General features: G+C 40.3%; 16 protein-coding genes and 1 long non-coding RNA gene across 39 annotated transcripts; 9 read left to right on the top strand and 8 right to left on the bottom strand.

The window, feature by feature from the left end:
* The first annotated feature begins 4,037 nt into the window (after nt 1–4,037).
* On the top strand, nt 4,038–20,060 carry LOC119656271 (eukaryotic translation initiation factor 5A). 2 transcript variants are annotated; one of them, XM_038062694.1, is made up of 4 exons: nt 4,038–4,193; nt 12,536–12,845; nt 12,964–13,165; nt 18,608–20,060. In XM_038062694.1, the coding sequence occupies exons 2-4, from the start codon at nt 12,637–12,639 to the stop codon at nt 18,677–18,679; spliced, it is 483 nt and encodes a 160-aa protein (XP_037918622.1). In that variant the 5' UTR covers nt 4,038–4,193; nt 12,536–12,636; the 3' UTR covers nt 18,680–20,060. The 2 variants fall into 2 exon arrangements, with proteins under 2 accessions (XP_037918622.1, XP_037918623.1); XM_038062695.1 differs by lacking the exon at nt 4,038–4,193 and having other exon boundaries at nt 12,492–12,845.
* Nucleotides 20,061–25,480: 5,420 nt separating this feature from the next.
* Nucleotides 25,481–45,428, bottom strand: LOC119653414 (nucleoprotein TPR). 3 transcript variants are annotated; one of them, XM_038057980.1, is made up of 6 exons: nt 45,095–45,428; nt 32,562–38,880; nt 32,159–32,487; nt 26,941–27,095; nt 26,691–26,859; nt 25,481–26,586 (listed from the first exon to the last, which is right to left on the bottom strand). In XM_038057980.1, exons 1-6 carry the CDS (start codon nt 45,255–45,257, stop codon nt 26,435–26,437), a joined length of 7,287 nt encoding a protein of 2,428 aa, XP_037913908.1. In that variant the 5' UTR covers nt 45,258–45,428; the 3' UTR covers nt 25,481–26,434. The 3 variants fall into 3 exon arrangements, with proteins under 3 accessions (XP_037913908.1, XP_037913910.1, XP_037913909.1); XM_038057982.1 differs by having other exon boundaries at nt 26,971–27,095; XM_038057981.1 differs by having other exon boundaries at nt 32,159–32,481.
* A 6,862-nt stretch (nt 45,429–52,290) lies between these two features.
* LOC119655863 (15-hydroxyprostaglandin dehydrogenase [NAD(+)]-like) lies at nt 52,291–67,428 on the bottom strand. Of its 2 annotated transcripts, none has more exons than XM_038061984.1 (5): nt 67,311–67,428; nt 61,229–61,328; nt 60,752–61,156; nt 60,541–60,692; nt 52,291–53,324 (listed from the first exon to the last, which is right to left on the bottom strand). In XM_038061984.1, exons 2-5 carry the CDS (start codon nt 61,319–61,321, stop codon nt 53,204–53,206), a joined length of 771 nt encoding a protein of 256 aa, XP_037917912.1. In that variant the 5' UTR covers nt 61,322–61,328; nt 67,311–67,428; the 3' UTR covers nt 52,291–53,203. The 2 variants fall into 2 exon arrangements, with proteins under 2 accessions (XP_037917912.1, XP_037917913.1); XM_038061985.1 differs by lacking the exon at nt 67,311–67,428 and adding an exon at nt 67,184–67,204.
* An 8,223-nt stretch (nt 67,429–75,651) lies between these two features.
* On the top strand, nt 75,652–80,895 carry LOC119655300 (kelch-like protein 10). Of its 2 annotated transcripts, none has more exons than XM_038061125.1 (6): nt 75,652–76,604; nt 76,656–76,777; nt 76,834–77,042; nt 77,095–77,243; nt 80,172–80,530; nt 80,592–80,895. In XM_038061125.1, exons 1-6 carry the CDS (start codon nt 75,789–75,791, stop codon nt 80,827–80,829), a joined length of 1,893 nt encoding a protein of 630 aa, XP_037917053.1. In that variant the 5' UTR covers nt 75,652–75,788; the 3' UTR covers nt 80,830–80,895. The 2 variants fall into 2 exon arrangements, with proteins under 2 accessions (XP_037917053.1, XP_037917054.1); XM_038061126.1 differs by having other exon boundaries at nt 80,596–80,736.
* Nucleotides 80,896–84,827: 3,932 nt separating this feature from the next.
* LOC119654211 (protein crossbronx homolog) lies at nt 84,828–86,014 on the top strand. The gene is made up of 4 exons (XM_038059423.1): nt 84,828–85,044; nt 85,111–85,175; nt 85,229–85,332; nt 85,389–86,014. The coding sequence occupies exons 1-4, from the start codon at nt 84,968–84,970 to the stop codon at nt 85,839–85,841; spliced, it is 699 nt and encodes a 232-aa protein (XP_037915351.1). The 5' UTR covers nt 84,828–84,967; the 3' UTR covers nt 85,842–86,014.
* Nucleotides 85,953–92,787, bottom strand: LOC119654212 (UPF0598 protein CG30010). Its single transcript, XM_038059424.1, has 3 exons — nt 92,492–92,787; nt 86,362–86,572; nt 85,953–86,301 (listed from the first exon to the last, which is right to left on the bottom strand). The coding sequence occupies exons 1-3, from the start codon at nt 92,633–92,635 to the stop codon at nt 86,012–86,014; spliced, it is 645 nt and encodes a 214-aa protein (XP_037915352.1). The 5' UTR covers nt 92,636–92,787; the 3' UTR covers nt 85,953–86,011.
* A 34-nt stretch (nt 92,788–92,821) lies between these two features.
* Nucleotides 92,822–103,289, top strand: LOC119654210. Of its 6 annotated transcripts, XM_038059418.1 has the most exons (6): nt 93,070–93,211; nt 93,600–93,806; nt 102,031–102,238; nt 102,322–102,499; nt 102,553–102,703; nt 102,776–103,289. In XM_038059418.1, the coding sequence occupies exons 4-6, from the start codon at nt 102,472–102,474 to the stop codon at nt 103,215–103,217; spliced, it is 621 nt and encodes a 206-aa protein (XP_037915346.1). In that variant the 5' UTR covers nt 93,070–93,211; nt 93,600–93,806; nt 102,031–102,238; nt 102,322–102,471; the 3' UTR covers nt 103,218–103,289. The 6 variants fall into 6 exon arrangements, with proteins under 6 accessions (XP_037915345.1, XP_037915344.1, XP_037915346.1 ...); XM_038059419.1 differs by lacking the exon at nt 93,600–93,806 and having other exon boundaries at nt 93,075–93,211; XM_038059421.1 differs by lacking the exons at nt 93,070–93,211; nt 93,600–93,806 and adding an exon at nt 100,805–101,940.
* A 5,662-nt stretch (nt 103,290–108,951) lies between these two features.
* Nucleotides 108,952–110,549, bottom strand: LOC119655760 (inactive peptidyl-prolyl cis-trans isomerase shutdown-like). The gene is made up of 2 exons (XM_038061816.1): nt 110,384–110,549; nt 108,952–110,325 (listed from the first exon to the last, which is right to left on the bottom strand). Exons 1-2 carry the CDS (start codon nt 110,437–110,439, stop codon nt 109,038–109,040), a joined length of 1,344 nt encoding a protein of 447 aa, XP_037917744.1. The 5' UTR covers nt 110,440–110,549; the 3' UTR covers nt 108,952–109,037.
* Nucleotides 110,550–113,439: 2,890 nt separating this feature from the next.
* On the top strand, nt 113,440–145,118 carry LOC119654913 (protein germ cell-less). Of its 5 annotated transcripts, none has more exons than XM_038060547.1 (7): nt 113,440–113,843; nt 137,275–137,431; nt 137,505–137,725; nt 143,228–143,379; nt 143,438–143,952; nt 144,020–144,238; nt 144,298–145,118. In XM_038060547.1, the coding sequence occupies exons 2-7, from the start codon at nt 137,277–137,279 to the stop codon at nt 144,611–144,613; spliced, it is 1,578 nt and encodes a 525-aa protein (XP_037916475.1). In that variant the 5' UTR covers nt 113,440–113,843; nt 137,275–137,276; the 3' UTR covers nt 144,614–145,118. The 5 variants fall into 5 exon arrangements, with proteins under 5 accessions (XP_037916475.1, XP_037916477.1, XP_037916478.1 ...); XM_038060549.1 differs by lacking the exon at nt 113,440–113,843 and adding an exon at nt 124,472–124,613; XM_038060550.1 differs by lacking the exon at nt 113,440–113,843 and adding an exon at nt 135,536–136,236.
* Nucleotides 145,119–148,795: 3,677 nt separating this feature from the next.
* Nucleotides 148,796–160,272, bottom strand: LOC119653655 (mitoguardin). Its single transcript, XM_038058476.1, has 4 exons — nt 159,652–160,272; nt 150,282–151,109; nt 149,905–150,213; nt 148,796–149,846 (listed from the first exon to the last, which is right to left on the bottom strand). Exons 1-4 carry the CDS (start codon nt 159,730–159,732, stop codon nt 149,538–149,540), a joined length of 1,527 nt encoding a protein of 508 aa, XP_037914404.1. The 5' UTR covers nt 159,733–160,272; the 3' UTR covers nt 148,796–149,537.
* Nucleotides 160,273–160,470: 198 nt separating this feature from the next.
* On the top strand, nt 160,471–168,413 carry LOC119653654 (F-box only protein 42). The gene is made up of 3 exons (XM_038058475.1): nt 160,471–160,784; nt 160,851–162,058; nt 167,668–168,413. Exons 1-3 carry the CDS (start codon nt 160,664–160,666, stop codon nt 168,091–168,093), a joined length of 1,755 nt encoding a protein of 584 aa, XP_037914403.1. The 5' UTR covers nt 160,471–160,663; the 3' UTR covers nt 168,094–168,413.
* A 4,091-nt stretch (nt 168,414–172,504) lies between these two features.
* On the top strand, nt 172,505–174,438 carry LOC119655804 (SET and MYND domain-containing protein 4). Its single transcript, XM_038061903.1, has 2 exons — nt 172,505–173,965; nt 174,026–174,438. The coding sequence occupies exons 1-2, from the start codon at nt 172,578–172,580 to the stop codon at nt 174,369–174,371; spliced, it is 1,734 nt and encodes a 577-aa protein (XP_037917831.1). The 5' UTR covers nt 172,505–172,577; the 3' UTR covers nt 174,372–174,438.
* A 3,597-nt stretch (nt 174,439–178,035) lies between these two features.
* On the bottom strand, nt 178,036–192,020 carry LOC119656101 (guanine nucleotide-binding protein G(o) subunit alpha-like). Of its 2 annotated transcripts, none has more exons than XM_038062411.1 (6): nt 191,496–192,020; nt 191,251–191,408; nt 183,972–184,302; nt 179,648–179,776; nt 179,170–179,459; nt 178,036–179,104 (listed from the first exon to the last, which is right to left on the bottom strand). In XM_038062411.1, exons 1-6 carry the CDS (start codon nt 191,501–191,503, stop codon nt 178,914–178,916), a joined length of 1,107 nt encoding a protein of 368 aa, XP_037918339.1. In that variant the 5' UTR covers nt 191,504–192,020; the 3' UTR covers nt 178,036–178,913. The 2 variants fall into 2 exon arrangements, with proteins under 2 accessions (XP_037918339.1, XP_037918340.1); XM_038062412.1 differs by having other exon boundaries at nt 191,471–192,014.
* An 8,627-nt stretch (nt 192,021–200,647) lies between these two features.
* On the top strand, nt 200,648–220,602 carry LOC119653822 (myeloid leukemia factor). Of its 7 annotated transcripts, XM_038058857.1 has the most exons (6): nt 200,648–200,811; nt 201,025–201,239; nt 206,688–207,087; nt 213,545–213,682; nt 213,996–214,118; nt 220,027–220,602. In XM_038058857.1, the coding sequence occupies exons 1-5, from the start codon at nt 200,759–200,761 to the stop codon at nt 214,033–214,035; spliced, it is 846 nt and encodes a 281-aa protein (XP_037914785.1). In that variant the 5' UTR covers nt 200,648–200,758; the 3' UTR covers nt 214,036–214,118; nt 220,027–220,602. The 7 variants fall into 7 exon arrangements, with proteins under 7 accessions (XP_037914785.1, XP_037914784.1, XP_037914787.1 ...); XM_038058856.1 differs by lacking the exon at nt 213,996–214,118; XM_038058859.1 differs by lacking the exons at nt 213,545–213,682; nt 213,996–214,118 and adding an exon at nt 207,333–207,358.
* LOC119653824 lies at nt 201,261–201,875 on the top strand. Its single transcript, XR_005249760.1, has 2 exons — nt 201,261–201,476; nt 201,545–201,875. It is a non-coding gene; the product is annotated as an uncharacterized LOC119653824 (long non-coding RNA).
* A 5,031-nt stretch (nt 220,603–225,633) lies between the features above and the next one.
* LOC119655750 (thioredoxin domain-containing protein 15) lies at nt 225,634–226,809 on the bottom strand. 2 transcript variants are annotated; one of them, XM_038061802.1, is made up of 2 exons: nt 226,657–226,809; nt 225,634–226,597 (listed from the first exon to the last, which is right to left on the bottom strand). In XM_038061802.1, the coding sequence occupies exons 1-2, from the start codon at nt 226,694–226,696 to the stop codon at nt 225,744–225,746; spliced, it is 894 nt and encodes a 297-aa protein (XP_037917730.1). In that variant the 5' UTR covers nt 226,697–226,809; the 3' UTR covers nt 225,634–225,743. The 2 variants fall into 2 exon arrangements, with proteins under 2 accessions (XP_037917730.1, XP_037917731.1); XM_038061803.1 differs by having other exon boundaries at nt 225,634–226,552.
* Nucleotides 226,810–229,669: 2,860 nt separating this feature from the next.
* On the bottom strand, nt 229,670–236,146 carry LOC119655450 (ATP-dependent RNA helicase Ddx1). The gene is made up of 6 exons (XM_038061348.1): nt 236,021–236,146; nt 235,913–235,964; nt 230,495–232,164; nt 230,323–230,438; nt 230,165–230,266; nt 229,670–230,105 (listed from the first exon to the last, which is right to left on the bottom strand). Exons 1-6 carry the CDS (start codon nt 236,034–236,036, stop codon nt 229,878–229,880), a joined length of 2,184 nt encoding a protein of 727 aa, XP_037917276.1. The 5' UTR covers nt 236,037–236,146; the 3' UTR covers nt 229,670–229,877.
* Nucleotides 236,147–244,964: the final 8,818 nt, after the last annotated feature.

Below are 244,964 nucleotides of genomic sequence, written 5' to 3'. Positions count from 1 at the left end.
CCTCCTCCTCTCCTTTTCCAAAATATTGATTGATTGACTGGGCACTTTGGCCAACGTAAAACGATCTACTGTCTACATTTTCGACATGAAGTTCAAGTCACTTACACAGATTTACCTAGGGCCTCTGACTCTGTTAATCGTACGGCTAGCTCTTAGCATTATCCTGCCACTCATAATATGGCTCACCTTCTCTCTAACCATTTCTGCCGCGCTTTTTCATAGTTGCATATCCCGTTCCTTCTACCCTCATCTAGTGTACTCGATGATCTTGAGCTTTTTTCATCTATAGCTTCTCCCATAGAGTGCTGGGTCTTCCTTCAGCCGAGCTTAGACACCTTGGTTCAATGGTGTTCTATATTTAAGTTGGCACTACACATCAGCAAGGGCCATTCGATCACTACTCTTGTTTTTCTCCCTACGACCCTGCAGAACAACTCCAACTTGGTGATGTTGAGGCATCTCCGACGTCGTTTTTAGAAAAAACAGCAGTGAGCAGAAATGCAAATAGGAAGAGTACGATGATCAGTCAGCCTCTGCTTGCCTCCTTTCCCAAATCCAGAGCATTTGACCATGGTTGATGACCTGGTGGGAGAACGTAAAAAGCATTATTCCTGATGGGAAGAAAAAGAATCGGTGGCAATATGCTGCCCTGATGGGCTCCTCCGCAATTTTACCCTGATGCAGTATGTAACATTTTATATTGTCATATATCATTCTCACAGTAGCTAGAACACACCAGGTATACTCCTTGTTGACGCTTAAAACATTACACTGTATCTGGCGCCATCATATGTCGCCTTGATAACAGATATTAGTCCCTTTTGTAACAGTTATTAGTTTTTCCGGTCTCATTTAGAAATAAGAAGGTTTCTCGATGCATTGATGGCATCAGGATCTAAGTAAATTGGTTTGGACTATCAAATCACAAATCCATATCTGCACGGTAAAAGTTGGTACCCTAGAAAGGCCAAGGGGCTTGCAAGAGCTTTTCAGAGTCCTGTACTCTTCAAGAAACTGAATGATGTGCTGTCAAAAGCTGCGACATCTGACGCGAATGTGATGCCATTGAAGAAGTCGAGCGATTTGATGACCGACTGATGAAACTCATTATCACCTCAGTTGACCGCACGATTGAACCAAACTAAAATTACCATTCACAAAACGGCCTATAAGACCCTTAGAGTCACCAAGCCTGCTAAGCGATTCATCAAACGAGATGCTTGGTTTTGGTGGTTTAACGTGAGCACTTATGGTGTAGGTATAATCCCACGGTCCTCTTCGGGCACAGATTGATTTGGAGACCTGGAGAAGAGCCGCTACACCATATATTGTAGTGTCCATCCAGTAAACGACAAGCTCGGAGTAGTAGTTAGCAAAAAAGAGAGCCTGCTATTATCCGCTTTGAAAACATAAGCGTAAGGCTATGCAGTCTCCGTTTACGAGATAAATTTCGAAATATAAGGCTCATTAACCTTCACACCCCTATAGAGTAGACTGCAGAGTCGGAGAAGGGCCTTACACAATGTCAAAATCATACTTGGAGATTTTAACAGCCAAGTAGGGACGGAACCCGTATACAGACGATACTAGGGTTCAAATTGCTTATATAAAAACACCAATAATAACAGACTATGGATTATTCAGTTAGCAGTATCGCACTAAATGATTGTTGGAAGTACCTGGTTTGCGCGGAAAGCGGTCCACAAACATACCTAGGTTTTCAACCAAATTTACCACGTGTTGATCGAACACTGCTACCTTCACGACAAACCCTTCCGCAACACCTACATATAAAGGGGAAATGAATGCTACTAATCTAAAGAGGTCCTGGAGATGAAGCATCGACAAATGATCTTCACAACCACAGAACACAAACACAAAACGTTATCATCGATACGGCCACAAACATATTTGGCTCTAGTTGCAAAAAAAGTCGGAACGGCTGGTTGGATGATGAACGTATGTTAGCAACGTGCAGAGGCTTCCGCCAAGTGGAAAGGAGAAGGAACCAACAAAATCAAATGGCACTGGTCAAATGAGGGCAATAAAGACAGGAGGCTACAACTTTGAGATCGTTGATAATTTCTCCTATCACAACGGGTAACAGCTACGACGATGAAATCCGTTCACGATTATTGGCTGTCAACGGAGCCTATTTCAGCTTATAAAAACTGTTTCCATTGAGGGGTCTCACCATAGGGTCGAAGCTCTTACTGTACAAGACAATGATCTTGCCGGTCCTCTGGTATTTTCCGGAGACTTGGGTTTTTAGCAAGCAAAATGGTGTCCGGATAGCTGAGTGGTTAGAGCACAAGGTTGTCGTACGGAAGGTCACGGTTCAAATCTCACTGGTGGCAGTGGGATTTGTGACGTGATTTGACGTCGGATACCAGTCGACTCAACTGTGAATGAGTACCTGAGTCAAATCAGGGTAATTATCTCGGGCGAGTGTAATGCTGACCACATTGCTTCCTACAGTGTTACTGTAGTGTACCGTTACGGTCTTGAATGAAGTGCTCTAACACACTTCAAGGCCCTGATCCCATATGGGTTGTTGCGCCAACGATTATTATTATTATTATTAAAATGGTCAATAGTTTGACCGTTTGGTGGTGGGCGGATCATTTAATTCGTGTGGGTAAGGATGATACAACCCGGAAAGTCCACAAGGGCAATATCTATAGTAGAAAAAGAAGATGAGGCAGACGCTGCTTCAAATGGAGCAATAGTTTAGGCTAGGTCGCCAGACAGCTTTTAGGAATTCGAGTTGGCGAACCTCGGCACAAAACCGGGATGTCTGATCTTCTTATTAGGGCGAACCTAGGCCTGATATCGATTGTTGCGCCATCGGTGATGATGGTGACCCCAATGAAACAAGTACTATCACATTCAGCAAGAGCAACCTGCTGAGAACTGATCGATTTAAATTTCTGGGTTCATTGATGTCAGCTAATGGTGAACTGTGTTATGAAATTGCTTTGCGCATCAGCGCAACTTGGATAAAGTCGCGTTCTTTGTGACCGACGCATCAACGAACAATTTAAATCCAAAATTTTCCGCAATGTCATCTGCCCTGTCTCCATCTATGGTTCTGACTGCTGGCCGACTATAAAGGACAATGTACGGTGCTTCCCGGTAATGGAGGTAAAAGATGTTAGATGGGACAAGTGACATAATACGCCACGACCATATTTGAAAAGAAGATATCCGCGGTCGATATGGGGTTACACCCATCGTGGTAAAATAACGATAATTCACTTGCCAAGATTGTTGTGAACCTCGAAGCCAATAGGAAATGGCCAAGAGGCCGGCGAGATGGTTGATTTGAGAGTCTCGCGGCTCCATCCAGATTAGGCCCACAGTATGTCTAGTGGGCAATACTCACACTAAATGGACCGGGCTTACGAATCGATTGGAAAATCGTGTCCGTACACATTATAGACCCTCAACATATAAGAACATCTTCATGTGGTTTAGTGTTTATGATGAGTGCGAATAATGTTGTGGATACTACTTGTGATCGAGCCAAATGGCGCAACCGATCAAGACGAGCCGACCCCGCCACTAACAGCCAGAAACGGATTGAAATTGCTCAAAAATTGTGCATAATAGAAAAAAACTAATTCAATAATGAATTATTGGAAATGTTTTTATAATTTTATTTTGGTTTGATCTGTGTTTATTTTCATTATTTAAATATGTATATTTTGCAAATACAACAAGCTATATTTTGTCGTTGACGTCGGTGTCGCTCTTAATGTTGCTTTAACACGTTTGTTACGCCGTGTCGCACCAGCCACCTTTAGATCGCGGCTGCGTTCTTTCATTCTTTGTTAATTTTGTCAAAATTCAGCTAACGCAATTATCCATAACTGTTACAAACATATTACAAAATAGAATCTGACAAAAAATATTGTTTGATTGTAAGACTCCATCTTTTTTATTTTAGTAATTTCAAATAAAGAATCATCCACTGAACAGTAACTGAACTAAGAACGAAGATATCCGCTGCCAACAAATATCATCATCGACACCATTCAAAACCACACATCACGTCAATACGTCGCGCCGCCGCCGGAAGTCGATGTCGCTCTAGGAATCGCCGTCGTGAATCTGAACGAGGGAATACACAACGAAACTTTTACACAAGCGCCTTTGCGATCTTCTGGTTACGACAACCATTTTAATCACATGTGAGTAGAGTCGACTCCAGTAAATTTCCTCGAAAATTCCGTGAAAAAGTCGTGTTTTCCCTAATAAATTGCCCCCAAAACAGTGGCAGACCGCGAAGTGACTAAATCCGCGTCGTTTTCATTAGAATTGCGAGTGTACGTAGTCGGTAAATTGGCGAGTTTCTGACTAGCGTGTTAAGAATTTGGCAATTTGGTCGCTATCGGCCGACGGGAAGTATTTAACAGGGAAGAGTACGGACGGTGGCCGGTCGGGGTTAGTGTGTTTATCAGCGTGCCTGGTTCCTTGTTGAGGTTTGTGTCCTGCGTGCCGCAGTTGAGTTTTCCACGTTTTTCCGGCCGTCGCCTGACGCGTCCGTCTGAAAGCGAGTTTTCCGCCTGGCCGCAACGTTGGAAAACATTCCCGATAAGGTGAACGGCGGGTCTGCGGTGCGGTCCAGTGCAGACCGCCCTCCAAGCGCCGAAATCTCGTTTTCCGGGGCCGCTATCGTCAGGCGAGATAGTCTCGCGAGGAATGCGAAAACGTGCAAAATGACTTTTGTTTATGGGCGCAGCCGTTCGACAATCGACCGGTCCCGGAACATTGGGATTGACAGTGACATATAGCACAATGGGGCGGCGTTGGCAGCATTTCGGGAATTCATGGCCGAAGCTAACAAAAAAGGAAGAGAATCTCGGCCGGCGAGACGCGAAAAGAAAGTGCGGCCGCAACGTTGACGACACGTTTTTGGGCTCTTTCGCTGTCGCCACACCGACAGCCGACGCCAATGCTGAGACGGTGTGCGGGTTTATTTTGCGCGCCTCGCGTGCAGACGTGGTCGGGACTTGGTGTATTGGTTTCGTTGGCTTACGACTGAGATGTGTGCGTGCGGGTGAGGGAACTGGGCACACGAGAGGCGGCGAAAGGCCGCGTGTCTTTTTCAAATTCCTTCAAAAAGCCGAGATGGGACTTGCAAAAATTCCGATGCCGTCAGATCTACTTTCCCAATTTTCTATTCTTGGGTGAAATTTCGAAAATGACCGGAATTGAGGCAGAGGTGTGAGCCGTGAGGCCAAGGCGAAAGATTATCATTGGCGAATAAAACTCTTGGTAAACGTTTGCCGTCATCGCATCATCACCGTCGTCCGGTTTCGTCAATTTTCCCAATGAAATGCTGAGCAGTGATCGCAACCGCCACGACCTTAGGCGCTGACGAAAAGTTACCTTGAACTTTGCGTGATGGTGGAGAAATTCAGGCCCAGTTTCTTAGGGAGGAAGTCTGCCCCGCAATGATGCATGTGCGAAGTGCATCCGGTGAAGCTGCAGCTCTGATCGCATTGCAAATACTCGCTCTTCAAGTTTACCAGCCTCGTGAAGAATTTTTCTGCTGATGAGTCATTTTTGCTAGGGACGCGAGGAAAACGTGACAGAGTTTTATGCCGGTTTCAGATATTGAGGCAGTGCTTGATTTATTGAGTAATAACGGACGAGCATAGAATGCGGGGTGGTTATCGATTGCCCAGATAACTGCACAGGATCTGCATTACGGCAAACTAACGAGGTTGCATGCATCACCCACTTGTCTCGTCGCCTTGATATTGTTGAATTTTGGCTTTAATTTCAATTGTATTAACAATTGTTCTAAACCTTTCATCCCTGGCTTGCGTCCTTTCTTTCGTGTTTTCTTATTTTTCCGAGTTCGCTCCATGGTCCTGCTAAAATTTGCCTCGCGTCTTTGTTAACCATCATTTTAGCAAACAAATCACAATGAATGGATTAAGGGGACCAAGTGTTAATCTAAGCAAATTGAGTCAGAAACCAGAGTTATTTATCTCCTTAAATTTCTTCTATTTTATTATATTGATCTCTCTAACTGGTCGCCCGTAGTGGCAATAGTTGATCTAGTCGACTAGCATTGGATTTTCACTTATACGGCACTGAGGATGATTCAACCCTGGTACTTCAGTGGAATGCGGGACACAAAGCCCCAATTAATTATAACCTCCTTTCAAGGATAGTTTTTTCCTATTCAAGTTTGCATTACATGCTCGTGTATAAGGGCCTTCTCTTACTCAGATGAAGTTGTCGGACCCATTGTGGAGAACTCGTAACATCCACGCTAATGGTAATCCAGTAGCTAAGATTGGCCGGTCAAATAGCAATTATTGCTAGCGTGTGCATTTTATGCGCATAGCGAATTCCAGATTGAGTTTCTTGGTTTCTTCTTCATGTAGAAAGTAGATTTTTCGAAGCTCGTACATCTTGTTTATTTCGTGGAGAATATAGTATCTGCATCGTTTCTTGCTTCAGTTTCGATCACCTCAGGGTGAGCTCAATCACTAATGAAATCTGAATAAAGCCCAGGCTGGTATAAATTTGCCTTCTACAGGGAGCCGTTCTGTATACTACTTTTACGTTGCTGAATGAAGTGCTCTAACACTCTTCAAAGGGGCTCTAGTGATGGTGGCCGGTTGTAGGTTAGTGGCACAATCCATCGAGAATATAATTCGCAGTCATGTTGTGTTCTGCGAATTATATAAAGGAGCACTTACCATCTGCGAGCCGCTTCGGTCACGCTGTTGCCAGGGCGAGGCAGCGTCTGACGATTTGCCTCTGCCCTGGTAAGAAACCGTAAAGTCGTCATCGTCTGATTTTTTTTAAAGTGGGAACTAGAATTCATGAGAGTCCTTCGGCTTCTAGAGAAGGTGTAAGGTCTAATACCCCTAGCAGGCAATATTAAACTACAACCACTCTCTCTCGAGACGCCAAATTTCTTTGATTTCCAGTGTCAATGACTCATTGTTCACTGTCTTCTCCTCGTATTTCCGTCCAATGTTACTATTATAGCGATAGCAACATCAATAATATATCGTCTCGTCAACTAACAGCACGTCAAGCTTGTTATGTAGTACATGACGATCAGTTAAAACACCGGTAAACCGGACATTATCCTGTGATTAGCCCATGATTGTATGTCAGGTTTTGATAAATAACCTTACAATGTTTTGCTTGTCCGTGTATTGTATGGGCGCCGTAACAGTGCAGCCACATCCTGCGCTGCTCGTTATGAGCTTTTTATAGGCCCAGGTGGCGACCACACCGTCCTAAATGATACCCATAAATCGCTGTCTCAGGAAAGAGCTCCCCCGTACACAATAACCTGTTCGATAAATGGCAATCAGGGGCAATTCAACAGTTTATTGTACAGTGCCTTGGTCGTCCATTCATCGATCCGCTCTTGGTCTGACTTTACCCCACTCATAGGATTGAAAGATCTATTCTTCCAAGTTAAGCCTGCTCCTTGTTGTAGAAATAAGCACGTATCAAGTCGGATTGTCGGTGATGATGTACTGCAATAACAACCATATCCGTATTCGCCACTGGACGTGTTTCAAATCGGTCTTCGTCCACTGCAATGTTCTGAATGCATATGGAAATGAACGGATAGCAAATAGATTCAGTGTGCTTACATTATTCTTGCCCAAGAGATGCGATTTCTGCACTAGTTTCACACGTCACCAACTTGAGCATTAGTTGCTTGCTGAATTCTGAGTATTTGTACAACTGAAGAGATTTCTTTAGCATCTAATTACCTGCCCTACAACTACCAAGTCGATAATAAGTTTCAATCCTTTGATCCGACACGGCAGTCCTTCTGCTGATCCTGTTGTTGGTCTTGAGGCGCCTGTTAATGATGGACGTTATGAATTCGTAGGGGGTTGGTAAGGAAATAATCTGCCTTGTGTCTGCTAGATCAAGCACCATGTCCTCTTTTTGAAGTCTTCTGACCGTCTAACCTGACAACTGCAATTGCATCACAATACACAAGTGACTGCAGTTGTAGTAGCGATATATCAGCACATAGTCGGGAGGCAATCCACTATTGATTTGAGATAGAATTCTCGGAATGCTGGAGATGCATTGGAATATCTGGTCATGTAAATGATTCATATCCGAAAATTCTATACACGCTTTTTCGAATTCGCCCTGAACCTCAGCGGAGATTTCACCGAACGGTGTAGAAGTGTGCTTCGGCGAATACAGAAACTGTTGCTCGCAGTGCGGCGTGGTTTTGTTGATACCACATCCTCTCTTGGTTATCAACTTCCATGGTGATCTCAAGTCGACAAAAGGGATGAGGGTCGGGATTGTGCCGCTGCGACTAATATAGTCTGCAACAGGGGGCGGTAAAATGTTGCACTTGTCCCCGCCCTTGTTATTTCGCAGTAGGAGCGGATGATAAAGAGGTATATGTCCTCAATCCACTCGCATCAGCTGCCTACACGAACCTGGAACCATTCTGGAGACATTGACGTTTCTAAAATTAAACCTTATCAAAAGGACCTCCATTTCTTCGAACCATTTTCAAAAAACTTTAGATGTGAAGGCCGCTCAATTTATTTTCAAATTTTGGTAGTTTAATGTGAATTCATCTCGCCCTGAAATATCGGTATACACATGCGTTTAATACCAGGATATCTTCGTCATTAATGCTCCCGTTCTTGAAATACTACAGGTTGGCGCAAGAGTCTGTTCCGTTTTCTAAAACTACGAATTTCTTAGATAATATGCGGAACTACTACCTATTTTCGAATTTGGGATTACTAACGACATTCTGCTTTAGTCTAGATTGCAATAGGAGTTAAGTTAGGAGAATTGCCAAACAAGTCTGTCTAAACGTTAGCGGTTTAGACATTCTCAAAGTTCCACCATATGCATCAAATTCGCTACCTCCCTCTCAAAGAATTGATGGTGATTATTCAGGTATTGTGCGAAGTTTGTGAGGTTATTTTCTGTGGTACATATTTTCTTAAAGTTGCACTATTTTTTTCGTTGGGTTCTTATGGATTTTCAATGTTTTAAAAGTGCTACAGTTGTTGCTGCAATTCAATTTTGAATTTCAGTCCAACATAATTAATTTGCTACATCGATAGAATGCAGAAATTTAATCTCTCTTTTGATTTTTTCGATGGGGACCTTGCTACAGATTGCAGCTCGTTTCAATGTGCTTTTGATAACATTTTATCTTATTGACGTTTTTCGTGGATTGATAGTCTGTTTTATCACCAAAATTTATAAAAGCAACAAGAAAAAGCGCCAACATTAGCATCTTATCATGTGCTGCTGATAGAAAAGCGAAAAAAGTTGAGCTATAATTGTGACCCGCCTGCTTAATATATTTATATGAACATTTCATGGCCATCATTCATGTTAAATTGGAAAAATTCGCACTGGTCGTTTCAAAATGAGGGCATGTCCTCGAAAGTTTTTTTGTTGATTGTTGATTTTTTCACAAGTTTTTTTGACATTCTCCTTATTCTGGAACTTCTTCTCTCTTGGTTCTGGGACTTCTTTCCTCCTTGTTCTGGGACTTCTTCTCTCCTAATTTCTCCTGACTGTCAAATGCACTGGAGAAAGGAGCATGTTTCTCTCGCGATATCTGCAAGTGCAGAGAATAAAATGGACCGCGTCTACTCCTTGCGGATATTGGCTTATTTAATTCGTCAAATATGTAGGAAGGATAGCAGTTCCCCCACTATGCAAACTCTTTGAGATTCCCTAAAAATTGTTTACTTAGTGTCCGCGGTCTGGATGGCATTCTATAGGCCAGTGGATTATTAAGACCCAAATCTAGGAATGGCCGGACCAATGTCTTATAGAGTACGGGCTTTGACCTTCAAAAACACTATAACCCCAGCAAATGCAAAGCATGGTCTTAAAGCTTTAAATATTCATTTTGGCCTTCGATGTAGAAGCAAAGTCGAAAGGCCCGATATTTTCGGTTCTTCTAGTTATCGCAATAAATCAGCCTTCGCTCCAAGTTTCAATGCCACGCAGAAATTTGCTATTCAACATCTCGGTTTCAGCGTATACGACATGTAAATTGTTTGCTTTTGAGTCATTCTTGCTGTGAGTTTATCACTTGCACAGCATTAAGTGTGATGGTAATGAAACTGAAGCACAGTCTCATTGAAGACTGTCTAGATGTGTTTTACTCCACTAAGGAGTCAACAGGAATCACTATGAATCATTCTCATGGCTTCTAGATGTTTTTAAATAATTTGCTGAGTCACTCCCAAAGAACGGACCTTTTCTTCTTTGGGATGAGTCTAGTCCAAGTAATACTTCCGATTCGTCATTTGCGACAATCTTAATGCCTCCACTACTTTGCTAGTCTTGAACGTAAAAATCTCCGTGTTTTAAGCATTGAAAGTAATCCTGATCCGTTCTTTCACAAATAGCGGCCTCAATGGGAGCATTCGATGAGCTCTAGTCACAGATTTGATATTGAAGCAGAAAATTAAAACCATAAATTTGGCTTCTCAGTGAATTTTTAAAAAGTGTTGCATACCAAACAGTAAATTCTTACTTTTGTGAGTCGATGATTTGCTTTTAACTGAAGTCGTAATGGATTTGAAGGAGAGATTAATCTCCTTGATTAGGACATAAATTGTATCTACTATCCTTCGTAATTCTAGGAGAATATTTGGATTTTATTCAATTAAAGAATAGTTAGCTCTATATTTGGGGGAGAACTCTATAAAGAATAGTGGGATCAACATCATGGAGATAAATGCTAAATTCTACACTCAGTTCGTTTTATTTAGCTTGTTTTATGAGATGAAATGCATTTAAAAGCTGTGGGTGTTAGGTTGATGGGGACCGATTATAAGATACGGTTCAAATTAGCATAGGCTTGTGCAAGGCGCTGGGAGTATTTGCCTCTTTGATTCAAATTATGGCAAGTGATCTCAAAGGTCAAAAAGATCGGAAGAATAGACTATTTCAAAGGAGTTCTGTATCTCTTCTTCAGTTAAATCCTTGGCAGCAAAAGAAAATCAGACTCAGTGGTCGAGAGTTTCTCCACACTCTTTAGTGACTAGAAAAGGAATGAAAGCAAAGAATATTTGCGTCGCCTTTCCATTAAAGGTGTCAAGTTGGAAAGTGTCCGTTTTACTTACCAAATGGACTAGTAGTATTAAAACATCTAAAAAGTCAGACTCGACGAAAGCTTAATCTTTCTTGGTATCTTTTTTGCAAGTACATAAGGGACTAAGATATTTCAAGAAGTTCCGAATATTAGTAAAAAGTATATTATCCTTCAAAATGCAATACAATTGCAATCTTCACTTGTTCTCGCTGTTTCTCTTTGTGTTGAATTATTTCGTCACTTTTTCAAGAGTTACTTCTCGGTTTGCATATTTTAAAATTTACAAAGTGGTCCTTTTAACAATTCATATAAATTATTTTTCGATTTACTGACAAGATATGTATCCTCGGCGCTTTTGGTTGAGGTATTATTCTATCTCTTAAAACTTTTTTCTTTGCCGTAATCCATTGTTTCTGCTATAAAATGCATACACCTATGTCCTTTATTCCTTGAGAATTTAGGAACGATTTCTGGCCTCAATAACTATCTCCACTGCCACTTGTTACAAAAAAAAGAGGTTTACAAACTTCAAGATATATGGGTCCTAGCAAAAGTATCCTATAACTTTTTTTATTATTATTCGAGAATAATAAATAATTTCAGATATGGTCAAAAAAATCCCATTTAAGCATTAATTAATTAATTTTCTTAGCAGCTTCTAGCTTTGTTTACCTAATGGTATCACGAAAATGCATACCTCAGCTGGAATCTCTTGATTCCGTGAAATATTTGGTTGAAATTTGTAGTACATTGAAAAGAAATTTGAGTCTTCTCCTACCTGCAGTTCTGAAAATTTTGATTTTCTTGAATCAAAACTTGGGAAATTTGAATTTGTTTCCAATATTCTAAGGATCCTATTTCATAGAATTAGATTTTACTTCATTTCCTTGTCCACCAGAAATCCTTTACCTGCTTTGTGAAATTGATTTGTGTGACATTTCTTGTATCTGGAACTAGTTCTGAGAATTAAATAGATATTGAATTATAAAAAGGACCCGTAGATATCCACATTACTTTAGTTTTTAAATTGAGATCGACGCTGCAACAAGTGCACTCACTTTATTTTAGTAATCTACTGGTGTTTATAGTGGTTAGTATTTCCTTATTTTCGTTACTTCGATTAGATTCAATAAGCGCTTTTCTAAAAGAGTGAAGTTCTTTGTTAGAATAAAAATATTCTTTACTCTTAATAGTATGACGTGATATTTTATTTCCTGTGTCTCCAAAATAAAAGATTTTAACAATGTTAATATTACTCCATACTGGATGTGAATGAATAAATCAACCGTCGGTGATCATAACTACTCGCAATTTACTACGTACACACCGCAAAAGACGCGAAGGAAAAACACGACTTTTCCATTCTAAAAAACTCTTCAACTAATTTTTCATCAACATCAAAAACTTATTTCCATCTAATCTTTTATATTATAGATAAACCACCCCCAAATCATATTTGGTTTGTTTGGCATTCTGTGCAAGAACAGAAAAGACCCGTTCGTCGTCTAAACTAACAAAACAATCCAACAGCAACAATGGCAGATATGGATGATACACATTTCGAAACTGGAGATTCCGGTGCTTCAGCAACCTTCCCAATGCAATGTTCAGCATTGCGTAAGAACGGTTTCGTAATGCTTAAGGGACGCCCATGCAAAATTGTTGAAATGTCAACATCTAAGACTGGCAAGCACGGTCATGCCAAAGTTCACATGGTTGGAATCGATATTTTCACCGGTAAAAAGTGAGTTCAAAACACCACAAGTGTTAATAAGTAGTTAAATTGAAATTATGTGTAAAATAGAATTTAATATATGATATGTAGTGGCGCTAATTAAACATTTTCCTCTCCTCATCTAAAGGTATGAAGATATTTGCCCATCCACTCACAATATGGATGTACCACATGTTAAGCGCGAAGATTATCAATTAACTGATATTAGCGATGACAATTACTTGACCTTGATGAGTGATGGTGGCGATCTTCGTGAAGATCTCAAGGTTCCAGAAGGTGAATTGGGCGCTCAAATTCGTTCTGAATTCGAATCTGGCAAAGAATTATTGGTGAGTTTATTTTTTACGTTTCCTTTTATCATCGCTGAAAAGCTGAGCTAGTCTCGTGTAAAACACGTTCGCTATCTTCAACTTATAATTGTGGAATGTAGATAGCGTATGGAACTTATCTAAGTCAACAAAAAAAAAACATTTGGATTTTATATAAACGAAAGTAACAATACCAAATCAATTCTATGTTGGGTAGACAAGTTCCAGACTCTAGAAATTTTTAACAATTGTCAAACTATATTTATGTAAAGCTCAATTCTATACCTAAACATTTGAATTAGTCATTCGAAATGGCAACAAACGCCAACCTAATAAATCAATTTGGTATGTAGGCGAGGCTGGTTCAGATTACCTCATTCAGTTATTCATAAAAGCTCGTAAAGCTTATCAAACAATGTTGAAAATATTTTATCCATTTATTTGGTTGGCATTTATAAAGATCATTATGTTGATATTATACTTTCATCCACTTGGTTTCATTAGGAACAAGAAGCGTGACAACAAATGCGCTAAATTACTTCAATGAAAAAAACGAATGCTTAAAGTAGAAATTCGGTATGGTCAGTTATACACGTCCTCTGCTTAGGAATAACAGCACCAAACCATATGAGAGCCTAAGCTTAGCTGTTCCGAAATAAAACCTTGGCACTTGCGTATATAGATATAGGCTTATGTCAAATATTAACCTGTCGCTTTCAATACACTGCTTCATCCTCAATTGATTAAGACTTAATGGACCTGAATTCACGCCAAGGTTTTTACACCCAGAGTCATAGTCCGAGAGGCTAAAGAGTTCAAATTCCTAGAAGCAGATACTTTTTCTGGAATTTCCTTGAAAAAACTCATTTTAATGATTCTTTTTCTCAAACACCTGTTCGTGATACCTGAAATAAATCCAACATTCCACGAAAAATGTTAAATAGTAAAATCAGAGTAAGGCACATTCGAGGGCATACCCAAATTCCGTGCTATACATTTTTGGAAGTAATTTACTTTAGTTTCAAAGTCGGATTTCAAAAATTAAGCAAAGAATCTGCCTCTGGGTAGGTAATTGGTCATTATTCTTCCGGGAACAATTCCTCATAAGCCATTCATAATTGACTTAAGTCCAGGTTTGAGTTTAAGGATGTTTTGGAGGCGTATATAATACTTTTTCCATTGTAGGGATTCATGCCAGCTAAGTTCTCTCTTTTATTGATTACAATTCAATTCATTACGAAGGCTTGTAGTTCATGGATGAACTCACGTTTCCTTGTCTTCAATTTTGATCATGGTTGATATTTTTCTCCTACATTTGTTAATGAATTATTCGCGAAAAAATGTAAGGAACGCAATTTCATATTGTATCTGGGTCAATAACACATCGGACATGGTTGTAACCATGATTGACCCATATGCGCTTATAATTTGAGCATTTGTGATTGTAGAAGAAAATAAGACTTGCATCAATGGCCTCAATCACAATAATAACAAATGATGAGACCTAATTTATTTTTGTATTTAAAATGACCTGTGGCAAATTGGAGTATGGAGTTGTGTTTTAAATTCTTACTAAATTGAATCCAAGTCTACTCCAAATGGTGTCTTTTTATTAAGGGCAAAACTCAATTTTTCCTCCATTAATTACTCTAAATACTTTTGGCTCTTGCAAAATTTACGCTGGTTCTTTCGAATCACAATCTCCCACAAAGTAGTTCCAAATTACTTCAACTAGATCTACTTCAGGATTCTAGTTAATTACTCTAGAGCTTGATCTTGGGAGAAATACTTTAGTTGCCTGCAATAGACTTTATGATCATGATTGAATTGGGTATTTCTTTATTTATTTACTTAGCTACAATAGTTCAGTTCCCACTTGAGGCAATAAGGGTCCATGGGGCTTTACGTAGATACTTGCCATGTATGCATAAATCTGCAGTCGGCATGAATTGATTTTTTAGCCTCAATCAGAGGCAGAACGTGGATACCACAAAGGTACTGGTTTATACTGATTTCAGGATTAGCATGTGAAACCTATTTAAGATCTTCGCCACAATTAAGGGGAGTGAACTTTGTCTGGTAAAGCAGTTCGCCAATAGACTGATGACAAATAATTACACTGAAAGCATAACCTCATAAACTTCCTGAGAGTATGAGGTCTCGGAGGCCTATCTCAGTTCCATTGTTTCAATTAAAATCCGGTGAGGCTTCATGGCAAAAGTAATCTCAAATGAATTGCTCTCTGCGAAATGCTGGGAATCAAAGTTTGGCAATGAGAAATTATATTTAACTTCAATGTCTTGTCAAGAGGAAATCCTCTCACACGTAGTCCCAAGCTAGAATTTTGTTGGAAACGCAACTGATGTACTACACAATTATCTAGATATTTAGTTTCATCTTGTTTTGCTCCACCTGAGCATCACTAGTCCTGGCTTAGTTTTGACATCTGTTCGAAAAGATCGGAGTACGAGGGAGCCGAAAGTGATCATTTATTTCACGGACCCATTCTCAGAAACTACGCAACAGAAAGATCTGAAAAAAAAGTTCTAATGGGACAGCTGTCCACTCAAATATTTTTATATAAAAAATACACCTGAAGCGTCCAGCTTCCGGTTTCCCGACTTATTTTAACAGTAATTGAACTGACAAGATTATATTGAGCACCGTGCGCAGAAGACCGTTTAGAATTAGATTATCCAGACCACTTGCTAAAATTTGGATGGAATAAAATCAGAATTCTCCATGGGATAAAATAAGAGGGCGGGGCTCTATTATTCTTCCTATTGTTTCTGGGTCCTGCTGTCAGTGCAAGGGTCCAGGGGTTCACTATCATTCCCAAAATCATCACCGAAGGAAGGATGTTTAACAGTTGTTTGAACGCGGGAAGGGTGGCGCTTTTCTCTTGATAGTCGTCGAGCGAAAAAACTGGCCTATCAATACTTTTCATTCAAGTTTTACCTTTTCCTAATCAGCTGTCATATGAATGCTTTGTACTGCTTTGTGAAATTCAAAAGGTTCTTTGGCATTTGGCCTTCTTTTGGGACGATATGGCTTTAGATATGTTTCAGTATATCAAAGATTCAATGTTTGAATAGCCAAAAAGACAACACTAGTCTCCCGTTTGCTTTACCATTTTCCAAAAATTTCCACGAAGCGGTCTATTATCTGCTGAATTTTGCATTTGCCCTTACAGTTCAACCATATATAGACACTGTACTCACAGTTATCCCTTCTTATGGGGCAATTTTTGGATAATTATGCCGTTTACCACTAATAAGAGTTAGAATAGTTTCTTTTGCTGCTGAAATACCAGCTTTTCTACACATATAAATTACACGTTTTTATTTCAACTTGAAGAGAACGCCCGTTTTTTCAAGTTTTGTATAGTTATGCAAGCTATGAGTCCCCGTGTACCGCCTCTGTTTGGCTATTGAAATGTCTCTTTTATGTTAAGCCCTTTTAACCTTATGTAGGGTGTCGACTAACTATTGAGCATCTTTCGCTCTGTGTTCCTCGAGATAATATGTAAATTGTTACCCCTATGTCGATTTCGGATCCGTTATTACATTTCCGACAGGTAGTTTTTCCCAACTGGGTTATTGCGTCTACGCCAAGCCTTAACCTGTATGTACAGTTTGTTGCAAAAATAATGACAATCGAGTATAAGTTTTGGTAAAGCAACCTTTAAGTTGCAGTTTCGGAGACTCTTATCATTGCTAATTTTTTAACTGATTGTAAATTTAAACGCGGCGATTGCATTAGTAAAGTCATTTCCTTCTAAAGTTCTATTCATACTTACCAGCACGTTGCATAGTAGACATAGCACAGACGAAAGTATTCACATTTACTAAGCGGTAACCTTTACGCAGCGCGTGCCAAATATATTGTCGAATCATGCCGATACTGGAACGTACAGTCATTCGCAGACACAACGAAAGTATTCATTCAGACACTTAGCGTTTACAGCAGACGGCGTATCCAGCACAGCAAAAATATTCTTTTCGACAATTCTCGACACAAAACCTTCAGCTGTCAGTGAGATTTGAACTTTCATTCAGACACGAAGCCATTAAAAGAAAGTAGTTAAGAGCTGAACGGAAAAGTAAAACAGGAAAAACTCAAATCAGGAATGAAGAACTAGTGCAATTGACGCTTCGAAATTAGTTGAACATTTCGACGAATAAATGGTTGGAGACCCTTTTGAATGGATGATCCAATAGCGTTGCTTTGCTAGATTTATATTTTAAGACTTTCTGTGTCAATTTTTTTCCTTAAGCTTTTAGAGTTTGTAAAATATCTCAGTTCTTCATAGTTTTGACTTTCTAAACTCGTTCTGCTCATCTCGTCATATATTCGACTTGTACGTTCCTCTGGACGGTAGCTTCATCGTATCAGCAAGCAACCTGATTTCACTGTGAACTTTATCGGCCGGGTAAGCTTGCTGATATGTCACACAGTAGGAAGATGTTCTTCGCATATGCAGGTTGACAACATTACCAATTTTTCTGGGGATACTTCTTGCTGCTAACATGTTCCAAATATTTTTTGTTGAGGATACTAGGAGTCCTGAGTGCGCACCCACTTAGTGACGGACGGAACCATTTGGGAAGCAACTTACTCCTTCTTTTGTAGTTCATGGACTCCTCTTTTTTGAGTTAAAGTTTGCAAAAAAGCAAAAACAAGCAAAAGCAAAGGTGAGGCATCGTCTGATGAGTTGCCTCTGCCCTGGACGGAATCATGGTCCAAATACTTAGCAATTAAGCAGTGTCCGACAGAGACGATGCATTGGATTAGAATTAGACTGGTTACTCAATAACTATTCATAGACTTCAGAGATCTGTGCATTATCGATTGTATTTTTGACTTTGTTCGAAAAGTTGGCTGGTAGCGTTTCCATGTAGAGTGCTTAGCTTCGGTATGGCTTTGTCAGAGTTTGTGTGATTATTAAATGGTGGTCACTGCCTACTTCTGCACTTTATTCCTTACATTAAGCAAGTCCTTGCTTGCATACTATAATTATTCATGCGAAGACGATTTACTTGGTTTTCAACTTGGTTATTTACGTTTGTAGAAACAAATCTCTTCTATCTTGTTTTGTGTAGTAACCAGACGTTCATAGTTTCTTATACTCGTTTCTGGTGCAATTCCGTTCCTTTCTCAAGGTTATTTGTTGGCTCCGACTATGTTGTTATAAAAGCTTAAAGACCTGAAGAAGGGAGTAAGTAACATCGAAACAGCTGCGAGTTTTCATTATTCGTCCATTAGGATTACGATTTTCACCTTTTATCTAGGACATAGAAATTTTGCTTCCTGTCTATACTACCGTGGATTTCTGGCGCAGAGCTTTGTACAACTGAAGTTTAACAAGATTTTCAATTTCTCTTAATTAAGATAGAAGTTGTCATTTTAGTCATAATTGTCCTAAAGTCTCAATTTAATTTCCTTTTTTTCTTCTCTTTTCAGTGTACTGTTTTAAAATCCTGTGGTGAGGAATGTGTCATTGCAATTAAGACCAATACAGCTCTTGACAAATAAAATCTAGCACATCATACCTCGTCCCGTTGCTTATTGTTTATTAATAATTATATATTTAAATATATTGATTAAAGAAGAAGAAGAAAATAATGCAAGATATGGAAAGAAGGTGAGAAGGGGGAGAAATCATGATCCGACGACCTTAGATGCTGGATCACATACACAATCTAGATGGGATCATGATGGACAACAACAGCAACAGCAGAACAACAAGCAAAATTTTATTACTGCAAACAAGACATAATGCATATATAGAGGATTTAAGAACAGATTTATAAAAAATTCTTCTGCCAAGAACATTTCACTTTAAAACCAAGAACGAAACAACCAATAAAATTACTCTAAAAAACAAACGCAACCATATTACTTATAGGTGGAAAATATTATAATTAATATAAAAATAAAAGCGGAACATAACTCGACATCTAGCAAATGAAAAGCAAAGCAACCTGGATATGATATATAAATAACGTGGACATACAGGAGTCACGCAGTAAACACATTTTTTTGTTTTTTTTTTACAAGTTTTTTAATATCTTACTTTATAAGTAACCTCTTTTTTATTGAATGAACTGAGCCTTACCTATATTACGTCTGCATTATGTTTTTCTGGCATTTAAATTTATACACGAAAAGTAAATATTCGAAATTATATTCTTTATAGAAAATTAGAAATTCATTTAATTTCTAAGTGTATGAAAATTAGCTACAGTAACTGAAATTTCAGAGTAACGTCATAACTAAGAACCGACTGTTCAAATAAAAATCCATAGTAAAGCCCATTCTTAAGCTCTCAATTTTCCATTGTCCGACGAAACTTTGAGCACGTGGTATGAGTGTGCAGCCCGGGGGTGGTTTTTTCTTTAAAACAAATTTCTCTTTTTTTCCTTTTCGTTTACATACTCGAAAGAATATAAAAATTTAATGAAATACCAGCAGTCACAGTAAGAGCAAAACGAAAACATCAAAACAACATAGCATACACATAAAACAACGTGTACATGTACTAGAGAAAAAATTAATAAATGGTAACTATATATAAAACAAACTATAAATTCTTTGCTAAATAAATAACGTATAAAAACAAGAAAACCAAGAATAAATCGTAAAAAAATTAAATAAATTATAAAAGAGCCAAGGCGTAATGAGAAAAAAAACAAATAATTGAAATAGCAATTCAATGCGATTCAAATAGGCGAAAGTGAATAAAATAAAATAAAAGAACATATAAAATATGCAACAAGCGAAGAAGTAGGGGAGAAGGAGGAGGCAGACAGTAGGACGGCGTTAAAGAGAGAGAGAAATCGAAACTGATGAGAATTTTGAGATGAATGAATGTAAAAGGAAAGAAAAAATATACACAAACACAAAAAACCTAAAATAATTTTTAATACATTTAATTTTTTTCGAAAAAAGAAAGTAAGAGTTTGTGTTTTTCTTTTCGAATTTTATATGTTGTTGAGACGAGTTGAGCCAGAGAAATGTGAAGGTATCAATAGTAAATATTCTACAGAGTTTCCAACGCAACGTCATAATCTGTTAGGGCCAAGAACAGTACAATTAAGTCAGCTCAAACTTTCATCATGCCCTCTGCTCCCCTGCGATTTTCTAAAAACTTTCGCGCTATGGCTTCGTTGCCGCTTAAAAATAAGTTTCGCATCTTCCTCTATCACAGATCTGTTTTGGTATTTAATATGTATGTACATATAGAGGGAAAGAACCTAATGAAGCGGGTAAGGATTTATGTTGAAGATGATTAAGTTATGAAATATATATGGAAAAGGAAATGATAGAGGCTAGAATCACAGCTTTAGAGGTACAAGAACAACGTAAACTTGGTTCGTATTGATGGGGCCTATGAAAGATGACTTATGAATGAAAGATGGATTGATGCTGATAGTATAAGTGCGGTAATTTGTCTGCGGTCTTTTGGTCGCTTCTCATCGACTTCGATGTTGATTTGTACAACCCCATATTGATCGCGAATATCCTCATTTCGGATGTGATCATTGCGTACTCTAACGCAACATCTTCCGTTTCAATTACCGCAGGGCATCGTTAATTACCTTTTATAGTCGACCAACACCCACAAACATAGAGGGAGACATGGCGGTAAGTTTTCGTTTTGAGAAGCTCGTTGATGCGACGATAACAAAGAACGCCATTTCATCTAGGTTACGCTAATACGTGAAGCAATTTCATAACGCAGTTTACCATTGACTGCTAGTATTGGTCCGAGATATTTAAATTGCTCAGTTTTGGGCAGGTTACTGTCGCTGACAAAGATGGCGCCTGTTTTATTGGGATCGGCCGTCAACAACTGTTGCATTTAGATTCATGAGGCCATGATTCCATTTTTGAACAAGTTGCTTGAGATCAACTGTGCTGGAAGACTACGAAAACATCTGCATAGAACTCTGAATGTTGGATGAGAAAAATTGTAACTTTTGTGTCAACATTTCGTTTTTGTCAAACGAAGTGGGAGCGGATCGATAAACCAGCAGAGCTGAAGGTTCAAATAGTGGATGCAATACTAATAACATGGTTTATTTGGGATTATTAATAACATCGATTAATGGCGTGACAAACTAGTTTGAATTAAGTTCACGAGAGGGTTAGAGCACTTCATTTCTAGATCGCAATGGTCCACTAGGAGGCAATATGGTCAGCATAGCACTTGCAGAGGACTTTACTATAGGAACCTTTCTGAAAACAAGCATGAAGCTTCTATACCTCGGAGTTGGGAAGGCCGAATTAGGACTCTGGTGATGAAACTCTGCTCTGGATGCACGACAGTAGGGCGGGGATATCGGCTTAAAAGATAGATACTTCCTTTTGATGATATGTCCTATGAGTTTGTAGGGAATAGCCTGTCCCTCACCTTTTCTTTTCTTTTCGTGATCATAATCCTCGTAAGCGTAATAAGGCAACGTATTTGAAAAGAGGTTTTTAAGTGTCTCGTGAGCAGAGATGAGATCTCGCAACTTCATGAGGATGGTTGCAATGCATTGTTGATCGCAAATGCTCTCATTAATCATGGCGCGTCATCTCGCTGATCCACCATAACATCAACGCCTCAATTACCACGAGCGTAGCATCATCATATGTATGTATGCCCTGCATTCAAAACCAAATAAAGTGAGCTATGATTTGTGATATTGTAAATTCAGCAAAATTTCTTGAGGATGTCCAGCGCATCTTCCATTTTTCATTCATTCTTTAAGCCTACGGACGTTTTGATAAACGATGCTTGTGTTCGGAGCAATAGGCGCAGTGTATTTGGATAAAACGGATCCAAATTCGTGAACTTCAAATGGGTCGGTGGAATCTTGAGAGATGAATTGTGTTAGTTTGTGGCTTTGATCTTGGATTAAACTTAATATTTGTCATGTTTGGTACTATTCTATTAATTTTCTTCTCCTCCACCTTCCGGTATATTCCAAAAGTCGCCAATAATTCTTGAGAAGTCCGGCGGGCCACTTTATGGAATGGACAAGAGACCCTACCCTAAAAATCTATAAGAAATCTATGGCAAGAGACAGTAAGCAAGGCGCTGACTTCGGTGTATCGATGGCAAGCCTGCATATTCTATGAGATGAGCGATAAAGTATACATATTCTGGGAGAATGTCCGGCACTTGGGCAAAGTAGGTTACGGCTCCAGGGAGAATACTTAATACTAGACGCAAGAATAAACTAAGGAGTAAGCCTGTGTGGAGTTGTCAAATCACCCATTAGGCGGATGTGTTATAGGCATCCATACACAAGTCTGCGGGGAGGTAAAAACGAAACGCGCTCCCATGAATAAAAATTGGCTATGGCACGGGTATCCAGAAATAAAATTAAATCGCATTGGGTAATAAGATCATGCAATTTTGTGAATTTATCAAGAAACGCCGGAATAGTCACTAGAAGATAAGGACTATGATAAGAGGCATCTGATTGGCATTCCAACTTCGAAGACCAAAAAGTGAACTAGACATCAAAAGTGATGTCCGTTCGAAGCACGAGACCGGGGAAACTGATGAAGAGGCTGCGCGAAGTGTTGAATAAATCAACAGAGTAGTAAACTGAAAAAAAGGATTCAACTCCCAAGAAAGTGAAGTAGGTGGAAAATAAGACCGGAGGCTATCATCATCTCCAAACGTGGTGAAGGGTCGTACGCTCATTCTAATGAGGACGAAGGCAGACCCTGAGCCCATCAATTTGGGAGATAATGTTAGCCGCATCCACCGATCTGAGAAAGGAGACTTTATATATTTGAGCTCAAGAAATCCAAGGATGTAACCGCAGACGAATTCTTTAGCCAAATTGGAAAGTCCTGAGGACAGGAAGCTGACATGAGGGCTAGCAGGCCGGAGATCACTATAATCTCCAAGATCCACATAGATGACATGATCACGAGGCTTTGAAAAAACAATTCAACTTTATCGGGCTGCAAGAATCAGCGAACACAAGTCGACATCATCAGCCTACCAGTGGAGGCAGCACGACGAATAAGAATAGGCCGGATTATATGTCGATCTAGGGAGCAGGTGGCACTAAAGTGATGCCTTGATTTCGGTTACATTGCGAAGGTATGCACCAGTTCAAATGAAAGGTCGAAGCAATGCAGGAGATACGGAGCGAAGGACCATAGTTGAAGTTGACCCAAATTGTCTACTGCGCAAAGGGAAAGCGGGTGGAGGCCATCGGCACGTTGTAGGCAGTAGGAGGTGCCCTGCTTTCAACGCAAATCGCAAATGAGGTTGATACAAATCAACTACTGCCAGCCAGCACAGGACCAACTCTCGCAAGCCATCAACAAGAAAAGCTTCGATGTCGCTATAATTTGTGAGCCATATCGGAATCACCGTGGTGTTATTTGAATCAAAGAGAAAACTGGTCAAGCCAAGTTATGAAGAGGAATAATATTCTAGGAAATAATGGAACATCCGGAGGATGAATTCTCCAGAGCAAAAGTGGAAGGAATCCACATATAAAGCGGCTATTCTCCATCCAGCCCTACACTTGCTGAGTATGAGCAGAGTACGATCTTTTGAAGCCCGAGTGAAAACTAAGGTCACCTTTTTCGCTAGCACCTTCAAGGTATGCTTATAGAAGAAGGAATATCCGCTGCTCAGCAGAAAGCCACCTGGAGATCCAGCATCATATCACTCCATTTGAATGTTGGATACAATGGGGAAGATGATAGAGTAACTTAACTGACTCAACTATCGTCGAAAACAGCAATGGTTTGTCAGAGCGTTAATATGAGTTCCGGTGCGCCTCTACTGTGGATATAATAAGCAGGCTTCTGAATCTGGCAAAAGGCGCGCTGGGTCCCATCGGCTGCTGTGCCGTGTTGACATTGGATATCAAAAATGTATTCAACTCCGCCAACTGAAACACCGAACTAAAGGGGCGTTAGCTGACGTATGTGCGCCCAGATTTTAAGTGACCTGTTTTGTGAAGGCGTAGGTGCTTGCAAACTCTGAGAGAAGGGAGCAGGTGAATTCGGTTAACCAACTAAAGGCTTTAAAGGGTTTGCAGCGCTTTTAGAATTACATGAGATGAAACAGTACTGGTAGTGGCCACCATGATGGCGAAAGAAATGAGTGTGCTGTATCATGCAGAACGTAAAAATTTACGTTCTGCATTTACAGCAACATAGATGTTTATGAAGGGTCGCTGGACACACAGGCTCATTTTTAACATTTTGCGTGGCTTGAGCGGAAACAAGGAAGGCCAAGTGCCACATCATCCCGTTCCACTGTGGGTGCTACAGGTAGTATCTCCATGGCTTTGGGTTGGACGATTCGCCGAATTGTTCTGGATGCGAGGCATAGCGGAGAATCCAAAGTTAATAGAAGAGAGAAATAATCTCAACGAAGCGGTGGAAAGGAGCGTGAGTCTGGGGAATATAGTTGCGGCGATATTGAGGTGGAAGGAGAACTGGCTTACGGTTTCCTCCGCAATCGTCTAATTATTAGATAGAGCTGCTGAAGGAAGCACAAAGGAGGAAATTCAAAAGGGGCAGAAGCACGAGCGCCTAAAAGGGAACCCTACTCGTGGAGTAATACCTAAATCGTAGCCCCGCGGCGGAGTTTTTAATGATTGTGAATCTCATACACGATCCCTCTAAACTCCGACGTTAGCGCGGCTGTATTGCAGCGAATCTGTCTTTTTACACTTCCGTGTACGACCAAAAAATTGCTTGGAAATATAACATTCCCTTCAATTATAGAATTGATTGACATGCAGTAGTTGACAGGTACACTATAACCATCAGAGAGGCGCAATAGGTCTTTAAGGGCGCAGCGTAACCTCCATTGAAATTATTATTATTATTATAATACTTCCCGTGTGCTTGCTGTGTGGTTTACTTACTTGGCCGAAGGAAAAACGAATCTGTCATTTTGCAACCTTTCACATTTTTTCGTGACTGTTGTTCTACTTTTATGAACGCTCTACGAACATTTCTCTAAAAATTACTTTCAGATTTTTCGGAAATAAAGGGAAAACAATTTTTTAGTCACCTTTATTTGTTCTCATTTGTCCCTGATTCTATTTTGGAGTACTTGCCAGTTTTCCCTAGGAGAGTGCCTGCACCCACATTTTAATCAATCAATCAAAACAATATTGGGCACTAGATACCGGCAAAGAATTGAATGTAGAAAAAAACAAGCGGATTATGAGGACCATTGATTATGCTGTAAGATTCAAATTTACTTACACTTCGTGACGCTGCACTTAGGGGGACCACTTAACAGGTCGACTGCTAGATGAGCAGTAAAATTTGACATACAACACACAGAAAACGAAACTGGAAAATTCTTTTTATATTTCTTTTAATCATTTAATTATATCTTAAGATTTAAACACGACAGTATTGAACAAATTCATTGAAAGTGTCCTCTGCAACTAATAACTAAATCTAGACTCCTAATTTTTGTTGTGGCTAATGCTTCTCCCACTCTTTCAAATTCATTTTCTGTACAAATAAAACATGAAGAAAATTACATCAACTGTTTTTTTTTTAATTCTGAAATCACAAATTATCATCTATCCCCACTAAATCATATTTGCTTCTTGTACAAATTAATTTTCCAATTGCTTTGCTTTCTTTCTAATCCTCTCTTGGACATGCCCTTCTATGTTATATAAAAACTAGGAGAACTATCTTAAGAGTAATTATTGTAATAATGATATCGGACGTAGAAAATAGTATGAACAAAAAAGATAACGCAAAACATATCAAATGATACATACGTCGACGATGCCGACTCTCCATTCACATACGATAAACATTTCACACTTTTCTTATTTTGAGAGTAAGGGAGTGAGGGACGTACTAATTCCGAAGCTGAGCCAAACTTGCACCGGGATTTCGAACATTGTGTGCCGAGTTTCATGCTATAATTCTGTTTCCAGAGATTGTTCTTTGTTTATATGAGGGATATTAGATGTCAGCTTAAAAGCAAGGCATTGCTTAAGAAAGATGTGTGTGAAAATAACTCGAATAGTAGACGTTTTAAATAGAGGTACAGAGGCCGAATTTCCGTACCCTTGGAATTCTTTGAACCATTCGGTAAAAATTAAGCGGATTGCATTCTGAATTGTTTGTAAAAAATACCAACTATTTGACGGTTGTGCATAATCCAATAACGATTCGATAATATAACATGAACACCGAAACAAAAGAGAGAAGCGAAAATCCCCGCCCCAAATTGACCACGAATTAATACCGATTCTTCTTTTCGAAAATTTTGAACGCTCAGTAGCGATTTCCAAAACTGGGACCCGATGGACGACGCATACGACGCGCACGCTGACCACGATTCTGGAATGCTCCTCTTTGCGGGCTGTTTTGCTCATTGCCGCCAGATGCTCGCATATTTCCACCTTGATTCATATGCCGTCCGCCTCCTTCAAAGCGTGCGTAAAATAATAGAATTGCCAAAGGAATAAGTTTAGATGAATTTTTATAATGCGTTAGCTTTTTTAGGGTTTAAGATTGTGTTTTCAATTACCTCCGCCCCCACGATGCTGATCTTGCCAAATTATCGGTGTCGGACGTCCGCCACGTTGTTGATGTTGATTTCGGTTATTACGTCTGTTCTGGGGAGTTGTCCGCACCGTTCGCGAACGCGTGTTTATTGTGGGAGATGTTGTTGCTTCTGCTTCACGTCCCTCTTCAATCTGAGAATGAAATTAAGAGGTTAACGGTATTCATACATAATAGTGAGGCTGCAAGAAGGTTTAAAGTGTTTAATGCTTTACCTCTGCAGTTTCTTCTGTACCAGCACTTGCCTTTTCACCTTCTGACGTAACACCGTCGAGACCTTCCTCTTCTTCTATATCGGCTTCTTCAAGTTGGCTTTGTTCTCCTTCGTGCACATCCGAAGTTGATGCACCTTCGGGTGTTGCCTCTGCGTCTGCGAAATATGATTTTATCATATTACATATTTTTACAGAATATTGTATTCGGTCTTCCTGACTTATTCAATCAACCGTTTTGTCCCGAAATATATAGTGTTTGGATTCACAGTGGCTCAAGAGAAATTAGATGATGGTTTCGTTTCGCCGGGACTTAAATTCATTGCAAACGGTTAAGTGATCAGAAAATATATTACTAAAAAAACTGCAGAAACGGTTTATCAACAAAAGTACCGACTGTCTGGGAACAATTCTGTTTATCGTGACCTCTCGTGCATGATTCGAGATTATTCACACATTATTATTCTGCAATACACATTAAATTTCAAATATCCGGAATTCTTGGGTGACTATTTCAGATGAAGGCAGGACTTTGGGACAAGGCAAGATAAGCTATTTTACATAGATTGTTACACTACGCGGGACACAACTTTACACTTCCTCCAGACATCGTTATGATGGTAAAGTAAAGATGCTGTTTGGGGTAAACTGGACTGTGTTGAGCGTCCTTCAAGTTTTGCCTTGAGTGGACTTTGGAAAATAACTCGATTTCTAAGAGCGAATAGACGAAAATGTCTATAATTAATGTAAAACTAGAGATTAGGGTCAATGTAAGCCCAGATATTTGAATGTTTTACAAAAGCAGCCAAATCCAAAAAAATATTTCATTCCAGTTTGTCGAATGGGAAGCACCTTCATTTGTCAACTTATTTCCTGGATAAACTTCCTGTGAGCAACAGTTGCTTTATATCAGTCCTATCCCACCTTTTAGGGTAGAATTTCTTGTTATCAAACCCCACGAAGCTTACCATCCATCCTGAAATCGCAAGTCCTGTATGTGGTGTAGTTGTCATTCTGCTGTTAATCAACACATGACTTTGGAATGGTTCGGAAGTTCCAATGCATGAAACAAAATTACCAGTGCAAGAAGCATCCAAGCTGAATTAGATAAACTGAATTTTATCTTCAGACCGTGTAGTTCACATGCTAAATTCGTGGGGATTTAAGTTTGCGGACAACCGGGATCCATTCGAATGAGCATTTATTCTTACAAAACGAGACACTTCGTTTCAAAACATAGCAGGGAAAGATCTTGTTGGTGGGGTAACATTTTCCATATGTTTTTTAGCGGAAACTCCGCCAAACGGGATTGGGGTTACTAACGTGCGGTTGGACCTCGAGACTAGGATTCTTTAAAATCAGCATTGCGGTTATATTTTCGGGATCATTTATCTAACCGAAATTTTGCGATCTCATCGGATAGCGAGTTCAATGAACCACAGCCTTTTGGGGAACGGGCAAGAGGAATTGAAGCTGGCAGAGGCATTGTATAGAGGTTCGCTTCTCAATACTAAGAGGGCCATCTTTTAGTTTATAGCGGAGACTGTTTATGACCACCCTCAATTGGCATAATGTTAAAAGATTCTGGATCGGCGCCTGAATATCTCTAAGGCATCTATCCTCGTGATTTACCATGATGAAGCTCTTTGGACCTGAAGATAGAATTGCAATCGCCAGAAAGGAAGGTGTATGGACGACTTACAAAAATAGCCGACAGAGCTGCCGCACCGCAGACGCCATCTTACCTGTTTTTGGCTGAAGGCGGTACTTTCTTCGATTATATTGGTTCACACAATGTATCAATTATTTATTCAATCAAACAAATTAAAACTTGAACTATATGTTCAAGGTAGATATTCTTTTTATTAGTTACATAAGATAAGGAGGAGGAGGACCAAGCTGCAGTAAATTGTAGCCCCACAGCATTCTAATCAGAAGTAGCATAAAAGCCCTGCGAATAAGATTTCAAAGGCATTAAGAGTTCGGACCCTCTAATAGGATCCGGTGTAATGTATATCAAAATAGAGTTGGTCCTGTAGGTTGAGGTTTAAGAATACATTCAAAGTCTAAATGCGACTAAAAGGGATAGAAATTAGTGACCTAACAACCTACAATTTTCGAAATTTGACTCCTACCAAAACGTCAATAACGCTTCGGATAGGGGCTCATATCACTTTTACCTATCGAAAACTGACTATGATTGGTTCTTAGAATGTGGGTATAACTCCTTGACAATGGTATCACGTTAAACAGAATGCTCGCTTTTTCCAATTCGAACGAACAACTTCCAGAGAAATAAACTGGAGATTCTAGGCAGAAACGGAGTAAGATGATAGGTCTTTGGAGAATAATCCTCTTCCTCCTGTGGTGTGTGTTTTGGTACTCTGGAAAGCCGAATGCTAGCAGATGCGAGTCTGATGTCCGAGTGTTGCTGACTGCTATCGCAAGGCGCGTTTTCTTGACCTGTTGACAGGATTTGGATTGCAACATTCCGGTCCAGGTTAAGGAGCATCATAATTGTACAGTGCTATGTACTAACTGAAATTGCAAATACAGTGGGAAAGAATGCTTTCTATGTGTTCAGGAGATCATACTCTCACATATTGTGACATTGTGACCGTTGTGGGTGATCTGATTACCAAAGTAGGCTCTGAGAACACCTTGCTCGGAAACACTGCCTTGGCGACCATAACGATAATGATGGGAGGTTTATGGATTCCTGCAGTCTCCACCGCTTCGTCATTGGTAGTACTGTTGGTCGGGTTCCAACTGACTGGCACCGTACGAGCAATCAGATTGACCGCTTTACGATTAACAGTAGATTTACGAATTGTCTTCTGGATGTACGCAACAAGAGTGGTCACATCGGTCTCGAAGGGGATCACTAACGGTGGATTGCCACTTCACGCATGGTTGGAATGCGGCGACCTCCTACAGATAACCACTGTAACCCGCCCAAGAAAAAGGCTCTGTTGATCGCTACGAGTAATGTCGAACTTGACGCGCTCAAGCTGCGCTATCGTGGGAAATCTAGAGAAATTCAATGTAGTGTGCGCTCTGACACAAGGGAATTTGTTATTGCGCTGACTAGGGAAGCATAGAACTGTATACTGCATCATGAAAGGGCCTGCATGTGGTCGCAAATTTTTCGATCGTCCTGTGAGGGGCGTTGTTAACGGTCGAGTCCTCATTTACGATGACGAGGCCTTGCACAGAGAGTGGAATAAGAGGATGATTGTTAAGATTCCAAATGAAGACTTCAGTGCTTTACGCAGGATGGGCGTCCCAGAGAAATTAATAGTCATTATCAGAGCGGCATATGATAGCCTAATATGTCACGTAGACCGAAATTAAACCTCACTTCACCTGCATATTATCATCGATATTATTTCTTCTTGTTATCGATGGCGTTCTTCATGCTGCCCTGTCCGGAGGATGTGGAGGAGTTTCATGGAAGACCTTTCCTCAAACAACTCGACTATGCGAATGACATTTGTTTGCTTTCTCAGCAACTCAGAGACCTTGCCCAAATGCCCCTGAATTTGATAAAAGAGGCAAATAGTGTCGAACTGGAGATAAACATCAACAAAATTAAGGTTCTCAGTTTGTCATCGCACTCTCCTTATCTGCATAAATGAGTAAAGTATCGAAGGAGTCGGTCGATTTGTATCTCTAGGTAGCGTAGTTCCCGCAAACAATAGCACCGAACTGGATACTATTTAATATATTAAGAGCGCTAGATCCGCTTTCGCTGCCTTGTCTAAAATCTGGAAATGCAGCTATGTCAACACGAAGTTGATCAAGTTGAGATTGTTCTGTACTAATATTTTTTTTGTGTTGCTATTTGCCTAAATGGCAATCATACATTTTGCAATTTCACAGCTTGAAAAGAATTTTCAGTGTTGCTGGGAAATGAAGGAAAGCAAGAAATATAGAGAAAGAATGAAGTTCCTTTGAATTGATTTGATTGCAAGGTTATCACAATTGTGTTAAGGAGATCAAATTGCGAGAACATATTCCAGGATATTGCAAAGTATAAAACTAGATATTCTAAAAGTTCCATTGATAATATTCATCAAATGATTAAGTCTTACTATGATATCACTGTCGAGGTAGTAAGCGGATACTGGCGATAAAGTTTTCAATGAATAACAAGATATAACATTTATTTGCTTTAGGGCAAAAGTATGGTTTTGGAGAAGTCAGTGTAAACAGTACTGACATATTTTCTTGCATTGAGAGATTTTGAAGCTCACCATGACGCCGAGAAAGACATCTTCTGGCAACTTTCCGATATAAAAACCTGTAACGTACCTGCTGATGACTGTATCGTCATTGGGGGTGACTTTAATGGCCAAGTGGGTGAAAAGACGGAAACTGGTGCAATGGGGGAAAAGGGTTTGGAGGACGCAATGAGGGTATAGTCGATTTTGCGAGTAGTCAAGGGCTTGAACTTTTGAATACATGGTTCATCACACGATTGTCCCATCTTCCTACGTATTATAGTGGGAGCAGTATTTATATCTGCTATATCATCATAAGATGTCGCCATTATAGAAAAAAAACAGTCCAACAGGGCATCCAAATTACTGTCCGAACCGGTTGCTGTCCCATGAAGATTTTAAACGCAAGTAAAAATATCACAAAACAACCTACCAATGAGTCTGTTAGAATGCAAGTTCCCTGGTGTCCAATTCAGACAAATGGGGAGAAATTGAAGAAAGTTTCCGAGATTTAAGGGGATATCAACGCAAATTCCTGAAAATGCTACGAAACATTCTAGCATCCCGTCAGAAGAGATTCCTCATAAAGTGAACCCAACCGCGGTCCCCAATCTAAACCTCTAACCCTTCTGAATCATATGAAAGCCATTGAGATGAAACATTTTAAAGGAATGAAATACAGAACACACTATTAACCACCACCACTATTGTACAGTGAGTGCTTCAAACTACGAATCTCGAAGATGATCTAACCTATGAGAAGACTAGGACAGCATTCCAGCAGGAAAAATTAATATCAAAGTGATTTTACTGATGACTTAGCCTCATTTTACTGTTATTAGTAGAAAAGCTTTATTGCGAAAACTTATCCGCAGAAATAATTGTGGAATAACTAACAGAATCAATAATTGTAGATACAATTATTACTGGAATCGCCTTCAAACACGTAGAAATAAATTCATCATAAATGAATGTAAATTCTCAAGACAATATCTTACCTGCTGCTGCTCCACCAGCTTCCGCACTAATATCTTCACTGCGGCTTGGTCCAGCATCCTGGGCATTGCTTGCAGCCACCTGATCAGCTTTCTCTGTCGATGAAGTACTCTCGGTCACTGTTGCGCCCGTTTCCGACGAAGATTCTTGAATATTTGTAGCTGTCCCACGACCACTAGTATCTTCTGCCATATCAGCGTGGGCATCTTCACCTCCTTCACCTGATGCTCCTGGTCTTGAAGTTGTCGTTGTCGAGGATGAAGATTCCGAAAAGGTGAAACGTGCTGCATGTGGTACTTGTGGATGAGGTGAACTGACCGCTTCGCTGAAACTGTATCGTCAATAATTCCGAATGGGAAAAAGATTTTGCGAGTACGACGAAAAGCAAAATTTAGTTATATTTACCCATCAGCTCGTCGGGGAGCATATAGTGTTGGAGTGCTTGGAACAATGCTGTCATCGCCCGTTTCCTCGTAGCCTTGTTGGAGCATTAAAAGTGTAGCTTGTTGCTGCCTTGACAGTGGTGTCACTTGACGCCAGTTGGAAGTACTTTGCGATGATGCTTGTGACGATGAACCAGCTGCTTCGCTGCCACTACTGATTGCTGGAATTTGTTGGCCTTCTGGTTGAATTTGTCCTTCTGTTGCCTGATCGGCGGTGCTCTGGTCAACAACCTGACTGGTACTGGCATCTGGAGCAACATGATTTGTACTGGAGCTTGTACCTGATTGATTTGGAACTTCGCTGCTGTCATCAACTTCCACTTCATTAGTGTCAGATTGTATATTATCCTCATCAATATCCGGTCCTTCACCTTCATCAATATCCTGCTCTGGCTCATACGACTCTTCCATTTCATACCCCTCTCCGTTATCAGCTTCATCTTCCATGGGCCCATCATCTACATCGGCGTTTCCTTCATCTGCCATGCCGTCGTCTTCCTCAGAGTCGACGATTATGATATCATCCTCTTGATCACGTTGTGAGGAAGTGGGGACTTGATATTCTACATCCAATCCTGATTCAGTCACTCCTTGACAGGCTGCTGCCTCACCGGTTTGTATTCTCTGTCTTTTAGTTTGAACTGGCGCTTTATCTGAAAGTTCCTCGTTACTTGTAGAGCTATCGCCTTCTACATCTCGTGGTCTCTTATGCCCACCGGCTTGAGTGGTCGTCACAGTGCTACTGGACGATGCTTGGTGGTGACTGCTAACGGAAATGTTTGAAGTACTTGAAGTTCCAGATGTGCTTGGTTGAATCGTGTCTTGGCTTTGAGCTGACTGAGGTGGAACAATATTCTGAGAAGTTCCTTCAACCCGAGGAGATACTAAAGCTACGGCTTGTTGTTGCTGTCCTCCACTAACCAGCATCTGGGCAGAGGACGATGATGAAGTTGATTCATTATTCTGAGTGGGAACGCTTTCGGCTTCTTGAGAACTCTCAGCCGCATTGGCTCCCATTGGTGGTATGGCTGCTACAACAACTGCAGCTGAGCTTGTTGCTGGCATGTAATCTGTGTGAGAGCTTGTTGGCGATGAAGACATGGCTTCGCCGGGACTGTTGCCAGTTGTATGGACTTGTTGCTGAGGTGGAACAAGCGCCGTAACACTTCCACTGCTAGATCCTTGAATAGCAGCCACGTTGCTCGTCTGGCTAGTTGGCAGAACAGCAGCTGTCCTGCTGTTTTGCACTGACATTGGCCGAATGCTAGCTAAAGGTGTTTCGCTGCCTCTCCAAGGTGTCACAGTCGCAGACTGTTGCCCGCTAGGCCCTGACATGGGTTTCACGTTGGCTGTCCTTGGTGGATCCGAAGATCCTTTCTCCGAACTTGAACTAGAGCTAGTTGAGGGCTTCGAGACCTGTTGAAGGCCGAGTTGCCGCTGAAGCTGATTTATTCGTAGCAAAAGATTTTCATTCTCTCTGGTTAGTCGCGCAATGGTCTCCTTTGACTCCTTTTCGTGGTTGATTTGATCTTGCTCTAGTCGCGCGATTCTGCTCTCGTACTGACTCTTGATTCCACTTACGATCAAATCGTTGTCATCCCGATTCTGTTCAATGTTTTGCAGTTGAGCTTTTGTAGCAGCGAGTTCGCGTGTAACAGCATTCTTAGTTTCAGTCAAACTTAAAATTCTTGTTTTAGCTTCCTTCAGCAGAGTCTTGTTGCGCTCCTCCTTGTCAAGTGTTAATTTGAAGTTTTCATTTTCTTTGCGATACTTCTCAGTCTCTTCTTGTGCTTGTTTTATCTGGGCATTGAGTTCGTTGATCTTCTCCTTCAATTCTTTTTCGGTTTCCTGCTTCGAAGCTGATGTTCCTTCTCCAGGATTCTGGGGATCACCCTCAGCAGCACCGGTTCCGTCCTTTCCGTCTATCTGATTCTTGAGTTCGAAATATGAGTCCTTATATCGTTTTGCGATTTTGCGGATCTGGAACTCCTTGTTTTTAAGGTCAGCGAGCTGATTGTCTTTGCTTGCGATATCCTCGCCAATCTTCTTCAACTCATCCTCCTTCTGAAGAAGTTGATTCTTCAGCTCCATAATTTCTTGCGTCAGACGAGTATTTTGTTGCTTCAGAAGGTTGAAATCGTCGACTACTTTCTTCTTCTCTTCGGTGACTGTTTGAATTTGCCGATTGAGATTGTTCATTTCTGTTTCTAAGCGAGCCTTGTCTGCTCGGATTGAATTCAATTCTTCATGCGCTTGCTTCAACGCTTCCTTTTCGGCAGTAAGCATTTTAGCAAGACTTTCTCTTTCACTCTGTATTCGTTTAAATTCTTCTGGATTTTTGTTGCTGCGCTCCACCAGAATATTGGCACGCTGTCTCCACCGAGTGGCTTCCGTACGAAGTGATGTGTTTTCGGCCTGCATTTCTTCAATCTTGGCATTTTGTTCGCGGTTCTTTTCCTGGAGAGGGAATAGCTCATCCTCAACCTTGGTCACACGCTCCGTCAACTCCTTCACCCGCACAGACAGGGTGTCTCTTTCTTCACGAAGAATCCTATTGCTGTCCGTGATAGCGTTGAGTGTTTCAACTTTTCGAAGAATTTCCTCGTGTTTCGTTGCTGTAACAACGACCACTTCGGACTTTGTGCGCTCATTACTAAGCGAAGCATTTAATTCCTCCAATTTCTTTTGAGCAATATTCTGCTCTGAGAGTAAACGAACATTTTCCGACTTTAGGATGTCTACCTTAGCGACTGCAATATCTTTCTCCTTTCGCAAATATTTAATAATTTGAAGCAGTTGGTCATTGCTCTTCGATTCATCATCTGTGAAAGATTTGTTGGTCATGGAATGGTCAGCATTTGTCGATTCGTTCATTGCTTCGTCGCTGGTTGCAGCTGGACCATTGGTAGTAGTAGCCAATTTCGAACTCAATGCCTGGATCTGGTCATGTAGTGCTGCATTCTGTGCGTCTAAGTCGATCAATCTCTTTTCAAGCTCCTCCTTTTCTTTTTTCAGTTTCTCATCCCGCTCGGCATATCCACTCTTCATCTCCTCTAAAACAGCCACCGACTTGTCGCGGGCGGCTTTGATTTCAGCGATTTGCTCCCGGACGCGGTGAAGTTCTTCTTTCAACCTGGATAATTCCTGAATGTCAGCAGAGTGAAGCATCATTTCATTGGCATATTTTTGCTCAACAGATTGCAGAGACGAGGTCAAGTTATTACATTGTTCGCGCAAGTCCCGCATTTCTCGATTATTTTCACTAAGTTTCTGCAGTGCCTCCTTCAACTCCGCCTGAACCTTCTGCACTTGCTGCGAGGAATTGCCAGAAGACAACTGAGCGCCAGTGATCTGTAATTGGATTTCTGTATCGAGTTCCTCAATTCTAGACTTCAATGCGATTTCAAATGCTCGCAGCTTCTTCAATTCTTCTTCTGTTTTGAGCTTGTACTGTGAATATTCGTTGTGCAACTCCTTTAGCTCCTGCTCAGAACTCTGAGAGAGTTTGCAATATTGCTGTGCATGTTCGCGTGTTCTCTCAATTTCTTTTTTCAGCGATTCAATCTCGAGTGCAGCTTCTTCGTATTTCAACTCAAATTCTCGAGCTTTCTTATTTGCCTGAGCAATTGGATTATCGTTCTTACTAGGCGTAAGACTTTCTTGGAGTTTTTTGCTCAAATCGTCAATTTGATTGGTTTTTGTAAGCAGCTCTTCGCGAAGATTTGCCACTTCCTGCTGCAATTTCTCCGCAACTTGTTGTTCCTCTTCCATTCTTGCCTTAGCTGTATCGGTCTGGCGCTTCAGGTCCACGGTTAATTCACGGAATCGATCTTGCTCTTCCTGAAGGCGGCGTCTTAGCGCTGAACACTCACGGATCGCTTCGTCAAGCCTGACTTCCAATCGTTGCCGGCCCTCGGTCTCTGAGCGTTCAAAGCTAGCCTTAATCATCTCCAGATTGTTAAGTAGTAAATTCTGAGTTTGCCGCTCTCGGAGAAAACCTTCTCGTTCTAAATGAAGTCGAGCTTCAGTATCGCGCAGCAATCTGCATTCTTGTTTCATATTGTCGAGTTGCACTTCGGCTGAAGCAAGCTTCCTCTGGGCATTCATTGTCTCGTCTTTCAGGTACATTATCGTTTGTTCGTGCTTAACGATTGTGTTCTCGTAGTTCCTATTACGTTCCTCCAACGTTGTAATCTGCTTTTTATAGGTAGCAACATTCTTCTGTTGAATTTTAATTTGCTCATTGTTGTATTCCACCGTGGACATCAATTTACAGTTGGAGGAAGTCAATTCACGAAGTTCCGTTCTCATTGAGTCGAACTGTTCGTTCATCATCTTCTCGTTCGTGAGTTTCTCCTTACGATACTCTTCATGTTCTTCCTTCATTTTTTTAATTTGTTCCGTCAACTCCTTGATGCGATCTTCCAATTCGTTAATGCGTTTGTCCTTGCTGGCAATTGTCTCGCTTGAAGCGATACTATTACTGGAACCGGCGGCAATGTTTTCTTCTTCACCAACTTCCATTTGATCATTAAGAGAGCCGTCGATGACTTGTGCCATATTCTTTCCAGCACTTCGCATGGAGTCGTAGTAGAGCTTCTTATACCTTTCACACTTCTGCATACTTATTGTGAGCATTTGGGCTTGGTAGTCTTGCGATTCCTGCATTTCTTGGAGTCTCTTGCTGTAAGAGGCAATTTTGCTCTCGTATGAGGCTTGGTCCATGCTATTTTGAGCTTCTTCCAGCTCCTCCAATTTGGAACTCAAATCCCTAACGAGCAGAATAAGCTTCTGATTGTTCTCCTGCAGCTCTGTAATGTCTCCGAATGTGACCAGTTTCTTTGAGATCACTTCATTCGCCGACATGTCGGATGAGATCGATTGCTCGTTCTCCGAAGAGAATCCACCTCGGACTTGCTCGACTTCCTTCAAAAGATAGCACACCTGGCGGGCAAGGTCGTTTTGTCCGAGCTTAAGCTTCTTGTTTTCATGCTGTAGATGTTTGATCTTAGTGATACTTTCCTGAAGTTCCTCCCTCACTTCAACGCGTTCTGTTATGACATTTTCCAGTTGCTGCGAGAGCTCGTTATTCACATCTATCAGTTTTTGGTGTTCCAACTGAAGTTTACTGAATATCGGAGCCTTCTCTTCAAGCTCTTGCAGAATTGATTTCATTTGAAGTTCAGCCCGAGCGTTTTCCTTCTTCTGGAGTTGCAGTTCCTCGGTCGTCTTTACGTAGAGAGAGTAGAGCTCGGTCAAAGACATGTCTGCTTTGATCAAACGGGTGGTTACTGCTGCAGAAGGTGCCAACTTTTCAATTGCGTTCTCAAGATTCTCATCTTGTGCGGCTTTTAGTAAATCGTTTGCATGTTTCAACTCTTCCTTGAGACTTTGAATGAGATTTTCCTTCTCGCTTAGCTCTTGTTCATGTTTCATTTCTAAGGCTTTCATTTTAGTTTCCAGTTCTCCGTATTGATCTGAGGCCTCATTCAGCAGCCTTTTCAGCTCGCTCACGGCTGCACCTAATTCGTTCGTCTGTGCAACGCTATCCTCGCTAGTATTCTTGTATAAATCGGCCAGTTTCTCCTTGGCTTGGAGCTCCTTCTTGTAGTACTCCATCATCTTTGTAGATTCTTCGCTTTGTGCAAGCATTTTCGCGGCCAAATCTTCAGCCTTGATGGTCAGTGAGCTAACGGTTTCATTCAAGTGTGAAATGGTACTATTGGCTATTTTCAATTCTTCAGTCTTTTCAGTTAGTTTTGTTTGTAATTCCAAATTTTTCATGGTATTGTCGCGACGGATTGTTTGAAGTTCTGCGATATTTCGATTCAAATCTTCTGACAAACTACGAATTTGATTCGTTAGCATGGCTTTCTCCTGCTCCATACGTTTCTCTTTGTAATCCAATGAAACTTCTTTGCTCTTAATTTCATCCATTTTAGCTACAGCTTCACACTTAGCATTGATAGCCGTCTGTAATTGGGATTCGTAAGCTTTTAGATCAGACTGGAATCGTTCAACTTCAGCTGCGCGTCGTTCGACCATTTTCATTAGCGAATCGCGCTCGTCGATGGCGTTGTTCTTTTCACGACGACATTCTGCTGCCTCGGCTTCATATTTCTTAGTAGTTTCAACAAGCCGACTGACTTCCTGTCGGGAATTGTCGAGCTGTTCACGGAGTTCATTGACGTTCTGTTGAGACGCTTCCAACTTGGCTTCGTAGTCTTGTATTTTGGATGTAAGGTCGGCGACTTGCTTTTCGAAATTTTCCCGAACCTCGTCTGAAAAGAATTTATCAGATGAAATTATTTGATTGTTTAAAAAATATACGCAACATTTTTGAACGAGTTTCTTTATTAACATTTTTATTGAAAATCATGAAAACTACTTATAGAAACCGTGACTTGACTCTTTGAATTTCTTTTTTCAAGCCAACTCCTGGCTAAAATATTAAGACGGAATGTGAGTTTCATTTTAAGAGTTACATGGAAACACTTGACTTCATTGACATGAATTTTCACTACGAAAGACCCTCGAGGAGGACGGCTTTTGTACGAAGCTTCGTCCGAATTTATCTGGTACCATAGGAACTGGGAAGGGCCGATGATTTCCATGAGTTTCAAAGTAGTTTTAGTTATTCCATATCTTTGGTAGTCAGTGTATTTCGCTTTATACTGAATGCTGAGGCTATATTTAGTATATACCGATTTTGCTGCAGTATCCGGCTCAAATTCAATCCGCATCAAAAGAAGACGGTGGGATTATGTTTAAATGAGAATAGGTAGCCCCATAAAAGCTCATAACCTTTTATTTCAGAGGTTAATTTGCCAAGTCCTAGAGTAGCCAAGAGAAATCCCCTGGGAATCTAAGGGATTAGAAAACTGAAGCTAAGCGGCAAAGCAAACCCTAAGACAAAACTAATCTGCCGGGGGCAGTGTTCACATTGATTAATATGATCGTCTTTCCCCAGCAAACAACCTAGGCCATGGTAGCTTACGATCAATTCTAAAACTTTGATGGATAAACAGAGTTTAGAATCAGATTCTCTGCATATCCTATTGAGTACTAATCGATCTAACGTGTCAGCAATCGAAGCCCTATGTCCCAATCGGTGTCAACTGCCAATGCGAAAACCTTATCCATGCGTAAGCATTTTGGGCAAACCACAACTCTTAAGTTGTTTCAAGGATGAAAGCAAAGAATTATCTGAGCCATCTCCGGCTACGAGTAAATCGACGAAATCTGGGCGCGTCGGGTAAAAGGTTTTATGTTCATCTCTACGAATTGCGTTCTGAGTGTAAAAAAGTGTCCTTAACTAAAGTATCATCGCCGAATTTTCTACGCTGATAAGTATGTTGCTTTTCATTTAGAGGCAACTACCTTAACGTTTTCTCGCCAATCTGCCGCTCAACCAATCTTTCCGATATTTTAACAAGAATGATGTTACACTAATTTAACTAAAATTATTGCGTTTGAATAGTCATCCTTCGCTGGCTTTGAACTAGAAAGACTACCTAGAAACCTAATGATTGCTCCTTAATATTCTTTATCATCACTGGATAAATGCTGTCCATCCATGCCAGTTGCTTTAAGATGCTCAAAAGGTAGTACTGGTAACCACCGCTCTTACAATGTTCCAATTCATCTTGTAGCACTTTGGTATTGAAAAATTTACAGAAATCGTTAATTTCTTCCGGCCGATCCCAAGAGAGTGTGTCCGACTCAACTCTGGAGTATGTTAAAGTAGTAGCCGGTTTTGTTAAACCGAACCTATGAGTCTTGTGACCGAAAGATGCAGTAGAAAGGAAAGTCTTCGGTATAATAATAATAATCGTTGGGGCAACAATCCAATTGGATCAGGGCCTTGAAGTGCGTGAGAGCACTTCATTCTAGATCATAACAGTACATACAGGATTACAGTACCAGTAGGCTACCGCAAAGCTCACTCTCCTGATCTGAGAACCAGTTTCTGGCACGATCTGGACTGCAAGATACTGGTCCAAGTAGCACAATTGTGCAGTATTACCAATGGAGATTTCCGATAAATAGAAAAAAGTATGTTTTCTATGAACAATTGCGTGTAGCACGAGAGAGGCCTCCTAAAAGTGCGATACTTTTTCTTCTCGTTGTCAATGACGTCCTTCATTCTTGGCTGAAGAACGTGGAGGGATTCAATTAAATATGTAATCTTTCCTTAACCATCCCGACTACGTTGACGACTCCTGCTTGCTCTCTCTCCGAGTTACGAACCTCGGTTCAATGTCTATGGATTTGGAAAAGGAAGTTGGACTGAAGAGAAACACTCACAAAACCAAAATTTTCAGTCTGATTGGTCGTGGCATGGCAATAATGGGCAAAACATTGAGGTCGTTGATCAATTTGTACATCAAGGAAGCGTTGCTCCAGCGCACGGTTGCATAGGAGTTGTGCTGAATCCGCCTTCACTATTTTATCCAAAATTTGGAAATCCAAATCTCAACACTAGCATCCACTTGAGGCTGTTCCGCGCGAGTGGCCTCTCTGTCGTATTAAATGGGAGTAGTACATGGAAAGTGATTGTCAGTGCTATTCGGAAGAGTCAAGCTTTCATTCATTCATGTCTACGTCGTGTCATCGGTATATTCTGGTCAGAGGCAATAACTAACGAAGCACTTGGTAGACATAGGTCATCCATTAAGGAAGGGAGACAACTTCAATGAAGTGAGAGTTTTGCAATGAAACGAAAATCACTATCTCCGGTCGACGTGTGGGCCGACCTAGAATTACGTGACGTAGAACAAATAGAAGATGGCAAAGTTCTCCAAAAATGGTGGGGAAACAAATCTTTTGACACATGCACTCCCCTCTTGCATGTTTTAATCTTGAAAATGTATCTTAATTAGAGGGACGCTTGAGGGCGCCGGTGAGGTTTGTGTTCATGCCTTAGTTTTCACTGGTGATTAGGAGTTGCGCTAATTGAATATCGACATCCATGTAAGTCATCATTCACGGATTACAGGACATGTTATTATATTTTTCATTAAAAAGATCGACCTTTAATGTGAACACTCCTTATGAGGGAATATTGCTGCAATTATTTCTTCGTCAGCATTATGGCAAGCAGATTCTGAACTTCATAAATGTACAAACCAAACATTCCGGCTTTGGTAATAGAATAGGGTTCCAGCTTTAGCTTTGTGTGAGCACAGAAGTCTTCAGTTCCCGATTTGTGCGTCACTATATATAGTGGAATGCCGATGATTCATACAACGATTATTCGTATCTCCTCCTCCTCCTGCTAATTCGTGCACATTCGCCGGTCGTTTTTAAGGTTTTGTTTGGTGAAAAGGTGGGAACTGTTAACGTCCACATATGCAATGAGTAACATATTTCTAGGTGGAGATAAAGAGGGAGGTCATCATACAATTCTCCTTTTGCATTGCATGTACAATTTTTTCTCACCGAATATAGTCATGTTGGGTATCAAATGAAAGGTCGTGATTAATACTTTTCGATGGCGGTCTTAGTTTTGACATCTGTTGGAAAAAGGGAGGGTGGAGTTCGAGGTGTCGAAAGTAATCATTTCTGAGCGGAGCCATTCTCAGAAACTACCCAACCCAAAAATCTATAAAAAATCATGAAATTGCCTCTATACGGTTTGCAGGCCTCAAAATACTATCCAAGTCGATAGTTGCTCAAATTGAATAATAGTAAATTATTAAATTTTTGAGAAAATTGAGTAGAAACCCCCTTTAAGTTAGAGAATAATAATATAGATTATAGTATGAAGCATGTTACCTCCAAGTTTTATCAAAGTCATGCTACTACTAACAAAATTACAGTAGCTCGAAGTTGTCTTTATCGTGTAAATACAAGTACTAAATATCAATATCACACTAAAGTGAGCAGTCTGACATGTTAAATGCATATACATAATGGGCTACGTACAAATATAATATAGTATAGTTCTGTATTCAAATATACTTACAGAAGAAGCAAGCAAAACCTTTCCTACCTGAAGCACCGAGCGTCCGGTTTCTCGACTTCTTTTATTAATAATAATAATCGTTGACGCAACAATCCATGTTGGATCAGGGTCTTGAAGTGTGTTAGAACACTTCATTCAAGACCGTAACGGTACACTACAGTAGACTGTAGGAGGCAATGTGGTCAGCATTGCGCTCACCCGAGATTATTACCCTGATTTGACTCAGGTACTCATTCACAGCTGAGTCGACTGGTATCCGACGTCAAATCACGATACAAATTCCTCTGCCACCAGCGAGATTTGAACCGCGACCTTCCGTACAACAGCCTTATGCTCTAACCACTCAGCTACCCGGACACTAAGGTTTTGTATAATACAAAACCTTATTAAAATCTACTGTTTGTCTGTCTGTCACACGCACTTTTCTTCAAAGCGGTTAAACCGATCCGAATCAAATTTGGTGAACATATAGCCTTAAGTTCATCCTAGAAGTACTAAATTCGCACCAGCATAGGGGACGCCATCGTGCATACGCATGCCAAGTTCCGTGGAAATGCAGCTACTAGTGTTAAAATTATAATATTTCAAATTTATCAATTTCGCGAGAATTTACTACATCTTAAGGGGGCCATCCAGTGTGAAGGCCGTTTACTTCGCTTTTTTTAGAACTTGTTTATGAAGAACTGGATAAAGGTACAAAATACGAATTTTTCACCACATATTTATTAATATCTTGAGTATGGGTATTTTTTCCAACCCGATAACTTAGTTCATTATTGAAGTACAGAGCACCTTATACATCCATCTCCAAAAGAGGAGTTTTTCTGCTGCCACGCTAGATGGCACTGTGATCATCTTAAAGATGAAATATAAACGGCATTTTAAGGTGCCGATTTAGCCACAGTCCGCAAACTAGGGTTATTAAAAAATATTGAAAGCTAAATTTTTGATGGCTTTTTTAATTTTTTTTCTTCCTAAATTTCGTAAGGTTTCTTTAAATGAATAAAAAAAAACTACTGAATGAATCGTAATCCTAGCGTGCGGACGGTAGAAATATGTTCTGAATAAGTCATGAAAATTTCAAAGAACTTCGTTGGATAGATTTTGGGCTATGGTGGCAGCAGCTTTTCAACATGCAATTTCGAGAAAAACGCATTTAAAAAGTAGAATGCGATTTTTAACCATCAAATCTTAACTGCTCATTAATCTGCTATACCTAGTCCATAAAGCCTTGGCTTCAATTTCAATTTTATCGAAGTCATTCGGACCGAGAAATATGCGCTTTATTGCGGCGATCGACATAAACATGACATGTGACATTTTGGCTGTTTAACACTGTAATTTTCGAACAACTCCGAATATGAAAAGAACACTGCCCATATATTCTACACTATATTAAGATACAATTGATGCCAAAAAGATCGATTCGTCGGATTCGACACACTGGATGACCCCCTTAAGCCATGCAAATAAAAAGCTGACATCATAATTAAGGAGAATAGTTGACAATCGTTTATGAAGAATCCACTTCTCCCCAGCCCCATTTGTGTCTGTTGTAGGTTAACTTCTTCACATTTGCTAATAATATTGAACTCCTTCACACTTCACGCTATCCTATGAAGTTGAATAATATCAACACGGTGCTTTCCAGATCAAATTATTTATCTAGCTTGCGGCTTTTCGACTTGTTTCTCAGTCCCGACCTTTCATACCAAATCGTAAGTCCCTTGACCATACGAATTATCGGTATTCAACTGTATATCAGCATATGCCAGGCTTAACTCTTTATCTCACCTTGCCTTTTGCTCAGTTTATTCCAATCAATGCAAAATATTTAGTTAAGCATTCTGATTTTACATTGAGAGAACTGTACTGGAAATCTATTGAGTATTTTCACAACTTGGCAAAATTATGAAATTTCTTCCATTGTAGATCTATTGAAATTTCGAGGCCTACGAATGGGAGACATTTAGAGAGAGAACCAAGGGCTCTAGAGCTATTGCTGCTGTTCTGTTTCGTCCCACCCGTTTTTGGAGTGGCGTTCAAAGCAACATCCGCCAACCGTACATAAAGACGCATTTGAAATTTATTTGACAATCGATAATTGAGGTTAGAATTTCCTGGGAATGGAAAACCGACTTGATTACGTATCCCTTTTGGAAATTATTGTTCGGATCAAACGATTGTTCCTAGGCGATATTATCCCATGCGTTTAGAAGCTATTAGCGAAGATTTGACAATGATATTAGTTCTTTGGGGAAGCACTCCATTGCCATCACGGCGGCCATGTCCTTCCCCTTTTGAACAAATCCTTCTTTTGTTGACACCATGGAAAAAGTCAATTTCAGCTTAATTTTCAAATCGGCCACTTCTGCTGTCATTTCCAAATTGTATATCATCTACGCCGGCCGGGAACCCGCCCGAACTGACAGCCAGACGAGAAGTCCCCGTTCTACCGTGGAAAACCCTACTCAGTCCCAAACAAACTAGTTTTCAATGTTACACTAAAACTGTCAGAATCCACTCACCTAAACTGTTCTTCGATGCCTCGCCCAACGCTTTCGCTGTCAAGAATTCCTCGAACCGTTCCTCAAAATACTTTTCCACTTTTTTCTTGACATTGCCCGGGATCTTCTGCAGTTCCTCTTTTGTCAGAAACTTCACGAGCACGCCGCTCCCTTTATCATCCATTGTAGATATGGTCTGATATTTTCAACTAATGGACATCTACTCCGCACGTATTACACTTTGCGAAACGTTTTACTTCTCAAATTACACAAAAATACTTGAAATTGTTGCAGTTCCCTACTGATCTCCCAGACTGATGGCGGCTACTCTGGCGTACTGAATGAAGTTGCCGATAACAAAACCTGATGGCAACAATGGTAGGCAACAGAATGAATTAAGAGACTGCGCCTGCATTACATGAGGTGCGAATCAATTCACAATAGACACATGTATGACGAGCATTATTTTCTAGGTGAAATTTGTAAGAAAAAGGAAATCATTTAAAATTCGTTATATTTAGAAGTTTAATTATCAATTAAACATTGAATTTTAATTTGGAAGCACCATTGCTATTCTCGTTGACTAGAAATTGTTGGAAAAAAGTACGTTGAGACGTCGCTGAGAATGATCGCAACTCTTAATTTTTAATTTCAACTACTTCATGCTTTCGCACTTGATAGATAAATTGAGGTAAAAGGTACATAAAAAGACGACAACTAAATAATTGGTGTGCAGATAGTGTTACCCATGAAGGTAAAGGTAAAATCTCTCTCAACGGCTGCTACTTAAGTGGTAATTTGAAAAGCTCTCTCTTCTTATTTTACAGTAATGAGTAGGTTGTATTCAAAAAGGTAGCCTACATATTCCATGTAGTTTGAAAAATTATATAACTTGATGGGAGTAATTTAAATTCAACTGTAGGGACTCGGTTGCTTACCTATTGGCAGGTCGTTGATGCCACTTAAAGTTTATAAAGTTTCCATGTCGAGAATGCTAACAATCACTTGAGTGGAATAACAATTAATAAAAACAACAACATTAGCATTTAACGCCCTACTAAATAAACCTTTCTCATAAGCAGTTCTTCTTCTTCAAGGATTCTGCCCCCTTACAATGCGAGACTACTCCAAAACAACAGAGTCACAGACCAAAATCGAAATCTTCTACTCTCTACTAGTGGTACTGTAACTGAATTCTCACGCTTTCCTCAATGTGCAGTTGGGACCGCTTATGAGGTTTCTTGCCATTTAACCAGTTTTATGACTACATTTTCTTTTTCCACTTAAAATCATCTCTATGTTCTTCCTACTCCTGTAAATGTTGCAATGTCTTTCCCTTTTCGTAAAAAACTGAACATTTGCGTCGTGTGGCTGCCATTGTCCTTTAGAAGAAGCGCAGCACATTAACCATATCATGTATGTTTCAATTCCCTCAAGAACCTGTTACGTACTCAACACTGTGGTCCCAAGTTGAGCGCCAAATCTATTGCGATGAGAGTTTAGCGTTGCATCACCTTGGCACCCAAGACGGTCACCAAAGCTGTCAACCAACCAAACTCCCCTAACAGGTTTACCAGTCAGCCACCGATTGCGCGAGATAATGTTTGGAACCGGGCGGCACGTGCTAGAGCTAACCTGAATGCTAGCAGAGTGCAGTGAGATGTGGGCCGGGGTTCTTGGTTCTCACATATTATCTCCCTGTTAGGACACAGAGATTTAATCACGTGCCTTGACTCAAGAGTCAACAAAACTAAATCTACCCGAGGAACTATTCTATTAGAGACGTCATGTCTCGAGGCTGATTTCATACCCAAAGGAACTAAAACGCCAAACCGCTTTAATAAGTGAGTGAATTCCTTTCCTCTTCATGGGGCGAGATAACATGGTGGCCCTACGGCGGCCCACTCCAACCTAATCATTTGCCCCCTAGCGCTTCAAACATAATGGGGGAACCCTAAATAAATGGGAGAACTGACGCCCATAAACGCGCACAAACAACATAATTAATTCATTTCTTTTAAAATTATTTGTTTTGCAACAATAACCGAAATAATATAAAATTAAATTGAAAATAAACGAAAACTAAACAGATAACTCCGCTAAACTTCCACATCATATGCTTTCTTTTCACCGATATTTTTCTTGTCTGTTATCATTTTGAAATATTTAATCTTAATCATATATCCATTTTCTTAACAGATTTGTGTCTGTTTATGTTTTCTGCACAAACAACAAGAATTAAACTCGTCAAGCTTATATCTAATTTTGTTCCCCTTCTCGCTAATTTTAAATAGTTATTCAGAGTTCTCCTCGAAAATCCTAATCTCCTTGTTTTAAATTAAATGCATTCCATAGATGTTTCATTGACAACTTTTTCCTTTTTAATAGTTTTGGTATTGTACATCGGAAATTTTATTTTATTTTCATTTAAGTCGAGATTTAATATATTTATATTTCAATATTTTTTTTTGGTATATAGTTTCTTTGCTCTTTTATTTCTTTTATTTAAAAGCGTACTTTAGTATTTAATATTATTGTCCGGATGGCTGAGTGGTTAGAGCACAAGGCTGTCGTACGGGATGGTCGCGGTTTAAATCTCACTGGTGGCAGTGGGATTTGTATCGTGATTTGACGTCGGATACCAGTCGACTCAGCTGTGAATGAGGGGGAGCGCAATGCTGACCACATTGCCTCCTACAGTGTACCGTAGTGTACCTTTACGGTTTTGAATGATGTGCTCTAACACATTTCAAGGCCCTGGTCCAATATGGATTGTTGCGCCAACGATTATTATTATTTTGTATTCACCATAAATAGCATTGGCCATGAATTCCGATTTGTGAAAAATAACAAAAAAACTAACTAACTCGGCAAGATCAAATGATTAGCCGACGAGAAATACAATGATGTTGAATGCGGCTCGGTGAAGGCAACCTCCACGGCCACGAATCACCACTTCAGGTCGCCAGCAGCCCTATCCTTTTCTGGCGAAAGGTGAGGGCAACTTGGCAGGATGGATTCCCAACAAACTTTAATTGCGAATGCACGAGCCTCACCCTGCATGGCAACGGCAAGTCTGGCGGTTGCCGCAAAAAGGACCAATCCGCGTGGTTTTTACACCTTTAGCCTCGTCTTTCTACGCGACTGAAAACATCGTAATCGACCCGACCTTGCCTCACGGAAGTAGAGCCGCCGCTTCCAATCCAAATGCTTTTACGTCTCTCACAACGATAAATTTTCCTTCCGTGGCCGAAATTTGACTAATTTGAAATTTCAAATTTAAATCTCTAGTAGCAAACCTTACGAGAAGTCTATATCATCGTTGGAGCACACCCTACGTTTGCAGTTAAACAACCAGCTGAAGCGATGAAATTAAATCGCGTCTCTCCCCTAGGATTGTACATATTATATATTTGCTACAATAGTGCTCCAGCAAATATCTTGAATGTTTACATCACAACTTATTAAGAGTCAAGACCACTTGATTCCGTACAAGTTACTAAATCCGTTAATCCTTGGGACTCCCATATAAGGCACCTGAACCATAATCTCGCTCATCTAGAAGAGGGGGTGATATCTGGAGCGAACTCGAACTGGAAACAGTGATGGAAGACCTTAGCAAAGTCGCCATTGACGCATATGAGGCCAGATGTGCGGTTAAGACAGTAATGATATTATACATATCCTGGTGAAACAGGAACCTAGCCAGAATGAGAACAGAGGTCTGAAAATTCTCAAACCCGCCGAAAAACCTGGGGACTGACCGAGGTAACACAACGCACTGACAACTTATATTATATCATAGTAATGCGACCTGGGAAGCAAAAGGAAGTAGCTTCAGAGTGCATCTGTTGATTGCAAGCATTGAGAAAGGAAGGGACTGGCTAACAAAAATCTCGATATAAGGGATCAAATATACTAGGGTGGTCCCTAATTAAACACCAATCTGTTTCATTTAAATACTAGACTACGATACTGGAAAGTTCGTGTAAATCTTACAATGATTAATAAAGTTGTAGTAGGTTAAAGCTATGATTATCATGTAAGTTTACTACAGCCTAAAATGTAAAATCCGTATTATGGAGATGGTCAATTGCCCCAATTAAAAATAAATAAACAAGTCGAGAAATCAGAAGCTCCAGGTATAAAAAGTTTTGTGTATTTCTTTTATAAAAACATTTGAGACTAATGGGACATTTGTCCCATTAGTACTTAGCACGTAATGCTTCGATATCCCTAAAAGCTGTCTGGTGTCCTGAACTACACTATCACTCCATCTCAGGCTGGGTCTGTCACGTCTTATTTTTTTACCGTAGACATTATCCTTATAGACTTTTCAGCCGGATAATTCTCATCCATACGGAAACATACGGAAGTGACCCGCCCTCCGCAAGCTATTCGGTCGGAATTTATCCATATCCAGGCGGAGGTCGTGGTATTGCTTCTCGTCCATCCTCTTGTATAGAACTCCAGAGATCTCGGTTTTGTGCCGAAGGCCACCAATTCGAAATTCCTAAAAGCTATCTGGCGTTCTAGCCTACGTCGTTGCTCCATCTAAAGCAGGGTGTTCCTTGTTTTGTTTTTCTACCATAGATATTGCCCTAATAGACTTTCCGAGCGGGATCATCTTCACCCATTAAGTGACCCGCCTACCGCAACTTATTGAGCCAGATTTTACCCACAACTAACAACGTAATATAGACTACGGAATCGTCAACACTGAATTCTTCGAAGGATTTTTTTCTCGAACGCGGCTAAAAGTTCGCAATTTTTCTTGCTGAGAACTAAAGTCTCCGAGCAATACATGAGGACTGGTAAGGTCATTGTCTTGTACAGTAAGAACTTTGACCCTATGGTGAGACGTTTTAAAAGGGGTTTTTGTAAGCTGAAATATGCTCTGTTGGCAGCCAAAAACAGTTTACGGATTTCATCGTTAGTGCGCATCAGTGCGATTTTCTTCCCATTCTTCCCATGATGTCGACATCGTCAGCATAGACCAGTAATTAAGTGACCTTGAAGAGGATGGTGTCCCTCGCATTTACATCAGCATCACGGATTACTTTTTCCAGAGGCAGATTAAAGAGAATACACGATAGGTCATTCCCTCGTCTTAAACGACTGTTGATAGTGATTGACCTCGGGAATGATCCTGCTGCTTTTATCTGGCCTCATATATTCGTTAAAGTCAATTTAGTTGGGATATTGAATTTCCTCATGACCGTGTACAGTTTTATCGTGACTATGCGATCATAGGCGGTTCTGAAGTCACTAAAAAGATGGTGTAACTGATGGTTATATTCCAACGCTATCGCTTACCGTACAGAGAAAATCTTATCTGTTGCTGATTTGCCTGGAGGAAGCCTCTTTGGTGCAAGTCGACGATGTCCCTCATGTATGGGAGTATCCGGCCTAGCAAGATTTCGGAAAAATCTTATAGATGGCAATAAAAAATGTGAGATCTTCATAATTGTTGCATGGCGTGATACCCCCTTTTTGTGTATAGGACAGATGCCCCGTTGGAAATCGCTGCTGTGTCCAAATAGCTGAGTGGTTAGAGCACAAGGCTGGTCGTGGTTCAAATCTCACTGGTACGCGACGGGTTCTTTGAGAGCGTAGCGTTGCCCGGTATGTAGCGTTCTTCAGTTCATCGTCGAACCAGTTGCTCCGGTTTTTTTGTCGAGTGGGGTCAAATTTGTTTGTAACCGTATCAGTGATAACGTTATTCAGGTGGCTATGAAAATCATTTGTCGATGTTTCATCTGCAGAACCTCTGTTAGCTGGATGGCTTCCGTATTCACTTTCACCTGATGGCCAGAGGCAATAGTAGGCGATGTTGTAATTCGAACCTGGAGCACTATTCCAACGAGACTGTGATCTATCTATATTGCCCCTCTCTCCTATACGTTCTCATAATCATCAAAGCTAAGAGGTCGCGACGTTCAATTCAAACGTGGTCAATTTCATTTGATACCCCGCATGGCCACATTTTATGAAAAAAAATTTTGCACCCTCCTTTCACATGTATGGGGAGCCCCCCCTTAACCTTAACACAAAATGGCGTCAGTTGCTGCATGTAAAGGGAACGGCAAATCACATACTCTTGCCAATTTTCGTGACAATCGGTTTAGCCGTTTCTGAATAAATCGGCTGTGACAGACAGACAGACAGACAGACGGACAGACAGACAGACAGACAGACGGACAGACAGACAGACAGACAGACGGACAGACAGACATCGAATCGATTCTAATAAGGTTTTGCTTCACACAAAACCTTAACAAGTTTTTATTATTTCAAATAATTAATAGCTGGAAACACCGCATAATTACACTCAGGAAACAATTGTTTGCTGGTAGTTCAAAGGAATACTGCTTGTTTTCCATGGGCTCTGCACTATTTTTCTTTCATAGACATTTTAAAATAGTTCAAACTGCTTCAATTATCTGGGGAATCACAACAATAGGACAGCAAGTGGTTTCCCAGATATTCGAATTATTCCTCAAAATTAGGCAAGTCTCTATATCTGTGAGCCACTATTGTTAAACCGGAAGAAACAACTTAAAACAACGAAAATCCCGCTTTATTGCATTTGCAACAAAATTCGATTATTTTTTCTTATATAAAATCCTATAACTTTGTCATCCGTAGCTATCGGCAGGCAGTTTCAACGTCAGTGTGTAGTCTTATATGTGAGCTATGCAATACAAAAAGAAACACTGCGGAATCGGAAGCGATTATATAACAAAATATCTCATGAGATGGCTGCAATATATGATATGGTGGCTTTTCTATATGAAACGGGTCCTTGTCCAGCGCATCTCTTGTAACACTGCGGTATCAGTTTTATATTAGGATAGGGTATCATCGGCTAGCTGCCTAGCAGCTCCTATTCTCTATCAACCATTCGTCCGTTTTTATTGCCGATTAATCCGAGACTCCTTTCGTGGCTCCATAAATTAAGGACCAGTTGGTATAAATTGTCCTGTTTGCGCGGGAAGCTCGTCTTCTTCGTCTGCAGTTTTTCGTTAAAAAACAACTCCCGACGTGGAGGTGGAGATAGGGTTTGGTAGTAGAGCTGTCGCTATTGGTGGGTATCAATCCACGTTTTCACTCTGGGACCTATACTACACCTTACTGGCGTAAGTAAATGCCATCCCAAATGATAGAGAGTCCATTGTGCTGGATGATGGCTGTGTTGGTATCAAAAGTCCTTAATATATATTACAAGCATCATTTTTTATTTCAGTATAGACCTTTAAAATGCATTTCTGTATGAACTTTGGTATGTATTATCGAATAATATCTTGTTACTACGTTTATCTAAATAAGTTTGACTTATTTTAGATTAGATGGTATAAAAATACATAAGGCTTAAAAAAATATACAAAAAACGGCATATTCAACATTTGCAAAGGTAAAATGGTCAATAAAAAAACAAGAAAGTACGACGAAAGTATCTATAAAATAGTTACATGCTAATATTACCACTACAAGGACGAACAAGCTAACAATATATAGTATATTAATAATATAGTATTCATGACGTTATAAATACATTATGTACGTTTTGTTGTACTATGGACCTTTGAAATTGGGGGAGTACAGCATTTAAGATGCTTCAGTTGTATTTGCTTCCGTTGTTTCACTCCTTTGTCAGGAGTTCGCAAGATTCTTATAGCCGTTACAGTTGAGAGCAAATGCTTTGTATGTTCGTATGTTCTATGATTTGTTGATGAGATAAAGTAGGTATAGGTAAAATGTTCAAAAATTACTTGCACTATGGTAAAAAGGTTTACTGTATAAATTCTAGCATAATTTCGTTTAGTTATTAATGTATTTTGGTGTTCACCTCCTATTACTAGACGAATACATTCTACTGAACCTATCTTATGAAATTAAATGCAAGTATTTCCCGGAAATTGCACGATTATTATATGAGTTGCACAGATATGAAAAATATAGCATTCGAAAATAAATTATATAACAGAATCAAAATAAACTATCCATCCTAATTTAACAGTAGAATCTAGTGAAATTTTCCCGTAGTAAAGGTCTAAAATTATAGTAGAACTTGTAAAAAATCAGTTCAACGTATTGCTATTTTGATAAAGATTCACTTTCCTCATCATTTTACACGGTTGCCACGGAGTACGGTATTTCTTTTGGCGCTTTTCCATTAGATATTAACCATATCGATCCGGTATTGGCCTCTTTGAGCACTGAAATTATTCCCTTTGCAACGTGATCGGTCCTGGAAATAAAATAATAATGATTTAATCTTTCAAACATTAATTTCATTTGAATAACATGGGGGTAGGGGTGGGTTGACAAGAAAAATGTTCCCTAATGCCCGCCTATGTAGATGGCACTAACGAGGATAGCAGCGAATGCGAGGGGTTGGATTCTTGCCTACCAGTAAAGATGCGGAGAACCTTAGAACCTTACCTTAGTAGTATTAGCAAAAATGAAATTGCAGAGTTATATGACAAACATCATCTTTCATTATCCTAATCGTACATGGAAACATCACATATTACCCTTGGCAGCCGATGTTAACAAATATTGCGAGTAGTAAGTTTATCACATTCGTAGTGTAAAGTGTACGGGAGGAGGTATGAATGAAGAATGAACCTCTCATGCAAGTGAAGTAAAAAAGCAAAAAAGACTGGTTATTTCTACATAAATTCAAACTGAGCGGAGACTAATCGCAGCGTATGAGGCAGGTGTTCCTGTTTGTGTCGAATGCACAATTCCAACTATTTTATTTCAACTAATTTGAATGTTCCATCAAATGCATCGTATTGATGCATTGATGCATGATGTTGAAAACAACATTTTCGATATCATTTTCCAGGCCAAAGCCAACCATGAAAAGATTGAATCATAACACGAACAGATTCGCAAATGTGTTCGGGATTGGCACTCGACAACCGCCTCTGCCAATTGCATTGGGAAGAACAGTGTGATGATAGAATAATACATTAAAGTATTACTCGGTGATATCCTGTTTGATAGTGATTATATCACTTTTGTGATATTACATACATCACCTATACGTCTCTGGGTCTAGGGCTCCATCATGGTTTTTTTGGTCGTTGGTAGTTTCTGCCAATAAGTCATTGAAATTTGTGTATTTTTTAGCCCTTACATTCTTTTAATTATTCCATGGGTCTATGTGTATTGAAAAAAAAAATATTTACTTCTCGTTTGCATATGAGAATCAGTATAAAATCATATCAGCCCCTCACTATTATTTATAAGGCGGCAATTAGGCACAGATGGTTGACAGCAACAAATTCGAGAGCCAAAGGTCGAAATGAAATGTATCGAGGTCAAAATGAAATATAGAGGAAGCGTTTGATGACTGTCTTAACAAGTTATAGTAAGCGTTTTATAATCATGATCAATATTAAATTCTTTTATTTTTCCTCTTTTATTGATAGTAATAAACTCCATCAAAGCCGGTCCCAAGCGCGGTTGTGAAAAGAGGAGAGATGAATAGCTTTAGTCTGAATGCCACCGCAACGTCTCAAGGGTAGGTGAGGAACGTGCAGGAACTTTGCAGTCTGGGATATTACTCACTGATGAAGCTATCACCACACCTGCCAGTTAGGTATAAAATGCAAATCCAGATAAGGAGAAAAAGAAATCTAAGGCACGGTACGGATAACAGGCGGAAGTCGTCTGACTTGGTGCCCGCAGTGGTCTGGTCGGGTGTCCGGAACCCTTGATCGTGGAGCGGTTCGTCCTTACCTCCTATTAGAAATAACAACAACTCGGTGGGGGCAGGTACAACATTTTTCCGCCCCTTGTTGCTCCAAAAATTCGTCGAGCGTTTCCCACAATACGGGAACGTGACTGTTTGTAGACCAGTACTGCTTTATTACTCGTAGCGACTCAATTCCGGTCGTCATCAGGAAGTGTGTGCGATTTGAGGTTATTGCGGAAACGAGTGACAAGAATCGATGGAGGTAGAGGCGAAGGCATCAACAACACCACACCAAAACGCAGGCAACAGTTCAGGACTCGCCGCAGCACTCTTCTTCTCTGAAGCTCGGGATATAACATTTTCGAAAATGAATTCTTTGCATACACCAGGTAGTCACAGGCTCTATGCATCCCCAGCAACTCCGAGAATTCTATCTCAAATCTATGATGAGATTACATCCCAACTGTGTTTTGACATGCCGCTACTGCAGCTATCGTCACTTGTGTATTGCGGTGCAATTGCTGCTGATATGTTTATGGTCAAAAAATTCGCTTGTGTTGTCGACTTGAGTGAACAAAAAGATCCACATAGAAAATTCCTCTGGAAAGTTGGCACGATTCATTAAGGCAGGACATTGCTGGCCTGTTTCAAATCAGCGGTGGCAAAGTCAGCAGCATCCTCAGTGAGACTCGCATGGCTGAAATTCTGGAAACACTAAAGCAAAAACTCTCTGCCGTGTGCAGTTCGTTGCGACGCGACACTATGGCGAAAGTCATTCCAGTCGTGTTCAGAATGCAACATACGCGAAAAACCAGAGGAGTTTTTTCACATCACTCAACAAATCCTAACAACTGGCCCGTCCTAAAAAGGACACAGTGCAGAATCCCGCAGACACAAGACTGGGAAGCATCCCGGGGCGGATACGGAGTACTTTATCCAAATTCTGCGACAGGGGCGTAGTTGACGAGGTAGCATAACACCACCGCCAAGTAGACTCACCACGCGCTTATTTTTCGTGCGCTGACACCACTTAACTGGAAGGATCGATCTTTCAATATTCTCATTGGAATGAAGTCAGACCAGGAGCGGATCGATGAATGCAAGTCATTTGTCTATTTGCATTTGTCAAACAGCTGCCTAGGTGCTGGGGAGCTGCAGTGGATGCGAGGCCCCTCTAACACCTTTGCCGTAACTAAGGAGTATGATGCCCGAGTTGTATAGTGCCACTCCACGCTTTAGTTCGCAAAGTGCTCTGCCCACGGCATGGGCACAACCCATAACGACCATGAAATTCCAACAAGAGTGTCAGCTGCAAATAACCGGGCCGAGAGCAGATTCTCCATGAATTCTTCTAGAACATATGCTTTCAGAGGCCCATTTCGACTCTCATGGTAGCAGATTACCTCCAGTGAGGTTTTGTGGCAAGGGCCACTTCAGTTGAGCCTCATAGCAGACTCGAATCTGATTGCGCTCCTCGAGTACAAGGGACGCCATTCCCCAAAGGGTTGACTGGAATTGATCACAGAGACTTGTCCGGTTTACTCATGTAAACCGCAGGCAGCACTCGATATTTCTGCTTACATCATGTTTTAGGATTGCAGGTCTTAATTGATCACCATATTCTCCAGAATCAACCTGGTGTGCGGTTAGTTGACAAAATAAATCGTTTTTCGTATAATATTGAATCGTTATCCCCTATAAAAGCAACATTGAATGGAGACACATGGAAGGTGAACTATGATCCACTGATTCGGGAAACCAAGAAATTCGGCATCTGAAAAGCGTGGCTGCAGCTCTCATAATAATGCTATCCCCCTTTACAATTAATGCTAAAATCAGAACCTATTTCATAAGACACCAGTGAAGATCTTTCATTTGGGTATACTCGGAGAGCTTGAACTCAAAGTTGATGTCCACCAAATTCCGTGTCATTAGGTTTACTGTTTGGATAGGTGATAAGTGTATGCCTATTGATGTGACCCGAGTACTTTCTTCAGATATGCGCATCTTTGGTGTACAGATCAAAATGACTATGGGAAAGATACCCGACCTATTGGAAGTGAACAAATGGGCTACTGGTGGTCGATATCCCTCGACTGTAGCTCTTCGATGGTAAACAACTTGGCCTGCGAGTCATACACTAATGATCAAAAAAAAGTGGCCACCTACCTGGTGTCGAAAGAGTGTCAAATATTGCCGCCGCATGTAATATTTCGGGGTTTTTCGTAATTTTGCAATGAAGCAGGTATAAAAAGGGACATCAGAACATCAAAGGACATCAGTTCCTAACAAACAGACGAAGTGCAAGGATACGAAATTTAGAAATAGTGAAAAATCATTCAAAGGTGGAAATAGTGCTTGAAATACATTTTTAATAATTTGTCGAATTAGAATGTCTCCAAAACAGCGGTAAGTAATTATTATCATTAACTTAGTAGAAAAGGATAGTAAGAAAAACTCATCAAAAATTAGGCTTGCCTCAAGGACTTTTCACAAGGATAATCCTGGTAGAGTCCTGGAAGCAAGCGGAGAAATCAGTTTGAAGATTAAAAATTCATATATTTGAATTATTTTCAAAAAATCATTTTGTTTGAAAAGAAACTCAAGAAAAGTGTATACATTTTTTCTACAGGCAATTAACATCATCATCATCAACGGCGCAACAACCGGTATCCGGTCTAGGCCTGCCTTAATAAGGAACTCCAGACATCCCGGTTTTGCGCCGAGGTCCACCAATTCGATATCCCTAAAAGCTGTCTGGCGTCCTGGCCCACGCCATCGCTCCATCTTAGGCAGGGTCTGCCTCGTCTTCTTTTCCTACCATAGATATTGCCCTTATAGACTTTCCGGGTGGGATCATCTTCATCCATACGGATTAAGTGACCCGCCCACCGTAACCTATTGAGCCGGATTTTATCCACAACCGTACGGTCATGGTATCGCTCATAGATTTCGTCATTGTGTAGGCTACGGAATCGTCCATCCTCATGTAGGGGGCCAAAAATTCTTCGGAGGATTCTTCTCTCGAACGCGGCCAAGAGTTCGCAATTTTTCTTGCTAAGAACCCAAGTTTCCGAGGAATACATGAGGACTGGCAAGATCATAGTCTTGTACAGTAAGAGCTTTGACCCTATGGTGAGATGTTTCGAGCGGAACAGTCTTTGTAAGCTGAAGTAGGCTCTGTTGGCTGACAACAACCGTGCGCGGATTTCCTCATCGTAGTTGTTATCGGTTGTGATTTTCGACCCTAGATAGGAGAAATTGTCAACGGTCTCAAAGTTGTATTCCCCTATCCTTATTCTTGTTCGTGCTTGTGTTTGACCAGTGCGGTTTGATGTTGTTGGTTGATTCGTCTTCGGTGCTGACGTTGCCACCATGTATTTTGTCTTGCCTTCATTGATGTGCAGCCCAAGATCTCGCGCCGCCTGCTCGATCTGGATGAAGGCAGTTTGAACGTCTCGGGTGGTTCTTCCCATGATGTCGATATCGTCAGCATAGGCCAATAGTTGGGTGGACTTGAAGAGGATCGTACAGGCAATTAACGGAGGAAGAAAAAGGACGCATCGTAGGACTAAGCGAGTCTGGCAAATCACAACGCGAAATCGTGAGAATTTTTAAAAAATCGCATGTCGAAGTTTCGAGAAGCGGCGTGCAGCAAGTTTTGCGACGTAATCAAGCAAGCGGCAGTGTAGCACGTAAGAAAGGCTCCGGAAGACCACGAAAAATGAATAGCAGAGACACGAGAGCGTTGGAACAACACGCGCTGAGGAATCGGAAATCGTCGATCGCACAAATATCTAAAGATTTTGTGCCGGCCAGCGGAAACTTAGTAAGTCGCCACACGATTTCACGCCGTTTGAAAGATGTTGGCATTCGCAGTCGGTGCTGTCGAAAAGTTCCGGCTCTTAAACCGAGGCACAAAGCTGCAAGATTGGTTTGGGCCAAAGACCATCGAAACACCGACTGGACTAAAATCATTTGGTCGGACGAATCAAGATTTTGCCTTCGATCGGACAGGCCGCAACGCTGTCTTCGTAGGTCAGGCGAGGAATACAGTGAGGATTGCATCCAGGAAACGCAGAAAGGCAACCCTGGAATAATGGTATGGGGCTGTTTTTCCTCAAAAACAGTAGGTGTACTGCACCGGGTACCAGTGAATACAAAAATCAACTCAGCTGAATATAAAAATATTTTAGAAACATCACTGGTACCAAGTCTAGCGAGGTTCAGAACACCTCGCCTATTAACTTTCCAACAAGATAATGCAAGACAAGGCTCATATCCGATTGGTTGGCCCAAAAACATATAAGGACTCTTGATTGGCCTGCTCAAAGCCCTGATTTAAATCCCATCGAAAATATATGGGACCATATTGATCGTGAGATTCACGACAAGACAATTAACAACTTAAACGAGCTATGGGAAGCTGTTTTGGGTGCCTGGAATAGAATCTCCGAGGAGTATTTAGAAGTACTAATTAATTCTATGCCAAACAAAATTGATAATGTTATTAAAAATAAAGGAGGACATACCTCTTATTAATAATAAAAAATTTGTTTTTTATTTATAAATAGCCTTTACACTTCCTACCATAGTATTTGTAAAACAGATATTTGAAATTGTTATCAATTGGGGAGAAACTAGGGTTCAAGTTTGGATTTTCGGAAAAAGTTTGGGTGGCCACTTTTTTTTGATCATTAGTGTATAGTGCTACAAGTGATTTAGAAAAGGAGACGTTTGAACGAAGTGCGACATTATGAAGAACATCCATAATAAGGAAGGATGCAGCCAAGAATAGATGTTCGGTTTTAGACACATCGGAAAATAAAGTTGGAGTTGAGGATCCTGCACGCCTTGAAAGGTGAAGGAGTAAATGAAAAGGTGCTGTCAAGTCTCATAGAAAATAATGCTCCAATCCAGAGGATTACTCTTCATCCGGCTTTGAGTGGAAAGTGTAGAACTGATATAATTTATCAACGGGTGACATGCCATATAAAACATAGTGAGAGCCACGAGAGTCCACTATAATAGGGCACAGAAAGAAGAAATACATCTCCAGGAAAGCAAAAATCTGTTACCTCGACAGCGACACCTAATCGTACCAAAGAGAGGATTTTCTAAGAAATCAAGAGACATCTAAAAAATACATGTTTTCTGTTTCCAGAACGAGTGCTCTAGATGCAAGGGCCGGCTAGCGTGGTGAGGGTGGACCCAGGTTAAAAACAAAAAGACAAGCAGAATCGAAATAAAAAATGCCAATTACCAAGGATAGTTTGTCGTACGCTGACATATTCGAATAGATTAGAGCTGATAACAAACAGGCAGAAATGTGTGCAAGATCTGGAGGGTTCAGGAATATCACGTTTAAGCTGAAAAGCTCACACGCAGACAAAATGGAACCAAGTTAAAAACATAAAACTCAAAAACGTGAGACTCAGATGAAGTCAAGTATAGAGGCTAAATCTGCATTCCTTTGACAGAACAATTCAACTTGCAGGGACTTAAGGGGGAATAGGTTCTGACTTGAAACGCAACAACACGAATGTTAGTGGAAATAACACACAAGATGATCTCTACCGAATAGTCTCATATTGGGTGGTTCCTGTGCTGTGCAAGAGAACAGATCTTACAACTTCAAATCCTTTGCGAAAGTACGCCAAGCATCATTATTTTGAGGCATTAGTAAAGATTGTTAAAGGATAACTGTTTAATCATAGAAGGATCTAAATCGATTCGTTTATTAAAGGAAAAAACTTACTTTTGTGGGATAATCCCTTTCATATCCAGCTGCCATGCTTTCTCATGGACCGAAGAAGTGAATCGATTGCTATGTGAAGACGCACCGGTATCCAAATGTCCTACGCATATAGCTAACACTTTCACTCCAGTATGGTTAAAGTGATAGGAATCCTGAAAAATTAAAGATACGAGATAATTTCACGATTTGAATTTGAATATCCAACACTTACCCCACATGCCTTAGATAACCCAAGAATAGCGTGTTTTGTTGCGGTATAAATTGGTGTTGAAATTTGCGGCTTCACACTTGCTGCCGAACCGATATTTATAAGCATTCCTCCCTTTCCGCCTTTATCCTTTCCAAGAAATTGTAGGGCCAATAGCGTACCACGTATGGCCCCATTCAAATTAACGTCAACTTCCAATTCCCAAAACTTATCATTCATAATTTCAGCATTATTAATGACAATATCGATGTTATCGAATTCGGCTAGGGTGGTTTGGAATGCATCTTCATATTGGACGTAATCGGTAACATCGCAGTGACAAAATAGGACTTTTTCTTTACCAAATGCTTTACCAAGCTCGTCACAGGCATTCTCTCCTGCATCGGAGTCGAGATCACATATAGAGATCTATACGAAAAGGAAAATTACTTTCTTGAAATTGTTCAACAGGATTGCTTTTGTTGTTATAATGATATTTACACAAGCTCCGCGTTTCAACAGTTCTTCACAAATTGCCCGACCTAACCCAGTGGCTCCGCCTGTTACCAGCGCTACATTCCCTTTAAGATCCATTTCGCCTCTAGAAGAGAGAGATTTTTTTTTAAATATGTATATAGAAAACTGGAATAGATTATAAAAGATTTTGTGATTTTCTTATGGTTAAGGTGCATGCTTATATCATTTGCACCAAGCTGAAAATTTAATTGTGCTTCATCTTTTAAGTCCCATTTACACACAGAATAAATGTGTGTAAAGGGTCCTAACCCGGGAATACTACACTTTCGTTAGTATCTGCTTTCATGGCAAGAGTTGAGCAATACTTATCAAGCACAAAGGAGTTCATAAAATAGATACAAAACGAAAGGAACCGGAAGATTAGCTACTTTATTTATTACTTAAATCTTTTATCTATTCTGAAATGACTGTAACTATTTCTTAGTTAACTACAAAAACCTAAAAAATTAAATAGAACGGTTCCCCTCAATCTAACAACTCCTAACAACGGTTAACTTCTCTGATCGGACAATGCCACTCTTAAAGTTAAGCTAATAAGATTAATTTTTATTTTTTGTCGATCATAAGATAAAATGTTGGTAATTTTATTTAAGGAGAATTCTACAGTTATTACCAAGTAGTTTACAACAAGCAAAAATGCTCTCGTCAAATATACACTTCTCGCCAAAATTATACGTCCATTCTATTTTTAAGGTGTAAACACAAAACCTTATTAAAATCGGTTTACCGTCTGTCTGTCTGTCTGTCCGTCACACGCATTTTTCTCGGAGACGATTATAGCGATTGACACCAAATTTGGTACAAAGGTGGGAACTGTGAACACTCATGCATATAGTGATTTACATCCTTTTACGACGAATTTAAGGGAGGTCCCCATACATGCAAAAGGGGGGTGTACATTTTTTTTCCATCAAATATAGTTTTGTGGGGTATCAAATTAAAGGTATCGGCTAGTACTTTTCGAAGCTGGTCTTAGTTTTGTTTTTTGTTGAAAAGGTTGGGAGTACAGGGGGTTGAAAGTGGTCATTTTTTTAACGAACCCATTCTCAGAAACTATCAAACCGACAAATCTGAAAAAAATCAGGGGTCTCTCACTATATGGTGCCTAGGCTCTGAAATACCCGCCATACCGATCCTTGTTCAAATAAAGTTAATAATAGTACATTACTATAATTTTAGTAATTGACAGGAAAACCTCCCTTAAGTTTACCCTAGAATCACAAAATTTTGCAGCAATATAGGCTACAGTGTAGAGGATGACCTTGCCAAATTTGGTAAAAATCACGCTATTACTAACAAAGTTATACTAGGTCAAAACTATCGCTCCTCTGCAAATTCAAGACTATGAATGTCAATATCACTTGAAAGTGGCTATTTTCACGTAATATATGCATATTTTACGTGCTACATGCTAATGGGACAAATGCACACTCAAATCTCTTTATAAAAGAAAAACACAAAACCTTTCATACCTGAAGCGTCTAGCTTCCGGTTTCCCGACTTGTTTCAAAATGTTTTAAATAATTTGGTTTTTCAAGGAATTTGCTTGTTGAGATACTTTACTAGTGGATAAAGCAAAATTGTTTTATTATTACAGAAAATACTCGATATCGTTTTGCAGAGATAAATGCTTTTTTACGAAATTGACCTCCACAAAATTATACGTCCGCTATAATTTTTTGTGTTTAAGGTATGCATTATTGAACTGGATTGTCTTTCAACTTATTGTTATTGTTAGCATTGTTTTATCGTTTTCTTAAGAAAAAATATCCTTTCGTCCTGCATAAGATGTAAACTTGAAGCTGTTTAGATTAGATGTTTTGGCAGATGAATGAGCAGGTCAGATAGATTTAAAAAAAAAATAGATTTGAATTGCGGAAGGAATCAAGAATATATTCGCGTTGTAACTTCGGTGGTAACTTATAACTTGGTCTGCTTTTAGTATAATATATACGGTAAAGTTCGACTGGCTTCTCTTAACTTAACATGCATATTGGGACCTTCTCGATGTTGACTTACTTCTATTTTTAGGGATACAGAACGATAGTTAATTTGCCTTTTAGCAGGATAATGACACTATCCGTTTATGAAATGCTACTAACCATAGGTTTCCAGCTGGTCAGCTTTCTCTTTTAAGTTCACTACCCTACTTTTCTGATTCAAATCTCATTGAGAAGAATTGAATAATTTACCATTGTTAAACGTGTCTACGTTAATTAATTTAATTTAAGAGTTAAAATCTGGATTTTGTATACTTGGGATAAATTAGTCCGTTCAATAGATATCCAACTATTTTAGACAATTAGCGAAAAAATAGATATTACCCATTATTAAATTTAACCTTTGCCATTTCTTAATATTGTTTTCAAAGTGGACGTGCAATTTTGTGATGGCAATTTTTTTCAAAAATACATTTTTTACTAATAGTAACGTACGAAAATGAGCGCCCCACGGCTAGAAAAAATCTCGAGATCGAGACTACTAGAGTATCTGGTAGGAACCGAATTACAGATCCTCAATTTGAGTAATGAACCCACTTTCTCTAAGTGTCAACCGATATCACGCTCTCTGATCACATGCGCAACCTCCACCCACTCCATTTCGGAATCCACGTAAGGCAGATTGGGCGGCGTACAAAACAGAACTAAGCGCTCGAGTTACGATCCCTGGGAGACGCATCAAATGCATTACTGGAATTGAGAAAACAACTCAGATGATCAAAACCACAGTAGATCTACTATAGGCAGTACCCTTACAAAAATGACCCCACTTGCAAATGTGCTTGCAGAAGCTTATCTGTACACATCAGAGACGCTAAACAAGGAAAAGGCATAATCTTCGTCAAATCGTATTGGTAAGAGAGAGATCGGTAAGCTTTTGCTATTCTGGTACTACGGCGTGCTCACCCATATAACAAAAAGTTGTTTCACGTATTCACTTATACATAAGCAAAAACTTGCCAATCTCACCAATACATTGGCAAGTCCGGGCGGTATGTGAAACACAGCTGATCGGGTTTTCGGTACATCTCGCTCATGCTCAAGGGCAAAACAATTTGAAATCGTGTGTACTCGCACTGATTTCCCCCCTTGAGGGGCAAGGGGGAGTGAGGTAGCTGTCTAGTATCTAACTGTGATCAAAACCAGTATGAGAGGAACTTTCGAAGAGAGTTGTTCACTCATGATGCTAAAGAAGAGTAAAACACCATGGATTTGGCGAAACAGAGGAGAATGACAAGAAAGCTCCTCAATCGAGCATTAAAATCTGATTCAGCCGCTTGCTGGATTCGGTACAAAGAGGCCCAAAAAGCACTAAAGAAGAGCATAAGGTCAACCAAACGATCGTCATGGAGACGCTTTTACGAAGACACCAAATCTCTTGAGGCAACCTCCAAGCTAAAGTGGATCCTTGTCAAAGAACGTAGCCAGCAATTGCGTTATCTACGTTTACAGAGCAGGAGGTACACAGAAAACGATGAGGGAACGGCAAACGATTTGCTTGAATTGCACTTTCCAGGCAGCATCCAAAATCTCATCTCGAGGCCGACAGACATATATAGCCCTCAACCAGTAGATTGGACTCTGTCATACAAAGCAGTTTCATTGGAACGAGTTAAAGGGGCGCTCTATAAATACAAGTCTGCGTGTCTCGAGGGCATTATTCCTACTCTAGTAAAAGAGGGCATGCATGTCCTGGGTCTATACATTGGGAATATATAGCGCACTTGCCTAGCACACGCTTATATTCCAACCAACTGGTAATATTTGAAGATTATATTTATTCCCAAACCAGGGAAACGACCCTACACAGACGCAAAAAGTTTCCGACCGATCAGTCCAACTTCCTTTCTGTTAAAAAGACTAGAAAGACTAGATCTTGGTTCATAAGGGGTACATATATCCAATTGATCTTATGGTAGCCTTTTGGTTGTGTTTCTCATACCGACGGTTGATAATGTTACTGGAAAGCTCCAAGCTTTCGTTAACATAGGTCTCCAGCGGGTGGTCGGGGTACTCTAGCTTGACACAATCGTAAACGAAGAACTACGTTGGTGTACCGGTCAGACACCCATAAACTTCTTCATCAGAAATCGGAAGTGGCAATGGAAGGTCGTTCATTAGAAAAGAGGGGCAACTTCATCGTGGGTGGTGCAGAGAAAAGAAAGATTGATGAAGAATTCTCGGGGGCTTCTGCAGGGAGCTGATACATATTTCGACGAACTGGCAAGGATAGCGCGTGACCATGGCTAATGAACTATGCGCTATTTAGGCAATTATATTTTTATTGATTAAAAAGTATGAGAACTTAGATTTTTGAGAAACTGGTAGATTGTTTCGAGAGGGAGATTCTAGGAGGCAATGCGAAGTAATTGACCATTTAAGAAGAAACATCAGTCGATGTGGGCTTTCTGTACATATAAATGAACGTCCTTAACATCTCTAGTGATAAACAGCAGAAATACCAAGAATCTATCTACCATATGTGAAAGTACATATAATATCTGATACACACGCCTAGATATACTGATCCGTGATTCCGCTTTGTAGTGAATGCAGAACTACCATCACAACTTTGTAGCAGGTGCATTGATACTATCCCAACACATGCACTTTATAGAAATTGCGCTTTTGATTAACTGCTTGGAGTATCAATTGAATGGATTCCAGACATGAGCCTTCTCAAACTTTTCAACGCTCCGTTCTCTCTTGCATTGTATGAATCCATTCCTGTGTGAAAACAAAAACCAATCCTAATTCATTAATTTGGATTTCACTATTCAATGCCATTCAATGGCGATGATTCAACATTTACTGAATTCAACCGTTTTTTACCTTACTACCTTCAAGGAGAACAAACTATTAATAAATTGCTTCCAGCTGTGTTGTATATCAGTGGATATAAATGTATGTATGCTGCAAGCAGGTAAGCCCTACAGCTCCATTCGGCAGGACTATGTTGTTGTTATGATTATGCAGGGCTCGCAATTCACTTTGTCTAAAGTGTTTGCTCGGTTTCCAAAGTACACGAATGGACGGATTGCAAAGTGCATAAATAAAGCGCAAATATGGACTGGAATGTATAGCAAAGTAAAGTCAGAGGATCCTTTTTAGGGGGTGTATGTATTGATAAATATTTTGTGGCCAACAGTTAAATGCTTGCTGCAACCAAGAACTGTAAGCAATAATGCCTCCGGGTTTCCAAGCTATCACCACTAAGCTGTAATTGTTCAGTGTCTTGAATTGATTGTGTCCCAGAGATATTATTGTAAACATATTGTTAGGTAATGTTTGTTGCCGAAAGGAATATGTTGTTCACAATTATGTCACCATAGTAGACTATAATCGAGTAGTCTCGAACATTTACTTCCTGCTTTATCGGATTTCTCATTGACTCATTGATGGCACTTAACCTAAGAAAACTATATCCATTTTATGTTTCCTTAATTTTTTCGCGTCTTGTACTGTCTACTTTGCTAACTTTCAACAAGTTTGCCTACAGAATTCCACATGTATAGACTCATTTTCCTGTAAGAAGTCAGCACACCGTCACACCAACTGGAATGCATTACGACGAGACAGCGGCCGGCAGCGATAGAAAAGAACAGCAACCACTGCCTCCCTGATTGCAAGATGTAAATAACCCTACCTATAAACACACTATTACTTTCACGGCATGCGACTAATAACCGTAGCACGCCTTGCCCTTTCGAATGTTAGGGGGGCAGGCGGCCAGAAGTAGGACAAATGCGGGTAAAGGACCCACACTACACCCATACGCTCTGTTCTTCTATCTTGTAGTACTCCAAACCCCGTTCCACAAACTACCACCACTATCACTTTATCCAGACACCTCTCCATCCAGCAAAAGCAACTCAAGAAAAAATGTCCTTTCTAGTACACTGCACTATTTTCCACTTACGCATACACGTAAGCCAAATTGGCCCAATTATTGTTAATTGAAAATTGCGAGGATTGTTATACTTTCCGCATTGCAATGATTGATTTTGTTATTTGGAAATATGGAAATTTATAAAAAGGATAATCACCAAAACAAACCGCACAAAAGCACCCACGCCCAAAGCGTTAAGTTCAAGGCTACAAGCAGAATGTCGTAGGTAGCAAAAGCGAGGACTCTTTTGGGCCACCTCTGGTCCTGGGTATACACTCCCCATGTGGAGACGATTATGCGCAGCGCTGCCGAAATCGCGTGCATAGGGTGGGCTCGAAGCTTTCCATGGGAAAATCACGTGTATCTGTTTTGTTCCTGTTTCTATGAGTCACTGAATTTCTTTGGAATTTCGGTTACGCATTTCGGGAAAGGCTGAAAGGAAATGGTCACAATGTTTCCGGGATTTTGATTCTCAAGAAGGGAAAACGAGTTTAGGATATGTCTGGTTCAGCGATTGTAAAGAATGTTGAAGGATTAGAATATTATCGGTATTAGGAGTCACTTGAATGACGAAACAAATGCTGAAGGACAAAGGAATAATAAGCATGTTTACAAAATTTTATTAGAGAAATACACGCTTTCATGAAATAGACAATTCAATTTCGGGACTATGAAACTGAGTCAAGTGAGAAAAAGTGCAAATAAGGTAGGGATTTTGAAACTATTATCCAAACAACTGGATATTCATGACAGGTTTTGGAGATTTTTTATGTAAGAATATTTGGGTACACCATGGTTCCATTTATACATAGCTATGAATATATGAATACGTTGAATATAACCGATATTCAATTCGATGTGGTTGCCCCCATAATTTTTTTCAGATTTTTCGGTTGGGTAGTTTCTAAGAACGGGTCCTTGAAGCAATTGAACCCTTTTGGACCTCCGCACTCCTCCCTTTACAATCAATGTCAAAAAATATATTTTGCACTCCTCTTCTATGTAATATGGGGACCCCACCCCCATAAGTTCAATGTATTATCATCATCAACGGCGCAACAACCGATATCCAGTCTAGGCCTACCTTAATAAGGAACTCCGGGCAACCCGGTTTTGGGTCGAGGTCCACCAATTTGATATCCTCCCCCAGCGCCATCATTCCATCTCAGGCAGGGTTTGCCTCGTTTTCTTTTTCTACCATAGATATTACCCTTATAGGCTTTTCGGGCTGGATCATCCTCATCCATACGGATTAAATCCCCCGTCCACCGTAACCGATTGAGTCAGATTTTATCCACAAGCTGACGGTCATGGTATCGCTCATAGATTTCGTCGCTATGTAGGCTACAGAATCGTCCATCCTCGTGTAGTGCGCCAAAAATTCTTCGGAGAATTCTTCTCTCGAATGGGGCCAACAGTTCGCAATTGTTGTTTGTTAAGAATCCAACTCTCCAAGAAATACATTAGGTCTGTCAAGATTATTGTCTGGTACAGTAAGAGTTTTGACCCTATGGGTTTCGAGTGGAATAGTTTTTGTAAGCTGAAATAGGCTCTGTTGGCTGCCAACAGTCGTGCGCAGATTTCATCATCATAGCTGTTATCGGATCTGATTTTCGACCCTAGATAGGAGAAATTATCAACGGTCCCTATCTTTAATCTTCCCGTTTGACTAGTGCGATTTGATGTTGCTGTTTGGTTTTTTTTTGGTGTTGACATTACCACCATATATTTTGCCTTGCCTTCCTTGATGTGCAGCCCAAGATCTCGCCCCAATGGCCGCCTGATCGATCTGGATGAAGGTAGACATCTCGAGCTGTTCTTGCTATGATGTCAATATTGAGGATGGTGCCTCTCGCATTTACATCTACATCGCGAATTACTTTCTCCAGGGCCAGGTTACCGAGGACGCATGATAGGGCATCCCCTTGTCTTAGACCGTTGTTAATTTCGAATGGTCAGGAGAGTGATCCTGCTGCTTTTATCTTAGCCTAGTCCGTGTTATCAATTTCATCGGGATACTGAATTTTCTCATGGCCATGTACAGTTTTACCCTGGCTATGCTATCATAGGCGGCTTTAAAGTCGATGAAATAGGGTGCAACTGATGGCTATATTTCAACAGTTTTTCCATCCTTGCCGCAGAGAAAAAATCTGATCTATTGCTGATTTTCCTGTAGTGAAACCTCTTTAATATGGGCCAATAGTGTTCTGGGTGTATGGGGCTATCCGATCTAGCAAGATAGTTGAGAATATCTTATAGATGTAATACCTCTATAATTGCTGCAATGTGTGGTATCCTCCTTTTTATGTATGAGACAGACAACGCCCCGTTGCCAGTTGTCAGGTATTGATTCGCTGTCCCACATCTTGAGCATAAGTTGATGAACCACTTGGTGTAATTGGTCGCCTCCATATTTAACCAATTCGGCTGTAATTCCATTGGCTCCTGACGACTTATGATATAATTTTTGTCGACCGATCGTAATGAAACAAGCACTATCTCTGTCAGTCTATTAGTGACCTGTCCAGAACTGAACGATTTCTATGCTATCAGCCAATGGAGAACTGCGTTGTGAAATTGGTAACTGGTTTTCTTTGTGATTAACGTATCAACGAACGCCTCAAATCTAAAATTACGCGGTAAAGGAGACAAAGATGCTGCGTTCGATTAATGGCGTAGCACGCCTGGATCACATCCGAAATGAGGATATTCGCAATCGATATGGGGGTGCACCGATCGTAGAAAAATTGCGCGGGGCGAAACAACAGTGAATTGTTACGCTGGATGGTGATTTGCAAGCCCCCACAACAAAAGCACAGAAGGACGCGCCCAGGAGAAAACAGTGGGCGTCAAAAGCCATAGTGACAACAACCGCATCCAAGCCTAAGGAATTAGGGAAGGCTCAAGGGATTGAGAGCCGGATTCATTTCGGGGAAGTTCAACAACTATGAGATCTCCTTCAATATTAAAGGTGGTAAAAGACCTGGGCCAAAGGAGGCCTGTTAACGTCTCAAAATGTGCGAAAAGAGGAATGTTGGTCTTGCTGGAAAAGTCATCCTTTATTTTACTTGGAGCGATAATTGTTGCAATCAAGCATTCGGTGAAAGCCATCAGGGTTCTATACAACGAATCGTAGGAAGATGCGAAAGAATCGAAGGAGAACACTAAAATTACTCCTTCGAAGGTACCGCAGTCAACGAAGGTCATATCCAACCATATACTCGTGGCTAGGCGGAGAAAAAAAGGGTTCGATAAAAGGAAGACTAACATTCAGGAAACCGGCAAGTTCCCGAAAAACCAAACAGCGTGTAGCCCACTTTTAGGAGCAGGCCTAAAAACTCGATAAGCGGGAAAATAGTGTTTAAAATACCATCGATGTCCCACTAAAAGGTACATGAGGGTTGGACTGGGGTCGGGCCAAAAAAAACCTAAAAAGAAGATGGAGAGAATGCGGATTCGTCTCGAGGCGACAGACATTTCAAGCACGGGCAGTATACCCTACGCAGACGTAATAATGGTGGAAGCTCACCTTGATCGCAACGAGTTGGGGGACATGTAAGCAGGATCCGGAGGAAAAAAGGGAAATTTCATGATGGAGCTAAAAAGGTACGAGCAAAACGAAGGCAAGTCAAAAATTTACTTGAGGTAAGTGCTACCGTGCATACTGAAGAGCATCAAATTTTTATACAGTGCAAGGACCTAGATGAAGTCACTTCTAAGGTATAAATCTACACTGCCTTAGCAGAGCAATTCAAGCTGCAAGAGGAGGACTTGCAAAAAGTATCCATTGTAAGCCTCAGAGAGGTGTATGAAGCAACACAAATGGCGACAATCCAACTGCCAGCAGGGGCAGCGCGGTCCGTATGAGATGGGTAGTCTGTCGCCTTAGTGACCAAATCTCTTTGAGGAGCTATTTCAAGTATCTCTTATATAGACATCTGGTGAGCACATGCACAAGTGTGGTTGATCGGTTTGACTGATGCAGATGATGTGGAGAAACGGGTTACATTGCCCAGAAATGTAACAAGGAAAAGGAGGCCATGGTCAGCGGGCATATTGCGGATCAATAGTCTTCGCCGGTGAAATCACTGCATGGGCCATAGAATGGGAAAATCTACGGACGATTATAATAATAATCGTTGGCGCAACAATCCAATTGGTTCAGGACCTTGAAGTGGGTAGGGCATTTCATTCAAGACCGTAACGGTACACTACAGGATTACAGTACCCTGTAGGAGGCAATGTGGTCAGCATTGCGCACGCCCGAGGTTATTGCTCTGATTTGACTTAGGTACTCATTCACAGCTGAGCCGACTGTTGTCCGATGTTAAATCACGATACAAATTCCACTGCTACCGGTGAGATTTGAACCGCGACCTTCCATACGACAGTCTTGTGCTCTAACCACTTAGCTATCCGGACTGACGAATATAAGAGACATCTAATCAAACAATAGTCAAGCTAATATTTACCGGAAAGGTGGGTATGATTAGGTTTTGGAACTGTTTTTTTAGTCGTTCACTTGCTGGTGATATGTCCTGGAACCTCAATGAACACTATACCCATAGTGATCACCGGGCAATTGTGTTTGACCTGAAGAACAACCCGAACGGTTGGAGACCTGTTCGTCGAAGGATGAGGAGAACTTCAGGTTGATATGCGAAAATAATTGACGAGCAAACATTCATAGATGTGTGGTTGGAGCAGGACACCAAACCAAGCACACCCTTGTAGGGATTCTTCCATATAATAGAGTGCATCGCGACGGCATGCGATTCATCAATGCCGAAACTTTATACTTCCCTGAGTAGAAGACCCAATTACTGGTGAAATAGTGAACTATCTGATTTTCAGATGGAGTTTTACGAGTCAGCGGTTCAGATAGACATGGGTAAGATTGAACAGGAGGTGAAGCAGCATGTCAACAAGAAAACCCCAAGAAACCTGAAGCTACACAAAGAAGCAAGAGCTAGAGATTTGTAGTAGGCTGAAAGACAACAAAGCAGCGGGCCTCGACGGTGCACCAGATAAGACCTTAAGCTAACTGTGAAATCAAGAACAACGATACTTGTAAAGTTGTTTGAAGCATGCTTGGTGGATAGGATCTTTCAGTGACAATTGACCTATAGAATTGCACGCTGTGGGGAAAATGCCGAAACGAATAATCTATAATAGATTGCTCCCGGCTGTAGAGAGTCTGGGAAAATTATCAGGCGCAACCTCCTTCCTCTGTAGATCTCCCGGTTGTCCCTAAATACTGAGTCCAGAGAAAGCCATACCCTCGACCTTCAGCAAGACCGGATATCGTCCCGAATGCAATGCAGCAATATCCGGTAAGTCGAGATGCTACGAAGTTGAATCCTCTGATCCTTCCGGTACTGTTCGCTGATTACCACTAAACAGCTTTTATTTCCGTAACGAACTACGGTACCAGTTGAACAGTTGAACTCTCCCGTTCATGTTAGTTTAAATGATGCAGATCATGTTAGCAGCGTTCTAAAAATTTTTCATTTCCAACTGGACACTATGTGGCGCCACAAAGGAGGCAAGAACTAGCAACTGTAAGACAGTCAAGATATCAGATTTCCAGAGAGCACAGAGACTTTATACTGAAAACCAAAAACTTTTCCCTCAGTAGCTCTTTGACTACCTTGCAGAAGGTACTCTTCTTAGTTGTCTTCGGGTCTAATTCAACGAAAACTAGAGATATTTCTGCTTCCCTTGCTGTTCAAGTTCGCCTCAAAGAGAAAATGCGTTCCAGAAGTCCTTCAAGTTCACCGTCACCCGGTATTTAATACATTTGCTGAAGTTTTTCTGGAAGAAGGTTGCTGGTTGCATGTTTTTCATAACTTCCGCACATTTCTTGATAAGAGGAAAATCTTCTTACACTAGTTCCCTGAGACCTTGTCTATGCTTAACTGAACCTGAAACTAATGGACAAATCAGTGTTCACTCGGGGCACTCTACTAATACCGGTTCAATGCACACTATCCTGTTACATGCCACTAGAAGAACCATATTGACGGTGTGTGCCGACCTGTATGGATTATTCACGATTCGCTCTTCACCGAAAAACTTTTTCAAGGTTACTACCTAGGATTCCGGTATACTGCCAGCTACGGGGTCAAAACCACTTATTCGGCCCTCAAGGACCCCGTAAAAGACCGCAGACCACCCGAAAACCAAAAGAGAAATATTTTTCAAAACTTTAAATGGGCATATTTCCATTAATATTGAAAATTTCCAGAAAAGGAGCGAAATTCGTGATTAAGGAGGGAGGTCTAGAAACTGGGGAAAAACGGAGGAATCTTTTGCAAAACTTTTGGATGGCCATATCTCCATTGAAATTGTGATATTCGATTATACATCACATCATAATCACTGGTTTAGAAAAGACATAGGACGGCGCTATATTCGCCTTTGTTTTGTCCAAAATCTCAACACTAACGTCAAGTTGAGGCTGTTCCGCGCCAATGTTCTCTCTGTACTACTATATGAATGTCACCGCCACTGTTACTAAAAAATTCCAAAGTTTTCATCAATTCGTATCTGCATCGTTTCATCGGGGTATTCTCACCTATGGCAGTAACTAATGAAGAGCTTAATAGCCATGCGGAAAACGGAAATATCAATGGATAGGATATGCATTAAAGAAATGCGATTACTCCATTCTGGTTTATCCTATTCACTGACACCCACCATGCCGGGATGGCCGGCAAATGGGTCGCCCTAGAACACAGAGTGTTGGACTCCCGCCACAGCACGCTGGCGGACTACCAACTAAACACCTCCCTGTCATCAGAGAACTAGCCTGGAACCGTTTGACACATTACTTCGGGCTAGCCCTCCCGCTCTCCCGGCTTTGGAAGCCTTCAAGTCAGGGAATTCCTTTCACCAACGGGAGGGGAGGGGAGGAAGGGAGTTGTTAGTTCAGGGAACCCCTTACCGTCCGATCCCTCTGCCGGTCGAGTTCAATCTTCTTCGGAGTAAGAAGAGCCCGAACATAATGCGCAATACGATTCCAGCTGCCAACGCTCTTCAGCATCTCTCTGACAATGTTGTCTGGAGAGAGCTCCCCTGTGTCTGCATAAAGCTGCTGGCAGAGGCCGTCCCACCTCTCGCAAGAGAAAAAGGTGTGTTCAGCGTCATCCGCCACTCTATTGCAGAACACACAATCAGGAGATCGAGCCTTCCCAACCCTGTGCAGGTAAGACTGAAAACCTCCATGTCCACTTAGAAGTTGGGTAAGGAAGTAATCAATCCCACCGTGCTTTGTGTTTAACCATGGGTGTAATTTGTCGATGAGCCGCGCAGTCCACCTGCCCCTTGGCTCATTTTGCCAAGAAAGTTGCCACTCGCTAAGGGTGCGTTGACGTTCTTCAAGGGCAACCACTTCTCTTAAGTTTTCGCCCTTATGGCGATAGATAGCTTTGCGCTCCTTGGCAAGGAGGGCAACGGGGATCACTCCCGCAATCACCATCACAGTCGCTTCGGAGACGGTGCGATAAGCAGACGCCACTCGCAAAGCTCCCCGCCTCTGCACTTGAGCGAGGCGTTTACGATGCACCTCCTTGTCAAGGGCATCAGCCCATACCTCCGCACCATAGAGAAGGACGGACTGCGTTGCTCTTATGAGGAGACGTCTCCTAGTTGATATAGGGCCGCCGACATTCGCCATTAGCCGACTCAAGGCCGCGACTCCTGCTGCAGCCCTGTCCGCGGCTGCTTTGATTTGCTCGAAGAAGCTCATCTTCGAGTCGAGCATTAAACCAAGGTATTTAATCGCTGGTTTTGACTCTATAGTCAACTCTCCGATCGATATGGGACGCAAGTTCGGGATTCTGCTTCTGGTCAGGATGACTACTTCGGTTTTTTCCAGCGCAAGGTTGAAACCGTGAGCCGTCATCCATCCGCTTACCCGTCGCATCAATATGCCAAGTCTGCTTTGCGCCTGTTCAACAGTGCGTCCGGCAACAAGTGCCGCAACGTCGTCTGCATAACCGACCAGGCGCGACTCTTCGGGCATATCGAGTCTCAGCAGACTATCGTAGGAAGCGTTCCAGAGGTCCGGCCCTAGGATGGATCCCTGCGCTACTCCCGACGTGATTTCCATCCTCCTCTGGCCCTCTAGCGTCTCATAGAACAGGGAGCGGTCTTTCAGATAATCCCTCAAGGAGAAGTGTAAGCAAGAGTCTCGTACATTACCAGAAAGCGTTATGGCAATCTTACGAGGGTATATATATATAAAAAAAAATTATTATGGAAGTCCTAAAGAAAGAGTAGACCAATAATTGTAGGACAATTATACGAATAAGATGTTCACTATGTTGCATTTCAGAATAGCAACAGAATTAGAAAATTGGAAAATAAATTTTGCACAATACTGTCAAAAATACGAATATATCCAGAGACCTCTATCGAGAGTCGTAGACACCCTATAAACTAGACTTTCACCCCCACTCAAACTTCAGTTATTTCAATTTCTAAAAGCGAACGCGTCATCGCTCATGCAGCTAGCAACCGACATAAACAAATCTGAATTACCGCCAAAAAATTAATTAAGCCAATTCTTTTTACTAAAAACAATAATTTTCATGAGTTTCCAAACTGATTTTCTACTATCATCCCGAATGCAATGGCCGACAAGCATTTAACGAATATCCAAACCGGATTTCATTGCGAGAAATTTTCGCGTCCTATCAAGCACTCGTGCTCATGCAATCATAATAGCTGGTGCATTTGCTGCGATCATATTGAATTTCCTGCAGTTTGGCGTGAATTACGCGAACAGCAGGAATTGTGCGACGGCGTCATTCGACTGAAAAATGGCGACCGTATAAAAGTTCATCGCGCCATTTTATCGGCTTCGAGTTCGTATTTTAAAGCATCTTTTACTTATAACAGTGCATCTGGTGAGGTGAACGATGCAGTTATTAATGTAGATGTGACGCGATCGATAATAAATTCAATTCTGGATTATGTCTACACTGGGAAGTGTGAGATTACGTGGAATAATGTGGAGGACTTGCTGGCCGCCTCTGACCGTTACGACGTTGTAGGCTTGGTTCGGTTATGTTGCCAGTTTTTACTATCTGAACTGAATCCTGACAATTGTATTGGAATATATCTGTACGCCAAACATTATTTCTGCACGGAGCTAGAGAGATGCGCTCTAGATTTTATTCTCACTTCATTTTGTGACGTTGCAAGGGAGAGTGAGGAACTAGATAAAATCCCGGTGGAGGAGCTTTTTGCGATTTTAAATGACGAACATTTGAACGTAAAGTCAGAGGAGACTGTTTTTGAAGTGATTCGCAGATGGGTTGAACACGATATGAGAGAACGCTCTGAACATTTACCGAAGCTTCTCACTTGCGTACAGTTCGGTCTGATGGGGTACAGGACGTTTAAGGAGCGATTCATGTCCTGGAGTCCGATCAAGGATAATCCTGTAAAATTATGTTTAATTTTATGTAAATTGTAAATGCATCTGATTTTTCAGGAGTGTCAGCGAGTCATCTTGCCATTGTCCTCACGGCCAAGGGTTCCGTACCAAGTCATTATGGTGGTTGGAGGATGGACAAATGGATCCCCGACGGATATCATTGAAATCTATGACACTAAGTAAAATAACTATTAAACACTTTAATCTCTTTCATTCAGAATCTCTTTTTGAGTAGAGCAGATGTTTGGCTTCAGCTACGCTTCACGGATTCTAGACGAGCGTACCATGGAGTTTGCACAATTGATCAGAAAGTATATGTTTTAGGAGGATTCGATGGATCCACACACTTCAATTCAATGCGATGTTATGATCCTGTTACGTATCAGTGGGAAGAGAAAGCCTGCATGTATCAACCTCGTTGCTATGTTAGTGTGGTCGTCCTCGGTGAGTGATTGCTGAAGATGAAATACCTTTAGTGAACCCAAGATTATTCCAGACAAAAAAATTTATGCTCTTGGTGGATACAATGGCCATACGCGTTTAGACACCGTTGAACGTTATGATCCAGAACGCAATCAATGGGAAATGGTTGCACCTATGAGACGCTTAAGATCAGATGCTGGCGCAGCTGCAATGGGAAATCAGGTATATATTGCACTTTTGCACGTGTGGTTGATAGGTAGGTATCGGTGGCCATTTCAAGCAATTAGCGCAATGCTACACCACTTGGATTCCATAAGCTCCTAAAACTGTGACTGCTGTAGGATCGAGGAGGGGAGCAGCACCCTGCCGGCCCACACCTTCAGAGACAGCTCGTAACGTTTTTACACTAACTGCCCAGAAGCTCTCGCAATCGCGTTCTGTTAGCGATCTTCCGCGCAGATCCTCCTTGCCTTAGCACAGATGGTGAGTCTTCATTTGGAGTCAACGGCGAGTAGATTTCATCCTTCACCCGCCGCGGAATTGTCAATACTGGAATTCCATCGACCTGCCCATTCCCCTCTATATTCCTACTACAAGGACCATCGAGATGAGGGTGACTTTGAGTTTGTCGCTCCACCAGTCTAGACGATGTCATCGCAGAGTACAAGCCTTAATGAGTGCTTAGTTGTCGATCAAAATGACTGTTATGATTGGGGCTCAGATCATGCCCCAGCCATTGACAGGCTTCCAGTATCTCTAGTAAGTCCGCTTGGAATACACTGACGAATCCCGAAAGGCCGTACGACTTGGCTCACTTAGCGTTTTCTAGAGTACTCTCGCAACGTCTTTGATCCGACGAATGCTGTGTCATAACCTCCCAATACATCACCAGTTTTCCACTCTGCCGTAGTTTGAAAGTATACAGTAAAATTTTTCTGCTTGCGTCTAGGCTAGTCTGTTGGGAATATCGATAGTTCCCGAGGTACTTCGTCTAAGATGTTACTACGGCGGTAGGTCTTTACTGTGTAACATCCATGGCTCATGGTCTAATAGTTCTAGGGGAGGAGATGTAGGAGTACATTGAGGGCATCTGCCGGGCAGAACTGCAGAGCCCCAGTAGTACCTCCACATGCGGTTTTGTTGTTACTTGTTACTTTTCAAGTAATCAATCAGTTTTTAACAGGAAGGTGAGAAATTAATGCATGAATGGACAATCCTTCAAGTTACTTCACGTTTCGGCAGTCGGTGATAACAAAATATATGGCAAATTCTGACATTTTGACCTGAACGGCAATATAACGTATGTTTCTCAAAGATTCAATGGATTTGCACTGAGCGGGATTCGAACTTTGGGCACGTTGAATATTCTGCGACATCTCTTCTCTTGTAGCTTGATTTAAATTTGAATAATAGTGATACAAAATCCTAACGCAATCGTATGTTAACTCATATTGAAATTATCCTCACAATTTAAACTTGACTCCAACTAAACTCCTAAACCTAACTAATTTTATCCTCGGTAATTGCCAATTCAATTATCTTCAAGCAAAGTTCTGACTCACAGTCCTCCTCGCTGGCGGGAAAGTGCACATGAACTAGTAGCTCCAGGATCTCATTAGAAGATTTCCTCTAAGAGTTTTCCGAGTTTTTAAGATGCTATGCCCCTTGGCCAAAGTGCATCCATCTCTTACAAACTCGGTGTTGCTTTCAATGTCTTGGCAATATTTAATTTTTAGACAGCCCTTGTATGGCTGCTAGTATTCATGCCTGCACTAAATGTTGAATACCTTCCTGGTCAGCTTCCTGAAGTTGGACAGATTTTCACCACAGTGGCAATGTCTTTTTGCTGTGTTTTGCAAGGCACGAGAGTTTGAAGACGGTATCGAATGCCTTTTCCAAACCACCGACCTTTGATTCCAGTAGCGCGAGTAGCGAATATGGAATGGAAGAGTAAGAGATTTAAACTGGAAAGTATTCGAATATTGGCTGGGAAGAATCTCTGGTCAGACACTCCAGTTCTCCATGCTAAAAATGCCGTTGTCGGTTAATAAGCTGATATCAACAACCTGCCCCCAGCCGTAGCAGTTCTCCGAGCTGGGGAAATAGATTATTGGTGTACTGCCCCTGTTACCCACCGGTTATTAGAGAAACTGGTGAGTTTTTCCTCAATTTTCAAGCTTCCAATGCGATGTCGATGTTCTCTTCTCGAATGAATACCAACAGGTATGCTGATGATCATCGCTCTCCGTCAGACCGTCGATCTTCATTTCCTCTGAAAGCTCGTCGGCAGCGTTGAGTGGGTCTAACTCGTTGTTTGCGTCTATGCGTTCCCAACTATAAAGCGCATATTGTAGTCTGCTGTTTTCGGTCCTTCAAAGCACTCTCCATTTACGCGGAGTAGGAAAGGTTGTTAGTTCACCCGGAGTTCCTTTCCCTCGATCTCCACCCAGTCATCCGGGATTTTGCATGCGGATGTTCGTCAGGCAGAGGCGAGCACCCACGGGCTACCTGGGCAGAATCAAAGAAAGGGATTCACCGCGGCCCTGTTTCCTTTGCCGGGCAGCAGAGGTTATTGTAATCTCAACCCCTCTTAATTCTGCTCAACGTCATTCTCATTTCTTCCCGCTCGTCGACAGTACTGTCCTCGGCGACAATGGCAGCAGCTGCACTGCCCTCGACAGCTACTGTCTCTTGGCTGGCATCAACAACTCTTCTTCTATCTTTATACATTTATGTTTTCGAATTTCGTCCTTGTCTTGGTCCCACGAGTAATCCAGTAAAAATATCCACCTTTGAAAGTACAGCCACCGGGGCAAGGGTTTTAATTGAAACCGGAAGTGCGCAAATATGATGTTCCACCTTGGTTTGAGGTTCTATTACCACCTTTCCTAGCGCAAGAGGGATGGCCCTCGGGCTGTTGTTTCGATTCACCCCCGCCAAATTCGCTTGCTCCTAAACTCCCCCCTCACCTGTTCGATAAGGTTACTCCCACGCCCCCCGTCCGAAAACAAAGGCTTGCCCATAAAACCATAATCGGACCAACATGTGCAAGTGACGCTTATGAAAACCATTATTTCTTATTTAAAACTTCTTTCAAATAACGCTCCATATACCTGTATTTCCATTAATTTTAACTCTGTACATTTGAAGATATACGTTGTTGGCGGTTTCAATGGAAACGAAGTACTGAACAGTTGCGAAATGTATAACCCGACTACGAACAGCTGGACTCTAATATCTCTGATGCTAAGCCCAAGGTCCGGTGTCGGTCTTGTAGCTTGCAATGATGCACTCTATGCTATTGGAGGTTTCAGTGGCCATCATCGACTCCGATCGGTCGAAAAGTATAGCTTGAAAGATCCCACTTGGAATTTTGTCGCTGACATGATTTGCCCACGTAGCAACTTCGCTTCCGTGGTTATCGAAAATACAATTTATGTAATCGGAGGCTTCAATGGAACGAACACCATTAGCTTCGTGGAATCATATGAACCGAAACGAAATACTTGGTAGGATATTTTGGAGAAATTTCGCAGTCATTCGAGTGCATTTCTAAGTGACTATTTCCAGGCAGTCAGTAACACAAATGAATGTTAACCGTTCGGCGCAGAGTGCATGCGTATTGAAAGGACTGCCTAACATAAAAGGATATTCATATCATTCTCGAGAGATACATGATGCTCCCTGCACTTTGAAAATAATGAACAACTTTGCTATAAGGAACGATGAGATTTTACAGTTGAACGACGAGTTACCTGATATCGATAACATTATGTGGGAGCACGGAGCGCCGGAACCGTTTTTTTGAATAATTGTTTTATTTGTTTTTCTTTTAATGACTTTTCTTAACAATAAAAAGATCTTTTTCAAGTAAATATTATATTCGGTGTTTCTGGACCAATTCCATAATAAATATTTAAAAAATAGGTTTTCCAGTAATGGTCAGCAGCCTAGCTTTTACTAGAAGTGGAGAATCACAAAGAAAGGGCCTGAGCTTTTTTCCTTCCCTCTCCGTAACTTCGACAATGCGAATTGTAGGGTATGTCGTCCATCTGAAGTCAGCGATTGTCAAGTAATTCGAGTAGACACTACTACTAAGAGACAGTTGAGAACGTAGCCACGTCTGACTACTCTGTCAACCTGTCCACTCCACTTTATGTTCCCATGATCGGGGACTCAGTAGACGGTGACTTTGAGCGTGCCGCCTAGAGTCTTCCCTGCATTCATACATTGCTCCATCAGCCTCGGCTATAATGCGCGTATTCGAGGATACTCAGTCGGTAAAGAATACCGTGTCATAACATCACAATTCATCATTGGTCTTCCACTATAGTAGTCTGGTAAGCAGGTATATCAATAGACGCTTGAATATACAATAAATGAGCTCCCACTCTTTGACGTCACCTTCTCTTTCGCCTGTGTTCAGTAATTGCTGCAAACCCCTCCGATGATTATTGCGGATCCTACCGTCATCGAGGAAAAGTAATATGGGAAATAGCCAAGGAGTGACTTCTTTTTCTTTAGCCTTTGCCTTGTTCGGTGGCGGGTCAACTCGTCTAGTTTGGGTGCGCCACATTTCTCTGATATAGGCGTAGTGCGTTTCAAACCACTGCTATTTTGGTCATTTCACATCGGTTTTAATGTTCTGAGCAATCTTAGCTAGTGAGTTTTCGTTATTGTGAATTATATGACCATCGGAGTATCCTATCTCGCAATAAGTGCTGCCCAATATCGATCGCGAATATCCTTGGTTCGTAAATCATTATAACAATCCAACGCAGTATCTTTGCTTTCATTTCCGCAGGGCGGCGGTCATTGCCTTTAGCTGACCACAGAAGAAGAGAAGCTAAACGACCTTGACCTAGACCATCTAGGGCTAAAGTTGAATGACGAAATTCAAGGAACTCTCATGTCGGAGGAGGAGAACAATACTCTGACATTGGAGACGAGCTCTAAGAACTAACGGAGTCGATAGCCACCACTAAAATAGCATAGCCCAGACAAACCTCCACCTTGCACAAACTGCATCTGTAGTAATTGCAAGGGCAAGTTCCAAGGATAGCAGATTCGCCGTCTGCAATGAGGAAGTATGCAGGGAATTTGGGATTCCTCTTGTGAAAAATCAAGAGGTTGCATCATTTTCAAAAGAAATTTAAGATACGTATGTCATTCAGAGTCTCTAACTGGAGAGCTTGTGGCTGTCTCAGTCTCACTGAAAGCCTCGGAAAGAACTCGAGAGGCCATCGTGGCATCAAGATACTTTCCAGGAGACGACATCCCTATCCCACCGGAATCGTCGTTAGATTCACGAAGTTCTGCGAGAGAAAGGCGTTACCACTTCTTCTCGGCTTCGATGCTATCACCCACCATGAGGTCTGGGGAAGCAGCGACATTAACTAAGAGAAGGCAATATCTTCTATCTGTCTGAAGAAAGAAGATGGGGTATTTACCGAAAATGAGGACGACAGGGTACATCTGTTTTTGAAAACTCATTTCCAATTGTCCTACCCCACGGCAGAAGGCGATAATATTCTGCCTGACATCGCAAAAAGAGAAGAGAAGAAAGGAGAACTGGAAACTAACGAGAGAAGAGAAAGAAAGCTAGAATAAGAAGGGAGTGGAAACTTTTCAACCACTGAAATCACCCGACGTAGATGGCATTTTGTCAGCACACTAATCTTAGGTCCTCTCCTAAGAGCGGTAAGAGGCAGCGTAGCCTTGGGATATATGCCAAGGGTATGGAAACGGGCAAGAGTAGTCTTTATTCCGAAAGCGGGTAAAACGGATCCTTTCACCCTAAATCTTTCAGACCAATTTGCCTGACATCGTTCGTACTTAAAACGATAGAGAAGCTCGCAGACCACTATATTAGAGCTAACTTTCTAATGCGTAATCCCCAACATCTATATCAGCACGCTTACCAATCAGCATGATCAACCGAAACTGCTCTGTATCAGCTGGCGGATGTAGCACGAGATGTCATAGAAGCAAAGGAACTAGCACTTTGTGTATTTTTGGACTTCGAAGGAGCGTTCGATAAGATATCGCACTCAGAGATACGAGTTTCTCTAATTCGCAAAGGAGTGAGAAACCCCCTGGGAAACACACGTTGAAAACATATGTCGAAAAGCCACAATCGTTCTCATGACTTGTAGGTCCATATCAGGGAAAAAATGGGGATGCACTGAGCGGTAATTTGGGCAGGTAGAACGGAAGTCAACACAACTGGCATGGATTTACACAAACTTTAAAGACTAGTTTGCGTGTGTATTAATAAGAACTTGCCCAACGGCATCCCTGGATGTCCTTCTGGGATTAACTCCTCTGCATCTGCATATACAGATGCAGGCAAGGAGGACGATCTTCAGAATGTCCGAGAGTATCAGTGAGGCAGGAAGCTGCCTAAATCGAAGGAAAATTGATATTCTTCCTAGGTGGCGTTCCGAATTACTGATACCAATGGATAATATGACAACAAGGTTTCACTTCAATAAGAAGTTTGAAACAAGTTGGCGCAACAGGGCAAATTGGGAGAGCGTGGCATTGACACACAGCTTAAACTAGTAACTGATTACCTGTGACGGATCCCTTACAACAGAGGGAGCAGGTGCTGGCATCATTGGTCCAAGGAAAACGCACTTGAACCAATGGGTAAGCATACCAGTATATTTCATGCGAAAATATATACCGTAGACAGATTTGCCTCCTTCAGCTTCCAAAGGAAAGAGCCAAGCAGTTATTTAGGCACATAGGTCCTACCTGATAGATTTCAAATTGGTATGGGAATGCCTTAACAAACTGAACACCCTCGGCTCGTTCAATACTCTGGCTTGAGTTAAAAGACTGTTAATCACAGACCTTAAAAGTTTTTATTTCCTTTCGGGCAAATCTAAGTTAATGTATGGCACTGGAGTCTGATGAGGATTTAAAGATGAACACTTGTGGAGGATTTCGCAGCTATATTTGTGATGCACTCCGATTTGACAATCGTCAAAGTCCTCTTTTAATACCAAATAGTAGAAAACTCATCGTCATCATCAACGGCGCAACAACCGGTATCCGGTCTAGGTCTGCCTTAATAAGGAACTCCAGACATCCCGGTTTTGCGCCGAGGTCCACCAATTCGATATCCCTAAAAGCTGTCTGGCATCCTGACCTACGCCATCGCTTCATCTCAGGCAGGGTCTGCCTCGTCTTCTTTTTCTACCATAGATATTGCCCTTATAGACTTTCCGGGTGGGATCATCCTCATCCATACGGATTAAGTGACCCGCCCACCGTAACCTATTTAGCCGGATTTTATCCACAACCGGACCGTCATGGTATCGCTCATAGATTTCGTCATTGTGTAGGCTACGGATTCATCCATCCTCATGTAGGGCGCCAAAAATTCTTCGGAGGATTCTTCTCTCGAACACGGCCAAGAGTTCGCAAGTTAAAAAACTCGTTAAACTATATAAAGATTTTTGTCCACAGTGCGCCTATGTAAAAAAACTATTAGCTCGATTCCCTTCAAATTTTGCACACATACTTTTTAACTATTTAGCTATGGAACTGACAATTCACATTTTTCTTTGCTTTAAAGTGTATGACAGCTTAGAAGAAAAAGTCGTTGTTCGTGTTTTAACACTGGACTCATCCCTTAAGTTAGGTAATAATTTAGTTGAAGCGGTGTGCTTACGAAAATTCGCGGGGAAGTCCCTTTTGTTGCCAAAGCCATGTATATTCAGCGTATTGCTATCATATTTGATTCTAAATTCCACCAATAAGTTGAGGTATTCTAGTGTAAATTGACAAAAAAAACAGCTGATAACCATCGTTTGACGCTGTCAACCAATTTGTTTTTACATTAGACATTTCTTAGTAGCGTTGGCTCATTGGTTTCATATTCTGTTTACAAATAAACAGTTTTATTTTTTACATCACTAATATCAACTCCCAGCACTATGACACTCGACACAAATGCAAACGCCGAAAAGTTGCTGACAACGATCCACCAGGAATACAAAATACTCGCCGAATAGTAAGTTCTTGACCGGATGTATACAGACGTAGCCACTTTCCCCAATTAATATTTCATTCTTCTTAGTAAAATGATACAATCTGAAGAAACTGGAGGCATATACGTGATACCTTCGAGGGACAACTCGTTTCGTAAGCTTGCTGCGGTAGGAGTAATGCCCGAATTAATTGCGTTCTCTTTTTAGTGTGGTTTGGCGTTATATTCGTCCGCGAAGGATATTATAAGGACGGAATTTTCCGATTTAACATATCTCTACCGGACAATTTTCCAAGCGACAAGAAACCACCGGTACTACATCGTATGTTCCTACAACGCGACGTTTGTAAAATAATTTCAATTTTCAGACAATAATCTTCCAAAACGAGATTTTCCACCCGCTCATTTGCCCGTATACGTGCACCTTGGACACTTCAGGTGGATTTCCAACGTGGACAGAGGGATCCAGCCACATTTGGCAAGTTTTGAAATTCATCCAGTTCATCTTTACCCACCCACAAGACTGTTGCCAGACAATAGAGAACAAACTCCCGAATCAAACTGCCGCCGATTTACTATCCCAGAACAAGGCAGAATTCATTGCAAAAGTTAAGGAATGCGTGACAGCGAGCGTTGAACGAATTTATGATCCAGCACCAACTGACGACATCCACTATATCACATTCGAGAAATTCGATCCCGACGTTCATGGTACCGTCCTAGACAACCTCAAACACAACAAAGAGATATGTCCCTCGTCGCCAACGACTGGATTGTCATGGGTCAAGGAGGGCGAATTCAAGCCCTTAAGCAAGGAATAGAGTGAAAGTGTGCTCATCATCGGGACCACAATGCAATCAGACTTGTTCACAAAGGACGTCACAAAGAGGAAACATATTTTATCGCAAACTTTTGATTTAAGACATTGCGACTATAGTCAATTCAAGTTGATATTTTTTTATTAAAACAAAGTTACAAAACTAGCTCAACTTCAGTGCATAAGTCTTTCTTTCAATATGGAGTCTTGGACCCAGTCCCTATCCAATTTCAGTTTAACTCCTTTCCACGTGAAGTGCGTTGGCGGGTGATTTTCCCCATCGGCAAATTCGAAATGTTTACTAATCTCAATTGCGAGCTTCGATCGTATTAAACCAATTTTTCCTACCCGTTCCCAGGCTGGATGGTATACTCTGCCGGTTTCTGGCGCCATGTAAATCTTGTCGGGCTCAAAGTCCACTGTGAGCAGGTCCCCAGCATGAGCGTATGATAATTTTTCTTTTCCTGGAAGAAAGTCCAACATGAGAACATAAATATAGAGAGGAATATTACTAGCTAACAAACCTGATGCATCACGTATAATATGTGTGTAAACTATAGGCAAGTCGTCGCATCTGATGAAATTCCTTTCTCGCCCGCATGGAGATATGAATGGAAAGTCTTCGCGGTAGCGATTGGTGGAGTTCAGTCGGACCCGTGTGAAGAAGAAATGAAGGAATTTTTTCTCTTTAAAGCAAGATGTGAAGTTTTTCATTTTTGCATCGTCTAGAAAAAGCTGAAAACCAATATTTCTCATTAATTTCCTCTGGCGGAAAATATGATAGGTTGATATTTTAATTGAATTTACCGTTGTTCATCGTTTATTCAAGGTGTTTCAAAACGACCGAACAAATCATGCGATTTCTCATGCAATTCAAAGCAATTTCAGTGGTTTTCAATTACTAGGGGCGCCTAAAAAGTTTAAAAATTGAATTAATTAAAAAAAATGCCAACAAATTAGTACAATGGACTCCCCGCGTTAGAAAATAACTATGTTTTTTAGGCTGTAGTAATTTCACCTACTTAATTATCATATTTGTTGAAAAAAACCAATTCGGAAAGCTCATTTATTAATTATAATGATTTAAAAAACGCGGTGATTGGCTGACACTTTATGTGACGTCACTGAGTGAATAATTTGGATCTTATCTACGTGAAAGCGTTTGGCTTAGTGTCTGTTATCTGGTATTTGTCAAGTCATCAGTTTTTAACCGATTTACCTTATGTTTCAGCAATAATGATAGCGAGCTACATAATAATACTTGCCATAGCAAGCACAACGTCCCCGAAACGAAATCATGCTACTTAGAATAATAGTGTCGTAATATTGACGCCAATACCTGTCTCCACCTATTACTTCAAACAATTACTTCAAGTATTTTCTATTTTACAAATGTGAGGAAAGAAATTAATACAAATCTTTGACATATTGCTATATCAATTATCAGGTCCTAGCATACAAGTTTTAGAGACAATGCAGTTAATGCGCAAGGGCAATGTCTACACGACTTTGCCCGAACAGAAGTTGCACAAGAAACTTTACCTGGTGGCGATATAATGTACAATCCTTTTTTTGAAAATCCCCCAAAATATGAGCCTTGGTCCGGATGAATGTGCTTCAGAATCTTTTGCATATAATTCTTAAGATATTTCTTCGTCTAAATTCTAACACAGTCATATATCAACAATTAAGATTGGAGTTCAAGTTTAAAATATGTCAACTGACATGGAAATTATCCTTAAAATTTAAACCTGGCTACAGAAAATTTGCGCAAGGCACGAAATAATATTTAACCGTCCTTCTTGACATTTCACGCACGAAACTAATCTTGACGTTCTGAGGATTTAATGCGCATTCTTTTTGATTAACATATCAACCTCTGACAATGAGGTGAGAGTGAACACTGAAGACTTCCACAACAAAGGTCTCCGTAAAACCTATAAGGGAAAAATGAATGCCTCCATAACTGCAGTGCAGGTTTTCACAACCCCCTGCTGTCATTGATGTGGCCAAAAATATACCTGGCCCCAGTCGTGAAAAAATGTCAGAATGACTGGTTCGGAAACAAAACGAAAGAATGCTGCACTCTCAAAGAATGCGGGCATGCATAGAGACATATTAGGAACTCCGTTGAGTGGAGAAGCGACAACCTGTCGGCTGAACCAAAACCAAGTGGTCGAAGATACCTCCACGTGGTGGCACCGTGCCGGCCGTCATGCAGTAGGCGAATGCTCCAAGGCCTTATTAGGGCGATCAGACCCGAGTCTGCACGGGGACTCATCTGAAGTGGCTTCGGTCACGAAACCTTACCAGGGTATACTGGTACCATGGGAACCGGGGTAGCCCCTGGGCTCTTATACTTCGGGAGAATTCCTGTCATATATGAGTACAGCTCAGTTGTTTGCGGTTGGCCCCCTAGTGGGAGCTTCATGGGGGCTGTTGGTGATGTTCAAGCGAGAAAAGACATTCGGGCCTCGGCGTGGTGTTGCGTTTCAACACGGGTGCCGTACTCCTTGGTTCGGTAGAGATTTAGGTAGGTCTTGCATCCACCAGTATGTTAAGCCATGTACTTGCATAGACTGGTACCGTTGTTGCTTGCCACAGCGGGGCTCTGATTGTGGTCCCAAAATCAATCCCTGTCTTAAGAAGACCGTAGGATTAAGTCTCCACGACAGGTACCTACGTTAAAACCCCAAGAACTTAACTGTAGCAAACGATGTAAAAAGTATTGGAATATGTCAATCAGTTGTACCGTCTTTTCACCGACTTCAAGGCCCATTATGATAGCATAGTTAGGGTAAATTCAGCTAAATTCTTTTTAATTTCAGGACTTCCTCTTCCCTTTTCCCTTCTAACTCCTCACTCACATTAACTAGGGGCACTCTCCACTAGAATCACCAGAGGATGCCAAGGCAGGGTGGGAACCTCTAATGCCGCGCGTAACTATACATCTTAGGCAGGAGAAACATCGAACGAGGATGTGATTCGTAGTGGATCTTCCCTTTTGATCGCGACACTCGGGTCCGGAGTTTCACGGCCCCACACGCGCGGTCGAGCCGATCTCACACATCGGAAAAGATACGTGAATTGTTAGTATGATGGCGCATAAGGAATCGAATTGTTCAATGACTATGGCTAGTACAGAGGCATGCAAGCACGGTCGACAAAGCTCGAAGCGCTGGAGCTCCAATGCTTGCGGGCAAGCCTTCACGCAAAATTTCGCCAAATTTTCAGGTTTTTGGGATAGCTCCCAACTCTCGGTCATGTCCGGTCACTCAGAATGGTCATTAGACCATCGCCAATCTCATTTGGCATTATAACATTAACGGGGTAACCCCACTTACAATAAAGGTCAATTTCACCAATTTTTTTTTAAGAAAACTTCGAAACTTTTTCTGTGTTTCATTGCAAAATGTCTATAGCTGTTACGAATGGCCGTCGAAAAAAATGTATTTTTATTTTTAGTTAGTTTAGTGGGATGACCAAAATTTTGACGAATTGGATCATCTGAACCAAAAATGTCTGTAAATAACTGTAAACCTAATCGTTGATCGAAAGATTTAAAAAAAAAAATTGCATTTTTCATGAAATAGAGGACAACCAAAATTAAGGGTTCGATTCTTCACTAAAAAGCGGTCGTTTTTACGCTATAAAATGGCCGATCAAATTTCAACTTCAGGTTGTCTACGGTACGGATTCTTCTCTTCCAACGACATATTTCATTCAATTTTAACCTGATCGACTTGAAATTCTAAGGACGTACTCTTAGATAATTATACTTGAAAAATGCAATAAAAAATCGATCTTTTTCAGTCACAAGTGGGATTATCCCTTAATGAGGGCAAAACCAAATATATGGAGACAACGTCAGCAAAAAAAAAATCAAAAAAGAAACAGCATCAAATGGCGCTGGTCAAATGAGAACAATTAAAATAGGGGACTACAACTTTGAGACCCTTGATAACTTCTCCTATCTAGGGTGCCAGTCCTTATGTATTCCTCGTAGACTTGGGTTCTTAGCAAGAAAAATTGCAAAATCCTAGCGGTGTTCGAGGGAAGAATCCTCCGAATTTTGGCCCCCTACAAGAGGCTGGACGATAACCTATATAACAACGCAATTTATGAGCAATATCACAATCGTGTGGTTGTGGATAAAATCCGGCTCAATAGGTTACGGTGGGCGGGATCTCTGGAGTTCCATATTAAGGCAGGCCTAAATCAGGTACCAGTTGTTGCGCCTTTGATGATGATCATCATGAAAAACATTGTAAAGAATGGAGATACCTTTATGGGACGGTACGATGTCCTGCAAAGTCGTGCAATCCACTACACCACTTGCTGTGAGAGTATTTGAAAGAAATGGTGCATAAAAACACCCTACGACCTTTAAAAGAAATTCGTTCATAAAAAGCAATACATAATTTCAGTAGAAAAAAACTCTCCTAATGTTTGACAATGGAGGATGATTACTTCAGACATTATCATAAAAAATTAAATAAAAGCTCTCAATCCCACAATCGTCTTTTAATTTTCATTCATCAAAGTATCTGTTACGTCTTTTTGTTCTCTCCCAAAATTTTGCTGCTTAACCCATTTTTTTTTTAATTTAACACACCCAATATACTAATTTTTCTGCAAAAAATATAATCTTCCTTTTATTCTAATAAAATCATGTCCACATCATTTGATCCTAAATACTCAATTAGTGGCAGTTAAAAACCTGTGAAAGTAAATCATAAATAGGGGAAAAACGCTGAATTTTATATGGGATTGAAGAAATTTGCTCTTTACGGACAAGAAGGAATCTGAGTCTTTTTATTTGAAAAAAAAAAACATTCTGCTTGATGTGTTTGTAGTAAAATTAGTAATTTTAGAAGAAGCTTCTTCTGAGAACCTTTGAGCCTCCTTATAAACCATTTCTTTCAAATATCCACATAGTTAGTAGTCTAATGGATTTAATTCGAGCGATCCCTTTATCTTATTCTTCATTAAGAAGGGATGTCACATTCCTAACATTATGTGGAAGTGGCTCATCCTGATGAAAGCACATCTTGCTCCTCCTGCTATGTGGCACATTTTCTAATAAATCGACCTGGACCTCCCGCTAAACAAGATTTATACCCTTCACCTGTCAATCGGTATGAAAGACTATAAGGCCTTTTTCGATAATATGCTTCACGATTCAATCGACCTCTAACTACTTCGACAATAAAAAGTCCGTTTTTGCTAAAAGGACATTTGTCAATAAATAAAATACTTTTAATGAAATTACAATATTCCCTAATCCGCCCTTGCTGCCAATTGCAAAGATATCCTCCACTCTGGCTTGAAATGGTAAGAATAAAGTTTCTTATGTTTTATTAGGGGCACAATAGTTCTTCAAGGACGCGATGCGACTTTCCCTTAACAGAATGTTTTATTATTGACATTTCTTCCGAGTTATCCTCGTTTCAGGTTACGATGATTTTAGTAAGCTACAGTAACATTCAGAATGGCAGTCGAATTTATTGGTAACTTTTCCCCTAGTAATTGAAACCCAATTAAACTGAAGTGTTAATGGAGTCTTCCAATGAATCAAAGTTAACAGAACACAATCATGTGGATTATCTAAGAGTTATAAAAAGCTTTCACCTATGTTATGCCTTTGGGTTCAGATATTTGTGGTATTTTTTCAATGAGTGGGTTCTCATTTAACCTATTATAACTACAACAAATTGAGTACTCAGGATAGAATGATGTTAACAACATTTTATCGCAATAAAACAGAGTGTCATTTTTTTGTGAGAAAATTAGTACATTGTGTATGTTACAATTCGAGAAAAATTGAGTAGACATTAAAGAGGAGAAAACACAATTTTTGTGTTTTGAAATTTATTACTTCCAAGCGGCTCACTTTATTTGTACAAATTGGTTTATATTTTAGAGCAGTCGTTTATTTCAATACTCTAGCTATCATGGTTTTTGAGTTATTGCGATTTTAATATTTTAAAGACGAATTTAAATGAAAATGCCTGTGGCAGCTAAAGGGTTAAGAAATCGAAAAAAAATACTAGATATTTTTGCTTAGAATTACATGAGGAATCCCCTGGTATACCGTTTTTCCAGTTGTTTTGAAACCCCTATATACGAAATGTGAATCAGTTGTTCAACCAAGACGGAAACCTTTGTTTTGTTCAGTAGCAGAAAGCTGCCTGTCGATTGTCTAAGACAGACAGGCATTTATCTGTTTAATGTCTGAGGCACATTCAGACATTTGGTTGATATAGAAGAAGCTTTTGCTTAAAACAGACATTCGTCTGAGACATACACAGATTTGACCCAGCTACTTGTTTTCCAGTAGGCTCTATTATTATAGGACTATTGCTTCACCAATAACAATCCAACCATTTCCATCTCTTCATCTGTTATGCCACCAAATCACGCAGTACTAAAAGCACAATTTGTTAGCACGATAAAAACCACACATTCTGAGCAATAAGGCAGCTGGATCGTGTATCAAACCATTCAAAAAGTGGCTTTTGGCGCTAGTAAAAAATATACACGAAGGCGGATATAAATTGCACCCATCAGATTACATGATCATCTATTTAATTCATCGCATTCTAAAAGTATATAATTTTATGTAATCAAACATTCAAGCCTGAGGAAACTCACCATTCCTTCATGATCAATGTAATAAAAATATTCGCGTATTTTTGGTTCAGGCTCTTGACCCTGCACATAAGCAACGTTTCGACACGGATATTTATATATAACAGGAGTCATGACAACCCTCCTCAGGGACTTTAATAAAGCCATATCCCTATTGAAAAAAACAGACAACCACCGATAGGGCAAACACCCCAATATAATGTCAAAACCCGGGAACGCCAAAGCAGCTACAGCTGAGTTCTTCAAGGTTGATGTTGATAAACAATTTGTTGGAAGTTGGATTCTGATGCAGCTCACCAATGATGCCGAAGCATTTTGGCAAAACTTTAGAGAAATAAATTCTTTTCATGAACTTTTTTTTTCTTTTATCTATCAGGTTTGTGAAAATTGCAACTTGCGATTCACCAACTGTTATCAAAATACATAGAACGCGAGCGAGCGTCACGTTTGATAGGATTGAACGTCGTCATGCGAGCGGGCGCCTCGTAGCATTTTCGTTTCTCGCAATGATGACAGCTGTCAGTCAATTGGCAATTGTGGTATTCGTTTGTTTTCGTCAGTTCAGTAAAATTAGGCAAGAAATGCAGCGACTGACGGAAACGCAAGTTGAGAAATTAATTGAATTAGTTAAGCAAAATCCGTCGCTTTACGACAAACATCAAAGACAAAACGAGAGCCTCGACCTAATTTGGGAAAGAATTGCTGTCGATTTGAACGCGGATGGTAAGTTGAATTAGTGACGCGAGCGAGTGAGACTACTGCGATCCTTTACTCAAGATATAATTGCCTCGAGCGAGCGTTGTACATTGTTCCACACAATTCCATTGCATGATATTGGTTTAACGGTTCGGACGGGACGCTCGCACGGGTGCACCCGGGCTTAAGTCCGGGTATTTACAAACTCGCGCGAGAGAGCGGCTTAAGGGTCTCAAACGAACTGTCAAAAGTAACGTCGAGCGTGCGTGTGTCCTAACCGCGTCCTCAAATTAATTGCATACAATGGATTTGTATAACGCAATGTCCACGCTCGCACGGATTACATTATTCAATTATGCTAATATGGAAAAAAATATATTTTACTTAATAGTTTCTTTTCACGTCAATTTTTTAGCAAGTCTTACACGTGGTTATCCAATTTATACAAAATTTCTAAGTTCTGGCCTATACCGAACGCATAATCTCTTTTACTGATGTCAACAATAATTAAATGGAGCCTCGCACGATTCTCAAAAAAAATATTATTGAAGAATACCAAGGAGGGTTTCAACGTGGAAAATTGACCATATACTCTTAGTAACGCAGATACTGGAAGTGTAAGGTTGGTGTCCACCAAATTTTCGTGCGGCGTACGACAGTATCGATCGCTTGGTACTGTACAAAGTATTGATTGAGTTTGAAGTTCTAGCGAAATTTATTAAACTAATCGGAATGAAAATGACTTACATCACACGTTTTAGCACAAAGTTAGGACTAAATCAAAGCGATTGGCTAGCCCCAGCATTATTTAACATCATTTTTGGGTCAGAAGATGCCAGTGGGCCTAAATAAGACGCTACTGTATAATCAGCGCATCCTATGCATGTGATATAGATATCCTGGCAGGATCGAAAGAGGCTGCGAAGGAGATCCTGGTGAAGCTTGACAAAGCAACGAAAGAAGCCGACCTAAAAATAAACAAAGAGAATACCAAAAGAGAGACGATAAGCATACAAAACACGGCAAAAAACTATTACTCTCGCTCACTTAAATCGATAAAATCAGCAGGCAAGACATTCCTGCCAACAAAACATTTTACCTCAATGCAAGAAACGGTGCACAGGAAAATAAAGAACTGTACCTATTATACGTCAAATCAATACGCATAATATAATATCCGAGAAATCCCTAAATTCTACCTGTTTCTGTGTTCTTGAGAAAGGAAAATCCCCAATGGCTTTTATCTCATTGGGATTAGGTCCAGAGTTGGGCAAAATCGTAATCATGATTATGTGATTGTGATTACGAATTTCATAATTACATGATTGTGATCATAATCGGCCTCTCGTGATTATGATTGCAATCATGTAATCATGCAATCATAAACGTGTAATCAACCGCGATTGCTCGCTATACATTTTACGACTTAACTCAATATATGTTTGTAGGAATAATATTAAGAATAATGGTTTTCGATGCTTGATGGTGGTTTTTTCAGTAGTGTTGTCAATTTGCACGAAAATATACGTTTCAACTAACAACCAAACCAGTTGTTAGTTCCTCTTGCATGATTACGATTACGGTGATTATGATTGCACGGTTACATGATTGCAATCATAATTATGGTATGTAATTATGATTACAATCGCGTGATCACGTAATCATGCCCACTTTGTGATTGTAATCATAATCATGATCACGACTTTGCCTAACCCTGATTATATCTAACGGCGACTCAATAAAATCTGAGGCACGTTGAATTTTTTTTAGATTTCAATATGTTCCGGAAGCGAAGTTGAGAATATGATATGTTCGCCCAAGTAAACTAGACAAACTGACCCAATTGGAATGTGAATGTAGCATTTTTAAGTCAAAAGAGCATGCAAATGAATTCGTATGGCCCACTTCTCACAGTAAAATTCGTTTTCAGGATGGATATTTGTCTCCGATCGTCTTCTAGCTTAGTTTTCGAAACTCAATCACTAAATAGAATACCACTAAATATTAATCTAATTAATTCAAGTAAACAAGAAAGGATAGTGGCATTTGATTGTTGGAAATCAAACTGAAACAAAAAATTTGTTTACTTTGATATCGTTCGACGCAATAACAGCGCTTAAGCGTAGTACTAAGTTTTTCGCACGAAAAAATATTTTCGAACGAAATTTTTTCGCTGTGGAAAATTGACAGTGGAGATTTGTGACAGTGACAGTGGAGATTACCCTTTAGAATCTGTACCCACATACGGATCTTTAGCTTTTAAGCAACTTTTTATAATCTGTCCCTACAGACTTTTAATTTGTTTTATTTAAAAATTCAGGAAAAACTTCCCAATGATGAATATATAGTAGTAGGAGCAAGCTACCTATTTTTATTTTTATTTAGAAGAACTACAAGCATCGGAACGATAACTATTTTTATAGACTGTTGGTCAGTCAGTTTATAATCTGCCTATCTGTCATATTTTCGCGCGAAAATAATGTGTAGGTGCATTGTTTTCGCACGGAAATTTTACAACTGTGTGTAGATTTCTGTGGATAATTGTGTCTTAGCTAATTTGGTCGAAATTTTTTCCGTGCGAAAAACTTAGTACCACGGTGCGAAATTATTTCACAAATGCGAAATTTTTGACAGTTTTTATATGAGATTTCACGCGAAAAAGCGAACTTAGTACTATGCTTAAATCCGCCTTCGTCGCTTTGTCCGAAATTTGGAAATGCGCCACTGTTCTCTTTGTGCTACTATATGGGAGTATTGATCGCCACTGTTACGTAAAAGCTCCAAACTTTCATCATTTATATCTGTGTCATACCATCGGGGTATTTTGGTCTAAGGCAATACCTAATGAAGAGCTGGGCCGTGGACATATTGATTAGAAATTAGGAGTGGCAGTGGATTGGTCACACCTTAAGGAAGGGCGAAAACTCTATTGCGCCATGCAATGGAATCCAGACGGGCCGATAAGCGGGGTGTCCCAGAACTACATAGTATCGAATAGTGGTGGCAACTAAAGCACATTGCTAAGGACCGACAGCGCTAGCGCATGGGTGTAATTCACGCGCTGCGCTTCACGTAGGGGTTTAAGGCAACCATATAGTGGACCTGGGTGTATTGTTGAATCTACAAAACTTTCGGATAATCTTTTGATTATTGCTAGAGCTGAATTTAGTGGTTTTGAAATGATCTTAGGCGGTGTCCATTGCTTCGGTTTTATTTATTTTTGGGTTAGGTGGCTTTTGAAACTATGGCTGGAAATTGTATAGAAGGATTGTATTAATTGCGGTGTTTCAGACGAGAGTTATCGAAAAAATTGAACTAAAGACCAGATCGACAACTTCAATATAGAGCTTTGAACTTGAAGTTGTTTTTCTACAATCTTATATATAAAAATCAATTGCTGTTCGTTAGTCTCGCTAAAACTCGAGAACGGCTGAACGGATTTATCTTATCTGGGTTTTGAAATGTCCGTGGAGGTCGAATAATTGCCGGTAAAACCCTAAAAACAGTACTTTTCTTCTTCCCATATAAACGTTTTTTTTCTAAATAAAATTTAGAGTCAATTTGAACTTTATTGATATTCAATAAAGTTCAATCACTCACTGTGTTCATCGGACCTCATATTGCAGCTATAAAACGGACAAATTTTTTAACGCAACTAGAAATATTTGACAACCAAGTGACAATCTTTTATTTCTAAAAAGACGAAAGACATCAAATGTTTCATAGCTCAGAACATGTTATGTTGGAAAATAGAATTTCTGTTTTTAGTATTTTTGTTTCTCACCGTTTAAACCTTCTCTGAATTTCCATAAATATTTCAAGAGCAGACTAGACTACCTAGACCTAGACTAGATATTAAGTTTTGTTACAAACTAGATTTCTGAACGCAACGATAATATTTTATTAGATTTGACAACCAACTAATATGTCAATCCATCCTGTTGCACTTTAGAACACGGAAAGAAGTATTACGATATTGCGTTACGATATCTATGAGTGCGCGAGAACTTTCTTTACTTTGGCGATCCTTTGTGATAGTGACATTCCAGTAAATGTGCTCTTTTTTTTGATATTGTGTGATTGTGACACTTTACTGCTAAGTGAGCGAAAAATTTTCTCACTTTCATTATTTACAATTTACCATGCCGAGGAGAAAACGACCTGACTTAGGTCATCGCAGTCAATCAAATGTGCGAAGAGCTACCTCACGTGCTAACCGCACTGATGACCAGAGAGAGACAGATCAAGAAAATAGTCGTATTGCTATGTCAGAATTGCGTTATTTAGTGGGTGATAATGAAGTAGATAGGCTTAGAATGCAACGAGTTCGTGCACATCAAACGCAACAACAGCAATCACGACATAATGAAATTGATCGAATCCGCAGACGGAATGCTTCACAATATGCTTTTTTATTAAATACGGATTCGTTTTGTTTGTTTTAAAATTATTTTATACAAAGGTTAAGTTCTTTTATTTATCGATTGAGGCAGTACGAAGTCTGTCGGGTCAGTTAGTTATTATATACAATCGAAACGTACTGTTTCTGACTAGTTCGAATGGAAATTTGTGTAATTAGTCGAGGCAAAAGGCATATGAAAATTTGATGTAATTGTTGCTATTGCCACCGCCGACGTTCAACTGCCGTTCGAAGGGTAGTTTAGGTCCCAGGGTGAAACGTGAATTGGTACCCACGATGGATCATAAATCCTGGGAAACGCCTGCTGAACCAACACCGACAGCTCTACTACCAAACGCTATCTCCACCTCCACGTGGTGATTGCTGGAAGCTCTTTCTTGATGAAAAACTGCAGACGGAGAAGGATGAAGGTGAATCGCCAAAAGACGGGACATAATATACCAACTGGTCCTCCAGGTTGGGGGTTGGGTATGGCTGACAACTTTACACGGAAAACCGATATTACGAAGCCACGGAAGCAGCCTCGGGCAGGATGGATTTTACAACAACGAACCCGGCAACGACAACGGATTAACGATTTGCGCATTTTCTCAAAGAACGTGCATTCCCTGTACAAAGATGGAGCTGCCAAGCAGCTAGTAAACTATAAAAATCCTGAATTAGACTATTCTAACTCCTTTTGTCAGAAAAGTGAAGGATCTCTTTATTTGATTCCAAACCAAAGGTTTAAGGTTAGTTTCCTGAACCAAAGATCTTGTTTCTAATTGCTCTTAGAAGTAGTTGCCCGTACGCTGTATCACTTATAACCGATATCAAGGATTGTACTTCGTTTACATCTATATATATATATAAGACAAAGTCGGATTCATTGCACCAAGAACCGCTGGTCCGATTTTTATGATTTTTGTTTCGTTACCGAGACAAAAATTCACCCCACAAAAAAAATATGAAGAAAATTAATTTTTCCATACATTTTGTATGGAATGGCTTTTGTGGTGATATCTCGAGAACGAATTCCCTTTTAACCTGTTTTTTTTCTGCGAAATTTATTAGTAAAAACTGTTTTCAACGAGGGGAGTTCAGTTGGATCTGCATGTTTGATTTTCCAAGCAAATTCGTTCATAATTCGATTGCTCATTTCATTCCGACCAGTCATTCTGATGTGGAATTCTATTTTAGATAGTGATTTCCAAGGAGTAGGTTGCCCTCGAAGATTATCACTTTGTGGGATACTTGTGATTTCGGGTACATCGATAACGACTTCATTGCATGATTTTGAATTATGTGATTAATTTTCCAGAAGATTTAAGAATTTACAATTAGCCGTAATATTATTCTGTTAAGGGAAAGTCGCACCGCGTCCTTAAAGAACTATTGTGCCCCTTTTGCTGTTAATCATAGGATCTCAAACAATTAGCCGTAATGCAATATTACAAATCAATCGACTGCAGATGAACCAAAAATCGCACAAAGCACCGCTCGACTTTGTCATTGAACTTACCGAAATAAATCGATAAATCGAAATTCTAAACTAAACAAACAAAATAAAATATTGATTTTTAAATTCATTTTCCAGCCATTATTAATCCTTGCTATTTGTTTAAGTCACATATTACTTAACTCCAGATCGCGCAAAATAAAGTGTTGGAAATAATGCTGAATCGGTCAAGGCTCTTCAACACAAAGACACTGCACTTTTTAGCCAAGGTCGCTTTAGATGTTTCCAAATTACAAGAATCAAGTAAGAAATTCTATGAGCGAGTTCCAGTTATTAAAAACCCGCTAATATCTTCCTTGAATTAAGCCAGATTCTCATCACAATTAGTTGTTCATTTTTTCAAGCACTTTTAAAAAGCTTTAGTTCAATTCCCACTAAAAAGAGTACGGTTTTGTGTTATTTGATCTTAATAATAATAATAATAATCGTTGGCACAACAATCCATATTGGATCAGGGCCTTGAAGTGTGTTAGAGCACTTCATTCAAGACCGTAACGGCACACTACAGTAGACTGTAGGAGACAATGTGGTCAGCATTGCGCTCGCCCGAGATTATTACCCTGATTTGACTCAGGTACTCATTCACAGCTGAGTCGACTGGTATCCGACGTCAAATCACGATACAAATCCCACTGCCGCCAGCGAGATTTGAACCGCGACCTTCCGTACGACAGCCTTGTGCTCTAACCACTCAGCTATCCGGTGGGATCTAGCAAGATAGTGGAGAATATCTTATAGATGATTCTCAGGAATGTAATACCTCTATAATTGCTGCACTGTGTGGTATCCTCCTTTTTATGTATGAGACAGACAACGCCCAGTTGCCAGTTGTCAGGTATTGATTCGGTGTCCCACATCTTGAGCATAAGTTGATGAACCACTTGGTGTAATTGGTCGCCTCCATATTTAACCAATTCGGCTGTAATTCCATTGGCTCCTGGCGACTTATAATTTTTAAGCCGATGAATTGCACGGACTTTTTCTTCAACACTGGGTGGTGGCAGTATTTGTCCGTCGTCTTCAGTTGGCGGGACCTCCAACTCGCCAATGTTCTGGTTGTTCAGCAGTTCATTAAAGTACTCAACCCATCGCTCCAATATACCCATTCTGTCGGAAATCAGATTTCTTTCTTTGTGTCGGCAGGATGAGCATCGAGGTGTATAAGGCTTCATTCTGCTGAGTTGTTGGTAAAATTTGTGCGCCTGGTGCGATTGCACCCTCTACTTTTTGAGTTCACAGACCTGTTGGTTCTCTAGGCTTCCTTTTTCCGTCTAAGAATTCGCTTCTCCGCTCGCCGGAATTCATGATAAGTCTTCGCGGGTGCCCGCGTTCTTTGAGAATGCAGCATTACTCGGTATGCGGCACCATTCCGTTCCGTTGCTAGCCTACATTCATCGTCAAACCAGCCGTTCCGACTCCTTTTGCGGCTGGGGCCAAGTATATTTGTGGCCGTATTTATGAAAACGTTATTTGATCTTGAAAGTATTAATTTTTTTTGACATTACGAATTTACGTTTGACAAATACCTCAATCCATATTGCACCTACACAAAAAAAAAGGGAAAATAAATCTTTTTGCTATTTAATACGCTTTGTTTTTGCTTAATATGATTTCCACATAAAACGCATAGTTTTCGAATTATTTGCCAAAGACCGCTAACAAAACATGCAAATTTTCTGTTGAAAAACATGTTTGAACATGAATAACTCGAAAATTACTACTTGCACGAAAAATTTTCACAAAACATTTTTTGCTTAGAATTGACAATTTAATCAATTTTTGTGGTTATTTCGAAAAAAATGTCCACCCCCGGGACGAGCATATATCGGCGTTACATAACTTTTGTTTCTTATGCGATCCTCCACTCCCATCCCAAGTTTCATTTAAATCGGTCTTGACTGAAAGAATTCAGAGATTAAAAACTTCAATGATTGGACTATTAAGAGAGATGGCTGCAACATTTTGTTTCAACAAGCATAGCCATGTGGGATATCAAATGAAAGATCTCGATTAGTACTTTTCGAAGTAGATATTAATTTTGACATTGTTTGCAAAAGGAAAGAGTACGAGGGCCCGAAAGGGTCAATTAGTTCAAGGACCCTTTCTCAGAAACTACTCAACCGCAAAATCTAATAAAAAGATGGTGGCCCATGCACATGGTATTTATGCTTCAACCACTGCGTAATTATATCCTCTCAAATAAGTCAATAACAGCATATTATTACATTTTGAAAATTTACTGCGAACCCCCTTAACTTCATCCTAGGCCCGTAAAATTATGCAGTAATGTGGGTTCTAATATCGAATATCATATTTGGCGGAGATCCTACTATTATTAACAAAGATATATGTAGTAGATCAAAATTGTCTCTTTCGCGTAAAATTACTAATTCCTAAGAGACAAAATGTCAGTATCACATCGAACTAAATATCTGGTATATTCAACCTATATACAGTACGAGCTATGCATAAGTGGGACTACTGTGTACCCTAATATTCTGACATAAAAAATCAACAAAGCTTGTCATACCTGAAGCGCCAAGCTTCCGGTTTCCAACTTGTTAACACAACAAAACTTTTACAAGTATGTAAACATCTTAATAAAAAACTGAATTTAATTCAGCAAGTAACACACAACCACGGGTAGATACAATGCAGCTACCGCATTCATCCTTTCCTTTCAAAGTAATGAAATACGAGCTTGAGCATGAGCGATATACAAGGAAAATAGAATCAGTTGTGTTTGACAAGCTGCACGGACTTACTAATGGATTGGTGAGATCGGCATGTATTTGCCTATGAATTAATGAATATTCGCTTTTGTAGCTGCTTTTGATCGTATGTATGACCACGGCAATTTAGTTATTATCTATATCCCTGCTTTAACAATAGGATATGATAAAGATTATGACTTGTCCTTATTTGTAGGCTATTGTATGTATAGATTGAAAAATATTATACATTCACAAGTCCGTACTTTTGAGAGTGGTTACTGCCTATTGGATATACTGGGGACACAGCGCTCTTGATTCTGGAGCGGTGTTAAGTTCACCGGACCAGCTAGTTAGCAATAAAGCCAAAAATATTTGAAATATTTCGGGATGAATAGAAAAAACAGATGTACATATTAAAGCGTGTAAGTGCGTGTCAATGGAACACTTCAGTAGAGCTTGAGTATTTGCAGGCGGATTTTCACGGTCAATTTCATTAACCTTCTAGGTTTTTGGGACAGCTCTCCCCTCTACGTTAACTCCGGCTAACCAATGATGATTTTCTTTCGCCGCCGTACAATCCAATAAGTCAGTACAGTTTCTATTCCGGACACTTTCCACCTCCTCGTCAGACCTGGATGTAACCTACGGGTAGAAAATGCGACAATTTGGATTATTCACATGCCGTTCGTATCAGTTGCATCTCAATGTTTGCATTTTATCTTTTTTCTATTCGCAGAAATCGAATGCAAAACAGCATGGAAGTCGCTTCGTGATCAATTTGTTAGGACTTTGAAAACACTGAAAGGAAAAATTGATCAAGACTACCCAGCACCGTATAAATATTTCAAGAAATTGTTGTTCCTTCAGGACGTAATTCAGCCAAAAAGGTAAGTAACCATCTGAAATATAACAAAAGACCATAATTAACATGTTTTCATTTTCACAACATTAACAAACAGCAGAAGAAGAAGACTACCTTTGCGACACGAAACTTCAGATAAATTGTTTTCCGTAGATTTAATTGAGAACGTTGGGTTAAATATTAATGAAGATAACACTTCTGATTTAATTGACCCATTAACGCTGCAGAATAAGCCATTGAAAAGGGCTCGACATGAAAGCACATCTTCGAGTGGCAGCAAATCAACAGCACCAGTGTTAAATCATCCGAAAAAAGAAAAAAGAAGCGACGATAAAGAGTCCTACGAGAATCTTTTGTCAGAGTTCCTCTCGAAGGTTTCCCCTGAGAAACCCGCAAAAATAGATCCACTTGACAGTTTTTTCCTGGGAGTCTCAGGAATGGTTAAAAAATTTGATTTATCCCCAAAACAACTCATTCAATTGCAATGCAAACTTATGAATTGTTTGACGGAAGAATTGGAAAAAACAGATAGTGCTTAAGTTTCATAGTGTTATAATTATAATCTTAATATCTTATCCTTTAAGTAAAAATACAAAATTTGAAGAAAAATATGGTTCACATTTCAATGCCAGTATGCCAATACAGTACAATGTTTAATAAAGCACTGTTGCACCTTAGCAGCAAGGTAATAAGTAAGGAGTAAGGGAGTCGAAACCGCCCGTTTTTGTACCACGGTCCACCAATTCGATATCCCTAGCACTGCCTTGCGTTATGACCTATGACAACGTTTTAGCTCAGGCAGGGTTTACTGCGTCTTTTTTTTACTATAGATATTGCCCATATAGATTTTCCGGACTGGATTATTAAGTTTTCAATAGTTTCAAAATTGCAGTCTTTTATTTTTATTGTTTTCAATTGACTAGTGCTATTGGATATTCTTCTCTTCGTTTTTAGTGCTGACGTTGCCACCGTCTCTTGCCGCCTGCAGGCAGTTTATACATCTTGTGTTGTTCTTTCCTTTATGCCAAAATCGTCAGCATGAGCCAGTAGTTTTGTAGGCTTGTAGACGTAGAGGATAGTGCCTCTCGTATTTATATCAGTGTTGCGAATGAGTTTTTTTTCTAAGGTCAGGTTAAATGCATGATAGAGCATCTCTTTGTTTGAAGCCGTTGTTAATGATAAAAGGGCTCTAGTGTGATTCTGCTGCTTTTATCTGGCACTTGTGCACCGGTCAGAGCCAATCTTCTTCCATGGGCATGTGCAGTTTTACCCTGGCTATACTATCATAGGCGGCCTTAAAATAAACGAAAAGATGGTTATATAATAACAGTTTTCTCATCGATTGGCGCAGAGAGAAAAGTTCATTTGCTGCTGATTTGCTTGGAGTGAAGCCTCTTTGGTATAGGTCGATAATATTTTGGGTGTATCGGGCTGTTTGGCCTGGTAGGGAATACATCTATTATTACTACACCGAGTGCAGTGCATGGACAGGACATATAATGCCTCGTTGCCAGTCATCAGGCATTAATTCGCTGTTCCACACCTTAAGCATGAATTGATGAACAGTTTGGTGTAGTTGGTCGCCTCCTTATTCAACCAGTTCGGCTGTAATTCCATCCATAAATTGCACGGATCGTTACTTTCATGCTTGTTGGTGGTAAAATTTGTTCGTTGTCAGGCGGACCTCCGACTCGCTGATATTCTGAATTGCTCAACAAATTCATCAAAATATTTAAAACAGTTCCAATATACCTAAGGCCTCTTGATCCCGACAAAATGTGCGTCAGAGTGTATATGGTTTCATCCTGCTGACTTGTTTGAGATTGCTGCATTGCACTCCTCCGTTCCGTTGCTAGCTTACAGTCATTAACGATTCATATCAATGAAAACGTCCTTCAGGTGATTGTGCAATTCATTTATGCCTTACATCTAGTATAATAAGCGTTAGCGCGACAACCCAATTGAATCTAGGCCTTGACGTGTGTTAGAGTTCCAAGAGTAGTTCGAAACCGTAACGGTATACTACAGAACTAACGTATACTGCAAGAGGCAATGTGGTCAGTCTTCCACTCATCCTTGATTATTACTCTAATTTGACTCAAGTACTCATTCAGAGCTAAATCGACTGGTGTCCGACATCCAATCACGATGCAAATCCCTCTGTACCAGTGAGATTTGACCGCGACCTTCTGCTGCGACATCTCTCATAGGCACCCTACACAAACAACTTCGTTGACAACCAGTTGAAATTCATTTGCCACACACAATGCAACCTAATTAGCAACTTAATTACGTTTTTAGATCTTGACAAGTGAAGATCGTATGATGAGCGGTTGTTGTTGTTGCTTTACCATTCTCCATTTGATTTCTAACCTGTAGCTCCGCCCTTAAATATAAAAATTATTTGATGTTCTTGCAACCGTTGCTGATGTGTAATTTTCGATTCCCGATTGCCAGAGGAGATTCGAGGTGGCGTTGTTATTTGCGGCTGGAGCATCATCCCAACCAGTGAACACGTGGTCAATTTGGCTAAAGTGGTTCCATCTGGAGAGACCCAAATTTTTTTTTTTGGATCTCTTTCCGCGCAAACCAGGTCTGTGTGTGTATGATGTGAAGAAGAGGCAACGCCTCTGAGCACTTGGACCCTAGTGATCCATTGTATCCGATTTCCCCGTTCATGGATTCGTTTATGTATCGCAGGAGTTCCGTTAGTGGATGTGATCTTTTGCAGTTGGAGCACATTAGCACCGAAAATCTGATGCCTCCATAGGCGGAGCACTCGCATAGAAAATGCTCCGTGGATCCCGCTTCCTCATTACAGGATGAATCTTGAAGAATCCCTTAACAAGTAAAATTAACCCAATGAAACAGGGCGGTAAATAGAAAATCCGAACCCGGGGTGAAAATTATGCGAACTGATGAAGCCTGGGGTGAAAAATACACTAGGCAGAAAAAGTGTGCGTACACTCAGTAGTATGATACTTTTCCTTAGTAAAACAAAAAAATTAAGCTAATTTTTGTGGCGAATTTATTATCCAAACATTACAAATAGTTCCGTAGTTTTAGTGTATTTAATTCACTAAGTTATAAGTCTTACAAAAACCAGGTTATAAAGCCAAAAATTAAAAGAATCGCAATAATTCAGTAGAAAAAGTCTGCGTACAGTAAACAAATATTTAAAAAAAATTATATTTGAGTAAATATGAAAAGCAAATCAGTAGCTTGTAGGATACCCTTTTCTTTTTATGACCTCTTTTAATCTTTTCGGCATAGAAGATACAAGTTTAGATGTTTCTTCAACACTTATTTTATTCCATTCTTCTTGTAATACATTTTTCAGCATATCCTTTGAAGTTATATCGTATTGGCGAATTCTGCGTTCTAATAAATCCCACAGATGTTCTATGGGATTTAAATCTGGCGATTGTGGGGGTGTATGTAACTGTTTGGGAACATTATATAATAGCCACAGCTTATTAACCTCAGCCGTATGCTTAGGGTCGTTGTCATGCATAAAATAAAATTCGTCACCCAGGCGTAAATTTTCAGAACTTTGTTTTAAATTACGTTTTAAAATATTTAGGTAGTCATATTTGTCCATGGTAGACTCTATAAATTGCAGATTTCCTACGCCACCACTTGCCATACACCCCCAAATCATTATTCCGCCACCACCATGCTTTACCGTTGGCATCAAATTTTCTTTATTCAATGCTGTACATGCTTTTCTCCATACTATTTTTCTTCCTTTTATTCCAAAAATGCAGTATTTACTTTCATCTGAGAAAAGCACATTTTCCCAGAATTCATTTGATTGGTTTACGTACTTATTCGCAAATTTTATTCGTTTTCGCCTATTAGTTAATGAAATAAATGGTTTCTTACGTGCAACTCGCCCATGGTAACCAGCTCTCTTGAGTATTTTCCGTGCAGTATCAGCACAAATTTTTTTGTTGAACTTAAGTTCAATATCTTTCGCGATTTGTGGTGCAGTTATTCGTGGATTCTTTTTCACCGAACCTATAATACTTCGCCTTTCCCTAATCGACAACTTCGATGGGCGACCAGATCGTGGCTTCGATGTTATTATTCCCGTCGATTTAAAGTTGTTAACTACCCTTTGAACAGATGAATGTCGCCTTCCTACTATCCTGGCTATTTCGCGGAAACTTTTTCCTTCTTCCCATAATTTTATTATAACTTTTCTTTCACTTACACAAATCTCTTTTCGCTTCAATTCCATAATAACAATTATACACACAAAATAACGAAAAAACGTCCTTATTTTTCACACTTCAAACACAGCCATAAACCAATAACTCACAATCAATTTACTCCAAATGGCAAGGATTTATATTTCGGGGAATCACCTAATTATGTGGCTGTACGCAGACTTTTTCTACTGAGCATTTGTGACTTTTCTTATTTCCCTTTTTTTATTTCAGTTTCCTTGAATTCTAATTTCGTAAAAGTGGCCTTATCAAAGCAACAAGACCACAAGCAATATGCAAACAATAAAATGTTTTTAAAAAACTAATTTATTCGTGTGTTTTACTAACGAATAACCAGGAACTGCTTAGTGTACGCACATTTTTTCTAGCGAGTGTATGTGGCCTCCGATTATCTTTTTTTCAATTGAAATTTCTATTCCAGACCCGGGCCCCTCTTAGCAAGAAAAATGAAGCGATGCTGATGAAATTCACCTAAATATGAAGTTCGATTTCGACTTATAGCATCAAATTGGCAGGACTTGTATCACGCCGGGAGAAGATTTCATTTAACATTCCTACAATCCTTCCAAGATCTTTTTCCGAAGATATCTGCTGTTTATTTACCTGAAGTTCAATGTAGGGTATAATATCATAAGCATCATCGTCCTAAGTGGGAAGCGTGTCTGTTGTCGTTGTCCCACTGGAAGGCATCATCATAAATTAAAGTGCATTATTTTGTTATAAAACAAGATACGGTACTTCAACACATAGTTCTTTCCCCATAAATACTAACCCACCCACTCCTCTGGCCGTCATGCAACTCAAATTACCCAATTCCCAGCACCAAGCTTAGTGGTTGCCTGCATGTCGTGATTTTCAAGCTACGTATAGATTTAGCTCCAGACATGTTTTTTTCTCTCCAACTTTGTAGGTTGTTTGGATATGTTATCAGCTGTACACACAGTGCCCGTAAGTAGGAATACACTTCCGTTGTTTCTGTGAATGGCTGGACGTGAATTGGCATGTTTGGATGAATACTTTTCTGTGCGCCTGGTGCATCTTTGTGCCAATAGTGTAAATTGTTCTCAATTAAATTTGTTTTCCATATTAAGAGCAAAATTGCCTGTAGTGGTGTCTGCTAGGCTACATGTTGGTAAATATGAATAACTTTAGACGGTCTCAGGAAGAAAACCGTATTTTGGGGCTCGAACAAAACAAGGATGTAACCGCGGACAAATACTTCAGTCAAATTCGAAAGTCCTTTAGGCAGGAAGCCGGCATAAGGACTAGTAGGGCCGAGGTCTCTTTACCGAAGGCCTGGCTGTAGTTGATGCAGTAAAGCACCAAAACAATTCACAAAACTCTTGCTCCCTAATTCTCCGTGTGTTAATTTGATTTTTAAATAAGTAGTAGTAGTGATAATAGAATTGTTCTTCCGTAGTAACTCCGAAAATTACCGCGTTGAAATGCTTCCACTCTTCAAATTTAACGAACTACTGCTAGAAATAGAGGTTAATTGCAATCGTAACGACGAGATAGTGTATGCGCGCTCTAAATGTAATCCGGCCTTTAATGTCGACTCAACGCACAAATAAACTGCACCATTGAGCCTTCATTTGTCCATAATTAATTTTCACGGCTGCATGTGGTCATTGCAACCTCTAAATCCTTAAACCAGCTGACTTTAATAATGATCATCGATAAAGTGTGAAGTATTTACAATTGTTGGCTACATTAATTTTTTTTCCCAATACTAAGCCTCATTTTTAGACACACCCAGATAAGCAGCTAAATTGAAACCCTAAGACAAAAATAGATTAGAAGGCAAATGTTGCAGTGGATAGGCCACAAAATTGAGAGAGGGTGACAGCACTATTGCTAGTTACGCTGTGGGATGGAGTCCATCTGTTCTGGGGAGCAAATTTTACGTTGAGGATAGAGCAAGTGAGTCATGGATAGATAGATAAAAGATCCCACTTTACACCAAAACATTTCTCCAATGATTCCAAATTAACTCAGTTTCCTGGCTTGACAGGAAAATTATTTCTCAAAACAGACCAAATAGAAAACAAAATAAACCAACTTTATTGTTGCATTCGAGGTAATAACATAAAATGGTTAAGCTCAAGACCCACAGGGTAGCTCCTCTTAAACTTTCTTATTCCTAGCAATCACATATGTCCTTTGACCACCCAAGTCACTTATCGTCATCTTCAGATCCAGTTCCTCCGCCAACGAATTGACGCACCGGACCTCATCCGCCGACAAACCGTCCGGCAATGTCAGATCCCGATTGTTGTCGTTATCCCTAAAATCTTTGAGATATTTTCCAATTTCCTTCTTGAACACATTCAAATGTGCGCCGTTCGCTTTGTCGCTCTCTTTAGACTCCTCCACCAAACCCATTGCCTTTTGCCAAATATTCCTCTCATTGTTCTTGTACGTCTCATACATCGAATTCAGCAGTTTCAGTTCCTTTATGACTTCAGCGTTGTTCGGTTCAAGTTGTTGGGCTCTTTGCAATCTGTTTCGCGCTCTTTGGAAGTCCCCAATCATGAGAAGGGCTCGTCCCTCCTGAAATAGGGCTTTGCAGTTTTCATTGATGTTAGTTAAACGTCGCAGCTCATTGCACATACTGCAAGCTTTTTGTGGGTAATTCAATCGATTGTAGCAGACTGCAAGGTTGATAAACAATTTGATGAGGAACTTCTGCTGCTCTTGCTGTTCTTGTTCGTCGCTCAGGCGGCAAAACTGTAGCGCAGTCACTGCCTTGTGAAAGGCACGAACCGCAGAGTTTAAATTGCCGTGTTTAAAGTAATCGATGCCCTTCAGATGAACTTCCTTCACACGATCCAGGATCACCGAAAATTTGTTGCGATCTTCTTCCGGAACTTTGTTAATCGCGTCTTCATCTCCGACATCCGCAAAATCCAATAGCTTTATTATGAACAGTCCATCCGCCTTGGGCTTCACGCGGGGCGGACACCCCATGTCACGGAATAAGAGATGATATGAGATCACAAACTGCGCCTCCTCGCCCTTGTACATAGTTTTCACAGCCTCCTCCAAACCAGGCAATACTTGGCCTCTCCCGCAGAAAAAAGTCAACGAGTCACCTCGCATAAACGACGAATCGAACGGAGCAATTTCACTTTCCCAGTATGCATTGTAGGTGATCATAGCGCGCCCGTTCTCCGGCACTTTGCCCGATTCCTCCACCCCCTCCTGCGTGATTCTCTTGTATATGAACTCATTGACTTGGGTCATTTGCTTACGGAGCTCTTCGAATGTTGAGTCCCATGGCGAAACTATAACTTGTCGCTTGTCTTCCTCCTCGTCGTCCGAATCAATGTTAATGTCATCGAAAAGTTCGTTTGGAAGGTTGTCATCGAAATTTGTGTTGATTTCGAACTGAGTGCCATTCTCGATAAGTTCACTGCCCGATTTGTGTTTTGTTTAGTTTGTGAGTGGACTGGAGTGGAAAATTTACTTACCCAATGGACAGAGGCTGAGTGAGTATTGTTCCACTATAATCGTCGTCCTTAGACATGATTTTAGAGGTAATCTGAGAACAGGAACAACTAAACTCGAAATCGTTTCTTTGAAGGTTAGAGTACAGTTTACACCTCGCTCTGCCGCCTGTTTGTTTGTATCAGGAGTGGTATTCTACGAGTTAATTTGGGTAGGCGGGAACTTTAAAAAGCTAGTCAGTTGAGCCTCTTCGTACAGTGGCTGAAATATTTTCAAATGTAAACAAACACAGTATCTTAATTGCCGTCCTTGGAAAGAAGACTCTTCGACTCAATATCCCCAAAGTAATGCCTCCTATGAGTCTGAAATGTTTATAAATTAAAAAGTATCTTTATTTTTGCTGTAACCATTTATCGTCATCAACGACACAACAACCGGTATCCGGTTCAGGCCTTCCCTAATAAGGAATTCCAGACACCCCGGTTTTACACTGAGCTCCACCAGTTCGATATCCATAAAAGCTGTCTGGCGTTCTAGCTTACGCCATCGCTTTATCTGGTGCAGGTTTGCCACGTTTTTCTTTTCTACCGTAGATATTGTCTTTATAAACTTCCGGGTGTCATCCTCACCCATACGGATTAAATGACCCGTTCACCGCAACCCATTGAGGCGTACGGTTGTGGCTACGGACTCGGTCAGCTTCTTGTAGGGGCCCAACAATTTTTCGAACGGTTCCTCTCTAACATGGTGGAATTGTTGGCTGCCAACAACGGTGCGCAGATTTCGTCATCGTAGCTGTTATCGGTTGTGATTTTTTAAATTATCAATGGTCTCAAAGTTGTAGTCCTCTAGGGTCATGTTAAAAATATGCATGATAGGACATCCCTTGTCGTAGACCGTTGTTGGTTGTGAATGGTCTCGAAAGTGATCCTACTGCTTGTATCTGGGTTCACACATTGTCTTACCCTGACTACACTAATGTAGGAGGTCTTGAAATTGATGAAAATATGGTACAACTGATGATCATATTCAAACAGTTTTCCATCGCTTGCCGCAAAGAGAAGATCTGATCTGTTGGTGATTTGCTTGAAATGAAACCTCTTTGTTATGTTCTGACCGTATGGAGCTACCCGGCCTAACAAGATAGCGGAGAATATGTTATAGATTTAACTCAGCAACATGATACTTCTATAATTGCTACACTACGTGGTATCCCCCTTTTTATGTATAGGACAGATAGTGCCTCGTTGCTAAACATTGATTCGCTATCCCACGCATTGAGCATCATATGATGAAATGCTTGATGTTGTCGGCCTCTTCTATATTTAACCATTTCGGCTGTAATTCCATCGGCTTCTGGCGACTTATGATTTTTAAAACGATGAATTGCATGGACTATTTCTCCACGTTCGTCGTTCGTCTTCGGTTGACCATACCTTCAACTCGCCGATATTTTAGTCATTCAGCAGTTCATCAAAATACTCAACACATCGCTCCAATATTTCTAAATAGTTTAAAATCAGATTGAACGCCTAGATAAGCAGAAACTTTGGTGAAGTAAACTATTACCGCACATTGCTGCCTAGGCATGAGTATATCTAAAAGTGCTTATATAAGACGGGAAAATAGGTATACCAATATACATCTCCTTAGTTCAATGCCAGAGCACACATTTCTTTGCTGCGTAAAACGGACAACAAAAAGGAGCGAAATATATGAGATGGGCCACTGACTGAAGTACAAATAAAAGTAGAACCAATTCAAAACTATACACAACAACACACGACCCAAAGTTTTGGAGACTATAATGGCGCATAGAAAAATATCGTGCCTAGACGTGGTCATGCCAAAGTAATGCGGAAGCAGTTTCGAGTTGGTTGAAAGTCCCGACAGAGAGAAGAGACGTTTTAGTCGGTAGTCATAGTTGGAGCCTGGTACCACAGTTACGATGAAAATCTTAATGACGCAACAGCATTCCGCCCACTTTGTGCACAAAACGCGTTTATAGAGGTTTGGCGACTTGGTTTACTTCATCAAAATCTTGGACGCAGAATTTATGGCGATATAGTGGAATTGTACAAAACTGGTTTGCTGAAAGTGTCTATGCCAAAATCAACAGAGAGGGAGAGCCATCAGAACCAACTCTGGGCCCAATTGAAAAAGGAAAATGGAGGATTCTACGTCGCCGGATGTCAACCCTGTAGAAAGTGGTTTGGGCAAACGTAAAAACAACAAAATATTTAATTTATTATCTGAAGAAATATCGGAACTATTCACACCAGAGAACAGACTGTTTGGCGAAATAAAAAATGATATTTTCTATTATTAATCAAATGTTAGAATATTGATATGATAAGTGTACATAAACTTTGGTTTTTTTCCAAAAATTTTTTTTTGTAAATGATAAAGATTAACCGGAGCGAAAAATCATCATCATCAGCGGCACAACAAGCGGTATCCGGTTTAGGCCTGCCTTAGTAAGGAACTCCAGACACCCCGGTTTTGTGCCAAGCTCCACCAATTCGATATCTCTAAAAGTTGTCGTTTGCAATTTTTCTTGCTAAGAACCCAAGTTTCCGAGGAATACATAAGGAATGGCAGGATCATTGTCTTGTACAGTAAGAGCTTTGACTGAAGGGTGAGACAACAATTTTTGTAAGCTGGAATAGGCTCTATTGGCAGTCAACAACCGTGTGCGGATTTCACCGTCGTAGCCGTTACAGATTGTGATTTTCGACCCTACATAGGAGAAATGGTCCGCTGTTTCAAAGTTGTAGTTCCCTATCTTTATTCTTCTAGTTTGACTAGTGCGATTTGATGTTGTTTCTTTGGTTTGGTGGAGCGAACAATAGCAATTATAAATAAATGCGATGTTCTGCTCGCTACTGTATTTTCATTTTCCTTTAAACAGTTTGCTTTACTGGACCTCTTTTTAAATTCAATGTAGTACTAGAATATTCCTCGAATGAACGCGTTTCGACATTACCTCCCATCAGGTAATCGAAAAATTCTCTCTGTGTACATCATCTGTCACTCTCAACTGATTCTCTTTCACTTTTGTTTGCCTTTAGCTGAAATTTTCGCAGATGTCAATTGCAGTTAATGTTGAGAAGTGGCGGAGTCGTGTTTTGCGTCGTGTGGTGCATTTTAAGTGCAAAAGTTGCTGAAACCAGTGTTTCGGGTGAATTATTCAGAAGCGTGCTACTGTGAATGCTTTCCATTGGAGTTCTCCGCAGTTCGAGGTCCGTTATCAGTGAAAACCCTTTAATCAGCCAAATCCGTTACTTTTGCGTTTTATCTCCGTTCGAACACCAGGAGTTATCCAAGGTTTAGTGTGGTTTAGTCGCGGAGAATTGCTTGAAATTTGCATTAGCCAAGTTGCGAAACAACTCGTGAAAGACTTTCAGATGAGTTTGGCCGCGGCCCGTGCGTAGTTCGTCGCGTGAACAAATCCAGACAATCTCTTTCCGCTTGGTGCAGAAGGTGAGTGTATGTCGAGTCGAGTACGGGGTTTATTTTTAAAACTGGAACTCGTGCGCTCCCCTCGGCTAGTCAGACAGCTGGGAAAAGCGAGGGGAATGCGAAACAGGAGTAGCTTCGCGATGAACAACGCAGCGAATGTCAACAAATACTCGCATCGCGCAGCCAGTTCTCCCGCTCTAGAGTTAGGACAGAACATGCTGTGGAGCGAGACGGAGAGGATGCTGCTGCCAAAATCATATGGTGTTTGTTTATATACATTGCACCCTTTGGAAACTTATGATGTCATCTTTTTATTTGTTTACGGCTAACAGTGTGGCCGTTTAGTGGCTATTCGCGGAATTTGATCAGATTTTCGCATAAATTAATTCTTATTGTGTTCGGAGCTCTTTTCAATGGGAAAATATGAATTAGGATATGTGATAGAAAGTAATGAAAGCTCTATACTCCTCCCCCGCCCCCATTAATTTTATGAAAATTTTAACTAGATTCGACCAAGAATTCTCAAAAACTGCCTGTTTATTTGATAATTGGAAATAATGGGCAGATTTGTGATCCATTCGATGTTTTGACAGATTGCAGTGTTCATGAAGGGTGTCTTTTTAAAGGTGAAAATACAAATGATATGATTTACTGCACCTGTGGTAACGTACTTCGGTGGTCTGGCAAAAGGAAATACAGCATATTTGGTTTTAATAGGAAGCAGTATGTCTATAGATAGAATAATAAGGAGTTTAAAACTCGACATACAAGCAATCAAAAAGCTTGGGGTCGAGAATCAGTAAATACTTAGGGCTTCAAAGTAAGAGATTGGTATTGATTGATTAGGCTTTAGTTCGTTACAAAACGCCACATTAGGTGTAGAACAATCGTTCGTCTCCCAGTAGGACAACAACCCCGCTCGAGAAAAGTTATAGTGTAAAGGTTCTACACCGCCTCAATATGCCTCCGCCCTCGTTTATATCACCATGGTAAAGTTTGAATTTTCAACTTTATCCCCAGAGAGGAGGGAACGTGGAAAAACAAAAAGGATGCATCCCTCTGATTCCGCGGAAGAGTTATCTTCCCTTTTAATAGTTACGGTACAAGTGGGGCTAGTTTGATGTTAAAACAATAGGGTCTAATTTTGGTATTTTGTTTTCATAATGGTAATAAAATAAATGCGTGCATATAAATCGAAAAACTGAATGTATTTCTTTATATTGTTGCTAGTTATCCCTGAAAGGGGCAGAGTGCATCAACCATGTCTACGCGCCATCGTTGGCTTTTTCCTGAAATTTGTTTCAACTTCCTTCAGGACGCGCCGTGAAGCCTACACTCCTCCTCCACTGTTCTGTTCCATGCGTTTCTGATTTGACCCGCTCGTCGGCCCTCTCGGGGCGGTTAATTTAATTGCATAGCGAAACCAGCAATAGAATTATCGCTCTTCTTTAATGCCTTCTGATCAACATGTCTACAGGTATCTGGGCCGTTCGAAGATGAAGTTCTTTGTTCGAGATTGTGTCAGGCCACTGTAACCCGATGGCATGACGAAGGCTTTAAGCTTTCGCACTGGACGTCACTTGCTATGTGCTACTACCACATAGCGAAACAGAAAGAAAGTTAGCACGGAATATTCTCAATTTGACGTTGGTGCTTTCCTATAAAGCAGCAAGAGTGGATCTCCAAATTTGGAGTCATTTACTCAAGGTCCATGTTCTATGATGAGAAAGTTGTTTCAGGAAGGATGAGAAAGTGATCATTTTTTTCACGCACTCATTTTCAGAAACTACCCAACCAAAAAATAGGAAAAAAATCAGGAAGTTGCTACTATATGGTACCTAGGCTCCATACTGATATCTGTTCAAAAAATAATCCAATCATTAAAGCTTTCAAATTCCGAATTGTTTCGGTCAAGATCGATTGACATGAAATTTGAGGTGGGGTAGAAGGTGGCATTAGAAACAAAAGTTCTATAGTGTCGATATGCGACTCCCCTCCGAGTTGTGTGGTACTGCATTGGTTTCTACTTACTTTCAATTTATGTCAGGAAACCAGGTTTTGTTGTTATTGTTTTTTATACCAAAAGTTCAGGTAATTACATTATTTTGATTATTGATTATTTATCCCACTGACTCCTATCATACCTCATTTGAAAGGACTTTTTAAGCACTTTAAAAGAGCAATAGACCAATTTCCACCAAAAGTTACTGATTTTGCGTTATTTGACCTTGACAGTATTAATTTTTTCAAAGACATTACAAATTTACGTTTGATGAGCCATAACTCCATATTGTACCTACGGAAAAATAAAAAGATCCATTCCTTTTGTTATTTAATATGCTTTGTTTTTGCTTAATTTTATTTCTACATGAAATGCGTGGTTTTCGAGTTATTTCAGAAAAGCCGTTAAAAAAACATGCATTTTTTCGATTGAAAAACATGTTTGAACGCGAATAACTTGAAAACTACTACTTGTATGAAACATTTTCACTAAAAATGTTTACTTAGAATCGACCATTTAATCGCTATCTATGGTTGTTCCACCCCGAAGGGGTGTGGTACCCCTGCAAGGTGGATATTTGTTCAAATAAAGTTATTAATAGTATATTACTATAATTTTTAGCAATTGGCTGCAAAACCTCCCTTAAGTTCATCCTAGCACTACGAAATTTTTCAGCAATGTAGATTATAACATAGAACACGATATTACCAGGTTTGGTAGAAATCACACTATTATTAACAAAGCTAAAATAGGTCAGAGTTGTCGCTTCTGTGCAAATTCAATACTTTGAATGTCAATATCACCTGCAAGTGAATATTCTCTCATAATATATGTATATATTGCATCCTAGATACTAATGGAGCAAATGTCCTCTCAAATGTTTTTATAAAAGAAATACACAAAACCTTTCATACCCGAAGCGTTCCGGTTTCGCGACTTGTTTCCTTTTTAAGGTTTTGTGAAAAACAAAACCTTTTTCAAATCGGTTTACTGTCTGCCTGTCTGTCTGTCGGAGACGGTTGTAGCGATTGACATCAAATTTGGTGGAAAGGTGGGAACTGGGAACGCTCACGCATACAGTGAGTTACATAATTCTACGTAGGGGGGGGGGGGGGTCCCATACATTTAAAAGGGAGTGTATTTTTTTCTTCAAACATAGTCATGTGGAGTATCAAATCAAATGTGCCAGTTAGTACTTTCCGAAGCCGGTCTTAGTTTTGACATTTGTTGGAAAGGTGGGGAGGACGGGGGTCGAAAATGATCACTTCTTTAACGGACCAATTCTCAGAAACTACCCAACTAAAAAATCGTAAAAAAATCAGAAGGCTACCACTATATGGTGGCTAGGCGAAATACCTTCCATACCGATATTTGTTCAAATAAAGTTAGTAATACTATTACTATTACTATAATTTTTAGTAATTCGCTGCAAAACCTCCTTTAAGTTCATCCTAGCACTACGAAATTTTTTCAGCAATGTAGATTATAACATAGAGCACGATACTACCAAGTTTGGTAGAAATCGCAGTTGTCGCTTCTGTGCAAATTCAGTACTTTGAATGTCAATATCACCTGGAAGTGAATATTCTTTCATAATATATGTATATATTACGTGCTACGTACTAATGGGACAAATACACACTCAAGTGTCTTTATAAAAGAAATACACAAAACCTTTCATATCTGAAGCGTCCGGACTTGGTAATTTTGTCAAGAATATTTCATATTCATTCAATTCAATTCATATAATCGATTAATTGCTTTTTGAGCTAGAATTCCCGCAAATTTGGAAATTTTCGTTTTAAGAAAAACACGTCTGAAAAAAAACCTCTTTCGGATATGAAGACATTAATCACTCTTCATTACGAACAAAATACAGTTACAACAAATCCAAATGCACTCGTACAAGGGACTGACGCCATGTATTTATAAATACACTATTTAAATGACGCTACCAAATTTCGTAAGGACATAAAGCGACTACCTCCTGGGCGGTGGACCCTAAGCCTCTACCCGATAATCGCTCACTTCTACCCCAAAGGGGCCGCCACTCGCCATCAGGAGAAACATTGACATCACATAATATGCGATGATGTGGAGAGTGTGCATGACGCCGGAGAGGGTTGGCATGATTGAGAGAATATGGGGAAGAATGACCAGGCAGGGTTACATTACTATTTTAAATAATAGTTTGAATGGGAATCCTCGAAAAATTGCTTCAGACATTATATTTCAACACGATAATCATCCCCTAAGAATTTTGCTAGGGTGACGAAAACATGGCTACAAAGTGAGTTCTTTAAATTGATCGACTGGCTACCATAATCACCTTATTTAAATCCGATCGAGTCCGTTGGATGATAGCTAAAATGCAAAATAGCGCTCAATGCTGACCCCAATGAATTTGAATGAAATGAGTCTGAATTGAAGCAATTTTAAAAGTAAAGAGAGAATTACGAATTACGCTAAATATAAGGCAAAGTCAAGACTGATTGAGTGCCATTTTTTAGATATTATTTTTTTATATTATATTTTTCTAAAAAAAAACTTTTGATGAAACTGAACTGTGTTTTCTGTTTATATTCCTTCCAATGTATATAATTTTAAAATACCATATAAAAAAATGAGTGAAAGATTTTTTCTCATTTATTTCATAATTGCAAACATTCAGAGACATGTACAGTGACAGTGCATACAATTTTTTTCGGTAGTATCCAATTCAAATGCATGTACATGCATTATACTAACACTAAAGAAGTCCATTTCATTTTGTAATGCTATCATAACATTTTTCACACAAATAACATAACATTATTCACACAAATGTCAATATTTAACTCTTTTTGGATGAAATCTTTGTAGGCAGATTTTTTAATTTATTTGCACAACTGGAAACAAAAACCGAAGCTAATTGAAATTTTTCTTCTTTTTTGATAAATGCTTCATCAACGTCGTTAAAATTACATTATTAAAGAAAATTGAAATTTGACCTGGCTATGAAAATTAATAATGGGAAAAATTGCTTTAATTCTATAAATATTTCTAATAGAAGTTACAGGCAATGCTCCGCTTTCCTAGATCCAGAGCCATTTGTTTATCTTTGAGGAAAAATGGCATAGCCCATCTTTTAACTCGACAACAATTTGTGAAGCAGTTTTGAAAAGACTGCCTAGTGATATTCAGATTTGATTCATGCCCTCATGTTCATTTATCTTTTTATGAAGTCCGCTTCCAGGCTGGCACACTAAACTCCCGGTTTTCAAATATTTCATCTTCTGAATGGCTCGGATGTTGATATCCATGCGGCAAAGGCTCTTCGTTTGTCGTCTTGTTTATACTATTGTAACACGTCAATGACAGACTGATCTGTCATCAGTCCATTTTTAATGGATTGACGTATGCTAGATATATGAAATACTGATCGTGTAAGATCTGCCTGATAATGTCCTCAGTATGTAGATGCAGGGAAATTTTTCGCTTCTGAGGTATTAGTCGATAAGCAGCGTCATATAACGGACCCTCTTTAGTGTATGATTACATACTAGATTGTACTGTAAAGCATTTTCAAGTTGTGATTTGGGAAGCAATTACTCTTTATAAAAATTATAACAAGTTGGAAACCGGAAGCTCAGCGCTTCAGGTATGAAAGGTTTTTCTAATGTTTGATGTAAAAATATTTGGTTACACGATGAATCCATTTGTTTATAGTTGGTAGTATATATACGTTGAATATACCCAATATTCAATTCAAGGCGGTACTGAAATTTTATCTCTTAAGTGTAATTTGATTGGAAAGAGGCAAATTTACCCTACCTATATATGTATAGCTTTGTTAATAATAGTAGCAAATGGAAAGTTTGGTGGAAACCAAACTTTCCAGTTTGGTGTTTCATATTAAAGCCTATATAATTATATATTATATACTGTTAATAACTCTATTCAAGCAGATATCGTAACGGAGAGTATTTCAGTCTAGATACCATGTGCGTGGAGCACCGTTATTTTTTTCGGTTGGATAGTCTCTAGGAACTGGTCCTGGAAGTAATCGACCTTTTTCAGGCCCCCCGCACTCCTCCCCTTTGCAACCAATGTCAAAATTAATACCTGCTTCAGAAAGCGCTCCTCGTAACCTTTCATTTGACACGCTACATGGCTACATTAGGTGAAAAAAATGTTGAGCCCCTCTTTTCATTGTATGGGGACCCCCCAATAGGCCTGAAAGTTTCTGAGAAAAGTGTATGTGACAGGCAAATAGCCAATAAACTGATTTTAATAAGGTTTTGTTTTCAACGAAACCTTAAAAATACCTTGTTAATGCATCATACATATCTCCTTCGCTTTAAGGGCTATAGTACCCCGACAATGGGCTTATTATCATTATTAAGCACATCGAAACGATGATTGCCCTACCAATAAGCTTATTAATGATACGAAATTACCTCCTTTTCGGGGCGTCGTAACTTTTCAAGAAGTGGGGACCTTTATGGGTTCTTGTAGTGGTAAAAAGCTGGCATCTTTTTCTTCCTCGTACACGCCCGCTCTACTTCGTTTCCTTCCGGGGGCGTGGTTGGAAAATCAAATTTTACCATGATAATAACAAGATACTTCCCATTTGCCGCGCCATAACGTTACCGCCGCGATTTCTCCATGAAGCTTGTGAGGGGGGGCCCTCCTCCATTTCTTAAATTATTTTTTTAAAAACTTTAATACATGTTTTCAATATTTTCCTTTACGCTCTTATGACTTTCACTGACAAAACTATTTACATGCCTTGCTAGCCCATTGAAGTCATGGCTAATTGACTTTCGCTTTTGCCAAATGTCGAGGCTTTGACTGAGCATGTAGGAAACATGCACTTTCAAAACGACTCAACAACGTTCCAGCGATCGAAATTTTGAAACCGCATGAACATTTCCTTATATGGATGTTTCGTTTCATTTTTTTCAAACAAATGACCAGCAATTAATTTTTTTTCTTTAAATGGGTCAAGGAATATAAAGATAGTTTTGGGACTAATTGCCTATCATAGCCTGCAAACAGCCCAAAGCTCAACGCTGATGTTCTTCCATTTTAACCACCATTTTGTGTGAAACAAAACCTTATTAGAATCGATTCAATGCCTGTCTATACCAATTTACTCGGAAATGGCTGAAGTTACTGCCACGAAATTTTGCGAGAATATGTGGTCTGTGGATCCCTTTACACACAACGAGTGGCATTATTTTGCACTGGGTTTAATGGGAAACTCCTCATATATGTGAAAGGGAGGTGTATCATTTTTTTCACCAAATTTTTTTTCTCTTAAGCCTTTGCCCCGTTCACAAATAGGGTCAGCTCGTGATGATCGGTTGCGCCATTTTATTTGATCAAAGGCTTAATCTGGATGTAGTAGTGAGGCCTTTAAATCACTAGCGTATCAAGCCACCGTTATTTCGGCTGACATTTTGATCGTTAACCATCCACTTCGATTTTCAGACCAATCTTGATAAATAAATTCTCGTTAGCGCGAATTACATGACATCATCGAAGACGCCTCTCTCGCAATTTTTCCACGATCGATACAACTCCATTTCGATCGCGGATATCCTCATTTTGGATGTGATCAAGGTGGGTCACGCTACTAATCCAATGCAACATCTTCGTTTCCATCACCGCAAGACGCCGTCCATTGTCTTTTATAGTCATCCAACACTCAAAACCATAGAGGGCGAACTTTTTTTCATAGATTACAGCCATCAAATGAAAGGGCTCGATTAGTACTTTTCGAAACTGATCTTATTTCTTTTTTAAAATATGTGTGTTTGTTCAAGAAAACTGGTCAATTCCTATAGACACAGTTGTGGTAAACATTATTATTTTTTCTGTGTTTCATCGTACGACTGGCGTGTTTTCTTTATTTTCTTTAGAATCAATTTCATTATCAATCAATTGTTTTAAAGGAAAAAGCGTTTAATTGAAAATGAGTCGAGGGAAATTCGTTAATGATGAAGAACGGGTAAAGCTCCGTACGTGCAAGGAAATGGGTTGATCCTACCAACACATAGCTGATGCGTTTTCGAGATCATAGCTGATGCGTTTTCGAGATCCGAAAAAGTCCTCAGGACTTTCTTGAAAATGGGCGAGCGTCACGGCGTAAGAAGGCCCCCGAGTGGCAATATTAAAAAAAACCAAATAAAGGCGGAAGCAACAACTAGTCGGCTAAGCGTTGCCCAAGTTGTAGCGAAAATGAATCTTTCACTTAAAAAACGTTAAGTACAAAACATTTTAAGTGAGAATACTTTCATCGCGTATAAGAAGCCGAAGAAATGCCCGGTCTTGAATGCGCACCATAAGGAAGCGTGTCTTGCATTGGCAAGAAAAGTGATGCATTGGCGTGATGAGTGGAAATTCACAATTTTATTCCGAGGAAAAAAAGTTTAATCTGGATGGACCAGATGGTTCTACAAGTTATTGGCATGACTTATGTAATAAAAATCCACGTAGAACAAAATGGTACTTTGGAGGCGTAAGTGTATGCAACTATGCATTATATCCCCAAAAATAAACTCCGAAAAATACGGCGAAATGTTTGAAGCTACGTTGGTATAATACCTTATTTGGAAGAACACGATGAAAGGATATTTACGTTTCAGCAGAATAACGCATCGTTTCACGTATCACAGCAGTCGATATCTGCTCAAATAATGTTAATAATATTATCATATTTTAGAAATTCACCCCAAAACCCCCTGTGGTTCCTAGAAGTACCATTAATAATATAACGTACAACTTTACAAAGTTTGAACAAAATCAAACTATTGTTGACTCTAAGATGTGTATGACGCCATCAGTATATATAGTAAAGTGAGCTCACATAAACGGTGGAGTTTTGAGTTTGGAAATACATATATTGAGGATTATTTTGAATTTTTAGCTAGATATGAATGGAAAATCGTGCATAGAAAATTTCTCACACAAGATGAACACAAAATCTCTATATCTGAAGCTTCCAGCTTCAGGTGTTCCTACTTGTTGAATTTTGACCGCCTAAATCCTTCAAATTGATCGATGTGCGACACTGACTTTAGGCAAGCAGCACGTTCTCTGATGATCTACCTAGTTTCACTTTCCTTCGAATTTTTTTTCTAAATTAGATTCCATGCATAGTCAAGCGAATTTTCCGAAGAAGATAGAAGCGCTTCTTCTAGCCAGCAAAATATACGCTTAGCCTGTAAGAAAATATTTTCCGGCGGTCACTACAAGGAGGTCGGGTGAGAACTTGTCTGCCTATGCAACCTGGACGTGAAGCATGTAATACATGTACTAAATATAATAGAACATTTTTAAGTGATGCTAACGTTATGAATTGCAGTGTAAATTTATATCCGTCTATAAATTTCTTTAGAATCGTCGACTTTTCCCCTCTGACAGTACAATTCACTTCGCGCGGACTTTTTGTATATCTGAGAACAGTTGTTGATAGCATCAGAGCTAGGAATTTGCACTGATGAATCATATTTGAGTGTAAGATAGCACCAAGCGATGACTTCACCATACTTATGTTATAATAAATTTTGAATTGTGCATGTACTAAAGTTTCTGCTCATATAGCTACAATCCGCGCCAGATTTGAAAACTATACAACTATTGGTTTCGGCGAAATTGCACAATCAATCTAATTTTGTTAGTCTTTATTCGGGACACGACGGCAAAGCTTCGGCCTTGGAGAATCATTCCCTTTCTCCTCTAAAAATGAAGCAATTCGTTATCCTGAAAATGCCACTTAAGCCTAATGGTGCAAATGATAATCGAATCCAATCGATAGCTGCTGCCCTATTTTCCTAAAAAAGTCCAAATTTTGAGGGTCATTACAACTACACCAAGCGTGAAGTAGGGCAGTCACGCGAACTATACACACGCAACAATTCAAGAATGAAGAATGATGTGTTTACAAATACCTTTCCTTCCCTTCTATTAATGATATTTGGATTAGCTGCCCACTTGGAAATAATCAAAGAGAAACGAAAGTCTATCGTGAATTGCAGTATCACATTTCGAAGTACTCAAAGGACAGTAGCATGGGCATGTGTAGCTTTTACTAAATTTCTGCAAACAATTTCACCCACTATTCAATAGGGTAGAGACATTTGGAAGTTTAAATGGATGTAAAGTGGAAATGCCGCATGTTTATGCCTTTATAGTTGCTATAAAGGCGTTCACTATTGAATGATAAGACACTATCACGATATTTGATAGCAAACACGTCTCAAAGTCTAGTCGATTTTTGTAATGCAAACTGCTATCGATGTTTTGGCACAATAGAGGGTTCATTGGCTTTTTTGCGTAACGCAGCTCAAAAGCGTCTTCCACAATCTGCAGCAATATCATGCGACATACATACGCTTCCAACTTGGTTCTTGCTTGACCGATAAGAGTTTCCAAATGCTTCTAGCCAACAAGCCCACTGCCTCCCCCACATCGCATATCACTCGGACTTTCGAATAAACTTATCAAACCTGAAAAAAGTGTGCAAAACAGTCAACGATTATCACGAAAGCTTGCCAACTGCTTCGCCAATGACATCATCTAATATTATGAAATTTCTTCACGATCAAAAGCGAAGATTAACAAGCCACTCTCGATCGTGTTGTATAAATCCCACATTAATTTTCGGCCTAAATGTTGATAGTTGATTCGTATTTTTAGTTTATATGTACTGGATCCAACCGCGATCGTATTGTGCAATTTCCGAAATTACATATTTACTTATACCCGGCGTGGGAAGCAGAAGTGGCGCTGCTAATTATGAGGTAAATCATATTTAACCGGCCCCAGAGGGCTATGCGTAAGCCCTTTGGATCGCATGCATCTGTAATAAGATCGGAAAGTGTTGCCGATTTCATGCTGAAATATTTGTTGCTAAGCGAGCGTGTAGCTTTCTATTGTAATGGCTAGAAAATGCGCGCATTTTCTCAACATAACCCTGCATTTTAAGATGAAGACCGCTAGCTTTTCTAGTTTAAACCAGATTGAAGGTTGGTCGATCTCGTGTCGATACTATTCCTTATTTCCAAAAGTGAGGACACAATAACATCCTGTCATCTTGTATGAACTCCGTCTAAAGTGATGAAGTGGCATCCGAACAAAAAAATGCACCATTATTCGGAGCAGGTGCCAATCAGAAAGGTCCGGACTACATACTGCATTTGCTAACAGAAGTTCAATTGCGTCAAATTCCGGAATTTTTAATCAGTTTGTTTAGCGATATGCGACTTGGCATTGCCTTATTGTGAACAATCATTGTAACGGTGATTTACGCCCTCAACATTCAATTAAATAGACAACAAAACCTTCCTGGCGATTTCCTACCTGTTTCGTTATTTCAAACCTAATCTAATCTGTTGGGAAGTTAGTTATTGAAGTAAACTTACTTCACTTCACAAACTAGAATTATCAAGTAAGTCCATTTTTGTAGGCTTTAAATTTTCATTCAAAAAAGTTGCATAATTATATTTGTACATATTGGTAAGGCTTGGGATTACTTCTTTGATGTTTGTATCGAAAAAGTTTCTCGCCCGTCCCGTCCCCCACTCCTTCCCCTACTTGTCCGATGGAATCCCTTTTCCACCCAGTTTCCCCTGCAGGAAAGTAAAGATAGTGAAGTGAAGTTTGGCACTCGATTCAACTTGATGTTCTGTCAGCGGTTTTGGAATTCATCCTGTAGACAGTTTCCGATATTGGAAGGGTTCTGCGATTGTTTCTTGCAGCAAAGATCTGTAGATTTTCGGAAACATGAACCCCATTCTCGATTTTTTCCAGAAGTTTTTGAACTGGCGATACCACTTGTACGATTCACAACTCCACCACCATAAATAATTTTAACCTCATTAACAATCTCGACTGGAGGTTTTCCCTTCACAACGAAGCAGCGGAAGACGGCCCGGATTTCGCAGCTGCCGGCAAACTTGATCGATACTTTTTGCGCAGGACGCTACTGGTCAACTACCATAATAACCTCGAATTTATCTCGTTTTGACGACGAGAAAGCAGGTTACACGACAGTATAGCTAATTATTGAAAAACCGTTCCCTACGGCCTTGAAAGTTCCATTAAACTTTTTTTTGTTTGAGGATTGAGGGTCCTAAGTCCGCATTCACTTGATGTCGGACCGGGCAATAGGGAAAGTAACTTACTCTACTACTACTACTTTTTTGGTCCACGGACTCATCATTTGGACCTTAGCACCCAAAGTTCAAAAAGCATGGACGAAGACAGTTTACGGTTTCGCCCAGGGCAGAGGCAACTCATCAGACCCTGCCTATTACACTCACTTTATGGCAAGGTTGATGATTTAAATCAGGGGGAGTTTTACTTAAAAAGCTTATTCATATGCATGCAAATGTAGAAACTGTAAAAAAATGGAAGAAGATAGACATTAGTTGACGACGCTGATGTGATGTCGCACGTAACACAATCCTTTGGTCGTTTTATTCATCATTCCATGACAGCTTTTCCGCTCCGCTGCGAAAGTATTGCAAAGGACGTCGACATGAGTATTATTAATGTAAAAAATAATTTTTCCTAGAAAATTCACAACTAATAAAGTCAAAATACAATGGCAATACAACATGCTCAAAGTTTTTAAAGATGTAAAGATGACTTATTTATGTCACATTATGTTGGCGTGTATCTATGCATCCAAAATCGATTGCTTTCTGACCCACTCAAAATCCATTAACATCAGAAAAAACTGCTACTCAAGATTATGATTCGCGACAGAGAACGTTGAAGGGAGTATCAAAGGCTGGACCGCCGTATCTTATGTTTCGGCTAATCAAAATTCGTGTTCTTCTCAATAGATGGGATTCGTTATGTGCCACTACCTTTTGGAAAACGTTAGGACATCAAACACCAAGTGCCCGCGATCAAACTTTAAGGTAGATCTATGATGGAGGGTCTTGTTTTTCCGTGATATAATGTATAAGATCCTGGGTTTAATAAATGTAGGCAAATACTGTAATTTATTATCGGGATATGTACTACCTCCTTCTCATGCCAAATTGGACAATTGGATTAGATTTTGATAAACAACAATATTTCGAAATATTCAGCTCTAATGGTGAACTGATCGTACGAGATTTTCTCAGACCAGGGAATATCGATGACACAATGAAGGCACTCGCAGTAGTAATAAGAGCCTTCAGTTTCCTACGTTTCTCAATCCCCTTCCAAGTCCCGGAACTCAGTCAGATGTTATGGCGTTTTCTCGGGACACGGTCAACCATTTTAATTACACCAAAGGGAAGAGCAATTTTGATGGCGGTCCAGTGCCTATCAATATTTTCCGGTGAGCTGTTTAATATATCTACTATATCGTTCGGTTAGCTTGGATAGTGGGTCCCGAAAACGAACGGTGTTGAACTTCGGGCTTGACGTTCTCCACCCCTGTGAGGGAATGCGGACGCAATCCGCAACCGAACGCAAGCAACCATCAAGTCATATCAGCGTCTCTCTTGTTTTGCACATTCAGAAGAGAAATCCTAAATCTACAGCTGGTCGCGGTTTGGCCGATCTGATAAAGTGTATGTTGCCGGTTTGCTGAAACTGACTTTAGGTTAGGCAGATTCCGTGCCCGAACAAGGATCTACCAATATCGAGACGATTGAAACTGCAGAGCGGTAAACCTCTCCTTATTGTCATTACGGTTCTCGAAATCGTGTTTATATCTCATATGTCTAAGCAAGGTGTTACCAGAGGCCACCTTACCATTCAGGTCACCTATTACGATTGCCATATCACCTTTAAGAAGCCTCACCTGGACTATGTTGAGTTGGGAGATCTGCAAAGGTGTGCCGCTCTATTAAGATGTTTTTCATTCTAGATCGTAATCTCGCATTTAGTATTTTGTCTGACTCCGGTTACTAGGGTATGTCACAAGCATTAATCCGTTTCGGGATTATCGCTTACCTCAACCAGGCTTGATAGAACACAAAACACAGCGCTTTAAGAGGAAGAGGAATGCACTCCCAAAGTCGCATTATCTCCATCCCATCGAAGTTGGAATGTGAGCCTTTTAGGCAGCTATTTCAGAATCCAATCAAAAATCGTTTCCGCAGCGTAATAAGTTGCGAGAGTTGCATGTTGAGTTCCTCGTTGAATCAACTTCGAATCCCGATAGTCAAGGATGCTTGCGTCCGTCTTTGGGTTACCTCCGTTCTGTAGGCCTATCACTTACATAACATTAAGTGCAATGACATTGAAACTAAAACGCAGCCTCATTTGCATTGTGATTACCCTAGACCCCGGAAAGGAGTAAACAATTTCACATTAACTGAGAAACATGAATGGTTGCATTATCTTGGTTGTAGCAAACTGCACATACAGTTTATCCTCCAAAGAAGCATCTAGAATATCCTGGTGCATCTGTTTGCTGGGGAAAGTAGGACGTAGTATGCGAAGAGTCCCAAAAACCGCTCAGACACTGAGGAAGTTTCTTTCGAAATTATATCAGGGGAAAGTTTGTGATTTTTTGCACACGTCACGCTAGCAATCCTTACAGACGTCCATTCAAATTTTTTTTATCTATTTTATAAACTAACAGCACAGCAATTATAAAATTTAATAAGCTGTGCGGATGTATCTGGATCTATAATTTTATGAAGCAAGATACGATAAAATCCTGACTCCCAGCCAATTTTGTCATCGTACCTCAATGCTCCTACATAGTTAATCGACTTTAGTTCTTAATCTAATAAGTGTCGATTTTCAATGTTTTGTACTTTTATGCGGCTTATGGAGGAAAGTATAAAAAACTTCAATTCTTATCCGAGTTTCTTCAAATAGAGAACGGAATTAAAGAGGAAGAAAGGTAATTAAAAGTTTAGCTATTTTGTTTGCACGGTTTGACATATTAGGCGATTGATGATTAGTGTATAGAACTCCTCTTGCTTACCCGAATAGGGGGTTCACATTAGGATTTAAAAATATACTCCAAGTATACTTTTTCGTAGAAGCCGAGTAAAAGATACAGAAATATATGGACCAAAATTTCGAAAATATCTTTCTAACGCCTCGATACCCCTTACCACACAACTACGAGCTTTGACTATTGAAAACGCCTTTTGATTGGTTTCTCTAATGTGCGCACGCTCCTCGGCAAAGGTACCCCACGACAATACTCAAATCTTCAATTTGAACGAGAATTTCGGTGATATCGCCTGGATATTCTATATCTAAGCGAAGTAAGATGGTAGGAATTCTGCCTCTTGTGATACTGTGCTTTTGTACTCTGTATATAGTTGTAGTAGACGAAAATCTGGTGTCATACGGTTGCAGACTGGTAGCTATGCAAAAAACGTTCTTATGACCTAAAAACCGGTTTCTGACAGAATTTTGACTGCAAGATTCCAGTCCAGTCTAAAGAATATCACAATTGTGGAGTGCTATGCCCCACATTTCTATTTTAGTGGAGGAAAATACTTTCTACGAACGATTACACGTTGTGGATATCTGGAAAGGTTTCCTAAAGGTAGTATTGTGATCGTGGTCGATAGTCCGCTGATAACGCCTTGCTCGGCCATGTGATAGGAAGGCATGGCCTTAGTGATCGTAACAACCGTGAAAGATCTGTAGGCTTTTAGCTTTCATAGGGCGTTGCAAAAAGCCAGTTTGATTTCGACTGACCAGCAATGAACTTCTAATCAGAATGATTATATCGCGATCAGCAGTAGATTCAATGGTTCTCTTCTCAATCTGTGTAACAAAAGTGTCGCTACTGTAGCTGCTCGCAAGGAAACAGAGTGAGGCCGTGCCCATAATCTGGCTATCGTCCAGCAGTGGGAATATTTTAATATTGCTCAAACGACGCAAACTTTGAACAACTTGTCCGAGAATATTGACAAGTCGGAATACCGGAAGCTCCCGCTTCGGGTATAAAGGTTTTGTGTTCATCTTATCTAAGAAATTTCAACTAACATTTTTCTATCCGTATACAGCTACAAAACTACGACACATACGTACATATTACAGCCGTAGATGTTACGTTCACCCTAAACAAACAAACTGCCTATTTTCGAAAACTACACATATAGGCACATATATAAATTGATCGTACCCATATTTCCGATTTACTTCTTATATCTATCTGAATTAGCCACTACCCGCAAAGTTCATTAGCATGCATATACTATATACCTACATACACACATGTCTGGTTGTTGTAATTAATATTCATATACAAATGACTAAAAAACTAAAACAAAATAATTCTTTGCGACCCCATTCATAAGAACTCATTTCGTTGTGGTATTGACGAATTGATATGTGGTGATGACGTCATGCAGGTTGAAGAGTGCACGAAATTCATAAAAATTGGTAAAGTTTTACACCCTATAACTTTGTTAATAATAGTTGGATTTTCTTCAAACTTGACCAAACTGTGCATTATGTTCTTCATTATACGCATGTCAAATTTTGTACTTCTGTGATGAACATAAGGGGGGTACCGCGTAAATTTTTAAAATGTGGAAATATACTATTATTAACTTTATTTGGGCAGATATCGGAACCGGATATATTTTGAGGCCTAGATTTCGTAGAGATACATCACTGTGATTTTTTTTAGATTTTTCGGTTGGATAGGTTCTGAGAACGAGACCTGTTACACTTTTTGTGGGTCATATTTTCAACCCTCACTCCCCTATGTTTCATCTAATATCAAATATTGAACCAGATTCGAAAAGTACTAATTGAGACCTTTTATTTGATACCCTACTTGGCTGCATTCTGTGAAAAAAAAATTTGCACCCTCCATTCACATGTACGGGGAGCCCCCCCTTAAACTTAACACAAGATGGTGCCACTTACTGCATGTAAAGGGATCACCAGATTACATACTCTCACCAATTTTCGTGACAATCGGTCTAGCCGTTTCCGAATAAATCGGGTGTGACAGACAGACAGACGGACAGACAGACACCGTCTCGATTCTAATAAGGTTTTGTTTCACACAAAACCTTAATAAGCATTGAGGCGTCATCAAGAGGGCTTTTAACTCTGCTGTGGATGAAAGGACGTTTCAAGACCAATAAACGTAAGGAGCTGAGAGCTCTGTTAAGCATCGTGAAAAAACCAGCAGACATCAGGAACCTTAATGGCTGGGTTTTCATCTGCAATGATGAGTACCCGAAGAGATGAAGGAAGCATTTCCAGCAGTTCCTTCTCTTGTGGAATATTGAACCTTGCCCAAATGGTTCTGGATTTGGAAAACGAGGCAAGCAGAGTCGGAATGGAGATAAACACCAACAAAACCAAGGATCTCAGTCTGGCTGGTCATCGTGCTCTTCCAATTCTTCTTCTAATTATATCTGGCATCTCAAGACCAATATCTAGGTGAAGCTGTTTCGCGCCAATGTTCTACTCCATGGAAAGTGATTCCTGCTGTTAATCGAAAGCTACAAACGTTCATTGTCTGCGTTGTGTCATCGGAAGATTCTAGCCTAAGACAATAACTAATGAAGAACTTGGTCGTCGTACGGGCCAGATTTCCGCGGATCTTATGATCAGAAAGCGGAAGTGGTAGTAGATAGGCCACGCATTGAGAAAGCGGAGCACAGCTCCATTACGAGCTATGCCATGCAATAGAGGCCCTATTCCAGGATGCAAGCTTCTGGGGCCATTGGGGAGTTGGAGCACATTGTTAAAAACCGGCAGCGATGGAGCCTAGGTGTGATAGGAGTTTTATGTAAACCATATTTAGGTTTGTTTTTATAGTTACAAACTGGGCACAGGTTTTTCGGAGTCTTTTATGTTGATTACATTTCATTGCATCTAATTGTATGGTTTTAATTACGCAGAGGGTAATTAATAAAACTAAAACGCTTTAAATTTCATATTTTAGAACCAATACCAGTGTCAGTCTGAAATGATTCACCTGTCCGCTTGCGGGTTAAATTACACATTCTTAATCTTCCAGTTTACGTTACATAAACCTAATCTGACTCATATATGAATGACCGTGAATGTTTTAAATATTCTATAATGACAATTAGCTATCATATTATGTAAATGCTTTATGAGAAAATGTATATTGTGCTGAGGGTGCGTTATATGAATTGAAGAGTATCTATTGCACACAATTAGCTCCGATTCTTGAATATTTATTTTCATTCCTTTCCTCTCACTTATCCGGAATCATAGATTTTTTTCTAAACAAACATGAGCAATCAAGCAATAGATGGGACAGGCCGCATTATTTTTATAGATACGTTACGTCAAAAATGATGGGAGCATAGGTCAGTCAGTTCTGTATGATTGTTTTTTTTATTTGGGGTTTAGTTTTGAATGAGAGGGAATGCTCCTGTATAAAGGCCATTTATCGCCTTTTCAAATCTCTCGTGTTCGGATGGCTCAATTGGTTAGATCGGGGGCGGGGCTGTCGCGGAAGGACGCAGTTCAAATCTCACTGATGGCAGAGGGATTTGTTGTCGTGATTGGACGTCGGATATCAGTCGAGTACCTTAGTCAAATCAGAGTAATAATCTCGGGCGAGTGCGATGCTGACCAAATTGCCTTCTACAGTGTACTGTAGTGTACCGTTATGGTCTTGAATGAAGTGCTCTAACACACAATCCTGGTCCATAATGAATTGTTCCATAACGATTATTATTATATTAATGTTAAGTTAACGCTCAATGTTGAATTTTTACACCAATTATTTATTGCTTTGCATACTTGCATTTCTGCCCCATATCGTGGTTTGCTGCTGAAGTTCATGATAACTTATTCATCCTTCGGAAGGAAAGGATGTTTAAACCATTCATACCACAGAAATGAAAAACAATATCTTTCAGAAAAGAAATAAGAACAAATAACATAAGTGCTACACGTAGCCATGCCATAAGCCCCTTTTATGCACATGCCATAAGTATCTCTTATCAAATCTAATTTATGAAAATATCTACGAATATAATGAAACTTATATGATGTATTCTCTACTTACATGAAAGTCCTGGGGGTTTAACGTGAGTACCTGCCGTGTAGGCTTAATCCCACGGTCCTGTTCGGACACGGATTGATTTTGAGACCACAATCAGAGACAAGTACAGCGGTACTGGTTTATACTGAGTGCAGGCTCAGCATTCATACCAGTGGATGCGAGGTCTATCTAACACGTCTGCCGCAACTAAGGGTACCCGAGTTACATACATACTTAATGCGATATAAGCTATTTCCTACCTTTCAAGTCGATTTGTCTCGAGATTAGGCGAAGAAAGAGACTAATCTTATTTTACGGTTTCGTGTGGATAGGGAGCGTCATCTCCATGTACTCGAAGAGATAATATTGGAATCTCTTCGAAATCTCAAGTGACTACTGCCAGATAGCTTCAGTAAGATATTCTCTAAAAGAATATTTTGGAAATCATGTTTCCGACTTAGTTATTCTGCAACTTGTAGGCCGCACCTTATTTTGACAAGAGAAGTGAAATTAACAAATGACAGTTTCTTTTAACACAATAATTTATTTAAATAGTAAAAATTATAAAAGAAATTTCATTCTAGTCCGGAAGCACTTAATGTAAATTAATTAATATTTCATAAAATTGATTTATTAGGAAAAATCAATTTTGCGAAGATTTGATACGTTCTGTGAAGCAAAGCGCGTATCTCTCTTCTTATTCCCGTAATAAGTCCTTCGCCGTCGGTCTGACGCATCTGGCACGCACGCAATGGTCGTGTGCGCCGAACAGGAATATTGTAGTTTCCATTGGCAGGAAATAGCCCTAATTGCCTGTTCTGTCTGTGATTGAAGTATGATGATTGCCCTGCAACGCCTCCAGGACACTAGTAGTTGAAGCAATTGCATGCGATATAGTCCCATCGGATTCATCTGGAAGACTATTACTTTCAGAAGAGCACATGGCAGTTAAATTCGCTTCCAATTTGTAAATATTTAGGTGAAGTATCCTTTCTTCGTTCATTCTAATTTTATTATTTAACCGCTCTAAGCACTTCAACACATCATCTCCCGTAATCAGATCCATGTACTTTCCTTCGTTCCGAAGATAGACGAACCCCAAAGCATTTCGCTCAAGGTTTTCCACTTCGGTCCTGATGACTTTCAGCTCTTGGACTTTGCCTAAGTGGAAACTGATGGCTAGTTCAATATTGGTCGACATATTTTTTTTTAAATTATCAAAAAACAGCTTGTTCACCGCAACAGGGATTATTGTTCTACTTGCTGGAACTTTTGATCTGAATATACCAGGTTGAACGCAATCCATTTATACCCTTAAGAATCTACATTCGTAGGTCATAGGATAAATAAATTATAATTAAATCACAATACAATCACAGAGGATTTTAGGGCTCAAAGCAGAGTCCACCAGAGCTGCATCCTGTCACCGATATTATTTCTTCTTAATGTCGGTGAAGTTCTTCATGCTGCTCGGTTTGGAGGACGTGGACCATTTCTACGGACGATGACATCTTTCTTCAAAATTTCAACTACGTTGATGACATCTGTTTGCTCTCTCACCGGGTCATGGACCTTCGCCAAATTGCTTTGGATTTGGAAAGAGAGGCAAGTAGAGTTGGACTGAAAATAAACACCAGCAAAATCAAGGTTACCACTCTGACGGACTATCGCACTCTCCCTATCTGCATCAATGGGTAGAGCATCGAAAGCGTCGATCAGTTTATATATCTAGGAAGTGTGGTTTTTCCCGACTACGGCACCGAACTAGATGTTCGTCGATGCATTAACAGCGCTCTCTGTTTTCGCTGCCCTGTCTAAAATCTGGAAATGCAGTTATCTCAACACCAAGATCAAGTTTAGATTGCTCTGTGCTGTTGTTCCTTCTGTGTTGTGGACTTCACTGTTACTCGTAAGCTCCGAACTTTCGTCAATACCTATCTGCGTCATATCATCGGAGTACGCTGGACTGACACTATCTCAAACGAAGAACTTGGTCGGCGCACGGGCTTGTGATCGGAAGATGGAAGTGGCAGTGTGTAGACCACACATTAAGGCAAGATGACAATTGCACTGCGGGCTATGGCATGCAATGGAATCCACTCTCCCAAGATGGCCAACCTGTGGTTTGCCCCAATAGCACTTGGCGTAGAACAGTATAAGAAGAGTGCAAGCGCCTCGGGCGGTCCTGGGGTGAGCTCAAGCGCAGTTCAGGTAACCGCAAGCGTTGTGGCGTAGGTGTGGTTGACGTGCTATACTCTACCAGAAGTGAAAGGAAGCCATGTATATAACGTCAGCACCAAGAAAGATAAATGGTCCTGGTCAAATGAGGACAATAAAAATAGGTGACTAGAACTTTGCGACCGTTGATATTTTCTCTCTCCATTCCTCAGTCATATTTTATGAATTCTTCGCCCGTAACATTCTTGACACTTTTTCCATAATTGAACCCTCCGGAATTCATTATTGTGACCCATCACACAATATTCGCAACCTCAACATTTTTGAGGTTTCTTTCGCGGAGCTCTTGTGCTATTTAAACTCCCTCTTGTCCAGAATGTTACGGGACTACAACCGTTTGGAGCTTGGTCCTCTGGCTTCATCCCAAGCCGATCACAAAAATAGAGTTATTGACACTTTCGTTTTGCTTTTATTTTCTATATGTACTTGTATATATGCAATAAGTAATTGGAGTACTCTCCGTTTATTGTTAATCAAATAAATAAATATGAAGTTCTCATCGGACGTCCGAATATTTTCTTTGAAAGTTTTTTGTGATTACTAATGAATAGCCTTTTTTTAGTGGCGGTTTTCAATGCTGGTCAGGTGGGGATGCTGGTAAAAAACTGTCAATACTATTTAGGAAGAGACATTTAGAAAAGAAAGTGTTTTACGAGTGTTTTAAGAAGAAATTAAATAAAAATTAATCTTTGCTGAGGACGGCAACCTTGTTGAGAAACTTTTTTTTGATACTATGAGATTGAACATATGTGGGCGGAACTTGAAATTCGGTAATGATCTTCTGTCTTATAGTCTCAAAAGACAAATGCCCTCCTGGTCTTTTCTATGAATTTGCTGTATGCCGCCATGAAAGTTGCTGATTTTGAAAACACAAAGCACCGCGAAACATTTTTTCGTCTGTTGACAAACTTTCCATCATCGTCTTTAGACAACTCTTTGACCGTTGGTAGCATAACGATAACATTGCGTCCAACAATAACAACATGTGAATGGATGAGTTTTGTGTACGATGAAGTCATCCAGCGGCCCAGAAACCTTCATCAACCAACAAAACTTGTTCACGACCGTACCAAAAGCGTGGTGATGTAATCACACTATACTCTAGCTGCTGTCTATATTCCAATGATAGTGCCAGCTACTTGCTTCCACTAAGTCGTTGTGTTTACTAGTGTCTATCGATCTGTCGGTGTTTTGTAATTACACCACCTAAAACGATCAAGGTCTGATCTCCGAAGCAATCGTCATTAATAAATTAATGAGTAGAGGAGTGTATCGATCGGTTGGTGATTTGAATCGTGCAATGAATTTTATTTATAGAGTGCAGTGAGTTTCGGGGAGAGTTCACTAGTCACAAATTGTGTTAATTATATGCAGCTGCGTAAATAAATAGAATAGTGTAAATTACAGCAGGTAAACAGAGTCCGTTGAGCAATCAAAACTAGAGGGAAAATACTGAATTGTCGCCCGTTAAAGAAAGGCGATCCCAAGTTTACTCTGCTATCGAAAGCCCAAACGCTTCTTCCAACTTTTCGGTCTTAGATAATCATATTTGTAAAAACTTGATTATGCTGTAAATGGCACCAAATAAGCACAAAAAACGACAATTGATAACTTTGGTGCCGGTATATGATTATGATCCATACGAGCCGTTATAAACAAGCAAAATTCTTGACTGCTGGAGACCTTAACGATAGAGACACACGTCATTTGGCTACTAGTTGGGTGTTTAAAATAATAGAATTTGGTTCAAGGTTAGCTGAAACAAAAAACTGATTAAAGTGGAGAAAGTTCTCTGGATTAATAATCGAAACTGTGAGGGAAATACTTACTAAAAGAAGTACAATAATGACCTAAATTGATGCATCTAATTCTAGCCTTTCATAATAAATACTGTTTGGGTATTGCTACTTTCCGGATTAATCCAAAAATTCCAAATGTATGTAAATAGATCTTCTAAAGAGTAGAGCACGCTCTCCTGTGCAAAATGTCACTTGAATTTTATCCGTCTAAATAAAAAGTTCCACAAAACTTTTCTAGGATGGTAGATGTGAATGGTTTGTTGAAATTCGAAACGAACAAAATGCGCGTATAGAAACCAGCGAAGTGTATCAAGCTATTCCTATCTTGAGCACCTACGTACGCACCTAGTCCAAGTCCTAAGTAATATATACGCAAATCCACTCAACCTGAACTTCCTCTAATAGAATTTAGCAAATGAAATCCTATTCCCATCTAATATTTCTTTCTTTCGTTTTCAGAAATGGGAAAAATAGTAAGCAAAATCAAAGAACCATTGCGCCAAGCCACAGGAAGTGTTGCGGAAATTATAACAGGGAGAAAACGCAAACGCGAAGAAGAGGAAGAACTTAATGATGAATCTAGTGCCTTAGAAAAATCATTACACGTTCCTAAGAAGTGAGTATGACAATGATTATTTCATGTCCCCACTGAAATTATTGCTTGATATTCCGTGATTTCTTTTTTTCAGGAAAAAACTTCTGACAACCACCCAATATATATTCCAAGCACTTTTCAAAGAACAGAAAAACTCCGATGTAGCCGTTATGGCGTTAGGTAAAGTATGGCACCTGCACAAGGTTTATTTGTGCCAAAGTCCATACTTTGCAAGCATGTTCAACGGCTCGTGGCGGGAGGCTTGTGAGAATTTTGTCAACATTAAAATCTTGGATCCAAAAATCACATTAGAGTGTGAGTATTCTGCTATTTTATTCAAATTTTATTTAAATAAAATTCATAAATATTTTTAGATATCGCAAAACTGTTATTTAGTTTGCGGTTACTACGTGACCTTTCATTTATTAGAATTCAATGATTAATGACTTATATAAATTGACGCAGTAATTTTCCGCATTATCCACTCAACCGCGAAAATTGTCTAATTCATCATAATAATCACGTAGTAAATGGATAAGTTAACTAAACGATGAATTATTACACTTTTTTCTTTCCTTATACACATTGTTAAAGGCAATAATAGCAACTTCTGCAAATCTCATCTGTTGTTATAGATAATTGGTATAGAAACCTTTTTTGCTTATATCGAATCGGAGATCTCCGGTTTTCAATTTCTTATTTGGTGCAGAGGTAAGAAAACCTATTGTTTCAAATATAGGCAGTATGAACAAAAATGAAGTATGGTATTAGTTCAAGTCCTAATCCTAAGGCCGGAATTGAAGGAAAAAAAGCACTTTACGTTGGATGTCGTGGTGGGAAAATTACCCTAGTAGTTGAGATAAGCAGTGCCTGAGTTGCGGATAAATAAATAACACTTTAGAACACGCGGTAAGAAATGAAAATATGTGTTGGCTGGAATATTTTTTCGATGATATTTTTAACTCCAGCAAACCCATCTCCAGCGCCTCTCATGTTTATGAAAAATGGCACTTCTTTTTCTTTTAAGGTAACGTATCCCCGTACATTCGACGGAAACAAACTACGCTAAAATTCCCTTGCCTTCCACCTGCTGATCAACATAATTGAATCTTTTATTTGTTTGAGACGTTTCTATCAGAATGTGAGAGGTCCAAAAACCAAGCTTTATTTTTCTGGCTTGCTTTTTCAGCACTATATCATCTGCATTTGTGGAATATGATCGGATGATAAAATTTTCAACTCTGAGCTTCTCGAAGGCTGTTCTGTCTTTCTCTCTGATGAAGACGGCACGGCTTTGATTAACTACTGAATTCCTTCTCTGCTCATCTGACCTAACGTTCCCGATTCACCATCACTTTCCAACCTTCCCTTCATTTATGCATCGAGCACCTGTGCCGCTCTTCAGTCCAGTATCGCCAGTTGGCACTTAAATCGCACTATCAACTTTGTCCGTATGGCTTATTGGTTAAAGCGCTAGGTTGTCGGACGAAAGGTCGCGGTTCAAACCTGACTGGTGATAATGAGATTTTTAGCATGACTGGACTTCGAATACCTGTCGACTCTGCTGTGAATCAGTAACCCTAGTCAAACCTAGTAATAATAACGGGCGAGGGCAATGCTGACCACATTGCCTCCTACAGGATACCGTAGCTCTACCGTATTTGTTTAAATTAGACACTTTTAGCCAATAAAACGGAAAAATATCTTCCAAGACAATATGACTTTGTTAACAGTACTCAACCTTGTGGCTAAATTTCTGAATCTCCGACATGTAGTATACATATATATTTTTATACAAATTTCACTACTTTTGTCAAAACTATTTAACATTGCCATATATCTCACCACCTACCTCTCCAATCGATCCTTTGTTGAGGGTTGCATTTCCCCTTTCTTTTCCTTTCTGTGGTATATCACAAGTATCTATTTTGAATCCACTTCCATTTTTGTTCTTCATCAACGACCTTTCGTCCCCTTCATCTTCCCTTTCTTGTTTTACACCGATGATCTTAAATGATTTTCCTCTGTACCTTTCACAATCGACTGGATGTCTCTAAAGTCGAACCTAGACACTCTAATTCGCTTGGGCTCAATGTCAGCAATGTCACTCGATATACTACTCGCTCAAATCTTCCTCCTAGCAGTCATTAACTTGATGTGACCACCTGTGATTACCATCCTATTGAAAAAGTTTAACCCTAATTCACACAATCTCTCTTCTTAAAGAAGAACTTCTCTTGTGGATATTATCCTACCAGTTTCCACTTTTTTAATTTCATTTACCTAAAACTACGCAGAACCTCCTTACATATGTGTATTCTTTTAAACCCAGGAAACCCAGAAATTTTCGGAGTGCGCTTTGTGGAGGTTAAACTCTTATTTCCGAGGGTATGTCGGTGTTATAACGCACCACAAATTAGTCCATTACACTTTTATTCCTACTATGGTTTTAAGCGCAAATAGTTTTTTCACTATCTCCTCTTTCTGGAGGCAATATTTATCTGACCCTTGAACCCTCTGTCACCAGTGATTTTGGATAACATATTATAGATAAAATCAAGTTTCCAAAACGGGGTCCGAAGAAGCTTCGCTTCAAACAAGGGTCTTTTATTTAATTTCGACTCACTAGCAGGCAAAGCTCCTGATCTTTTCATCTTGATTAAATTAAAATGATGGTAAACACCAATACAACCAACTGTTGACTGTTCCGTGCTATTGTTCTTTCAGTATTGCCATATGAAAGTAGCACATGGAAAATAACTCCCACTGTCATTCGAAAACTCCAAGCCTTCGTCAACACCTGGCTGCGTCGTATCATCCAGGTACACTGAGCTGATGTTATTTCAAATGAAGAGCTTGGTGACTGCACAGGCTTGTCACCCGTATGTGATGTGATCGTAAGGGTAGAGGTGGCAGTGGATAGGTCACACACTAAGGAGGGGCTACCGCACCTACTTCACAGACCATCTTTGATCGGCCGGTGAAAAATACCGTGCCGTAGCCTTATACTCTCTCTGGTTGAAAAGATCACAGCAAAATTCTTTTTACGAGCATTGAAGGCTATACAGGCCTCCTTAACTCTCCTTCCTATGTTCACTCTTCAAACACTTTCGGGAGTGCTAAAAGTGTTGTACGTATCCCGAAGAACAATTCTTACTTGTAGTACTGTCACTAAGCCATCTGAGCCCGGAGATTTGTATGCAGGGAAGCTGTTTATAACTCAGCCGATTATATCCAAGCAAGACTCTGACTCGCAGTTCTCCTTGCTGGCGGGGAAGTGCGTCAGAACTAGCAGCTTCAGAGTTTCACCAGAAAATTCCGTCTAGGAGCTTTCTGACTTTTTAAGAAAAGATGGACTTCTATGTTTCTGAATCTCGCAGATTCGCTAGTTCTTTTTTTTTCTGACAATAGTCCAACCAGGATCGCTTCTTGGAAATATAGATGGCTGACTGTGCTTCCTAGTCAGTCCTTGTATGGCTGCTAATATTTGTGCCTGTAGCAGATATTGAAGTTCCCCCTGGTCAGCTTCCTGGCGCTGGGCAGGTCTTTATCCCACTACGGTAGCAAGGGTTTCGAGGACGAGGGTTTCGGGACGTTGAAGGCGGTTTTGAATGGCTTTTTCAGAGCCGCGATCTCTGTCTGGTGGACTTCAGCGCAAAACAGGGGTGTCTGGAGTTCCTTATTAAGCCAGGCCTAGACCAGATATCGGTTATTGCGCCGTTGATGATGATGACCTCTGTCTCCAACTCCTCCAGTGGATCCTCCTGGGGTCTCTGAAAAGGTTAGAGACTTTGAGAGCAGAGACAGAGAACAGAGACCCTGAGAATCCCATTGATGATTAGTAGGGTGATATCAAGGACCTCCTGCCAACCGTTAGAGTTCACGGAAGCCTGGAAAATGGAAGGTTAGTCTATTGCCCCTGTTACATACCGATAGATTTATTTAATAAAATCGTTAGTTTCCGGGCTGATCCTAATATTTGCTATGGATACCTTTGGTGGTTCGGCTTTCTCCAATCCTGTATTAGTGCAACGTCGATGCCTTCCACTAGGAGGAAGACCAGGGAATTAGCTAAGACGTACTTCGAGTGGTGGAGATTTATCTGCGCTACCCTCAGCATACTTACGTAGGGGGTTCGTCAGTTCCCTTCGGACCGTCGATCTTCATCTCCTCTATCAGCTGGTTAGCGGCTGTTTCTACTTACCTGTTTGTAAAGGTTGCTTGGCGTTAGACCCTTGAATACTCTGCTCCACTTCTGTTGCTGTTTGACCTTGTATTGATATCGATTGCTTTTGAAGGCGGCGGGCTTCGCCTTCTGCTAGTTTCCCAGGCACTTGTTGTTATATTCTTCGATAATCGCCTGGTATTTAGCTAGGTCCTTTTCATCTTGTTCAGAATATGCATGTCTTCTTGTATTGGCTTTTGAACAGGAATCCAGGGATCCTCCGCTTCTATACTGGTCTCCGATGATCGACATACTGGTCGGCTATTGCTTTTAGGTTAGGAGTACTATGACTGGTACCCGCTACATCCAGTTCGACGACAAGTTTCCAAACTGGAAACCCCTATCCTGTCTGCTGCCTCGCTCCCGAAGGTCTTTGTTGTTTATCTCCGCAGAGCGGGGCTACTGTATTGCCCACGATGGCGACTACCTCCTGGCTGAATGCCAGTAGCTCGTCCTGCAATGGTACACCTGGCATCACCATCTTTACTTTTTCTATCTTTAGTTTTTTATTTTTTGTTAAATTGGAATCCATGTCTTGGTCCCACAAGTAGTCCGGGAAAAATGTCCACCCTAGCTAGCTCGGTCAAGAGGGTAAAGTATCAGAGTCCGCATATTGAAGAACAGGTTGTCCATTGGCCACACAGCCCTTGGCGTACTCTTGGGCTCCTGTTAGCACCTTTCTAGTGCAGGAAGCACGATCCCCGGTCTGTTGCTCTGGCTCAATCTCCCCATTGCTTTCCCCCAACATATGCTCAGCAGGCAAACAAATCCCCGTCAGTCGAATGAGCCTACTCCCAGCCCGGCTCTACGCAATCTTGGCCCGTGGGAGGACGTGGCCACTGCGAGGAGGTCGTGTTAGGACTTGCCGAATTATGCAACCTTAACCTGAAGCATAATTAAACCACGCCACAAGATCTTCACTCATGCTTTGCAAAAAAAGCTTAAACATTTGGCGGAGGCTCCTAGCATATGTGATATTCCAATTGCAACAGTGCGAAATTTGGCTGTGACTATATTCTTAAGTAAATTTTACGTGATAAGTATGATAAGATGCCGTCTGTTGCCTCGGATGAAATTGCCCAATAGTATCTCGACATCGTTAAACGTCAAGAAATCGAATATCTAGTTGTACCCTTTTTGCACAGCCTTTCGTTAATCAGTAATCTTTTAGCTACCAGTTGCTTAATGTGCTATCTACTAAGCAGCAATTATTGGTGATGATTAAACGATGATTTCACAGTCAAATCAATTTATTGCGACGCCAACAATTCAAAATACTTCTCAAACAAGCGTTTTCATGACACCTTTCTATTTACAATAAATTTAGGTAGGATTACAATCAACGATTATATAACTTTAGCATTCTAAGTTCTAAAAGAATAGGCTGATTCAGTACGATCCAAGTTTTTACTTTTGTTGTATGACAATTAGTTGTTTAAGTTCGTTCGTAGCTACAGATAGCATTTCAGTAAATTGGTACTTCGTCAACAGATCAATCAGTGTTCCTTTATAATCTATGATATCATTTAACGAATTGTCTAAGAACTAAAATAGTTTGCATGAGTTTAAGTTTTCATTTCTTCATCTTACAGCTTTAGAAACTGTTTTCGGGTGTCTATATTTGGATGAAATCGTCATAGAACCAGTTGGCGTTGTGTCCGTTTTAGCGACAGCAACCCTTTTCCAACTAGACGGAATCATTGAGCGATGCACGGAAGTTATGACCGAAACAACGAATGCTGAGGTGAGTGAAACATCTTCTTTATTAAAAAGTGCGTATTTTCCTATAAATTTGGTTACAGACAGCAGTGGCATATTACGAAGCAGCCTGCCAGTACGGAGTCCAAAATGTGAAGAAAACTGCATTTAATTGGCTTTTAGCAAATCTAGTCGGCTACTATATAAAGCGTACTAAATACCTAAAGCAAATCAGTGAAGAACTGATGGCGGATCTCGTCGCTAGTCATGATTTATATGTGATGCAAACAGAGTTCACTCTGTACACTCTACTCCGTACCTGGCTTTTCCTCAAATTCTTCCCAAATTATGACCCCAGTGAAAAACAAACGGGAGAGAATGAAGTCACTCCACAAACGTACTTCGCTGGTCGAAAAAATAAGACTGCATTCCTCAATACACTGGACGGAAAACAATATGAGGCTCCATTTCGGGTACTGCGAATTCAACACTTACTTAATCACCATATAGACTTGAAACTGGTGCTGGAAGATAATATTATCCCTAAGGAATGGTTACATAACTACCTCCTAAGCCATTGGAACGCTATTCTAAAAGTCGACCATACAATGGAAAATGGGTAAGGTTGAAAGAATTATATTATATTTTCTTTCCAATTTTTAACCATAATTAACTCGCATTTGCAGTCCGGGTGAAGTCGACAAGCAAATATTCTACCAAAATTGCATGCGTTGCGGCCGGTTGTTGCAGGAACAAGGGTATCAAAAATGGCGCTGGACTGGATTCAACTTCGGCCTGGACTTGGTGCTAATTACTCACAATCGTGTTTTAAGTATTAAGCGGCATCATCGAATAGAAAACGAGCGTCTACTGAGCCTGCAGACAAAACGACAGTTCCTCATAAGGTAAGAACCCATTCGATCAAATATAATATCTTTATAGCTAATTGTTATGCTTTTTTCAGAGCGACGTTAGCCTCCCTAAACGATCAGCGTCAGGTCACGCATTCCCAAACGACGGATATCAAATCACTTTGCCTCGACAAAAACGAGGAAGTCAGCTTAATGCTCATGGACAAAGAGCTAACATATCCCTTGCTTGTATCCGTGAATCTATTAGTCGTATCACCTGACAATATCACGATAGAAGACTTTGAGTCCGCGAGCACAAAAACCAGCACAACACCGATATCAGAGATTGGCGCAAACGTCGACAGTTCACGGACACCAACGAAAAATGTCGGGTCTTCGTCGCGGTCCTCATCAAACCTCCCATTATAGTTATAATTACAAATAACTGCTCCACTACGATAAGTAGAATTATGGATTAATTTAATCAGTAAAATGTACAATAGAATATATTTTCCAAATATTATTAGCATTGTTTGCTTGAGTTTAATATTTTGTATCCTTTGCGTATTTCTTACGACTTTTGAAAGTTTATTTACTAACATTTACATTATTACCAACGAATTATCATAGAGTTTATTATATGATGTGTTTACATGTGAAAGTAATGTCAATGTACAATAATGCAGATGAATTAGATTCGAGTACACGTAATATAAGTAGATTGCAGTCATTATAATAATATTTTGGAGTAATTTATAGAATTTTGTTTTGTACATTTCATTCTCTATTTTTACGATGTCTACTATAAGAGTTACGCTAAATTGAAGTACATTATTCTATGTCACTTAAGCACAATTGAATTACACCAGTTTATTTCGTGAACTACGAATCAATAATGTTTTAGAAATAAAAAATATTTTCAAGAAATTGAAAATTTGTTGGAGATTTAATTTTAATCCAATCGCGAAATATTTCCTCTGCTCCTGTCCTTATTGAGTAATTAGGCAAATTATTGAAAGTGGAAAGCATTTGCTTTCTGCACTAAGAGCCGGCTCCGACAGAACCGTAATATGAACCTCTGAGGACACACAATTGCAGATATCCCAAATTTCGGAACTGAGCTAAACGATACAATATGAATAACCACTGCTGGTCGTCTATGTTAGTGTTCTACTCCTTTAATTTTTAGATTTTGATTGCCCTGTGACCAGCGGACATATTACTGTGATGCATTTGTAACCTGGTTCCATATTTCTTTTTGTTTAGATAGTCGAGGGTGACGGGCATAATCTCATGTTTCTCTTCGACCACGGATTGATTCACAATCAGATCAGTGCCGTAAGTAGCATGGCGGCACTGGTATATGCTAAGTGCGGGCTCAGTATTCACACCAGTGGATGCGACACCCTTTTAATACCCCTCTCGCAATTAAGGCATACAGTCCTCAGGTCGATGAAGTTGGGTACAACTTCATGCATCGCAACACCTCACTGCTAGCAAGATACTGGCTAACGAGAACAATACCGTTCACTACATTCTGACTATCAGAATACGCCTTACGTACGTACGGATCCTGTAGGGCGTGGCATGCCGGAGTACTTCTAGATTGAAACGAGAAACATACAACAATACCCGCATGGCGTCGGTAAAGACCGTCCGGCACAGGATGACACACTAACAAGGCAATAGCTCTTTACGTCGCCATCCCACATTGCACAACAGTGCGGATCCATAAATAAAACACGCAGCACGGAGTCCCACATATATGGATCTTGCAGTTCTCCTACTCAATCCCCAAGTACTTGACCCGCTTCTGATATTTTAAATAGGTACCGTTCAACTTAGGGTTTGACCGGCAACTTAAGTTGTTTTCAGCAACATCGCGACAGTTTTCTCTGTTGACAGCAGCATACTAACCTTCTCTGGTGACGCATTAAAAGAACGCATGCACTTTGCACCCCCTTCTCGAACTCAAGTCTTATGCTCTCTTCACTAATGTAACACATTCAGTCACCGAGCTAAACGCACCTGACAAGTCCATTCATCATCGCTTTCCCAATAATGGGCTTGCATAGGATTCCTGTGCATAACGACCTTCGAAATTCACCCACACACACTCATTGAGCCATTGTGCGAATTCTGGTCTACCATGAAAGTAGCTCTTCCAAGGAGTTAATTCCTGGACCAACTTAAGTAATCAAATGAGCTTTTAAAATGTACAGCGGTGCCAAGGGCACATCTGTTAGGACAACGAGCAATAAAGTTGTTCACATACGTCAAGGCATCATTAATGGAGCTTCTAGTGAGCAAGCCAGGGTTGTTAGTCCATAGGTACTTCTCCATCAATCTGATAAACAGTTCAAATAAACCCTCCAATTCTGTGTTGGATGAAAATGGGGGAGCTTACAAAGTACCGCAGCTAACGCACTTGAGCAATGAACCTCAATACGAAATAACGAATTATTCCTCATATAATATAATAAATTGTTGATCATCAAGGCAACCGATTAATAAGCTAATGGCGCGCAAGCGAGATAAAAAGGCGATTAATAGGCTACCGGCAAGCGTCGGCGACAAAAAGCCGATTAACAGGCTCTCGGTCGGTAAATGTTAACGTAGGACTGAGGATTAAAGTAGCCGGTGCGGTCTTTTACGCCTGCAAGATGATCTTTGTCCGGATAGCTGAGTGGTTGGAGCACAAGGCACTGGTGGTATTTGTATCGGAATTTGGCATCGGATACCAGTCGACTGAACTGTGAATGAGTACCTGAGTAATAACCTGGGTAATAATGACACAGTACTCTTCAACGACGGATCAAAAAAAGTACGGATTCGGTGCGGGGGTTTTCTCGGATACACACAGTGTAGCTGAATCGTACGCTCTCCTAGGATTCGCCAGCGTATTTCCAGCAGAGATACTGACGATATTGTAAGCCAGTTCATGGCTGGCGTATGAACCACGCGTGGAATAGTCATTTTTACCGATAGCCAAGCGTTCATTAAGGCTTTGTACTCGGTGGCGTCATTGTCTAGCATGCTGGGATAGTGCAGAAAGGCGTTCAACAGTCTGGACGCACGATCAAAACCAGCCTCCTCGCGGTTCCCAGTCGTAGGACCATAGAGGAGAAGGCAGGCTGAAGGACTGGCCAGGCGGGGCTCTGTTTTTGACAGTCCCTTGGTGTGCGCGTCTGGCATCTCGCTGACATCTGTGAAGGGCGGAGTCTACTTGCACTACTTAACAACGTTTTTTTTTTTCAGATGACGTAGGGTCATCATTTGCGCCTGTCCTATAACAAGATGCGATCCTGCCGAATTTGCGAAGAGGAGGGAAGAATTCTTAGGGATTTCCTTTGCAATTGGCCAGCTTGGCTGCGGACAATAGGTAATCAATTCTTTGGGGACTAATCTAGCTGGCTTGTGTCTGAAATTCTGAGCCGGCTGGACTCTGCTTCCCTTCCCCTTCCCAGAGCAATCATGGTCTTAGGAGTTTGTGGTATCGAAACGGCGCACTGCAGCGCTAATTGAGCTCCTTGGAGCGGCCAATACAATATCTACCTACCGACTTTATGCTTGTGCGAAATCATTGCTCCAAAGATCCCGTGAACGAGACACATACGCCCTATTTATAAGTATCCACAGTAGTCCTATGGAACTTCTCCTGTAACAGTGTATGCCCTAGACAAAAATCGATCCTCCATAACTGGTTGAATTGAACGCGATTTTCGACGTATACCGCACCTTTTCCCGCTTCGAAAGCAAACCTCTTACTTTTTCACTGCACGGTGGGAGTTATTTTTACTAAACACTTCTCACAGTGATAAACTAGTCGAGGCTAGTCTTGACAACTTAGTGGTTGAATGCCATCTAATCTAGGAGCTTTATGATCCTTTGTTTCCCTGCAATTCTCCACATGTTCCTTCCCATTTGCTGCAAGTATAATGAAGACAGCCAGACCTGCTCCATATTTTTTGTGGCCTTCTTTTTGCGAAGAAAGAGCAGTGTCCTTATATCGAGATGTGAGAAGGTCAGTTGTTGTAATCACCCGATTAGTTTCCTCATAAAAAATATACCCGCTGTCCCCCAAGTATTCAAATCTAGCTGTGCGCAAAAAATATCCCCATTTGCTGAAACATATGGACTACTTAATTCAATTCCGAAAACTTGAATGTGCTTCCTGTTATTCGACGTCAGCCAGATTCTGAAGATCTCCCGTGCTGAATTTGAGGGGTGGCTTCCCTGCGGGCAATCGCAGTAGCGACGCGCAAGAGAAATTAAGGAAACATTAGACGATAGTCCCCTTCGTGACTAATTTGTTACACACATTCAGAAGAGAACTACTAAATCTGCTGATCGCAATACGTTCCATCTGATGGATTTTCGTTGCAGGTCAGTGGAAAGTCAATTGTTCTTGCGGAAGACCCTATGCTCGAATAATGTGGTGTCTATGACAACCGATTCGGTTTCGAAACATCTTCACATATAGACTGCTAACTCCCGATATTTCTAGAAGAAGTAACCTCTCTGGCTGATAATTGTTATTTTTACTATTAGAAATGTTTGTAGAATATCAACTTGACCGCTAAAATATGTCAAAAGAACAAAGAAATGCACTAACACACTATTTACCATAATATTTTTATTAAGAAAGTATAAGATAACCGTCCAACAAATTTAACATTGTACTTAAGATGATAAAAATATAATCTTATTCCAAGTAACAAACAAATATATAGACCTATTGCATGTCTACACCTCTTTGTAATGTCAATAACAAAGCAAACGAGCATTTTGACTATTCTTGCAATTAAAATTGGCATGACGAATTGTGTAAACTTGGCGACAATCTAAAATTAGACCAGACAATTAATCGTTACAATATTCACACCTTACTGGCACCACTTGATACTGTAATTTCTAACTACAATCATATTTTCATATCATAAGTATAAAATCGAGACTAATTTGAATATCTCACAATTGAATGTCATTTTTATAGTAGGATTTAGTATTACTACATCTCTGAAAAAGGAAACTCTACTCGGCTAAAGACGCAGTCTCTCCTCTATTATTTGGTAATGAAAAGTTGGAAAATAGTTTGCTAACTTCAAGACTGAAATTGGCCGTTATTCTGCCGAGCCGCAATAATTCGCGCACACGCACACATACACACTTCGATAAAATCAATAACAAACCCTTGAGCCATAGCACACTATCAGTCTAATCATGAATTATTCTCCAGCGAAAGTAAGTGTCGTCAATACCAGCAATAAGAATTCAAACTTAGGCTGCGTGTCAAGTTGCAGGCACTATGTACAGAGCGACATTGCTTAGCGCTTCAATTCATAGTGGTGCTCTATTGACTAAATTTCACGCCGATATTATTCACATGCGATTTCATATGCTGTAAAATGTCCTCAGACAATTCCTCAACCGATGTATACCGACACTTTTGAAAACTGTAGATGTCGTTCAAAAACCCTAAAGTCTGCTCCCGAAAGTAGTGACATACCTCACGCAGATTTTCATTAGGTCCGAAAAACCCCCATGCCATCAGAGGTGAAATTTGTTCAGAAATTATATAGAAATGCGACATAAATCCATTTGGATACTTCAGCATTCGCCGCTTTGCTTTGAGAACAGACCATACCGCCGTCGTGAGGGCCTGAGAAGAAAAATGAAATTTGTTATAATTGATACATTTTGTAGTACTTTTTCCTTACAGTTTCTTTGAAGCCATTAGATAAAAACCGATTTTGTACAACAGCCGTCACACTAGCCGGAGGCGCGTCCAAATCCCGAAATGAATCCAGAATGATGAAATCAATGCAAACATCGTAGAATGTCATGGCTTTCACACTTCTCTGTTCCAATTCTCGTTCAATAATCGGCCAATTGCTGGGATCTTGCAGGAACACCATCATGTCTTCATAACCAACTAAAAAGTCTTTGGGGTCCTTATCTCCAAGGCACAACAAATCTGTAAGGATTTGCCTGCCTGTGTCTGCCACCCATTGGCCAACAGATGCATCCTGAGTGGAGAGCAACATTTTAAAGTTCCCGATTATTTAAACGAAGGACACGAAGTAAGAATACTCACTTTAAACATATATTGGAAAGCTAATCGAATGCAATGTAGTTTAGCTAAATATTCTACATCGGACGCACACCCAACTTGTTCTGTTCGTATGGTCCGGCATGGAATCTGCTGCTCCTCCATGTGTTTAATCGCACTCTGATACAATGGATACTGTTCTAATTCAGCAAAAGCTTCAGTAAATTCTTCAAACTCACGTAAATCTGCAACTTGATCCAAGGCAGATGCGAAACTTTCAGCTGAATCAAAGTTAGGATCGGAAGCTGTCCGACTGAGTTGATTACTTGTCTCCTTTTTCGAATTTTCTGCATTCTTTTCTCCATCTCGGAACAGAATCGAACGTTGGTCGAGAAATAAAAGTTCACTTTGATCCTGCAAAGCATACGCCATATCCAAAAGATTTTGAATTTCGCGACAAAATTCAGATTCTTCAGCGGTTGTCAGAGATAAAACACCTCCAGGTGAGTAATGTACAGACAGTGCATCTTCCCAGTGATTAATTACTGTTTCCAGAGCTTCCATTCCCATTACGCCTAATTGTTGAGCAGTTAACTGTTGCGTCGACACAACTCCGGGACCTAAGGAGCCGGATGCTAGGGATAGACGATCTGACAATGCTACCATTGATCCGCCCGGACTTCCCGAACGGGCTGAAGCTTTCGAGCCCGCGACAGAAGCCAAGTCATTTGGACTGCGGACACTATTTCGGGTTCGACGTCCGCCTCCATACTTGCGTGGACGTCGAAAAGGCCGGGGTGTACGACGGCGCCTTAAGTAGCGCGCCAGAACTCCAAGTAACGCAACGCCCGCTGTTACGGACACCACTATAATCTGGAAATAAGAAAAATTTTCTCGTTAGCGACGCATAGTTATAAGTAAAAACGCTAGCTTTATTCATGGAGTTTTTTCTCTAATTATGTGCTCTCCGCTAGTTCAGTCTGCGACTCTGGCCTTAAGATCGATAGAAGATAATTAAAACCAAATATTATGAAATGTGCTTGAAAACGGACAGATCAGGCAGCTCATGAAGCCTACCTCTAAGATAACAGCTTCTCTGTAAATCTGAGTATAAGAATTCACCTAAAATATTTTTTCCTTTTGGTGAGATCTTTGGGCTAGCGACCTGCAAATCCTTTCGACAATCCAACCAAGGTCGTTAATAGCAGGTAAGATATCCAAAGAATTCCCAGTCGAAAGCGAAGTCTTTTAGAGTTGCAATACTATTTTTTTCTTGTGATCTTATTTATATATTAATCTGATCTTCAATAAATGGAAAATTTTCCAATCACTTATTGTATATATTTGCAAAATACAGAAAAAAATACGATGAGTCAATAACTATTTTTGTGAGTTGCTAGGGATGAAGCCAAAGGATCAGGCTGCAAACGATTATAATCACGTAACATTGTAGGCAAGGGGGAGTCAAAATAGCACAGGAGCTCCATGGATGGAACATTAAAAACACTAAGATTTCAAATGTGATGTGGCACGATATTGAATTTCGGAGGATAAATAGCTGTCCATCAAGCAGTTATAAACTTTAAAAAGGATATATGCGTCTGTCAAGGATCGTCAAGATTGTAGAGACGCCATAAATATTACGGACAAACGAATAGTAAAGGATAGCTGAAGAATGGATCAATTGATAGGAGAAACGAAGGATAAAGCCAGACATTGGCATAATGAAAGATATATCGGAGTTTGCTCTAAAAGTTCACACCTAGATCCTTGTAAGAGGCAACCATCGTTAAAGGCTGACCATCAAGATAATAAACAAGTGTCGGGGGAGAGGTTTTTAGTGAATAGCATAACGTTTGCGAGAGGCAAAGACGAAACGAAAGACAGTTTTTAGGTACGCTTTAAAAATTTTGGAGAAGAAGAAAAGCATGGATATAGGCCGCTAGATTTTGGTCAGGATAATGTCACCTTTTCTATGTAATACGAGCTGCATATATTCGGAAAAATAGGTAAGAACATGTCGAGAAACTGAAAGCTAGACGCTTCAGGTATGAAATGTTGAGTGATTTGAGTGTGCATTTGTCCCGTTAGTATGTAGCACGTAATATATGCATATGCTATGTGAAAATATCCACTTTCAAGTCTTATTGATATTCAAAGTCTTGAATTTGCACAGAAGCGACAGCTTTGACTTATTATAACTTTGTTAGCAATAGTGCGATTTTTACCAAATTTGGTAGGATCCTGCTATACGCTGTAGCTTATATTGCTGCACAATTCGGTAATTCTAGGATGGACTTAAGTGGGGTTCTCCAGCCAATTACTAAAAATTATAGTAATGTACTATTATTAACTTTATTTGAACAGGTATCGGTATGGAGGGTATTTCGGAGCCTAGGCACCATACAGTGGCAGCCTCTTGATTTTTTCAGTTGTGTATTTTCTGAGAATGGGCCCGTTAAAAAATGGTCAATTTCGACACCCCGCACTCCTCACCTTTCCAACAAACGTCAAAACTAGAACCAGCTAACCGAGACCTTTAATTTGGTACCCCATTGTGTTTACACAAAACCTTAAAAATGGATAGGAGTAAAAATTGAAGAAATGATCTCGAAGAAGTATTTACCTAAGAAAACATCCAAAAGTACATCGAACTATTCGACATAATGAACTGAAAACGAAGAAGAATATTCTACTTTATGTGCATAATAAAAGGAGTAACATTGACTACGAAAGGAATCGTCATCTGATGCTCGCTTACCTTCACTTCGCTCGATCATGTAACATTCGGCGAAATGCACGGTCGCAATGCAGAACTGTTCCTTCTAGTCATGAAAAGATGCTACTTTCCACAGGAACTGATAACAAAATACCAAGTTCTGCATTGCAGTAAAATTTCGAAGGAATTTGAGGTCCAATGAGGAGTGTGGGCTGCATGCTGTCATGAGTACCCACCATCTGTGATACCCTTTATTCTGCTTTTATTGGAGTACTTGGAGGGTTTCAACATAGCACTAATATTAAGTTGAAGTTATTTTCGTGCCAATGTTTTCTCTATGCTCCCATACAAGAGTTATACATGAAAAGCAGCTACTGTTACTCGAAGGCTCTAAGAATGCAATTAATACTGTTACATGCAGGAATACTAGTGTAATAATCTGAGAAGTGATGGCGAAATACGGTAACCGAGTTTTTAGTCGCAAACTGGCAGATGTTAAACCCGGGCTTGACATTTTTCACATTTCACATTGGTATTTCGAAGCCTAGGCAGTTTCAGCTTCGTGATTTTTTTTCAGATGTTTCGGTTGGATAGATTCTAAGAATGGATCCGTGAAAGAAGCGAGCACTTTTCTGCCTTCACATTACCCCTTGTGCATTAAATGTCAAAACTGTGGACAGCTTTGAAAATCGAGACCTTTCATTTAATACCATGCTTTTGCATGTATGTCAACTTTTTGATAATTCTTCTTATGCCTGTTATAATTTCGTCTTTGGTGTTGTTGCTCAACCATTTTATTCCTGCTTCGATATTCACTATAGTTTCTTTCATTGAATTTATTGGAGGCAACGCGAAAGCAATAGTTAAGCGATGTACAACACACATGGGTAATTGGGGGACCGATGATGGGCTTCTAAATAAATGGAAGTCGGATGGTTCGCCGCAGCACCAGCGGACGGCTTTAAATTTGTCAATAAAATCATTCCAATATTTATTATATAATAAAGTAAATTCAAGAAAAGAATTTCCAGTGTTATCAATTGTCAAAGGTTTGTTATTGTTTATTCGAACCCTTTTTTGGTCCGTCGAGCCGGATTAGGTCCGGATTTCTAAACAAGTGCATTTGGGTAAGTGAAATTTTCTTTTTATTTCTACTGCGCCATTGGTAAAACTTTATTTTCGATTGCTATATGCAGTGCAGTTAAAATAAAAGTGTTTATAAAATTGTGTTTGTGGATATTAGAAATTGTTTTGGGTTGCATTAGTGCTGCATATCGGCCGATACACTTTTTCAAAGTTTGGTAGCGATGCAGCCTCATTTGATTGCGTTACGTTAGTGCTGCATTTAGGCCGTTGCTTTTTTTCGAAAGTTTTGTAGCAACAGCGGTGCAGCCTCCTTTGATTTGTGCGTTAGTGCTGCATATAGGCTGTTGCACTTTTTCGAAGTTTAGTAGTAACAGCGGTTTAGCCTGCTGGTGTGTTGTACTTTTCAATTTGGATTTGGATTCTAGCTTTAGCATGTGTTATTTTTTCAATTCAATTCGGTTCCCGAGGAAAGTTTGATCGACGATCATCTTGTGTTATTTCTTCAAATGGATTTCCAAGGGATAATGACACCCAGCAAAAAAAGGGTGGTTAAAATGGAAGAAATACGAAAAATCTTAGTAAGTTGAGACTAGAAAAGCGGAGTTTTGAAAAATTTGAGGGTGCATGGCAGGAGATTCAGTAGACCTACGCTGAATTCCTTGAGCTTTAAAGTTCCCGCAGATCAGGTGTACTTCCGGGAAAATAAATAAAGGCCAGAGAGTTGAGTCTATGCCAGGTTGGTTGCCGACGAAATTTCGATCGACAATCTTCTACGAGAACTAGAAGGTGCCTTAATAGGAATATCTTCAATTATAGAAAGACCAAGTATCTGATCGACGAGCTTTGATAGAGAGGGAAATCTAGGCACTTGTTGACCTTCTTTAAATCTCGCGGAAAGATTCCAGAAGATTAGGGACGGCCCCTCAAGGCAGGATATAACGCTGCTAAAGGGGTGTCATTTATCCCTTTTATTTTGACGTGAAAGATAGATGTTTTGACCCGTAGGGAGTTTGACACGGCATTACGAAATCCCAAAGTTCCGGTTACAACTGATGAGGTGGACCAGTTTCTCGAAAATAGGTATATGGTAATGTCTCCCGGTCGGAAAGAAAAAGATGCACAAAGAAGTTACACTTCCCGCTCAAGCGGGGAGAAATCGTCAAACTGAAAGTGTTTTATCTGTGTGGGAAGTCATATTGCCTCCGGATCTCCAAAATTGGCAAATAGTCTCGAAAAGGAAAGGTTGATTGAAGTAATAAAAACTTGTTGTTTCTTTTTCGTTGGTGTGGGTATTTGCAAATACCGATATTTCGGGAACCACTTGTTCCCTTCCTCAGTGCAAACAAGTTAAACTTCGGCGGGATTTAAGCTAAATTTTACATGATATATGTTGTCGAATCCCACTGGTGGCAATTGTATCGTAATTTGACGTCGGATACCAGTCGACTCAGCTGTGAGTCAAATCAGTGTCAAAATCTCGGGCGAACGCAATGCTAAACACATTGCCTCCTATAGGGTACTGTAATTCTGTAGTGTACCGTTACGGTCTTGAATGAAGTGCTCAACACACTTCACCGTGGAGAAGCGAAGCCGGTTGGAAACGGAAAGAACATTGAAGACAGGAAAACATTTTGTAAGTGGTTAGTCGACGAAGGTTTCAGCCTAGAAAATGCGACGAGCAACAAATAACGAGTTTTTTCCAAAACTAAATCGGCAAAAATGCGAGTGATATCACCGAATCCCGAAACGATACAGCCGGTTCAACGACCTATACAAGGGCTTAACAGTGGCCGAAGAGATAAATTTATATGAAAAATCCGAGCTGACCATCATTGACGAAAACTGTATGGATAATGGCGAGCACTGCTGAAACAAAATGTGGCCGAACTACGGGAAGTGCCTCAACATCGGCAGTAACATCCAAAAGGAACAGCTCCTATTCTTAAGCAAAATAAGAGCTCACTGTCACACCGCCAAAGCCAGTATAGCGAAGGCGGAAAGTACATCCCAATGGTTTGGGCGAATTGGTCACGCAATTCATCCGATTTTAATCCCAACGAAAATCTACCGGCAATATTGAAGGAAGCAGCACTCAAAGAACCTACGCTAACCAATCTTCAATCGCTAATTGAGCTGGTTCGAAGTGAGTAGGACCAAATTGGCAAAGATCATATTTTTAGACTCGACAATAGTTTCCTAAGGCGAATAAATGAATGATAAGAAATGAAAGGACATCGTACCAAATATTAATCTAATGAAATGTATTACTTAACTTACTTAATTACTCTCACAGCCTATGGCCCGTGCATAGGGACTTTGCCTCGGCATCTGGGCTTAGCCGCATGTGGCATGAATATACGTTGCTATCATTAGGCCAATGTTCGCATATACATCCGTAGTGTAGCGGAATAAGATGAAACAAAAAAGTTTTCACTGTAAACTAGTTCGTACAGTACATATTACTGTTACAGCTCTAGATGCTTGGATATAAATATTTAAAGCACTACAATGAGAGGAACTCATAGATTAATTGGGTTAGACCTATAGGGAAACAACGGAAGGGGGAAGTTGATTCCAATTCTTACAATGTCTCCCTATTCTCGGATACCCATATATCTGTTTGGTAGAAGATATGAAGTTATCCGGGAACGAAGAGAAAACAAAGAATGCAAGCTATGATATACGAATGTTTTCTACACTGATGACTCAACAACAAAATGGGATCCTGGAGCCGGAGTCTACCTCCCAAGTAAAAACTAGAAGTGGGCATTTCTGTTGGGACAGTAGGAAGGCTGAAGCATATGCAATCCTAAGGGCAGCAACTTGGGTGATTGACAATTGGTGGCGGCGGTTGAAGGGCAGAGGCATCGCAATCTGCAACGATAACCAGGCCCGGATCATCTCGAAAATCCTTCTGGAATTCAATACAATCTACTCTGGGATAGAGGGAAATAAAATCTCGGATGGAGCATCACATCCACTAACGGCAATGCTTCTCCCCAACCTCAAACACATATACTTTTTGTTATCCCTGTATATACGCAATAATTAAATTAATTGCAGTCGGAAAGCTACTCTTTTTTTTTTTTTTTGTTAAAATTGAAACTATCATACAAGGAATCGGCAAACAAAAGCGTTAAAAAACGTTGTTTAACACAAAACCTTAAAAAGGTAAGGAAATTAAATAAAACTCAATATAATTAAAGTGTATGATGACAAGATTCGATTATAATTTTGATACACTAGTTTAGAAATTAAATGCAGAAAAATCATAAAAAAAATGTTCATCGAATTATTTATTTCACGAATGTAAGTATATAAGTTATCAATTTATTTAATTTTGAGTTATGCTGATCTATCACTTTGAAAAATGAATCCATTACTGATTAAATTAAATTTGGAAGGAATAACAATCGTCTCCTACAGCTCGTTTTTCATAATTCCTTCAATGCATATATAATCTCCAGTTCTATGAACATAGAAACAGGACTAAACCAAAATAGGGGCATCATCACTTTTGACGGTTAGGACCACACAGATCTAGCATCATCTCTTCTTGGGCGCTACGACGAACGAAAATTCTCCCTCTTGAGCAAAATAATTTAAATATCGATTCGTCACTCAAAAAAAAACCTTTTTCAAATCTTCTACCTATTCTCGATGATTCTTGTTTTGTGGCTTAAATAGATGTTTTCGGACAGCAACGCGACCAAAGGAGTTAGCGTCCCGCAATCTTCTTTTGACTGAAGCCATCGAAAAGGGTTTCGACCTAAGTGCTGAGTTCAACCTGAATTTCTGGAGCTGTTAGGCGCCTATTCCGACTACTGGTAGCAACAATAAATTTATCCTCACTAGAAGTGGCAGCTTTCTGCTGCGGAACCTTGAAACTAGCGGTTTCCTTATATCATCATTCATACGATGAACACAAATCTTCGATAGTTTAAGTTGGAGCACAATCTTATATTTGCATTCACTATACAGAACATTGATAACAGTCTGCGTTTCAGTATTAAGTCCGCAAACTATCCCGATTTATGAGACATCTTCACTGTAGGAACCATAAATTCAGATTAAGAACAATTGTTTGTGAATAACTCCATAAATATGGCTTAATAAAAATTACACAAAATGTCCTACAAGACTATAACAATAACAAATTGATGTGAACATAAAGTAAAAGCAAAATCATTTGCAAGGAAAAGTTTATACAAATTAATATCCTGCTACCAGGTCGCAAAGATAATGGATAAAATACTCCGGGAGCGCATCAAAGAACATCTCGAAAGCTTGATCGACAGAGAGCAGGCTGGTTTCCGTTCCGGATATTCCTGCATTGACCACATCGACACCATGTGGCTCTTTGCTGAACAGTGCGGGAAGTTTAGGTCTTCGCTGTACCTGCTCTACATCGATTTCGGGAAAGATTGTAAAATCTCGGAGGATTTTGAGATTCAAAGCGAAGTCCGCCGGTGCTCTCCCCTCGGACCTTGGCTAAATAGCTCTGAATTTAGAAAGAGAGGCAAATAGGAATGGACGGGGATGTAGGTCTACAAAATCAAGGTTCTCAGTCTCGCACTACCCCTATCTGCATTAATGGACACAGCATCGAAGGCGTCGTTTGTATATCTAGGTATCCTGGTTTCTGCCGACTGTGGCGCCGAACTGGATGCTGCCCCGACACATTAACAGCGTTAGATCAGCTTTCCCCGCCCTGTCTAAAATCTGCAAATACAGTTATCTCAACACCAAGATCAAATTTAGACTATTCTTTGCACGTGTTCTGTCTGTGTTGCTATATGGGAGTTTCAAGCTTTCGTCAATACCTGTTCGCGTCGTATTATCGGAGTACGCTGGGCTGATATTATTACAAACGAAGAACTGATCGGCACACAGGCCTGGTACTTGTATGCATTAAGATTGGAAGGAGGAAGTGGCAATGGATAGGTCACAAATTAAGGAGAGGCGACAATTGCATTACGGACTACGCACTCTCCCAAAATGGCCGACGGGTGGGTCGCTCCCAAGGCACTTTGCGTAGAACAGTAGAAGAGGAGTGCAAGTCCCGGGAAGTCGTGGACGGAACTGAAGCGCATTTCAGGTAACCGCGAACGATTTCGCATCGCTGTTGTGGACACGCCACTAGTGCCTAAAATTATTATACAGATATAAAGTAAACATCAGAAAAAATTTAGATAACTAAAATACGGAATAGAAAGTCTTGAACGAAATGGATATTTAATAACTTCCCAGGTGTTGTACCGTTTTGTTCATATAAATTGGGCGCGTTTTAAATCCACAAAAGGCAAGACAAACGGTTGAGTCCATGGATCAAATCCACAACTATCCGGGACCAGCTTCATGCAAAAATAATCGCATGAATAAATGAGATGAACCTTCATATAAAGTCCAATATTTTGACGACCTATACAGATTATATGCAAACTTTAATTGTAATGAATGTATTCGGCTGCAATACTTCGCATTTTAACCTACTAATTTCAACAAATCTGGATTTTGAACCTGCTAACATCTCTCCATACCTGAGAGAAGGTAGGTGTCATGTAATTAGATAGTAGCATGTAATTTACACTTAAAATGAACTTTGCTTACCTTTTGTGATGTTGACAATCGGAACGACATCAGTCGGCTGTCAGATAATCCGCCCGGCACAAGTGATCTGAAGAAACTCATTACGTCCGTAACCGACTGGTCGTAGATTTAGCGCGCTCGCCAGTGCGCGACTTTACCACCAGTCAAGAAGATTCAACGCTTTGAATTAGGCCCTTTGGAAATCCACAATTTCTTTCAATATTCTCACAAACCACCCGCTTCAATGGTTATGTCATAACGCACGTCCTAGAAAATTTGAACAAGGACCTCTACAAAATCTTTCTCGTTCAAACATCCAGAGCATCTTCACTCAACATCACAATCAAAGACACGAAACATTGGAATGTCGTAAATTTACTAGACAAATATTTATTGGTAGGGAAGGTTGGTGAAAGTTTTGTTGATTTTTCAATCTTGAATTGCATTTAATGCAGTACGGAATTCTATCGGTGTATGCACTAGATAAAAGGGATACACCCAGGAACAAATCACAATGTTATTTATATCACAAGTCTTTTTACTTTCAGTGCCGCCCGATATCAACCACCGTGGAATCCACTCCGTTCCTCACGTGAAATTCCAATATATTGTTCAAAGTGAAATTGACGTGTGGAGACTTTGCTAACAGTCTGTGGGCTGCGTTCGTAAAATTGATAAGGATTCGAAATAAGCGTTAGATCTGTTGTCGACTATCCATCAGCTGTTGTGCAGGGAAAAGGTGAAAGATCTTTTCGCCCACCATACATTACATTTGAGGGAATATCAAAATGCAAGAGTTTGTCTTTTTTCATTCAGCCATTTGTTAATGCGTTATTTATTTTCTCCACAATCGTCACAACTGTTTACACCTGTCCTGATGGCAGCTGTCAAACCATTCAAAACACTTTCTTCCCAAATGTCAACCGTAGACTGGAACTTTTGACATTTAAATACCTAAATCAGTCCATAATGATTTCCTAGGTAGTTTCTGCTTAATTTTTCTATCGATTCAACACTGCGTGAAATAGGTGAAATGGTCGATATAAACGCGCTGCCGGACGAAGTTCTAGAATTCATTTTAAGCTACCTTCCGCCATATCGAGATCTCGAGAAATGTGAAATTGTGTGCAAGCGATGGCGAGCTATAGTGAGAAGTAAATGTGGATTTTCAATTTAATTCAACTGTTTGTCTAATGTGCATCTTGTCCGCCGATTTTCAGATGTTCGTCGGCGTGCGAAGATGAATCTCAACAGAGGTCTAGTGGATTTTCATCTTTGCTGGAGATCATTGCACCCCGTAGACATGGTGCCTATGATTGCTGGGCGCTTTTCACATTCGGCTGTCGTCCATGAGAATTCGATGTACATTTTCGGCGGTGGATCGTCGGCCGACACAACTTTCAACGACTTGTGGCGGTTTGATTTGTCGGAACGCAAATGGGTTCGTCCACTGTCGATGGGCAACTACCCGTCCCCGAAAGCATCCGCGACGATGGTCTGCTACGGCGACCAATTAATTCTCTTTGGAGGATGGCGGTACCCATCGCTCTATCCTCCGTATCAGCCATGGCGTCTTTTCGACGAACTTCACATGTACAGTATAAAAGACAATCGGTGGACGGTTCACACACCTGCTTGTGGCCCACCCCCGATGGCGGGACACTCGGCCACGATTCAAGGCAATAAAATGGTTGTTTTCGGGGGGTACCAGTTAAACAACGAAGTCAATTCCAATTCGAACGATATTTGGTGCTTGAATTTAGACACGCTGGTATGGTATCAGCCCGAGGTGGCTGGGGTGAAGCCTCCAGCGCGTTATGCGCAATTCCAAATCGTGCTAGATGACGACCACATTTTGGTGATCGGTGGCTGTGGCGGTCCGAATAATATGTTCAGTGACGCTTGGCTTCTGAATATGAAGAACGAGGTGTGGCAATGGCGAAATGTTCCGATCAAAAACCGGAAATGGGCTGCGACTCACATGTGGTGTAATCCTGCCTGTCGGGTTGGTTCAAAGCTTGTAGTTTTAGGCCCGACACCAAGCCGTCCGCTAGACTTCCAGATTCTTAAGCAGCAAATGCCTCAAGTGTCGAATCGTGTGCGGCATGAAGCACCGTTGTTGCGGGATGACAACGCTCCATGGAACCGGAATCGGGTGCAAAACGAGGACGGGCTGAGAAATCCCCGCCAGGAATTGAACGTAAATGCTCGAGATGCACCAAACCGACAAGCGGGCAACGGCAATGATTTGGTGAATAGGCACAACAATCTTGTAAATAATAATCAACGAAATGCGAATGTACCAAATGATAATCAGAATAACGCAAACATTGAGGACGAGGCTATAAACCGACTGCAACGGAATCTGGCATTGAGGTATCGAGAAAGTGATCCGAAAATGCCGAAGCGATTTGATGAAAGGCATGAGGTAAGTGAATCGTATCAGATATTTCATTTTTTTCGATTGTCAATTAATTATGAGGTTATTTATACTACACTCGTTATATAATTTTGGAGTTTTGAATGAATTTGACGTAAAACGTTGACATATACAATCACTGTTTGGAGAGCATCTCACTTGAAAAATGATTTGCTAATTTTCCGTTGGGTAACAGGATCTAATCAAGATAAATAGGCTTGGATTGTCACTTCTTTCACTTGATGTTGAGCGGATTTTAGGTAGTTGCTGTCAAGCAATCTCGGGGCATCTCATATCTCAAATGTCCTCACTTCCGGTGTGATTGTAGCTACTTGGGCGCCGATGTAACACTGGTTATCACGCTGTAGTTGGGGAATTCACTTAAAACATTCTCTCTTGTCCTAAAAAGCCACTAAAAGGGAAGAAATTTGTAGACTTGCAATCTGTAAACTACGGTTTCTGGCAGGATCTTCACTTTGAGGTTATTATTAGATTAGGGGAGGGTACCTATGCGTTGTGATCGTGATAGGTGATTTGAAGCCAAGCTGGAATCTGATAATTTCTTGCTCGGGCATATTATGCGGAGACATGATTTCGTTGATCGTGACAATAACAGTAAAGGTTTTTTATATTTCTGCAACTTTCATCGCATCATCATTTGTGGGACATTGTTCGAGGATTAGGTTTAAGAGATGTATTCTGAAAGGGGTTACGGGGGTTTAAGAGATGTATTCAAAGGGGGTGTTGACATCGGCGTAAAGGAACTATCATCTGAAAGTCGCCTCCACATTCAGCTCGGGTTTCATCAGCTATCCGACTATCGTCCACCAATGGAAAACCTGTTAGTGACCACTGGACTGTCATGGCAAATTCTTTTATGTTTGATGAAGATAAAATTGGCAGCCCCATCGCACAAAGACGTCACAATACCTGGCTGATTATGAAAAATTGAGGCGAACCGGTGAGTGCGACGAGTTGTAGCTTCATTGTAGTTCCTTCATTATTGTATTGATCAGGAAGGGTAAAAGGGTCAACAGTATGGTTGTTGGTTGGTTGTTGCAACTGAACAGGTGAAAGATTCAACATCCTTACCTTTCGAAGATGATAATTCAAGCCGTGCTATTCCTTACAGCATAAGCAATTTATCCCGACGAAATTAATAAGACTGACTAGGCTGACCCTGACCAATGTGCGAGGCCAGATAAAAGCAGCAGGATCACTCTCAAGACCATTCGACATCAACAACGGTCTACAACAAGCGGATGCCCTATCATGCGTCCTCTTTAACCTGGCCCTCGAGAAAGTGATCCGTGATGCTGAGGTAAATGCAAGAGGTGTGATCCTCTTCAAGTCCACCCAACTACTGGCCTATGCTGACGATATCGACATCATGGGAAGAACCACCCGAGACGTACAAACTGCCTTCATCCAGATCGAGCAGGCGGTGAAAGGCGCGAGAGGAGAATACAACTTTGAGGCCGTTGACAATTTCTCTTATCTAGGGTCGAAAATCACAACCGTTAACAGCTACGATGATGAAATCCGCGCACGGTTGTTGTCAGCCATCGCTCGAAACACCTCACCATAGGGTCAAAGCTCTTACTGTACAAGACAATGATCTTGCAAGTCCTCATGTATTCCTCGGCGACTTGGGTTCTTAGCAAGAAAAATTGCGAACTCTTGGCCGCGTTCGAGAGAAGAATCCTCTGAAGAATTTTTGGCCCCCTACATGAGGATGGACGATTCGGTAGCCTACACAATGACGAAATCTATGAGCGATACCATGACCGTCCGGTTGTGGATAAAATCCGGCTGAATAGGTTACGGTGGGCGGGTCACTTAATCCGTATGGATGAGGATGATCCCACCCGGGAAGTCTATAAGGACAATATCTATGGTAGAAAAAGAAGACGAGGCAGACCCTGCCTAAATGGAGCGATGGCATAGGTCAGGACGTCAGACAGCTTTTAGGGATATCGAATTGGTGGACCTCGGCGGGAAACCGGGATGTCTGGAGTTCCTTATTAAGGCAGGCCTAGACCGGATACCGGTTGTTGCGCCGTTGATGATGATGATACGCAATTTCTGCCCATTTGCTATTTCCACTTATACATACACTTTTTCAAGAAAGTGAAAGTGAAGAAAATGAACCAAATTATTTTATATGTCACAAATAATGCTTCCGTACGATTTTTTAAATTTATTATTATTATTTAAAGTATTTTATAACTAACTAATATATGAAAACAAATCCATTAAAAAAACTAAAGTGAAAGCAGCAACGAAACTATGAAAGTTCCAAAAATTTACTTGTCAAAAAAGAGGTTTTTACATGTTGCATGTTAAATCAAACTTACCCTTTTTACGCCTGGCGTTTTACTTTACCATTATCAATTCGATGAATCATATTCCCTGCATACGTTTTTGTTGTAGATTACCACGATATTAGTTGTGATAAGCAAAACAAGTGCCGTAGTTGTGTCCGTTTTGCAATAAACTTAAAATGGCTGGCAAAAGTATTTCGTTTGATGTGACGCAGTTGGTTTATTATAACCGCAGTATTTGAAAGAGTATTCAAGAACTGTTAGAGATGTTTTTTGTAACTAGACAGACAATTCTCGTAAAATTAAAGACGTGTAGTGTTGATATTTCTCACTAGTTAGCTAAAAAAGAACACTTTTCTGCATCAAAAAAAAATTTTGGGATGACTTTATATTCTGTGACGAAACTATCACTGACAGTGATAGTACCTGTTTTATTGGAGTTGATTTTGTCAAGAATTCGTTCAAAAGTCTCGATGGTATGGGACCACAATCGGATAGAATGGTAATTTGAACTGGACTCTCGGCTGTGCTTCCGTGCCATTCAGACGTATCCTTTTCAATAACCCGATTAAAGAACTCACTGAGGCAGAGCAGTGAGTCTGAGCTCAGTTGTGATGTCATCAGGTCCTCTTGTTTTCCTCGATTTCATTCGTTTGATTGTTCTCTCGACTTCTGTGGCGCTGATAGATGGATTTACTCCAAATATCAACAGTATATATGGAAGCAGGGGATGGGCAAATTCTCCAATTGAAATCTCTTCAACGTATTCTCGACATCTGTCCGTCGAATCTCGTCCTTCGGTGAGCAAAATACCGCTCTTGACATTGATGTAGCAGAAGTATTCAGAGAAATGTCCTGTGTGCGTCGATAATCGGCTTTATGAGAATTTAGTTCGTCATAAAGATCTTTACAACGGTCGCCTCGAATAAGACAAGCGCTTTCTTGGTTTTCTGGTTGGCATTTTTGTAAATTTGCCAATTGGCAGGTTTTATCACCGAAAAACTTATGATAACGGCGCTTCTTCTCACAAGCTTCTCTTGATGCCAATTTAACACCACTAAAATCGTTCGCCATGGACAGGAGCAGGTGGCGATCACTTGTTGCTAGGGTGGGACTATAAGGCTGATGTAGAGGGGACTCCCAACCAAACTCCCGGAGTTTCTGGCCTGTTACTATCCATGTGTAGAATCTGCCGTTGTCCCGATGAAGCGCAATTCCTTTCCTATTGACTAAAGCTGACTCCTTCTAGGCCATTTCTTCCTTTTGGTGCGAATGGAGAGTTTCGGCATAGAGGAGCAACTCGTAGTGGATGATTCCTTGCCAACCCCACCAAACCTTCCTATCCCTCAATTTCGGCTTAATTACCATTTTCGCCAGCTCGCTGCGATTCGAACACGATCGTTGATGCTTAACGTTCTGGTAAGTGAATTTTATCAGGATTCAATGACTATTCGCAGATGCCAATTCGGTTCATAAGGTCTTAACGTTAACTTGTGAGGCATCCATACGTCGAGTTTCTTTTTGAATTCAGTCTTATTCAAATGATCCTAAACGGTTTTCGTGCAATATTTAGCTTTTGAAAATAGTGCTTACTTGACGGTCGAAATAAATGATTTCCACAAATGTATCTACATTTTCAACAATTGGTTTGATGAACCGCTTAGGGACCCCAAGGGTTGCATAGACCGCTTTTCGGATCGTGGTTTCAGCATTAATAACGGTCGGCCATCGTATATGGGGAACTTATTCACAGCACAGCTATGAAAAGCCAATGTTGAGGTGCGGACTCATAGGGAACGGGCATTGCAGTCAGTGGTGGTGAGAAAATACCGGTGTCTTATGAGTATACACGGTGTTCCATTTATGATGGTACAAATGTTAATGATGGATATATTTCTTGTTTGAGGAAAGTTGGTCCATGGGATGGGCACGCTATCTTTTAGCTTTACAGAGTTATAGCATTTTCCGTGAACAGTGTCAAAAAGCTTGACCTTTCAAAAAAAAAAAACATAAAATTTCCACTCTCTCAATCATTTAATCCCACATTTGATACCATTTTCGGAAACCACCTATCATTTTTTATAAGTGGATATTTTTCCAATTGCAAAGGTCGCCATTCTTTCGAAGATATAACTTTTCCAAACTTGTGGAAAAGCGTTAATATCGCAGGAAACTATTGAGTCGGAGTAGCTAATTGTTTGATTTTAGATTACACAAAAAAGCTGCTTAACTCCACTTGTTAAATTAAACTCGACAGTCTTTTCTTAACCGTGTGTTTTTTTACTTGTGGTTTCATTATACAAAATATTGGTGATTACCTCTAGTTCTCACGATTTTTGTCAGAATATAGACATTTTATCCTTACTTTATTCATCCAATCGCCAAACTACATTAATGGCGTCATCGAAGCCCTCAGAGATGGCAATGCCAAATTCATATTGAGCGCATGGATTACCCAAATAAAGCGTTCACGTACGATGTCGCAGCTTTTGGGACCACACTATCGAATTTCTGGTAGAGGACAGATATCGATGCGTCTCTTTCGGGTTCCTCTGTCTTACAAATGAGGGTACCATGCATGATCCTGGGTGCTTGCCCATGTCGAGTCATATGGGACTTAATTGGTACCCTGCCAGAGGTTTGATCTATTCGCACGAAAATCGGACTAGTCCGCTGGATATTTGATCGAAAGAAATTTAATCGCCTAGGGAGGGAGAAAATCAAGAAGTGACGCATTCTGTATCAAGAAGTGGATGATTTGTCTAATAAAATGCAGTTTAATAAGATATTTTATAAGTACTTCGTTAATTAACCGAGAAGGAGCATCCTTTTCTTATGACAGTTGCAGAAGTAGTAAGAAGTTATTCCAGAAATGAATATTAAGACACATAATACTAACAACCTTGAGCTACAATTTACATCGATCCTTTTCGCCTTAGCCCAAATGATAAAAGACCTTTTGTACATCTGTGTTAATAATGGGAGAGAAATAAGTTTGGTAAAATATATCTTTTTTGTTAAAATTAGTCTGAATGTAGTTCTTTCTCTGGTCTCAAGTACTCTGCCCTGTGTTGTATTATTTCATCCCTTGTGGATAAGGTATTAGACTATGCAAGTGATTGATTTCAAAATCATTTTTCTAAAAACCAATGTTGAGTTCTCAAATGAACTCATATTTAAGTTTTCTTTGGAGCATCTGTTTATATTTTATACAGTTGCATTCCTTTTTGTGATTAGTTGATCACTAAAACTTGTGTTACAGTTCATTTTCTCAAGCAATTTCCATTTTTTCAGGATCGTTTTCGCATGGCCGCTTTCAATGTTCCGGATAACGCACAAAACGCTTCATCACGCGAACGCCAACAAGAACGTGTCCGTCGCATGGAGGAAAAAATGAATGCTCTACGAAATCTACGACGGAATAATGGCGAACAAAAAACTGAGGAGCCGACACGTAAACGTGCCAAACGGAATTGTCTAGCCATGTTTGTATGCGACATTTCAAATGTTTTATCGGGAGACTGCTGCATTGAATGGATAGAATATAAAAATTATGGAATTGTTGCAGGCGCCCCGGAGCGTCTGATTCTTTCGTCAATAGTTGCAGGCAATGGCGAGCTTATTATGTTTGGCGGTGTAAATAAAGAATCGTTAACTGAGATGGTACCACAAGTATCGAATGCTGTCCACTTTTTGACTGCCCCGCGCACTATTATTTAATACGCTGACTTATGCAAAAATAGACAAACGTGCGAATTATTAGCCTAAGAAGTAGGAATTCGTTTTCCGGCGTTTTTTTTTTTAATTTCTGGTTAATTACTAACTAATATAGATTTTATTTTCAATGAAACAATGTTTTGGATCTAGTTTGCGAACCTGATACCAATAGTTCTAGGAAGTTTCAAGCTAATTTCGAAAGAGATGCTATGCAGAAAGCGACTTCATGAAGTCTGGATGGTTATTTTGTTCCGAATACGCTTAAGATAAAAATTTTGTGTTTAAATAAATCGAAAAGGTCGTTGATCTCTATTTAATGCAAATGACTTGTGATTTCTTCTACAAAACTAAAATCATCAAAAATATCACCTCAACTGCTCTTTAGGAAATCAAAAATGCTCAGTTGAAAGTTTTAAATCAATAACGGGGACTAACGGTTTCATCCAGGCCAGAGGCAACTCATCAGACGCTGCCTCACCTTTGCCCTGGGAGCAGCGTGACCGCAAGCGGCAACAGGCGATGAACGCTCCTTTATATATTCGCAAAAACACGCTAAATTATTGTTTAGGATAGGATCCTAAGTCCACATCCATTTGATGTTGGACCGGACCAAATGGAGAGCAACTTACTCTCACGTGCTCCCAGGGCAGAAGTGAGGCAGCATCTGATGAGTTGCCTCTACTCTGGACGAAACCATTAGTCCCTGTTTTTGAATGCTTGGGTGCCATGCCCCAAACGAGGAATCCGTGGGCCAAGATACGTGAGAGTAAGTGGCTCTCCATTTGGTCCGGTCCAACATCAAGCGGATGTGGACTTAGCATCTCTCACTACCCTAAACAATAATTTTAAAGCTATGGACACAGAAAACAACAAATGTAGAATTTTTATAAATTTCAATTCCAACGAGTCCACAATTGGCCCAGCCCTACGACTTTTGCAAACTTTTGTCAAATCTTTTTTGGTAACTCCTTCGACGACTCATTCACCACGTATCAGATCAATCAGATATGTTCGTATTTGCGCTGCGTTCATATAGCGCTGGATAATTGCTGGTATGCCGTGTTTAACTGCGCTCGTTGTTCATCATATCTTCTTTTTCTCCCGTTCACAAGTGGGGTCGACTCGTCGTGATCCTTTTCGCCATTTTATTTTTTCAAATGCCTGATCTGGATGCAATCTCGAGGCTTTTAAATCCTCATACAGCGTATCAAGCCACCGTTATTTCGGTCGACCTTTTGGTCGTTTACCATCGACTTCGATGTTCAGATCACTCTTGCAAGTGAATTCTCGTTAACGCGAACTATGTGACCATACCATCGAAGACGCTTCTCTCGCAGTTTTTCCGCGGTCGGTGCAACCCCATATCGAAGACGGGTATCCTCATTTCTGGTAACAACCCCAACCCATACCAACTGGCTTTATATGGATATATAAGAGGCACGTCCAGAAAGTAAATGTACTGGGCTCTCATGGTCGTAGGGAGTGGATTTTCGATATGTTGGTAACACTGCTGTATAACAGCTCTTCAAAATGTGACCAATACGAGGTTAGTATGTTGAATCATTTTTTTGCGAAAAATGTCGAGCCGATTTCCTGTCACATAAAAAATTTGTGTCGTCATTCGCTACCTCGTTGTGGAAAGAAAAACTCCAGTTGATAATTTTAGTGAGGTTAAAATTGTTTACGGGAATTGTCCACGCCTGAAATGTCTCAAACCAAAAGACAGTCTCAGCAATGGGGTCACACCTTATCACCCTCGGACAAAAAAATCAAAACCACAATTTTAGTCAATAAGCATGACATCTTTGTTTCGGGGGCATGAAGGCATAATTTCGATTGAATATCTGGCTCAGAGGAGACCATTAGCATTACAAGATACCATGAGGGCTTGAAATTTTAAAAGGGCGATTCAAAATAAAAGGACGGGTTCCCAACGAACTAAGGAGTGAAGTGGGTGCAGCAGCGGGCGGGACATTTTTTCAAAGAGGCATCAAGAATCATGTTGAAAAATAACTAACATATGTCAAAATATAACCATTTAATTTTTTGCAACCTACACAAATTGAGTACATTTTTTTTTCTGTATGGGCCTCGTATATAGCTTTATATAGAGTATTTAATTATAATAACGCTGCTTGACTGTCGGAGCATATTCGAATGATGTGACCTCCCCATTTGTGCTTTCTTGTGCTATCAATAAAATGGCATATATTTTCGCCTGTAATATAGTCATCATTTTTCCCAAGGTTCAGGCCAATCCTATAATCGGGCTTTCCTGTTGCGAATGAAGAGTGAATTTTGGTTTTTTTTCTTTTGCAACAACGAAAAGATGTTTCAGAAGTCAATGAATACTTCTCTTTTAATCTGGAACAAAGAAGTTCAGTTTTTTCTTTTGTCAAACATAGTTTTTTCAAAAGATTATCGACATACGTTGTTTCTGGAACAATAACTTCTACGCCATGAGGCACTGGGTACGAAGTTTATTGAACATTTGGATACGAAATTACCCTCTTACTTTTTGAATAGTGTGTTTTGACATCATCAATGCAAAAATAACAAGTCGGGAAATCGGAAGCTGGGCGCTTTAGGCATGAAAGGCTTTGTTTGCTTCTTCTGTGAGTATATTTGAGTGTATAACTATCCCATTTGTATTTAGCCCGTTAAGTATATGCATTTAGCATGTCAGATTTAGTACTTCGGGTTGTAAATTTACACGGTAAAGACAACTTCGAGCTACTGTAACTTCGTTACTAATAGTATGATTTTGATCAAACTTGGGGATAATATGCTTGATATATTTTATACTACTACCAACTTTTATAACTCTGGGGTAAACTTAAGGGGGGTTTTACTCAATTGTACATTGTTACATGTATGGGGACACCCCTAAATCTCGACCTACATGTCTGGGCGTTTACAGTTCCCACCTTCTCGCCAAATTTCGTGTCAATCGGTATAGTTGTTTCTGCTGCCGAAATACGCATTCGGGGAAATAAACTAAAATATATGACTAAAAGGAAAGTAGAATCAGTTTGTTTGTTCGGAGGAAAATGCATGTGACAGGCGGACATCGAATGGATTTTACATAAAATCTAAAAAAATAAGAAGTAATTTGAAAATTTTAACTTTTTGAAGTCACAGTTTTCATTTCAAACCTTCAAAAAGTTAAAATTTTCAAATTACTTCCTATTTTTTAAGATTTTATGTAAAACAAAACCTAACTAAAATCCATTCGATGTCCGCCTGTCACATGCATTTTTCTCCAAAACGGCTACACCGATCCAAAGGGAGTTTGGTGGACACATGGGAACTATGAAATCCTACATTTTCGGAAACTACCCAAAAATATAAAAAGAAAATCAAGGTGATGCGCTTATATGAAATCTAGGCCTCACAATATGTCCTATTCTAATATCTACTATGGGTATTATTAAGTTCATCCTAGGAGTTTGTAGCATAGAGGACAGTATCGCCCATAACATTGATAAGGTGCAAAAAAATCTGGCTATTAGTGTCAAAAGTATAGCAGTTCTAACTTATCAACCTTAAGTTCATCCACAATTTTGGAAAGTTTGAAGGAAATCCAACCATTATTAACAAAGAAGAAGAAGAATTTATCAGAATCCATGACTTGTAAGACGCCATCACCGTATAAAGTGAAATCAAGTGAATAGGAATATTTTGGATTTTTGGCGATGTACGAATGGAAAAACGTGCACAGGAAAGATGAACACAAAACTTTTATAACCGAAGCGTCCAGCTTTTGGTATTCCGACTTGTTTGTATCTGTTGCAGGTGAACTTTTCCACATTTGCTAATAATGTTCAACTCTTAGTGTGAAGCATATGATGTTGGCTATTATTATGCAATGTTTCCTGATTCCTTCATACCTGAAAAACTACAACGAATCGTTTCGACCAGTGTTTCTAAGCAGGCAATTTTTAAAATTAAGGCAAACAGAGGTCAAATCTGCATAGCAGCATCAAGTATCTGTGAGAAAATTATCAGGAAACTTTTCATGGAGTAAAATACGAAGATATGGAAAGTAGACGGTATAAATGGTTTTTAGACCAACGCGAAAGTAACTGTCCTATTAGCAGCTCTATTTTAAATGCGGAAGAGATATATGAATACATATGACAAAAGTCTGACGTATTAATAAAACATATATAAATTCGCTGCTTATTTGTTATTTCATGTATATTATTTTAACGTTCCTAAAAAGTTGATAATTCACAAAAGTTGTGAGGCTTAAAAACCAACAGGTTAACTTTTTTGATTCTCTACTGTAAATCATAGGGTGCATAACATACGTACATATAAATTATTGCCAAATACTGGACGGGGAAAAACCTTGTTGTCGTACTAACAAAAACAAAACACATTCCCTATACATAACCCCCAAGAAGTTTTGACAGTTTCGGTGGATTAAGAAGTTTGGACGGAGCTAATTCGCGAAATACTTCGCCATAAAAGGTATCTTCACCATGGATATATACGACGTGCACGAAGATTTGGTAAAGACACTTTACAAGGCGCAAAAAATACTGGGGTACTCAAAAGAATTCAACGAAATCGTGGAAAATCATGGGAAAGTGAATTACATCGAGAATCTTCTCATTACCTACCAGCAAATTCCCAAGCTCGAACTCAGATTTCAGCTGAGAGTGAACAAAAACAATGACAAATCCTTGCAATTCAGAAAAGAAGGTAACCAGTTCTTCAGTTTAAACTCCAAAGACTACTTCAAGGCTCTGGAGCTGTACAATAAGAGCATTTGTTTTGCCGAAGAAGATTCTGAAAACCTAAGTATTGGTTATGCAAATCGATCTGCAATTCTATTCGAATGGAAGCGGTATCGGGAGTGCCTTGAGAATATTCAACTAGCACGAGATGCGAACTATCCCGAAAGGTTGAGACATAAACTTGATGAGCGTGAGAAAAAGTGTTTGGACTTGCTATCGACCCAGACGGAGGATGCTAAGCCGTATGAATTTCAGCTGGTGTCCCGGCATCATGAAAAAGTACCTTTCATTGCGGACTGTCTAGAAATGCGATCTTCTGACGAAGAAGGCCGTTACATATACACAAAGAAAGATCTTCGTCCTGGTGATCTGGTCGCAATAGACGATCCATTCTGCACAATTTTACTACCACCCGTGCGTTACATCCGCTGTGCCAACTGCACGAAGGAGAACTATCTAACGCTTATCCCCTGTCCGAATTGTACGAGTGCAATGTTCTGCAGCAAAAAGTGTTTGGAGGAGGGCACTAACTCCTTTCATCAGTACGAATGCCCCATCATCGACTTCTTGTTCACTCTTTTTAACAAAATACACTTGATTGCTCTGCGAGTGAGCTTAGTTGCGCTTTCACTATTTGGAACAGTCGACGAACTAAGGGAATTTTGCAACGAACCCTGCAATCAGAACCAAAGCGCTTTTGATCTTAATTATCAAAAGTTCAGCAAACGAGAACATTACCGAGCTATTCATGGACTAGTCACCAACCAGGACAAGCGCTCAGTTTCGGATTTCTTTCAACGGGGTACCATAGCGGCGGTGTTAAAGCGATTCATGATTCATCGAACGCCACTAAAAGATATTTTACATGATGAGGACAGTGTGAATTTCTTCACTGATTTGCTTTTCCGACATTTGCAAACGGCTCCTTCCAATATGCATAGCATTTCCCTAATCGAACAAAAGGATGAAGCAAAAGATGACTTTTCGTTTGCATCGGGTGCCTTTGGATTCGCTAGTCTCTTGAATCATTCATGTGCTCCGAATACTGTACACATTTACAGCGGAACAAAACTGCTTCTCTTCGTTCTGCGGCCGATACCAGCGAACAGTGTATTATATGATAATTATGGGTGAGTAGCAGAAAATACCACATCTTTATAATTATCAAATAATTTAATTTTCTGCTTCAGCTATCACTATGCAACGCAACCTAGAGACGTTCGGCTTAAGAATCTCGAAATGCAGTATAGCTTTCGGTGTACATGTGAAGCATGTACAGGGGATTATCCATTATTTCACAATCTTGGAGCGCATCCGAAGGTTCCGGAAGCAGTGAAGGGAAGAGATGTATATTCTCTCATGGAATTCGACAGGCAATTCGCAAAGGATAACTTCAAGAGATATGCAGAATTTCTGAAAGCATATCAGTCATACTATCCATGCGCACAAATCGGCGCTACTGAAGAAAGTTTTAAGATGGCTCTGAACATTTTGGTGGACGCGATACCATTAAAAGCAAAAGCTGCTAAAATGTAGTTAATGCCTAGGCATGATCAAAAATGTACAGAATTGAATAAAACCCAATTTCTTTCCTTTTTGTTAAGACTTGTTTTCGCTGTGTGATAGCTGAGTGGTTAGAGCACAAAGCTATCGTGATGCTCGAACGAAATACAAGGTAAACGTAGCGATGAATAATTTCACCCCAACATTTAGCCATGGAATCAAGTATATATCAAGTGTATCCTGAAGCGACCGTTAGAGAATATTGATAAGCCTTGGATTGTCATCAGAAATGGGTGGGTATGGTGGGATTTTTTATTGTATAGACCGTTGACTTAGCTATCTTAGAATACACTGAAAAAAAAAATCAAAGCAAAATTTGTGTTCTTTTAAATTTTATATATATTATCGAGGAGGAGTTAGTCCCTTTCACATTTTTCCTTACGTAATCTTGTATATATGAATAGCGTATTCATAAATGCTGTTAATTTTTTCAGATTTTTCGGTTGGGTAGTTTCTGAGAATGGGTCCTTGAAGGAAATGAATTCCCCGTCTTTCCTAAAAATGTCAAAACCAAGACCGGCTTCAGGTTTTTAGATAAAAATTGGAGTCACTGCAGGTCACGCAGTTGGAGAACTCTAGTTACGATCTTTGGCGGACTAATTCCGCGTACTAAAAAATGGAATAAAGCTCTTTAACGGCAAGCGTTGATCACTCTTACTCCGGATGAATAGCCCAAAAGGAATTTAGTTAAATCAACCAAAGGTTTTTTAAAAAGACGCTCAGGCATTCATGATTAACCATGCTTGGCAAATTCCAAAAAAGTTGTCAACATTCATCGAACAATCGCCACAATCTTAAGTCATAACGTGATTTCACGCTTGTTAGAGGCGCGTTCGTTTTCCTAAAATGAATGGCAGGTTAACGGCGACAATATGTTTTAACCCTATTTGGTCAGGGTGAATTTCATCCTAAAGAAATTTTAAGGCGCTCAGAAACTACCTTGATTTTTGCCTTACGACACCATTTTCTTTTAGACCGAGATACCCTCTATACTCTTATGTAGTTAGTGTGGTTTCTGAAAATGAATTTTTTTTCGTCTTTTACTTATTCATAACAACTTTTCCAAAGCCTGTCCCAAGTATGATATCAGAATCATACTGGGAAATTTCAAAAGTCAAGTGGGGATGGAACCCGTATTCAGGTGATACCAGCGATAACGGATTGCGGATTATTCAGTCAGCAGTATTGCACGGAATGGTTTTTGGAACGTGGGCCTCTCCAGGCGGGACCACTTTCAACCAAATTGACCACGTGTTGATCGAATGCCGCCACATCTCAGCCTTGCTGAATGTCAGAAAATATAGGGGGGCCAATATAGACTCGGATCACTATCTCGTTGGCATGGTGCTCTGAGCACGAATTACAACACCACCTACAATCCCCTCTGACAATCAGGTGAGAGCGAATACTGAAGCCATTCTCAATACATCCCTCCGTAACATCTATAAGGGGGAAATGGGTGCCGCAATAACCGCAGCTAACAGGTGCCATGGAGTTGAAGCATCAACCAATAATTTTCACAATTGCCTGAAGAGCTTTATCACACTCAGAGACTTATCACAAACTCCGTCGACTGGAGAAGCGACTTCACAGACGCAAAAAGGAAGCCTGGAAGAACCAACAAGTTTGTGAACTAAAAAAGTACAGGGAGCAACCGCACTAGGCGCGAAAGTTTTACCAACAAGTCAGGAGGATGAAGCTTTATACACCTCGATGCTCATCCAGCAGAGACAAGGGGGGAAATCTGATTTCCGACAGAATGGGTATATTGGAGCGATGGGTTGAGTATTTTGAGGAACTGCTCAACAACCAAAATATCGGCGAGTTGGAGGTCCCGCCAACTGAAGACGACGGACAAATGCTGCCACTACTAAGCATAGAAGAAACAGTCTGTGCAATCCACCAGCTTTAAAACCATAACTCGCCAGGAGCCAATGGAATTACAGCCGAATTGGTTAAATATGGAGGCGACCAACTACACCAAGCGGTTCATCAACTAATGCTCAAAATGAGGGACAGCGAATCAATGCCTGACGACTGGAAACGGGAGATTATCTGTCCCATACATAAAAAGGGAGATATCAGGCAGTGTAGTAATTATATGGGTATCACGTTGCTGAGTATCATTTATAAGATATTCTCCGCTATCTTGCTAGGTCGGATAGTCCCATATGACAAAAATCTTATTGACCCATACTAAAGAGGCTTCACAACAGGCAAATCAACAACATATCAGATATTTTCTGTGCGGCAAGCGATAGAAAAACTGTTGGAATGTGGACATCAGTTGCACCATCCGATGAAAAGAGAAAAGGCCGCCTATGTTAGCATAGCCAGAGTAAAGCTGTACACGGTCATGAGAGCATTTGGTATGCCGACGAAATTAATAAGATTGATTAGGCTGATCTTGGTCAATGTGTGGGGCCAGATAAAAGCAGTAAGCCAAAAGCGATCAGTGATTCTGAAATAAATGTGAGAGGCACTTTCTTTTTTAAGTCCACCCACCTATTATGCTGACGATATCGACATCATGGGAAGAATAACCCAAGATGTACAATCTACCTTCATCCAGATCCAGCAGGCGGTGCGAGATCTTGGGCTGCACATCAAGTAAAGTAAGACGAAGTATATGGTGGCAGCACTAAAAACCGAAGAAACAACATCAAATAGCACCGGTCAAATAAGAACAATAAAGAGAGAGACTACAACTTTGAGACCTTTGATAATTTCTCCTATCACAACCAATAACAGCTACGACGATGAAATCCGCGCATGGTTGTTGGCAGCCAACAGAGCCTATTTCAACTTAACTGTTTCGCTCGAAATGTCTCACCATGGTTTAAAGTTCCTACTGTACAAAACAATGATCTTGCCAGTCCGGCTCAACAGCTAGCGGTGGGCGGGTCACTTAATCCGTATGGGTGAGAATGATTCACCACGGAAAGACTATAACGGCAGCCTGCCTCAGATGGAGCTTTGGCGTACGTCAGGAGAGATCAAAAGAACACCGTACCACCATAGATAGAAGATGTTGTGAAATTTGTTTCTTGACTCAGAAGCAAGGAAGATTGGCTGAACAATTGCGTTTACATCCGCATAGACAAAAATCGAAAGATTTCTTTTCGTATTTGCTCACCGGGGATGAGAAGTGGGCTCCCTACAAAAAGTTCAAATGCCGCGGAACCGGTTGCAAACACCGCCATCTACATTAAGAGCAGGATTTCACCTGCGTAAGGTTTTATTGTCTATTCGGTGAGATATTCATTGGAAACTGTTACTAAGCAAACAAATTCTATTAGCGGAAGTATACTACGCTCCGTTAGTCCATTCCTGGTAAATAGAGTCACATTGACAATGGGAAGAATTAAATTGCTGCACTCACTCAGAGAAAAATCGCGGAGTTAGATTGGCAGCAGTTGGTCCAACTCCAATACTTGCCTGAACGAAGACTTGTGGTCATCCAAGTCAAGGAAGATATGTATTAAAAGTGGAAATATTTTTGTTTTTAAATTTGACTGTTCAATAAAAGTCTGAAAAATTTATGCACGTACCTAGTAACAGGGAATAATCTGATATGACAATAATCTAAAGTGCTAAATGTTTAATTTTTTATTAACTACGAAAAATTCCGTTTGGCTCATTTTTCAATACAATTTATTCATTCTACAAAATATGAATACAATAAAAAATATATCCTATCAAAATATATAATCACACGCTTTACAGACAAAAAAATATATAAATGAGATCTAAAAGGCAATTATATGTTTTGTGTAATATTTGTGCATGTGAATTCGAACGTTTGTTTTCTTAATTCTAAAAAACGAACCATATGTGATGCAAAGCATCTATGAAAGGACTTTTCGGAAGAAAATTCATCATTCTTAAGATCTAATTCACTATACTAGAATATTAAGGCATAAAAGATCACAAGCTTATTAGATAAAAGCATTTAGAAGAAATATATTGTAGAATTGAACGATTTGTGCACCACTGTATTGCTTGGAAAAGTTTTCAACGTGATATGTTTTGTTTGCCTAGACGATTTAAGCTCCATCATAGAAGAAATCTCTAAATTTGAGGCATAAATAGCAACCAAAATAAAATGCTTGTAATTAATTTGCTTTATGAATGTGCAACTAAAATTCGGACCTTCTTTACCTTACGCATAGAAGAACAAAACGAATTTTCATCAAAGTTTACGAAAAGGACCAAAGTTTCTTAAATAAACGAGCTAAATTTTTACATTGCACACCGATTCCATGCGACAAGGTTTTGTACGCCGTTCAAGGCAACACATTACAGCAAGCAGCGGTTGGGTCTGGATTCAATTTTACTGGTTGCAACCTTTACCCTCTGGCAAGATACCAATTTGAAGTATATTTCAACGGCGGCAACTATCTATCAATGGAAAAGAAAAATATCCGATTTTTTCAAATTCGTAAATTGATAGAGGCTAACATATAACATGGCAGTTTGTGAAAACTTTTCAATCCCCGATACAGCGTGCTATCATTACAGAAGTGTAACATTGCCAAGATTTTCCTTAATTACTGTTTCCATAACAACTTGGAAGACTGTCTGTACGTTGGCGGTATCTGTTGCCGTTGTGAAGTGCGGACAAATAACCCGACGATCATTGTGGTTACGTTTTAGAAACTCATTTTGTATGAACAGGGCAGCTTGGTCAATATTACGATCAGGACCTTCATATAACATTAATTCAATATTAGCAGATTTCTTTATAGAAAAAAGGAAATTTGAAACTCACCTTTGTACTCCGGAAAGAATAGTCGCAAATGACGTTTTGTGCACATTATTTTCTCTCGAAACAAGTCCAGCTTATTGAGAAATAGTACAAAAGAAGCTTCCTTGAACCATCGATTGTTAACGATTTGTTCAAATAAGTTAAGGCTTTCCTCGAGTCGGTTCACGGTGTTGTCCTCCAGAAGTGTCATATCGTAACCACTAAGGGCCACGACGAAAAGAACAGCTCTTACATCCTCGAAACAATAAACCCACTTTCGTCGCTGAGATCGTTGGCCACCAACATCATACATGCTGGAAATGGAAATATAAGTTTTACTGCATTGTTCAAGTATAACATGCCTAATTTGGCATTATAAAATCTTTCCAAGCGGAGGGAAATATAAGGAGCCTACCGTGAAAATATTTTTATTTGTAGAACTTATTGTTGTGCCCTGTATCACTTGTTGTAAGATTGAATTATGTTTCAAATTTTTATTTACCTAATGATTACATCGTTCACTCGAAAGTTAGTTTCAATGATGCCATTTGTTCGCACACGTGCCCTTAACACATCTGTGGGGGATGGTGTATATTTATCATCACAAATTCTGTCCATATTTTCAAACAGGCTGAAAATAACAAGAAATATGGAAATTATAAGGATTGTTTTCACGTCTGGACAAGAAGCTAAACCAACCAATAAATATTTTACTTTCTACAAGTCAACTTATCACATCATGGTATTATACAATTGGAACAAGAAGCATTCATCGTTCACAGATCTTTGGTGTTACAGAGATAATAGATCAAGTAAATCAAGCAGTTAGTATTACCAGTGAACGACGATTCAATTTCATAAATCGATTTTAAGGCAAGCACAATTATGATTAGTATGGTCAAGGAATTTGTATTAATGCATTGATGGGAGGCAGGACGGATAAAGATGAACATTTTCAGCTCATGCTTACTAGTTCCTAACACGCCAACGACACAGCGCGTTAACTAAAACATTCCATTGTTCGTCCGAGAGTGGAACGAAAATGTCAAATCATCCGCTTATAAACGTTGGGAGCAGATAAATAGTGGAGGAAGATCAATGATTAAAACTGAAAACAAAAATGAAACAAGAATAGAGTATTAAGCGGTTCTTAGATAGGCAAAAAAGTTACCGAAAAGGTATTTATGGTTGCAGAAACCAAGAATAATGATAAACATTTTGAAAGTTCTGTTAATGTTTACTTGTTCCTCAAATGCTAGGGAGGCAGAGCGTTAAGATTGAACCTTGCTCGTCCACTAGAAGAACCGCAGTCGGCTGAACTATTGTTTTCAGTCATCTGTACATAAAGGACAAAACGAGATAAATATCGACGGCAGATCACTAATGAAAACTGAATAAAGTTTTCGAGGAGGAAAGGAGAGAAAACATTTGATTGACTCTGCCCCATTGATAAGAACCAAATCATACAATTAGGCTTCGGAAAGAAGCAATAAATAATCGATGGAATTAAAAAGTTTATATATGGAATTCCAGATAAGGACATTACCAGTAGTCCAAACGATACGAATATGTTTTAATAATTAATTTAATAAAAGTAAAAACTAGAAAGAAACAAGTCGGGAAACCGGAAGCTAGACGCTTCAGGTATAAAAAGTATTGTGTTTCCCTATGTGAGGAATGATGAGTACCTGACAGTTCTCTTTGTCCATAGTTAAAAATTCAATTGCTCTGTACTCATTAAAAAGCCATTTCCACAAATAGTTTAGTCTGTAATGCACTATGTTGATAGCAGTCAACCTCATACGCTTTACACAAGAAGCCCAGTATTATTAACAAATGTGAAGAAGACAACCTACAACAGATACAAAAGGGGCTTTGCAAAAGTGGATTCTTCATTAATTTCCATTTTCATATTTCAGCGAATGTCAATCATTCTCGATAATTATGACGTCAGTATCTTATTTGCATGGCTTTAAAAGCAGTAAATTCGCGTGAAATTGCTAAGTTTGATCTGCTATAACTTTAGCGGTAATGGCCAGATTTCCATAAAATTTGGCATGTGTATACGAAATATTGCTTCTTTGCTGGTGCGAAATTTAAGGGTGGGTTTCCAGTCAATTTCTAAAAGTTGGTAATATATTATTAGTAAGTTTATTTGAGCAGATATCGGAATGGGATACATTTTGAGGCTTAGATTTCATCCAAGCACCCCTTCCAGTTTTTTTTATTTTTGTCTCACTTTAAGTGTGTACATTTTGACTCATTACTCGCGCACTTTGCAATTCACATCAAAATTAATACCAGAATCGGAAAGTACTTAAGACCTTGAGTACTTTATATCCCACGTGAATATATTCGCAGAAAAAAGTTTTTGGATCCCCTTTTTAATGTATGAAGAACCCCCCTTTAAGCTGCACGTAAATTTATGTTACTCACTGTATGCGTGGGATCTCATAGTTCCCATATGTCCACAAAATTTCGTTCGGATCGGCTTTGGCGTTTTGGAGAAAAGTGCATATGACAGGCAGACAAACAGTGAATCGATTTTAATAAGGTTTTGTTTTAAACAAAACCTTAAAAAGGCGTTGAAGGAACCAAGCTATAGAGTATTATAATGTCAACATCGCTTCGGCGTCAGTGAGTTAAGGTTTTCAAGGCGGCTTCGAAAGCGTCCATGATACGCGTATTGGAAGCCTCATTGTGGGAAATAATATCAGAATAGATGATACAGCTCATCAGGCAGAGAAAGCTTTCGATAGCGTGAACAGGAAGTGTATCTGGAGTGCTATACGCAAGAGGAGCATTCCGGAGAAACGAATAGCTATTACCAGAGCGATATATAATGGCGCAAGATGCCACGTGCTGCACCGAGGAAAAATTTCGCAGGATTTTGAAGTTCACCTGTCATCGATATCATTTCTTCTTCTTATCGGTAACATTCTTCATGCTACCTTGTCTGGGGAATGTGGAGGAATTCAATAGAATATGACATCCTTCCTCAAACACCTCAAATACGTTGATGACATCTTTTTGCTGTCTCACCGGGTCATGGAACTTTGCCAAATGGCCCTGGATTTGGAAAGAGAGGCAATAGGATTGGACTGAAGATTGGTGCGTATCTTCAATGTAACCCTAATACAAAATTAAGATTTTCAGTTTGACGGATCATCGGACTCGCCTCATCTGCATTAATGGACAAACATCGAAGGCGTCGATTTTATATCTGGGAAGTGTGGTTTCTGCGGACGGTGGTATCAAACTGGATGTTATCCGACGCATTACCAGCGCTAGATCCATCTTCTACTGCCATCTAGAAACGATCAATTCTGTAAAGATTTATTGAATTCCAACCGGTATGAGCACCACTAGGTTTCCCAGCTGAGAAAACTCTTCTCAAGTAGTCAGCAGTTGACAATATATCCGGTCAAGGACTATATATCTGGACTGTTGCCAGCCCTTTCTAGACCAGGACCGACGCCTACCCAGCCGAAGACAACAGCCCTCCGGGCCTCGTCCAAGATCAGTCATTACTTTAGCTCAATACCGGACCTGGCATCTCATAGTCGGGCAAAATACACTAGTAAGTGAAGGAGCGACCCAGGGGAGGCCCATAGGTGTGGCAACGGCTAGCGGGGGGCATGCTGCATCTACTTTGAGAGTCCGAGAATCAAACGTCGGATTGGACCTTCGAGAACTGAAGCGGAAACAGAAATTAGAAAAAGCGGAATGACGAGCTGATCGAGCAGCCAATCTGTGAGAGCATCAGAAACCAACTGGTGTCGAGGGTGCAAAGGAGTCGTACGTGACGCCTCTGGATCCCGAGATCCTATACGAAACAGATCTAGCAATCAGAGCCCTGCTGAAATAAAAAATAAAGAAAAAAAATACATATATTCTTCTTTTATTTGGTCTGAGAGAAGTCGCAGCTTATGGAGTAAAGCCCAGATGCCATTGGGAGCTACCTGTACAATCATAAAAGCTAGAGACGCTAGCAAAACTCTTAAAGGTACTGCTTCACTTTGGGAACGAGGTCCCAAGGTGCGTGGTAGCAGTACAGTCTCATTGGAGTAGGCTGGCCTGACACTATCTCAAACAAAGGACTTGGTCGGCGCACATGCTTGGCGTATGAACTGTGATAGGCCACACATTAAGGAGGTCAACAATTGTATTGCGGGTTATGCCATGCAATTTATTCCACTCTCCCAAAAATTATTGAGGCATCAGCTTTACGATCTCGACCTCGTGCCCCGGGTTCGATTACCGACCACGATCATGGATGTTTGTGATTGGCAAAGGAGGGTACTTATATAATGCAATGGTTTTACTAAACGCATGAGGGCTCTCCCTTCAAATCTTTTGCGAAGATAATTTTTAGTCGATATTGTTTGTATGGATGCATCGTCTCTAACAAGTGCCAGCTCGGTTTTCCTCGAAAAATTGTCTTCAGACATGGGAGTAAGTCGCTCTCCATTTGGTCCAGTCCGACATCAAGTGGATTCGGACTTATATCCCAAACAAAAATTTGGCTTTAGCCTAGCTTAGACTCAAACTATTGGCGGTTTAAACTTGGATATAATTCGTACCCTTGCGATATTATATATTATATTCCACCTGTTGCCACTTTCGGTCACGCTGCTTCGAAGGCAGAGGTGAGGCAGCGTCTGATGAGTTGCCTCTGCCTTGGAAGAAACCGTCAGTCTTCCTTTCTGTCTTCAGACAACTTTGCGAATATTATTACAAAATGAAAAAGGGAGCTTCTGACTTCATAATGCATAAATAAAAATATTTCCGTGCTAACTCTAAAGAATTAATATATTACTACTTACTACAAAGCCGAATCGTTCAATTCATAGTCGTATCCTCGTGCCACAGCCAAACGTACACCGCGATCCTTCCACAGAACTTTCAATGCAGTCCGCACTTTATCGATAACGCGAAATTCCATATCAAAGCAACTCGGGCTAGCCAAAACAATTTCCGCGTAAATTTTATTAGAAAGATGTTCTAAATTAATTCGTAGCAAGCCCATTCCTGTGAGGACATATTTCATAGAGGACAAGAGATTATCCAACACTGTTGGGCGAAAGGCACTTAATTCTCCTACAGTAAATCCATCTGAATGAATTATTTTCATTTGCTTTACAAGGGTGCTTTTACCTGAAAAGATACATAAAGAATCATTGAAATTGTTAATGAATTTTTGATTATATATGAAGATTATATTTTCTCCTTCTATCTAAGTTCGTATCACATATCTTTACACGCTGGTGACTTGACATACAGAACATGGATTTTTATGGTAACAGATAGTAGATCAAAGAGAAAACAAGATGTGGGTGGTGGATGGTGAGCAGCAACATTTCGATTCAGGTGTGGAATACATTTTTTCTGAAGATTATATGTATGTTCGACTCAGCTGAGTAATCTCGTCTTTTATAGATAGGATCCCATAGGCACTAAAATGCTTGTTCTCATTATTACAGACTGCACTCCCTGAAAAAGTTCGGTGTTGAATTTGAGAGCAGAGACTCAAAGTTCTGCATCTTTAATACAGATTGGCTTTATCGTTACTTTGCAAATCAGGACTTTGAATTCGAAATGTGACTTGAAAAATGTTTGAAGACCTTTTTAGTTTTAACATGTTTCCTCCAAGTCAGCCTCCTGTCTATGTCTATCCAAGATATTTTACTCTCACACACTAGGGAATGGATATACTGTTAAAGTTAATTAGGGAATATGTTCGTTTCGTCATTGGGTTTGATTCTTCAGCGGACCTTAAAGTGCCCTCGCTTTGTGCTTGCATATTATCCCTATACTCTTTGTTTTCAATGCTTCCTTACGTTCAGTTCATTTGCAATGTTTTTTGTAGTCCTTTTCTAACTGTTACCAGATTCTTTTTCAAATTATCTTAACTATTGTCAAGTAACTGTTATCGCTACAAAGACTTGCTGTCGCCACGAAGAGCACACCCACTCCTGCCCTGAAGTTGCTGTTACAAATGCCACCTTTTTAATTCGTAGTAAAGAAAAAGGCGAGCCTTTAAGCTTTAGCTAAATGAAACATAGACGCCGATAGCATACGGGCATGGATTGAAATTCTGTCTGGATTCTAAAGTCGACAACGCAATAATTAGGAAGGTCTAGAAACATTGGAATGATAACAATGTATCTAGGGGGCCACAGATGATATGCAGATGGATCTAAGATGGCGAGACTGGGGCTGAGAGTCAGGCATCATTAAAAGCAATCGTATCATCACAACCCATGTTTAAACTGATATGGGAATGCCAGCTAAACTTGAAAAGCCTGGCGACCAGAAGTTAGAAAAAGTTGGAATGAATAGCGGGCCACAAAGATATTGATGGCAGATGTATGAATTTGTCGATTACAACTTTCTGTTATCGTGCAAGGTGTAATAGTGTTGCTATATAAAAGTTATTCTTTGGTTGGATTGATAGATGAAGGCTGATGGATTGTACGGTCATCTTTTGTGCACCCGCAAAGTGTTTCAATCTTCCTTTTTAGTCGAAGAAATATCGCTATACTCCTTTGGCAAATCTTCTTTGTTGATTATTCTTTTTTCGTCAACGACTCCAAGTCTGCTTCGATCTTGGGAGCTAGGAAGTAAGGAATCTTAAAAGAGTATCCCCTTTAAGTGTATTATAATAATAATAATCGTTGGCGCGGGAATCCAATTGGATCTGAGCCTTGAAGCATGTTGGAACCCTTTAAGACCGTAACGATATAATAAAGGACTAGAGTACACTGTAGGAGGCAATGTGGGAAGCATTCAGCTCGCCCGTGATTGTTACTGGTTTGACTTAGGTGCTCATTCACAAGAGGATTGACAGGCACCCGACCTTCCATAACGATACAAATGCATTATCTACCAAAGCAAATACTTAACTCTAATATACTTGCATTTGCGATGCTTTGCACAAGAATATCCTCGCAAAGGCACGCGAGCAGATCATTTTTTCCATATAAGTATGCAGTTCAAGAGCATTTATCAATACTCCAAGGCTATATGCGCAGTTGAATCAGTGGTTGGTGTTAATTTCTAAAGTTTGAAGTCCCCTTAGGCATTCTCGGGTCACGTCGTGCCGCGTCTTAATGTGGTTTGATGATTCGCCGGCAACGATAATTGGGATAACAATTTGTTCAGTAACGATATCACGAGCAATCCCCTGTTCTGGCATCGTTCCTTAATGATATTCCAGGCTAGGGTGTAGTTTTTAGTATAAACGGAGAGATGTTTTATTAGAACCTCCGCCTCTCCTGCTAGTTTTGTTTTTAGATACCAAAGTTTTTTAGCTGACCCCAAATTGCTTGGTCGATGAGCTGCACAAACAGATTGTGGAACTATTGCCAATGCAAGCAGTTCCCATCGAATTTCGGTAGCTGAATGTTCGGCTGGGATATTGGGTTTGGCATCCATTGGCACCCCTTCCATGTTGATGTAGTCTTCCAGATAATATTTAGAGGGTAAATGTCCTGACTCCAGGATCTCCAGATGTTTTGCGCGAATGGCAGCCCATTGCAGGTTGATGCACTGCAATTGAAACTCTATGGATTGGGGAGGCTGACTCAAAGTCTTCATTGTTGTCAGCTGACGTTACTTTCGACAATGCTTGCTCTATGGTACTGAAGTTATTTGAATGTAGTAATTTTTGGTGAAGTATTCTGATTCTCTGGCTTCATCGAATTGAAGTTTCTAGTCGTTTTCGTCGAACTGCGTCCATAGCGCTGTTCGCTTGACTTTCCTCTGTTGCAGGTAGCTTAGCTTGATAAAGTTCCTAATTTCAATAACGCATGTGTTAATTCTACATAGTTATGCATTCTTAACATGTGTATATTTTTTTTTGGTCGTAACACTTTTCTTATTTTTTTGGGAAACTATGATGATCTCGTGATCTCGAATGCGCGTAGACTGTTTGTGTTTTGTTTACATCGTGACACATTAGAGCTAATCTAGATACAGTGAATATGTACAATAGTATCTGGCAAAAGATGAGTTGGGTTTCATCATATCGACAGAGTATTATAATTAGTTTAGTTGCCTCTTGAATTTGGATAGTAAGAAAGGACGCTTGATACAGCCTACACCAAATAATTAAATGATCTAGGTGTTGTTCGACAGTGGGAGGAGTATCTTGCTGATCGAACGGCAGATCTTTTTTGTCAGGCACCATTCAGGTCGTCGTCCAAGTCCCAGAGACGCGTCACAACACCTGGCTGGCTACGGAATTGTGGAAACGGATCGGTAATGAAATTAATCTTTCGATGGTCCGGTCAGAAAAGGTCAGGGACCTTAAGCAGTCAAAGAGATAAAAACAGTACTTCACCATGAGTCTCAACTGTATAACATCCGACAGAATCCCACTACTTGTGATCACCGTAACACTCGAATGCGGACTGCTCCTCCAATAGAAATGATCTGCTATCAGTACGAGACGGTCTCCTCACAAGCGATTCACCGCTTCTCCTGCAGAGCTGCTACTTCCATTTATAACGCATAGATTGTGAATGTGATTCTGAAAATGGGCATCCGCGGGGTACATACAAGGTAGCTAACTGGCTCGTGGTCCGTTAGTTACCTGTATTGGTGTGTCTATGGCGCCTGACGTGTATGTGGCGATGATGTTTGCAAAATGACATGGTATTAGAAAGTAGTAGCAATCTATCAGACATATGTTTGAAGTTCGAGGACACCACGTTGTTATGTGATACAATACTTTTATTTGAAAGGCCTTAGTGCAACTTGTCTAAAAGCTGAACTGTATTCTGGTGTGGGTGAGTTTGCTCCTTTGTTTGTTGGGAAGCAAGTTTAAATGAGGCCATATGAGTTTCCAAGACGAGCCTCGCAGTGGTCGGTCAAATGAGGTAACGACTCTAGAAACGGTGAAGAAAATGCACAAAACGGTACTGGACGATCGTCGTTTAAAAGCGCACAAGATGGCTGCCGCGTTTGCTCACACTTGAGCAAAAATCACAGTAAAAAAACAGACATTTCGCGCCGTTTCATAACCGTGGATGAAACGTGAACATGGCAAAAAACCATCAAAACAATGGACTCAAAAGAAAGAACCAGCTCCAAAGATGACGACCATCGTTTCATCCGCGGCAAGCTTTTTGGGATGCGCATCGGGTTATTTTCATCAACTATCTTGAGGAAGAAAAAGCAATCAACAGCGAATATTCTGCGAAATTATTGCTTCGCTTGATTGAAGAAATGAAGGAAGCAAAAACGGCTATGCAATGATTAAAATTAATGTTTAGTTACTACTTTATACACCCTATTTGCCAGATTTAGCCCCCTTAGATTATTCTGTTTCCAAACGAGAAAAAATGGCTCAAGGGTGAAAGATTTTCTAACGATGAAGAAGCGAAATTTGTCCGATTGAACTAAACATTCCTGATGTGGGTGCCAGGGCACTCAAACATCGCTGGTACTGAGGAAGCAACAGGCTGGCTCGCCAAAGTTCTGGATCAACAATGGTGGATGCAGTTGCCCGGCCTCCTCAGACGAATATACTTTGGTAAGGTTTTCTTCAAGAAAGAGTCTGCGCATTCTGTTTCTGAAGAATGTTCGAGAAACCCTGTGAAAGCTAGGCGATCTCCGAGGATAGTACAATGGGCCTAACAAAAGCTAGAGCGCTTGAAGCTGCGGCTCCCCTCACTAAACTAAACTAACTAAAAAATTATTCCAACACCAACATCCCATATTTTTTCTGTTGCTCTGCAGCACATGGAAAGTGACCGCCACTATTATTTGAAACTTTCGGTCTGATAGAATTTGGCATGAAGTACTTTTCCGGGACATCAGCCAGAAGCATTAAGTAGCAGTGGATAAGTCACACAGTTGAGGAGGAATGCAAGTTTCCCGGGTAGTTTTCGATGTAGCTGAAACATATTTCAACAAATCATTAACGATGGGTTGTAGGTGTGATTAACGCGCTGTCTCATTTATGGGTAAATAGCAATCAAATAATACGGCTGGACGAGAAACCATCGATATCTCAGTGGCATCCTCAGGTTGGGGATAAGCGTATATATGACATTAGAAACTTTCGAACCACACCCGAAGCGGTTTGCAAATTTGGCACTGATCGCCTGAAATCCGATTATTGACGCGCATCGAATCCATGACTGGAATTGGGGAGGCAGCAAAAATAGTCGCTATTAGCACGCGGAAGACTTTAAGAAAAGCCAAAGAACAGAAAAACTCCATTATGAAATTCACATTTGAATTAGCAGAAAAGTATGCATAACGAGACTCTAAAATATTGAGCTAATCGTAGACAACGAGGTATAGATTCTTCCAATTGGTTACTTCACTACACAGAGTGAAGACAAATCCTATCTCTGTGGATGTTCTGAAAACTGAAAATTTAATATCCAGGAAGGAACTCGCTTCAAGCGTCTCCATGACTTTTTACAGGAAGCGAGTTTTGTTTCCTTGCCATGGATTATGGAGGACGAAAGGGTCTTTGTGCAAAATCTAGCTGTGTAATTATGGGCAGATTGGGACACACTATGAGCTGATGCCTCAGAAACGTCCTCACGGCGGAAGTTAGGAAGACTAGTGTTATGCCTACCAAGAACGTTAAGTGGGATTGCTACTCGGTATAGACTTTGTCGGGTAGAAGTTCAACCAGTCTAAACAGTCAAACATTAAAGAGTCCATCTTGACTCCAAACCAATGTGGCTCTGGTGGTGTAGGACTTACATATCCATAAAAAGCCCTGTATAACGTACGCTTGCACTGTCTGGTAACCGGGACCTAAACTTTGATCATGAAAGTCAGCTGCTACCCCAAATCCCAGGTCTCGATTGCCCAAGCATTATTGGAGCAAAGATATGGCGGCTACAGTACCGTAAGCTGTCCTACGTATAATACCACCAAGTGGAAGAAAAGGTAGCTTACGACACACCTAGACTGGTTATCATAACTGCTGAGAAAGACACGCAATCGTACGGCAAAATCGGTGCGATCGGTATAAGATTTTCCGGGCCTTATTTTAGTTAAGCAGAGATATATGCCATCAGTAGCAGTAAAATTTGAATCTCTTGTCACAAGCAAACGGTAAAGTAAATTGGTATGATGCTGCCATCATGTATTACTGAAACTTGGTCGACTGAACGAAACGTTTCTAAATTTGCCCAGCCGAAGGTCTGGTTCTATAATGGTGAGGTGAGAGCGGGAATTTTAACGTCGAACCATTTACTATTAGATTTGTTCTAGAGGATGAAGTCACAGGGATTCACGCTACTGAAAAATAAGAACATTTCACAGTATACCTGGCAGTAGGTGAACGGCCTTTGTTGCCTGGTAGCAATTCTTCATCAGACAAAAACCTGGTGCCTTTCGATTAATAGAGGTGTCTTACTCCGTGCAATGTCGCTCACAGGACCCATTTGGAAAATAAATTATAATAGCTCGTGCGAATTGCGTAATTGTCAAAGACCATCTGAGTTAGTAGAAGTCGACCAAGAGGGCAGGGCTATCCTAGAAATCTAAAGAGACAACGAAATTGATGGTCACTAGCCAACATTTCACATGTCTTTTAGCCGACATCTGTAGTACTAAATGGGATGCGACCTAAAATTACAACGGAAAGGCATGTGAAGCTAAAATCGGAAATATAACAAAAATACCGGTCCAAACGCGCGCGTGGAGCTGGAAAAAGTCTACACTCGACTACCTTGATTGGGAAGGGAAGATCCCTGAGATTTCTAGGAGGTGCGATCTTTGGGGTTACCACTATCATCGAGTCATGAAAATGAGGGTTGTCACTTATTTATTTTCAGTTTTCAGTGCACTACTAAGTTTCCAGCAAAATTATCAAGAATGTTACTTTGCTTCATTCAGTCACATATTTTATTTTAAATTATAATTAAGCAAAATTTGGTACCAAACTGAGGCAGTATAATGCGATCAGTTGATTTCCAGTCAATGCGGTTCGCATCTTGGCTGACTCTTCCGAAGTTGGCTTACAAAACCCGATTGGGATAGACGCACAGAAGGATCGGGTCCACGTACAGCCATGCATGCATATTTATGTAAGCACTGTTACGAACGGTTCCTGGAGACAAAACAACTTACCACTTTCCCCTGCTCCAAGCAATAAAATTTTCAAAATTCTCGGTCGCTCCTTGGCCAGGGTTTCCAATTGTTTGTCGATTTCTTCGCTGCGCCGGCGCGCCTCAATCTCGTCGCGCTCCAATGTTAGACACGCGCCCATATGTAGCGGAGACACACGTCTGCAAAGAAGCACAAATCGCATGAGACACCGCAAATTGCACGAGTTCGGATCCTCACTTACAAGGCAATTTTGCTATAATCCTCACCGAATCATTTACACGACAAATGGGCAGCAGATGGTCCACGCTTATTCACTACCGGTGCGCGATGGTCCTAAGCCATTTACGATTTTGTGGGAACTCGCACACAACGTTCCAACTAGGAGCAAATTGGCAAGCATCGTAGCCTGCGGGACCTGTTGACAACTTGTTGATTCATCATCACGTTGTTTCGCGGAATTGTGGTGAAACACGTACAGTGAAAGCAAGCAGCGGTTTAGCAATCAGTTTGAAACGCACTGTTTCTTATTTTTGCAACACTTTAGCACGTTTTTTAACCGATTTTCTTTAATAAACGCAAATTATTATCACTAATTCAGCAATACCCATGCCTCTCTCTTTGTTTGGGGAAATTTATTTGGTTGTATGAAGAAGTTTGATTGAACGGGACATTTGGAAGGGGTGGCATTTTTTAGTGAGATTCTCGTGTATGTGGATATTTGAATTGGGCGCGCAGAAAAAAGTAACCCTGGACTGATGGTTGAATTGACTCTCACACGCGATGACGGGTACATTTTATCTGCAAGGTTTCTGTAATTATCTATTAATTGCGTTTAGCTATTTTTAGAAACAAAGGTTTCACTAGATTCAATAATGGGTATTTTTAAAATTAATGAATACAATATTTTTTATGAATGGTCGATATAATCTATGTTTTTCAAATGAAGGTTTGAAGATTTATAATAAATAATTGAGGAATGTTGAAAATTAACGAATGATTCCAGCTTGTTTTATGCTTTCTCAATCACCTAAACTATTCGTCGACTGTTCAATTGGCATTTTTAGAGTAGTGAATTGTATAACATGGCAGAGCAGCAAGCAGCAATATAAATATTTAGCCAAATACAGGGTAATATCTTCTATCTGTCTGAAGAAGGAAGATAGGACATTTAGCAAGAATGAAGAGGACAGAGTACACCTGCTTTTCAGAACTCATTTCTCGGGATCCTACCTCACTTTGGAAGGAGACAACATTCTTACTGGCACTTCAACAACGACCAAAAAGGAGGAAAGGAAAACTAGAAACTAGCAAAAGAGGTATACTCGGAAGCTAGAATTAGGCGGGCAGTAAGCACCTTTATACTACTTAAATCACCCGGAGTAGATTACTCCAGAGAGGCCTAGAAATCATCTTAGAGTCTCTTCTAAGAGTGGTAAGGAAGCAGCATAGCCCTGGGATATATACTATTAACATAGTATGCTGGTCTCAAGCCCAGGTAAAGTAGGAGGGTTTGAGGCAACGTACTATGTACTATCCTCAGTAAAACAAAAATAAAATGCTGAGATCAGGGAAAAAGATAAATAGAGTATAGATGGAGTTATTCTACTATGCTAAATCCTACCTGATCTCTCTTGGTGACAGGCCCCGCGACAGGTCGACCAAGAAAATGCATACAATGTCGTTACAAACATAATGATCGGATTGAGTTACAAGCCTCTGAGAAATGCTAGGGCGTCCACCTCAGTCGACGCGGCAGGACGGGCCCCGGTCCTGTCGAGAAATGGGCACGGGTTCTTGACGCATGGACGGCGTCAGGACGTAAGCAAGTCAGTCCGCACACAACGAACAAAACAAATACGTGTCTGCACGCTAAATGTTGAAAGACCGAGGAACTCGCAAGAGCCCTTCGGAAAAGGCGCATTGATATCTGCGCTCTGCAAGAAACCCGATGTTCTGGTGCCAAAAGCTGCGACATTGAACGCGATCGCGGTAAAAATGGCTACAAACTTCTCTATTTTGGTAACCCAAACACTCAATGTGGTGTTGGCATTGCCATCTCAGAGGGTTTCCGTGATGCCATTAAAGAAGTTGAACGATTTGATGATCGGCTGATGAAGCTCACCATTATATCAGCTGATCGCACTATTCATTTCTTCACCGCGTATGCACCACAGACAGGTCGACCTGATGCCGAGAAAGATGCCTTCTGGCAACTTCTCGATGAAAAGACTTGTCACGTGCCTGCTGACGATTATATAATCATTGCCGGCGACCTTAATGGTCATGTGGGTGAAAAGGCAGACGGTAACAGGTGCCATGGGGGAAAGGGGTTCGGAGCGCGCAATGAGGGTGGCGAGCGTATAATCGATTTTGCGGACACCCATGACCTTGTACTTATGAATACATGGTTCATCAAATAATTGTCTCATCTTCCTACATTTGATAGTAGGAACAGTAAAACGCAAATCGACTATATTCTCATAAGACGCCAACATTTTACCACTGTCACTGATTGCAAAGTCGTTCCCTATGAGACCATCGCACCTCAACATCGGCCGTTGATTGCCGTCCTGCGAATTAAACCACCGATAAAACAGCGTGAGGAACGCACTGGCCCGCCGCACATTAAATGGTGGCGATTTGGTGAGAAGAAAGAAGAAACGGTCTCACTCATACGATTGCCGACCACCAAAATGAACCACCAAATGAAAGACACGATCCACAAAGCGGCCTCTGCAACCCTTGGGGTCACCAAACCGGGTAAGCGGTACATCAACCGAGATACTTGGCTTTGGAATGATGATGTTGAAATGTAGGTCCGTCAAAAGAAACGCCTTTACCACAAATTTCTCGACGATAAAACGCCTGCTAATTGGCAAATTTATAAGAATGTCAACCGGGAAGCAAAGAAAGCGGTCGCTGTCACCCGAGCGAACCATTTCAAAAATCTTTACGATAAACTGGACACTCGGAATGGCGAGAAAGATCTGTATCGACTTGCTAAAAGCCGTAATGAACGCACACAGGATATCGAACACTTCTGTTGCGTTAATGACAAGAACGGTACTTTGCTTACTGATCGTCGAGCCGCGACGGATAGATGGCGAGAATACTTCGAGCAGATTTCAACTGAAGATTTGCTCATCCTCCACTTCCACAATCATTGCCGACATTTGGAGTAGTTCCACCAGTCAGCGCAACTGAAGTCGAGGAGACAATAAAACAAATGAAATCTGGGAAAGCAACAGGACCTGACGACATCGCATCTGAACTCTGGAAAGCGAAGAGCTGGGACCCAACACTGTGGCTCAGTGAATTCTTTAACCGGGTTATTCAGGAACGAAGAACACCATCTGACTGGCAAGAAAGTACCACTGTTCCAATATGGAAAAAGAAAGGTAGTCCAGCAGAATGTTCAAATTACCGTCCGATCCGGTTACTTTCCCATACCATGAAGATTTTTGAACGCATTCTTGACAACCGTATTCGCGAAATCGTTGAAATAACCGTGAATCAAGCCGGATTTGTCAAGAACTGCGGAACTACTGACGCAATACACGCTGCGCGGTTACTCATGGAAAAACATCGCCCTCTTTACATTGCATTTCTGGATCTAGAGAAAGCGTTTGACCGTGTACCACACGAACTCATCTGGTATGCTTTACGACAACACTTCGTGCCAGAAGAACTCGTGCGTTGGGTTCAATTGCTCTACCATGATCCGAAAAGTAAAGTTCGAAGTATGGCGGGTGTATCAAAACCGCTTCGTGTTTCTGTTGGTGTTCATCAAGGAAGCGCCCTCTCATCACTTCTCTTTGTTCTTGTTATGGACACGGTCACACGGGATATCCAACGTCCAGCGCCCTACACATTGCTTTATGCAGATTATGTTTTCCTAGCATCTGATAGCAAAAATGATCTCGAGCAACTTGTTCAAAAATGGAATGATCGCCTCATGCAACACGGTCTCAGATTGAATTTAAACAAAACTGAATTTTTGACGACCGATCCCCATGGAACAGGCACAATCACTGTCAGCGGCAGTGATCTGCCTAGAACTGAGCGATTTAAATACCTCGGGTCAACGCTATCAGCCAATGGAGAACTGCGTTATGAAATTGCTTCACGCATTAACGCAACCTGGATGAAGTGGCGTTCCACAACTGGAGTTCTTTGTGATCGACGTATCAACGAACGTCTCAAATCTAAAATTTACTGCAATGTCGTCCGTCCAGTCGCTCTCTATGGTTCTGAGTGTTGGCCGACTATAAAAGACAATGAACGGCGTCTTGCGGTAATGGAGACGAAGATGCTACGTTGGACTAGTGGTGTCACAAGTTTAGATCACATCCGAAATGAGGATATCCGCGATCGTTATGGGGTTGCACCGATCGTGGAAAAGTTGCGAGAGAGGCGTCTTCGATGGTATGGTCACGCAATTCGTGCAAACGAGAATTTACTTGCCAAGATTGGTCTGAGCATCGAAGTCGATGGTAAACGACCAAAAGGCAAACCTAAACAACGGTGGCTTGATACGCTAGATGGGGATTTGAAAGCCTCGAGATTGCACCCAGATCAGGCATTCGATAGAGCCAAATGGCAAGGCCGACCACAACGAGCCGACCCCGCTTGTGAACGGGACAAAGGCTGAAGAAAAAGAAAAAGAAAATGGAGGAGCGGGTAAAAAGAATCCTCGTATTCGACTCCCACGCCTAACGGAATATCAGTTAGTGTATCAGTTGTAACTGGAGCACATCAGCTCCAAAAATCTGAGGCGTAATGCATCCATAGGTAGGGCACTCTCATAGAAAATACTCCGTAGATTCCTCTTCTTCATGACAAGAGGGACACATCGTAGTGCCTTGCTCTGCTATTGGCCCTTCCAGGTTCACGGTGTCCCATCCACTTCGATCCATTTTTGCGGTATGGTGAAGGAGAGGATTCTGACAGGCTAAATCCAAATCTGTAGCGCTCCCTCTTTAGTGGCAGAAACTTTCTCCTGCTGAAGCTTCTTCTTCCGCCTACGGATCAATTTAGGCAGTAGCTCTGCAGACCATTGCTGGTACTTTCCTTTCTGGATGGCTGCGTCATAGGCTCTAAATACAAGCTTTCCATTGGAGTGGAAAGCATAATCATAATCAACCGCACAACAATTGGTATTCGATCTAAGCCTGCCTTAATAAGAAACTCTACACATTCTGGTTTTGTGCTGAAGTCCGTCAAATCAATATCCCTAAAAGCTGTCTGGCGTCCTGACCTACGCCATCGCTCTATCTGATGCAGAATTTGTCACGATGGTTTGGTGATGGTATATAAAAAAACTAGTTTAAGAGGCCATAACTTTTTTAGAAGCGGGGGTACCTCTCTTTCCCATTCATAAAATCTCTACTCTATCGAGGATGGGGTCGAGAATTCGACCTCTCCCCATTGCAGTAGCCAATTACAAACCGCTAATGAAAGCAAAAGGTCGTAGCCGAAAAAATAGTTCGCCTCAGAGACGTGGCCACCACTCGCTTGTCCACAAATCTCTATCCCTTTTAGTCGCCTTTTATGACAAGCAGTAGTATTTAGTGTCCAGATAGCTGAGTGGTTAGAGCACAAGGCTGTCGTACGGAAGGTCGCGGTTCAAATCTCACTGCCACCAGCATCGTGGTTTGACGTTGGATACCAGTCGACTCAGCTGTGAATGAGTACCTGAGTCAAATCAGGGTAATAATCTCGGGCGAGCGCAATACTGACCACATTGCCTCCTACAGTGTACAGTGAATGAAGTGCTTTAACACACTTCAAGGCCCTGATTCAAATGGATTATTGCGCAAACGATTATTATTTTCCGAGTTATCACAATCTCGGCAGATGCCGGATTTTACCTAATACAGGTTAATGGGAGAATCCGTTGAGAACTCCCCGCAACATCGAGCACGTATGCAGAATGCTATACTTCTGCATGGTTTGAAGCAGACTTTGCGAAAGTCCCAGGACATCAAGGGAAGCCGTGAGGGATTTAGGTACAATACCTGTAGCTGACAATATTATGGGAACTACAACCACCCGCTCGAGACACCAAATTTCTTTGATTTCCCGAGCCAATGGCTCATAGTTCACCTTCTTCTCCACGTATTTCCGTTCAATGTTGCTATTATGGGGGATAGCAACATCAATAATATACGCGGAGCGACCCGTCTTGTCAACTAACAGTACGTCCGGCTTGTTGTGTGGAGTACGGCGATCAGTCAGAACTTGCCGGTTCCAATACATGCTGTACTTTCAAGTACTGCTTGCGGCTCATATCGGTAAACTGGACATGTTCCCGTGATCAGCCCATGCTTGTATGCAAGGTTTTAATGGATTACCTTACATACAGCATTATGCCTGGTGATGTATTGCACCGGTGTCATAACAGTACAGCCAGAAATGAGATGGTCCAACGTCTCTAACCCCGAACCACACATTCTGCACTGGCCGTTCTCCACCCGTTCTTTCATGATGAGCTTCTTATAAGCTCGGGTGGCGACCATGCCGTCCTGAATGACACACATGAACCTTAGAGCTCCCCAGCACACAGCCATCTGCTCGGCAAATGCGAACCGACAAAAGGCTGCCAAAGACAATTCACGTGTTTACCGTGTATTGCCTTCGACTTCCATTCATCGATCCGCTCTTGGTCCGACTTCACCCCACTCAGAGGATTGAAATATCGATCCTTCAAGTTAAGTGAAGTCAGTTCATAGTCTGCCTTACAGACAGCCACATGCAAGGGACTCGCCTGCTCTTTGCTGTAAAAATAAGCACGCAGCGAGTCGACTTGGCGATGATGTTGTGCCGCCACGTCAACCATGCTCTTACCTCCGATGTCACGAGGCAGGGTCATCCGCTCCACGGCAGACTTTGGATGACGCATTTCATTGGGAATTTGGACATAGTTGTCCGTACCCGCCGCTGGACATTTTCCAGATCGGTCTTCGTCCACGGCAATATTCCGCATGCATAAACCAGTGAAGGGATAGCGAATACATTCAACGCGCACCAGCTTTACACGTTGTAGGAATTCGGACAGCAGAGCATCCTTCAGATCACCAACTCGAGCATGAGTTCCTTGCAGAATTCCTAGGTACTTGTAGAAGTCCGTCTCGGTCATAGCTTCGATGTGGAGGTCACCAATGCTATGTCCGGCATGCGGCTCGTGATGACCTTTGCGGATGGCTTGGATTCGACACTTGTTTAATCCAAACTCTATTCGAATATCACGGCTGAACATGTCTATTATTCGCAACAGACTTCTACGATGGTCGTCAGTACCAGCATACAGCTTGAGTTCATTTAAGTACACCAAGTGTGTCAGTTCGCACTTAGCACGTAGGCCATACTTTATTGCAAAACCGTGCCCTCTAGCATCACTCAGTAGCCATGAAAGGGGGATCAGTGCCATAGAAAACCAAAGGGGACACAACGAATCCCCTTGGAAGATGTCCCTGCATATACGGATAGGCTCTGAGGTATTAGCACCCTCAGATGTACTCGCTGATAAGGTGGTATGCCACCCTTCCATGACTGTTGCCAAAAACTTTATTAGTTTCGGACCAATGCGATACAGATGTAGGACATCGATTAGCCAGGTATGCGGAACGCTATCAAAAGCCTAGCATAATCGATATAGCAACCAAAGAGGTTTCTTTGGCCTCTAGTTGCTTGTCCTACAACTACCGAGTCGATAATGAGTTGCTCTGCTCCTCGGACAGAATATAGAGAATGAGAATTTAGAATGTAGAGAGTTGGTAAGCAAGTAATTGTTCTTGTATCTGCGGGATCCTTCTTAGGGATAAGGTAGATAATCCCGCAGTGAGGAAGGGTGGAAATTCCTCCGGCGACTCATGACCTCATTTATGCTACGTGCCAACCGGTAAATTTCTTATACCAGAAATTCTGCACCCGATCCAGACCTGGGCCCCTCCAGTTCTTCGAGCTGTTTATGGCTCGTCGAACTTCCTCTTCGCTAACGTCCGCAAAATTCATGCCAGACGTATTGGCTTGGCGGGTGCCTTCGGCGGTGATCCACTCAGCATGCTGGGCGAGTAACCCCCAAAGTCCATCCCAATACTCTTTCGCTTCCGTCACAGAAAACTGTCCTGTCTGGATGGTCTGTTGGGATTCGTTGAGAGATCGGAAAAAGCTCCGCTGGTTCCTCGCGTATGTTGCATTCTGGATACGTCTGGAATAACTTTCGCCATACTGTCGTAACCGACTGCATATGACAGAAAGTTTATGTTTTAGTGTGTCCAGAATTTCAACTACGCTGAAGTGGTCGCCACAGCTTGTGGCGAAACAGCTGCAGCAGGCGGAGCAATACTCCTGGTCGTCTTGGCGCCCAGATGTCGAACCGCCCTACGGCTAGCGGTTTCGACGCAGTGCTGTCCATTACGGGAGTCCGACCCAGTCACCAAGTCAGACGACTCCCACCGGTTATCCGTACCGGACCTTAAATTCCTTCTTCTTCTCATAGATGGATTGGCATTTTATACCTAACTGCCAGGTGTGGGGATAGCTTCCTCAGTAAGTAATCTGCAGGACTGCAAAGTTTCTGCACTTTCCTCACCTACCCCCTGAGACGTTGCGGTGGCGTACAGCCATTCAGACTGAAGCTATCCATCCCTCCTCCTTTCACAACCGGGCTTGGGACCGGCTACGGCGGAGTTATTATTATTATTAGTAGTATCTTGAATGAATTTTTAATCTCCAATTCACGGGGGAATCATTACCTCAGTGGGGCTTATTTTGCCTACATTTTGAGATGCCTAAGTGTGACACATTGAAACTGAGTTGGTTTTTCTCAGTTCTTCCCTCAAATGGCTTATGGCGAAGTTGGCGTAAAAGTGCATTGGTAGAAATAGGCAGCCATTTCACGTATTGTTTAATAAATATGCCCCACATAGAGAACCAAGAAAATCATTTAAAAACGCGGAGATATATAATACTTTCAGGTCAACTTTATCAATTGGCTATCAACCTCTACATTATTATTCAGAAATTAGTCATAAAATGTGGTTTGCTCTGTATTCATATGTTGTAATTTCCTATATGCGTATAAGTAACTGAAATTTGATTTATTTAAAAAAAAAAAGAGTTTTAGTCCGAATTTAGTTTCTTTTTCTGATATGTTTAGATGTATTCATGAGCATCCTCTATTATTTATAACCTCTTTCCAATCCTTGTTGAGGTTTCGACGAAAAAATGCATTGCCATAAAATGAAAAGTTCAATCGTTTTAAAATATATGTAAGTATATAAAATTGAAATATTCTAGAAACAGGACCTTTTCTCCAATTTCTTGAATTGACGATAAATTCATTTTCCGAACAATTGTATTCTACCCCATCAAATCTCTGGACGCACCCGTCAAGTAAAAAATATTTCGCTGCCAACTTCACACTAAACCAGATAATTTTTTGTTCGTCGATATTCGCAAGTGTCCACGGAAATATCTTGTTTTCAACGTGAATTTCAACCCCGTGTTATATCAAAAACAGTGAAAAATGTCTCTATTCGGTTCATTATTGGGTGATTTCGAGGATGATCCAATTTTCGGGTAAGTTGTTGTACGAAATGCTATGGAAAATTTGAGTTACGAGATCTCGCTACGTGCGCTATTCAAAGTACAAGTGAGCAAGCGAGAGGGAGAAGGTCCAGAAACGAATTGTTTACGCGAACTATCCGAAAAATCGATAAATTGTCTCTGTGCCAAATTATAAGAATGAAAATGTGATTTAATGTGTAGTGAATGTATGTATTTCGTCCACAGGCATCATATGCGCTCCATGCGCCAAATGAACAGTATTATGAATTCGCTGATGCCGGACCCGTTCGGAATGATGTCTCCCTTCGATGGATTTGCAGGCGCTGGAGCTAGACATTCTGCTTTAACAGGTGCTGCGCATCACCGCGCACCGATGGGAAACAGCTTGATGCCGTTTGGGTTCCAGAGTATGCCAAATATCAACAGCTTGCTGAACGGAGGTAGGTGGAACATTGCTAGCAAAGATGCTCACTTTGGGTCCTCCCCAAGTGTACGCTTCCGGGATTTCCCAACTCTGCAGCAATTCTATGAATATACGTCTAATTATATGATTGCAGTCATAGTTAATCTCAAGTTGGGGCGATGGTTTTGTTTTGGTATCTGCGGGATCGAGAATTGATAAGAGAAAGTGTCGGGGACCGCATGTGCATTTCACTGAAATAACAATGATGTAATGGGTGAGCGCGCGCAATCTTTAGCTGTCACGATATTTGCATTGATCTCGAATTTTTAATTTGGTTGGCAGTTGGTCGGCTGAAGAGCTGTCTTGCGGCTAGAATCGTTCCGTTCAGTTGCCAATCGATTTCGCCTGTTTGCACTGAAATGAGGAGTCGACGCGTTACCTGCCATTCGCTTTGTAGGTTTGCAAAATTTTATAGAGATTTCGAACATTCTCGAATCGTTGGAAGGAATTGCATAGAAATGCGCGTGATGACAGATAGGTCAGTCTGGGGTCTAATTATGCGAACACTCGAAGAAAAAAAAAGCAGTTGCCACGATAACAAACTTTCTTATCAATTTTCGTTATTTATCAATACTCTTTGTGAACAAAAACAAAAATACTTTAGCCAGCTACATTATTTTGGTTATCCTAATCACTGGTTCGGCGATTTCTTTCTTTGGAAGCATTTTCAGACTTCAGGTCGTGATTTTCTCATCGCTCCGTGTTTAGTCGTTAGATTTATTTCCTACTTCAGGCATGAATTCAATTTGTTAATTACTTCCTAAAATTTTTGCAGATTTTCAAGTTCGATGAGTGGCCAGTGAAGGTTAATTGTTTGATAACCTACCCGCTACGATTATAACATTGGGTTCCTTGTCGAATTCATTTCCTTCCTATAACATAGGTGCGTCGACGACCATTTGTCGCTTGCTTAACCCTTACGAATGATGTTCGCAATTTTCCTATGATCGGGCCAATACCATGTCGTTCGCCGATTTCCTCATCATTGGTCCAACGTAACATCTTCGTCTCCATTATCGCGAGCCGCCGTTCATTATCTTTCATAGTCGGTCGATACTCAGAATTATAAAGGGCGACAGGGCGGACGGTACTGCGATTTGAGGCGTTCATGGTTATGTCAATCACGTTGTTGTGAAACTCCACTTCATTAAAGTTGCGTTGTCGTGAGAAGCTATTTAATAATGTAGTTCCCCATTGGCTGATAGTATTGAACCGAAGTATTTAAATCGCTCGGTTCTAGGCAGGTCTTCCCACTTGCAGTGATAGTGCCTGTTTCATTAGGGTCGGTCGTTAAAAATTTTGTTTTATTAAGAATTCATTCTGAGATCTTGTTGCACGGTCATTCTATTTTTGAATAAGTTGCTCTAGACCAGCTTTGCTATGAGACGCGACGAAAAATCTTGCATAAAACAGTGTTTAGGGCGCTGAACGTTGGATGTCTCGTGTGACAGTGTCCGTAACTGAAAACAAAGGAGTGTTGAAAAAGTCTTCCTTGATGAACACCGGCAGACACACGGAACGGTTTTGGTATACCTGCCACACTTCGAACTTTATTCTTCAGATCGTGGTAGAGCAATATAATCCAGCGCACGAGCTGCTCTGAGCTCAGGTGTTGTAGTTTGTGTGACATACGGTCAAAGGCCATCTCTAGATTCTCAAGGTTTCTCTATGAGTAACCGCCAAGCTTGTATTGCGTCAATAGTTACTTAGTTCTTGACAAACCCGGCACAGTCGACAGTGCTTGTGGAAGTGGAGGATGAACAAATTCTCGCCAGTTCGTCGTTTGGCAAGAACTGTTTTTGTCATTAACGCAACATAATTGTTCATGATTCCAGTTTATCGCATAAATCTTTTCAATGGACTCTTTGGATAATAGCGGTTGGCATTCTTGTAAATTTATCAATTGGTCAGTGTTTTATTGTCAAAAAACTTAAGATAGAATTGCTTCTTCTCATGGACCTTCATTTGGACGTCGTCGTTCCAAGTATCTTGGTTGATGATTTGCTTGCCAGGCTTGGTGACACCGAGGGTAGCATAGGCCGCGTTGGGGATCATATTTTTAACTTGATTCCACTATTCTTCGACATTTTATTATGTTTCACAATCGCCACCATTTAATTCGCGGTGGGTAAGTGCGTATTTAATGCTGTTTTATCGGTGGCTTGATTCGCAAGAGCGCAATCAACGGCTGATGTTGAGGTGCGATGGTCTCATAAGAAACGACTTTACGGCCAGTCACGGTGATAAAGTTCCTCCGTCTTTCCAGTGAGGCTATCAATATTTAGCATGTAGGAACGTATTTGCTTTGCTCGGAATACGTAACTTACGTCTCGGCGTCGTCCATGTGTCAAGAACCCTTGCATATTTCTCGGCAGGACCGGGATGCGGTTTCTTTAGTACATTGAAACGGGTTGTAGAGAAATTAATTTGATTGTACGCAGTATTTACCTTTTCCTTTTACATAGCAACTTTTATTATTTCTAAGTCCAATTCCACATTAATATTGATTAACGTCTTTTAAATATTCAATTTAAATGATTATTCTCACTGGAAAATTTCTACCCTGCTAGATTAACCTTAGTAGCTGAATCCTATCTATTTGTTGTATAGTTATATACTTTTTCCAAAACTAGTGTGATCGTTGACTTTTTCTTGTATTTATCAGTGTAATGCCATGTATCTTTACATAAGTATATATGGCTGCCAGTTACCCCTAAATGGAGCATAATGCGCAAAACCACATCTATGCGCATCCTTTACGGATCTAGATTAGAAAACAGTCGGCTCTCTGTCTTAGTAGCCAAATTCCTTTTGCAAAACACATTCAGAAGGCAACGTCTATGCGGTAAAAGCTGCAGAAGCCTATAAACTTTTCATCGTTGTTGTTACGGTCGTCAAGACCATGTCTCTCCATCATATGCCCGAGCAGGATGTCAGAGCCACCTTGAGTTGCGTATAATTTGCTCATAGAAACCATCAGAAGAAAGCGACTTGCATAGCACTGCACAATTTTGAGGCTCTTTAACCTGAACTGGAATTTTGGAGTGAAAATCCTGCCAGACCACGTCCGCAAGAGTCCGACACTGGAGTTTCGTCTACTACGACTAGGGTTATCAGAATGCAAAAGCAGTGCCAGGAAAAGGAGAGGAGTACATTTCAGATTCGTATCACTGAATTCGCCGGAATTCTCGCTCAAGTTCAAGAAAGCGAGCAGTCTAGAGTCCCTTGTTACCGTTATCGAATAGCATAGGCCCCTTTCAAATACTGTTTTTGATAGTCAAAGATCGAAGTCGTGAGGTCAGTGGATATCGTAAACCCTTTCAGAAAAAAGTGGTGAAGAATTTTTTCAATACGCTATAAAAGATGAATTTAGCCAAGTGCCTCCTTTAATGAATCAAGGTATGTAGGTTTCAATGTGCTAACAGTTTCAGAAAAAAAGTCCTGCCAGAGAAAAATTAGAATAGATTTATTAGGCGCGATCAGTAGATTTTTCAACACACTATAAAAGATAAATTTTTTCAAATATGTCTTGTTACATATGAGTCAAAATATGTAGATTTGAATGTGCTAACATTCCCAAGCGAAAAACATCCAAACATTTTGCAAGTAGTACAATAAGTCTACTTTTAATTTTCCCTGACTGGAAAACCAGTTTTATGTCCGGGTCTATTATATTGCTGTCGATAGATTAGAAACTTTTTTTAGCCGGAATCGTTAGCACATTGAAATCTGCAAATTTTGATACATATCTAGCAAGCCATACTTGGTCAAATTTATTTTTTTATAGGGTGTTGAAAAATCTGCTGATCATTTTTCTGAAGGGCTATAATCTGGTCCTTACACTACTTCCGATATATTTGGTAGTATATTTTTAGTAGTATATTTTTAGTATCTTACTGGTGTATTTTTCTGCTATGCAGATGTATCAGAAAGAATGTGCACGGAGGTTTTACTGTCAGAATCTGCAGATATCCCCACCTACTCTAGGTAGTAGTTTTGCCTGCAGGGATTTATAAATATTCCCACTATAATACTAAAGCTTTTCTTGGCAAGGTTTAAACAATCTTGCGAGCGCTTTGGTTCGTATATTTTTATAAGTATAACCCTCTCATCTCTTGTTAACACCGCATCCTGCTATTGGCACATTGGATAGTTTTAGTGAGTGCTTCAAAAAAACAGCTCTAAAGAAAGTCATTATCTCCCTATTGACTTCTCATAGTTAGTTTAACCGTCGTTATCCCATAGGTCGTTAATCAAGATAGCCTGGAGGTCTTTTGAAACAGAGGTTTTAAGTCCCTGAATTCCTCAAGAACATTCCATGCTCCTTGTGTATATGGTTGGTGACGAGGTTGCACGTTCCTTTCGGTGGCTTTAGGAATCGATACTTGTAACGTGACGGTTGCAAGCTCGTAGTAGAGCCGGCAGCCTGTTTGTTTTCGAACCTTCTCAATATCCGGTTCAGATACGCTGATAGTTAGGAATGTTCCTTTGCTACCTAGCAGCATCCAGATGCAGAGATCACTCCAGATAGCAAGTTGTTCACGAACGTCAGGCCCATGACGGGGCTCCTCTGAAAACCAAAGAAACCACCCTCTTCAGGGTTAGTCGCGCATCCTCTAACACATTGTTGCGGTAAAAATTTTGCCTGAGCCAATTGTATCTAAACAGTCGGTATTCATCCATCCGTATTCAGAGCTAGGACATGGAAAATCTTACCAGATGCATCTAAATAAAAATTCCCTAGCTCTAACCTACAAGGTTAATGAATGAAGGTTGAAACATAAGATATGGTGGCGTCCAGGCCTCAAAGCACAATGGTTTTGTTCTATCGGGGAACAAATTAATAAAGGCAAAGAAGAACGCAGAAATGAAGTTATGGAGCTTTCTAAAGGTAGTGTCAGGCAAAATTTAAAATGAAAATGATCGCCCAAGCATTCTGACATAACGCAAACTGCCAGCAATACGCGAACAATCAAAAACCTGGTATACACGTTCATGAGGCACGGTCGTATAAGTTCTCAAAATTTCCGTAGCGGTTAGGACATTAATTATTGAAATCCCTTAGGAAATTGGCGGGACATATCAGCCAACTTTCTAAATAAAATTCTATTTGCTTTAGAAGAAAACTTCGCATATTATTTCTGGAAGAGGTACCGAGGTATTTTTGAAGTCATTCTTGCTCTAGACTTTGTTAAAGCGAAAGGAACCTGCCATCCATATTGCCAACTTTTACAATAAGTGGGATGATTCGTTCCTTGCTATTGTTGCACAAAAGTTCGCTGGCATTCTGGGGGACCTTATGACGGGTCATTTTGTCATGAATCATGTGGAAGTTAATTGAATTATGAAAGCCATAGAAAACACAAGATATGTTAAGATGCAAATGCTAGATATTAACCAAATGCAACCTATATATTTTTTTCAGATTTCGGTGAAGGCAATAGTGCATCGTTCTGTTCAAGCAGCTTCGTTTCCATGTCTCATGGCCCAGATGGTCGCCCACAAGTATACCAAGCGACAAGCAGCACTAAAACCGGCCCTGGTGGAGTTCGTGAGACACGTAAAACCGTACAAGATTCGCGGTCTGGTCTTAAGAAAATGGCTATTGGACATCACATTGGAGAGCGTGCTCATATTATTGAACGTGAACGAAATGTACGAGAAGGAACTGAAGAAGAACGGCAAGATTTCATTAATTTAGAGGAAGAGGAAGCCGAGGACTTTGATAGAGAATTTACAAATAAAGTGCGTCAAGGGACATCTGGTGTTAGTATTCAAGCCGTTCCATCAGTTCCCAGTCGACCAGCCCTCCCAGCCCCTCCGAGGTGAGTTTTTTTTGGAATATTGTTGTGTTATTTTGAAGCGATTATTGTCGAAAGGGCCTTCTAATTTTACAATTGTAATGAATAGATTTGAACTTTTTTTCCGTAAAATGCATCCTTTCTCAATTATCGCTTCAAAATGATTCCGCATTCTAGACTAAGATCCAAAGCACTCTATACCCTTCGTCTTTACTTACATGAAATAGAAAATTTCCTCCCAAAGTTTAAATTATATAAATGTTTTTCAGATATAATTATTATTTGTAAGAAAAAAGTGGGTATGAAAATATGAATTTGATCTTGTACTTGAACGAATTAGTTTCTTAGGAGTATGTATTTGTGTTTCATCTGTCAACGGAATTAAATGTTCGATAGTGCTAGAGTCGTCAAATTAAATCATAGATTTATTGCCTGAATATTTCATGCCACTCTATTGATAATTGCTCTCATGACAACTAAATTTGTCGCTATGCAATTTTTTTCTGGTATAATTTTACGTATTAAAATTCAGTAGATGGAAATTTAGAAATGTATGCATTCGGTGGCAAAATTAAATGCATGTTAGCGAAGTTCTCTTGTTATAGTTTTGTTCTAAACAGGTTCTATGGTTAGAATGTCGCATGTGAGTTTCATTTCAGTCTTTTTTTTCTGTACGTATCATTATTGGAACAAATTTAAGTGCAAATTAAACAAAACTCTATCGTCTTATTCGTTATGTATACAGAAAACAGTGGGAGAGCTGAAGGATTCACATGAATTCGCAAATTTTTCATTCCATTTCTACCACAATCATCAAACACTGCATAAATAGTTAAATAAGGGAGCTTATTCACTAAATCTCAATTTCGTACCATCGATATGATAGCCTTTAGAATATACAAACCCAAGTATATTCTTAAATCTATTACATCGGTGATATTCCAATTTATTGAAGGGTTTCTTACTCAACTATTCATATGGTGATCAAGCGACTGATGCATCTACACTTTTGAACGGACTCGTACTGTAGAACTAAAAACTGTTGTTTATATTAATATTCCAATGGTTGCAATGACCCTCTGCTAGAGTAGGATAGGTACGAAGAAGCCGACAAACAAGCAGGCTTTAAACTTAGAACACTGTCATTCTTGCAACTCGGAAAGTTGTTCTTCAAACATCTTGACTTCTATTTGTCAACGTATGTAATAAAAATGCATTTTGGGTTTCTGTCTAAAATAACAATGAAGGAATTCATTAGTGGCTGAGCTTTCTTTTAAAATAAAGTTTTAAAGTGTATACAAATACTAACTGCGTTCCGTTTTGGCGTTCCCTCGGCTCGTGACCCTCGCGATTGTTCCGTTTGAGATTCGCATTCTGCGATTGTCATGGGCTTTGCGAGGCTCGCGGGCGCCAAGCGGATCGTAGCTCATATTTCTTCACAAATTTGTGATTAGATTAGTTCCAATGGTGTTTGCAAAGCTTAGAAATTTGCCTCTAGAGGACCATCAAACCTGAACGGTGTCAATTGGTGCATTTCATATTTTTGTTTGGTTTACCGAATCTATCGTGTTTCTATCTCTTCTGCAATGCCAGTTAGTTCCAGACGTTAAAAAGGAATGATCTTGTCATGTTCAGTCTAGAACTGAGTATGATTTGAACTTTTCCTGTGCCCCCATGCTATGCAAGATTTAATTTTTATGTTTCTACTATTTTATATTTGGAATTTATTGTTTACCAGCCAACGCGACGAACTTCATATTGCCTCAGAATCAATGGTGTGTTATTTAGTGTTTAGTATTTAATGTGCGCATAGTTCAGTGGTTAGAGGACAAGGTTGTCTTACGGAAGGTCGCAGTTCAAATTTCACTGGGGGCAGTGGGATTTGTATCGTGGTTTGACGTCGGATACCAGTCAGTGAATGATTATCTAAGTCAAATGAGGATAATAATCTCGGGTGAGCGCAATGCTGACTACATTGCCTCCTACAGGGTACTGTAATCCTGTTATGTACCGTTACGGCCTTCAATGCCCTGATGGATGGATTATTATTTATTTAGTGCTTCCTGTTCACTCCCTGCTGGACTATAGGGTATTACATTTAAGTGACAAGCTCAAAGCAGCGGGACAAATACAACACGAACGTAGACACCCATGACGGCTGAGATTCGAGCCCAGAGCAGCGAGATTGGGAAGCTGACGCTCTATCCTCTTCAACCATCGCGCCGTGTTATTTGCTGACTTAAATGAATTTTTGGACATTATGTGGCAAGCGATCCAACGCAGTTTTGAAAAACTAGCCCAATGTACTATGCTCATGTAGTAATGTGCGGCAGATTCTGAAGAATAGCGTTTTTTACTGCTGTATTGATCGTTTGACCCTGAGCAAGTTGGTCCTCTATATTTAGCCATGAAATAATTTTGGAAGAATATATGTTGTGCGTCTTTAAGCAATTGCAATAATCCATTTCGATGGTAAATTTGGAATTGGATCTGTAAAGTGGAAGGGGAAATTAGAATTATCAATTTATGATTACCAAAAGAAAGTAAATTTTTATTCTTTCGAGCAGAAATGACCTTGAATGCCGGATTGAATCTGCGTTCTTCCTTTATGTCTCCTCCGAAATATCTGTTGCATATTTGTGCATTCGAAATTTGATTTTTCCTCACAAAGCAATGAAAGCAACGGCTCAGGTCGCGATTGTAATAATGATAATTTCATCTTGTCACTAAAACAACGCAATTTAGGCGTTTTTCGCAATTTCCATTGGATCGATTCGAATGCAAGGGTTGCAAGCTGAAGTCGATTGTGTAATCAATCGTATTGAAATGCTGCTCGACTCAAATTAAGACTCAAAACGTTTCTTCTTGCGCGTAGAAGATTATCATATTGTTGATGTGTGCGATGAGCTTGACTAATTCCTAATGTCGACCGTACTGATTTTCTTTAGTCTTTGGTTTGTGAAGCACGAGGTCGGGCCATACTAACTCGGCGCTCTTCTTATTAAATGTCTTGCTCATCTGCAGTGATTGATTCGCAATATTGCGAAGTCTAATTTTATATGGGTTTTGTTGTGAAAGAAATCTTTTAGCTCGCAGCAGTATAAATAATCCTGGAAATTTAATTAATAAAAATAATCCTTGGTGCAATATATTGGACCAGAGCCTTAAAGTGTGTTAGAGCATTTCATTCAAGGCCGTAACGGTCACGATAACAAATCCCTCTGCCCAGCGCTCTAACCACTTGAGGGATCCGGACACTTTAATTACTTCTCACAAAGTAAACATTTTCGTAGGCAACTTATCGTCGGAAAATCATGATCGAAAATAAAATACCACACCAGTTTGATAAAAAATCCAATAACTGATGAATCAGGCTGACGAAAATTATTCAAATTTTCAAATAATCTGGTCTGCTGAGATTGACTGATTGTGAATTAATACTGACGCAAGACTAATGAGAAACTGATCGTGTAAGGTTCCTTTAACTATGGATTTGCAACGAGTTCGTTTTTGTTTTGGCAAAAGTCAAGAATGTGATATTTAATAATAACGAAGGTTGACGCACTACTCCAATTGGATCAGGGCTTTGAAGTGTGTTAGATTACTTCATTCATGACCGTAACGGTGCATTACAGTACATTGTAGTAGGCAATGCGGGCAGCATTGCGTTCGCCCGAGATTATTACCCCGATTTGACTCAGGTACTCATTCACAGCTGAGTCGAATGGTGTCCATCCAGCAGCGATAGCAAATCCCTCTGCCACCAGTGACATTTGAATCACGACCTACGGCAGCTCAGGACTCTAACCACTAAATTTCACGAACAATTTACTACAGTCTTTGTATGCTAAATTGAGACACTTCAAAAAATACGGATTTGTCTGTTTCATTTCATCGAAATAGGAAAATCCGTTCGCTACTCCGAACTTCTCGTTGACACTAACAGAGGAAATACATTTGAGAAATTTACCTGGCACTTATGGGTGAATTCGATGCCTTTTAGAATTTGAAGACGTTTTCTGCCAGTTGTTGACTTATCTTCTCTTGGATTTTTTCATAATTGTTCCCTTAAATACGAATTGACAACGTTCGCGTTTTATTCCATTCTCCGAGTGATTTTTTTTTGTTTGATTAACATGACATTTCACGGGGCCTATTTTATTAAATCTAAATATGGGAAGTAAAACTTTGCCTTAGAATGGTATTCAGTTACAATTGCAATTATAAAATACCTGAAACTTGATGTTTGCGAAGAGGTGGAGAATAAATGGACCTAAGCAGCAAGGAAATATGCATTTTGAGTGAGGTAATATCCTAAAGTATTTGCCATTAGGTCTATATCAAAAACAGAAGTATTGCAAATGTGGTGTTTATGTCAACCATTGCTTTTCCCCACATTCACTAGAGATAGATTTGACCTTTTGAATCATAATCAATGAAGATAGTCTGTTTCGTGTTAAAAAAAAATAGTGCCTTCTTTGGGGTTGATCCACTTTGTCCAATCCATTGTTTGGTTTCTGGAGGATAATGGCGAACTCAAGTTTCATACAGTCTATGTAAAAATTTGTCAGGAGTTTGCTTGTCGGGTATCAAGTTCGCACTGGGAACAGTTTTCCGGTTTAACTTCTGATCAAGCTTTAAGAAACACGTCACCTTCCTAGCAAAAAGCTTCATGTGAAAGAATGCATACACCATCAGTTGTTGATATCCCAGTTATCTCATTTACTGTCAATATATGGTCCTCTACCAAGGTTTTATGAGTTTTCGATAGTAGTGACCTCAACGTGGCGTCCCGAACGTGGGGCGTCATCAGTCACTGTTTGACTGTTGAATATGGTGAAGAAAATTCGTTCGTTGTTTTGGACATCATATAAAAGTATTTACTAATGCTCGCTCCTCTGTTTCATTTTCACATACTTAATCAGTTATATAAACATATACTATCATAGCAATCGTCCTAAAAGTGCTGCACAAGTTAGTCAGGGATAGAGTTATAAAATACCATTGAAAAATTAGACCTCCTGGCGCCATTTCTTAAAGAGGGTGGACATTTTTGCTCTGCTCTTGTGCAAGCTTGGGAGCAATCGAGGAACAATATTCCTTTTGTATTAAAAAACCAATTTAAAAATTGACCGATTTTTAGACCCTAACTCGTTACAAGCGGAGTTGCCGGAAGAAAACGACTTCATATCGCTCTGATTTAGGACGAGGGCGATAGACTCATGCCCCTTCCATAATAATGAAACGACGCATATTTTCTATCCTTTTAAAGACCTTCAGCACACAGTTTTCTGAAATCCAAACCTTTTGCCAGAGTATTGCTCATATGCTTTTGAGATCCCTAGCATCTTTACTACATTTATTTTGGTCAATAGAAATATGATTTCTGGGTTTATGCATTACACCAAACAAATTAAATCAATTCTGGACGTCCTTCATGTGAATATTTTTGGCACTTATGTGATCACATTTAAATTCAATCGATCGTTTTACTGTTCTAAATGAAGGTAAAAGGTGAAGGTGTGTGTGAATGGACGCGGGTAGTTTGGGTAGGATCGGGTTTAGTTTCTCTGTGCTGTAAACTGCACAAAATTAATTTTTGTGAGAAGTCCCGCCATAGTTGCTGATTGCTCTTTTTTTAGGAGTTTGTTATTGCCCAGGTGGTGATTCTCCACCACGAGAGTGGTGCCCATTTCCAGGATTGTGATGGTGGTCCCGCTATGCTCGTATGCCATAAGCATCTCCATATTGGCCCATTAAAGCCTGTACGCTGAAAGTTTCGCCTCTCCTTTTGCTACGAGGTCCAAGGGTAGCAACTGCAGTAGGTTCTTCTGGTCAAGGATGAGTGTGCTACTCATGGCACCCATAATGCAGAAGCAGACGGTTCTTTAAAGTGAGGGCAACTTTTTGACAGTTTACCTCATATGTAAACACGACCATCACCACGACTTATTATATGCAGTATACAATGTGTTGTTCCAGTTTCAATGTTCTACCAAAAATCATCACCTCAAGGCTCTTTAGGAAAATACATAGAATTTATCATACACATATCCATACTAACAACCATCACAAGTTCCTATTTTTTTTTTCATTTTTAAGCAGATTATTTTCAAGAAATGCAATTTAAAATATGTCTTCTCAGCTTTTCATAGAAATCAGTTAAAATTCGTCCTAGCTTTGTTTATACTTTCATAATTTCGTTGGAATGATGGATGTATTTCTGCACCTTTCTTGGAAAAGTTTTTTATAAAAACCATTAGTGAATATTTTCCATGAGGGAGGTAATATTTCGTTTTTTAACAATGAGTTGAAATGTAAACCAGTTAACATTGCACTTAATTTTGTCACCTGAATGTACACAAAAATTACTCCTATTTCATAAGTTTTGTCCTCGTTCAAAATTTTGTTTTAAGTTACTTGTATAATTTTTTTGGTTTATACGTGAAATCAATAAAAATTCAAATTAAATTTAAAATAGCTCTGACGATACATCATCACGACGGACGCTAAGAAATATACCAAAGGTTACTTCCCGTAGACCACTGCGTACCCCCACTTCGTCACCGCTAGCCCTACCTCCTTCGACACGAACAAGCGTTGCTTCATCACCGAAAAGGTTTGTGCTATGAAATAAATATCGAAAACAAAAACATCAACAAAATTCAATTGTAAACGATGAGTATTTAAACTACAATAGAAACGATAATCTGATGATTGATCCTCTTTCACTAATTTCTACTTCAATAATTCTTATTAACGAAACAATGGATATTGAAATGGTTTTCTTTGAATAACACACATTAAAACAACAAAAAAAAACATTTTCAATGAGATCGTTTCTTTGTATACGGATCTTGAAATAAAAGTTGCCAGATAATGTTACTAATTCGACTTTCTACTGATCTCATGCACCACTTGTCATTTTTTAGAGATTGGCGATTGTACAACCCACGATATTATAAACCGTAACTACTCGATTGTCATCGACCGTTGCGAAACGTTTGCTGACTGGTCAATTATACACTTACTCTTCTGATCTTAATATTTTTCATGTATGTAAATCTATTTGGTGTTTGAATTTGATTATCACAGATTTCTAACAGCTTATTTTGCAGCTGGAAAATTGATTGTGGGAATTAGCTTTCTAATCAGCCATCGAATTTCATATTTAACGCTTTTGTTGAGGGCGAACTTTCTTATGTCCTCTGTTTTTGCCACTGATCCATCAATTTTTGCCGCAAAATTTTTAACTTTAGATTAGAGAAATTGAAATATTTAGTGAATATTATCAATGATCGAAAGGGCGTTGCATCTTTTGCTAAGGGTATCAGGTTGTATTTTCAACTATTACATTTTATTTCTTGTTTTATTCATTAGATATATAATTCACTTTTCGGATGATATCAATTATTAAAATTCTAGTAGAAAAGCGTGAATATTTAGGACGATTTACCTTGAGATTTGCTTTAATTAATGCATCTTGATATCTATCAGATAATTTCTTCTGTTCTATTTATTCTTAACCTTGAAACCCCGATAGAGAAAGAAATATCAATGGCTTTTCTGTTCCCATCTGTTAGTTGGGGTTTGAAGGTTAATTGGGACTATGGCCATTATCGGTATCTTATTACTGCGCAAGACATACAAGAAGGATTGGAGAGAAAGGCATATGAGAACACCATCACCTACATGACTCTAGAAAAAGCATCATTATCAGTATCATGATCTTTTCTTACAATAATAATTCATGAACAGGCTCTTCCTTCGTTGGCTGCACACTTCTTTAAGTATTTTTGTACCATAGCTTTCCGAGGACTAAATGACTGAAGATTTATGATTCCTGATTTGCATTATAGTCCTCTGTCCTTCCAGTGATGCTGAAAATATGTTTCAATGGCATCAAACTATCTAAAATATATGATAATAAATGTTTGAAAGTCCAGCCAATTTGGTCTACGAGATTTTAAGATTGCAAAATGCATTTTTGTAATGTGCTCCAGAGTGGTGACTGTTAATGGACGACCGCTACAAATACATCTGCAGATTCCTTAGTTTCCTTGTAACATATCTTGGCATTTTAAATCGATTGTTCGGCTCGTAGTAATAAAAATCAAAATTGAACGATTTTCAAACATTTCAATTATCCCGTATTGAAACTTTATGCCTCTATTATATTCTCTAGGAGGTACGCTTTTCTCCAACATATCACCGACGCATCATCGAATACTTGCTTATCATTTGTTCGACATTGGTTTCATCTAAGGTTGGCAAGTAGCGGCTTTTAGAACCGATGTGATTAATTATATTCAGGAAAAAAATCGTTTGAGGATTAGTCTTTTTTCCTAGTGGAGATATCATAAAATACGTAGTACAGCCATTAGTCCAACAAATCTTTATTTCGCGCGAATCAATAGGGCAACTTCTTCGAAGTTCATTCAGAAAAAACCATATAGATAGATATTCCATTAAAAAAAATTCGAGATGACTATCCCGCGTCTATACAAGCCAACTGTCGATAGTTTCACAAACAGTACGGAGCCATTCAAAGTTTCACGTCGACGCGCACAGGCAACCTCCTCAAGTTTGCACCGCAGTTGATAGTCCGGTGGATTCAAATCGGGACTACTAGAGGTCCATTCATTAGCGCAGATAAAATCGGCATCATGCTTTGCCCATCGTTGTTAGATTCGCTTGGCTTTGAGCGCCGGCGATGAATCTTGTTGAAAGCATCAATTCCACCCGGTGAATAATATATCGTTTAGGGGTTCAACAGTAAGTAGAGGATTGCGACGATTGCGTTCACGGACAGCGTTATGAACATTCGGCCGTCGTACATAGCGCGAATTTATCAAACGGGACCTGTCTTCCACGTCAGCTGTTTCTCTATGCGTCGCTAATGTCCGAAACACGAACTGTTTGATCACTGGTAATTTCTTTAACGATTTTGGTTGGGCACGAACCGCACGCGTGCAATGCAATAATCACTATTCCTCTCTGTCGATTTCCGAATTTCATTGTTATGGCTCGAAACGAACTACTGATTCGCGGAACGTGAAACTCGATTGGCAGTGGGAGAGGTGTAGGTTTTTCGTTTCGCACCATTTCACTGAGCCTACGATTTCTCTCAATATTGCGTGCGCGGGTGATCCACTCGCCTGCCGTTCTGGGATGGTTGCCGTGGTTTTTCAATGTGTTACCATTTCCACCTGTTGTTCAACATGACGACGAGCATTTGACCCGTCCGCCAGCGAAAATTTTCATTGGTTGCATGATTACGAGGGTCGTTCAATAAGCCCTTAGGAAAAGAGAAAAACAAAATATTTTAGAAGAATTTCTTTTATTTTTCGTCATAATCCTCTTTCAGCTCTGCATACTTTTCCAAGCATTTCTCCAACTTTTTTAAGTCATCTCAAAAGTTAAGATTTGGGAAGGTCTTTAAAATCAGCATCTATTTTGGCGATCCTCCTCTGCATCTCAAAACGTGGTGACTGAACATTTTTTTTTAAAATTCAGAAGTAAAATCACTGTGATGCAGATACGGGGCTGATTCCAGCCTTGAGAGCATATCTTCTGGGAGAATTCCTAGGTTATGTGCTCTCGGCTCGGTTATTTGCAATTGGTCCCCTTGTGAGATTTTCATGGTGATTGTGCCCATATCGCGGGCAGAGCTCCTTGTGGGCTTAAGCGTGGAGTTGCGCTGTACAATTCGGGCACCGTAACCCTCAGTTGCGGCAGAGATGTTAGGTGCGACTGGTATGAATGCTTAGTCTGCACTTAGTATAAACCAACACCTCTGTGTCATCATGGCGATGCTCTGATTGTGGCCTCCAAATCAAACTGTCCGAAGACGACTGTGGGATTATGCTTGCAGGGCAGGTACTCAAGTTAAACCCCAAGGCCTCCGTGTGAGCCAGATAGGGGGTTGTTGTAACAATTAGATCTTTAATTTCATGCTTTCGGACATTCTGCCTAGATTCGCGTTGTCTGGGCGGAAGATCCTTCCTTTTCAAACCAGGAGGTTTATTCTTAATTTTTTCGCTCAATGGGTGCAATGACGATTCATAATACTGTCTAGTAATTGTTTTTCCATTTTCTAAATAATCGGCATAGATGATTCCGCTTTTTTTCCAGAGAACTGGCGATAATCTTCCTGTGCTGGTTTCACCGTCCCATTCTTCTTGGAGTCTGTTTGTCATTAAAAACTGCTATTTTAGTTGATCTTTTTCTTTTGGAGAGTAATAGTTGCACGACAATGTTTAAATTCATTTAACCAAATGTAAACATTTGCAAACAGAAACAGCTGTGCCATGAATTTCGTCCAATTTAGCTTTAGTCTGCTCAAAATCAAACAAAACAAAAGCTCTCTGACAATAAATGGCACTCAGTAAAAGCCTTTCTGATGCCATCTCTTGTATTTTTGAAAGCACGTCTGAGCCCTAGGTCAACTAGAAATAAATTTTCTTTGTAGATACGAATTTGGGCTTTTGCTAGTGTATTGCTGGCACTTTGCAGATATCGTCGGTCAAAGGTCCAAGGCAGTTATCGTGTTTCAACTAAGGTGTTTAGTAGATTTTCTGGTTTATTTGCCAAATCTGATGTGGTAGCAGCAAATCTTGCTGTTCTTTTGTGAACGGCATTTATAAGGTCACGTTGATATTGGGAACGGCTTCGGTGTACTTTACGCCACGATGTTTCTTACTTACTGATCCCAACCTTTCTTTTGAGTTGATATCCACTTGCACCAACAGATTTTTCGCAAAGGGTTCACTACAGAATTAGCGTCTCATTCATGTGAGAAACGTGTTCCACTCAGTAAAACAGTGATATCAAAGAAGCACATTTATTATTCACCTTGAAATATCCAATCCATACGAACTAATGCTTGGCTAGAAAACTTTATTGATTCCTTGTAGGCTGACGGAATTTGTAGGGTTTTTGGTCCAATGTTTGGTTTGTCTGCTGCGGTCGTCTGTACAATCCACGGCCAAATCAATGAAGAGTAAACAAAGGATTTTAAGGAGAAAGATAAATTGAGGAAACAACAGTTTTAGCTTTATTACATAATTTGCATTCGCATATTGTAGTGGTTCCTAAAAAAGGCGTTTCTCTGCCCATTATAAATTTTGTTTGCGTTATCCTATGCTCTTGAAATTTGCTTAACTCTGGACATAGGAACATGAAGAGGGCCTCCTTCAAATTGGGTAGATTGTACAGATTTATTCTTATTTTCGATGGTAAACCAAGTGCCATATCAGAGCCAGGATTATTGGGGGACTATTAAGATATTAGAGAGTAAATTTGAAAAAAAAGGTTGGAAGACGCATTAGAAGAAGGTGTAAGGTTCGTTGGAGGTTGATTGTCCGAATAACAATTTGAATCGTACAGCATGGATGCACATTGTTGGGGAGGCAAAGGCACGAGAATGATTTTGATACTAGGTGGAAAATTCGAAAATTGCGACAGTTTCTTACATTTTACACTTACCTGAGTTTGATCCCATTCGTTGTGTATAATATCTTACATACTGCAACAATTTTTTCATCTCCTTCATTGGGATATTGGCAATACCTCGGCCATCGCATCCTTAAATTTAATTGTTATTTTCCATTGTATTCCTCTTGAGCTTGCGTTTCTGTTTCAATTGTGAATGTCGAGAATTTCCCTGTTTAGTGCGTTTAGATACCAAACTGCTTATGTTTTCCTTTATTACCCGAGCTGGCAACAATGAGTTAGAGGCTTCTCTCAAAACATTGCATCCCTCCCTTTTCGTAGTAGCGGTTCCACTCTTCCACTTTATCGGCTTTTATAATTCCCGGATGGCTTAGTGATTAAAGCTATATATAACTAATCACAGCGGAAAATCGTCATTTAAGTTTCGCTGTTGGCAGGCACTGGGGACTTAATGCTCGTAATCAAATCAGGGTAGACAGGGTACTGACTGTATTTCCTTTTGATGTACCGTTACAGTCTAGAAATAAACTGCTTTTACACGTTTCATAAAAACGAGAATTGAGCTTTGTATTTTAGTGAAAGTAGATAATAGGACAATCAGCTTGCAGAGGCAAGTCAAGCATTAGCGATTGAAAGGATGCTTCTGGTTGACCACGCATTGAAGTATATCCTGATGCATTAAAACTACTATTACATCAACACGATATATACTATTGAGGTCTCAAAGTTGCGCAAAAGCAGCATAATTGATTGCCGAAGTTTTAAGTTTGGTTGTGAAAACCTGACCATCTCAGAAGTATTTTTTCAATTCTGAGAGCCCCTGCTTCGAATAACTACACTCTCCGGACACCACGCATAAAATTTATCTGTTTGTTTTTCCACGGTCGCTCCATAATGAAAAGTAGCTTGTGGATGAGGTCAATAAAAAAGCGTTTTCTTTATACTTTGTTCTGTTCACAAGCGGGTCGGCTCGTCGCCGGGCTTTCAATATCAAATCCCCATCCAGCGTATCAAGTCACCGTTGTTTCGGCGGTCTTTTGGCCGCTTACCATCCATTTCGATGTTCAGATGAATTTTGGCAAGTGAATTTTCGTTAGCGGGATCTAGAAAAATGAGGAAATAAAATGAATAAATTCCTAATTACCAGCTTATAGAAGGGCTATAGCGAGGAGGATATAAGGCTTATCTACTTTCCACAGTATCAACACATAAGTTATTTCTGGCATTTGAATAATAAATTCAAGCGTTTGATTGCCTAGCGTGATGGTGTTTCATTGGGTCGTAAAGTGTGGAACCTTTCTCTATTAATATTCTCTAATTCGGAAATTTCTGCTTCATATCACCTAATCATTTTGAAACAGGTTTTATTGAAATTGTTTCCTAGATGTGTCATACTCATAGTTTTGCTGTTTAGAATTCAAGACGGTTTTTTGAAATTCCAATCTTTTAAGTTTGTTGCTCCGACTGAAAAATATTAAATTGTTTTTTCCTTTTTCTCTTTCATTATAGCGTGCGTCAACATCCTTATATAACATCGGCGGCGGCTCGTAGAAATCATCGTCCAAAAAATACTCCTAGCCAAACAAATGCCTATAATAATTCAGCACCAACTAATGATGATTAGAGCGAAAGAGAGGGAATCGTTAAATAAGATTATTGAAATATAAGTTTAATGTACCTCCTAAGACTATTTCAAGCGTTCAACAAATAAATACATTCTACTCCCCTTTTTAAGATTTGTGAGAATTGGAGAAAATCCTTTTATTTTAGGAAATTAGACCACCAGGTATTCGCTTTCAATTTTTATTTCTTTTATTTTATGATGATTGGAAGAATTATATGTTTTAAATTTGACTAAGAATGAGAAATAGGGAATTGTTACTTTTATAATGAACTTGACTCTTCTTTATGGTCTCGTTAGTACTGAGAACATTGTTTTAAGTATCATATCTTTATGATTTCTGTCATTCGGATGAATTGCATAGAGTTTGAGTGAATAGTTCTTATGATTCTCTCTTGTTCATGTAAGTTCAATTTAAATAAACGAATAGATGTCAAATAAATGCATATGTATATCGGTATAAATTGTTGTTTTTTCTTTTTGCTCTTAGCCACTCTTGAAATGGATCATTCCCTTCCAGCCCCTCTCTATATCCGATCAACGATCATACTGGAGTGTTAGTTATTTTATCTAGACAATATCGTGAATGGCAACATTTACGGTCGCAGACACGAAAAGTGTAAAATCTTTCTGAAGCAAGGTCTTGGTGTGAACTTCTAACCCCTTTGCTTTTAAATAAGTGTCGAATTGAAAGTGTTTTTAGAATTTTTGTTATTTTTTGTTGAGGTATACAATGTGCAGTACATTTACTTACGTTCTATTCTCGGAAGTGTTCTGATCAGAAATGGTAATTAGTGATGAAAAAATGGAAAATTCGTCTTTTATAAGAGAGTTTTAGCTGCATATGAGTTGTGGAAGTTTGAGCGAGAATTTCAGCAATGTAGGCTGGGAATTCTGGCACTAAGCGACGTGAGATGGTCGGACTCTGAGAGTACTGCTTGCCTGTTTGCAGTATGTGCTTGTGTAGTCTGGAGACAACCATTAGGTTACGGATGCGAATTCGGTGTCGGACTGTTGCTGAAACCGAGGTCACAGTTGTACACTACTATGCACTAAGGGAGATTTACGATGCAGGGGAGAAGGGTACTTTTTACGAGCGACTATACTCAGTTCAGGAGAGCTTTCCCAGAGGTGGCATTGTGATCGCGATGGGTGATCAGAATGCCAAGGTGTGCTCTGACAACTTTCTCTTCTTTTTCTTCAGCCTTTGTCCTGGAGTTGGCTCGTCGTGATCGGTTTCGCCATTTGATTCTATTAAATGCCTGATCTGAATGCAATCGCCAGGCTTTCAAATCTCCATCCAGGGTATCAAACCACCGTTGTTTTGGCCTGCTTTTTGGTCGCTTACCAACCGATTTTGGCAAGTGAATTCTCATCAGCGCGAATTACGTGAACCATTGGGGTCCCATTGAAGACGCCTCTCTCGCAGTTTTTCCACGATCGGTGCAACCCCATTGCGGATATCCTCATTTCGAATGTGATTAACATGTGTCACGGCATTAGTTCATCGCAATATCGTCTCCATTACCGCAAGACGCCATTCATTATCTTTTATAGTCGGCCAACACTCAGAACCATAGAGAGCGACAGGACAAACGACATTACGGTATATTTTAGATTTGAAGCGGTCGTTGATACGTCGATCACAAAGAACACCAGTCGTAGAACGCCACTTCATCCAGGCTGCACTAATGCGTAAAGCAATTTCACAACACAGTTTCCCATTATCTGATAGTATTGACCCGAGCCATTTAAATCACTCCTCAGTTCTGGGCAGGTCATTGCCGCTGACAGTGATTGTGCCTGTTTCATGGGGATAGATTCAATCTGAGACCGTGTTGCATGAGGTGTTCGTGTTATTTTTGGACAAATTGTTCGAAATCATTTTTGTTATTAGACGCCGGGAAAACATCATCTGCATAGGTCTCTCCATATTTAACTGCATTTACTAGGACTAGTTCCATCGGTCCCTGACGACGCGCGGCACCTCGGTAGTAGGATTCTGGCTGTTAAGTCGCTCATCAAAATAGGTTAATTGACACTGTGATTGTGTACAGAAAGTTATGTCGTGACAATAGTGCTTCTTCTTTTTCTTCAGCCTTTGTCCCGTTCACAAGCGGGGTCGTGACAATAGTGCTGATACAAACAAAATCTGCACCAATTGGATTGAGTTCGGAAAATCCGAAGAACGCATAGCATGGATATTAATTCTTAAGCATTACCGGCCGGTCGCTCAGCAGCGGATTTTTCCTGGCGGTCGCACGGGACTAATTCCTTGTTTCTCAGACAAAATTGTCCGCTTTCTGTTATAGGATAATTAAATTTAACAGAATATTTTTTTTCATGGTATTTATGCTAACATATTTATTATATCTATTGTAATGGTCTTTAGTTTAATATGCCATAATCTATATACAGTCCCTGGCCATATTATTAGACGCACTGCAAATTCTATGCAAAATCTTAATTATCGGGTGTTTTTTAGCTTTAGAATTTATTAAAAAACACATTTATGTAATTTTTATGTATAATATACCTAGTTACCTGATTGTTAACAAAAATAAAACATCATCTTTTTAGAAAAAATATGTATTTATTAACTGCTATAGAACTTTGAAATGTATGGCATAAAATATTAATATTTGATTGAGCTATCTTTTGCTGCTAGCTTCAATTCCGCGCGGCATGCCGTCATTGCAAGATTGTGCTGTGTCCTACAATTGAGGATGATGATTCCACATACAGTTTATTTTTTCTAGGAGTTGAATTTTGGTTGTGATCACATCTTTAGTTATTTCCCTCTTCATCAACTCCCACACTTTTTCAATTGGGTTCATATCGGGGCTATTACCCGACCAATCCAATAGAGGAATATTCTGCTCTCGCAAATAAGTTTTCACATATCACAATGATCAGAAATGATGCATCTAATATCAACTTACCGATCCCCAGAAGTTGACATCTTTATTACGCCACTGTGTGGCCCATTTCAGACGCTTGACTTTCATCATAGCCGTTAACTTGGGACTCTTGGCGGGTCGGCAGACTTTCAAATGTTAATCATTTAATTATCTACGTACAATGCGCTCTTCAATGGTATTTTTCAGTTGAGATTCTATTTATCTTGTGGTAGCACATCTGTTTTCTAGGCAAATTTTCCTTTCATGGGGTTTCCTACCGTATCTATTCCTTCGTTTCGGGCTTAGTTTATGACCTGACTCCACTTTCTTCTTTATACGTCGTATGGTGGCTGCAGACACCTTCAACTTCCGTAATATTTCGCGGTTGGAAAACGTTTTAAGATTAATGAGGGCCTTTACTTCAGCTATCCTACGCAGTGAACTCCACCTTTTTTATTTCTGGTTAAAATTTTCAAATTTATTATCTATATTTGTCAAATGCTCTGCACACACAAGAAACAAATAGTTGCGTAGTTTAAAACTGCGAAATAAATTAACACACCGAATAAAGCGACAAAAAACATGTCTGTACCTATAGCAGCCGATAATGCAACTGAAACAAATTTATGCTTATTTGGGATCTTGAGCCAAATTGGTAACACTGAAATGCGACACGTAAAAAATTAAATAACTCCGTATTATAAATTTCTTAAACAAAAATAATTATATGTAAGGTTAAATGTAAATAATATCGCATTTAACCCGTGAAACATATACAATTATCATAATTTAAAGTGCGTATAATAAATAGGCCAGGGATTGTATTGACATACTTGAAATAAGATCGATGTTACATGTTTCGTCATTTCCTGAATCACTAAATCTTGGTGCAAAAGCCTGCTACCAATTTCTGAATAACTGTCAGGACAATCTAATAAATAGCCGATGGAATTACAGCCGAATTGGTTAAATATGGAGGCGACCAGTTACACCAAATGGTTTATCAACAAAGGTGTGGGACAGCGAATTAATGCCTGACGATTGGCAACGAGGCATTATCTGTCTCATACATAAAAAGGGAGATATCACACAGTGCAGCAATTATAGAGGTATCACGTTGCTGAGTACCATCTATAAGATATTTTCCTCTATCTTGCTAGGCCATACCAAAGGGGCTTCACTCCAGGCAAATCAGCAACATATCCGATTTTCTCTCTGCGGCGATCTTTAACCTGGCCCTCGAGAAAGTGATCCGTGATGCTGAGGTAAATGCAAGAGGTACGATCCCCTTCAAGTCCACCCAACTACTGGCCTATGCTGACGATATCGACATCATGGGAAGAACCACCCGAGACGTACAAAATGCCTTCGTCCAGGTCGAGCAGGCGGCAATTGGCGCGAGATCTTGGGCTGCACATCAATGCAGGCAAGACTAAATATATGGTGGGAACGTCAGCACCGAATACGAATCAACCAACAACATCAAACCGCACTGGTCAAACACGAAGAAGAATACAACTTTGAGACCGTTGACAATTTTTCTTATCTAGGGTCGAAAATCACAACCGATAACAGCTACAATGGTGAAATCCGCGCACGGTTGTTGTCAGCCAACAGAGCCTATTTCAGCTTACAAAGACTGTTCCGCTCGAAACGTCTCACCATAGGAGCTCTTACTGTACAAGACTATGATCTTGCCAGTCCTCATGTATTCCTCGGAAACTTGGGTTCTTAGCAACAAAAATTGCGAGCTCTTGGCCGTGTTCGAGAGAAGAACCCTCCGAAGAATTTTTGGCCCCCTACATGAGGATGGCCGATTCCGTAGCCTACACAATGACGAAATCTATGAGCGATACCATGACCGTTCGGTTGTGGATTAAATCCGGCTCAATAGGTTACGGTGGGCGGGTTACTTAATCCGTATGGATGAGGATGATTCCACCCGGAAAGTCTATACGGGCAATATCTATGGTAGAGAAAGAAGACGAAGCAGACCCTGCCTAAGATGGAACGATGGCGTAAGTCAGGACGCCAGACAGCTTTTAGGGATATCGAATTGGTGGACCTCGGCGCAAAACCGGGATGTCTGGAGTTCCTTATTAAGGCAGGCCTAGACCGGATACCGGTTCTAACCTCTCCTTCTCCAAACCTATTTTTTTTTTGTTTAACACGAACGGCGTTACAAAGCAACGCAATTGAGCAATGGACGTCAATACTGAATAACAAATTACTGTTCATATAATAATAATAAATTGTTTATCGGGATGGCAACCGATAAATAAGCTACCGGTGCATAAGTCTGTCATAAAACGTCGATTAATAGGTTACCACTCGGTAAGCGCCGGCGACGAAAAGTCGATTAATAGGCTGGTAAAGTGTTGTCGGTATGCCTGGTAAGAATTTTACTATTTGGGGCTTTTCGCAGTGATTGCTCTTCTGATGAGTCAAATATAACGCCTCAGGATTTCGGCCGAAAGTACTTCTATTTCCTTTAAAACACTACAACAAAATTCAGGCGCTGCCCCTGTGTAGGACCAAAATCAGTTAAAAACTGTTTTATATCCGAAGCATTTCACTACACATGACTCAATGATATCAAAACAAAAACAACGACTTTATTAAAGAAGCATGACATCAAACCACTTATAAGTATCTAAGTCCTTAGCAGCTACTCATCCTAAAATAAATATATTTAAGTTGCTAATTTAACTCCCACCCTCATGCTGTGCCTCAGACTCCTGCCAGTTCCTTTTGATCATTTCTATGATTTGTGTGTAAAGCTTGGATTTTGTGAAGTAATAACCACCGCAGACGGCAATGAACGCCCACGCCAGATACAAATATGGGTCCGGCTCCTTTTCCACCTTGCTCGAAAGCGGACCTTGGAAATCCTCGGACGTCACATACGCGGAATTCGATACAGCCTTGATGCCAGTATGCTTCGTCACGAAATTTGCAAAATTATTAACTGTCGCGGAACTGTCGTTGAACTTGACAATGGGGCGGCCTTGATGGAAAAGCATAATCGTGGGCAAACCCACGATTCCAAATTCGGTGTTGAAGGTGTAGAATTTGAAGGCATCGATCGCGGCAACCTTAATGTCAGGGAATTGCCTGGCGAGTGCATTATAGTGCGGCGCAACTACGGCACTCGATAAACATGACTTGGTGTAAAACAGGACGAGCGTGCAATTGCCTTCGACGCTGCGTTTTGTCGAATTCCCGTGCGGTGCTAGTACTGTCAGCGCATCCTTCATCGATTGGACCACGTGAACGGTGTTGTTTCCTCGCCCGCCAAGGCATTTCACTTTGATGGGCGGCCTCCTGCCATCGGGCTTCTGTCCTTGATTCAGCGTCTTATTGGGATCATTCTTGTCGCATATTTTCTTCCCAGGGAACGTTATAAAATCTATGAAGGTGTAATTTGTATAGCCTTCCCTTGTGGCTGGGACTGTCGCGGTTTCATCCTCGTTTCGGGTCCTTGGTTCCATAAATTCGCCACTTATCAGACTCACTAGAAGTTGAAGACCTTTCAGTTCCAAAGAGTGAACATGACGACCTGAGAGAGCAAGCTTTGCTTAAGCGTGTCTCGTAGCTTCGGATAATATTTATACTCACAAATAACAAGGAACGTCAGGAACTTTAACCACCGCATCATGCTACAGTTATGATCAGCTGAAACAGATTATAAAATGTCAGCTTCCACTGAAAGATAATGCCAGGAATGTTGATTAGACGCAGGAATTGGCGACTGTCAGAGTAATCAGCTGTTGCAGCGTAGATAATGCAGTTTCATATAATACTAGTCATTTCCCCTCATTAGCCGTATATAATTGCATTAGGTGAGCTGTGATGCAGAGGCTAATTCAGTGTTACCATCTTGGTAATTTCCAGTTGGGTTCAATGGCAGTAGTAAATTTTTACTTGGGCTCAGGATTGCATAAAGAAAGTACGGACCCGGGATGGAAATCATGTAGAGTCCATCCGAAGCTGCAAAATCAGCCTAACTTTGTTAAAGACTATTCCAGGTCCTTCGAGAAAGCGGCGAATTACCCCATTCTCATCCCCGTTCTGAAATGTGTGGATTAGCTATCCATAAGTGTTACCCCATTTCGAATAAGGACACACTTTTCAGCAACGAGCTTTCGCTATCTATAAGGATCAAGGTTAGCCTTTGTAATGCTCGCGCGTTCCACCATTAGAGCATTGATGATCCACAAAATCTTTGTTTTATCCAGTTTGAGAAAAAAATTCGACAATATTGACTGGGCATTCTGGATGTGAGTGATGGTTGAACGAAGAGGAATGGTTGAGGGAAATATACTGGGTGAACTTAGCAGGAATGGAACTGTCCAGGGTGCTCATGAAGAGATGCAATTGTTTAAACCTCACCAAGAAGAGCCTTAGGATCATAGTGGAAATGGTCAGAAAATATTTAGTACCAAGATGCTATGCTGGTATTTAAAATTCTTGTCGGTTATGGACTGGATTGACATATTATCGGCACAATAGTTCTTTTAGGACGCGCTGCAACTTTTCTTGATGCCATAATTCTCATTGAGTTAGTGGGACTCCGGAGCCTTTTCTTTTGCCGCAATGAGCTGTATCCTGGTAAATCTTCTGATGATAGGCGTAAATCCGACGTTATGAATTTGTAGAGGGTTGGTAAGGAAGTAATCGGTCGTGTGCTACACCATGTCTTTCTTAGGGATAAGGTAGGTAATCTTCGCAGGGAGAAAGAGTGGAAATTCCTCCGGCCATCTAATGACCTGGTCTATTCTGTGTGTCAACCGATATTGTATACTGGTGAACTTTTTATATCAGAAGTTATTCACCCGATCCAAATCGGGGCTCCTCCAGTTTTCCGAGCTGTATATGACTCGTCGAACCTCCTCTTCAGTAACATACGCAAAATTCATGCCCGGCATGACGGGTGTCTTCGGCGGTAATCCCCAAAGTTCACCACAATATTCTTTCGCTTTCGTTACCGAAAACTGTACTGTCTGGACGCTCTGTTGGGAATCGTGAAGTGATCTGAAAAAGCTCTGCTGGTTCCCCGCATACGTTTCATTCTGAACACGTTTGGAGGGACTTTCGCCATATCGTCACAACCGACTGTATACGATTCAAAGTTTCTGCTTTAGTGTGTTCAGAATTTCAACTGCGGATGTCTCACAGGGGATGGCATAATTCCGGTAAACCCTCTGCAATCCTCAACTTTCTGCTGGCATTGCCAAAGCTGAATTGAGTCAGCCTAGCAATGTCTTGCTGTAATGAGCCGCGCCGACGTTCCACACGAATTTTACATGGTGCATTTCTTCTGTCGCTGCACCCAAAATGTGGAAGCGAATCTTCTGACAGCCGCAACTGTGTGGCGAAGCGATACGGGGCACACTGAGAGATGATGTAACCTGCCACAAGAGGGATTTGAAAGAGCGGAACTACTTCGCTCCGTGTGAAGATATTCGGTATCCTGGTGACATTGATAAGACTGACTAGGCTAATCCTGACTAATGTGTGAGGTAGGACTACTCTCGACACCATTCAGCATCAACAACGGTCTAAGACAAGGGGATGCCCTATCATGCGTCCTCTTTAACTTGTCCCTGGAGAATGTGACTTGGATTCTTAGCAAAAAAATTGCGAACACTTGGACGCGTTCGAGAGAAGAATTGTTGGTCCCCTACATGAGGATGGACGATTCCATCGCCTACATAACGACGAAATCTACGAGCGATACGACGGCCGTCTGGTTGTGGATAAAATTCGGCCCAACAGGTTGCGGTGGGAGAGGCACCCAATCCGTATGGATGAGGATGATCCAGCCCGGAAAGTCTATATTGGCAATATCTATGGTAGAAAAAGAAGACGAGGCAGACCCTGCCTGAGATGGAGCGATGGCGTAGGTCAGGACGCCAGACAATGGTTAGGAATATCGAATTGGCGGACCTCGGCGCAAAACCGGGGTGTTTGGAGTTCTTAGGCCGGATACCGGTTGTTGCGTCGTTGATCATGATGATTCTATACGTAGTTTTGGGACTGCCAATTATAATCGTCTTTGTTGACTAGTTTGCTACATTTCATTGACCTTAGTATTCACATTATGATATCAGTTGGGACCTTACCTCGGTATTCTAGGAGGTACAAATCTATCTTCCATTACCAGTGGTTTGGTTTTGACCATGACATTGACTAGTTCGGGGAAAAAATTCAAAAAAGAAATGTGTTGGAAGTTATTGAAACCATTTAGATCCTTTTCTGGTATATGTACTATTTTGATTTCTGATCATTTTCCCCGAGTTTTTACCAAGTATGGTCTCAAGAAACGTTTTTGGGGAAAGTCGACGGGAGCGCTGTTTCATGAGCCGGCATGTCCCGGAGTAATTGGAGTTGCGCCGGAGTGGCATTCACACCGTCCAAATTAGATTGTTTAGTAGTGAGAGCGATAGACTTTTCACAGGCGATTTTCCTCTCTCCTTTCCTCACGTGTGCTCTTAATCGGAGCACGCTTAGCAACAATACACTCGCGCTCAGAAACACATTAGTAGGACCAGTCATATGAATTCTAGGACACACTGGAACGTCCGATTAACTCGACCCACAAAGTAAAAGTGATTCGGTAGGGATCAAAATCGAGAAGCATTTGTTTTCGGACATTTATTTGTTTCATTTTACAATTTATGGAAAGTTATACAATAATAAAATCCAATTCACAATGATCATTGGAATAAATATTATTTTATGCACAATCGTTTCAAAATTAATTTAAAAAATTGATTATATAATCGTTAGAAAAGCATTATCTATTATATTTAGTTGATGTGAAATTAAAATTTAAATTAGAATCTCAATCGTTTCAAGAATAGAGATTGCGCCTGCAATTCCAACTCAGTCAATTTGCTGACAACGGGAGCGAGTTGATTAACGTGGTCCACATAGCCGGTACCTGTGTTCTTCAATTTCTCACCGTAGACAACTTTGCCGTCAAATTCGTTGGCCTCCACTTTCATATCTTTGTCAACAGTTTGAATAGTGATATTCAGATGATCCTCAATTTCTGCATGGTACTGTGAAAAAGATTAAAATGTTTTAAACCGTGTATATTGGGGACGCCAGCATCTCTTACATTTTTCTCATTATACCAAATACAGCAACCGCTTTCATCAGTGAGCCTTGTATTGTAGCAATTGCGACCACGTGAAGCGCACCACTCGCCGTGATACCACACCTAGAAGAGAATACTACTGAAGCAATGCCATTCGAGAACCTGGTGCAAGCATATACCTTTTCAGGAACTGTAGCAACTAAACTTATAGCCAAACCCATTCTCTCGGCTCGTCCAACTCGACCAATTCTATGGACATAATTCGACTTCTCGTCCGGTAATGTTACGTTGATCACTGAAACAAGCGCATTAAACTCATGTCCAGAACTGGCAGTGTCAACGAATACTTACTGTATGGCAATCCTGTGATATCAATACCACGAGCAGCAACATCAGTACAAATCAAGAATTTGACTTGTTGATTTTTGAATTTCTCCAAGTTGGCCTTACGTTCGCCTGGCTTACGATCACCATGAAGACAAACACAAGAGAACTTCTGGGCATTTATGCTTTTGAAATATCTCTCCAGGTTGTCGCAATCAAGTTTAGTTCGGCAAAATATGATTGCACGATCCATTTTGTGCTCTTCAATTGCTCGAATGCAATACTCCCCCTTGAGCAACTTCACCGCTTCAGAAAATGTTTCTGGCGTTTGTCCGTTTGGTCGGATATTGTCATTGTTGTGTACTCCGTCAGTTTGAATGTGTCTTCTTAGATTCTGCCAGGATAAGTCTCGCTGCGGATCTACCTTACAAACAACATGGTGGACTGTTTCGGGAACAGCATCCTCCCCTTTCAAATCAATCCATGTCGGGAAGTGCATAAGGCGATCAGCCATTTTCTTCACTTCGAATGAATGCAGTGTAGCACTGCATACCACCATTTGTAAGCGACGTCCATCGGATGTGATTTTAGGGATTTGCTTATGAATACGATCAATCAAACTCTCGTAGCCTTGCTTCAGTAGCGCATCTGCTTCATCCAACACAAAGAAACGGCAATGCGTTAAGGCAACGATGCCACCCCCAATCAAGTCCTCAAGACGTCCAGGAGTTGCAACGATTATGTCAACTCCGCTTTGTAGAACACTCATTTGTTCGCGAACGTTCACACCACCGATCAATAGGAGTTCTTTGACAACTGGATCTTTCAGATGTTTCCTGAATTTTATGATTTGATTGAAAGTCTGCTCAGCTAATTCCCTGCTCGGTTCGATGATGATGGCTTGCGGTGCATTTGGCTTTGGCTTCAAGTCGACATTGCTGTTTGTGCCTGGATTGGCATGTGGATTCAGTTTGGCGTTTTTCGCTTCAGCTTTACACACCGCTACATAATCATCTGGCTCTGGATATTTGAATTCAGTGGCTCCGAAATTAAAGGACATTTCTGCATTTTTCAGCACTACGGCTGGGTAGAATGTTTCATTCTTCAAATTATCAGGAATTTTGAATGCCAAACCCAAATCTTCTCCATTTTTCGTGAACTTGACTTCGTGCTTCACTAAGTCCAAACAACAACCAATTGAGTCGTGCATTCCAAACGCTTCACCATAGTTATTGAAATTCTTATTATTTGATTTCTTTCCTGTTCCTCCGTAGCCGAATCCGTATTGATCCGTGCCCAAGTCTAGGTTAGCTTGGTGAGTCGACCAGCCGACTCTACACAAACCTTCATCTGTTACAGTGGCTTCATAGTAGTACTTCCCAGGCCCCTTCACTCCGGTAGTACAACGACATCCGTGCCACTCTTTGAACTCCCGTGACTGACATCGTAATCCGTCCGGCGTGACAGCTAATGCGCTGCCTCTATCGAAGAATGACATAGTCCAGGGAGCTACCGTTCCAGCCGCAACGCCTTTAGAACCTTTGCCATCCGCTATATCTCGAAGTGTTTCCCAGACGATCTGCAAAATTGGCAGACAGAAAGCACCAGTTTTTCCTGAACCTGTTTCAGCAGCCATCAGGACATCACCACCACCCAATATCATTGGAATGGCTTCGGCTTGGACATCAGTCGGCAAACTAGTTTGAGAAGAAGATAACGGTGATGAAATATGATGGAAGATTCTTTCAAATTTAGCGGAAACTTTTGGATAATTAGTCTTGAGGGAGGATCATTGATTTTTTAATCGACTACAGATGTGATATGGATAATAACGAATGATCAATCGTAGGAATAATGGAATCACCATCTAGGCCAATCATAGTCGTTCATGACATCTGCGCGAATTCTTTGCTACCAGCTTGCTTGTTATGAGGGCTTTAGATTGTGGATACTGCTACAACTTCCTCATGTGTTATTTTTCCATAGCAGTCAACATTTTTATCGACCAGAAGGTATTTTCTAAATTCATCTTCCGAAATTGGCAAATTAATGACTTCTTTATCGACAAAGGCATCAAGTTCTGGAAGGCTTCCATTATTCAAATTGATGCCCCGTCTTTTTGAAGCAATTTTGCAGTATGTTGGGAGCAACAAACTAAAGGTTATGGAACTTTTAGCAAGCTTTGCGACTTGAAGAATGGAAGTCATTTTTGCAAAATTTTGCAGTGCAATTTCGCTTTCTAACATACAAATATGCTCATCAGACCCATCGGAATCGCACATAAAAAGCAATGGTAGTGCATACATATTTTTATCCTAGGGATATTGTCATTCCGTTATGTTAATGTACCTCGAGGAAGAGTTTTATAGAATAGGACTGAATCATCTGCATTGTAGGTGCAGCTACTTTCGTATCCTCAGTTTAAGGTCACCCAAAACCTTCAACTTGGCGGTCAGCCTTCATCAGCTGGGTAATAATCGCTGTTCACCACGTTTTTTTTCTGATTGGTAAAACTGTCAATAAATAATATTATGAATTTAGCCATTTTTGGAGTGACTGGTGGCTGGTCTTCACGTAAAAAGAAGTTTTGTTCCTTCTGGGAAGGAATGTATTTCGGAAATCAGTTGCCTCTTACTGGGTTGGAACAAAACACGGAGGAAGGAAACAGTTGATTTTCGGATTCGAAGGAACAAAAGACTGAGTAAGGGAGCTACTGATTCTGAATGGGAAGACTCTTTTTAAGGTTTTGTGTAAACACAAAACCTTATTAAAATCGGTTTACTGTCTGTCTGTCACACTCATTTTTCTCGGAGACGGTTATAACGATTGACACCAAATTTGGTAGAAACTGGGAACGCTCACGCATATAGTAAGTTATATCCTTTTACGTCGAATTTTAGTGGGGGGGGGGGGGGGGGACATAGATGCAGAAGGGGGATGTAAAATTTGTTTTCATCAAATATAGTCATGTGGGGTATCAAATTAAAGGTCTGGGTCAGTACTTTTCGAAGCCACCGGTCTTAGTTTTGACATTTGCTTGAAAGGTGGGGGGTGCGGGGGGTTGAAAGTGCTCATTTCTTTAACGGACCCATTCTCAGAAACTACTCAATGGAATAATCTGAAAAAAACCAAGAGGATGCCACTGAATGGTGTCTAGGCCCCAAAATACCCTCCATACTGATAGCTGTTCAAATAAAGTTAATAATAGAACATTTCAATAAGTTTTAGTAATTGGCAGGAAACACCACCCTTAAGTTCCTCCTAGAATCACGAAATTGCAGTAATGTAGGCTACAGCATAGAGCATGGTCCTACTAAATTTGGTGAGAATCGCACTATTACTAACAAAGTTATAATAGGTTAAAGCTGTCGCTTTTGTGCAAATTCAATACTTTGAATGTCAAATTCACTTGAAAGTGGATATTCTCACATAATATATGAATATATTACGTGCTACATACTAATGGGACAAATGCACACTCAAATCTCTTTATGAAAGAAATACACAAAAGCTTTCATACCTGAAGCGTCTAGCTAGGTTTTCTTTTCACGTAAGGATTATGAGCCGTTTGTGTGAACCTCTTTGTTTTTTCTTCACGATAATACGCCATCACATACGGCTTTGGTTATTTGCGACCTTTCTCATCAGACAATAGGAAATAAGATACGCCAATGCCTACGTAAACTGTAAAAGACCTGGATCGTGCGTTTGTTTTTTTACCACTACTTTCTTTTGTAAAAATGTAGATTCATAATCGGGAAGTCCGTTGTCTACAAGAACCCCTGGATTTCTGACCAAAACTAACAGATCCAATCACTTCCGCGGCAAGAAATAAGCGCATTCGGGCGTCTTTGTTGGGTTCCACTCGTGTGAGCCCGACAACCATAGTAATGTGGTTTTTGATATCAAAAAGTTTTGTGATTGATTCTATTCTTGGTCTTCTGATAGTTCGCCCTGTATCACATTTTAACAACTTAATTTAAAAAGGGGGTTTGTGTAGAATAATGTGAAGGACCGCTGTTGGCGCAGGTCTTGAACACTCTGTTTTTTTCGCGCTTTTTATCCAATGTGAGGGAAAAAGCAACGGACCGGCGAAATCGGAAATGCAGACCTCGAAATCGTTAACTGACATCCTCCAAATGTAAACTTCCGTCTAACCCTTCGTAAGATTTTCCTCAATGAGCTGACAATTAGCGACCCTTTCTTCTTCTTTCTTTCCTTTATTATAAGACAGATGGAAAGAAGGCTGTACATTTTTGAAATCAAAAGAAAAATGCTGAACAATAGACAAATAAAGTTATTTGCCGAATAGAAAGAAGGAAAGAAATAAAGGCAACTTGTAAAGCTAACCCTTTCGTGACATTTCAAGCAAGCGGAGCTGTTCTTTGTATCCGCTGAATCTCTGTAAAGTTATTACCTTCATTCATAACTAAATCCTTGAAAGTTAAGATCTGTCTTGGGGAATGGCGAAAAAGAGAAGGGTATTTATGTGGCTCCTTCCGTTGCACAGATAATAACTGAAATAATGCTGTAACGCATCAATGTCGACAGGGAGCAGGCCTGTTTCCGCTTTGGATCCTCCTGCACCGCTCGCATCAACACCGAGTAATGGACAAAGGCAAAATGGCTTTGGAGTATGAGGCAAACAAAGCTGGACCCAGAAAGACTAGGACTCACAGTCTGATGGGTCATCGTGCTCTTCTTATTTGCATTAATGGGCAGAATATCGAGGGCATTAAATGATTTGTATGTTGAAGTAGCGCTTTTTCTGTCGCTGCTCGCACCGAATTTTAAATTGTTCGCCTCATCAACAGTTTTATCCAAGACCTAGAAGTGCAGCTATCTCAGCACTAACGTGAAATAAGGTTGTTTCGGAACAACTATACGCTAGCAGCACATGGAAAGTGACCGTCACTCCCATTCGAGGGTTTCAAGCTTGTCAAATTTCGTGGGTGTATGACGTATTGATCAGAATCCGTTCAAAAATATAGAAGAAACCGAAGAAGAGAAATGCCAGTGCTATGCTATTTTATCTACTACCAAGGTTATTTTTGCCTCCAAATACCACTTTTGGGCGATTGGATTTACCCAAAGATATTACTTTATAATGCAGAGGCGGCGAGCCTAAAGTTGAGGGGTTCAACGATATCCTTGTTGTGCTGTCCATTATTTACATCATCTAAAGTCATTGGAACGAATAAACAACAATAGAAAGGGGAAATATCCCTCGAATAGGGGACTATTTATTGGCAAATCAATTTCGCAATTGTTTCCAATAACCTATACGTCTCGGCCTACCTCGACCATAACCCGGTCTCCTCCAAACACGTATTTTGCAAACAAATTAGTGATACGCCCCATAAAAGGCCTCGTTTCAAATTATGATGCGCTTGCATCATCATAACTAAGATATTAAGATGCATTTTCGACTCCAAAGTTACTTACGTCCACTCCATTTCCTCAACAGCCTTAGCGATTTCGGGCAAAACACCAAATTCTGAAACAGGAAACACTTTCAGTGTTTGTACGAATAATATATAATGTTTCAGTTACCTTCAAATGCAGTCATTGTGCCTTTATTTGCTTAATATAATCCTCGAAATCAAAGGATACACAAATTCTTGAGATGCGCTGACAGCCGGCTTGGTATCTCCAATGTTCGTGTTTTGATTAGTTCAGTGGTGCTAAAACTGTGATGTTGTGGAAATGTCAATGGCTTCATTTACAGCGGTTAGCAGATTTCCGGAATTCTGCTTGAATTTTAAGTCTAAATTTGCTTAATTGGATTTTTACGCTGGATTACAGTAATAAGCCTTCATTTAACCTTTGAAGTTTTATAGAATGTTTTCTACCACTTTTAGCCTGTTAAATTTAATAATAATCAATTAGAGAAGACTGACGGATTATCAATAATAATAATGGCCTTTAGATGTTCATGACAAGCCTATACTTCTTCTCCCAGATTTAACCTTGATACAGCACGGATTATTTGGTGGTGCTGGCAAAGAGTATGTTTCTTTGATAAAAGCTGTTAGCTCCCCTTCTGTATAAAGCACTCCAGATATATTGAAGAGTAGGCGAAGTAATGATCCGAAGGGTTTAAAGGGTTAGGCTACTCTAGAAATTTAAAAAATCCTTTTTTTTGGGCTGAAATACTTTAAGAATGAAATACTTAAATGATTGAGATAGGCGGACATTTATTAATTTTTTTATTTTGAATTTTGCGCAACCAGTTTTTATCTGATGCGAACCTATCGAACATTTTACAAGCGAAACTACATTCTTCAACTTGGCCGAACTCATAATTCGAACAAATTTTGACCCGAATATTTCTATGGTCAAAGGACTGACGATTTGGTACGAAATATCGGGATTACTAATTATCGGGAGCGCAAAATGAAGTAAATTATCTCTGTGGACCGGAAAATTTGTACGAGTTACCTAGAAATAAATGTATTAACTTTATTTGTACAGATATCGGTATGAAGGGTATACCGGAACTTAGGGACCGTATAGTGGCAGCTTCGTGATTCTTTTCAGATCTTTCGGTTCTGAGAATGTTTCTGCGAAAGGAGTGACCACTTTCCAGCCCCCGCCTTCCCAATTTTTGCAGCAAATATTCGAACTGCCGCTATGATTGAAAACTACTAATCGAGACTTTTCATTTGGTACCCCACATGACTATATTTGGTGAAAACAAATGTACACCCCCCTTTTGTATGTGCGGAGACCCCCCACTCTCAAATTCCACATGGAACAGTGCGACTCATTGCATGTGTGTACGTTCACAGCTTCAACCTCCCCGCTAAATTTGGTGTCAACCGGTATAACCGTTTCTGAGAAAAGTACATGTGAGAAATAAACAGATAGACTGACAGATCGTCAGACAAACAGACCGACAGTAGCCTATTTTTATAAGATTTTGTTTAACACAAAACCTTCAAAGCACGTCAAATTCACCTGCAATGGTGATAGATGAGCAAACCTTCTTTAAAATGTGTCGTGCTACCACGGATCGAACTATCTACTTAATGAATTGCGTAGGGAGACATGCCTATAGAGGTGAGTGTTCGTGCTCACTAATAATGTGCTGTCTATTGAAAATTATTCAGGAAATATTTCCTCTACAGAAAGATGCTGGTGTCGTCTGAAAATGATGATCATACAGACAGAATTCGTTGAACCTAAAATCAAAAACGATTGTAACCTAATTTGGTACCCAGATGGTGGTAATTTCATTACTTCAAATGTTTTAAGAACGACCACTTTAGGATTATAGGTAATTGTGATTCATATATATATATATATATATATATATATATCGACATCGCTGTAGTAGAGATAGCTGATAGGTCTGGAACTTTTCTTAATATCGGCGTTGCTGAACCGGATATTAAGTGGGTCATCCCGTGTGAAGGCCGTTTTTTTTGCTTTTTTAGAAATTTTGTGAAGAACTGGAGAAGGATACAGATACGAATTTTTCACCATAGATTTATTAATATCTTCAGCGTGCATAGTAATTTTTCCAGCCCGATCACATAGTTCGTTATTGAAATACAGAGCAATTTATACATCCATCTCCAAGAAAAGGTGTTTTTCTGCTGCCACGCAAGAGGGCGCTGCGACCATCTTAATGAAAAAAAGTAAAGGGTTACTTTAACGTACAGACTTAACTACAGTCCGCAAACTAGAATTATTAAAAAATATTAAAAACTAAATTTTTGGTGTCTTGTTAAACTTTTTTTTTTGGAATTTTGTTTTTTTTTTACGGCTTCTTCAATGAATAAAAAAAACTACTGAATGAATCGCAATTATCCTAGTTTGCGGGCCGTAGAAATATGTTCTGAATAAGTCGTGAACATTTCAAAGAATTTCGTGGGATAGATTTTGAGCTATCATGGCAGCCGATTTAGAACATGCAGTTTCGAGAAAAACGCATTTGAAAAGTAGAATGGAATTTTTAGCCATAAAAGCTTAACTGACCATTAATCTACTATACCTAGTCCATAAACCTTAGGTTTCTTGAAGAAGCACATGTATGGCATTGGCTTAAATTCTTGTCCTTTTAGCGAAGTCATTGTAACATCTTTCCGACCGATAAATACGAGCTCCGGATGGCGCAAGTGGTTAGAGCGCTGGGCTGTCGTAGCAGAAGGCCGCGGTCCAAACCTCACTCGTGGCAATGGATTTGTATCGTGGCTGTATGTCGGATTCCAGTCGACTCAGCTGTGAATGAGTATCTGAATCAAATCAGGGTAATAATCTCGGGCGAGCGCAATGCTGACCAATATGGATTGTTGCGCCAACGATTATTATTATAATTAATCAACATGCAAATATGAGCTTTATTACAGCGATCGACATAAATAGAAGGGGACGTGCAGCCCCACAACATCTTAATTTGAAGCGTAGATGAGGTGCCATATTTCCCATATGAATTTGCAGCACTGTAAAGCGGTAACTGCACTAATCAGTCATCGGATTAATAGCTTCATGACATTGGTGGGAAAATCAAGGGCTGAAACCTCGGACATGCTGACCTGTTGTATGGTAATGGAATTGCTAGCCCCGCTCCTGCATGGTGGTTTGAAAATACCTCAAGGTTATCTTGGTTCATGATCTATGTGATAGCGACACCACGTCAGTCAAAAAAACTAAAATAAGTCGGAATATCGGAAAATGGGGGCTCGCCTATAAAGGTTTTGTGTTCATCTTAGGTGAGGAACTTTCAAACACGTTTTCCTTTTCGTAGGTAACTACAAGTTCCAAACATTTCTTCATATATTTCCAGGTTTTCATATATATGTATGTGCATATTGAAGCCATAAATATTATAAAAATCCTAAACAAATAAACATTGCCTATTACCGCATACTAACGTGTTCATATGTATATACGCATATACCTATCTATATGCATCGATAGCACGCATCTGAATATATAGTTTACTCCATACGCCAAAGCAATGTATGTACAAACTTCTAATGTACGCAAACTTTTTTGACATATACATATGTCTGCCTCGACTAATCGAGTAATAAAGAATCAAGAACGGAAAACTAAAATGCGCCCGTTACACACGTCTTGGAGTACAATAAATTCACGGGGAATGTATGATAAAATGTTGACCTTATATAACAGTGTCAGTAATAGTTGGATTGCCACAATTGCGTCTTATATTATCACTTATATTGCCGGCAAATTTTGAACTTCTAGGATCAACTTAATTTTCATGAAAATTTCTAAAAGATGGTAATATGCTATTATTAACTTTATTTCAACAGATATGGGCATATGAGGAATATATTTCATGTAGATGCACCATTCTAAGCTTTTTTTAAGATTTTTTGGTTGGAAGGGTTCTGAGAACGAGATCTATTTCATTTTCGGAGCACACATTTTGAGTTCCCACTCCCCTGTGTCTTACCCAATATCAAAAATAATATCAGTTTCAGAAAGTATTAATTGAACCCTTCTATTTGATTTGATATACATGATCATATTCTGTGAAAAAAAATAGACACCTTGCTTTCGTATATATGGGGAGCTCACCCTTAGATCCAACACAAAATGATGCCACTCGGCAAAGAGACACAAAGACTACATGTTTTCATCAAATTTCGTGACAATCGGTCCAGCCGTTTCTGAGTAAATGAACAGACCTGTGGGGAGTGGCGAGATCTCTCATGAGGCGTGACCCCAGTAGGCGGACTGGGGCATATCTATTGATGTGAAAATAGTTGAAATGAAAATGTTCATGCAATTTTCCTTTCTGAACAGACCATAAAACCATATGAGAAAGAGGAAACTTATAGTGCAGGGGCTCGGAGCCACAGTGCCGGCGGCTTTTGGGGGTGAGCAAGCGGGTTCCTATTTGTCGATATCCCTCGACCGCAGTGCCTTGGCGGTGGACAACCTTGTGACCGTGGCATCAAATGTTACAAGTCTTTCAGATTTGGAAAAGGACGTGTTCAAGCAAAATGCTGCAGCAGAAAACAAGTCGGGAAACCGGAAGCTAGACGCTTTAGGTATGAAAGGTTTTGTGTATTACTTTTACAAAGAGATTTGAGTGTGCATTTGTCCCATTAGTATGTACCACGTAATATATGCATAAATTATGTGAAAATATCCACTTTCAAGTGACATTGACATTCATAGTTTTGAATTTGCACAGAAGCGACAGCTTGACCTAGTATAACTTTGTTAATAATAATGCGATTTTCACCAAATTTGGCAGGATCATGCTCTATGCTGTAGCCTACATTGTTTCATGATTCTAGGGTGAATATAGTAATGTACTATTATCAAGTTTATTTGAACAGGTATCGGTATGGAGGGTATTTTGGGGCCTAGGCAGATCCTTCCATTGAGTAGTTTCAACCTTCGAAAAGTACTAACCGAGACCTTTCATTTTATACCCCACATGACTATATTTGATGAACAAAAATTTACACCCCCTTTTTGCATGTATGGGGACCCCTCTTAAATTCGACCTAAAAGGATGCAATGGATAGATGGTAGTTAACAAAAGAAGATGAAGAAAGTAAAAGTGTGAATTCGCCTAGAGGCAATTATGATCTCCAGCAAAGGAAATTTATATTATCCGGAGATATTGAAAAAGGTCAAAGCTGATCTAGACCTAAAAGATCTAGGCGGAAATGTCAGCCAGATCCGAAGCAGACAGAAAGGTAACCTCATGTTTTAACTGAAAAAATCTAGCTTGGCAGAAACTGGTAGCTTTCGAACTCATGTTAAGAATTCATTTGGCGAAAATGTCATAGTATGGACCCAAAAACGTGAGGTCTATATACAGTGCAAGAATCTCGGTGAAGTGACATCCAAAGGAGAAACCTGCACTGCCTTGAAGGAACAGTTCAGGTTGAGGGAATTTGCCGAGCAGTCCATTGAGATTGCGAAAAGTCTATGGCAATATTCAAATGGTTAAATTGCGATTATCAGTGTACGCAGCGCAGGCGTTATTGGCGACCGGGAAAGTTCGAGTCGGATAGGTTGTCTGCCGTCTCTGCTCGCTAAGACGGCAGATAAACTATCCGATTTGAACTTTCCCGGCCACTCGGTGTTGCAAGTGCCTCACGTTTGGTCATTTCGCGATCGCGGTCTTATCTATGCAGAAAGTGTGAGGAGAAAGACCATATTACTAAAGACTGCAATAGGGACTCCAAATGCTTATCGTGTGAGGGAAAGGAGGGACGGGGTAACCGGCATATTGCCGGAAGTGCTAAATGCCCGGAGTTTCGGGAGGTGTTGATTACAATGAGAAAATTAGGTTTATTCATATAAACCTCAATTATTGCAGGGTCGCTCAGGATTTATTTGAGCAGACCACCTACAAGGTCCATCACGGTGGCGTATGGGCGGAAATAAACGGGGTATATGTGTTCAGCTGTTACGCCCCACCAAGTTTGACACTTGGCATGGAAGCTGCAGAAGTTAGCACTATTTCCTAAGGTTGGTAAATCTCCAGGTGAGCCAACCTTAGCACACTGTGGTGAAAATGGTAGAGGAAGTAATCTAAAATAGAAGGAAGGAAGGAAGGCCTCTCAGATCGACAGTATGCCAAATCAACCATTGATGCCATCAAAATGGTTACTGGTTTGGCCGAAGATATAATTTATGGAAAGGGTAATACTAGCAAATATTGCGTGGTGGTGGCCCTGGACTTGGGAAATGCATTCAATTCGGTCAATTTGGAATTGGAACACGGAGATCTCTGATGAAGATTGGAATTTCCGCCTATTTTGCAGCTATTGTCAATAGCTCCCTAGAGGTGTCCCACAGGGCTCCGCACTGGGCTCATTGTTGTGAAACATCATGTACAACGATGTTCTTAATCTTCCGGTTCGGTGGGTTACGCTACCGATATAGCGCTGGTTGTAGTCGGAACAGCGTTGTATGAGATGTTCTGGATCGGGACCAGTTTCCTGGTCCTGGTATATTATAGTGGCGGTCAAGTAAACCATGTGCTTGGAGTAGGAAACCTACCAGCAAAAAAACGTTTACGCGCCTACAGAAAAGTGTGCAGAGTCGGAGAAGAATACCTTCTACGATGGAGCTGAGCAAACCCTCGAAACCTATCTCAAGTATGATATTAAAATCACACTTGCAGATGTTAACAATCAAGTAGGGAGGGAGAGCGTATTCAGGCGATACGTCGGCTCCCATTGTTTACATAAGGATACAGCAGCTATAGCAGTATCGCACCAAATGGTTTGCACGGAAAGCGGTCCACTAACATACATGGATCTCTCCAGATGCGACCACAAACAAATTGATTACGTTTTGATTGAACGCCTTCACCTCTCAGTCTTGATAATTGTCAGAACATATAGGGGAGGATCACTATCTCGTTGGCATAGTGCTCCGAGCTCGAATTACAACATGCTGAGACTGAATACTGAAGTGATCCTCAGCAAAGCCCTCCGTAGTACCTATAAGGGGAAATTGATGCCGCAATAACTGCTGTCCTGGAGATGAAGCATCAACAAATGATCTTCACAACTACCTGAAGAGCGTTATCATTGATACGGTATTCGCACCAAGCACGGATGTTTTACCAACAAGTCAGCACGATTAAGCCTTATACACCTCGATGCTCATCCTGCCGAGAAAAAGAGGGAAATCTGATTTCCGACAGAATGGGCATATTAGAGCGATAGGTCGAGTATTTTGATGAACTGCTTAACCATAAAAATATGGGCGAGTTGGACACTCCGCCAACTGAAGACGACGGACAAATATTGCCATCACAAAGCACGGAAGAAACCGCCTGTGCAATTCATCGGCTTAAAACCCATAAGTCTACTGACCTACGGTGAAGGTATTGACATTATGGGAAGAACTACCTGAGATGTACATTTTAGTTACATCCAGATGGAGCAGATTGCACGAGTTCTCGGACTGCACGTTAATGAAGGCAGGGTGAAGCACAGGTGGCAACGTCAGCGCCAAAGAATAAAGAGTCAAAACCATCGAATCGAACTAGTCAAAGGGAAACAATAAAAATAGGAGACTACAACTTTGAGACCATTGAAAATTTCTCTTATCGAGGGTCGAAAATCACAATCGATAACAGCTACGACGATGAAATCCGCGGACGGTTGTTGGCTGCCAACATACCCTATTTCAGTTAACAGAAACTGTTTCGCTCGAAACGTCCCACCATAGGGTCAAAGCTCTTATTGTACAAGACTATGATCTTGCCAGTCCTTATATATCCCCCGGAGACCTGGGTTCTTGTAGTAGCCTATATAATGAAGAAATCTATGAGCGATACCACGACTGTCTTGTTGTGGACAAAATCTGGCTCAACAAATCTGATCTGACGCTCGCCGAGGAAAAAACGGTCCTCATCACCAAACGCCGTAAAAGGAATTATGCCCGCAATCAAATTGAGAATTATATCATCACTTTTGACCTTGCCATCAAATACTTGTGATTGATGATAGACGGGAAACTTAGTTATAAGCAACACGTGCTGTATGCTTGTGACAAACCATTCACCGCAAGTGTGGTCTTGGCAAAGATGATGCTGAACGTGGGAGGGCCACAGCAAGGGTAGTGAATTCGATCCCGCTCTATGCAACTCCACTATGTGGAAAGGCATTACAGATCACACTTAAGGCAAACAAACTGAGTGCAATGTACAGAAGAACATTCTTAAGGGCGTCATCCGCAGAATCGAATTTTTTTTTGGCATCAATTGCATTAAGTCGTTTGTGGAGTCGTTTGGAAATTATACTGTTGAACACGTTATAAGTCACACGCCAGGTTTATGTCGATCGCTGTAATAAAGCTCGTATTTATCGGTCCGAATGACGTTTGAATGATTTCGCTAAAAGGACAAGAATTGAAGTCACGGCTGTACCTGCGTTTCTTGACGAAACGTAAGATTTATGGATTAGGTATAGCAGATTAATAGTCAGTTAAGTTTTTATGGCTAAAAATCGCATTCTACTTTTTAAATGCGTTTTTCTCGAAACCGCATGTTGAAAATCGGCTGCCATCATAGCCCGAAATCTATCAAATGAAATTCTTTGAAATTTCCACGACTTCTTCAGAACATATTTCTACGGTCCGCAAACTAGGATAATTGCGATTCATTCAGTAGTTTTTTTTTATTCATTGAAGAAGCCGTGAAAAAACACCAAAATTCAAAAAAAAGTTTAACAAGACACAAAAAATTTAGTTTTTAATAATCCTAGCTTGCAGACTGTAGTTAAGTCTGTACATTAAAATGGCGTTTACCTTTTTTCTTTAAAATGGTCACAGCGCCCTCTAGCGTGGCAGCATAAAAACACTTTTTTTAGAGATGGGTGTATAAATTGCTCTGTATTTCAATAACGAACTATGCGATCGGGCTGGAAAAATTACTATGCACGCTCAAGATGTTAATAAATCTATGGTGAAAAACTCGTATTTGTATCTTTATCCAGTTCTTCACAAAAAATTGCTAAAAAAAGCGAAAAAAAACGGCCTT

This window comes from Hermetia illucens, chromosome 4, assembly GCF_905115235.1.
Source record: "Hermetia illucens chromosome 4, iHerIll2.2.curated.20191125, whole genome shotgun sequence".
In the NCBI taxonomy this organism is placed as follows: domain Eukaryota; kingdom Metazoa; phylum Arthropoda; class Insecta; order Diptera; family Stratiomyidae; genus Hermetia; species Hermetia illucens.
The sequence above is the reverse complement of the archived record's forward strand: the minus strand, read 5'-3'. Positions and strand labels throughout refer to the sequence as shown.

Excerpts from the sequence above, each read along its gene's own strand:
- LOC119656271 (XM_038062694.1), top strand. The coding sequence starts at position 12,637 with ATGGCAGATATGGATGATACACATTTCGAAACTGGAGATTCCGGTGCT. Across the intron at positions 12,846-12,963 it reads GATATTTTCACCGGTAAAAA|GTATGAAGATATTTGCCCAT; the intron begins GTGAGTTCAAAA and ends CCTCATCTAAAG. Across the intron at positions 13,166-18,607 it reads AATCTGGCAAAGAATTATTG|TGTACTGTTTTAAAATCCTG; the intron begins GTGAGTTTATTT and ends TTCTCTTTTCAG.
- LOC119653414 (XM_038057980.1), bottom strand. The coding sequence starts at position 45,257 with ATGGATGATAAAGGGAGCGGCGTGCTCGTGAAGTTTCTGACAAAAGAG. Across the intron at positions 27,096-32,158 it reads AGCTGGTGGAGCAGCAGCAG|ACGCAGAGGCAACACCCGAA; the intron begins GTAAGATATTGT and ends CATATTTCGCAG. Across the intron at positions 26,587-26,690 it reads TCAGCATCGTGGGGGCGGAG|GAGGCGGACGGCATATGAAT; the intron begins GTAATTGAAAAC and ends CACGCTTTGAAG.
- LOC119655863 (XM_038061984.1), bottom strand. The coding sequence starts at position 61,321 with ATGGATCTTAAAGGGAATGTAGCGCTGGTAACAGGCGGAGCCACTGGG. Across the intron at positions 61,157-61,228 it reads TGTTGAAACGCGGAGCTTGT|ATCTCTATATGTGATCTCGA; the intron begins GTAAATATCATT and ends CTTTTCGTATAG. Across the intron at positions 60,693-60,751 it reads GGTTATCTAAGGCATGTGGG|GATTCCTATCACTTTAACCA; the intron begins GTAAGTGTTGGA and ends TTAATTTTTCAG.
- LOC119655300 (XM_038061125.1), top strand. The coding sequence starts at position 75,789 with ATGGCCGACAAGCATTTAACGAATATCCAAACCGGATTTCATTGCGAG. Across the intron at positions 76,778-76,833 it reads ATTGAAATCTATGACACTAA|AGCAGATGTTTGGCTTCAGC; the intron begins GTAAAATAACTA and ends CTTTTTGAGTAG. Across the intron at positions 80,531-80,591 it reads GAACCGAAACGAAATACTTG|GCAGTCAGTAACACAAATGA; the intron begins GTAGGATATTTT and ends GACTATTTCCAG.
- LOC119654211 (XM_038059423.1), top strand. The coding sequence starts at position 84,968 with ATGACACTCGACACAAATGCAAACGCCGAAAAGTTGCTGACAACGATC. Across the intron at positions 85,045-85,110 it reads TACAAAATACTCGCCGAATA|TAAAATGATACAATCTGAAG; the intron begins GTAAGTTCTTGA and ends CATTCTTCTTAG. Across the intron at positions 85,333-85,388 it reads CAAGCGACAAGAAACCACCG|ACAATAATCTTCCAAAACGA; the intron begins GTACTACATCGT and ends TTCAATTTTCAG.
- LOC119654212 (XM_038059424.1), bottom strand. The coding sequence starts at position 92,635 with ATGGCTTTATTAAAGTCCCTGAGGAGGGTTGTCATGACTCCTGTTATA. Across the intron at positions 86,573-92,491 it reads ACATTGATCATGAAGGAATG|CTTTTTCTAGACGATGCAAA; the intron begins GTGAGTTTCCTC and ends ATTGGTTTTCAG. Across the intron at positions 86,302-86,361 it reads TATTATACGTGATGCATCAG|GAAAAGAAAAATTATCATAC; the intron begins GTTTGTTAGCTA and ends ACTTTCTTCCAG.
- LOC119654210 (XM_038059416.1), top strand. The coding sequence starts at position 92,836 with ATGAACTTTTTTTTTCTTTTATCTATCAGGTTTGTGAAAATTGCAACT. Across the intron at positions 93,212-102,552 it reads TGTCGATTTGAACGCGGATG|AAATCGAATGCAAAACAGCA; the intron begins GTAAGTTGAATT and ends TTCTATTCGCAG. Across the intron at positions 102,704-102,775 it reads GACGTAATTCAGCCAAAAAG|CAGAAGAAGAAGACTACCTT; the intron begins GTAAGTAACCAT and ends ATTAACAAACAG.
- LOC119655760 (XM_038061816.1), bottom strand. The coding sequence starts at position 110,439 with ATGTCTAAGGACGACGATTATAGTGGAACAATACTCACTCAGCCTCTG. Across the intron at positions 110,326-110,383 it reads ACTCAGCCTCTGTCCATTGG|TGAACTTATCGAGAATGGCA; the intron begins GTAAGTAAATTT and ends CAAATCGGGCAG.
- LOC119654913 (XM_038060547.1), top strand. The coding sequence starts at position 137,277 with ATGGGAAAAATAGTAAGCAAAATCAAAGAACCATTGCGCCAAGCCACA. Across the intron at positions 137,432-137,504 it reads TCATTACACGTTCCTAAGAA|GAAAAAACTTCTGACAACCA; the intron begins GTGAGTATGACA and ends TCTTTTTTTCAG. Across the intron at positions 144,239-144,297 it reads AAACGACAGTTCCTCATAAG|AGCGACGTTAGCCTCCCTAA; the intron begins GTAAGAACCCAT and ends TGCTTTTTTCAG.
- LOC119653655 (XM_038058476.1), bottom strand. The coding sequence starts at position 159,732 with ATGAGTTTCTTCAGATCACTTGTGCCGGGCGGATTATCTGACAGCCGA. Across the intron at positions 150,214-150,281 it reads CTTTCCAATATATGTTTAAA|GATGCATCTGTTGGCCAATG; the intron begins GTGAGTATTCTT and ends CTCTCCACTCAG. Across the intron at positions 149,847-149,904 it reads CTAATGGCTTCAAAGAAACT|GCCCTCACGACGGCGGTATG; the intron begins GTAAGGAAAAAG and ends TTTTCTTCTCAG.
- LOC119653654 (XM_038058475.1), top strand. The coding sequence starts at position 160,664 with ATGGTCGATATAAACGCGCTGCCGGACGAAGTTCTAGAATTCATTTTA. Across the intron at positions 160,785-160,850 it reads ATGGCGAGCTATAGTGAGAA|ATGTTCGTCGGCGTGCGAAG; the intron begins GTAAATGTGGAT and ends GCCGATTTTCAG. Across the intron at positions 162,059-167,667 it reads GATTTGATGAAAGGCATGAG|GATCGTTTTCGCATGGCCGC; the intron begins GTAAGTGAATCG and ends CCATTTTTTCAG.
- LOC119655804 (XM_038061903.1), top strand. The coding sequence starts at position 172,578 with ATGGATATATACGACGTGCACGAAGATTTGGTAAAGACACTTTACAAG. Across the intron at positions 173,966-174,025 it reads GTATTATATGATAATTATGG|CTATCACTATGCAACGCAAC; the intron begins GTGAGTAGCAGA and ends TTTCTGCTTCAG.
- LOC119656101 (XM_038062411.1), bottom strand. Across the intron at positions 184,303-191,250 it reads GCTTGGAGCAGGGGAAAGTG|GTAAAAGCACCCTTGTAAAG; the intron begins GTAAGTTGTTTT and ends GTATCTTTTCAG. Across the intron at positions 179,105-179,169 it reads ATTCTTTCCGGAGTACAAAG|GTCCTGATCGTAATATTGAC; the intron begins GTGAGTTTCAAA and ends TGTTATATGAAG.
- LOC119653822 (XM_038058856.1), top strand. The coding sequence starts at position 200,759 with ATGTCTCTATTCGGTTCATTATTGGGTGATTTCGAGGATGATCCAATT. Across the intron at positions 201,240-206,687 it reads CAACAGCTTGCTGAACGGAG|ATTTCGGTGAAGGCAATAGT; the intron begins GTAGGTGGAACA and ends TATTTTTTTCAG. Across the intron at positions 207,088-213,544 it reads GCCCTCCCAGCCCCTCCGAG|CTCTGACGATACATCATCAC; the intron begins GTGAGTTTTTTT and ends AATTTAAAATAG.
- LOC119655750 (XM_038061802.1), bottom strand. The coding sequence starts at position 226,696 with ATGATGCGGTGGTTAAAGTTCCTGACGTTCCTTGTTATTT. Across the intron at positions 226,598-226,656 it reads CCTGACGTTCCTTGTTATTT|GTCGTCATGTTCACTCTTTG; the intron begins GTGAGTATAAAT and ends TTGCTCTCTCAG.
- LOC119655450 (XM_038061348.1), bottom strand. Across the intron at positions 230,439-230,494 it reads TATCACAGGATTGCCATACA|TGATCAACGTAACATTACCG; the intron begins GTAAGTATTCGT and ends CGCTTGTTTCAG. Across the intron at positions 230,106-230,164 it reads TTTGGTATAATGAGAAAAAT|TACCATGCAGAAATTGAGGA; the intron begins GTAAGAGATGCT and ends TCTTTTTCACAG.